Source organism: Ostrinia nubilalis, chromosome 15 (genome assembly GCF_963855985.1).
Source record: "Ostrinia nubilalis chromosome 15, ilOstNubi1.1, whole genome shotgun sequence".
Lineage (NCBI taxonomy): Eukaryota > Metazoa > Arthropoda > Insecta > Lepidoptera > Crambidae > Ostrinia > Ostrinia nubilalis.
The window spans coordinates 8,784,180-9,072,537 of NC_087102.1; the positions used below are offsets into that span (position 1 = coordinate 8,784,180).

A 288,358-nucleotide genomic window follows, 5' to 3' on the forward strand; every position below is an offset into this window, starting at 1 on the left:
ATTAGAAGTGTAAATTTTTTAAATTTAAATTTTCAATTGAGTAATATACTATAATAATCAAACAACAAACTCGTAAATTGCATTCTTATTTAAATTATTTACGGAAAACATGATTTTAGGTTTAACTTGCTACAATATCATCAAGAGATACTAATTAATAAATACTAAATAAACAGATAAAGGGGACGGCATTAAGGCACTCAGAATTCTCAGAAACCATTGATTTCGTGTTTGTTTGTAACTGTATTAAATATATGAAAGCTGGATATATAGGTTTTTTGAATAGATTCAGTTCGTTCTTAAACATATTATTGATGCCGTTTGCTAGGTGTTCGCGCTGCTACATCAGCGCCACCACCGGCGACGCTAGCGCCCCCTATTATAATCAAGCTTGCTCCATAGAAAGAGGTCTATGGAGCCGAGAGAATTTTTGTCTATGCGACTACCGCCAACCGAAGCGTCGCTTCCATTTTTTTACCGCCAACAAGAAAGGCTTTATTTTTTGTAATGTACCTAATAATATTGTTTAAACCGAAGTAAAACCCAATGTTCACCGAAGAATGGCTTATTATTGAAAAGGCCCCTAATTTCAAGATCCTACAAACTACTACTCTATAACCTAAGCTCCAACACTAGGTCTCATGTCATGAAGCACTTTTTCAGTAAGTAACCATTTGTTCGACATCTTGTATACCTAATATTAAGAAATATTCGAGTGAGATCACTTATCGATTATTTTCGTCATCCTTATTTGTATTAAATTTAATTAAAATACACTAAGGCTGAGATGCACCACCTAACTTTGACCCTAACTGACAATAACCGGTGTTTTATGTTAGACAGATTTTTGACATCCAAAATTTTGATGTCAATGTTAAAGTAAGACGGTGCAACACGGCCTAACAAATGTATCGTAGACAGTACTTTTTATTTTCTTCATAAATCTTTCTTTTCTTTGTAAAGCTATCTACAAGCTTTTATTTTCTTTGACATCTGGAGTTGTAAAATCTTGCAACTTAAAATTTACTTACTTCCCGTTTTCCCATTGAGCTGAAATTTTGCATGTCTACACAGGCATGCAAAATTTCGTTTCATTTCGCACTAAATAATTTAATTTACACGTGTTTTCATGCGATGGCCAAGTCAATATATTTATGTAAAACGTTAATGATTTCCTGGACTGGACTTGGTATTACATGGATCTCACAACTTTTTACCGTAGAACAATTAAGTAGTGAGACTTGGTTTTTTGACAAGTATTGTTTTTGATAAAATCACAATGATATCAGTATTTACCTCTTTGATTTCCTGACTTGATAATGTGAATGGCGCTTACGATGTTTAGTTACGAGCTCTTTGATGGACACAGATATTATAGATAACGTTTAAAAAATGGCACGCTGGTTTTCATACATTTGATTCTATTTATTTAACCTATCCATATTTATGTGCGGAAACGTCACAAAATCAGAATAAATTTTAATTTTTCCATCACGCATCATAAAAACTAAAAAGTCAAAAGTAAAATTTAAATAGTAAATATTTTTCATAAACAAGCTTTTGATGCTGTAAAAAGAATAAAATAAAACATAAATTCTTTCAAACCCATCAACTTATTACTTTACTCAATTTAAAGATTAAAAACTTGTCGCGGGATTTACTAGTGTAAAAAATACATTAATTACGTAACTTGATTTTGCTAAAAGTCTGATCTGAGAAAAAATCAAATAGGTAAATTATACGTTATTTCTTTATTATTATGTATGATGTACTGTCTTAGGTACGATACAACTACGGATTAAGATCGTTTAGTCGACGCAGCGTTGAAATTGTACAGATAAATGCAGTTTGCGCACTCACTACGCGACGTCAAGCAATAAAAACCTAAAATTCGAACGCCGACTTTTTGCTACAACGCTCTTAAACATTCAGCTCACTAGGCGAGCCCATTTTGAAAATTCAGTTGACTGGTTTTTACTTTTTACACGTTTCCCTTATTTTCTTAGAGAGACTTCTTGTGACGTAGTACTAAATATAAAAATAACTAATATAGAGCAAACTCTTACAGGATCTTAATAAAAGATGAAGGTGTCAGTATCACTGATTGTGCCCCGCCCCGGGACACGGCGTCGCTAGCGCAAGAATCGCTTGATTGTACGATTGTTAACCCCGACGCTCTTTTGTTTTTTATGTTGTGATAACAATACGACTTTGTCATTCTTTTGTTTAGCTCTTTGTTGAAATAGAGATCCAGTGGGAACGTTACTTCAGTTTGGGCATATTTATTAATTTACTGCAAGTAAGTAGATAGTAAAGATACTGACTTTATAGAGTTTCAAATAAAAACGAATTAAAAGTGTGTGGCTTTTTATATTCATACGATCTGATTTGGGAATAGGTATTCCTATAACGGTTTGGTGTGCTCTATAATATAATTATTTCTACAAATATATTTATTATTCAGAAAACCATTTGTTATTTTACACCGGCGAAATTTTACAGTAAATTATGGAATAGCGAACATCAAAGTTTCTGTACTGAATATCCAGTTTACAAATAGCTCACGTTTGGAGGAAACAGAATTTTCCTTTTATATTTTATTTTCTTACTCAGGGAACGGTGCTTACTGCTTACTCACCATGCCATACACCCACGATAATATAAGAGCCCTTTCATACTTTACTTTTGACGTTGTTATCAATATTTGAGATTCCATTTTTGTTGAAGCTTTAGGTTTTTCAAAGCACTTATTACAATGTTTACGTTACCTAAGGAATCACTTTAAATATTCTTCACTTTTTATTATCTAAGTAATTACATTAATGTGTACATACCTACTACATATTTCCATGTCGTCGTCGTCTAGCTATAGCAATAGAGTTAAAAGTATGCTTTTAACTCTATTCAACTTCAAGCATAAATTGAGGACAGGCTGAAATTGAATTTAGTTTGTCCTATTTTTGGCACTTCTGTGTGAAGTGCAATAAACAACAGGTAGGACCTCTATCTAATGTACCTTTATCTAGTTTTGACATTAGAGCGCAGTTTTGTAATATAGACTTTCTAAGATAGTTTATCTAACACGAGTGTGTGCACTCTCTTACAGCAATTGTGTGCGAGCGCCTAAGAAATAGAAGCACGTAAAGGACAAGTCATGTTCATCCGTATGTGCAGCGACGCCGAGCCGCGCAGTCACCACTCGATATGATTACCAAAACCCGCTGGCTCATACGATGTTTTATGACGTGCTAGTTTCGGCCGTGTGCGCGTGGCGTCACGCGTGTTGGGACTCGTAAAAACCTGACAATAGGTTAAGGTGTTGGGATTCTGTTTTAAATCAGCCTATACGTGGAAATATTGAAAAATAGGGACCACAATCGATTGCCTCTGGCAAATCATATGTCCCATTTCACGTGATCTCGATTTGAAGTTTATAAATATGTTCTCTACAACTTCCAAGAATATTGCAGCAAGGTTCTGGAGTGGAGGCCGCGTACCGGAAAACGCAGCGTGAGACGTCCACCCACAAGGTGGACCGACGACATTATAAAGGTAGCAGGACCCAGCCTAGGCCGCTATTAACCGGTCAACATTTAAATCATTGGAGAAAGCCTATGTTAGCAGTGGATGTCCTGGCTGAAATGATGATGATGAACTTCCAAGAAAGAACCTATGTTACAATTGAAGTAAGGGATTTCTATCATGTACCATTTACGGCCTTACCTCAAGTAACTAATAGCTTACAACTTCGCAGTAAATTTTTTGTCTTCCAATTTCAGTTCTAACTAAAGTTTTCTGTTTATTCTATGGATTCGACTAATTAATCACAGCAGCAAAAGCTACGAGTAGTGAGTACTAGCGTGAATATAGCTTATACAGCTCCTTCTTAGAATTAATGCATTCATGTCCTGGCTTCGTTGGCGCCCATTCATGTTGACTCATGGCCTCGTAACCCTTTTTACATACATTTTCTCTACATTAATCACGCTGAAGAATAAAATAAGCTGACATTTGCCCAAGTCTCTTACTTATATTATTTTTGAACGGATAAACCAAGAAAAAACATTATACATATAAATAATTTCAACGTGCGTGTAACTAAATTACGTGGATCCCGTCTTACCCCCCTTAGGGATGGAATTTCGTAAAATCGGTTCTTAGCGCATGTCTACACCCTATAAGGTACTTCCCTGCCAAATTTCAAGTTGGTAGGTGTTACAGTTTCTGAGATTTCGTGATGAGTGAGTGAGTCAGTCAAACCTTTTGCTTTTATACATAGAAGATATAGATAAATAAATAAATAACTTCTAACTATTTAAAGTCAGTTAAAAGAAACAATGGATGCAGGCCGCTACCAACCGTGCGATGTGGAAGTCATTGGGGGAGGCCTATGTTCAGCAGTGGACGTCCTGTGGCTGAAATGATGATGATGATGAAAAGAAACAAAATTTTATTTAGGTATCATTCTGAAAATATTGTTTTTATTTTCAAGTAATATGCCGCATAGTAAATTTAATAGTTACAGCGAGTTTACCGCAAGACTCTTGTCGTACAACACCTGTTGTGAGCAATTTCAGGACGCTGTAAGTTAATAAGTCGCCCGTTGCACCGCTTCCGGTGTCACAAAGAGTTCACATTGAACCGGAAGTGGTACTTATTATATTAATGAACACCTGAGAACATTCCTCTTCCCCCTTTTTCTACAGAATGCCTTCAAATTCTGCCCTTTATGACATCATACATACATTATCACATCGTCGTTACTAATTATTATATTCTGCACGATTATTTTTATAAAGCTTAAAATATCTAGAAACCATTGGTATTAATGTTCAATTTATTCGGAATCGGAAACATTGACTTACTGATGTCGACTGAATGGAAGCATGACCTAAAAAGTAAAGTTATTGAAATTGAAACTTTTGTACACACGGCAGTACATCAAAGTTATCACTGTGATGATAATAATGGTAATAATTCGCAACAAATTATATACTTTGATATTCTTTCACCTTTAATTCTCCTACGTACGTATGACTAATCCTTCGCTGTATATCCGTAACTTCGTAAGGAGGCCGTGTCTTGAGCAAAGTTCGCGCTACGATGGTTTGAATATGCAGACAACAGATGGTAACTACACCACACATAAATTACTTACAGCGCGAACCATCGCCTTATTTATAATTAGTCCACAAATTAACCACAAAACTTTTCCCCACGACTTCATCTAGAAACATTTGCAACTAATCAACTTAAAAGTTACACGCGGAAATTGAAACTCACAGATATGACGGCGGAGCGTACGAAAATGAAAAATATTTTCCGGAAAGTATCAAATTTAAATTCCCCGTTTTATATGAGGTAATTACAAGAGTTTTTATGCACCGCGGCAGTTATTGCAGCCCGGTGCAGAGTTATTTTAAAGTTGAACCGACGCGGTTTAATGGAAACTACACTGTGGCTGGAAATTTGAATTTTTCAGCCGTTACCTGCGCCTATAAATCAAGTGTAAAGTCACCCTAAGCTCCCGAGATCGCTGCCTCGAACGTTTTAAAATGTAAATGACCCGCGACTCCTCATAGGAGCTTATAATTTGTACAAAATATTGTGTTTCAGCTTAATATCTACTTTATACTTGACTCAGTTAAATTGCACTTTAAAACTTTCCGAGAAGAAAACCAATGCATAAACTTTTATCCTCCTGTAATCATTTGGTACCTGCTCGGTGCAGCGCTTAACTTGGAAGTTGAGACACACTCCTAATGAAGACCTTCCTACTTAACTATAATTTTATATGTGATACAATTAGAATAGTTGTTGTCATTATTATAAGTTACTTGGTTTATTATTTAAAAAATATAGAAAAAAGTTTTTATTCAATATTTTTTATACACAATTAGACACAGAAGAATCCAATTTATTGTAATCAAAGAACTGAGATTGTTATCAAGAGCAACCACACACTTAATGCAGAAAATTCAAAATTCAACGAACATTAAAAAAAATACTTAAAACAAAAGAGAACAAAAATTGCATAAAAATATGAAATCAATTAATTTAAATATAGAGCAATTTTTTGCTTTGGTTGCTTTACAATAAATAGGTGATAAGCCCATTTTTCGCGGAAAACCCATATTACTATACAGTTTTATTAGGGTTAATAGGATTTTCATCTATTATGATATGATTAACGCCATCTGAATCCTACATTGTGAACATTATCTACAGTGCACAAGCACATAGAGTCCTGAAATAACACAAACCAGCCTCGAGGAAAAGATACATTTGCTGTGAGCTACGAGAGGGCGCTGTGGTACGCTAAAGTAACTCACTTGGTTCAGTCAGAGCTGCGAATCAAAACGTGAGCGTGATATAAATGGTTCTACAAAAATCCTTACGATGGCGCTAGCAGCTGTGCAGCGTGTAGTAGAGTATTGTCACGTATTGTAGAGTAGTCACAGTTTTATGATTGTGTGTTAGATTCTTGAGCCAGAGTAGATCCTTATAAATATAGTCTGAATATTCACTAGAACTGCTCAATTTATGAAAACCAAAAACCAGAACTTATACTATGAGAACGTTAAAAGTAGAGTGTCTTTAATGTAGAAAGGTCTTTGATATAAATGTAATTTGTACCCGTAATATCAATTTAGGTTCTTAAAGTATTGTAGTGCTACATCTTTGAACATCATTTTTATCCTTTAAACGTAAATCTACGAAAACAGACTGAACAAAAATAGCAGACCCTGACGAAACACGACATCACTGTCACATCGGACACCTCCTGCCCATCGCACGTTAATCATCTCTTCTAAATTTGGCCGACCGCTTCCGGATCTTTCACCTGAATGGCTTCCATTTTAAAAATATATTAGTTGTCAGGCTGGTGAAGTGCTGCAGATAGGGTTGCCAACTATACTGTTTTGAACAGTATTATACTGTTTTTCACTAAATTATACTTTTTACTGTTGAACAAAAATAAAGTATACAAAATACTATGTGGGTAACTTTCATCGTAATATACAGGGTGTTACTTTGCATTTTTGCCATATTTACAGAGGTAACTATATTACTGATACTGAACACAAATCCGTTAAAAAATAATGCCCGAAAATTTTGATTTTTAAGTTTGAATATTTTATTTTATCGACAATCTGTTAAACACATCACTAACTATCGTAACGCATGCACATCACTTATGTTAGCGATGGCGATGGAGACTTTTTTACTTTTTATTGTATTTTTAAATATCTATTGCAATCTATTGTCTTTAAAATGTCTTTTTGACACTTTTGTAAAAAATTGAGAAATCCATCAATCACAAATCACGTTATAAATAATACAAAAATGACTGAAGTGTATTCAAACAACGAATAATTTAATCAAAATGGTGCTTGGAGTGTCTGCAAGACGTCTTAAATGAAATGCTTGATGACGTACCCTTAGCGTTACACCAAATGCTCTACTACCAGCAGGATGGTGCTCCCCCACAATAAGGACGTCAAGTGCGCGAATAATACGTTTGGTGAGCAGTGGATTGGACGAGGGGGTCCAGTAGCTTGGCCACCACGATCCTCGGACCTAACACCAATGGACTGTTATTTTTGGAGTGACTTGAAACGACCTGGTATGCGCAGAAGAGATAAAAAGTGTAAACGTGTTACGTGAAAGGATTGCTTCAGCGAAACTGTGAGACAAAACGTTTATGTGTTGCGAAAACTAAAGCGAAATACCTACGCTTCGCCGTGCTAGACTGTGCCTTCATCAGAACGGAGGACACTTTGAACACTTGCTTCGCAGTACGTAAACTTTGTAAGTAGGAACTCATAAATAAATAAATAATTGTGAATTAGGTGATTTCATTTCATACTTAATTTATTAATTTGAAAAATAGGGAACAATGTTATGAATTAATTAAAAGCCTAATAATTATTACGTATTCTTGACGGTCCTAAGCCCGTAAAGTAGAAACTGAGAGTAGAAAGGAAAATCTAAAATCAACTGAAGAGTATTTTAAAATAATTATTATGACTGGATAAAAAGGCTGGTACCCAGAGCCATAAAACATCACAGATTAATAAGAACTAGACCACGCCCACTAGGTTTATTCCACTTGCACCTGTAGAAAGTGCGAGACAAAATTGGTTTATTCCAATTTGTACTGCAAAACCAAATTTACTAAAAACTCAGTGTACTTTCTTTATGGGAGTCTCTTGTTTATCTTAAATAACAGGTATTGGTCCCTACTTTTATCTCTGTGAATATGGCAAGAATGCAAAGTAACACGGTGTATTTATTAGTTACTTAAATGTATAATTGAGTTTATTAGAGAATAAATTTTATAATAATACATTAACTTAAAATGACTTAAAAACTAAAAATTTAAAATTACTAATGATAAAAACTATTTACAAAATAAAAAATACTTCACCCCCAGCGCCGCAGTCAGGAATGGTGCCCAAAAGGCTGGCAGCATTGCCACGTTGAATGGCCAGGCTAATTCTCTGGCCGAAATAGCTGCCAGCCTTTTGATCACCGGTCACCTCGGTGAGCCTCTTTGCCAGTTCCTTATAAAAGGAACGAGCGCTTGGACCCCATGGTCCCATAGTCTCAACCCCAAACGGCACAAATATATAACTCGCATTGAGAGCTGCATATTTGCGCCGCTTGGAGCACTCAGCTGAGGCCGCCGCCGCGCCTGCGGCAAGGGAGGTGCCTCCTGTATGAGACGGAGCAAGCGTATCCGCGCATGTTGCGTCCCACACAAGAGGACGTCCCTGCTTCCAGGGAATGAGCGTCATGCCGTCAGGTCTCTTGCCGTCGTCACGGAATATGCCGTTAGGCTCTAAAACTGCTGGCACATTGACGGCGACAAGAGCTCTACGGATGACGTCATTGATGCAGGCGTGTCGGGAGACTCGACCAGCGCTCATTTGGCATGAGAGGCCATGGTGTCCTAACTCACCGACGCGAGTACCGCAACGACAGCGATGGGGATGGTTTGTCTTGACGCCAAGTCTAAGGGAAATGGCGAGGGACAGTGTACTCCTGTCAAGCAGAGTCCCGATATTGGCCGAAGGAAGAGCATGTAGCCAATAACCGGACTCTGCCTGAAAGACCGCTAGTAGGCGAGCACGCTCTGCAGCATTTTCGGAGGAAGCCAATAAATCACTCTGAAAACGCAAACAGAGCGGCTCGTCCCACTGCCTCTGAGACGATAGAGAGGTAGGTGGATCGGCTCCCGGGCATGCCCTAGTCCAAGCGTTTCTGGCCTCTGCGAGGTGAGCCAACTCCACTACCCCTAAAGAAGGGGACAGTAATTTATTAAAGAGTTCGGCTGTACCATACGCAGAAGACAGAAAAGCTGGAAGGGCAATATGCGATATCTGACGTGTGCCTAGTCCTCCGAAACGCACAGGGAGAGAGGCCTGTTTCCAGGCGTTATCGGTAAATGCACAATTTAGAATTTTGGAGAGTGTCTCCCTGAGCGAACTATCAATGGTTGACAGTAGTCCTGGAAAAAGCCAAAAATGGGTACTACGTAAAAAATATATAAATTTTGGGGCGTATGCGCAAAAACGGATTAAATACAAAGCCATGTGAGGGTTTATCTTTAGCATATTTTCGGAGGACTGCTGAAATTTGGAAATTTGTTCATTAATAAAAATCGGAATAGCCTCGTCAAAAATAGGAGAACCTAGAAGACGGAGTGACGTATTATTGAGAATTTTGATATTGGGAGCTAAAGCCGAAAATTTTGTAATAATGTCTTGTAACTGAACATGTGAAAATTTTGATTCTGGGATAAATAGCTCGCATTTTGAATAATTGAGATCAAGTCCGATACTTTTGAATTTATCAATGATGGTGTGGAAGTCTGAGAGAACGGATGAAATATCGCCAGCGATAGTTCCGTCATCTAGGTACCACACATTAAATTTTGAATTTAGTGAATCAATAATGGGTTGTATTGCCAAACTAAAAATAGCGGGCCCGAGAGGATCACCTTGCTGACAGCCGACAGATGAATATAATAGGTTGTTTTTGAAAATTAATTTTGTGGGTTTGCTATAGCATTGCCAAAGATAATTGTAAATATAAGGAACTTTTTGATGAATGGCTGAAAGCAAGGCACCTCTATCTACCGAGTTGAAGGCGTTCTTGACATCCACCTTCAGCACCACCTCCGCGGCGTCAAGTGACAGGAAGGTACGGAGAGCGTGAACGGCTGCTTCGCATCCACCTTTGACGCCGAAACCAAGCTGTACTGGTTGGAATTCTGCAGAAACGGTAGGTAAAATGTGAGAACAACAAATTTTGGATGCTATACGGCGAAGGGTGGAGCCAACAGCTATAGGGCGAATGCCGCCATCTTTTTTCCGTAAAGCTTAAGTTGGCTCCATAAAGAATTTCGATAATGGCAGCTGGTACTTCGCCGGATAGCATTAGGTTTACCAAAAGAGTCATATTGTTTTCAGCTAGCATCACTAGTATCCATAGATATTTTCAAATCAAATCAAATCAAATCAAATCAAAATCATTTATTGCATAATGTAGGTACATATTATAGGTCACATAAAAAAATATATTGTTCAGCTACATCATACCATATCGGCATGCAACAGAATCAATTTTTCGTGATTCAAGAAATTATACAAAAGAATTAAATTAAATGTCACAATAATAATTAAATGCCCAACACCACATTTAAGTACGCGTTGTAGAGCTATACTGTTTGTTTTTTTTTTAATACTGTCTGTTTTCCTTCTCCGACCTCTAATATACTTTATATTTTGAAAGAAAAGTTGGCAACCCTAGCTGCAGACTTCCTAATGCCGCGTGCTTTCTAGTTTAGAACCTGTACCATGCTCGTTGTATGACAAACGTTAAAGAAAAGCTGGATTCCAATTTCCAAGATACGATATACATATGTTTGGACTTTTCTGAATTAAAAACGCTAAATAAATGTGTCTAAGAAATCTTGTTTAGATTAAATAAGTTACATCATTAAAGTATCCACATTTCAATATGATACATGATAACATGTTTTATCATAGAACATGTTATCCGTTGCGTAAGAGCTGCAGTTTATTACCTATCCAATTATGATTTACCCTCTGAATATTAAATTGACCTTTTGTATTGTGGCTATAAGAACAAGTCGACATCTATTACATTTATTAATATCTATCGGAGACCTCGCTTAGGCATAAACGATAGTTAAATAGCTATTTAGTTCAATCAATGAAATGGAACACAGCTGATTCAATCGAATAGTAAAATAGTCGGCTTCTCTCTACTTACAGTCTTGTAAAATTTAAACGGGCTTTAGCTTACTAACGCCTGAGGTCTCATAGTGCGCGTGGACACACGGACCAATCACAGTGCTCTATTCAACGCTGTGCGTTCGATTTGCTGCTTCACTTAAGCAGCAGCTTTTGTGAATACGGGCATAAGTACCTATCCTATGCAAGCCGTAGCTTGTTAATGCGAATTACTCTCAAATAAATGAACATACTAGTATCTATGTAAATATGTAATTGCTCAATAATGAATAATAAATAAATAAATAAATAAATAAATAAATCTACAACTTAACGTGCACTATGTATTTATGGAACTTTTAATATTTTACGGACGGAGCGTAAAGTGTTCACGATACGCAGCGTTTGTGTGTAATGTATTACAGCCATCTCCAGATAGCAATGAGTGAGGTGAGCTAAGGTTAATGTGAGGGACGTACTGGAAACTTTCATTCTGAAGGGATAATGGTTACTTGTGTTACGGTATCTATGAATAACTATAGTAGATAACGATGGCATGTAAGTACCTTTTGATATTGCCAGCTGAAAATATAGCATAGAGGATTTCGTAGAATTCACCATATGCTTAAATGTTAAGTGCCTGACATCGTAGAATGGGCACCCTAATGCCACATAAATAGGCATAAATGTATTCCAAGACAGGAAGACGCTGGATGCAAGCCCTTACCAACCGGTCGTTATGGAAATCATTGGGACTCTCCCTATGTTGTATCCTATGGCTGAAATGATGAGGATGATGATATTCCAAGACAACACATTGATTGTTCTATGTCGAAGTAAGCAAAAAACACATTACATTTTCATCATATTAATTCATCATCATAACAATGTAATATTTTTATCTGTAAACACCTATGTTTCACAATAAATAATTTTGAATTTTGAATTTTGAATCATCAGCCTCACATTTCAGTCCTTTAGAGAAGAGATTATCTTCCTGATACCTTAGTGCACCTAAACCGACGCCAGTCGCACAATAATAAACACCACCGTCCAATTAGCTCCACATAAACGGTTAAAGCAACAAATAAATTCAAACTATTAGTTTGTGTTAATTTTCTCGATACTGCTTCGTGACAACACGGTATCAATGCTGCTATCGTGACCGCGATGATATCACGCCATTGTCAATTCAATCGTATTGTCTGTTGTTTATAAATGTTACATTGTTATTTATTGCCAAATCAAAATTCGAATTAACTTTAGGAAGAGTTACTATCAATTAATTAATACTTTATTGTTTTATAGGTAGCCTTTAATAAAAAACGCATACATGCTTCAGTAATGATTACTACATTATTAAACGCGTAACTACTAATATTTTGTTCCTCATCGTTGTGGTCCTACTTTTCGTTTTCGTTTACGAATCTGTTGCCGTAAAAATACTACAATATTATAAGTGCTTGGTAACTATGAACAAGTAGTAACACACGCCACGCTTTCTGCTGATGAAATAATTTCCAAATTGGATTGGTAGGCAAGTTACCAATAAGAAAAGCCTCTGACACTCAGCAAGAATGATAATGCTCTTACTAGCTATGTAATTCTGTTATTTGTCAAGAATGTAGAGCCACGCTCAACTTGCGTCCCACCAAACTACTATGATTAAGAAAGCCAAGTCTGATGGTTCTCACCTCATTTTACTCACAAAAAACACAATATACACAAAACTTAAAAGTTATATGCTATGAGTCCTAATATGATTTTAGGTTTGTGGTTTGATAGCGAGCATTTAATCTGATCTTTTTCGTTCTACAAAAAAGTAACTAAACAAACTCTATACTAAAGACCATTATTGTTAAACTCTTTTGCCATTATTTAAGGAATTCATTGTATTAGAAATGTCGCACAGCTACCCAAAAACAAAATCCACGTTATAGTATAGCGAATGTGTTGCGTAAGTGCGCGGTAGGGCGGCGCTGTGGGCACACGCTCGCCGCCCGCCCTACGCGCGCCCGCCTTTCAATACCACTTGGTTTTATACTAGAATTAGTATTGTTTATCATTATTAGTAATAGTGACTTGTGCTTCCGAATTGTGTGTACAATAAATACAGGTAAGTTTTTGAAAACTTTCTTAGCGTTAAGTCATTCGTTTTGCAATTTTTTGCAGCCTAACAATGAGTTACTTTAAACATGCCAAAAAGATTTATAACATTTAATTTCTTGAATTCCTTAAGGATTTTTTCATTAATAGACTATTTTATCGCAACTTAAAGCCATTATGTAACAAAAATACAAAGACACAAGGTAGAGATTGATACATCTAATTCACCCATTTGTTTAGTGTTTAGTATTTGAATTAAATGCGGATACAATGCATTGAACTGAAGGTTTTACGTCCATAACTTTGTAATGAATGAGTCTTTAAACCAATGTTTACAATATCGACTTGCTCTTACTTTAAACAAAAGGTCAATTATATTATGATTTTTGTATTTTTAAACTTAAGTGACAATGCTTGTTGTTATCAAAATTTTATTTCTAAATAGAAAATATACTGGTTTAGTCCAAATATCGATAGGAGATGTACTTTTGGTAAAAAAATAACCGACGTTTCTTTCGTGGGAGAAGGAATGATTTTATGAACTCACAATGATTTGTTTACCTAACCACTTGTTAATTCAGTTAAACAACTCTATGAAATATGACAATTGTATGAAAAATAAGGGGTAAGGCTGCCAAAGAGGTAGGTATAACTGAGTAAGGCTCTGCAGGATGTAGGTCAACGACCCGCGTTTGGTCGATGGCGGCGCGCGCCTCGAACTCCTAATATCGTTTAGCAATACTTTCGCGTCTCTTTGAAGCTTATCCAAGATTCTATTTATAGACAAAATATTCTTTCGTCTATTCATTCCTAAATGCCAATAAGTCGGTCGTTCCTTTCAATAACTAGGTAGGTACTTGTATTGACATAAAAATACTGTTAATATTTGTATGCGCATTACAAAAATACATGAAAGGCTGGAAAAAACCTTTATTGGCAGTAAAATATTTATAAATGGTAGGTATTTAGGAAATAAAATGTAGAAGTCTGTTTGCCAACTTTTTTGTCAAAGATATTTTAGGCACATTTTAGGCTCTCTACCTCCCTCGATGACTCGACTTGGAACTGAAAACTTAACGTGTACACTACTGTACACATTGCATGTATGTGTAGAATCAGAATAAGTTATAGTAGGTACTTTCATTGTTTTGTTTTTGTATCCAGTTATGTTGTGCCCAGTTGCACAGTTGCGACGAGTTTATGTTGTCATGGTAACGGTCTTTTGACAGTCAGTCGAGCACATCGACTATAGATGAACTACACTGAACTGTCCTTTATTTGACACTGACAGGGGGGCCACCGTCAATAGCGGATCGCTAGTTCCGACTTTTGCCACGGTGTGGAAACCATATAGTTGCACGAAGATGGTGGCGCCCTGCTGTCAATGTCGTCGGTGGGACATTTCAGTGTAGTTCATCTATACAAACAAGCCACTCCTGCTCCACAAAAGAGCGAGGAAATACTATTTAGTCTTATTTAGTACTTATTTCAGTTACATTAGGTATACAAATAAAAATTTGTACATACTTAAGCTTGACAAGGTGCTATTGGGTGAGTTACTAAAGTTTATACATTTACCACATACATCAACATCATTGGTAGGTACTGATAACGTCACAATCAAACAACAGGCAGAACCTTGGCAGAACCACAGAAGTAGCATTATTATCGATATCATAACTAACTTATCTGATGAATCCTGAAGACGGTGACAGTTAATGTAGGAACTCTACCAACCGTAGAGTAGTATTCCTATGGGAAAAGCAAATCGGTAATTGGTAAAGTTCTATAGATGAGGGGAGACGTCATGTGCTATGATGCGGAACATTTAACCATGAAAGTGACAAGTTTTGTAACTTTTCATTAAATAGGAGGGACCCCCCGCGGGCCCCGCCTTTCATAGTAAACTCCGTGATAGCAGACTAACAAAAATTAACATTTGCCGATTGCGATGTACAGTTCGAAATGACGCAATGGTCTCAGGGCTTCCCACGAAACGGTCTCGCATTGACATTCACACCAATACCGTGCTACCTACATTTGTACGTGGAATATCTTTTCTCTCATTGATTTGTACCCAGGAATCGTATAATGTCAACATGTTTAAAGATAAACAAGTTTAAACTTAGGAGCAATAACTAAAATTGACAGGCATCGTTTCACTTGAAGAAGAAATATTCAACTGTGCTTTCCTCGGTAGTTTGGAAGCAATCGTAATCTCGCAATAAGACCGCCTAAATTGTGCCGTCGCAACTGATGGTATTTTTGTTCCAAAACATATTCACCAAGCTTCCAACGTTGGTAATATTATATCCAAATGATGCAAGCAAGCCCTTTCAATTAAAAGTAACGATGCTAAACAGCGTGAAACATGCAAAATATTACAAAGGCGTTATAATATACGTAACATGACAAAACAACATTACGTAAAGTGAAATACAGCGAGTCACACGCGGAGTGCCGCAGAGACGCGCGCACGTTGCGTCGGGAGCCTTACAACGAAAATTCTCTGTAACTGCTTTTCGTGAATTAATATTCGGACTAATAGTAGAGTGCAAAAATAAATACACTGTTGTGCCTTTGAAAATTGATTGTGATCAAAATCAACAATTAAAAGTGAGTATAAGAATAAGAAACATAAAAAAAAACTATACCTTTTTTTATTTATTTTTGAAATTAGGAAATTTTTAAAGAAGTTTTTTGGTTGTTAATCAGTATTTATCATTATCCGTGTTTAACTGAATAGGACTTACGTTTAAACCATTGTTTATTCGGTGAGTTTATGTAAAATGTTATAAATATAGGCCTAACTTTACCCTAGAAAATTATAAAAATATGGGCAAATAGGTCACTAAACATTTACCTACCGCCCACGCGTGCTCTGTCACTGGCCTAGTTGCGAAAAATGTTTATTTTTATTCTAGCTTTCATACATAAGTAATACCTATTCTTATTAATAATTTTGTTCTCGTTCCATTTCGTGATATATCCATTTCCATGTCTAGAACAATAACCTTAGCGATGTAGAGTCAGGCTGTAATTAACGATTCTCCATACGGCAAGGTTTTCATCTTTACAGTATGGCCACAGTATGGCTTCAAAGGCTATATCTAGCTAAATACGAGTAGACAAACAGGTAAAAGATCACTGAATACTACAATTAGCATTTACCTATATTAAGGATATTTTTCACTTAACAAGATCACTTTAATAAGCAATTTAGAATAAGACCCAAAACGGTCAATCAACATTTTTGAAAAGTACTTGTTAGATTTTTGTGATGGATATTTCGACATTGTCCAATAACTGTTATGTTACAAAACGTCGAAATATTTCCACATACAGCCCGACTCCCACACTCGTTCACACATGTAGTGCTGCTTCAGATAACAATCCAACAGCCTCCTCCAACGCTCTGTCAACATCGTTACAGCCTGATAGTATCGCACAATGCCGCTTCTAATCTAATTGGTAGAGCAACAACCTGCTTCCATACGAAATGGCTATATGTATAGAGAGGAAGCATGATATGAGAGACAAAAGGTTATTTCATTTTTTACAAATTTTTCGCAATTATACGATTGGTGACTAATAAAACGTAATGATCATAATTTTCCTGTCCCTATCTATGTTATGTTGTGTCCAAACAACATGTTATTACCTCAATTTCAAATAAAGGAATTGTCGATCCGACAGGCATCTTGTTAGTAGATCAAATAAATAAGATAATTCAATGTATTGGCGGTTAAAACAAATTACAAATTCAACTGACTTTCGTTATTCGACCGTTATACAACTGTTCGAAACGGCTTATCGATCGGAGGGAAATTAAATTCTCATGCCATGCACAACTTTGAACCCTGCAAAGGTCAGGCCGTGTTTACAATAAATTATGACTTGCTTGCAGTAACATTACCATTACCATTACGTTACCATCATCAAACAAACTGAAAGGTAGGTATTACTTAAACATGCACTTTTACATAGATGTAGGTAATGTTCCCAGAGCATAAACATTACTATTTAAATATTACGTGTAATATTTACAGCTAGGATAATATTTACAGCTAGGACATCTAGCTGCTTTGTTTGTTTTTACCTGGCCAAATGTACGCAGATTTAGAAACTAAAACTAGATTTATGTACCCCAGAAAATGATGATACTATGAGCAAATGGGTCACTGAAGATTTACTGCCTACAGAATGGTCTACAGGCGTGGTCTGTCATAGCATGGTACCTACTATTACTATTTTGTGGTCATAGGCAAATTTTATAGGTATCGTTGTCTTGTATCTCCTTCATTAATATACGTATCTTCTTAGAAAACACATCGTAATATGTAGAGGTCAAACAGTTTTATAACACAAAGTGTCTCCCAAAATGGTTTTATCACATGATTGCGCTAACCATGTCACGGCCGGCGGGTGTCCCGCTTGCAAGACGGCTCAATAGATAGCGATATTGGCTTAGCTCCAATAGATACAAAAGGCAAGTTTCTTTTGAATGCTACATGTGTCTAGAAAACAAATCGGACTTTATCAACGAATATGAGAACTACCTAAGGTATTTATGTCGTTCTATCCAAGCATTCTACCTATGCATTATTATTTTTTAAGTGCGAACGTTAATCAACTGAATTAGTAGCCCAACAACCCTCACAATGACAATTCCAGCCCCCAATTTTTAGAACCCAGCCAAAAAGATTTTAAATCAAAAAGTAGGACCCCCTAACGTTTTCAATCTCATCATCTTCCCGCTCTTACTATTTCACAGTGTTTTTACGACTCGACTAAGCGTGTTGAGGATAATGGACATACCATTACTATCAGATGAGATTATGATTTTAGGTCAAACTCAGATTCGTTCGAATTTAAGAAAATAAATTGCGGGATTAGGAAGTTTTATGACTCTACCGTGTATCAATGTTACGTAACCTCCGCCCCAGTTAAATTTAGGTCGGCTCAGCGGGACAGAGCTGATTACAGGATGCCTGCATTGCCAGCTGTGCTGCAATATTACTGATTAGCTTAGATATCAGTTCACAAACAGTCAACACGTGGACGTGTTTATCTCGTGTTACGTCAGAATAAACATGAACAAACATTTGATGTTCGGTAGATATAGGTAATATAAAGAATTAATAAAGCATACACTGATACAAGAATTCTCATGGTTTCGTCTGCCAGCACACACAGAAACGAGCAAGTTTAGTTAAATTAGAATCCAACCAAGGACCGCCCCTCGTTTAAGATTCACCCCACTAAGGCTGAGTTGCACCACCTAATTTTATCCGTAACTTTGACTATAACCGGTGGTTTTTGTATGGAATTCGACACATTTTTGACGTTTGTCAAAGTTAAATTAAGATGGTGCAACCCAGCCTAAGTAGGTACATACATACCTACTTACTTATTCGAACTGTATACTGTAAGCAGGTACACTGTACGTTGGTACACACTTTTCGTAAAAAATACAGTTAAGTAAATTAAAAGTCGTTGCATTTTTTCGTAAGAGTTGGGTGTACTACAGCGTCTACAGCCGACAGGCAGTGGGTGTATCTTGCTAATTATTATGTATCATATCATTAAGCTTTTACAGTTTGATATAGATTTGGGAGACAAACCTGTATCAACGATTTAATTAGGTAGCTTCATTTGAGAAAGCAGTAAAGAAAGCTTGAACAAATTGGATTATGGCGAAATTATTTTTTGGTAGTGGTATGCAGTCGCATACGCACCGATTTAAAATGTTATCGAATGAACAAAAGATCGACAATCCTATTGCGTTGTTTTTTGCACTATAACTTTTGGAATGGTGACGAGGCATGTACAGGAAATTTAATTCCTCTGAGGTCCCTGAGGTCAACATCTCCGCTTGACACCATTACGGCACGTACCTACCAGAAGTGCGCGTACGCAGTAAACAATAAGCACCCATTGTTACGGTCACGCTCTCGACTTGTAGCACTCGAACCCGTGCTCGAACCTATATGCCGCTTGCTTATTGCATGCATGGAAAGTTTGTCATGCACTGACCTCAGAACTGTGTTTATGCACCATACGTACATTTAACGTTTACTTAACTGTTTACTCGTACCAATGAACAGCAGAATGGATGGATAGGAACCTCGTGGTTCTTTCTTTAAGTTTTACGAATAGAAATTAGAAAATATTAGATTACACAACTGAATCTATCTGATCACCCAGGTAGGTGATCAAAGTGGACTCCAGGCGACACTTTGGTGTCCTTTGATCACCTGGATTTAATCGCCCAGGTGAATAGACCGAATTTTAGGCAAGATAAGTTAGGAGCATTGTAACATATCATATCGACTTTTAATAATAGGCAGGTAGGTTACTTACAAGTGTACTTCTCATTTCTAATCCAATCAATCTTTGTTCCAGAATGACATCCCCAGCCATTACCAAGTCGCCAGACAACCAGAAGGGCGAGAAGAAGTCTCCGAGCCACTCTGCCGGGGCTCCCGACGCGCCCCGGGCGGAATCCCCCGCCGCACCGGCCGCCCAGGCCTCCACCTCCCAGGCGGAACCCTTCAGCTGGCTGCGAATCTTCAAGCTCGCCGACCTCATGATGAAGCAGGGATGCTAAATCGTAGACCTTTGCCATTTCTAGTTTTAATTCTTTGATGTTTTAAGTCTTTATGCAAACTAAATAGCAATAAATGACAAGAAATAAGAAAGTATTAATAACGTTATAGGTGGTAGTAATAAAATTTAGTGTTTTTTTATCCATTCTCAAATTGTGTAATATCAATCTCAACAGCTCGATGATAGTAACAACATAAATTAAAGTTTGTTTTCACCTATAAGTAGTAATTACTGCATTCAAACTGCCGACTATGTTATTGATATAATTGATGGTTTTACGTAATAAAAATACTTTTGACGTAGGTACAAAACCTAGTGCATGCCCTAGGCTACAATAATTAAAATAATTTTGAATCAGAAATGTTAAGTAGAGTAATGCAATTAGCAGGTCAATTTTTAATAATTTTACAACTGCGCAACTGCTGCAGTATAGATGTAGTAGAGATATTATTATGGAGATATTTATCTTAAAATAGTATATTACGATATTTATTGTTTAGAAGAATTTTTTGTCTTCTATTTATTGTTGTTACACATATTTAGACACATTATGTAGATAATGTTTTACACACCTTACTGATCTGTTATTTATAGAAACTTGGTTTCAATAAACCTGCCTAAACGGCACATTCCATTAGCTTACAATACAAAATTAACCGTGCCCTTTGAAATTGTAAGCAGTTTTAAACTTATCAATAATGTTAAATAAAAATATTAATGAACAATATGTAGAACTGTTTCATTTATTTCCTAAAAACATAACTAGGTGGAAGGTGTAATTATACAATACATAAATGGTACATTTGAGCAATGAAAAACACTTGTGTGTAATATTTTTTTAATAGTATTGGTAGGTAGGAGGTACATAACACGCAGGAGTCTGGGTCGTTTGGATAAAGGGAAGTAAAGATACAATACTATTCTCAATATGTACAAAATATACAATTATCTCTATAACCTAGCTTTTAAAACTATAATTATGATCACAATATTTTTATATCCTTACGCTCTGCTATAATCGGAACTGGCGGTGAGCGCGGCGGGCGCGGCCGCTGCGAGACTCAGGCCAACCGCACGTCACTTTTGCTGCACACTTGAGATCAAATGTTATTTTACAAATATTTAAACTCTAACATCTCTCACACCGGCAGCGGCCGCGCCCGCGCCCGCCGGCGCCGCGGCGGCCGGCTCCACCGCAGCCCGATTGTCAGTAAACAAAACTATATTATACTTCTCACGTTAGTTTACAGTAGTTAAATCTATTAAGTCTGCATTCACTTACGACTTAACACCGCCGAGGAAACAAACTATGAATATTTCAGTTTGAATAAACGATATTACGGAGCATGGAAAACTTTACGAAAATATGAAATATTTATTAATTGATAATTGACATTTTAATAGCGTACCGCGAGGATTTGATTATTGACCGAGGGCACCGCGAGCCGGCACCCGATCGGGGAATAATCATACCCTTGTAACAAATAAGGAAAACGAGTAAATACCGATATTTATTACCACAATAAATACATCTTTTTATAATTCTCATTTGTTTCTTACCTCATAAAATTTTCATTATCGAGTCTAAATACTGTACTGCTATGTTTCATGAAGACATAATATTTACATTGACTTCCTTCATAAGGAATAGAATAAATAGTGTACATTATTGGGCATCTGTTCGCTAATAAAATTATACTTTAAAATTAATGGACGAAGTGATGAGTTCGTTAGTGTTCCTCCTAGCCAAGACGAGAACTGTTTGCGACGGAAACATGACAAACAATCATTATTATATTATTTTTATACTCTACAATTTTAAACCTTAAAAGAATATACATAATAATATTACCTGTGCTATTATTTTCTATATCGTAAATATAAAATTACAATACATAAAATATTTTGTACTTTGTTTTTACGTACGACAGCACAGTCGCACCATTATCTAACTATACAATGTTATGCGAGATGCCGGTTAATCGAAACGTTAACACACTACAGATGGCTCAGTTGCTCACTTGCACAAATACACGAATTAACTGCATGCAGACGATCGAAACTTATGAGAAGTACAATATTGTTAGTTTCCGCGGTGTTCCAATTATTGCTATCGTTAAAAATCGAAAGACAAAGCGGAGGTCGGCGGTCAATGTGAGGAGTATTGTTAATAGTAGAAGCAGAGGGGCGGCGCGGCGGGCGCGGTAGAGAGCACGCGAGCTACAACGGAGCGAATCTGCAAAACTATTGTCCCTAACATACACAAATTGTTACCAATCAAAATTTTAATTACGACATTATAAGATTTATTGAAGCACTTACACAAAACCTAACATTAAATAAAGAAATCAATCAACGCGTTAACAAATAGAAGAATTTTTGACCGACTACGGCGACGTCAAATGGAGAGCGATCATTTTAAATCAGATTAAGTTACATTTTAAGGTTAATTAATCATTTACATACTTTTTCTAAATCATTTGCATTCGATCCGCTTTATCGGAGCTGGACTTTGTACCTTTTAACAGTAAGAATAATAATAAGCAGTGCAATTATTGCGTAGACTGGACACACTTAAAAAAAATAAAAAGAAAATTAAATTATTATCTGAAAAATTAAGTTTAAATTACCGTTACAAGGTGCAAAGCAAGAACATAAGCGAGACAGAGTACTGACTTCTGGGTTGATTCAATACTAATAGGAAACGATCACACACGAATACTCCGCAATTGGCGGCTAAGTATTCCTGTGTAAGCGATCACGAGAGGAGTTTTGTATGAAATGCATTAATCGGGGTATAGGAAACCGTTGCGGGGGGATGAGTCATGATGAGTGTAAAGAATGACCGCAAATACACATTCCACTAGTGTCATTCTGACATCCATTCATACTTCATTGACAGCTAGCTATCGGAACAATGAATATCGCGAAGAGCGATACTCGCACGGCCACTTTTTCCTTATCCTGCCGAAGCCAAGTGTAAACCCGTTCTTACCGACTAATTTAGAATTAAGTATAGCTCCCTCGTGCGTCTGTCACAATCGATACGAACAGTTCGAACTCAGCTTGCGAATATCGCCCTTGTTGCCCCATAAGACTACCTAAAGTCTATAATAATTAGTCAGAATCACAGTTTATTTTTCATGTGTTATTTTCTTACTGTAATTACGTTTCTCGTCTATAATAATTTTACAAATAAACAGTATTCATTCCACCCAGTAATCGTGAGTTTTTCCATTACCTACCGTAATGACTTAAGCGAATAAATCGAATTTTAGTATGAATAGATTCGGTATTTACAGAATTTAAATTACTTTAGACCTAATCGCTTAAAACAAAATAACAATTTACACTAACAATAAAAAATGCTCGATAGATTGCCACTCATCTAATCGGAACCCAAAATTAAAAATATTTTTATAACTGACTTTGCCATTTATTATCATATTTTTTTTTATAAATTTAAACTCCGAATAACGTCGAACCCGGTCGACTATAACAAAAGTATTATACAAATAAGCTATGACTTACATCTAACACTTAAATAGGTGACGGCTTACCTAGATACATATGAGACTTTACACGGCGCGCGGCGCGGGCCATCGCAGTCGGCGGCGCCGCGCGCTCACAATAAATAACTAACGTACGCCACTAAACGAGAGTTCAGTTTCACAGAGGTAATCCAACTCAATTCCTACGGGCGGCCATCGTATCGACGATCGGACGCGGGGTCTCGTCAATCCACCAGGTCGTCCGACAGCTAAGATAAAGTAAAGTTTTAAAAAAGTTTCACAACCTGGCCATATTTACAATGCGTTACTTAATTAGTCGCTTAATAAGGTCCATATCAGGGGATGCGGTGTCACTTCCGGGGCAGCGAGCGGGATTCGCGAGGTCGCGAGCCGCTCGGGCGGTATATCCGGGGTCGCTCGCACGCGGCGCGAGCTAGGTGCGGGAAGGTAGTCGAGGCGAGCTCAGCGTGGGCCGCGCAAGTCACACGGTGGCGATGACGATGAGCAGGTGCGCGATGTCGGCCACGCGGTGCATGAGGTCGGGCGCGATGCGGTTCAGGTTCTCGTTGGCGAAGTCGCACGACGGGAAGATGTGTACGGTGAATAGAGCCTGGTGACAAAAAACGTACCGTTATAGCGCCACCCGCGACAACCTATGTTCTTAAACCTATGTTGATGATGACGATGCCTGCGTGAAGAACTAGGCCTGATCATCTCCCCGAGTAGGCATCGAAAACAGAACAAGCGACACAGTAGCTTCTTGTAGCAGTCAGCCCCATCGCATCGGCACAATACCGATCACTGACGTATGTAAACGAAACGGTTCTCGACTCTGAGACAAGCTAAATTACACTAATTGTTTACGATATTGAGTAGTTTTTTTTAAAGAATAAAACTTTCTGTACTATGCTCCTTATTATTAGTCTGTGGTATTACCGTTGACAACTGCTGCTTTAATTCGCTAACGGACACTATCTACTAACAAACATCAAACGTATACGGAGAAGGACACGTGCTAAATGTGCTAATACTTCTGAAGACAGCACGACTTCGCCTAACATGTCTATGATCACGCGTCGCTTTTTATAGATCGTGTCATCCACGAATACGCACCCAACCAATTTTTGGTCGAGGGAAGTGCGGGGAGTTAGATCCGAACAATCCGAGCGTCACTATTGTAGTGTGCGTGTGCACTCATGGATAATTTAGCGTGTACCGATAACACTCAAACATTAGTGGAAGAATGGTGAGGCGCGGCCTTGTGGATGACACGATCTTATGCACTGTTAATAAACAATTGAACATCAGTTACCTGCTGGTGGCCGGGCGGCGCCACGTTGACGATGCCGGCGGCCTGCTTGCGCTGCAGGTAGGTGATGAAGCCGGCCGTGAGGTTGTTGGACTGCTGCAGCACGTCCATGTGGTCGCGCCCGCACGGCAGCGCCAGCAGTATGCAGTGTTCGTGTTCCAGCTGTAGGACATTACACATTGTTAATATCAACACTAAGAGCCTTGCCACTGCGTGACGTCTTCGCCGCGGAGACGTGGCGTTTTCGCCGCGTCACCGCTCCGCTTTAAAAACTCTTGTAATCCTAGCGGATTACGAATAGTGACACACTAGTCAATTGAGATCCTTTTTATTAGCTGTCAAATGTTGCTATCTCAAATATTTTGGATGCAAACCAAAATCAACCCTGAATAAGTTATGAAAGGGAATCCAGTAACAGACCTGTGAACTTAGTATGTGTTTGATATAAAAGAGAAAGAGTCCCCGATCCAAACGGAGAACGTAAAATGATCACAGCGATTGACTATCTTCATATGATTTTTAGCCGAGCACTTTATCGACTTCTTATTTTTTAAGTGTTTGCCAAGTGATCTCCTTGTTGCAACTATGCATAAGCGATAGAACATTGTCATTTAAAAATTAAAATAATTTGCAAAAGTAGATGTGAGGCCCAGTTTCCACCAAAGAGGAACGGAACAGAGCGGAGAAGCGTTGGACAGTCAAATTTTTCTATAGAATTTGACAGCCGCAATGGCGCGGCGCGGAGTGGAGCTGTGCGGAGCGGAGAAGTGGAAATAATGATTGGTTATTCAAAACATTATTCGCTCTGCTTCACTTCGCTTCACCTTGGTAAAAACCTTTAAGGCTTTGGCAGACCAAACGCGGAGCATAGCAGCGCAGTTTGAATGCGGGCCCGCGCAAGTTGTAATACAAGAAACTCTTTGAAGTGTGTCACACCAAATTTGAACGCGGGCCTGCGCTCCAACCGCGCCGCACTGCAACTGCCGAACGACAAACGAGGCGGCGCGGGTGCGGGACAGAAGCGGCGCAAACGCTGTTGTATTACTATGGCGGCCATATTAGCATGACACATCAGACGCAGGGCGGTAGCAGCGCGTTGAAAGCGGTTTTCGAATATTTAAATTTTTGACAACCGCCCGCGTTGTAACTGCTTTGAAACTGCGCTGCTTTCAGTGTACCTCAGCCGTGCTGCAACTGACCCGCACTGCTTATGACACGCGTTTGGTCTGTGGAAGCCTTAAGGTATGAACAGTGACAGTGATAATGGCGTACCTTCATCTTGCGGTGCACTTGGTCCAGCTGCGCGGGCTCGAGGCGCATCCTCTGCGCGATGCGCAGCAGCGGCGTGGAGCCGTCGGCCAGCACGGGCAGCGTGTCGCCCGCCACGCCCGGGTTGCCGCCCACGAAGTGCATCTGCACCGCGGCCGAGTCGTTCTTCAGGGCTAGCAGCCCTTGCCACATTACGGGGTAGCGCTGCGGGACAAAACAACATGTTATTTACTGAGCCTTAGTCACGGCACCGGTTGCGTTACGTCACATAACAACATGTTAATTTACAGAGTTCTTGCCACATCACCAGGTAGCGCTATGTTACATAGTAACATGTTACTTTAAACTGTGCTTTTGCTACACTACTGGGTAGAGCTTTATGACAGAAATAGCAAAATGTATTGTCAATAGTCAAATAGTCATCATCATTTCAGTCACAGGATTGCTGAACACAGGCCTCCAATAGTAGCCAGTAAAACATAAGCGAACAGCGATCTTTAACCACTCGCTTCAATAATTTCTAACTAAACGAGCCATTAACATTTACGGCCATTATTAAATTGCCAAAGTATATGATGTTAAATCCCATATGCATTCAGTGTACCTACCATGAGTTTACGTTAGGTGTGCTCGCTAGCGAGTACGTCAAAAATCTCTATGAAGATTTTGTTTCTTGAAAGTAGCCGCTAGGGGCGCTGCACAATATGTCATACAATTAATGTCATTTTTTTACGCAGTCGCTAGCGAGCACACGTAACGTAAACTCATGGTAAGCACACAGTAATATAGCGTGTGCGTGTAACTTAACACAGACCTCTTATTGTTAATAAATCACATTTTATACAGTCCACCTTTCTTTCACAACTTCACCATCAAAGCAACACTTTGGTCCTTCGAGCCGGATTGAACTAGCAACCTATGGATACTCGTTGTACACTCCGCAATATTTCGGTGCATTACAGCCGGTCCATTAACACCTGTATTCGGGGTAGATACTCACTCGCAGCAGTGTCTGGAGCGAGTCAGCCTCGCGCGGCACCTGCGACGCGTGCGGCGGGCCGGGCGCGGCCGACGGCGGCAGCGCGCCCGGCAGCCGCGACGTGCCGTGCGCCGGCGGCGGCGAGCGGCCGCAGCCTACTGCGTACACTGCGGGAAACAAACATTGTTATAATATCCGTTGTCTAGTACCCATAGTACAAGCTTTGCTTACTTTGGGACTAAAAGAGCAGTGTAAATGTCCAAGGATATTTATTTATTTATTTATTGACACATCTCACACAACAAAATTACAATGCACAAACAGTAGCGATTTTGAAACGTCAAGTGGCAAAAATCAAGAACTAATAATCCAGTATTGATAGTAGCGCCCTCCTGACAATGTAGCTGGGACGGTTCAGTACACTGAATTGATATTCAGTGTTTTTCAACCTGTGGGTCGCGACCCCCTGGGGGGTCGCGAAGCCTCTATAGGGGGGTCGCGAGAGGTCGTGAAAACTACCTCAGTAAAAAAAAACAGTAAAGTTTTAAAGCTAGATTTATCCGAAGTCTAATTATGCAAATGCATAAATGTTATACAGATTGAAGAATTCGGTCCCTACAACATCTTCGTAAAAGGCATGAAAAAAAGTGAACGGTCGGGGGGTCGCAAAAATTATTTTCATGCTAGGGGGGTCGCGTCATGAAAAAGGTTGAAAAACACTGTTCTACAGGATATCTATAGTGTATGTTGACAGTTGGTGGCATGCGTATCCAAAATTGTTGGACTATATTATTTATAACTGACTGGCTGCCTTCCTCTGGCAAACGATTCGACGTCCCACAGTGTGTTTTTTTTTCTGTTGGAACTATTTCGATTTAGTTAAGACGCATAATTCATGCCACTGTATCCACATCGCGCCAGTAACTTAAATCAATATTGTCGAGATAAACATTTGAAATTCTCGGTTTGCATAAATTTTAACGACATTTGGCTTTTACGAACGACAAAAATTCATACGATATGAATAATAAAAGTAAAAAGTATTTAACGAGACTCTTCACCGTTAACCATTCTCAAATATACTTTTAAGCAATAATTTTTATATCTCCTATTAGTCATTATTTAATTCCCACTATTCTTCTTCTTATTTTCGTGTCGACAACAAACCTACACAGTGTCAGCCCAAAACTCCGCCACAAGTGTGGCGTTGTCTCACTATTACTCGGAACAAATAGCCACATCGTGATTCCATCCTTTTGTTCGCGGGTGTTAAATAAAAATGAGCCTTATCAACCAAGCAATAGAGCACAATACTCACTGATGAGTCGTTCCGTCTGGGGCGCGGGCGAGTGCGCGGGGCGCGGCACGCGCGCGGACGGCGGCCGGCGCAGCTCCAGCGGCGGCGTCGGCGCCTCGCAGCCCTCTGCCTCCAGGCTCCTGCGACACGACTACGTGTTAACCACGGACCATAGAAACTAAAGGGAGTGACAAGGGGGCGGGGCCGGTGTCGCAGCGCAGCAATAACAGTAGGCCATAATGCGCGCCGCGATAAGCGGTTATCACGCCATCTTATCGATTCTCCCCATACATTTTGACGTCGATAAAAGTACAGGCCTGTTCATCTCCGCGAGTTTGTATCGAAAACAAAACACGCGCGACTACCCTTCCTGAGATACCTAATCGACAGGACAATCACGAGCGAGTATTGACGCACGCACGTGTAACAATTCTTTCTTCACCCATTTGCATTGTAGACAATAAATTATATTTAAAAACGGTAGTGTAATTAATACTGTGCAGTATTTTTTAACTGCCTGAATAATAATAGAAACACAAAATATAATTCATGCTTATTCATGTACATATTTCCTCCGCCATTTTCCGCAGTTTGGCACCCTCACGTCACACATCATTTTACCGAAGTCAGCCCTATGGCTTCTGCGCAGTACCGATCACTGACGTTTGTCAACAAAATGGTGCTTGACTCTCAAGACAAGCTACTTTTAAAAATTAGCAAACAAATTATGTTACCAACACTATAAAAACTGATGACAGTTTCTTTCTTTATTTACCTGGTGTAAGGAGATGCAGTAGCCCTGTTTTCGTGTTGAGTGGCACGGAAATGTTGTTGATACACCTGGTAGTGTTGGTGAGAGAAGTGAGGGTACATCCCGTCGCCCTGTGAATAAAACATCCATTTTAAATCCTAAATACTTACCCCCTTACTAATAAAACTTACACGCTTGTTGAACAGTGTTTTAAGTGACGTTTAGTATGGAAATGTAATTTTAAAACAGTGTTCAACAAGTTTGTAACTTTTTATTCGTAAGGGGGTTGAGCTTTTATAGAAAATTTACATTGTGTGTTAGTGTAATGGACGTTGGTGATATAATGTATGATTTTAACTGATTACTTTGGGATATACCGTCACTGGAGAAGCCTGGTGTGCAGGTGGCGGACTTCTAACTAACTCCGCAGACTGTTTCCGGTTAGCATGAACAGAATTATATCCCGTACAGAATATCAATCGACTGTTTTGTATGAGTTTACTTATAGGCGTTTAATTTTGTGATTAGGTAACAATAATAAGTTATAGCACTCACCAGTCCAATTTGTCCTTGAGGGCTGATGGTCGGAACTGTTGTAAGGGTAACTCGTGAAGCGGCACCTGGGAAAGAATAATTGCATGAATTTTGCTACAAATTTATAAATTAGTTATGTAAATACTGAGATGTCCTTTCATTGAACATGTACTCGTAAACAAAATGTGCACGAAAATAACGACGTTTTATCAGCCTCATTTTTAACCGACTTCAAAAAAGGAGGAATTCCCAATTCGACTGTTTTTTTTTTGGATGTATGTTACCGCAAAACTCCGTCAATTATGAACCATTTTTTTGTTTTATTGGATATACTGCCGAGGTGGTCTCATTGTTACAAGTCAGGGTCTGATGATGGGATCCTAGGGCAATCGAGGGCAACCTCAAAATTTATAGGTACGTATATTGTTTTTCATGCGCCTGGAATAGAAGGTAAAACTCCTTAAAGCTTAGGAGTTGGGAGGTTTGCATCAGGCAGTCGTCATCTCCAACAATAGACCGACAGTTGTATTCTTCCATATTTTTAAGGTGGGCTGATGGTTTAAGGACTTAGGCTGCCGAGTAACGTGTATTTTGTAGACATTTTGTAACATGAAAAATATGTATCTCAATGTACTGTCAACCTTCAGTGGTAACATCAAGGTAATAAATTAGTTAACTAAAAAGAAAAAAATTGGTTACTAAAGAAAATTAAATTTTTAACAAAAAAAACAGACTCCAAAAAACATGCACCAATAAGTAGAAAAATAATTACTAAATACTTATTTTATTAGGAAGAATTAATATACCATGATTGATACTTTTGGAGTCGGTACCGGCAAATTTCATACATTTCATAATCTTGGCACCGCGCACCGACTCCAAAAGTATCAATCATGATATAGATTCAATTCTTCCTAATAAAATAAGTATTTAGTAATTATTTTTCTACTTTTAAGTGCGTTTTTTGGAGTCGGTTTTATTAAAATTTACTTATTTTTGGTAAGCTTTCGTTTTATTCGCTGACTGTACTAATACAGGTGTCAAGAACGTTGTCATTCCATTCAACACACATGTTTCCCGTCATACCTGGGAGGGCAGCGTGAGAGCCGATGACGGCGACCTGCTTGACGTGGTGCGGCGCGGGCGCCGCGTGCGGGTGCGGCGGGTGGTGCGCGCCGCGCGGCAGGCTGGCGGGCCCGGCGTAGGCGCCGCGGAAGCCGCGCGACGCGCCCGCGCCCGCGCCCACGCCCGGGCCCACGCCGGGGCCCACGCCCACGTGGCCCAGCCCCGGCACCGGGCCCACTCCCGCTCCGACGCCGGCCAGGCCGATGCCCATCGCTCCTTCGCTCTCTCCGCCTCTGCAAAGATAAACGTATGTCGTTAAGCGTGGAAATGTTACAGTCAAAACTCATAATCGGTCAAAACTAGTTTTGACAACAAAAATCAGTCGAGTGGTTTTGACTGATGCCCTCGGTCAATACATATCACTTTTGACTGATTTTTGCAGTCAAGTGGTTTTTACCGATTATGATTTTGATTGTAACAGAAATAAACACGAGCAACGTTAATGACTTAAGTGAATAATCAGTATCTAGATTTTGACGCAAAAAGGGATTCTGATTAAAACAAAACGCTGTTAATTACCTCATCAGGACTGGTGTGGCGCGGTCGGCGACGCGGTGCGAGGAGGGCGGGCGGTGCGGCAGCGCGGGCGACTGCACGCGCGCGTCCGTGGCCTCGGTGGCGCCCACGGGCATCATGTTGCCGGGCACGCTGTCGCCCAGGCGGCGCCCGTACTCGGGCGGCTCGGCGCGGAACTCGGGCTCGGGCGCGGCGGGCGCGGCGGGCGCCGGCTCGCGCAGCGGCGGCGGCTTCTCGGCGCTCTCCGGCGCCGCGAACTGCGCCTGGCCGACGGCGGGCCGCGCCGGCGTCATCACGGTCGCCGTGTCGAACGCGCCGGCGAGCTTCGCGCTTATCTCGGATATCATCTTCTTTGGGGGCTTCATGATCGGCGTCGGGTTCGGGGTCGGGGTCGGCGTCGGAGCCGGGGCCGAGGCCGGGACCGGGGCGGGGGCCGGCGCCGCCTGCGCGACGACCGGCGGCGGCGGGGCCGCTTTGGGCGCCGGCGGCGGAACCTCCGGCTCGGGCTTGGCGGGCGCGGGGACGATCGATTCGGCCAACTTTGGCGCCTTGGCTTCTCTGCTGGTCTCCAGGTTTCGGTGGAGCCTCTCGTCGCCGCTGTCGACGGAGGCGTCGGACAGGCTGCGGTCGCGGGTGCGCTTGGCGCCGCGCGGCGACTTGCGCGTGTCGGGCGGCCCGGGCTTCGCTCCCTGTCGCGCCGGTTTTCTCTTCCCTCCTTTCGCTTGGGCCGCTGGACTTCTCACGAACTCCTCCATGGTATCGTCTACGGTGGTCTTTTGAACGTCCTTCTCTTGGAGTCTTCTAGATTTACGAGTGTTCAGCGAAGGCGATGCGAAATCTTCCGGCTTCTCTTCCCTGTTTACCTTGTCTTGTATTTTCGGCTGATCTTTGGGTGTGATGCTCAGAGAAGAAGTCGATGTGGCGCAGTGTCCAGAGAGGGGACTCTTGATGGTCAAAATCAATCTCGGCCGTGCCTCAGTTTTATTAGATGTCGTCTCGTCTCCCGAATCCTCGTGAAAATCGTAGACGTCTCCAGGAATATTGTTGATGCTGTTATTTACAGAGTTCTTAAGTTTCTTGTCCACTTTAGCTCGTCCTCTCCCACGTTTAGCAGTGGAGCCACCCCTTGAGGGTTTCGAAATTTGGCGAGTCTGTATCCTATCTTGATTTTTCTCTGCCCTTTTACCTCTAAAATTACGCCCACCCCTCTTATTAGGAGCTGAGGATTTACCTAAATTGCTGATATCTTCGGTGTTACTTGTTTCAACAACAGTTTCGTACTGTACTTCCATTGATTTAGCTTCAACTTCTGGTGGAAAAGTATCTGCAGTACTAGTCTCAACTAGATTTAGTGTATGGTTTAATTCATTACTTACATTGTCATCTCTGCTTTCATTAAATTCGGAATTTTCATTGCACAAAGAATCAACTTTCTTTATAACAGAATCAATGTTTACATCTTTAGCACTCCACGAGTCATTTTCATCCAGACCCCTCAATTGACTATCACAACTGTCATTACTCTTTGACATACTAATCGTGAAAAATTGGACGGATTTTACCGGATTTCCAAAATCAGACGATCTTCCGGGTTCGTTAATAATTGTATTTGAAATTGCAGCCAAAGGAATCTCATTATTTGAAATGTTGTTAATACCAGAATCTTTGTTAGTGTTATTTTCTATATTATTTGCTGTTGAATCGTTATTTGATGATGTATCTTTGTTTTCTTTACCAAGTTGAATGTTTTGCACTTTATTTGACTCTTCATTTTGATGATTTGGGGTAGATTTTGGAATTGATAGAGATAGATTATTTTGGCTTGACGAAGCCGCATTTTGATTTACTAATATGTTCGTAATCTGATTTTTAAAAACTGATTCTACGACCGACTGTTCAATTAAAGGTTGGGTTTTCTTCACAGAATCTTCTTTTCTCGAATTATCAGTACTCTGCTTTCTTTCACGAGGCTGTGTAGTTACAAGTGTGATAGTTTTTCCAACATTCACTTCCAATTTCTTTTCAGGGTCATTTGTCACTTTAATTTCATTGGTTGTATCTCTCAACAATTCTTCAAAATCCGTTTCACACTTAGCTATTGTTTCTATTGGGGAGTGAAAAGGTTGACGATTTGCCGATGATGTTGATGATGCTACTCTTCCCGGGTCGTTTTGTTCCTCGTGTCTAGCTTCACTCTCTCGGGGCACGTGATTGGATGTGGTTGGAACATTTACGAATTTGTCATCAGTTAACGAATTCATTCGTTCTGTTTCATTTTTAGGATTCAATTTGATCGTCCCAGGTGTTTTGGTGGTTTTTAATATAAGTGGGGTCATAACCACATTAGTGATACAAGTTGTGGTAGCAGCTATGGATTTTGAAGAATCTAATTTCGTCAATACCGTCGGCGGTCTAATAGTTGCCATCGAAAGTACTGACGGAGGGCATTTGCTGGTGTCCAAATGGATTGTTATAGGTGCTGTAGTGAGTAATCTCTGAGAACTTAAGGAATGAATTACGTTAGAACCATGGGTCCTGCTAATAGTACTAGCTTCTTGAATAGCACACATCACCGGTTTGTTTACACTTTGAATTATTGATGCTGAAGAATTATTCACACCAGCCACATGTATTGTTCCAAATGGTACATGACTTAGTTGCTCTGATTTTTGCACATTACTTTCTCGCTTCTCGTTCAAATGATTTATGTTATTGATTAAAACTTTATTTCCCAAATGTATCGGCGAGTTCTTGTTTCCCACGTGTACAGCGGCATGCTGCAACGGCATGGTTATCAAGCGATTTTGTGCCAGAACTGTAGGGTTTGCATTCTGAGGTAAACTAGTTGGAGACAATATTATTTTAGAACCTTCATTCATATTTTCGCCAATATTTCTCTGGTCACTTTTCCGTTTTTCTTCAGCTATCAGCTTTTGCTGGTGGATAAGTGAACTGGTGCTAACAGTGATCATTTTATTCTGTTGAACTACATTATTTACAGTAATTTGTTTGGTTATCGGAGCCAAAACAGGAGTAACAGGTAGTCGGTTAAAGTGTAATGGTGCTCCTTGCGTTTGTACTAAAACGGAACTAGGTCTGTTAGGAGACAACATTGTCCTAGCTCCATGAGGCAAATGCATGGCTTGAATTGGGCTTAAAGGTGGTTGTTGCATCCTCACAACGGTAACTTGGCCGGGCGATCGTTGTTGTAATGCATTAGGTGAAGCTATTCCAACAGAGTTTATATTTTGTGGAGATGTACTCAGTATCATGTTAGACAAAAGGGGCGATGTCATTCCTTCCCCTTGTGCCGTTCCTTTAGGACTCTGCATTCTGGCGTCATTAGACATTCTAGGTGATATAACGATCCCTGAAGGCTTCTGATACACCATGTGCTGTTCTGGGATCTTTATTGTTGGTGGTTGCATATTAGATGTTTGAGGTCGAATGACTTGATTTATCACTTGATATGATGGTGCACTAACTCTAGCGGGAGTAATAATTGGCCTTATCGAGTTATTAACTGGCATATTCTGAGTGTGGGGTGCCCTTATTTGTACAATATTTGCAGTAATATGTGTGGGTTTGCCATCATTTTTGTCTCTACTTGCTCGAGGACTTGTCTGAATATTTATGACCTGAGGTTCAATTAACTTAGTATTGGCTAAGGTCCAAGAAGTTATGACAGGTGTCGCTGTAGAAGTCTTTTGTTGAGGACCATCGCGTTTAGCAAGTTGAATCTTAATACCTGGTTCGCTTACTTTTACATTATGTTCATTAAATTTAACTGGTTCACTTGTTCTGACATGCTCACTTGTCTTAACCAATTCACTTGTTCTGGCATTTTCACTTGTTTTAACCTGTTCTCTTACATTAGGATGTTCATTTACTTTAACATGCTCGCTAGTTTTAACCTGTTCATTTCTTTTTACATGTTCGTTTATTTTGCCATGTTCACTTGATCTTCCACGTTCATTTATTCTACTGTATTCACTTGTTCTAACACGCTCGTTAATTTTACCATAGTCGCTTGTTCTTACAAGTTCATTTATATTACCATGGTCACTCGCTTTTACTTGATCGGTTGTTATGGCAGATTCGTTTGTTTTTATGCTAATTCCACTCGATTCAGGAGTAACAACTTCCATAGCTGTGGGTTTTGCTTTAGATATTAATATGTTAGACAACACTATCGGTTTGGTTGTATCTGAACTTACGCTTACAATAGGCTTGCTGGTGGTGATGATATTCACGGGCAATCTTTCCGCAGCTTCAGTCACAGCAGCAGAAGTAACAGCAACTGTAGAAGCTACAGTAGCAGTAGAAGCAACAGCCGCAGTAGAAGCAACAGCCGCAGTAGAAGCAACAGCCGCAGTAGAAGTAGTTGTTGTACTTGTTGCAGTCGTAGTAGTAGTATTGTCTTCGTGCTCTTCAGTATCGGTATCAATAAGCAAAACATTCTCAGGTGTATCGGGTTTCATTTCCATTGCACTTGCGTTAAGATTTTGGACTGCTTGTCTCATTTCTTCTGCGTCTTCTTCCGGAATATTTTCGGTCTCTATAGAAGCTCTTTCAATTTCGGTTTGACTGGTAACGTCACTTTCTACATTTTCATAGCAATCCGAAAATGAATTTACTTTTCCGCCAAAGCTTTCACCTAACAAGGCAGCTACTGCATCTTCTGTCTCTTCTTGTGAAATGATAGCTCTAGGTTTCTCTTCTACTTTTTTATCCATCTTGCAAGGAATCTCGATCTTTTCTACCGGCTTCTCAGTTTCTATTGGTAAATTAGAGATGCTGCGAACGGCGCTTTCACTATTGTCAATATCTTCTACTTCGTCGAAAGCATCCATGAAAACTTCTGTTTCGAATTGGGATTCTAAGGGTGGGTCTTCTGGTAAAGGCACTTCACTGATGTCAATGCTTTCAATAGGCGGTGGCATCGGAATGTCATCAACTTCAATTTGTTTTGTTTCAGGATAATCAATTTCCATACTAATATCCATAGAGGAGTTGGTTGGGGACTCATTGCCACTTATTTTCGTTTCCGACTCGCTGCTCTGAATTAATACCGGGGGGCTGTCTGTTAGTCGAGGCAAGCTAGGAGATTGGGAAAGTGACTTATTGTCGTCAGATTTGTCGGACAATGTAGATGTTGGTATATCACTAGGTAAAGGAATGTCTAACAACATATCCTTAGTAGATATTTCAAGCTCTGATTGTTCAATTGAAATGTCAGAGTTCTCCATTTTATCATGATGGAAAAAATTATGATGCTCTTTGCGATTTTGACGGTCCTCTCTACTTCTCTTTTTCTTTTTCTTCTTTTCCCTGCACTCTTTTTTCATCTTGTCGCAGTGTCTATCATTCGTTTTATCAGTTGTGCCATCGCCAGAGTGCTTCAATTCATTATCTTCGTTCATATTTTTCTTAGAATAATCTGATATTGTGTCTAGGCCTGAACGGTTATCATCGTCGGTGATTGACTCGGCAAATAATCGTGCTTCTATTGCTTTACTCACGGCATCTACATCTAAGCTATTATCATCTTCCTTGGAAAAAAGCCGCTTTTCTTTGCGCTTCTTATCTTTTTTGCGTTTATTATCGTCTTTATCTTTGGATTTTCCATCATCGGTAGTATTGTTTTGATCATTAACAGAACTGAATGTCGATTCATATGTATGGGAAGGAAATTCTATCTTATTATTTGCTCTAGATTCTCTGTCAGATTCATCTGAAAGTGGCCCAAATATATCTTCCATTTTACCATCCTTCTTCGAAATATTTTCTGAAACAGCATCAAAACTACAGTTCGTTAATTTCTTGTCTCTTTTAAGCTTGTTTCTTTCATCGCGCGTTTCATCCGTATCTACACTTTCGCGAATTTTGTCCTTCCGTTTTTCTTTTTTGGTACTGTGACGACGAACTTTTTCTGATATCTTATGTTTTACGTCATTGTCATGACTCGCAGCATCATTATCACACTTGTTTTCAACATCAGATAGTATAGATTTGTGTCTCTTCTGCTTTTTCCTATGTTTCTTGCGAACTTCTCCAATATTTCTACTACACATTGCTGAATCACTTTCAGAGGAAAAGTCGTTAGGAATAGCTTTTGTGAAACTAGGTTTGTATTCATTGTCAGTTTCTAAGCTAGATTTTAGTTTACTGTCATCGCTGTCACTTTTTCCGAATAGATTCAATAAAGAGTTCTTTTTAACTTTATCTTCACTAGACTCTTTTGACGACGCATTGCCGAGATCTTTAGTCCTGTGCAATGATTCAGAATCAGATGTAGTATCTTTTTTGAGATCAATGATGAAATTTGGACTCTTGCTCACACTTCGCTTCGACATTTCATCATCAGACGTATCAGACATAATACGTGTTCTTGAGTTTTTGCGTGATAATTTGTTACACGAGTCTTCTTCATTACTTGGCATGTTAAAATAGTCATTGGCTTTAGTACGATCAAAATCAAGGCTAGAAGATGCATGTACCTTTTCACGTTTTTTGTTATGAATCATCATGTTATCGTCATCGGTAGAACTATCCATTGAAGATTTATGTGGCTTCTTTCTTTCATTTTCAGAATCACTATCTTCATCCCAACTGGATCGTTTCTTTTCTTCACGTTTAGCTCTACTTTGCTTTAGCTGACTAAACTTAGCTTTTATTTTCTCTTGACGCTTCTCTTCTTCCTGTTTCTGCATGTTTTTACATGATCGAGCCTTAACTTTATCGTACATTGATATATAAGTAGGTCCATCATCTATTATGTCAAAAATAGAGTGCTTTTTGGGTTCGTCAGAGTCCGAGCTATCAGTGCTCGGTGCAGTTTTCCGACTTTTACGTTTGCTGCTGTCACTTTTCTCATCTCGACTTTTTCGATCAGTGGATAAACGTTTGTCTCGCGCCACCTCCTTTTTCTTTTCGTCAGTCTTTTGTTTCTTATCTTTATTGATTAATTCAGCTTGTTGTAAGGCATCTTGTTGCATTTGAAGTTCTTGAATTTGTTGCAACTGCTGAATTCGTTTCTTTTCTTTCATTTCTTTTCTAAGAGCCTTTTGCTTTTCATCTTCTTCACTCGACCTAAGTTCTAATGTAGCGAGGAAATCAATATCTTTATGTAAACCATCGTTTTGTGATTCTGGGTTAAATTTGTCATCTTGTTCTATCGTAGGACTCTTTTTCAAATGTTTATGTTTTTCAAAACTTAATTTTTCGTCTTTATGTTCGTTATTTTTCACTTCAAACGCATCATCTGGAGGTTTCACTTGATTTTTTCTATCGTCTTTAGTTTTACTTTCGATTAATTTTGCGAAATGGCCCTTGTTAAATTTGGTAGTTTTATGTCGGTCGGTACTCCTGGAATCTTTTGAATCCCTACGTTCGAGGCCAGATTTAGGTTCACTATTTTTAGATTTTTTCAAATCTTCTGTCATGTAGTCAAGACTATCTTGCGACGACATTCTTCTCTTATGGCCGATGTTCGAAGGCAAACTTGAACATGAATTTAGTCGTTCTTTACGTTTTGAATCAACACTGGGAGAGTCAAGAGAATAATGTCTTTGTTTCTCTGTGATATCTCCCTTGATTTTTATGGAATGTTCCGATGTATTGTCGTTTTTGCTTTTGTGTTGATCTAAAAGATCTTTCCTCTCTTTTTCTACTTTAATTTTTACAATCGGCTCGAATTTTAGAATGTCCAAGCATTTTGACGTGGATTCCTTTTCAAATTCTGACTTACAATTCACTTCATTAAGTTGTTTCTTTAACTTTGATTCTTCTTTTACTTCATTAACATCTAAATCCTTTAATTTGGACGAATCATGAGAAGCTCTGGATGTTGAGGAATCTGTGGAATCTTTTCTGTAAATGTCTCTTGACGTTTCATCTCTGGAAGACTTTCTTGATTTTAAATGATCGGATTCCTTTTTACTATCTCGTTTTGACTCGCTGCTGTCTTTTCGAGACTTGTCGTGTTTAGATCTGTCATCCTTCTTACCTTTCGTATCACTGTCAACAGAGTCCTTTCGTTTATCTTTATCTATTTTTTCTTTTCTATGGTGATCATGTCGAGAAGATTTTTCTTCAGAATGTTTTGATTTTTCAGAATCTCGATCACTTCTATCTTTATATGACTTTTCACTGTCTCTGTTCTTATCACTTTTGTCACTGTGTGGCTTTTCAGCGTTCTCATCTTTAGTCCTTTTATCTTTTTCACTTTTGTCGGCACTTTTCTCACGTTTATAAGACTTCGCCTTGTCCTTTTCATTATCTACCTTTTCTTTTTCATGTCGGTCTTTACAGTGTCGTAATATTTCACTCCTTATCCGGTCTTCTATCAATTTTTCACTGTCTAACATCTTCTTCTCTCCAAAAAAATGTGAGTTGCTGCTGAATTTATCCTTTTCAAAGCATTTTTCAAACTCAATATTTTCTTTTTCTAGTTTGGTCATATGTAGAACCTCTAGCATCATATTTTGACTGTATCTCTCTTTACCATTCTTTTCGCTACTTTTTAATAATTCTTGGTTTAGTTCAGGGACATCTTTATTTATTTTAACTAAGTTATGGGTATTCAAATGATTATGTGGTGTTTCTACTTCTAGAAACTCTCTTTCTTTTTTGACGTGATTACTGAATACTTCTTTGCTTTTTTCACATTCATTTTTAACTTTCGGGATAAATTCTTCCAATTTCAAAGTTCCCGTTTCATTTTCTAGATTCGATTTAATTTCTTCATGAATATGAGCGGGTAAATCAGATTTGTTGTATTCTTCGATGGATTTGGACCTCTTCTCAACAAGGGGTTCCGTTTTCACAACGTCCTGGTAGCTTCCGATTCGTTTTAGAAGCGTTTCCGGGAACTCTCGAGGTTTATCTTCATTATGACCGACCAGCGGCGTATCTGGCTGTTTATCATCCACGTTATGTTTAAAATTTTCTTTCCTTTCCACCGGCGGTAATCCGATATTTTCTTGGGTTCTTCCTATAGAATGCCGTCGCTCCGATATCAGAGGAAGGTTTTCTTCTTTACTTCGAAGTTCAATTTCAGCACCATCGGGGCGTGGGGCGTGATCCATCTCCGCACTGACATCGGACAAACTCCTGTTCGTCCCGAAGAGTGAATTTCTTCTCCGCCCCTCGGCGGTAGTCTTCTCCGAATCCAGCTCCGCATCCGCTCGAGGGGATCGGCGGTCGTTCGAATCGAGCTGCGATCTATCCGTGGAGGGCGTTCTCGGGCGGACTCTCGATTCGAACCTGTCGATCTCTGCGAATTTAGGGCGGTCGCCGGCGACGCGGCCCAGGCGGGGGTCGACCGGGCGCTCGGGGTCGTCGGCGTCCGGCGGCGGCGGCGGCGGGTGGCTGGGGAAGGGGTAGCGCAGCACGCGCGGCGTCAGCGGCGGCGCCCGGGCGCGCGGGCTGCCCGCCGGGCTGGGCGCGCGCACGGCGCCCTCGAGCCGCTCCGAGTCCTCGTCGAACACCGACCGCTTCGCCAGCAGCGAGCGGACCACCTCCGACGGCTTCACCTCGTTGATGTCCACCTCGAGCAGGCGGTGGCGCAGGCGCGAGCGGTCGGGCGCGTCGGCGACGGCGCGCGAGCCGCTCCACTTCTCGTACTTCTCGTCGAGGCTGCGGATGCGCTCCTCGAGCGACGGCGAGTGCGGCGCGGAGCCGGCGCTGGAGGAGGAGGCGGAGGGCGGGCGCGGCGGCGAGTCGGGCGCGGGCGCGGGCGCGGGGCGCGGCGCGGCGGGCGCGGCGCGCAGCAGCTGCACGGCGAACTTGGGCAGCGGCAGCGACATGGGCAGCGGCGGGCGCTCGCGCGGCGGCCGGCGCGGCTCGCAGGGCGGCGCGTCGGGCTCGTCGCGCAGCGGGGTGCCGGCGCGGGAGCCGCGCGAGCCGGAGCCGTCGCGGCGGCGGCGGTGGCGGCGGCGCACGTGGCGCTCCCCGCGCGAGCCGGAGCGCGAGCGCCGCACCGCCCCCGCGCAGCTGACGCTGACGACGCTGCCCCCTGCGCTTCGATGTCGCTCCTGAAAACGGAAAATGAGACGAGCCGTTTAGCGAGAACGACTTTGCTCGGATCCGAGGCCTCCGATCTTCATGCGTAAAAGTGGAGAAACGAAGAGACAGAGTTTTTTTGTCATGCTAATTTGTATAACCTACGACTGCTGAGTCATGCATTATACATTGAAAAAAAAACGAACATACCTTTGAATGTTTTCGGTCTTCAGGACTGGAATCCCTTCTATGTCGTCGTGCCCGGTGCGGGGAAACAACAACGGACTGCAACCGATCGTCAAATGGAGTGTCATCCGCTTGTGGACTGGAACCTAGTTCTTCGTATACCCTAGCGAAATAAAACACAAAATAAATAGGTAAGTGCTTTTAAAAAAATACAATAATGTGCTTTAATAATATTGGAGATACAAAGTCATCAACAACATAATCAATCTGACCTTCGCTATAAGTTTTACAATATCATCTTGCTCTGTGACCCGACCGTGAGCTCGGTCGCTACTGTTCGTTAGGGCAGACTCATTACATCAAGTGTAATACTTACTATGTACTACTTTACAAGCCAGTACTTTCGCTTCGTGAAATAAACGAACTATACAATAATAGTCCGACAACCTCGGGAGCGACCGTCCTGCGGTGGATATTTAAGTTGTGGGCAAGTACTTTTTTGTTAATTATTCAGCTTTCAGGGTAGTTTATTCACAATTAATGGTTTTCGGTAACAATACCGAAATTTCTAAAAAATCTAATAACTTAGTAACCATCCAGTTTTGACCCCTGGTTCACTGGACTTAATTTGTTGCTAATGACCTCTAGTATAATCAGTTTCAAGGAATGGGTCAATGGGTCGAGTTTCCCTGTTACCCTGTATAAGGTTGTGACGCAGTGTGAAATAGCAAAGGATAATATTCGTGCAGCGCATACCTGTAGCGGCGCTCGGGCGTGTAGTCGGGCGCCTCGTAGTGCTCGAGCGCAGGGTAGCGCGGCGTGCGGGACGCGCTGCGCCCGTAGCTGGCGGCGCGCGCGCGGCCCGTGCTGTTCTCGTACCTGCAACAAATTAACATTAAGTTAAGACTTCGCCAGATAAAACGCGTACAGTCAGCTTCAAATAGATCGTATAGCGCTCTGTTTGACGATATTTTACCATGGTAGTACAACACATCTTAAGGTTCGGCCAAACCAACGCGATCAGCCGGCGTGCAGCGATGGCGACCAGACTTCAATGCATTGATCGCCATCGCTGCACGCCGGCTGATCGCATTGGTTTGGCCGAACCTTTAGTGTCATAGCGCGGTGTCAAGTTAGCGCTCTGACGCGCGCTAATTACGCGTTCTGTTTGACGAAATCTTTAACCCAAATATGAACCAATCTACGTGTTTTGTTTATGTTATTTATTTTAGTCGTACGCCGGAACATAACTATTAACAACGGAGTACATAATTATGTATAGGTACAGTCACGGAATGAAAAGGTTCGTCAGTTTTCAAATTGATTCCTTCAACGAATCGCGAGCACATACCTATTACCTTTTGAAACTATGTTACAGAATAATCTCGAGTTAGAGAAAATAATCTTTAACTGTTCGTCAGTAAAGTTCAAAATCATTCAGATCAAAGTTGTTTGACGATTTATCTTGTCAAGAAGATTATTATGATTGATAAACTAAAACCTTCTTATTGGTTCAACCTGCCATTATTATTTCTCTTAAATAAAAAAACCCATTGTCAATTGGTCAATGTCATCATTGCATTGCACTGATGGGATAGAAAAATAAACGAGCAAAACCTTATTCGTTAGCAAACGTCATATTTATTTAAATGTTAGCAGCACTGTTTCTTGCACTGTTATGTTGGCAGGTTTGACTCTTACAGTACCTAGTGCAAGCAAAAACCGACACTAAGGTGACGAACCTTTTCATTCCGCGACTGTACAATAAAAAAAATTGGGAACTGACCTCAGAGCGTCGTGGCGCGCAGTGGACAGGTAGCGCGAGGTGGAGACCTCGCCGGTGAGGCGGTCCAGCCCGCTGAGCGCCGCCGTGCCGCCGTGCTTCTCCAGCTGCTCGTAGAACGCCTCCTGCGGGACAAAGCCGGTCAGCGAGCTACGCCACGCGCCCGAGGGCTCGTCCGCGTCGCTCAACACAACATTAACGACTGAAATATCACCGTGAATCGTTACTGTGACGCATATTTTAAAGTGAATCGCAATCTCTAGTCATTGTTCCATATTTCCGCACATCAATTAAAGACAATTACAGCATCATGCAACACAGTATAGCTCATTCCTATCGCTACTTCAAGACACTAATATTGAATAAAAATCATCACATTTATATCATTAAATTCGTAAACAAACAAATATTTGTAGTGATTCAATGTGCAACATTCACAAGTATACATTGTGACGAGGAACTGTGGAACAAATCCGGCGCTACTGAGGTGGCGCCCGGCGTCACGGTGATCATTCCATCGTAACATTCGACAGATAATAAACAGAGAAACATGGGAATCAGCTCAGCTACCGAACATTCAAAGACATAAATAAAATAAAAAGTAAGTGCTCACGAAAATAATAAATCCGTACGCGAAGTCACGGGCTACGGCTACGGGCTACGGGCGGAGGGCTACGGGCTGAGGGGGCGTACCTGGCACTCGCGGGAGGCATAGTCGACGCACAGCCGCGGGTGGTCGGGCTCCGCGGGCGCGGCGGCGGCGGCGGCGGCGCAGGCGGAGGCGGCCACGCGCCGCAGCTCCCGCACCGCGGCGCCCGCGGCCGCCGCCTGCTCGAAGTGCACCAGCGCCGCGCCCGCCGCGCGGTCCACGCACACCGACGTCGCCGCGCCGCACCGCGAGATGGCGCCCAGCACCTGCGACCATACCCGGCACCCGTCACCCACGCTCTGCATCGCGAGACAGGCCGTGGCCGCAACTCACTGGGCGCGGCGCGTCGCAACTCTCCTGAACGACTGTCGCGTCGAACGAGTGAGACAGTTATTGAGGGGAAGTGCGACGTGGCCGAGGCGGGGACTCACCTGCTTCTCCGTGTGCTCCGTGAGGCCGTCGACCCACACGCACGTGGTGGCCACGGGCTTGCCGAAGCCGAGCTTGACGCGCGAGCCGCCGACGTACTCGCCGTCCATGGCGCGGATGGCCTCGACGACGCTGGATATCGAGGCGTACTGGCAGAACGCGTAACCCGCCCCGCCTCCGCTGCCCTTCTTGATGTCGATCTCGATTATACGCCCGAAATGTTTAAATTTTTCTCTCAACTGCTGCTGCGTTACATCCTTTTCTAAGTTACCGATAAATAATGTCCTAGTTGCCTGGAACAAAAAGAAATATCGTCAAAACACCCGTACCCTACAGCTACATAACTAAATAATGAACTTTGTAATGATGGCTTCCAATAAATTGCTGAAGTCCTTTTTATAGTTAACCATACTCTTGACGAGGTGGGTGTGGGTGAAGGAGGATGAGGCCGGAAAGTCCATAGTGGCACTATGCAATGGCTAATAGTTTCAGTTCATTCGGTTTGTTTTAATGACATTTAAATTTGATTTGATAGAATTGTTCCGTAAACGGCATAAGCTCTGTTAACAGTTTCATAGTTCCGAATGTAAGCTGCAAGCAGGCATACACCAAGCATAAATGACGAATACGCATCTACAGATACGCCTCCGTGGTTATTAAGCCTTAAATGCAGATGACACAGCGCAAAGTAAAACAATATAGGCATTAACAACCTCGTGCTCAGTAGCAACGCAATATTCGCAACTTTACACGTTGACAAAAAACGCGAGTGCATAAATGATTTGATGCTAATCGCTATTCAATAGCAGTCATTAATTTTAGCTGCTATTAATAACACTATTATTGCTAATGGAGTTAGCAATGCAAATAATAATTATTATAATTTTGGTTAGTAGACTATCGATAGATTTCGGGAATGATAAATAGTTATTAGGTAAATCTTATTCCATAGATTAGTATAATTAATTTCTACGCAATAAATGTTATTTCCTTGGTAAGTACTTTCATAATACTCACATCAGGTAAACATTTGATTATTGCTTAATGCTAAATAATAATAATATAACCAATTTACTCTCCCTTGAAAAAAGTTACACTCACTTTCGGATGGTACTCGTCGATATCAGTCTCGTAAGGTTTCGCCGAATCGGCATCTTCATCGCAACTTTGGTGAGGTGCTACTGAGATCTTGCATCCAAAAAAAAGCTTGTCTTGTGACACCTCGAGCGCTTTCTCTACGTCGGACGGCTTCTTGAAGCGCACCACCGCGTACCGGTCGGCGTTCTGACCGACCACCTTCACCCACACCACCTTCCCGTGCTTCTTATACTCGTGGTAAAGACCATCTTTAAGGGAACTATCAGTCGATCGCGTGGGTAGGTTTCTCACGCAAATGGCTAATGGTCTCCCACTCGCCGTCGACGACCACTGAAAAAGAGGATTATCTTAAATAACAACATTATACAACGCGTGAGGTTTTAAATCGACCAATAGTGAATCGTCACCTGGTGATGGGAGGGCGTGGAAGGGGTGCGATGGTTCGCGTGGGCGAGCGGCGGCGGCGGCGCGTGCGGCGTGGAGGCGCGCGAGGTGTCGCTGGGCTCGGGCGACGACGACTCCGAGCGCGAGGAGCCCGAGCCCGAGAGCCGCCGCCGCCGCCCCCCCTCGGTGCCGCCGCCCGGCGTGCTCGGCGTGCTCTCGCCGCCCGTGGCGCCCCCGCCGCCGCCACCGCTGCCCGCGCCGCCGCCGCCTCCTCGCTCGCCGCTGGCGTACCACCGGTGAAGGGGGGTAGTTCTGAAAAATAATCACAATTAGCAATCTATCAATAAATTAAACGTGAGTCGTTAGGCGGTCAGGCAAAGACTGAGGTAATGTTTCTCAATTTAGAACCGCTGCCACACTGTTAATGCAATCTGCAGTTCGAAAGAATACTTTTTATAAGTCCGAGGTGTGCGATAGGCAGTGTTTACGAACGTAACCGTAGGTGACGGACGAGCTGTAATGCAAGCAGGCTGCTTACCCGACTAGAACTAATACTTTAGGCGCCATCAATAGAGCTGCAGCTGCTGCTCTTGGATTTGATGGTTGCTCAGAATAATACCACCACCACCCCTGGTGGCCTCTCAGAGGCCAGATACTACGGAACGTGATTTGACATGTTGTGGAAACGTTCCGAGGCATCATAAAGAATCATCATAAGAGTGGTCGTGTAATGTTGGCTTATTCTACCAAGCAACATACTACTGTAATAACATTATTATTATGGGTACATTGCGCGACCTTTGCAGTCGACTCCAGCAGCTGCATGTACTGGACCGCAGCTGCATTATTCGCTTGAATGCATTTCTACATTGCACATATTCTTTCCACTTGCCGTTGCAATTGCAGGTGAGATTTTAACATTTCGCAAAAAAGTTTCACCTAACGAACAATGTAATGATTGATTACTTGACCATCACTTTGAACTAGATTAGAAACATTTATGAGAAACATATTGTTAATATCTGAACGAGGCTTTTTCAATAAATTATCATTTGAAATCACAGTTCTAGATTTATACGGGACGGGCCACGGGCGAGCACGTGTAGAGAGGATACTCCTCCCACCAATAAAGAACTCGTCGACCCCATCGGTCACAGGTTAAAGTGAAAAATCACTGTGTGGCAGTTCTCAATTTGGTTCGGTCTTCACAAGCTTGTATGTCTTTGTACCTCATTGTACGAGACATCGCAATAAAATTATAAATCACCACTGTTTTGAAAACGTGCAATATTCGGAAAATGTCGTGTTTTCCTTTTATATAGGTCTACATAATAGGTATTTTAAACTATTATTTTGCATTTTTACTATAAAATTATCACTTTCACGGGATTTTTCAACAAAAACTTTTTGGACGGTCTAGTTTTTTTTTTTTTTTGATAGCATGTTACGCGCTCGACCATTGCATTGTTAGGGCTATATTTCACCGGGACACCATGGCGGCGCAACCAGTCGCCGCCGCTACCAACAAAATGTATACAACACTTTGCACAACCAAACGGACACCAGGTAACTCTACAGAGCTGTATACATTTTGTTGGTAGCCAGCGACTGGTTGCGCCGCCATGGTGTCCCGGTGAAATATAGCCCTTAGAGTTCAATTAATTTCTGCAACTATCACTCGAATCATAAAAATATCACACATGCCTCTCTTCTGTACAATAACAACTGGCCTTGGCCTTGTCCATCAATAAAAGTGCGGCTCGGATAAAATAGGAATTATATTAGATTATTTCCCCAAAGGTACTATTATGTCTCGGAAATAGGAATGAGATCATTTTTAGAACTAGCCCCCGTGTAAACCATAATAATTAATAAACATAACACCTGCTAGGTCCTGCTGATGTACTTATAAGTTTATAAGTTGTATAATTAATGTGTATTGTTATACCTTTCGACGTTGGAAGGAGGCGTGGAGTAAGGTGCGTTGGAGTTGTTCCTCTGGTAGCGACCGTAGGCAGCGGGCGTGTTCCCCCGTCGGCAGTACTCGGAGGCGCTATCGTTGGTTCCCCGCCAGTTAGCTGGCGCAGCCGCAGTCGCAGCTATCGGGCATGCGCTACCTGTGCTCTCTTCGCCACCACTGCAATAGAAGGAAAAAATCCTTTAATATAAAACAATCAATAGAAACTATCCTTAAAATTCTAGACTAGCGGCCGCCCGCGACTTCGTACGCGTGGACCCCGTTTTACCCCCTTAGGGGTTGAATTTTGCAAAATCCCGTCTAAGTGAGCACCTACGTTCTAAAAGGAACCCCCATGCAAAATTTGGGACTCCTAGCACTTGTAGTTTCTGAGATTTCGTGATGAGTGAGTGAGTCAATCAGTCAGTGACCTTTCGCTTTTATAAATATAGATTTCTAGAATATTGTACGAAATTGCACAAATTAATAATAGTCCCATAACCCCTCGAGCTGAACTAACAAAATATGCTTGTGTTACGATTGGATTCTAACTATCAACCTTCGGCAAGATAGGAATCGGCAGTCCAACACCTACACCATAGAGCCTTGCCTCACTTATTCGTGTACACATGATGTTGACGTTGCTAACGAACTTATACTTTATGATAAAATAATAAGTCAGTTCCTAAATTCAACCAAAATCGCCGCGAGGGAGCAAAATTAAAATAAAGCAATAAATTTTGATCTTGAGTAGATCAGTTGCTACAATATACCCACCTGATAGTAGAATCAGATAAGTACTAGTAGTGTTAAGAAGTGGGCGATTTACTAGTTGTTTTCGCCTTTTAAAAGCATCCGGAAGCCAGTAATCTTACACATCGCTAAAACATAGCAAGCTTGGTGTTGTGCCAAAGAACCATTAACGGAATTTCTATGACAACCAGATTTTTTGGCTCATGCCGACACAATGATATTATTATGTTTCGATTGAGAAGGTTATACGTATGGTTGTAAGTCAAACATCGAGCACCTCCAACTTAGTACAAATCGGTCATACTGATATCAATATGAAGAAATTACATCAGGTTGCTAGCTCCATAACAATTAACACCACGAGTCACGTACCAGCGATACATACTTTCAGACGTTTATGGAATAATAAAGAACAAGAGAACTGAAAATATGAGCTCTATTTTGTGGAAAACTCCCTATTTCTCAGTAATCTTATCACATGGAACAGTATGTTTGACACAGCCATATCGCTTTTATGTCCTCTTGGTATAATTAAGATACATAAAAATCATTGTTTTTAACAATTATCATAATCTAATCACCACTGAACTGATAAATCGTACGAGAATTGATATTGCTAACTGATAGTCGAAGAGCACAACTTTTTCATTAATTTTGATTGATGTTGAGACAAAAAACAACGATTTAACAGTAAATAAATCATTTATTAATAAAAAAATACCTAATGCATAGTTACAAAAATAAATAATGAAAGAATGCATTTAATATTTAACAATCAGCATTCATTAGTATTATTTATTTACATGATTAAAACATTAGGAGAAATAAGGGAAAAATAACTTTACTACGACGTTCCTTTATTTATTTATCTCGTGCACCCAGATTTTACGCGCTTTTCTAATAAAGTCGAAAGCATAAAATGCGACCACTACCTAGATGTAATATTTATGTACAGGTCTGTCTAATGACGGCCTAGGAAAAATGGTAGAGGTCGCAAATGTACGACCAAACTCCTTGGCCGCTCGCCTGGCTGGCGAGAAACTTCTTTTTCTTTTTCGTGTTTTTTATTGATTGTCACTTTTTTCTCTTCTCTTGACTTTTCTACTTCGAACTAAAAATGTAACTTGATTTTATTTCTACAATATAATTTCATTTTTTACACCAAAAAGCCTTTCATTGAATAATCTCTCGTAGTGTCGGTGACGTATTTCGTTCAATTTAAAACCATGGAAGGTTGAAGGAAGAGCATAAAGAGGACTAAATCATACAAGTCCACAATAACATCAAATAATATTAAATAACTTATGTCAATACTACCGTTGTTGAGCAATAAAAAAGTGTTTTATGCCAAATCATTTCAAATATTACATTTATAATTATTTTAAATAGGTATTATATTTATAATATGTCAGATGTCAGAGCAAAATCAAAGAAAGTTTTTTAATAATATTATTTTTATTTTTTATTGTGGTTTCAACACAGTAAATACATTAACTAAATCAATAAATTGTTTAACAATCGATAATTCGTGTCACAAATTACGTAACAAAGGCGCGGTGGCGTCTCTAATCAATCAATCATTCAATCAATCAATAATATCAGTTACCTACGGGTGCCTACGGTATCTAGTAATTTATGCAATTATTATAATAGAATAATAATAAATGTAATATGATATTTTTTACACATTACTAAAGAGCTACTATAACCTGCCAAAAGTGCCAATTAAGCGTATAATATTAGGATAAATATCTCCAGTAATGTATTACTGACAATACTATGACATTAAACATTTGGATACGACAAATTTGACAATAAATTTATAACGAAATCCTTAAAATTAGAACACATTCCTAGCAACTTAACTACCTATTAGGCCAGTCAAATTAGATTTTGCGCAATGAATAACTTTTGGGAGCCAAGTTACTGCAAAATTTTGGAACTTTTTTCAGTTTTTGCTTTATCTCTCACAATTTTTGGATCTAATTTGACAGGCCAATATTCTGTTACATACTGCCAAATATTCTTAACAATTAATATTATTAATTATAAAAAAAAATAAAACCGACTGAAACCGAATTAATATTTATGTATACCATGATTGATACTTCTGGAGTCGGTGCCAAGTTTATGAAACGTGTGAACTTTGCCTGCACCGACTCCAAAAGTATCAATCATGGTATACATAAATATTAATTCGTCCTAATAAATAAGATTAGTAAATTATTTTTCTACTTTTTAGTGTGTTTTTTGGAGTCGGTTTTTTTATTTTTATAAAAATTAACTTATTTCTTGCTTTTTAGTTACTTATTATTACCTTGATGTTACCACTGAATGTAAGCCGTACATTGAGACTATATTCTTCATGTCAAGTGTAAAATAATAATCCCTACAAAATACAGGTTACCATATCGGCAACCTAAAAAGACCTTAAACCGTCAGCCCACCTTAAAAACATGAAAGAATACAACTGTTGGTCTATTTGTTCCTATAATATTTAAAGAATTATCCTCCAACTCCTAAGCGTTAAGGAGTTGTACGTACCATGACCAGTTCATCATGATGAGATGATGACTATCTAATGCAAACACTTGAATAACTTTAGAAACTATACTTATGTATAAAATTAAAAGAATCATCCTCCAACTCCTAAGCATTAAGGAGTTTTACTTCTATCATCAACTCATCAATATGAGATGATGATTTTCAGAAGCAAATACTTGAATAACTTAAGAAAACGTTTGAAAAACGATATTTGTGCCTATAAAATTTGAGGGTTGCCCTCGATTTTCCTAGGATCCCATCATCAGATCCTGACTTGGTGACAATGGGACCACCTCAGAAGTGTACCCTATCGAACAAAAAAAAGAATTTTGAAAATCGGTCCACAATTGACGGAGTAATCGGTGAACATACATAGAAAAAAAAACATACATACAGTCGAACATATAACCTCCTCCTTTTTTGAGTCGGTTAAAAATGTGAAAGTTTGTAAGGATCTACTGATGATGAAACTTTACAGTATTAGGAGTAGGTAATTAGCTATTTCTTATACGGCAAACTATACAGGATGTCCCGAAAACAATGGATAACCCTGTAACCATCGATAGGCCTCGTCATGGTCTAACATCAAATTTTGACCCTAGTAAAAATATCACCAACTTTTTTCCACTTTGGAAGCGTCTGTCAAGCAAACTATTTGGTTTAGAAAAAAAAAATTTTAGAAACCTCGATATCATTTCTGAAGACCTATCCATAGATAACCGTGTTTGATGAAAAAAAAAATTTGAGTTTCAGTTGTAAGTATGGGGAGCCCCCAATATTTATTATTGTTTTTTATTTTTGCATCAAAATCATAATGCCTTTCACAGAATACATCTATACCTTAGTTCTTTAGAAATTTCCCTAAATGTAAACAAATATGGCCAACTGACATTGACGTATTTTTAGTCTATGTCAGTTGATCTACTAGTGATGCGACAAAATCTCTCGTTAATCGCAATTCTGTAAATGTCATTTACGGACTGCAACAGACGATTATTAGATTTTTAAAGATCGTTTGTAATTATTAAGATCAATCCCTCTTCTGATTGATGTTGTGATCAGTAATGTGATCGTCAAAATAGGATCTTCTTAATCAAAGAAAATTTAATTTTCCCTTTTTTAATTGTTTAGGAAATATAATTTAAATTATGCTGTGGGTCTAGACAAAGTGCACAATAAAATCGTAAACCAGTCGAAAAGTGGTCGAAATGCCTTTTTTATGTGACACTCGTCTGTATAATAAAGCTGAATTCAAAGACTTCTTCGCAAAGTGTGTTGTTGCATTCAATGAAGAAAAAATACATTGTTGAATATAACCTCGTTTATATTTTATTTTATTATCAAAGTAATTGGTAATTGAAATAATTGAATACTTGAAATAAAATCGATAAAATTTACAGATTATTATCTATGAATATTGTCTATGACTTACAGATTTTCCAGAGATAGGACCTAAATTTCAACGTCAAATGTCGATTTGACATTTTAACATGAAGCACAAATTTTCACCATCCAAATATTTTGTTAAAATATTTTGTTTTCAATGTTAGATTTCATATTTGTTTCATCATGAGAATAAAGTTGGTTTCATGAGCTTGTGAAATAATGTGTATGATATTAAGAAAACGTGAGTATTATAGTGTAATTGTGTGCACAAGTGTTTGTTTACATCGATGGAAATTTCTAAAGAATTAAGGTTTACTTACCAAGTTTCAACAGTACAGCTCTTATAGTTTCGGAAAAAAATGGCTGTGACATACGGACGGACAGACGGACAGACGGGTAGACGGACAGACAGACAGACATGACGAATCTATAGGGGTTCCGTTTTTTGAGATTTGGCTACGGAACTAGCGATGGGCTATTGTTCGAAAAAAAATCGAATGAATCGACAATCGACCAGTCGAACTTTCGATTGTCAATTTAGTAATTCGAAAAAAAAATCGAATAATAATCGACAATCGAATGATAAATCTAAGTATTTACCTGTCTTCACGCGACGATTCATTCGTTATATAATAGTAGATGGTACCACAATGGTACCGTGCGGCGTGCGCTCACAGTACCGCAGCGAACGAATCATGTTATTCGTCAGTAATACCACGCGCGTCGAATTAATCGAATAACTGCGATTGCTTATCGAATACATTCGAATATAGAGACCATTCGAATAATTCGATTATTTTGTAATAATCGCCCATCGCTATACGGAACCCTAAAAAAGTTACACCCTAGTTGAACTCTGGCTTAAATTGTCATTTGTTATGGAAATGTCATTTTAATACAAGGTTCATCCTAGGTATAACTTTATATTAATAAGGGGGTAGTAGTTCTTCAAATAAAAACATTTATTTCACAATTATCCCTATCAATAATTATATAGAGTTAAGGAAGGATGCTGGAGCAGTAAACCCTTCATGCCTCGCATAATCTAAGTACCATACGATGAACACGTATGATACTTGGGTACACAAAAAGTATGTTTATCTTCGAACGCAACCAGATCTGAGGCTGGTGGTCATAGTAAATGTTGTTCGTCTTGGTAAGACCTTTCAAATGACACTACAAATATAACTATTGGAGCCGCGTACCATTTTGCAAAAAAGTATGTTTATCTTCGAACACAACCAGATCTGAGGCTGGTGGCCATAGTAAAAGTTGTTCAATCTAGTTTTTTTTTTCTTATCCCAAGGGATAATTTTATTGGGCTATCAAAAGTTCAACAAACTGCACTCGCGAGCAAAATTATGGAATCACCCTAGTTGTTATGAACGATCGTAAAAACTAAATGACTCATAGAAGATAAATAAAAATGGTGCCATTTTCAAGGTAATATTATATACTTTAAATTAATACCACAGATACATTCATAGGCATTCAGTTCTTATGATGGCTCGGAACAAAACACAAGGGGATGATTCCATACTTTTGCTCGTAAGTATAGTTTAAAAGTATGAAAAATAAAAGAAATTGCAGAAAAGAAGGCAAAATTCATTACAGACAAAAACAGGGTTATCCATTGTTTTTGGGACAACCTGTATAAAAGAAGAACGGTCATCTGTGACCCAGGCCCGACAGAAACGAGACATACCTCAGTTTTTTTGTCATGTCTTAATTAGTTAAATTATATATTTTTTATTTTCGAAATCTATGTATAACACCAAAATATTACCCTTTGTTTTTGTTTAGGCGTTATACAAAAACTAATACAAAATGCCTATTTATCACCAAAATTGGTAAATGTATGTACCTAAATGTCTATTACAGCTGCTATGGAATGTATCTAGGTGACCTGGAGATACAGCCGGATTATACAGGGTGGAAAACATAATAAGTTACAAAATCCAAAAATTCAATGTTACCAGCTTCCATAATCTGTACCCTATTAATGGTACCATAAGAGCTCGTGAAGCACTTTCAGAATCAGTAACTAGTTTTTTGATATCTTGTATAGTTTAGAAATAATCGAGTGAGATCACTTATCGTTCCAAATGTATAACCATCCTGTATAATCCGGTTGTATCTCCAGGTCACCTAGATACATTCCATAGCAGCTGTAATAGACATTTAGGTACATACATTTACCAATTTTGGTGATAAATAGGCATTTTGTATTAGTTTTTGTATAACGCCTAAACAAAAACAAAGGGTAATATTTTGGTGTTATACATAGAATTCGAATATAAAAAATATATAATTTAACTAATTAAGACATGACAAAAAAACTGAGGTATGTCTTGTTTCTGTCGGGTCTGGGTTTTTTTTGTATGGGGCGTGACCGTTCTTCTTTGCCAAACCTAATTTCACTAAATTCGAATGATCATGTCCGTGGCGCATAGTGTCTGATTGTAAAGACCTGTAATATTACCGTCTATAAGATAAGAGTTCGTGATGTTGAAAACATAAGATTTCACTAGACCAAAACTAAAAAGCCGGTAAAGTTATTTTTGAAATCCATCAAGAAATGGCTGAGATATTAATTATTTAAATTACGCCCATATTTTCGCGTGGAACTTAAACATAGGCGGTGCCGTGACGTCAGACCACCTGTTCAAGTTTCAATCACATTGCTTACCACCACTAATAGGCCAGTAGAATTAAACACAAAAATGAATTAAATCGGGAATAATTCCTACTAAAGATTTTAGTGCTTTAATGGCTTCATTAGCTGCCCATAAAGACTCTCCTAGGTTTTCGACTCCGACGGAGTTGTGCTTAAGTGGTGGGGGCCCCCGAAAGGGGCGCTTTTTCGCTTTTTCGGTTTTCCGGTTATACCGCGTAAAGGACTTACCCTATTGAAAAGTGGTCTTCCTGACGGTTGAAGGGCATTTAATCCTGCATTAAATAAGACCAAATTCATATGTTTTGAACCCTTTTGTACCCTTTGCACCACCAGTGGTGCTGGTGGTGCAAAGGGTATTTTTTAATCCCTTTTACACCACCAATAGTGCCGCCCTACCATTAACTGTAAAACGATTATCTATAATCATATAATATTAATATGTATTATAAAGAGGAAAGATTTGATTGTTTGTTTGTACTGAATAGGCTCCGAAACTACTGGACAGATTTGACAATATAACATAAAAATTAATAACAACCATTTTCATACCTACATACAACGAATAATTCCTAAAGTACCAGGGCAACATAATCATAAAGGAGCTATATCAAATTCTTCTTGGTTGACCCGAGAAATAAACATGTATCATAAAATAGCTCCTTTATGGTTATGTTGCCCTGGTACTTTATTCGTTGTATGTAGGATGTAGGCCCGGGGTATCGTGGGTCTGACTTACCTACTTACACACACACAAATTAAAACTTTTAGGTAGGTTTTGATTTATTTATAACAATTAAATTATTAAGTATTTTACAGTCTACTACTAGTTTTACAGTCGATGGTAGCACAGCACTATTTGTTGGTGGTGCAAGAGGGATTTAAAAATACCCTTTGCACCACCAGTGGTGCAGGCCGGTGGTGCAAAGGGTACAAAAGGGTTTTGCCTTTTGAACAAACCGTTCTCGTGCAAATGTTCGGCAAAGTAGAAAATATGTGTATAATTAATGACCATCTCCACGTCCAATGGCTCGTTACCCGCAGGCTTCTAAGTCTTGAAAAGGAGCGCCTTAACCAGTGTAACCCTATCAAGGCTTACGAGCTGGATGCACCTATCCTTGTTCGTCCCAGCCGTTCCTTAACTGCGGTTGCTGCACCTCTTCCTGGCACTAAAGGTAGCATTCGGATCAAGACGACCGCGACGCGAGACCGCGACTCGAGACCGCGACCGGCGACCGGTCGCAGGTCGCAGGGCGACAGCTACTTACGAATCTTCGCGACACGAGTCGTGCGACCCATACGAAACTCAGTATGTTTGCAGTTAAAGTAAAATAGTACCTATCTGTAAACAATAAAAATAAGTACCTTTTCTAATAAAAATATGTATCATTTGAACTTACTTGTTTTATTTAATGCTTTTCCAATTTCTTCCCAAATATTGTCTCTCACAGTATTATCTTTATAAGCTTGAAGTCTCGTATCGAATACAGGTGCGTTTTTACTTACTAATTCTATTAAAATTTCGTCTTCGTGCGAAGAAAATACGGCCATTTTGCATCTGTCGCGCCGCGGCACTGCCTTGTGAGCGACCGAGTCGCGCGACGCAAGTAGCCGGCAGGCCACGCCCACACGTCGCGCGACTCGGTCGCTTGCATCCGTCAGCACTTCCTATTAATTCATATAAAGGTAGCATTCGGATCAAGACGACCGCGACGCGAGACCGCGACTCGAGACCGCGACCGGCGACCGGTCGCAGGTCGCAGGGCGACAGCTACTTACGAATCTTCGCGACACGAGTCGTGCGACCCATACGAAACTCAGTATGTTTGCAGTTAAAAAGTAAAATAGTACCTGTCTGTAAACAATAAAAATAAGTACCTTTTCTAATAAAAATATGTATCATTGAACTTTAATTACTTGTTTTATTTAATGCTTTTCCAATTTTTTCCCAAATATTGTCTCTCACAGTATTATCCTTATAAGCTTGAAGTCTCGTATCGAATACAGGTGCGTTTTTACTTACTAATTCTATTAAAATTTCGTCTTCGTGCGAAGAAAACACGGCCATTTTACATCTGTCGCGCCACGGCACTGCCTTGTGAGCGACCGAGTCGCGCGACGCAAGTAGCCGGCAGGCCACGCCCACACGTCGCGCGACTCGGTCGCTTGCATCCGTCAGCACTTCCTATTAATTCATATAAAGCAGTGGGTCGCGGTCGCCGGTCGCGGTCTCGAGTCGCGGTCTCGCGTCGCGGTCGTCTTGATCCGAATGCTACCTTAAAGCAGTGGGTCGCGGTCGCCGGTCGCGGTCTCGAGTCGCGGTCTCGCGTCGCGGTCGTCTTGATCCGAATGCTACCTTTACCTGAACGACTCTGTGTTACCTACTGTGGCTACCCCTCTTCTTTTTATCCTCCTGCAAGTCCGTAAGGACCGTTAAGTCCTTTACGCGGTATAACCGGAAATCCGAAAAAGCGGACCCTTTCGGGGGCCCCCACCACTTAAGCACAACTCCGTCGAAGTCGAAAACCTAGGAGAGTCTTAATGGGCAACCAATGAAGCCATTAAAGCAGTAAAATCTTTTGTAGGAATTATTTCCGATTTAAAATCTAATTCTACTGGACTACTCGTATAACGCATTGTCGAGAATAACACTATAATGTCAAAGTCTTCTTTTTCTTTTTATATGTATATGGTCAGGTCTTGGATATGTTAAAAAAGGTTACGCAATTTTACTAAGAAAGAATCTTGTTGGCTAAATTAGCATGTACAGAAGGTCTAGTTTCCTATATTGCCGTTTTACAATTTGTTATGAAAAGTTTATTACGCCCATATTTTCGCGTGGAACTTAAACATAGGCGGTGCCGTGACGTCAGACCACCTGTTCAAGTTTCAATCACATTGCTTACCACCACTAACGCATTGTCGAGAATAACACTATAATGTCAAAGTCTTCTTTTTCTTTTTATATGTATATGATCAGGTCTTGGATATGTTATAAAAAGGTTACACAATTTTACTAAGAAAGAATCTTGTTGGCTAAATTAGCATGTACAGAAGGTCTAGTTTCCTATATTGCCGTTTTACAATTTGTTATGAAAAGTTTAAAGAGTATTTTGATGAGAGAAGTAAAGAAAAAGGTATTTGGTTTAAAACTATTCAATGTCAGCCTCCTCGGATTCCTTGGTTTTATCCTGGAAATAAGTTCGCTTTTATGATGAAGAAAGTTAACTCTCCAAATTGTAATATTTGTGATAAGGTGGAGGATGTTCAACACATCCTAGTAGAATGTGTGAAATTTAAAAAGGAAAGAGATTTAATCTTGCGAAAGTTTCACATCAACGCGTACGATGTAGGAGATTTTGTTAATATTTTAGCTAACCCAACAAGCAAAGCTGCAAGATTTGTGGTGGATACGGTTTCGCTTCTTTCTAAATAGTGAATGTTAATGTAAGCATAGGTTAAGATTCGATGGAACTGCTGACATGTAACGAACAAAAATCCCTAAATAAAAACAGATTAAAAAAAAAATCTTGAGTGACACTATCTGAAAAATTAAAAACTACTAGATTAAAAAAAAATTGATCTGTTAACAGCACTGGATCGGGTGATTTTACTGTTTGTACTCCGAATGACTGTCGTGTCTACACCGATCAAAATGGCGCAAATATTTGTTATGCGCAACTTTAGGGCCCTGTAACTTTTGTATTTGTAAAGATATTTTCATGATTCTTTCACAATTATATTATTTTCAAGATTTATTAAAAGAAAAAAATTGGAAACTTGTCCATTGACATGAAAACTTCGTATCGTAGACTAGAAACTCACGGTCTTCATTCATATAATTTTTCGATAGTTAAAGATTACAGACGACGCGCGTTGAGGTCGATCATTTAATATTCGACATCGACAACTCTTCATGATACAATGCAGAGTCTGAGTCGTGGCACGAGGCGATATCACGTTGGATTTATGTGTAAGACCGTTATGAAGAAAACACCTTTTTGACTCTTCGGATCATCGAATCTCAGAAACGCTGACTCTTAGGAGAAAGTGTGTTGATAATTTTAATAGATACATAATTGCATGGTCTAAAATCTTGTCATTACATATTTTTGTGATAAAACTTACCGATTGGCTGAAAATCTCAAAAACCCGTATTTTTAACTTTAAACTTGAATTTTTTTTTAGCTTATGTCGGATCAATGGGGATTTTTCACATTTCATTAATACTGGTGCTCCGAACATTCGTACCAATGCAACTGGACCTCAGATCATAGAAGGGAATAGATATGAACTCGCGCGTAACAACTACAACGAGAACCAGTGTCCCCACATTTCCCCCACCACAGCTCCTACACACACATTCAACTGTGTAAAAACAAAGCGACTGAGAGTCTACGACAACAGGCTCAAAATTGCTATGATTGGCCATAAGGCACGTCACGCACACTTTGAAAAAAGCAATTAGAAAAGAAAGAAAGAAAAACATTTATTTGGTTCCAACTTAAAATATAACACACAGATAACAAAAAACAAGTACAAGTTAGAACCAAAATTGGCCACCGCTTAGCATGGTGTCATGCTCTGGAGTGGTAAATAAAACCCAGAACATGACGCTGTTATTCTGCGGTGACCATTCAATACTAGTCCGGTCAATTAGAGAGAAGAAAGATAAAATGGAGTCGATAAGATATCGATACTTTAACCTCGTAAGCCCGGATGTGCATCAGAAGGAACTAAAACTTTGTAGTCAGTAACGCCGAGACATTTTCGGAGGTGATTTCGAAGTATCGCCGGATGTGCCTTCAGAGGAACTAAAACTTTAGCGATAAATTTAAGTTTAAAAATTCGCGCCTATCGAAAAAAAAGAGTGATAGTCTATGGCTTAAAGTATTCAAAATCAGGTATCCAAACTTATTAATATAAAAAAAACAAAACGTCACTGTCAAATAATGATTTTCCTTTGACAAGGTGGTTCGTCCGAGAAGACGTGATGTGCGATTAATTTTTTTTCTTCGCGTTAACGTAGTTTAATTGCAAAACTGATCAGTATAATTTAAGTTAAAATAATGCTAAACAAGCAAAAAAATTATTTTTCCCAATTTGAAGTAGTTTTTTAAGATTTTTTTTTGTTTGAAAATAATAGTTCTTTGCAAGGAACATTCGGTCTTGATGGTGAAAGTTTTATTTTTGTATATTTTTTCTATTGAGATGAAATGGAGTATTGGACTTTAAAAATTATGACATGATTGAGAAAATTTACCATGAGAACGTTCTGATTTTTAGTTTAGTAAATATTATAATTAACATGAATTTTCACTTTACTTCTTATACATTCTGACCTATCATTAGTGTATGTTATAAAACCGATAGTACTTTTAAAAGTACTAATTATGAAACATTAAATAAAATAAAAACCGTTGTACCTTTTCAGTTACATTTATTAATATCATTATTGTATCTTTATGTAGTATTAATTTATTAAGAAGGTTACATTTATGTTTTACTTTAAAGTATAAAATACAATTTATTTACTTTTCCTTTTTAAAGTCTGTAATACCGAATGTTCTTTTAAGAGAAAACATTTTTTTATTATTTTTCACCTAAAATAAGCTCTATGCACTATTATATAGGGCCCCTGAAAATATGAATGCAAAAGAAAATCTCTAACATAGAAATTTTTTTACTCGAAGTGCTCGGCGTTTACTACTTCAAATTATTCGTTCTTCTGAAAGCACATTCGGCGATACTTAGAAGTCGACAAAATTTACTCTTCGGTCTTACGAGGTTAAATCCTTCGGGGCAAGGCTCGAAACTGGTTTAAAAATGCTTTTTTCATACAAAAGCATTTTTATAACCTTTTTATTATTATGTTCTTTAACGATTTTTGCATAAAGGAGTCAGTTCCATTTTGTATGGACGAAACCCTCGGAATCAATTGGGACTAAATGAAGTTTCCTTATAATTCACATTTTACCCTAACTAAAGCTCAATGTCGATACCAATGGGGTATAGACGTTATAGACTGACAAAGTTTGTATGAAAGAAAAGTCATGGGTTAAGTACTTGTGATTTTACCAGTATTTACAATATTGGTAATATATTTACTTTAATAATAATAACAGGATCACTATAGTTAATATTAACTATATGAAAATAGATGAAACTAGACCTATTTTTATCGACAAAAAAGAGGTCAAATTTTTTTTGAGATTTTTTTTAAATTTTTTATATAATTTTTTTCTTCCAATTACTTATTGTAAAGAAAACATAATAACTTTTAAACTAAGCGGTATATCTTGATAAAATAAAAACAGTAATAATGCTAAATAACAGGCAATACTAAAAAAATACATAAAATACACAAAAAAGGCCAACAAATAATAAAAAAATGATACTTTTTGAAAAAAATCCGCTTTAAAATTCGTGTTTTTTTGGTTATTTGATAAATTTCTCCAAAAAATGCCCCTATAACCGGTAGTTTTTATTACTTTGTATTATTCTCTATCGTATTACCTTCGTAAAACCAAAAATCGCATGTCTCTATCCCTATCACAACGTTTGCAATGATCGTTTGAACTAAGCCTCTCCGGGCGCGCCATTCAACGCTTCGTTAACAACAAAACTGAAAATGGCTCTAGATTTGTAATTTTGATAAAGACAAGTTAGATTTCAAATAAAAACAAAAGATTTCGAAGTAAAATAAGCATTTTAGTTAAAATTAAAATTGTCTCTACATGTAGCGGAGAATAATGTTGTGGCAGGCCTTTGTTCAAACGATCATAGCAAATGTTGTGATAGGGATAGAGACATTTTTTTTTTTTTTGATTTGGTTCCAACGAGACACAATTTCAACGGGACACATTTTCAATCAGACACATTCCCACGTGGACACATCAATTATTGTATCATCAGTTAAATGTTTTAATGAAAAAAAAAATAATAAAATGTGTTAATTGTCATGGGTATGTATTCGTCTGCCGTTTGGTGTAGTGGTTCAGAACGGACTACTATGCCGAGAGGTCCCGGGTTCGATTCTCGGCCGGGCAGAAATTGAAATGATGCATTTTAATTTCTGTGACCGGTCTGGGTGTTAGACTATCTATACTTATAATAAATCTGTAGAGAGGTCAATTCTGTACATGAAATATATTTTCAAAATAACTATCAGGGGGTGATTAGTGATCGATAATGCCAAAAATGCAATCAGTAAAATTTTTGTCCAGTGTCTGTCTGTCTGTATGTTCCTTATAGAAACAAAAACTACTCGACGGATTTTAACGAAACTTTGTACAATTTATTTTTCATACTCCTGGGCAGGTTATAGTATACTTAGGAGTATTCCACGGGAACGGGAATTAGCGGGAATATCCTTTTGTATGAAAAATCTAAACCGCTTAAGTTAGACGCTTGAAATTTGGCATGCAGGTACCTTAGTAACCTTAAAGCTTAGTTACAACAGGATATTGCAAAATTAGAGTTAGCGGGAAAAAACATTTGAATGAAAAAATCTAAACCGCGTAAGATAGATGAAGGGGGTAATAAAACGGAATCCACGCGTACGAAGTCGCGGGCGGCCGCTAGTCTTTCCATATGTATGTGCGGAAACGTCACGAAATCTGAATTTTAGCTGACCTCCTAACCCCTCATAAAAGCCAAGGTAAATTTTATTGATTTAAGGAAAGTACGCGAAGATGCTTATTTCTGTTCAATTTAGTTTTTAATTGTAATAAAATATAGTTATTTTAATGTTCATATTTTTCATTTCACTTTCATTTATTGACTGACTGTATTGTGTCAGTTTGCAACTGTGTCCACGTGGGAATGTGTCTGATTGAAAATGTGTCCCGTTGAAATTGTGTCCCGTTCGAACTAAATCGCGATTTTTGGTTTTACAAAGATAATACGATAGAGAATAATACATACAAAGTAATAAAAACCACCGGTTATAGGGGCATTTTTTGGAGAAATTTATCAAATAATCAAAAAAACACGAATTTTTAAGCAGTTTTTTTTTTAAAGTATCATTTTTTATTATTTGTTGACATTTTTTGTGTATTTTATGTATTTTTTTAGTATCGCCTGTTATTTAGCATTATTACTGTTTTTATTTTATCAGGATATACCGCTTAGTTTAAAAGTTATTACGTTTTCTTTACAATAGGTAATTGGAAGAAAAAAAATTCAATAAAAAATTTAAAAAAAAATTCAAAAAAAATTTGACCTCTTTTTTGTCGATAAAAATAGGTCTAGTTTCATCTATTTTCATATGTACACTTTAACGTGACTCACACTGTATTAGGCTTTCAACTAGCTCTTATAGTAATTACATAGTTGACAGTTGCTAATCACTTCCACTATTATTATTGTTTTTGTAAAAACTTAAAAATCGCAAGCAACTCGTGATTTTTTCATTCAAAATTAGAAAATAGACAATAATAATTTACTTCTATTTATCGATAACAGGAAACCGCATTAGAACACGAGCCCTGCACTATGTTACGAACGGCACATGCGGCCGTACTTTGTATTTTCACGAGACAGTGGATATCGGAAGCAATAAAATACATTGCGCAGTAGTCAAGCAATGACATAAAGTGGTTGCTAACTAAATCGTCTATGTACAACGTGTTTAAATTTTTATCACCACTAATTGCGATATCGCAGTAACTGTTGCGGCATTGATATCGTTCGTAAAAATGTTTAGTTTTTTTATTTATAAGCAAAATACCAATGGATATTCAATACTTTAATTAAGTAAATAATTTTAAGTAAAAATTTAAGTAAATAACTCCGTTGTTCCTGTAGTTCTTCGTTTCACTTCTGTTATTGCACGTAACGACGCATTAAGCAAAAATATCGACTTAATCGACTGAATCGCGAATAACCTGGCTTCGCGGCCGATGTTCATTTCTGGGCATATCGCGGAGACACGCGCCACGCCCCCGTTTCACATCTATTCCCTTCTATGATCTGAGAACTGGACGAACCCCAAAGACTGTTATTATTGTAGATAGATAGCTACTTGAATAGAAAATGCAATGAAAACTGCAGACATGAGTTTTTGTTATAAACTAGGACTGTATGAGTGGCATACAAATTAATGATTTTTGGCGTATGAGTTTCAATAAAGCAACATTTATAAGGTTTAAAACAAATTTTTTTGAACGCAATAATAAAAAAAATCCAATGGATTTAAATCGGGTGATCTCGGTGGCCATAGAATAGAGCCAAACCGGCCTATCTACCTCTCTGGGTCTCTCTACAAGCCGCAGAGTGATGAGTGCCCGCCCATCTCATTACGCGACACGAGTGAGAGAATACTTTTAAATGAGAAATACTATATGTTCAATTGCAAGTGTAAACATTGCATCGCACGCAGTGTAATCGAGGAGGAGTCTGTAGTCTGTATTTATAAGAATAAAGCTAATCCTAAGAAGGATTCCCTAAAACTACCCCATAAAATCACCCCTTCGAATCAAGAGAGTGCAGTTTCCAATCAAAGTCTACTTCGCAATGGCTATAAACAAAACTTAGGGTTAACACGTAGACTGCCAAAGTAAATTTACTAATTCGCCAAAAGAAGAACGGTCACGCCCCATACAAAAAAAACCCAAGCCCGACAGAAACGAGACATACCTACCTCATTTTTTTTGTCATGTCTTAATTAGTCAAATTATATGTTTTTTATATTCGAAATCTATGTATAACACCAAAATATTAACCTTTGTTTTTGTTCAGGCGTTATACAAAAACTAATACAAAATGCCTATTTATCACCAAAATTGGTAAATGTATGTACCTAAATGTCTATTACAGCTGCTATGGAATGTATCTAGGTGACCTGGAGATACAGCCGGATTATACAGGGTGGAAACAAGAAGTTACAAAATCCAAAAATTCAATGTTAATAGCTTCCATAATCTGTAACCTATTATTGGTACCATTTAAAAGAGCTCGTGAAGCACTTTCAGAATCAGTAACTAGTTTTTCGATATCTTGTATAGTTTAGAAATAATCGAGTGAAATCACTTATCGTTCCATATGTATAACCGCCCTGTATAATCCGGCTGTATCTCCAGGTCACCTAGATACATTCCATAGCAGCTGTAATAGACATTTAGGTACATACATTTACCAATTTTGGTGATAATAATAATCTTTATTTCATTACCAGAAGTTTGCTTATAATTAATAGTGATCGATGCCTCCTTTTAAGCTTAACCCTTAACTGGTATCGTAAATTGGACATACGTAACTGGTATCGTGGGGGCCGCGCGGCCCCCATACTATTTTTGCCTCTAGCAAGCATGTTTTACCTATATACTTGAATAAATGCTCATAAATGATGTATAACAGGCTTGATATATGTGATCATTTAGATTTTATTGTATTAAATCTTCTTACTTATATACTTCAAGACATTACATAATAGTAACAACTTTTTACGTAATATTTTTTTAACGTTACAAATATCTATGAAAACTATCGTTTAGAAAGCTATAACCGAAATTATTATTATTTTAATTAATCCATAATAATGTGAATTTAATAATAAATAACGTTTTAATGTAATGTTTAATAAAAATAATAAACATTTTATAAAAATAATAACATAAATATTATGTTGATAAACATTAGCAAGTGCTGGTGGATTTTCAGACCACTTGTATTTATTTTTTCATAGTAGCTGGATTGACTAGGTACTACAACATCTTCATTTTCACTCTCTGAAGAAAAAACTTGAAAATCAGAATCGATATCCTCATTATCGACCGAATTCATAATAATAATATAATAATAAATCTTTGGACAATTTCACACAGCGCCAGCTAGCCCCAAAGTAAGCAACTTAATGATTGTGTTATGGGTGCTAGCTTAACGGATATACTACTTATATACTTTTTTTTTTTTTTTTTTTTTAAATACATAAATATTATACATAGTCACACCCAGACCCGTCACAGAAATTAAAATTCATCATTTCAATTTCTGCCCGGCCGGGAATCGAACCCGGGACCTCTCGGCATAGTAGTCCGTTCTGAACCACTACACCAAACGGCCGACGAATATTGGTTATTGGGTCTTCACAATGACCTATAATTTTATTATCACCATATCCTTCTTCTGACATGCTACTAATCACTAATTTGGAATCAAAAACTTCGTTGTAGGTATCTTCTATTGTTTTATGACTTATAAGCCATGAATACTGAAAAAAACAAAAAACAAATAAAAATTGCCATGAAAAAAAAACTAACGTAACTGGTATTGTGGGGGCCGCGCGGACCCCAACACGTGCATAACTTCGTCCTGGTGAATAATGCAGTGCTGAAACGCCTGCTCCAGACGCGAGTAGCGCCGAAATGAGAATACCAAAAATTTTGGCTGCCGATGCGTAGCTTCTTAGAAATCAAAGAAAACGTCATGCGTGGGGGCCGCGCGGCCCCCACGATACCAGTTAAGGGTTAAAGAAGCCTGTGCCACTGTGTGATAAATAGGCATTTTGTATTAGTTTTTGTATAACGCCTGAACAAAAACAAAGGTTAATATTTTGGTGTTATATGTATAGATTTCGAATATAAAAAATATATAATTTAACTAATTAAGACATTCATGACAAAAAAAATGATCTATGTCTCGTTTCTGTCGGGCCTGGGTCACAGATGACCGTTCTTCTTTAATTTGTTGCTAATCGATGTGTGATGGCTTGAAATGAATAGTTATTGAAAAAAAATATTTTTTAACTATTTATATTGATATATTATACCCATAAAAAAAACTGTCAGCCACCCGTGCCTGACGCGGCCCGAATGGTATAAACAGTCACAGCGCCATGTCAAGCATTTTGTCAGGCACAAGTGCACAACAAAATCACGCTTCTGCGTTTTGGCGGGCACTACCGTGTCGCGTCGCTTTCCTCGCTTTAGCCCTCGTGAATACTATCGCTCTGTCCGGCAACTGTCAAATTTCGTGTCGTGTAAAGTCGAAAAAGACAGCAAGTTATAACTTACTCTCTTCAATGCCCTAATCAGCCTCATTTTTGTCTGTAATGTTTCAATTTTGTACACAAATAATAATTTTAAAAATTATGCTTAATAATTTATTCTGAAATATATCGTAAACTTGTGATTTTATTAATAATTTCAAATATTTGTCGTGTTTTTACTAAAATTTTCATTCAAACCTGTGTTAATTTTTATTTAGGTACAAGAGTTGCAGGCCATGCTGAACATACTTTGTTGGGGGCCACGTCAGTCATTTAAAATAGGAAGTAACGCATTAAACGTGCCAGGCGGCCTACTGCGGTAGTTTGATTTAGATGCTTCAGTGTCAGGCTCCAGTGACTGACATGGCCCGAATAGTTTGCATGCTTACGAAATAGAGAAAAAATTTTAGAAAAAGAATGTTACAAAAATTATATACAAAGAGTTCAAAATAATATCAAGTCTAATCCTAAGGCATTTTGGGCGTACATTAAAAGTAAAAGATCGCATAACACATTTCCATCCATTATGAACTATGGCAGTCGTTCGTCTAGCTCAGGTGGTGATACATGCAATTTATTTGCTGAATATTTTCATTCCACATTTCAATCGTCCCGCTCAGTGTCTTTTTCACCTCCCCATCCTTGTGACTCAATATCTCATATAACCTCAGTTGAAATAGACAACGATTATTTACTTAGGCTACTTAGACACATTGACATTAATAAAACCGCCGGCCCTGACTGTATTTCACCACACTTCATAACTAACTGCGCTGATAGCCTCGTCACCCCACTGGCATATCTTTTTCAACTTTCACTATCCACTGGATGTGTGCCTACAATATGGAAATCTGCTCTTGTGACGCCCATTCATAAAAAAGGTTCGAAAAATCTTATCGAAAATTACAGACCCATCTCCAAATTATGTATCTTTGCAAAGATTTTAGAAAAAATTGTCTACCAACAAGTTTATGCAGGTTTAAAACAATCCTTTAATGACTTTCAACATGGGTTTCTGAGCGGGAGGTCCACCACCACTAATTTGCTGCTTTGTCATGATATTATTACTGATCATATGTCATCTCAGAAACAGGTGGACATCGTGTATACCGACTACAGCAAATGTTTTGACAGAATCGATCACAACATACTCCTTCATAAGCTTCAGCTGGTCGGTATACACGGTGACCTCTTCAGATGGTTCAGATCATACGTAAATAATCGCTGCCAGACCGTAGCCTTGAATGGGTACACCTCATCTACCCTGTTTGTGCCATCTGGAGTGCCACAGGGCTCGCTTCTGGGGCCATTATTATTCACAATTTTTATCAATGATATTGGTGCTTGCTTTTCTCACAGCAAAATATTATTGTACGCTGATGACATGAAAATAATATGCCCTGTCCGAGACGAATCAGACTGTCTTAATCTACAACAAGATTTGAATGTTTTTCTGAGTTATTGCTCATTGAACCATCTTGATCTTAACATATCTAAATGCTATATCTGCACATTCTCTAGAAAACCCCATACTATAGCCTATAACTACACTCTCGATGATACAATCATCTCTAGAGTTGATTATATGCGAGATCTCGGCGTTGTATTTGACTCCAAACTTCTATTTGAGAACCACATTGACTCGGTTGTTGCTAGGGCCAGTAAGGCGCTGGGTTTTGTTCTGCGGATGTCCTCTGAGTTTACCGACATAAAGACTGTGAAAATGCTTTATTGTGCCTTCGTGCGCAGTCATTTAGAGTATGCTTCGCAGGTGTGGAACCCAGCCTATGAAACATACGTAACAAGGTTGGAGTCTATACAGAGACGATTTTTACGGCATCTGCAATACAAATGCCGCGTCTTTATAGAAGACTACACACAGCGGTGCAGGCGCTTCCACTTTTTGCCATTATATATGCGAAGAGACTTAAACGACATCGCATTCCTACTAAAAATATTTCAAAATCATGTGGACTCCTCAGAGCTTTTAAGTCGTTTTCATATTAATACCCCCAAAAAAGTTACACGACACTTTAAAATATTGCAGGCCGAGTCAAGGGGACTCGGACCAACTATCGCAAAAATTCGTTTGTAATTAGAGTTCCTGATCGATTTAATTCTGTTTGTGATGACATGGAACTAGACTTGTTCAATACCCCTATCAACCAGTTTAAAACAAAATTTAATAATCTTTTCTTTGTTAGATAGTAGTTTGAACTTCATAAATTAACATCGTTCTCTGTCCGCAATAAAATTAATTAATTGTTTAACTATAGGTGGGAACTTTTAATTGGCCTTACTTTAATTATAAACATTACTTAATGTAACACTTAGCTGTAAGTTCTCCAAAAAATTGTAAAATAAAATAAAATAAAAATTGTCAGTCACCGGTGACTGTCATGGCAGCCTACGTACTCTAGGGGTCTCCGATAAACCCCGCTGCGTGCACCGATTAGTCCCCTTTTTCTGTGATGCGGATTTCAGCACGCGTGCGCCGGCACAGCTAAAGAATAATAAAATAGGATATTAGCTCTGTTACCACAGACTACTAAAACAGATATTGTACTACTGTAGGTTTTCACGTTTAAACAGCTGAACCACTTTAACAAATAAGTAAGATGACACACTTGATTAGACGTGTTAAGGAATACTCACCTAATAATAGAAACATTGGTAAAAATATGACGTCGTTATTTCCCTGAGGTATAATAACTAATTTTAATTACCGTCAATTATGACGTCACGCACGTTTTAGTCATAAAGTTAATATTTATACCATATGGTTTTAGTATTTGTATGCATAACGTAAAGAATTTATCGCAAATGTGTATAATCCGGCATTCTATACAATACCTCCTAGGCAACGTATAAAAAAGTAAAAAAACTAAAACCCAACTACGACAAAAAACGACGCTGAAAAAGTATAAAAAAAAAACAAGATTTTCAAAATACTGAACTGAACAAAGTTGCTAATGTAGTTGCATAGTAATTTTCATGTTTGGAAAACCGCAGTCACACGTTGTTAAAGTGCTACGGTAGGTAGGTATATGTAACGTGTGACTACGCCTTTCCAAACGTGAAAATTTAAATTACTATGCAACTACATTAGCAACTTTGTTCAGTTCAGTATTCTGAAAATCTTGTTTTATACTTTTTCGCGTCGTTTTTTGTCGTAGTTGGGTTTTAGTTAGTGATAAAGTGTATTTGTGGCGCATAATATTAACAAAAGTTAAATTGATGAACTGATAAGTAGTAAAGAAGCTACGAACGAAAAGATGTGAATTATATGCAATCAGCCCATGAATACAGGTAAAGTCACAAGCAAGTCAAAAGCAAAATTTTTTTTTTCAAACTTCTGCGTTGAGCCATTTACGAGATCTGGGACATCACAGAACATTACCCCAGCGGAATTCTGAATGGCTTGAGAGCCGGAACGCGGACAGGTTTTGCTGTTCGTGGACGAATTGCTGCGCAACAAGAGCAATCTATCCATGTGTTTGGTTCCGGGATGGAAAGGCTTTCAGAAAAAAAATTTGCCAGGGTAATGTTTGAGACGTTGCCGCGGCAAAGTCTGTTTTTTCCTAGTAACTTTGAAACTATAATTTGAGCGAATTTTGCTATTGGTGGACAGATTTCTGCTCACGATGGACTAATTGTCTGCTATGCTCTCGACTCTCTAAGGCACAACATTTGTAGAAATGGCAATGCCAGATTTTGTATGGAAGGTGGCGTCTTTTTTTTTCGCGCGGCCATCGACCAAACTTTGTTTTTTGATTACAAAATAGTGTAATAAACCAAACTTACTATGGCATGTATACCTCTAAACTCAGTCTGAACTGAGTTACGAGCATTAGAAGTTTAATTATTTTCATACTAGATTTGCTTTTTGCGCGCAAGTTTTGTAAGAAATTGCAACAAAATATTGCGCTATTTTTTTATTGCGCTGATTCTGCTGCATACTGATGTCTGGAGCCTTTAATGGATGGTATTGTTTGTTTACATATACAATGTCATTATTTTGTTGCAATTTCTTACAAAAATTGCGCCCAAACAGCAAATCTAGTATGAAAATCATCAAACTTCTGATGCTCGTAACTCAGTTCAGACTGAGTTTAGAGGTATACATGTCATACTAAGTTTGGTTTATTACACTATTTTGTAATCAAAAAACAAGGTTTGGTCGATTGCCGCGCGAAAAAAAAAAGACGCCAATTTCCGGCATTGTCTTTTTGCTGCAGTAATGCACTCTGTTTATTGCGTCCCTGGTTGACGCTCTTTTCAAGATGGTTCCTACAGAATACCAGCATTCATGTTCTGAATGTAACATGATACAAGCCGAGTAGGAGCCATTTTGGTTCAATAAATTATGTATACATACATGTAATTTAAATTGTGTAAAACGTTTTTTTGAACCAAATAAACCATTTTTCTCTCTTTCTTTCAAATGCTAGTAATATACAGTATGGAATTTTGTAATGCCACCTGGAGGCAAAGTACTCTTAATACTGTAGATAGAAAATTTTACTCCAAGAAAATATTCCTTTATTTTTGAAAAGAAAGAGAACTGCATTCAAAGATTTTCAAAAATTTTTCGAAAATTCTCTACCATACCATACAATTTCCTGTACATAATTGAAATAATTTAAGATTTCATGGTTTTCCTTTCATTTGATTTATCAAGTTTGTTAGAGAGATTTCATCTTTATACTTAACCTTAACGATTGATGAAATAGAAATACAGGGTGTAATTTTTAACAGATTTTAGTTGGTTCGAATCCCGGGTGTGGCAAGCAAATTTTTGGAAATCTTTGAATGCAGTTCTATTTCTTTTCAAAAATAAAGGAATGTTTTCTTTGAGAAAAAATGTCCATCTACAATATTAAGAGTACTTTCCCTCCAGGTGGCATTATGAAATTCCACCCTGTATCAGGCCTGTTCATCTCCGCGAGTTTACATCGAAAACAAAACACGCACGATGGCCCACCTACAGGATACTATTCGACAAGGCCTCACATACGAGCGAACATTGAGTCACGCACGCGTATTCTTGTGTATGATGGAAGAAAATAAAGAAAATGGTGTACTAAATACTGTGCAGTATTTAACTGCCTAATTAATAATAAAAACACAGAATGTACTTTTTTAAGTTGCCTCAAGACACTGAGAGGTAAATAAGTAGTTAATATTATTCATGATAATTCATGCTAAGTCAAGTTTTTCCTCCGCCATTTTCCGCAGTTTGGCACCTCACGTCACATCATTTTACCGAAGTCAGCCCTATAGCTTCGGCGCAGTGCCGATCACTGACGTTTGTCAACAAAATGGTGCCTGACTCTTGAGACAGGCTAAATTACACCATATTGTTAATGACATTGAGCACACATTTTTTTAAATACCATCGCGAAGTAAAACTTCTGTACGTAGTACTTATTATTATTCTGTGCCTGTATACAATACAGTGTGTCCGGGCATGTAGTGATCAAACTTTAAGGGCGTAATTTATGGACAATTTTATCGATGAAAATACTTCAAATTTGGGGCCTGACCCATTTCTCGAAAAATTACATCGATTTAAGTTTTTTATTTTTAGTTTTCACCTCTTCTTTCAAAAACAAGTGAAAGCGTGGGTAGCTTAACATTAATAAGCAAATATTTTATATCATGCGATAGCCAATAAAATTATCTATTAGTAGAAGAAAAAAACAGACAAGTTTCATACATTTTATGGGAGTAAGAATGGATTTAATTAGAAAAATACATGACTTTTTTCACTTCTTTTTCAGTTATTTTCCAACACCAACCAGGTCGTTAAGGTATGTTTTATTTGCATTGTATTTTTAGTATTTGAGCTATTCTACAAAACGAATGTTTTATTAGTCTACGTCTATTAGTTTCGACGTAATTGTTGAACAAAGATACCCCTTCCCAGCGGTTTCCATAGCGCACGCGACATGCAAAAATGCACTGCCTAAAAGAATCACACAACCTATTACTAGCCGCGCTGGGAAACTGGGAAGGGGTATATTTGTTCAACAATTACGTCGAAACTAATAGACATAGACTAATAAGTTTACATTCGTTTTGTAGAATAGCTCAAATACTAAAAATATAGCCTGACCAGGAACATAAAAACCCTGGCATAGAGGCGCGCCAATTGCATTTGATAGTGCAACACTGAGTACAGTGGTACCTGTGTTAAATTAATAGGCTATAATTTTATGTATCAGGATTCAGGATTACGGACTAATTTGATATTTTAATAAATTAACGAAAAAAGATTATAAGGTAACCTGGTTTAAATAAATGAAATGAAACCATCAATCGAGCTAGTAGGATTTAATTATACAGTGTGTCCGGGCATGTAGTGATCAAACTTTAAGGGCGTAATCTATGGACAATTTCATCGATGAAAATACTTCAAAGGGGCCTGACCCATTTCTCGAAAAATTACATCGATTTAAGTTTTTAATTTTTAGTTTACACCTCTTCTTTAAAAAACAAGTGAAAGCGTGGGTAGCTTAACATTAATAGGCAAACATTTTATATCATGCGATAGCCAATAAAATTATCTATTAGTAAAAGAAGAAAGCAGGCACAAGTTTCATACATTTTATGGGATTAAGAATGGATTTAATTAGAAAAATACATTACTTTTTTCACTTCTTTTTCAGTTATTTTCCAACACAAACAAAACCAGGTCGTTAAGGTATGTTTTATTTGCATTGTATTTTTAGTATTAGAGCTATTCTACAAAACGAATGTAAATTTATTAGTCTACGTGTATTAGTTTCGACGTAATTGTTGTACAAAGATACCCCTTCCCAGCGTTTTCCATAGCGCACGCAACATGCGAAAATGCACTGCCTGAAAGAATCACACAACCTATTCAGATTACTATGGAAACTATGTTTTGTAGAATAGCTCTAATACTAAAAATACAATGCAAATAAAACATACCTTAACGACCTGGTTTTTCTTGTGTTGGAAAATAACTGAAAAAGAAATGAAAAAAGTAATGTATTTTTCTAATCAAATCCATTCTTACTCCCATAAAATGTATGAAACTTGTGTCTGCTTTCTTCTTTTACTAATAGATAATTTTATTGGCTATCGCATGATATAAAATATTTGCCTATTAATGTTAAACTACCCACGCTTTCACTTGTTTTTTAGAGAAGAGGTGTAAACTAAAAATTAAAAACTTAAATCGATGTAATTTTTCGAGAAATGGGTCAGGCCCCAAATTTGAAGTATTTTCATCGATAAAATTGTCAATAGATTACGCCTTTAAAGTTTGATCACTACATGCCCGGACACACTGTATATTTCATCAATAATCAAATTCAGAACTTGAATATTCAACTACAATGCCTGCTCATGAACGCTTCAAACTCGGTACTTTTTCCCAATTCTATAAAATTCAACACTTACAAAGTGACAAAAAACTTTAAACTAGGTAGTGGAAACAAACCACAGCTAATTTTCACAGTGGACTGTACTATAGGATAAACATGTCAGTCAATTTGACAACCTTTGTCGGAAACATTATTCAATGAAAATATTGTCCGAACCCTTATTATTTCTCTTCGACAAATACTTTAACACATTATGAACCACTTTTCTTTTACGACTATAAAAAGTTTTTAGCAATTTAATTCACAAAATCAATTGCACACATTTAAAATAAAGTTTGTTTACACTTTGACAGCAATAGACAGTTTAATTATTGACATGCAAGGTGACGATCAATGAAGTTTTCAGTTACTGTTGCCATTAAAAGAAATTAGTACCATTAGTTTTTCGCAACATGGCGAGGGTTTTTATGTTCCTGGTCGGGCTATACAATTCAAATAAAACATACCTTAACGACCTCGTTTTTCTTGTGTTGGAAAATAACTGAAAAAGAAGTGAAAAAAGTCATGTATTTTTCTAATTAAATCCAAATTCTTACTCCCATAAAATGTATGAAACTTGTGTCTGTTTTCTTCTTCTACTAATAGATAATTTTATTGGCTATCGCATTCACTTGTTTTTGAAGGAAGAGGTGAAAACAAAAAAATAAAAACTGAAATCCTTGTAATTTTGCGATAAATGGGTCAAGCCCCGAAGTATTTTTATCGATAAAATTGTCCCTAGATTTCGCCCTTAAAGTTTGATCACTACATGCCCGGACACATTGTATATTCAAAATGTACAAGTAAAGCGCTTTCAATTGATACCAAACACGGCATATTTATCTTAACTTTATTTTTTTACTCTGTATGTTTTGTCCGCTAGAGGGCGCCACATTAGATTTTGTGAAACCCCATATAGCCTATAACCAGCGGACAATTAAGACGCTTCTAATGATATGATATTTGTCGAATTCTGATAAGTAGTTTAGAAGTTACGAGGGAACACATGAACAAACATACATACATACATACATACATAGCCTGTCAAAATCATAACCCTCCTTTTGCTTTGCCGTAGTCGGGTAAAAATGCCTAAAACGTTCAGGTAATGTATGATTATATTATTCGATTTACAATACCGGATTCGCAGCCGCGCATTACCTGCCTATAAAATACCTGAACTATACATATTGCCGGCAACATATTCGCTGGGTGCGAAGTACTAGGTGGGGGTAACATAATCTATCGCAGCGCTCATGGTGGTCAAAAGTAGAAATAATGTAAGCTCTGTCATTAGATGTATCTGTCAACGGCAAAGCGATTCTACATAATACATTTTAATATCATTAATTAATCGCATGAAAAGGGTCCTACTGGGTACTTAAATAAAAGAGTGGACTGTATTTCGATAGGGCTGGTTTAATAGCCGTTTACAATTTGGAAATAACTAGACTATACAACGTGATAGTACAAAAATGAGTCACAGTAGTTGTTGTGCACAGATGTTAGCCTTATGATGAGAGCGTGAATTATTGAACTCTGCCCTTGTTTTGTTCTTAATTCTTCTACATCTCGGACTTGTCCAGCCAATATCAACAACTTTCCTTTAAATACGGTTTGTGGTTGGAATTTGATATTGTAACACTCACAAACCCGGTCTTCAAAACAATACTCATTTCGATCTGAAAACGATATTTAATTTATTACTAGCGATACAGGAACATTTAAATATATTTACTGTAATATAATGAAACCGTTAAAGTAGCTTTTTCTTTTTGTTTTACTGTAAAACTACAACTATAAATGAAGTAAACAAACCCTGACACAATCAAAATTAAACACACTTTTCGGACTTACCTCATTTGATTTGAATGACCTAAATGATTTCAAAACCTTTTTTCCACCCAAATCGTGGTATCACAACAATTTATTAGTCGAAAATATTTGTTATTTTTTCATTTCGATATTTTTTCACAAATAAACGACCTAAGTCAATGTGACAGAGCCCACAAAGTTATGGACGCTAGTTGGCGCTGTAATCGTGCACAGAGCCAATAATCTATACTAATATTATAAATGCGAAAGTAACTCGGTCTGTCTGTCTCTCTTTCACGCCTAAACCACTGAACCGATTTTGATGAAATTTGGCATAGATAGTTTGAGTCCCGAGAAAGGACATAGGATAGTTTTTATCCCGGTTTTTAAAACAGGAACGCGTGTGTTTAAGTTTTTGTGTGACAGTCGACAGACAAAATTCCACGCGGGCGAAGTCGAAGCCGCGGGCGCAAAGCTAGGTATAAAAAGTATCTAAGGCCCTATTTCTGAATTGAGAATTACAGCTTCAGTGTGCTCATTTTCTACTCAAGGATGAATTTAATATGAAACATATTTGATTAGAACTTAGGCCCAGAACAGACGGTGAAACGCAACTGCAACGAAACTGCAACTGCTAGTTACTTTTAAATTTGAGAGACCAGACCACACATGACGCGACCAGTTTGAAACTTTCAGTTTCAGTTTCATTCATCAGAATAATCACAAAGTTGCAGTTTCGTTGCAGTCGCGTTTCGCCGTCTGTTCTGGGCCTTAGAAGATAAGCGAGCATGCTCAAGCCAAAAATGTCTATCAAAATGGTTATGTACACCTACTCCTCATTGCACACTTAACGTATTTCGTACATTGGCGTATCGCCCCTGACATGGGAGGATTAATGAATTAATTTATTGGACATTAATCGGCTACCAGACATAATTATAGCAACAGAACTAGGTATGTAAAATTATTGACTCGGAGCCGAAAAGTAAACGATTTATTTAAAGAATGAGAAAACATGGAGAAAACGAAGAGAACTTAATTAGCTAGTCGTTATGAGAGAGAATCGAAAAAATAACGCACCTAAAATTATCCAGAATTTAGCCAGTGACTGACAAGTTAAATGATATTTCACACGTAAGAAGAATAATTTATTTGGTTTAAACACAGAAAATCAGATATTGACAGAAAAAAATATTAACCAAATAAATGAAAAATAAAAAAATATTTTTCATAAATGGTGATTGATCGATTTATTTAACTTCTATTTTATATTCCGTATTTTATTTAATGGGTCTTTAACTGAGCTAGTCTATACATTTTTTTTATCTTTTAGTACTACGTCATTATATCTACTCGTATCTTATAGAACACCAAAAAAGTATACTTGTGAACCTATTTAGTTTTGATGGCTTTTTATTTACACATTATTACACGTTACTTTTCATATTTCCATTGGAAAAGAAAATTAAGTGAAAAAGGCCTCTCACGCACTAGGCAGCCTGGTTGTGGTACCTTCTTAACCTTTAAGAATGGACGTGAAAAATTTTTAACACTGGTGCGGACGTGGAGCCTCCTTGGCTTTCATAGCCTAATGTGATATGGAATCATGCTATGGGGCAAAGCTGCAGATTTTGAAACAATATTTATTTTGCAAAAACGTGCGATAAGATACTTGTATAAAATGAAAGCAAGAGCGTCCCTTAGAGAATTGTTTAAAGAAATTGGCATCCTCACGGCCGCTTCACAATACATCTTAAACTGTATTCTATTTATTCAACAAAATATTAATGAATTCAAAAAGAAAAGTGATATTCACCAAATTAACACTAGAAATAAAAATAAATTGGCTATACCCGCTTTTAGACTTAATAAAGTGTTTGCCACTTTTATGGGACAAGGTATCCATTTTTATAACAAAGTCCCTGATAAATATAAAAAGCTACCGTATAATAAATTTAAAGGTATAGTTAAAGATCACATGCTTAAAAAAGCCTATTATACAACTCGAGATTTTCTTAATGATAAGTCATCCTGGGAGTAGGATTATGGTCCTCTCATTCTCGCACTAAAAAGAATTAAAATGAAAAGTAATGTATATAAACTAATCATAATTTCTCAAATGTTATAGTGTCATGCTTCTCAATCTGGACTGTTACTTAGCTTTATTATTAGTTTTTTTTTAAAGAGATAACTTGGAATTGTCATTCTCACTAAAATGTCTCTGGGGTGGTGGCGTAGTGAGGCGGGTCGTTACATTCCCTCTAATATGGTCGAGTGAAGCGATGGCTGGTTCACTCGTCATGTCTGTGAACAGGCGCTGCTTTCGGGGACTGGTCAATCCAAGTTATTCAAATTTATGTATGCGAGTCATTTCTACTAGTATCTTAATATGTAAGTCTAGATATTAGCACGTCACTACCTTGTTTAATATACCACGCAATCTTGTATAGCCATTCTTATAAGATACACCATACAAGATTGCATGGTAAATTCAGTGAACTGCTCCTGAATCGAATGTACCTACTGGGTCATTCCATGACAAATGTTACCGAGGGTGAAAAACAAAATATGTTCTTTTCGCATTAAATCTGATGAATTTTGAAAGTAAACATTCCAAATTATAATGTGCAACAAAAAAAATCTGGAAGAAACAAGTAATTTTTAAGTTATTAGTCTTCAAAGTCTATACTTAAGTCAACTGTTTGAATGATCATTTTCTCTCTTATTATTGGTAATACGATTTAAAAAAAACTATCAATCTGTGAACCGTTTTGCCACTATATGATTTGAGGGTATTTATCATAGTATTGGTAGATAGCGTCATAGTCCCAAAAAAATTGATAATCATCAAGTTTTAAGTGTGTTTTCTTGTTACTTCGGCGATGTAACACCCGAAACAAAAAAACAGGTATTTGTTTTATTATTGTACCTTACACATGGATTAGGATAACAATATTTGGTAAAAGTAAGGTCATAGTAGTAATGATTTCAAATACTAACTAATATTTGAGCTTGATACTAATTTAGTATGTTTTTTTCTTGATTAAAAACTGTAACACCCGAAACGTTTTGGGTATCACATTTTTATTTATTGTCGATAACGCGTATATATTGCTTGGAGAAGTCAAAAAGTATTACTGTGAGGCTCCTTCGACCTCCCACTAGCGCTGGCATCGGAAAAGGAGTCATATTTCTCTATTTATGACTTTTTTGAAATGTCGACTTAACACTAAAATTAAAGTATTGTTAAAAAGCTTCCATGTTCGACATTTCCAATAAATATCGTAATTAGAAATTAAAGTAATGCTATTTCAAGCTAAAAACAATAGAAAAAGCTGTATGCTGAGGAAAAATTAAACTTGAACTTTGTATATTTTTAAAAAAAAGTTGCTACATAATTTCAAACCAGAATTCGCTCTATTTGTGTTTATTTGTTGTACTCCTTATTTCGTAGTACCTAGAGACTAATAAAACACCGATTTTATCGATAAAACACGTTGAATTTTCGTACTCGTAACACCCGAAACAGAACCTCTGTAACACCCGAAACAAAGAAAAAATTTATAAAAAAATAGTAAAACGTTATATGTAACAGTGATTGTATGTTACATGGTTTGTAAATTTCATACTTTAGAAGTCCTGTAAGTTTTAGGTATGATTCCTTAAGAAAATTCGCTAAATTTCGAGTAAATGCAGCAACAGTCAGAACATAGAGGCAAAATCTCGTAACGCCCGAAACGCACACTTTTCGACTCATATTTTCGTTATCCTACATTCTAAGCTGTACAAACTTTATTATTTAGATAAAACAACTAAAAACGGACAGATTAAGGCACTAACATTATTAAAATACTATTTCAAAATACAAGAAATTGTTGAATATGTGTGTACGAACGTAACACCCGAAACGATGGAATGACCCTACTACTACTATTTCTATTTATTTATATTAACCGGCAGACAGTGGTGACTGAGTTTGTTGCGGCGCTTCTTCTCAGCACTTGCCAAATGTTGGTCTCGAAGCGCTGGTAGGGTCAAAAGATTATGAGACATGTAGAGGCTCCTTAAGAGCAAAATGACGATTTGTAAGAACTACACTCGCGAGCAAAAGTATGGAATCACTTACATGAAGTTGTTTCCACGCGATCTTGTGTGCTAACGAATTTGTTAGGAACAAAAAAAGTGGCACCATTTTAAAGATTAAACTTTTATCTTTAAATCGATACCAAATTCATTTAAATCACACCAGTATTTAAAAAGATATCCCGGCTGATGTGAAGAAGTAACGAAAAAGACATGTACATCGCGACGTATCAATTGAAAACGTGCTTGTCGGTGACCTGCCGTCAGTTTCGAGCCTGTGGCAGGCCTTTTTGGAGTCAAATTCTATTGCTTATATGACGAACTGTCCACTCGCTAACAGCTATCCTACGAACATTTCTGAGCTCTTGTTGGACGTCGATACCAGTCAAATAACGATTTCATAGAGAGGTTGACATGAAAAAACAGTCATCCCTCTGTGATGTGCACCGGCGCTGTTCAGAACTTGGTCTCGGGATAAAGCCACCAGTCTCCCGAAAGCGTCATAAAACTTTCGAAACCCAGGACTCGCTTATGTGGAGCTGACGTGTGACAGCCCGCTGGCTGAGCCCTTCTTGCAATAGTGCAACGATTTGTGCTGCTTCTGAATGCGTAGAATCCCAGGTAAAGTGTCAAAAGAAGCGGAGATGTGTATGGATCAACGTGTGAAAGCAAAAATCCGAAAACACGTGCTTTTATAGGGCCCGATTTTGGCGGGACGTCCCGATTTTTAAATCAAATTTAAATGTCCCGCGCGGGACAGGCTCGGTCCCGCTTTTCGGAGAGAACTCGACCGTACGTGGCGTACGTACTAAATCTAATTTAAAATATTATTTTTTTTGTTAAAATACATTTTGTATGGCTACTTTTGCTATCTATTGTCACGTAAACGTAATTTTAAGTCAAATAAAAAGACAAATATTTGAAAACCTTTGATTATAATACGTTTTTTTACTATGTCTTGTTCTGACGGAAGAATCCCGCTATTTTCACTCAAAAAGTATCAAAGTCCCGACTAGGCAAAAAAAAAACTGGCAACGCTGCCACGGACCCTCTTTTCTAATCTCTCGACTGTTTTCCGCAGTAACACCCCCTTGGCTTTAGTTACAGCAGCTCGATAATGGGACCTGGCAACCCTCAAAGAACATATAGCATTTTCATATGCCCCAGTAGCATTTGCCTTTCGAAGTGTGTTAAGATAGCATTCGGATCAAGACGACCGCGACGAGAGACCACGACCCGAGACCGCGACAGGCAACCGGTCGCAGGTCGCAGGGCGACAGCTACTTACGAATCTTCGCGACACGAGTCGTGCGACCCATACGAAACTTACTAATTCTATTAAAATTTCGTCTTCGTGCGAAGAAAACACGGCCATTTTGCATCTGTCGCGTCACGGCACTGCCTTGTGAGCGACCGAGTCGCGCGACGCAAGTAGCCGGCAGGCCACGCCCACACGTCGCGCGACTCGGTTGCTTGCATCCGTCAGCACTTCCTATTAATTCATATAAAGCAGTGAGTCGCGGTCGCCGGTCGCGGTCTCGAGTCGCGGTCTCGCGTCGCGGTCGTCTTGATCCGAATGCTACCTTTAAGCTTACGGCGAGCCCGGCAAAACTTTTTCCTAATTTCTACCAGCGATTCATTCCACCAATCACATCTACGTACACCTCTAGTTGGAGCGCGACCAATCGCAACATCTGCACAATACGTAAAAGTATCGGACATAATTTCTGCACTATCAGTCGCGCTCAGGTCGGCACGAGTAAAATCTTTGGCATGAGACGCAAAAAGAGTACTGAAAAAAGCCCAGTCGGCCCCACGACATTTATATCTATAGTTGTTGTTGCACTCATGAACTGTGCCTTGTCGCGACATTGGTCCAAACTCGTACACTATCAAGTAGTGTCCGACCGAATGTTCGGTTTCGGTTTCGTTTTCGGTTGAGTTTCGGTAAAAACACGAGTTTCGGTTTAGTTTCGTTTTCGGCGGCAAACTTGCCGAAACTACGACCGAAACCGAATATGCATTACGATCATAGTTTATACTTAATTTATAGTACAGGGTGTTTGGCGGAAGGTTAGACAAACTTCGTGGGTCTATAGGCAGGCCTGTTCATCTCCGCGAGTTTACATCGAAAACAAAAACGCACGATGGCCCCCTACAGGATTACTATTCGACAAGGCCTCACATACGAGCGAACATTGACTCACGCATGCGTATTCTTGTGTATGATGGAAAAAATAAAGAAAATGGTGTACTAAATACTGTGCTATTTAACTGCCTAAATAATAATAAAAACACAGAAGGTCCTTTTTAAGTTGCCTGAAGTCACTGAGAGGTAAATAAGTAGTTAATATTATTCATGATAATTCATGCTAAATCATGTATTTCCTCCGCCATTTTCTGCAGTTTGGCACCTCTCGTCACATCATTTTACCGAAGTCAGCCCTATAGCTTCGGCGCAGTACCGATCACTGACGTTTGTCAACAAAATGGTGCTTGACTCTTGAGACAAGCTAAATTACACCATATTGTTAATGACATTGAGCATACATTTTTTTAAATACCCTCGCGAAGTATAACTTCTGTACGTAGTACTTATTATTATTCTGTGGTATAGGTAAGGTCATTTTAAGAATACAAGTTCGCCCATTTGCCCCTAAGTGAGCTACTTTTTTTTTAATCGATATTTTTGTTTTAATTTCTTTTTTCCGAAATTTGACCTGAAAACTGCTTAATTTTTTTTTGTCACGTGTTTTCAACCATTTTTTTTATTTGATATTAATATTGAATATGTCTTTAGTTAGATAAAATAAATTTCAGATCCAGATAGAGATTGGATAGCTAATTACGAGCCGCCAAAGTTTAACAAAAGTACAAATCACGAAAAAAAATTCAACTTAGAATTTGATTAAAAAAAATGAATGGTGATATCGGATAGCCAATGATCTTGAAAACATCTCTAGCTTCACTTCTTTCCAATGATATATCACACGTAGTAGTTAGATATTGAAATTCGTCAAAAATTCAAAGTTTAGGGAAGAAAATGTAAAAAAATTCAAAAAATAATAACGTTTTCTTTATTTTTCCCTCAAAATATGAGCCTTGTAAGGAAGTTTCGGTTTCGGTTTCGGTTTCGGCCGAAATAGACACCGTTGCCGAAATTCGTTTTCGGTTTCGGTTTCGGTCGTAAAACTAGTTTCGGTCGGACACTACTATCAAGCGATGATCACTACAAGACGCGTCGGGGAGGACACGCCACTATAAGAAAGCGTGACGTCAATATGAGACTCGCCCGTTGGGCTACTGTAGGTTGGTGGTGCATTAGGGGAGTTGTGAATAACGAAGTTCATTTCAGCTATGAAGTCTTCCACGGCTGAGCGACGCTCCACATCAGTCGAGCGGAGCTTGCCGTGCCAAAGTGGAGATGACGCGTTCGCGTCAACTCCAATGATAACCCTACGCCCTGTCAGGGACTGTAATACAAAGCGTAGGTGGTGTAGATGAGGCCCAACCGGGTCAGAATATTGAAAGTAACAACTCACGACAAATATGGAGAAGGATGGGGAGGATACTTCCGCAACAGCACAATGCGATGAAGAAAGGTTGGCAATAGACGTTATTGTGAGTGTAGACACGCGTGACACATAGACACCGGCGCGTGCACTGTTATTAATTTGAATAGTTTTGCAGCGCACGCCGACACCACACCGACACGCTGATATTGTTCTTGTACTAACACGAGATCTAAGTTGTATTCTACAATAAAAATCTATAAAGATCTAAGTTGTATTCTAAAATATAAAATCTACCAATAACCATACAAAATATTTTATACGGCAAGTGTGGACGTGGAGCCTAATAGGCTCCTGCCAATATTTTAATGAATATTACTCACGTGCTATGCATCCAAAGATGAAAACTCTTTTCTCAATGTCTATTTTTTTACGAAAATTGAAGCTACTGAGTATTTCGGGTTTGGGGAGCGGGAGGAAGTATGTGAAACCAAGAATTTCAAACCAAGGTTATTTGATTGAGGCTATTATACTTTATATCAAAACAAAATGTTATGTGCATGTGCAAACTCATTATGCCAAATTATATTAACTTATGATATCAAAACGTTCAAAATGTGTGACTGTACACTGTACATGAGCGCTGTAGACGAGCCGGTTTCTCTTTTATGATATTTGTTAGCACTAAGGTTACATTATTAAATAATCACTAATAAATGTGATTAATTAATTACTTTTACCTCGACTGTCAGTAATTATTCATAATAGCTGGTTATTATTAATAATTTTCAATTTATCACATTTACCGTAACATTTATGAACACTCTTGGCTGCTTAGTGCGCGGGCTCCCATGCAAATTCGTTTCATATTTTTCTTGCCGGCTGCCGTAGCCTGGTTGCCGCAGCCAAGCAAGAAAAACATGAAACAAATGGACAATAGAGCAGTCGGCTTTTATCAACGTCTATGTGCGCATGACGCTCATTCAAGACCCTGAAAGCAGTGTCGACCACATGTGTGGGATTGGACGCAACAGATTGGCTTCCGCGTCCCATACAGCTGGTGCGGTTGCGACCTTTGTATAATATGTCGTCGGCCGATCGTTGAAATGATCGTTGAAAACCGTGAAATGCCGACACTTCATGATTTGGCCGTATCGCGATGTGCCAAGTATAAAGTCGGACCTCAGATCATAGAAGGGAATAGATGTGAAACGGGGGCGTGGCGCGTGTCTCCGCGATATGCCCAGAAACGAACATCGCCCGCGACGCCAGGTTAGTCGCGATTCAGTCGTACTGAGGAAATGTTCTCCGATATTGTTGGATAATGCGTCGTAACGTGCAATAACATAAGTGAAACGAAGAACTACAGGAACAATGAAGTCATTTACCACATGTAAGTATTTTGCTTATAAATAAAAAAAACTAAACATTTTTACGAACAAATTCAGTGCCGTGACATTTACTGCGATATCGAAATTAGTGGTGATAAAAATTCAAACACGTTGTACATTGACGATTTAGTTAGCAACCACTTCATGTCATGCGTAACTACTGCGCAATGTATTTTATTTCTTCCGATATCCACTGACGCGTGAAAATACACAGTACGGCCGCATGTGCCGGTCGTAACATAGTGCAGGGCTCGTGTTCTAATACGGTTTCCTATTATCGATAAATAGAAGTAAATTATTATTTTCTATTTTCTAATTTTGAATGAAAAAATCATGAGTTGCTTGCGATTTTTAAGTTTTTACAAAAACAATAACAATAGTAGAAGGGATTAGTAACTGTCAACTATGTAATTACTATAAGAGCTAGTTGAAAGCCTAATATAGGCATTATTTTTGATAAACATAGGCGGTACGAATTTCGCCATAATTAAAAAGTTAATGCGCGATAGTAGTTAATAATAATTACAGTGATCCTGTTATTATTATTAAAGTAAATAATAATATATTACCAATATTGTAAATACTGGTAAAAATCGCAAGTACCTACTTAACCCATGACTTTTCATACAAACTTTGTCAGTCTATAACTTCTATACTCCATCGATAACGACATTGAGCTTTGGTTGGGGTAAATTAATATAAGGTAACTTAATTTAGTCCCAATAATTGATTCTGAGTTTTTCGTCCATACAAAATGGAACTGACTCCTTTATCATGCAAAAATCGTTAAAGAACATAATAATAACGTATAATAATAAAAAGGTTTTCATACAAGCATTTTTTAAACCAATTTCGAGCCTTGCCCCCAGGATTTAAAGTATCGATATCTTATCGACTCCATTTTATCTTTCTTCTCTCTAATTGCTTTTTTTTTCAAAGTGTGCGTCACGTCACGCGGCCATTGATTGGCCATAAGGCACGCCTTCTGGCCAATTACAGCACTTTTAAGCCGGTTGCACATGTTGTCGTAGACTCTCAGTCGCTTTGTTTTTACACAGTTGAATGTGTGTGTGGCAGCTGTGGTGGGGGAAATGTGGGGACACTGGTTCTCGTTGTAGTTACGCGCGACTTCATATCTATTCTCTTTCTATGATCTGAGAGTCGGACTGATCAACGAAAAAAACGTATCCGTCGATATTCCTAACTAAACACTGCTGCTTTGGGCGGATCATGAAGATCGCGAACAAAGATGGCGTCATCACAAACAGCTGTGTTGTAAATTATAGTGAAAAAGACAGGAATTATATTGCAAATGCTAAAAAATCTATAGAAATATAATTTACAATATGTGCAGAGTTTAAAATGAAACGTTCCATGTTGAAAATTCTATTTTTATAATAATATGCTAAAACTAAAATCTTGGAAGCCCGAAAGTAACGATATGCCCAAATATCGCTCTGGCCAAATCGTCAAATGTTAAGTAAACGTTGATTTGGCAGGTGTAAGATGGGCAGATCATGAAGTGTCGGCGTATCACGATATGCCGGGCAGATCACGATGTGGCCAATCTGACGATCGGCCCACGACATAATATACAGGGTGGAAACGATAAGTGATCTCACTCGATTATTTCTTAACTATACAAGATATCGGAAAAATGGTTACTGATCCTTAAAGTGACCTACACTTAGTGAGCAAATAAATGAATATGAATATGAAAGTGCTTTACGAGCTCTTTCAAACTGTTTCAATAAATAGGTTACAGAATAAACTGGATCTATCCGAAAATTCAATGTTTCCAGCTTCTACTGTCGACATAATATGCATTCTTGCATCTTGATTCTTGCGTAAAAATAAATCAAAACTGTGTCAATCAACAGAGTGGCACATCGCGTCCTACCTGTTATCTTGCAATCGTCATGCAGTGTGCACGCATTCGTCAAATGATACTGTGGACAGTGTGCTTAGTTTTTTAAATACTACAAGATATTATTTAATAATTTTCTACTCATTTGAGACCCTAGCGTGGACTAATACTGTTCTTAACCTGCGGTTAGAGTAAATTTTGGATATTCTCACGTACCTACCTACCTACCCTGTACTGTATTGTAACTTGTAACTTTATGATATTTGAATTGATCTGGGTGTGTACGTACAATAGGCGAATTTATTGGTAGCGTTCTAGGCGTGTAGTGGGGTGGGTGTCCGTCCATCACAGATAAAGAAGTGGCCAATTAAGATAAATTCTTTAAAAAGAAAGATCACTTGAACCTCATGGAGTCATGGGATCGTCTCTATTTATAGTAAACAGTCACTTCTTTGCCAATATCCTTCAGTATATAAGGGAAACTGACCAGCACAGTCGAGTCATTCGTGACGTAAGTGAGTTTTTACACTTCTCGTCAAAGAACTGACTACATATTTGAACACTCAAGAAATTCAGTCGCTACAAAATTCTTACTTGGAATCTACACACTTCTTTTGGTATCCAATTTCATATATTAAAATTAAATGCGTGGACAATTATTTAGGGTGGATTAGACCAAACAACAAGAGTAAATATTAGGTAATCTCCGAATAATCGTCAGTTTTGACATATTTCCCATACTGAATCTGATAATGAATTTGGAAACATGAACGTGACATAATGCTTATCTCAATACAACTTACATCTGTTTCTGCAATTTATTACACCGATCTTGTCGCGACAATGATAAATTTCCGTGATTTTAAGCGATTTTGTGAAAAATATTATTGGCAGGTAGCTAATAGCTCATAAGATAGGCCCCTTAATTAATGTTTGTTGTCCGTGGTGCATATCCTAATCCTGCTATCCTATCCTATTAATATTATAAATGCGAAAGTTTGTGTGGATGTCTGGATGTTTTTTACTCTTTCACGCAAAAACTACTGAACGGATTTTAATGAAACTTCATAGTATTATTGTTTATAACCCAGAAATAACATATAGGCTATAATTTATGACGATCTGTGACAAACGAAATTTTACGCGGGTGAAGCCGCGGGCAAAAGCTAATATTTTCATAAAGGTTACTAATACTAAACCATTGTCACCTGTCATCCGTTTTGCAGCAGAGGGAAGTCGAACTTTAACTTCGAACTCCTCCTATGTTCTTTTGATTAAATTCGTTGCGGGTCCAATGACAGTTTAATTTTCCCCCCGGGACAAACTTGACCTTCACTGGTTGGGTTTTTATTGGCGGTCAAGCTTAGATCCTGGCTACACAGGAGTTGCAGCGGTGGGAACGAGAGGTGGGAATAGTCCCGTCAGGACATCAGTCATTTTATAATGTTGTTCAACATAATACTATTTTTTAATTCTGATAAAACTGGCCAAGTCAAATCTAACCTCCTTTAAGATCTCACATATTTGGATTTTGCATAGAACTTGGCACTCATATAGATCTCCATTTTTTTTTGCGGCGAAGCCCACAGTCAAGCATAATTTTTGTATTGAACTTGGCTCACCTTTTTTACATTTATGTTTTTGGTGGAATAACTGGGATATCATTACTTTTTGTAAAGATATGTAGATTTAGCCAGGGTTCCCTTTTACAGGGTTCCCTTTTGTCCGCTAGAGGGCGCCACATTAGATTTTGTGAAAGCCCATATACCCTATAACCAGCGGATAATTAAGACGCTTCTAATGATATGTCATTTGTCAAATTCTGATAAGTAGTTTAGAAGTTACGAGGGAACAGATGAACATACATACATACATAGCCTGTCAAAATCATAACCCTCCTTTTGCTTTGCCGTAGTCGGGTAAAAAGTGGCTCTAAGTGGTTCGTCTAAATATACGCACGGTGCCACAGAATACGTAATAGTACAGGTACAGAAGGATTACTCCGCAAGACGATTTAAATAAATGCGAGTCTTGCTACGACGCGATACAGTGGAATTCAGCTCGCACAGCACTACGTACCTACAATTTTATTCACCTACAAGTTTTGTCTCTTTCTATCGCGTGCCTCTGAACTCTTCTTACGCTGTTAGGGTTGCTGTCTAGTAGTGTCTAGTAAAAAAATAATTAATATACTTATTTGTAATGAGGTACGTATGTAGGTAAGTACGCATTCATTATGGAAAACCTTGCGAGAGGCCTTTGTCCAGCAGTGGACGTCATTAATTTGCTGAAACGAACGAACGCATTCTGAGCAGTAGTCATGGTAGGTTAGGTTCCTATACTATCCTAAGAATTATTGATTACCTACATGGCCAACATACCTTTCAGCATCTTTGGGAAGCGAAAAAAGAGATAAATCCGGTAGATTTCTTTTCGAATTTAAACACCCGAACGCCGCACAATAAATTATTTCTTTCTCTTTATGTCCATTTTGTAATAATACTTCAATCATAGAATTAGGTACTACAACGCACGCCAGCGTACTGACGGGCGCGCGAGTGACACTCGACTGATATAATACCCGCCGGCGGGGCGCTTCGCTGTAGGTAATTATCGGATGTACCGCGCGGAGTGAGCCAGGCCTGACGGTGCAGTGCCCTCCCTGGAACTAAGCTTAACATGCTATCGCATGTCTAGAATGTTTGCTCAATGTTGATTTAGTTCAGGGGTAGGGTTGACATGTTTGGCTTTTTACGGTCTTGTCCGGCCAAATATTGGCTTGTCCGGCCTGTCCGGCTTTTTCATTTGGCTGCCGTGCCAGGCGAAAGTCGAGCCACAGAATAATATGAAGAGCACGCATCATGATGTTGGGCAACCGATGATGATAGTACTCGTAAGCTATGACACTAATTGCACACATGTCCGGCTTGTAGGGTTAAATGTCCGGCCAAATGAAGCACGGAGTCCGGCTTTTGTGGTTTTGGACCTGGCAAGTACTGGCAACCCTATTCAGGGTGTCCAAACTAGATGGGACCCAGGGCCAATAAAAACCGGCCAAGTGCGTGTCGGACTCACGCACAAAGGGTTCCGTACCATTGATTTATGAAATATATATTTTTTTTAATTTAAGTTATTTGTATGAAAGATTACGCGGTAATAAGCGGTTTACGATTTACGAGGTATTAAAAAAAAACTACTTACTAGATCTCGTTTAAAACAATTTTCGTTGGTAGTTTTTATAGTAAAGATAGCATTCGGATCAAGACGACCGCGACGAGAGACCACGACCCGAGACACAGAATACATCTACTTACCAAGTTTCAACAGTATAGCTCTTATAGTTACGGAAAAAAAATGGCTGTGACATACGGACGGACGGACGGACAGACAGACATGACGAATCTATAAGGGTTCCGTTTTTTGCCATTTGGTTACGGAACCCTAAAAATGACTAAATACATTGGTGGGCCGCAAAATATTTATAAAAATAAAATAATAATATCGTTAATTTTATTATCTACTTTTTCAATAATTTGTCTTTTACAATTCTGTCAACATCAACCTCAATATTAGTAGTATCTAGGCGCAGTGCATGTTTAAGTGAAGTATCTGTCAATGAAGACCTGTATTTCGATTTAATAAGCTTCATTGTTGAATATGCACTCTCACAAAGATAGGTACTACTGCCCATCATCGAGCCCATTTTTTGCCCGAAATTCGTCAGTTTCGGGAAACGTTCAGCGAGGAGCTTAAAAAAATCAAGTCCTGGGTCATTCCATGACAAATGTTACCGAGGGTGAAAAACTAAATAATTATGTTCTTTTCGCATTAAATCTGATGAATATTGAAAGTAAAAATTCCAAATTATAATATGCAACAAAAAAAATCTGAAAGAAACAAGTAATTTTTAAGTTATTAGCCTTCAAAGTCTATACTTAAGTCAACTGTCTGAATGATCATTTTCTCTTTAATTATTGGTAATACCAGGCCTCCGTCACTCGCCTATGCCGGCCGAGATAATTACCTACAGCGCGCGACAACTTCAAGTTGCAAATCAATAAGGGCCGCCACGCGCCGTGACGCGCCTGTGAGCACACGCGTATTTCTATACACGCTCGGTGTATCATCGTCGCAATCAAGGTTTATTGTTCCAACGGCACTGTTATTCTTCTTTAATGGAAAATCGTAATATTTAGGAGTAATAATTAACTGTAGTGATTTAAATAATTATAAAAAACTACACTTTTAAAATAATTTTGAAATACTTATGACAAAAAACTGTAGCAAAAAAAATATTTTAGCTAATAAAAACATTAACTTTACTTCACCGTGTCTATTTTCCGACACTACCTTTTAAAACTGTTTGTCCAATTTCGAATTATCGCAATACTGAAGTTTATAGGTACTTTAGAGATGGTACGATTATACAAACACCAATAAATTAAAGTTTACCAATCGTAAATACAATAAAAAAAATAGTTTTTATTTATTTTACTTTGCTTATACAACCCTGACGCTTGAGCTGTGACGTAGATCAATTCTGAACACAAAAAAATTGCGCTCTTGTGAGCGTAGTAGTAAGGTGCGATTTCGAATGCACCATGTGCGTTGGATATTTTGCATTATTATTATTACCGTTAAAATGCCGGCATCTGATCCTACACAAAGGAGTGCAATTTCTGTTGCTACTATTATGTATTCTGTGGTAATACGATATAAAAAAAAACTCATTCTGTGAACCGTTTTGCCACTACATATATGATTTAAGGGTATTTATCATAGTATTGGTAGATAGTGTCATAGTCCCAAAAAATTGATAATCATCAAGTTTTTAGTGTGTTTTCTTGTTACTTCGGCGATGTAACACCCGAAACAAAAAAACATGTAGGTATTTGTGTTTTATTATTGTACCTTACACATGGATTAGAGTAACAATATTTGGTAAAAGTAAGGTCATGGTAGTAATGATTTCAAATAGTAACTAATATCTGAGCATGATACTAATTTAGTATGTTTTTGTCTTGATTAAAAACTGTAACACCCGAAACGTTTCACTTTTATTTATATGTCGATAATGTGTGTATTGCTTGGAGACGTCAAAAAGTATTACTGTGAGGGTCCTTCGACCTCCCACTAGCACTGGCATCGGAAAAGGAGTCATATTTATCTATTTAAGACATTTTTGAAATGTCGACTTAACACTAAAATTAAGGTATTGCTAAAAAGTCTCGATGTTTGACATTTCCAATAAATATCGTTAATTAGAAATTAAATTAATGCTATTTCAAGCCAAAAACAATAGAAAAAGCTATATTCTAAGGAAAAATTAAACTTGAACTTTGTATATTTAAAAATAAAGCTTTTCAAACCAGAATTCGCTCTATATGTGTTTATTTATTGTACTCCTTATTTTGTAGTACCTAGAGACTAATAAAACACCGATTTTATCGATAAAACGCGTTGAATTTTCGTACTCGAAACAAAGAAAAAATTTATCAAAAAATAGTGAAACGTTTTATGTACCTAACAGTGATTGTATGTTACATGGTTTGTAAATTTCATACTTTAGAAGTCCTGTAAGTTTTAGGTATGATTCCTTAAGAAAATTCGCTGAATTTCGAGTAAATGCAGCAACAGTCAGAACATAGAGGCAAAATCTCGTAACGCCCGAAACGCACACTTTTCGACTCATATTTTCGTTATCCTACATTCTAAGCTGTACAAACTTTATTATTTAGATAAAACAACTAAAAACGGACAGATTAAGGCACTAACATTATTAAAATACTATTTCAAAATACATAAAATTGTTGAATATGTGTGTACGAATGTAACACCCGAAACGATGGAATGACCCAAAACCTCTATATTGATTTTTCGATATTTTAATCATTCGATATTTTGATCGTTCGATAATTTGTAAATTCGGTATTCTGAACGGTCGATATTTTGATCGTTCGTTAAAACGTGTTCGATATTTTGATTTTCGATCATTTGTAATTCGATATGGTGTAGGTAACCCGAGCGTAGGTATGCAAAGCGAAGTACATACATGAGTTTACCTTCTGTTATACAGTGTGAGTCACGTTAAAGTGCACATATGAAAATAGATGAAACTAGACCTATTTTTATCGACAAAAAAGAGGTCAAAATTTTTTTGAGATTTATTTTTTATAGATTTTATTTTCTTCCAATTACTTATTGTAAAGAAAACGTAATAACTTTTAAACTAAGCGGTATATCCTGATAAAATAAAAACAGTAATAATGCTAAATAATAGGCGATATTAAAAAAATACATAAAATACACAAAAAAGGCCTACAAATAATAAAAAATGATACTTTTTGAAAAAAAAAAATTGCTTTTAAATTCGTGTTTTTGTGGGTATTTGATAAATTTCTCCAAAAAATGCCCCTATAACCGGTGGTTTTTATTACTTTGTATTATTCTCTATCGTAATACCTTCGTAAAACCAAAAATCGCATGTCTCTATCCCTATCACAACGTTTGCAATGATCGTTTGAACTAAGCCTCTCCGGGCGCGCCATTCAACGCTTCGTTAACAACGAAACTGAAAATGGCTCTAGATTTGTAATTTTGATAAAGACAAGTTAGATTTCAAATAAAAACAAAAGATTTCGAAGTAAAATAAGCATTTTAGTTAAAATTAAAATTGTCTCTACCTGTAGCGGAGAATAATGTTGTGGCAGGCCTTTGTTCAAATGATCATTGCAAACGTTGTGATAGGGATAGAGACATGTGATTTTTGGTTTTACGAAGGTAATACGATAGAGAATAATACAAAGTAATAAAAACCACCGGTTATAGGGGCATTTTTTGGAGAAATTTATCAAATAACCAAAAAAACACGAATTTAAAAGCAATTTTTTTTCAAAAAGTATCATTTTTTATTATTTGTTGGCCGTTTTTGTGTATTTTATGTATTTTTTTAGTATCGCCTGTTATTTAGCATTATTACTGTTTTTATTTTATCAGGATATACCGCTTAGTTTAAAAGTTATTACGTTTTCTTTACAATAAGAAATTGGAAGAAAAAAAATTCTATAAGAAATTAAAAAAAAATCTCAAAAAATTTTTGACCTCTTTTTTGTCGATAAAAATAGGTCTAGTTTTATCTATTTTCATATGTACACTTTAACGTGACTCACACTGTATTTTGTGCTATAGGCCTTAAGGTGGCGGTTCGCATCGCGACAAAGACAGGAGACCGAGACGGGAGACCGCGAACGTTACATGACTTTAGACAATGTATAAGCGACAGTTCGCAAGCGAGACAGAGATAGACAGGTCTCTGCCTAGTCAAATAATGGTCGCGGTCTCCCGTCTCGGTCTCGTGTCTCGGTCTCCTGTCTCTATCGCGGTGCGAACCGCCACCTGTATACAGAAGCTCAAAGTTGCACAGCGTGCTATGGAGAGGGCTATGACCGATTAAATGAGTTTTGACTGTAACATAAATACTAATAATTATCAAAACTTCCGAAACACTTTCGGGCCCGTGGCCGAGTCCCCCAGTGTTCGACGCACCCGTGGTCGACGCCCCCGATCAGTGAAATTTGATTTGAAGCAATTTTTAATTAAATGTATAGTCAAGCACAAAAATGTTTATAAACGAATAAATATCTATACTGATCGTACAAATAAATGTTTAATATTACTATAGTGATACCTACAAAAAATTATAGGTTTTATTTTGTATGCAGTTTCAATTTATTAAAAGTCTTAGTTATTTATAATTATTTATTAATAAAACCAAAATATTTGTCTCATGAAATCTCTAGATATCAATTATAAAATCTAGTAAAAAATATTGTTAAATAACAATTTTGATTACCTAAAGGTATCCAGTACCTATAATAACATGTAAATCGTTTAAAACCTAATCAAAATAATTTAGTGTCCGACCGAATGTTCGGTTTCGGTTTCGTTTTCGGTTGAGTTTCGGTAAAAACACGAGTTTCGGTATAGTTTCGTTTTCGGCGGCAAACTTGCCGAAACTACGACCGAAACCGAATGTGCATTCGGGAGTTTCCGCACTGTTATCGGTCATGTTCGGCGCGTTGAATGAGTGAATAAATTCGATCAGAGCCAATGTCGTGATTCGCTCGCTTGTTTGTTTGCTGTTAGTTTTGTTGTGGTGGCGAGTTTTCGAGTGATTTATTTTGAATTTGGTAAGTTTTATCTCGTTTTATGTCGTTATAACATAAGAGCGGGTAGTAAACATAAAAAAATATCAATATGACTGATAAAAGTTTAATCAAGTTTAATCTAACCTACAATTTTTTTTTGGTTCGCAAATGCTATACGTAAACAAACATTAGTTAGGTAGTTAGTAATGACTATAGTGCATTTCATGGTGATAATATTATGGATTCAGAGTTTCAAAGTTCATTTTAGTATTATCACCGAGGTATCCAAGTGCCAAGTACAGTAGATACTAACTTACGTACTACCAATTTTGTTTTGAGAAATTATTAAGGTAAAAGACCCGACCATGGGACGGGTTATGTAGATGTCCTGAATATTGCGGGTAATTAAAAAAAATCTAGACTATAAATCCTTCTTTTTCTTTTTTAAAACATAATTTGATACCTTTTAGAGTAAAAAGGCGCTTTATAAGTTCAATTTTAATGCATTTTAAAGAGAAAACAATAAAGACTGTCTGATTATTATAATAACGTTTTCTTTGTTTTTCCCTCAAAATATGAGCCTTGTAAGGAAGTTTCGGTTTCGGTTTCGGTTTCGGCCGAAATAGACACCGTTGCCGAAATTCGTTTTCGGTTTCGGTTTCGGTCGTAAAACTAGTTTCGGTCGGACACTAAAATAATTATAACAATCAGTCTTTAAAGTTATTAACAATTAGTTAATCAGTCTTTAAAATAACTCTACTCTCTCTACATTTAACCTCGTAAGACCGAGGTAAAATTTTATAAGAAGGAGGTAAGACCGAAGGTCCTTTAAAAAGTACTAACATTTTATACCCTGTCAGTCCCAGCACTTCAAGTTAAAATTTTCATATGATAAAGATATCCCACTGATGTCATCGTTACTGGGGCTCTATGTTAAGATGTATAGAGATGATCTACCGAAAAAAAAAAACGCCTTGTTTTGGTCCTTCCTAAGGAACTTACGGTTTTCCTAACAAAAAAAATTAAAATTGATTTTTTTACATTTATACAGTTTTGGCAAGAATAACTCCTAGAATTATACAAAATGTTTTGAAATATACAAATGTCGATGAGTCATTTTATTTGAAGTTTTTGTTATAATAAACATTTTACGATTTTTCCAATCAACAAGACCAATTATTATCGACCGAAGGTCCTCTGTAATGTAGTATAAATTTGAAGGTTCATAGAGATTGGAACATTCGATGAAAACAAAAAATATTTGCCTCGCGACGCGACGTCAAACATAATTTCTAATTATGGATTCTTGCATTAATAAGTAAAAATACTCATGGATTTCACAAATAATTAAAAATTTTCTTAACACATCGGCGCGGTAGCTTCATTTTGTCAAAGTAAGTGTCATTCTTGACAGCTGTCAGTGCGTTCAGGAATCCCAATCTTTTAAAGGGACCGACGGTCTTACTAGGTCTAACTACAAATAAAAGTTTAAATTATAAAAGTTTAAGTATTTATAACAAAAAATTAAATACAACATTTTAATTTTTGTAATAAAATATTAACAATTAATAGGAATTAAATCACATCTTTCACTTTTAATATAACAACAGTTAACATGCAAAATAGTTGTTTTTTCATTAGTTTTTCGTTGACTGTACTTAGTGCAAAAGCAAAAAAAAATGATATTAAATTTATTTAAATCGGGGGCGTCAACCACGGGTGCGTCGAACACTGGGGGACTCGGCTACGGTCCCTTTCCAGGTCTTTACGGAACTTTCCTGGTCACCACGTTAATTTGGTACCAAATGACTTTGAGACGTATAGAAATGTCAGGCAAGTTTAAATACGATATTTTTTGTATAGGCTTTTCGATTTTTCTTTTGTTTTGAAATTAATCTTAAGGTCATTCTCGTTTCCAGAATGCCCATAACTCCATCTCAAATAGCTCACTCAACAACCACTGTTGCTTAGAACGGGACTATTCCCACAGCTGCAACTCCTGTGTAGCTTAGTAGATTTACAGCTTGACCGCCAATAAAAACCCAACTAGTGAAGGTCAAGAGAAGCACAAAAGATCCCAATGGGTCGACGACGTGCACTGCGCTCATGCGCGGCCCTAAATAACATAAGATTAGGTCAAGTTTGTCCCGAGGGAAAGTTTAAAGCACAGAGGAGGAGTTCGAAGTCAAGGCTCGACTTCCCTCCAGTAGTGCAAAGCGGATAACAGGAGACAAGAGAAAGGTTTAAGTAACCTTTAAGGAAAGATATGCACCACAGACAATAAGTATCAATTATGGGGACCTATCTTGTGAGCTATTACTCGTATCTATCTACCTGCCAAGAATATTTTTCACAAAATCGCTTGAAAGCATGGATTTTTTGTCATGATTTAGATTGTTTATTGTTGCTTATTTTATTGCTATTGTCCAGGGCGTACCCAGCATGAGATGGCTGAAACTTTAGATGTATAGCATACAAGTTTAAAGATACGCGTTAAATGGGGATGACCAGACCGTCCTATGCACAAGCAGACCAGGAAGTGAAGGAATAAGGTGTACGTTAGCGCGCGACTGCGGATTGTCGTACTTGTAACATCGAATAATCGGTTTCTTACTACGATTAAGATACGCCTGCATCTGCAAACAGTAAGAGCAGTCAAGACAAGTGAGCGCACAATAAGAAGGATGGAGGAACGGAACCTGTGTGCTCGAAGACCAGCACAAATTTGACCTTCTCTGGTTGGGTTTTTATTGGCGGTCAAGCTAAGCAAAAAGAAAACTTAATATTATTTATTTATGGGACATTTTAGACATCCTTCGATATTCCTGCAAAACAAACACTATTAGTGCTTGGATTTATTAAAGAATCCATTTGAACAAATTTTTGATGTGTCATATACATATTAATAACAAATGTAACATTCATTATAAATGTATGAGTACACGATTTATTCTAACAAATACATTATATTCTACGAAACTTTGGGCGTAGAATGCAAATCAATCTAGAGATCTATCTGTAGACAATTAGGCTAATGTAGAACATATTCTTCGGAAATGGACGGCTACTAAGGCTTAGGCTTGTCTTGTCAAAGAAAGACACATTTTAAATAATTTAAAGTAAATCACATTGTAATAAAATTGTAAAACACCAACTTACAGTTACAAATTTCCATAAAAATATACCTTAGGGTTAAAGAGTTAATTATTTAAAAAAATACCAAAATACGCTTAGGTAAGTTTGTACTTAGGTTCCTCATAGCAGTAATAAGGTTGCAGCGTATGAAATATGCATGTGGCAAGCACGTTTTCAGGATAAATTATAACGAAAGAATGTTATTTTCTGCAAATCTTTAACCCTAGTAATTTTATTACTAGAATCGGAAAATCTCGAAAACTGTCCATTTCCATTTAACTTAACGTGACTCTACAATATACAGAAAGAACAGAAGACAAGCTACATTAAATTAACTATCCGCAAAAAAGGTAGAAATTTATGAATTTCTTTTTTAATTATTGTATTTTCGCCCAACAGAAATCAGCACTTAAAATGGGTGAAATCTCAAAGCATGATGTAGTTCTGGTTTTTAGTATGTTTTATAGAACAGCCAGTCAAGGTGTAAATATCAATTCCAATTTTGCAACTTCGAAAAACTTGTGCTATCTATACAGCACGTGAAAATCTACATAATTTTGGGAGTTTACACTTTTTGGTATGGATGGACCACATACGTAAGCTTGCATCTGTCTGTTCTCTCTGAATTTCATAGTGTCGTCTTGTTAATCCTTTGTCGTGATTGACAAAAGGCAAGCAGAGCTATACCTACTGTTTACGTTATAACTAAAAGTTAAGTTAATATTTGTATCCAGCTAAACATAATTATCCGTCTTAAAATTAACCTGATGACCAAATATAACTATATCAGATTACGCGAGCGTGACCAATTTTATTGATACATATTGTAAAAATTATTTAAGGCAGTTAAAGTAGGTACCTATGTAAGTACTTATGACTATTTAGTTCAGAAACTGTTGATGTAGCAAATTAATCAGTTAGCTTACGGACTAAAATAGATACACTTGTACATATAAGTGATCCGATGCAACCGCATACGGATAGAAAATGACAAACACATCCACACAACCAACAAATAATAGTGCTTTTACAAAGACAAACAGCGTTATTAACAAAGTGCACATAAAACACATGGAGCCGCCGCCAGCCATACGATTCGATGTTACTATTCATCTTCACTGCACTCCGTCAAATTACACTTTATAAGGCACTGTCACAATAGATCACTACACTGTCACTTTTCCGGGATAGTTCCGCACTGCAATCCAAGTAAATCACTGCAATCCATGATATCCGTGAGGGTATGTAACAGAGGCGGCGGCGGCGGCACCTATCAAGTGCGAAGACTAATTCCGAACAACATGCTTTTCATAAACTCCACGTGTTAGTTAAACCACGACAAGGCAATTAAGCAACTTAAAATCTATGTACGGTTCTAATATATTTTTACTTCATTACTTGAATTGACCGTACAAGCACCGACATCATTGCGTTACTGGCCAGTCGATGGGTCTTTTGCAGCAAAAGCAATGAAACGATAAAGCATTCCTAAAATGTATCTAGTCCAGTCAATGAATGCCTTAACGACGGTGTAGAAAGAAATCCGTGGAACACAATTTCTGACCTCGGGACTTTATTTAGCCTAGTTAGGTGGTGAACATAGCAAAAGTCCCCGCCCTTAGCTCTTGAGCCGGCGGGGAGAGGGGGGTTTAAAGGTACCACTTTTCGGTTTTTCGCTTAATCCTCGGAAACTATGCGTCCTAGTGACATGACTACTATGAACCAAAAAAAGCTTATTCAATTTGCTACAGGTGAGACCGTCAGGTTTTTCTATATCTTGTATAGTTTTTGCGGCATCTGCTCTAGAAGGTATGTAAAATTGGAAATTTTATTGTTGTCTTACATGTTCCTTTCAGGAGAAAATCGACTAAATCAACATTGAGCAAACACTATAGACATGCGGGAGCATGTTAAGCCTAGTTCCATGGAGGGGACTGCACCGTGCGTATATTTAGACGAACAAATTAGAGCCACTTTTGACTCCTCATCATTCAAAAAATACTGTGCATCAACACTTCAAATTTGGCTCATGTATTGAGACTTGCAAGATATACATCAGCTTCAAATTTCATAAATATACCTCAAACGGTTATTTAGGTATTGACGTTCAAAAATCGATATTTAGAGCACTACTATCTATCACATGTGAAATGTTAAAATTTACTGGTTTTTTATTTGTTCCTTTGTATTTACATAACTACCTTTCTGGATGCCAAATTTGAACCTTCGAGGTCATCTGGAAGTGGTTAGAATTTGGTCTATAGGTCAGACATGTAGATTTTTGGATGTCAATATCTAAAGAACCGTTTGAGGTACATTTATGAAATTTGAAACTGATGTATATCTTGCAAGTCTCAACACATGAGCTAAATTTGAAGTGTTAATGCACAGTAGTTTTTAAGTGATGAGGAGTCAAAAGTGGCTCAAAGTGATTCGTCTAAATATACGCACGGTGTAGTCCCCTCGCTGGAACTAGGCTTAACATGCTCCCGCATGTCTAGAATGATTGCTCAATGTTGATTTAGTCGATTTTCTCCTGATGGGAACATGTAAGACAAAAATAAAATTTCCAATATTACAGACCTTCTAGAGCAGATGCCGCGAAAACTATACAATTTATAGAAAAACTTGTCTATCTCATCTGTAGCAAATTGAATATGCTTTTTTTGGTTCAAAGTAGTCATGTCACTAGGACGCATAGTTTCCGAGGATTAAGCGAAAATCCGAAAAGTGGCACCTTTAAACCCCCCTCTCCCCGCCGGCTCAAGGGCTAAGGGCGGGGACTTTTGCTATGTTCACCTCCTAACTAGTCTAAATGAAGTCCTGAAGTCAGAAATTTTGTTCTACAGTTTTCCATCTATAATGCTTTATTGACTGGACTAATCTGCATGTTCCATGTTTGTAATTTATCTGAATGTTATGTGTAGATGTTTACAGTCAATTTAACAAAATATGGTGTGTTATCAAGTCACAGTAAACTAATGTGGTATTTGATTTTGAATTTGATGTGTCTGTATGCGAATCCCGTTTTAAGTGAAACTACATTTTTGCCTATTTGAAATTATACGGAAAATACAATTGAAGAACACACATTTAGATATTTATTTTTCCTATTATTCGACGAGACTTATGTGCTTCAATATGGCAATCAATCATTGACAACATTTTGGTTATTAATAGCGCTTGAATATCGTAACAAAATTCTTATTTCACACAATAGTTGAATAGTAGTTACATATAAAATATATGTATATTTAACGACTAACGTTGAATTATGTACTTTCCGTGTGTTTCTTTTTGTTCTTATTCTTGTTATGGTGTGCAATAAAGAGTTTTATTATTATGTATTTTTACTTGTGTTAATTCGCAAGGACATTAAAACTATTTATTTATCGGTAAAAACATTTTTTATTTAAACAACAAATAAACAATTACCTAATTACAAACATGTGACACGCAGATTTACGTCGTAAGGCCAGCAAGAAAAAAGATACTCACGAAAGATGATAACGCGAGACGGTGGAGGGGGCCGGTGTGGAGTTCACGGAGGACGAAGATCCAGAGTAACCGGAGCCGGCGGGCGAAGAGCCGGCCGAGGGCGCGCCCGCTGCCGACGGGATCGCGGCCGGCTCGTAGTACTCGGTGGTGAGCGTGCGCTCGTCAAGTACGTGCTCCGCGTTGTGCGCCTTCGACGCCGACTTGATGTCCATGAAGGCGACAGTCGCGCAAACGCCACTACTTGGAGTCGCACTTGCGGTCGCAACTGTGCTTCCGCTCTCCGTTCTTCCCAGCAGCTTGACATTCTGGACTCGGCCATAGCTGAAAAATTTTATACATAAATACTCATGGCCAAAACGCGTTGATTAACAAACACACAGTGGGTAACATATTACAGGCAATTTATAACTTCGCATCATAAGAAAGTAAAAGAAATAAAAATAAAATTTACAGTCATACAAAAGAAGCAAAAAGCGAGCAAAGTGTATATTTAATACGGAAAGGTTTTAGACTCATTAATTTTAAGTAAGTAATCGTAAGTTTTAGAATCAATAGGTTATCAGCAGTCATTGATAAGTTGTCTTTTGGACATCATTAAAATGCAACGGCCACAGTTCTTCTGCCATCGTATTTTATTCATTGCCTTAGTAAAAGAGACCTAAGCTCGTATTGAAAAAAGGCTCAAAAATGAATTTACACACACAAGAAAAGATTCAAGTCTGTGATTGGGTGAATTTCAATATAATCTGGTCCAAACAGGCGGTTTCAATACTTTCAATCTATTCTTGAGTAGTCATATTTCGAGTTTCAAGGGGTGAATTTTATTTATACATTATTGAATAATTAAAATTAAAAACAAGTATCACGATGGTTTTAGAACTGTCGCAACAATCATAGTCATGTACAATGTAAGTGTTTGAAGTAAGTATTTTATTATCAGAGTTACAAATTTATAGAGACGAAATCAATCAAATCAAACCAGAAAAAAAAAAAGAAAAAAAAGTCAAGAAGATGTAGTGAGATGATGACTTCCTTAAAATCTAAATCGCACAGACACTTTATTGTATGTAAAGTTTATTTTCGAAAATGGGAGTATTTTTTTTAAAAGCTGCAACAATGCTATTTGAAACGTGGCCACGAATTTTAAGTCACAATATGTATCATGACATATTTTGAAACGCATACATAATAATGTAATGGACCGAGTGATTAATGAGGACAATGCTAAGACAGTATTATATTCCTATCAAAGAGACACAATAATTTTATCGATTTTTTGCCATTTTTTATTTGTATTAAATATTAATGACTTAAGCCTGTCAAAAATGTTACGTAAAAGTGAAATTCATTTGTTTTTAAAGAAATTAATTAATAATCACTCGGTACACGAAACATACATTCATCTAATAAAATAAACATCAAATATGTCACCCAAAAAAAATTTTACAAACATGCAAACGTGTAACTATAAAAGCGGGGGTTAGGAATATTCATATTTCTCGTACCAATTTTGAATAAAATATAATGCCAATCGTAAGTTGAAAGTTTCAGTTATTGTAATTTGCATTGATGCAGTATGAGGAAGGGAAGAGGGTGCTGAGTAACTTAATGAGACCTCAAGGGTTCTTAATTTTTTGAACTTTTCCTTGTCTTTTTCTGGGGTGGCGCATTTCCAGTGGTTAACTTTTTTTAGGAAGTTACCGTATAAAATCGTTCACTAATTAGTAGGGTGTGTGCACCAGTACCACATCAGGAACCAACGATACACCATTTCTTCAAAACAAAATATTATCGTAAAAAAGAGGCGAAAAATAAATATATTTTCTTTCTTTCTTTCATAAATTTTACAAAAGGCATCTTTCGGTTTGAGGATTGAAATCGTATACTTCTGGTTGCTGGTAAGAGACTGGTGCACCCACCCTACTTAAATGTTGGCAAAATATACTGTTTTGAGGTTTAAATTATTATTAACTATTAAATAATCATTATTAAATACATCCAATACATATTCTTCGCTTGCTCCCTAGTGTGCACTAGGAAGCATAAGTGCTCATATTGTACTTTAGTACGATTTCGTAAAAGGACTTTTCATAATAATACAGTGTGAGTCACGTTAAAGTGTACATATGATAATAGATGAAACTAGAAAATTACAAATCTAGAGCCATTTTCAGTTTCGTTGTTAACGAAGCGTTGAATGGCGCGCTCGGAGAAGCTTAGTTCAAACGATCATTGCAAACGTTGTGATCGGGATAGCGACAAGCGATTTTCGGTTTTACAGAGATAATACGATAGAGAATAATACAAAGTAACAAAAACCACCTGTTATAGGGGCATTTTTTGGAGAAATTTATCAAATAACCAAAAAAACACGAATTTTTAAGCAGTTTTTTTCAAAAAGTATCATTTTTTATTATTTGTTGGCCTTTTTTGTGTATTTTATGTATTTTTTTAGTATCGCCTGTTATTTAGCATTATTACTCTTTTTATTTTATCAGGATATACCGCTTAGTTTAAAAGTTATTACGTTTTCTTTACAATAAGTAATTGGAAGAAAAAAAATTCTATAAAAAAGTAAAAAAAATCTCAATAAAAATTTGACCTCTTTTTGTCGATAAAAATAGGTTTAGTTTCATCTATTTTCATATGTACACTTTAACGTGACTCACACTGTATATGCTGCAATATGTGCATGATGCGAATATACCTAAAATATTTAAAAAAGACATTACAACCAAATCAAAGAACTATTGATTTTATTTTTAGATACATAAATCACTGTGAATGGGCCACCAACTTGGTTTAAATTTTAAACCGAAAGGAAGACATTTTCTAAATGAACATTTATAGACGTTTTATGAGCAGAGAAAATATTACATTGATACATTGAGTAACAATGACACGAAACTTTTTACAATTCGTCATTGTTACTCTATACAACAGTAAATATTATGATTATAATAATTACCTGTCCGTTGCTTTAGCTGCGAATGTTGTCCATTCATCACTAGATTTTGAACACATCTGACCGAACTAAACAAATTCATCAGCACGCAAATATAAATATTCGTCCCCAATTGGGTTAATAGGATTATTTAATGGAAGTGCATTTATTGTAGTCGAAGGCGAAATATAAATATATAAAACTTATAATGATATGCACCATTACATCTAGGCTTGGCTTATCATCAATGGAAACAAAAACAAGAAGTTAAAATATGTTTGTTTGAAGTCTACGCGTTGCTACTGCAGAACTCTACTTAACTACAGTATGTAACTAAGCAATTTTAATGTACTACATCTTACACCCATATTCCAAGACAGCAAGCCTAACAGAATTATTATTTAATGAAAAACTTGACTGATTAACCTTGCTTTACTTCCAATTCCAACTATTGAACCGCATGATATGAAATGAAATAAATACATAATAATATAAAATATAAAAGTTAATAATTAAACCTACTTTTTCTAATGAGCTGACATGACAACATACGGCTGCAAAAGTAAGTATGTATTTTTTAAATGAGGAAGAACTAATAGAATCTACCTACCTATAACCGAAGTACTTTTGTGTGAAACAACTAAGAAGATGGGTATTGCAGACAAAGCAAACAAATTAACAATGCGTTATTTTATAATTGCGTGAGTATATAATTAACAGGGGTCCATATTGGCTCACCTAAAGTTATTTACCCGAAATTGTTCTTCCTAACGATTTTAAATCCGAATGATCACTCTTCCTAAAATTTTTCCTCCTAAAGTTTTCATTCATACTATTTGTAGTGCTACTGGCGATGTTCATAACTCTCATGTTTCCGAAAATTTAAATTAATAATATCATTAATGTGAATATATTTAAACTCCTACTGTTTTTTATCATAACACTTTTATCCCTAAACATAATTACCATAATATTTTCGCTTGCTCGGCTTGTGCGTTGTGGTCACAGCTCTAACCTAACCTAAACCAATTATTATGAATAGGACCGATTCGTTTCTGGAACTTGACTGAATGACTGGGGCGGGACTCTGGCTTCGCTCGCTCGGCTCATGCGTTGTGGTCACAGTTCTAACCTAACCTAAACCAATAAATTATGAATAGGACCGATTCGTTTCTGGAACTTGACTGAATGACTGGGGCGGGACTCTGGCTTCGCTCGCTCGACTCGTGCGTTATGGTCACAGTTCTAACCTAACCTAAACCAATAATTATGAATAGGACCGATTCGTTTCTGGAACTTGACTGAATGACCGGAGCGGGACTCTGGCTTCGCTCGCTCGGCTCGTGTGTTGTGGTCACAGCTCTAACCTAACCTAAACCAATAATTATGAAAAGGACCGATTCGTTTCTGGAACTTGACTGAATGACTGGAGCGGGACTCTGGCTTCGCTCGCTCGGCTAGTGCGTTGTGGTCACAGTTCTAACCTAACCTAAACCAATAATTATGAATAGGACCGATTCGTTTCTGGAACTTGACAGAATGACTGGAGCTTCACTCTGGCTTCGCTTGCTCGGCTCGTGCGTTATGGCACAGAATAATAATAAGTACTACGTACAGAAGTTTTACTTCGCGAAGGTATTTAAAAAAATGTATGCTCAATGTCATTAACAATATGGTGTAATTTAGCCTGTCTCAAGAGTCAAGCACCATTTTGTTGACAAACGACAGTGATCGGCACTGCGCCGAAGCTATAGGGCTGACTTCGGTAAAATGATGTGACGTGAGGTGCCAAACTGCGGAAAATGGCGGAGGAAATACATGATTTAGCATGAATTATCATGAATAATATTAACTACTTATTTACCTCTCAATGTCTTGAGGCAACTTAAAAAAGTAAATTCTGTGTTTTTATTATTATTTAGGAAGTTAAATACTGCACAGTATTCAGTACACCATTTTCTTTATTTTCTTCCATCATACACAAGAATACGCGTGCGTGAGTCAATGTTCGCTCGTATGTGAGGCCTTGTCGAATAGTATCCTGTAGGTGGGCCATCGTGCGTGTTTTGTTTTCGATGTAAACTCGCGGAGATGGACAGGCCTGGTTATGGTCACAGTTCTAACCTAACCTAAACCAATAATTATGAATAGGACCGATTCGTTTCTGGAACTTGACTGAATGACTGGAGCGGGACTCAAGTATACGTGCTAATGCCAACAAACTTGAACTTTAATATATCGTCAAAGAAAGAAATCTAAACAAAAATGATATGACTTTGAATAATAGTGTAAAATATGGTTATGTTTAGAAAATCTAGGAGAACAAATAAAAGTATAATAGATGTTTATTGCTAATGACATTATGATGTTGAATGATTCGGAATTATGAACATTAGAGACAGAGTAGTTAGGAATTGTGATTGATAGGATGAAAAATTTTAGGAAGAACATTTTCGGACTTCCAATTTTCGGAGTTGAAAATTTAGGTGAACTTTGGCGCACCCAATTAACAGACTATAACTGACAAGATGTACAGTTAGTATATTGCGATAGAAAAATTAACACAGCCCAATTAATTACATTCATACTATTGTTGAGTAAATATTATTTCAAAACAAACTTTATTCATGCGAATTACATGTTAATTTAGTAGCAAGTCACAGAGTACACACTAGTTCATAAAACAAACGAGAGAATCGTAAATGGGGAAATTTGAATTAACATGAAGAGCAGGATTGCCTTTTTATAATCATACTCGTAGTGCACCATTGATCTAAGTTATTTCCAGTTATTATGTGAATTTATATATCATTAAAATAAAACGTGATATTTATACCTAACAAAACAAATACAATGTACGATATTTTTTATGGGTTACCTACACCATATCGAATTACAAATGATCGAAAATGTAAATATCGAACACGTTTCATCGAACGATCAAAATATCGAATGATTAAAATATCGAAAAATCAATATAGAGGTTTTAATTAAATGTCATACGATTAATGTAAATAAAACATAAATTCTTAAACATAATAATTTTATTTATTTCCCACTTTTGGGATGGCGTGGCAATGTGGCCAGCCTTTTGGGCACCTTCCCCCAAGGGAGCGACTTAGATGAAATTTTTTATTTATAAAGCTTGTACATATTATTTAAATTTTTACCCTTTTTTTATTTAGTTAAGTAGTTATTTGTTAACATTTAGTTGTATATATGTATAGAATATTGTTAGATTTGAATAAAAATAAAGAGTGAAAACTTTTGGGTACCATAGTCAACAAGGAACCCTTACCTCCATCTTTCTATTATACTATGCAACGTAAGATCGATTTTCGATATTTTAATCATTCGATATTTAGATCGTTCGATCATTTGTAAATTCGATATTCTGAACGTTCGATATTTTGAGCATTCGATATTTTGATCGTTCGATGTTCTGATCGTTCGATGAAACGTGTTCGATATTTTGATTTTCGATCATTTGTAATTTGACAACCCATTTTTTATAGGTTAATAAAACACGTAATCCCTATTTATTACGAAAGCTTTTTCTCCTTTATTTATGGGCATTGGGAAATAATTAAGCTTCAAGATTAATCATTGACTTCATTGGAGAGTACTTTGACGCAGGGTTCGAAAATATCCTTATGATATACAGTGTGTCCGGGCATGTAGTGATCAAACTTTAAGGGCGTAATCTATGGACAATTTTATCGGTGAAAATACTTTAAATTTGGGGCTTGACCCATTTCTCGCATATTTACAAGGATTTAAGTTTTTAATTTTAAGTTTTCACCTCTTCCTTCAAAAACAAGTGATAGCGTGGGTAGTTTAACATTAATAAGCAAAAATTTTATATCATGCGATAGCCAATAAAATTATCTATTAGTAGAAGTAGAAAACAGATACAAGTATCATACATTTTAAGGGTGTAAGAATGGATTTAATTAGAAATAAACATGATTTTTTTTCACATCTTTTTCAGTTATTTCCGAACACAAGAAAAACCAGGTCGTTAAGGTATGTTTTATTTGCATTGTATTATTAGTATTTGAGCTATTCTACAAAACGAATGTAAATTTATTAGTCTACGTCTATTAATTTCGACGTAATTGTTGAACAAAGATACCCCTTCCCAGCGGTTTCCATAGCGCACGCGACATGCGAAAATGCACTGCCTGAAAGAATCACACAACCTATTCCGATTACTATGGAAACCGCTGGGAATGGTTATCTCTGTTCAATCAAGTAAGTACTTATTGGTTCCGATTACTATGGAAACCGCTGGGAATGGTTATCTCTGTTAATCAAGTAAGTACTTATTGGTTTTACTAAAATGTTACGTGTCTAGTCACTTCTACCGCTTGGTAACTAACACAAACAACTTTTATTATGATAACAAACATTTAAATCGCAAAAGTATTTTTTTTTTTAAATAGGTACCTAAGATATAATAATATGCAACTGTATTACTGTACTGTAGTGTGTTCCATCCGATTAACAATAGGGTAAAAGGTAAATGTGTACAGTAATTGTGTTGTAATTTACCTACACCCGAGCGAAGGTAAACCAGGTTCAAATGACCAATCACAAAAATATTTTCCCTGTATTCAGCGACAGATAGTGGAGCAAGCAATGGCCATCTATAGCTATTCAATAATGCTGTGCATTATAAAACTTCAAAAACCGATATCTAAAAAAATTGGATTTTTAGGATTGGAGCGATCATGCATAGCTAGCTTCATTATTATGATTAATACTCTGATCTAGCAACGGAGCCGCGCATGTCTGACCGGACAGACGGCGCGCGGCGACATGACTCTCGTGAGAGCGAAGCAGCGAGTAAACTATAAAAAATGCGCAGTTGCCGCGTTGATCGCGCAGAGTATCGGGCAAACATGCGACGTTGCCACTCCGGCCTTCAGACTTGTTTTATCTATCTATGAATACGTATAATACCTACAGCGTACTTAATGTTGCAGCCATTTAGAAAATTTCATCAAGCAACTACCGAGACCGGATCGACCTTTTGTTTGGGCTTGTTATTTTTAGTCCAGTGTGGATACGGCCAATTTATTACATTTCTGTAGACTTATTATTATTCTGTGGTAGTAGTAGGTACCTACCTACCAGGTAATATTTCTAGACATAATGCAAGAGGATTGGTGATATCTTTTTTTTGAGTCGAACTAGTGATGTTATATTTTATTGTAATTTACAATTTTAATTAATGAATAAGCAGACTGAACTGTTGAATTGTTGCATGTATAAACTTCATTTATTTATTTATAAATTAATATTGCATTGGCTTAGAAAATACCTGTACGTTACAACAAGAAATTTAATCAACGGTACCAAAGAGTAATTAAATCGGTCGATGTCTGGTGCGACGTTGCCACATTTACTCTTACAACATGGCCGCGCTCGCTGTACTCGTTTCCGTGTGAAACTCAACTCAACAAACTGCGTCTGTGTGTTTGAGGTGGCAGTGGCAGTCAGCGGCGCGGCGCGCTTCGAGGCGTAGCGGGTGGCGGGTGCGAGGGGGAGAAAGATACCGGCTTGATGACGTCAGTCTACTTTCTGAATATCTGCTTCACATTATGATTGGTATAATATTATATCAATATCCGACCGGCAGCAGTGGTATTTTTTATTTTCATATAACTGCCTGCCATTTTTTTAAAAACCTATTGTTATTTATGTCAAAAGCAAAGTCATATTAGGTATGATGATATGATATTAAAGGAAGTTTTTATTTATCATTAATACCATTTTTACTAAAGTATCGTTAGTATACAGTATTATGATTTGAGGACACTATTTTACGTGACACCAAACGCAAACATTTTAAGCAGTATTCAATCGCACTAATAATAAAGACTAAGTTAAATAATAGGTATGTCATAATTTTATCAAGTTATGACATAGCATCATAATGAAAAGAAAAATACTTTAAGGTACGTTCCATCGAACGGCGCCGGAGCAAAGGTGTCCTATTGTTTTCCACCCTTCGTGTTTGTGCTACTTTGACAAAAGGTGTTGTGCTTGTTAAATTGTATTTTATATTCTGTGGTAGTTCTTGGTGAAATACAGTACCGTTGGGTACGGAGTCTGCAGAAGCAGGCCGGTTAACCGTTACATTGTGTGTAATGTGTATTTCGATTTTCGTAAGGGTGCCTAGCCTGAACTGTCTGTCTACTAAAAGTACTGTTTTAAATCGTAATTTTCATTTCATAATAGCCTCAAATAATGAGCATTGTTTTTTTTTAATCCTTAGATAAATTCTTTCCCCCTTACTAATAAAAAGTTACACAGTTGTTGGTCAATGTTTTAAAATGACATTTCCATACTAAACGTCACTTTAAAACACTGTTCAACGAGCGTGTAAGTTTTATTAGTAAGGGGGTTTATAAATAGTCAAACTCACCGGTGCCGATGGACTGTCGTCATGGCTTTTACTTGCAAATAAATTGAAAGTATTTAATGGACATAGCCTATTGTAATAAACTAATACCTACCTAGGGAAAACTGAGAAAGAATTAACATTATATTTAATATCCAAGACAGAATTAACAAATTATGTACATTATATTTAATATACAAGAAGTATTTTTCTATTTCTTAACACTGATTCATAAGACAGCCAATAAAACCAGATAGCAGTGCACCACCTACTCAACAGAAAAACTGATACACAATAAGGGTCTAAATCCGATTATTTTCATACTTGATACCACAAAAGATACAGGTATTTCAACTTTCACCAGGCAATGCTTTGCTTGAAAAATTGTTTCGTAAAACAGCATTGGGTCGTATGTGCTCCAAAACACAACGGTGTTAATTGAGGTAAATTAAAATTCTTAACCGCATCATTTCTTTACTCGATCATACAAAATACCGTACTTTTTAGAAACAACCAAAATAGAGTTTAGTTGTTGTCGAAGATCTATCATTAATTCATACTTGGAGTGTGTATGAAACATTGACATCGTCATTTTATGAAATGACGTTCCATTTATTATAGACAGAATAACAATGAGCATGAGACTTTCTGTGCCTCAAAAAAAGCGTTCCTTGAGAAATTAGCAAAATGGCAAACATCATCGGTGCACTGCGTTACTTTAGTGTGGAAGCATTTAAAACATGTTATTTTAATTTTATAAAACCTTAAACAATAAACATGTTAAATAGATATCCAGTTGAAGAATACTATAATGCTCAACCACCATAACTTTTAAACCTCTTGCTAGTACATAATGTGGTCCTACAACTTTTATCGGCTTTATAATGGCTGGTCAATGGTCATCAACTAATTCATCAAATACAATTCCTGAGTTTGGAAGCTACATACATACACGCGAGTTATCATGAATAGTAAGGTTTTATTTCTATATCGAGCTGGGGGGTTTTGCGGCATCTAAGAGTTGAATTGGATGAAACGGGATAGTCCTCATCGGGGTGGGCGAGAGGAAGATAGGGGTTCAATTCGGTGGGGACGGTCGCAAAGCCCGCACTCGCGGCCGCGGCGGCCCGGGTTGCCCGCGCAGGTCGATAGAGCGAGGGACGTGGGTGGGGCCGACCGACAAGCAATACTGCACAGGGTGGTGCCCTCGCTCTCCTCACCCCATGGACCGATCACCAGAAGGCAACTTTTGCGTTGCATAATCATGTTACAGCACCTATAATGCCCTCGCCAGCAACGTCTCATCTTCTAACCCATGTATTTTCCTCCTTTCGTTGCGCTACACCATGGTGTATCGCAAGATTCGCAAGCTCATGAGGTTAGGATACTTTGAAAAATAATTCTCCATAAATATTTTTATATTATAAAATTTATGTAATAAAAAATTATGCATATTTATTAATTTTACTCATAGGTATGTAAGATATTAAACATTTTATCTTTAAACACATAAATGGTACATTTTGGCAGATGAATCCATAATTGTATCACATACGGACGAATGGCGTAATAGTGTACAGTCGCGGAATGAAAAGGTTCGTCACCTTTTAGTGTCGGTTTTCGCTTGCACTAGGTACTGTAAGAGTCAAACCTGCCAACATAACCGTGCAAGAAACAGTGCTGCTAACATTTAAATAAATATGACGTTTGCTAACGAATAAGGTTTTGCTTGTATATTTTTCTATCCCATCAGTGCAATGCAATGATGACATTGGCCAATTGACAATAGTTTTTTTTATTTAATAGAAATAATAATGGCAGGTTGAACCAACAAGAAGGTTTTAGTTTATCATAATAATCTTCTTGACAAGATAAATCGTCAAACAACTTTGATCTGAATAATTTTGAACTTTACTGACGAACAGTTAAAGATTATTTTCACTAACTCGAGATTATTCTGTAACATAGTTTCAAAAGGTAATATGTGCTCGCGATTCGTTGAAGGAATCAATTTGAAAACTGACGAACCTTTTCATTCCGTGACTGTACATTGCTAATTACACGATGGGGACAAACGAGGAAATAATATTATCATAAATATTATTATTTTTAAAAAACGTATTTTCATGCCATGCAGACCAAGCATAATGTACGGCCGCGCGTTGTGTTATTTTAGTACCTACCTCGTTAGTATTAGTAATTTTGTTTTACCTACCAGTCAGGATTCAGAATATCTATTTAAGAATAATATTAAACAATTGATTGTATTAATACCTTAAAATGACTTAAAAACTAAAATTTAAAAATTACTAATATAAAAACTATTTACAAAATAAAAAATTGATTGTTGAATTGTTTATTTTATCCGTCATTAAGAGTATCCTCCGTTCAATGTTTATTGTGTTTTGAACTGTCAACTTCTTCGATTTACATCATATGAAATTGTAAAGTTATCTACGGTTTTAAAACCACATGTTTCGTGGTAATACGAGAGGAACTTCAAATTAAGCATGTAAACTTCGTGCATGAACTGTTCTCTAAAACAAGATGCACTTTGAATAAATCTTAGCTTTCATTGTTCAATGTAACAAAATGTCAAACCTCTACCCATATCCTCTACTTAAATATCAAAGCAAGTAGGTCATATTTCCTCTCGCTTTTGGGAATGCTTGGAGGTGTGTAGGTACTTAAGTTTACTATTAGAACGTTTACTTTATGGGATAAGAAATCGTGATAGGTCATCTTAGTCAGATAATATGCGAGTCTGTGTGTGTTATTGTCAACGTTAGACATTTTTTGGTCGGTCGGTACAGTTCCTAATGTTGCAAAAGTAATGTTGTCTTATTGTAGTAAGTAGGTATATTGATATTGCTTAAGCAGCAGCTATAAAACAAATAAAAACTCGAAGAAACTATAATAAAAATACTATAACTTATAACTTAATAAGATTGATTAGAAATACAGTACATTCAGCGAAAAGTGGTTCAGATGACGAAATAATATTAATTCATAGCTAAAGCAGCTAAAGGCAGGTGCAAGAGTTAACCCGTAGATGGAAAAATATTCGTAATTGAGTGCTTCGTAATTATTATACTTTACGTTACTTGAACCTTCAATTTAGAAATGGACTAACTAACGATCAACTGCCACTTCGTTCGCGGTAATTTTAAAAACCGCTCATGTCGTAGTAGGTAGGTATAGCATTCTGATATTTAAGAGATCAACAAGTAACGGATCAATTTTAACGACAATCTCTTTTTTTATGCAGAACAATCTCTGGCGTTTATGAATTGTCACATTACCTTCTGATTTGCGTATGAGTTTTTCAAAAGGATGATCAACGTTTTTTTGTAGTGGCTGTATGGTAACTTTCCCAAAGCAGACTTCACGAGAGGCGATTCGTGCCCATGCGTCAGGGCAGGACAAAAACTTACTAACCTCCTAAGACAGCGTACAAAATTTTACACAAAATAAAATACCTTTGTCAGTCACAGCTTTGTCTTTGTAATAATGTTTTAGTCGTAATCGTAACTGTCCACTGTGCAATTTTTTGTACATATTCTTTAAAGTCTTCTCTATTGTTTTTTCAAATCTTCCCGCGACTAGTTTTACTCAAAATGACTTTTTTTGGTTGGCGACAATCAAAAAGGTAAAAACTGTCAAAAGCAGCTATGAGGAACGAGGAAACATGCCACTTTGCATGCCGCGGCCTCATGCTAGAAAAAAGTCTCTGGGTCTGACAGCAATAAATTAATTTGTGCAGTGGGTTTTGACGACTACCTTGTTATTTCAAGTCTGGGTCTTAGGAGGTTAAGAAGATAGATAATATTTAAAGTACATATATTTAGTCTAGGGTGAGCAAAGATTGAGTTATATGTCTTTATACCACTAACTGAACATTTCAATTACCTACATACACATACATATAATGTGTAAGTTGCAAAGTTTAATATAATATGCAGAGTCGCGGATGAGCCCACCACCCGGTTCGAAGTATGGTCGGTCGGCGCATCAGCTTTGTGCGCATTACCCCATCCCTCGCCGGGTGGGGGGCGGTCACCTAGGCATCGATCGAAATAGTTCTGCTCCTGTGTTACAGTGAATTACGCTGCTAGGTATAAAGATAAAATTGTATAATCGCATCATGTTACAAAAATAGATTACAAGCATATCATAATTTACTAAACTTTGGCACAAGGAACACACAAAATTCATAATATCTCTTTGCTCTGCTGACCTTATTAGGAATTTAGAATATTGTTGTAAGTCAGCCCATTATTGCTTAGAACTTAGAATGAGACGAAAATGAATGACCCAATAACTAACTACCAGCACTTGATTGATGTCAAACAATTTCGATAGGTTTTTCGTACGTAGGTATTGCTTAACGATTAGTTCAAGCACTTCACGTTATACGAGTAAATAGGTCCGCGGCGGACCGCCATAAATGCACACCAAGCTTAACTGCAGCATCTTATGAAGTCTTTATCGCTCATTTACAAGCATAGTCAAACGCTTCGTCAAAAGTGAGGCAATAATCTTATTTCATTATTACTGTGAAAAAGATGTTATTTTTTATTTATTTATGGCGACTTTTTCGAAAGTGAGACATTTTTATCCACAAGAAATTACAATGATATCAAATTTCTGACTTCACCATACCATTTTACATGCATCTTACTAATATTATAAACGCGAAAGTTTGTATGGATGTCTGGATAGCTCTTTCACGCAAAACTACTGAACGGATTTTGATAAAACTTTGCAGTATTATTGTTTATAACCCAAAATAACATATAGGCTATAATTTATGACGATCTGTGACCAAATAAATTTCACGCGGGTGAAACCGCGAGCAAAAGCAAGTAATTAATAATAAATAATGTTTACATGGACTAGTGTCGGCTTATTTAATGACCCTATTTACCTAACACCCTGTTTAATTAGTTTCGTAGTGTGTGAAATCAATAAATCTTTACATTTTTAATATTTCCAAATTCCAATAGGTCGCATAGGTAGTAAGTACCTAACTATCTACTTTGGTACGAAACGATAAAGACATTTAATCATAATAGTTTTTTTTTGTTACAGGTGTTATACTTTACTTGAGGTTATTATTATTACTACTAGTCATAAATAAAATAATATTATAAACGTAGTGTTTTGCAAGTGTATTTTTAAGTACGTATCCTCATAACTATGTATCTGTATTCTGTGGTTGGACTTGGAAACGGCCCGTCTCTGACACGCACGAACAAAACACGATCGCGCGACGTTGCCAGCTCTCTCGACGGGTCGGGCGCCCGCTGCCTACGTTACCAAGGCGAACCGACACTGCGTGGATCATCGGCCGGCTGAAATGCGAGTGGCGAGCGGAGATTGTCGTACGAAGTAGTCAGCTCGTAATTTGTCGAAGAAGAGGTTAATTATTGTTAAATTACATAATATTATTTTTGTTTTAGCACCAAATACAACATGAAACTAAGTGTGTAGGTACCTACTTTATGTAATAAATATACAGGGTGTTTGGCGCATCGTGTGCCAAAATGATTTGACAGATAGAATGGGTCATTTCCTATATTTTCAGCCCCCATAAGACGTTCCATGCCAGGCGGCTACTTTTATATTAATTTTTTTAGTAATTTCACCAAAATACCCAAATCGCATTACTTAATTTCGATTTTTAAAAAAACTACTAGGCGTAGCCTCAAAGTAAATATTTTGTTTTGACGTGCATTGATGTAGGGTTGCATCAAATCTAAATTTACTGGCAAATATCATCTAGTTTTTTTTTAATTCAGCTTTGAAGTTTTCCGAAAAGTTAAAAATGGACTGAACATTTAAGTTTACATGGCTATAAAAAAATAAATAAAAGAGATAGCGATCTTCGGATTTTATCAAAACTTCTCTAGTCTATCCCCATTCAAACGGTATACTAATCTTATTTAAATAATAACAATAACTCCACAAATTCCTTAAATTAGTGCATTGACTCTACTCGGACTGATTTGCGAAATTTGTGTTTATAGCCCCTTTTTGTGTGGATAACACGTTACTAAACACCTAACAGGTAAAAATTATTTATCTTATGCAATGTAAAAACCTGTTTTTCAATGTGGATTTCTTGAAATTAAAGACGAAAATAATTATTTTGATCGTTTATTAATTATTACAAATTTTGTTCAAAATGACCGCCTCGGCAACGTATACACTCACGTCATCTTCTTCTAATTTCGACTGTTGTCGTATGCAGCCACATTTCTCTTTTTATTATTACAAAGGCGTTTTCTACTCGTGGATTAGAAGAGATGGCCCTATACAGTGGCCTGCACGTTCCCCAGACCTAATTCCGTTAGATTTTTACGTCTGGGGACGGGCTAAAGAACTGGTGTACGTAACGGATTCAAACAATAGAAGAACTACAACAACGTATGAATTAGATAATCCTTATAAATTAGAAACGCCTTTGTAGTAATAAAAAGAGAAATGTGGCTGCATACGACAACAGTCGAAATTAGAAGAAGATGTCGTGAGTGTATACGTTGCCGAGGCGGACATTTTGAACTAAATTTGTAATAATTAATAAACGATCAAAATAATTATTTTCGTCCTCAAATTCAAGAAATCCACATTGAAAAACGATAGGTAAAAGGCTTTTACATTGCATAAGATAAATAATGTTTACCTGTTAGGTGTTCAACGTGCTATTCACACAAAAAGGGGCTATAAACACGAAATTTCGCAAATCAGTCCGAGTAGAGTCAATGCACTAATTTAAGGAATTAGTGAAGTTTTTGTTATTATTTAAACAAGATTAGTATACCATTTGAATGGGGATAGACTAGAGAAGTTTTGATAAAATCCGAAGATCGCTATCTCCTTTATTTATTTTTTTATAGCCATGTAAACTTAAATGTTCAGTCCATTTTTAACTTTTCGGAAAACTTCAAAGTTGAATTAAAAAAAACCTAGATGATATTTGCCAGTAAATTTAGATTTGATGCAACCCTACATCAATGCACGTCAAAACAAAATATTTACTTTGTAGCTACGCCTAGTAGTTTTTTTTAAACCGAAATTAAATGATGCGATTTGGGTATTTTGGTGAAATTACTAAAAAAAATAATTTAAAAGTAGCCGCCTGGCATGAAACGTGTTATGGGGGCTGAAAATATAGGAAATGACCCATTCTATCCGCCAAATTATTTTGGCACACGATGCGCCAAACACCCTGTATAATAATAACTAACACAATAAGTTCGGAAACTTATTTTTTATAAGGGCAGTGGTTATTTTGTCAAGTTAATAATTAGTAGAATATACAGGGTTAGGTTAGGGATAGGGTTGCCAGGCAAAAGCCGGACTTTGTGCTTCATTTGGCCGGACATTTTACCCTAAAAGCCGGACATGTGGGGGGGGGGGGGGGGGGGTGCAATTAGTGTCAGGTCATGAGTGAGTACTATCATCATCGGTTGCTAACCAACATCCAGATGCGTGCGCTTCGTATAATTCTGTGGCACGACTTTCGCCTGGCGCGGCAACCAAATAAAAAGCCTAACAAAAGCCGGACAGGTCGGACAAGGCAATATTTGGCCGGACAAGTCCCTAAAAAGCCGGACGCCTGGCAACCCCCTAACATCTAATTTTGACCCTAACAAAAATATCACCGTTTTCCAATGATATTATATAAAAACAAAAGCAGATGTTGTAAGCGCTCGCGCTGTGAATACTCATTACTCAAATACGTCCCAATTGGGACGTCTTGTGTTTAGTCTTCGTGTGGCCTGCGTCGTGCGCAATCGCGTGCGTACCACACCGTAAGTTCCTGTGTTCTTACCAAAATAAATAAAAAATGCCATCGTGTGTGTTTCGAAAGTGTACCAATTATGACTGTAAAGTAAACAAAATACAAGGGATCTCTTACCACATGTGATTATGCAAAATTATTTAGTATTTATATTTTCAATTATATAAGCAAACAATGAAGACGCCATGCGCCATGTTCAAGTTAAGAAAGAGAAAGCGATCTTGTTTTGACGTTAGAGCGATAAGGATGCGTGCTTATCAATTACATTTGTCAATGCGTGCAATTTGGAATAGCTCGGCATGGATTAAAATCGTAATTTCTATGAACGTAACATATCTATAATTCTGTAATATCATTGCCGTTTTCAAGATTTTTAAGTTTTTGTGCATTTTTTTAAAATTGCCACCTGCGATTACTTTTTCTCATGCTATTTCTACAAGTGAGGATATTTTTCAATCTAGTTTTTTTCCTTATCCCAAGTAGAGGTGGGCGCCGATATAAAATTGGCCGGCGGCGGCGCGCCGACTTTTTGACTTCGGCCGCGGCGGCGTGACCTTGTTTGACCTTTATTCATTAGGTATTTAAAAAAAAATGTTTTTTTAGTATCTGTCGTCAAGACTGATTAGGTGATTTGCAGTTAGTCGGGGTTGTATCTCCAGGTCAACTAGATACATTCCATAGCAGCTGTAATAGACATTTAGGTACATACATTTACCAATTTTGGTGATAAATAGGCATTTTGTATTAGTTTTTGTATAACGCCTGAACGAAAACAATGGGTAATATTTTGGTGTTATACATAGATTTCGAATATAAAAAATATATAATTTAACTAATTAAGACATGACAAAAAAACTGAGGGGTCATTCCATGACAAATGTTACCGAGGGTGAAAAACTAAATATGTTCTTTTCGCATTAAATCTGATGAATTTTGAAAGTACACATTCCAAATTATTATGTGCAACAAAAAAAATCTGAAAGAAACAAGTAATTTTTAAGTTATTAGTCTTCAAAGTCTATACTTAAGTCAACTGTCTGAATGATCATTTTCTCTCTAATTATTGGTAATACAATTTAAAAAAAACTATCAATCTGTGAAACGTTTTGCCACTATATGATTCGAGGGTATTTATCATAGTATTGGTAGATAGCGTCATAGTGCCAAAAAAATTGATAAACATCAAGTTTTAAGTGTGTTTTCTTGTTACTTCGGCGATGTAACACCCGAAACAGAAAAACAGGTATTTGTTTTATTATTGTACCTTACACATGGATTAGAGTAACAATATTTGGTAAAAGTAAGGTCATGGCAGTAATGATTTCAAATACTAACCAATATCTGAGCATGATACTAATTTAGTATGTTTCTTTCTTGATTAAAAACTGTAACACCCGAAACGTTTCGGGCATTACATTTTTATTTATATGTCGATAATGTGTGTATATTGCTTGGAGAAGTGAAAAAGTATTACTGTGAGGGTCCTTTGACCTCCCATTAACGCTGGCATCGGAAAAGGAGTATTATTTCTCAATTTAAGACTTTTTTGAAATGTCGACTTAACACTAAAATTAAGGTATTGCTAAAAAGTGTTGATGTTTGACATTTCCAATAAATATCGTAATTAGAAATTAAAATAACGCTATTTCAAACCAAAAACAATAGAAAAAGCTATATTCTGAGGAAAAATTAAACTTGAACTTTGTTTATTTTAAAAAAAAAGCTGCTTCGTAATTTCAAACCAAAATTCGCTCTATTTGTGTTTATTTGTTGTACTCCTTATTTTGTAGTACCTAGAGACTAATAAAACACCGATTTTATCGATAAAACGCATTGAATTTTCGTACTCGTAACACCCGAAACAGAACCATTGTAACACCCGAAACAAAGAAAAAATTTATAAAAAAATAGTAAAACGTTTTATTTAACAGTGATTGTATGTTACATGGTTTGTAAATTTCATACTTTAGAAGTCCTGTAAGTTTTAGGTATGATTCCTTAAGAAAATTCGCTAAATTTCGAGTAAATGCAGCAACAGTCAGAACATAGAGGCAAAATCTCGTAACGCCCGAAACGCACACTTTTCGACTCATATTTTCGTTATCCTACATTCTAAGCTGTACAAACTTTATTATTTAGATAAAACAACTAAAAACGGACAGATTAAGGCACTAACATTATTAAAATACTATTTCAAAATACATGAAATTGTTGAATATGTGTGTACGAACGTAACACCCGAAACGATGGAATGACCCTGAGGTATGTCTCGTTTCTGTCGGGCCTGGGTCACAGATAGGGCATGAATATCGGAATCTCAGAATCTCGTAATATCGGAATCTCGGACTGCAAGATCCGATATTTCAATTCCGATATTGAGCGATCCAATATCGTAATATCGGAATCAGATAAAAGTTTTAATTGAGATTTTAAACAAAGCGTTTAAACTCACCAAAACCTGCCACAGAGCCCAAAGTACATGATTGGCAAATACCAATGATTTTCTCATGTCTCTCACCATCACTATTTATGGTTAATTGAACTTGTTCTAAATCAATTTTAGCATTTGCCATAGGTACTTGGTCAACAAAGAAAGACATCTCAACTCCCTTTCAAACATTAATTTTACTGGACTATGGACCGTCAGTTCTGCGTACTATGTGCCCTGCCCACTACCACTTCAGCTTGCTAATCCGTCGGGCTATATCAGCGACTTTGGTTAGTTTACGGAGCTCCTCATTTCTGATTAGATCTCGTAAAGAAACACCAAACTTATCCCTCTCCATAGCACGCTGTGTCATAAATTCAAAGGCCACGTTTTCGAGCCGTATATCATCACTGGTAACACACACTAATTGAAGACTTTCATCTTCGTATTCGACGATTTATCTCTTTTTCGAAATTGCATCTAACTACCTAGCTAATCGTTTGTCCGAGATAGATATACTTACTTGTCAACAATCTCGAGAATTGAGCTCCTAACCGAAACAGGGTAAGGGGCAACATGGACATTCGACATAAGCTTCGTTTTCTCCATATTCATCCGAAGGCCTACCTGTTGGGAAACTCGATTAAGGTCTTCGAGCATTGTGATAATGTCTTCCAACGGTTCTGCCTTAGTACTCAAAACAGACGGACGATGAGGCAGCAAAATTCTGAAGTGGAGGCCACGTACCGGAAAGCGCAGCGTAGGACTCATAACCACAAGGTGGACCGACGACCTCATAAAGGTAGCAGGAAGGCGCTAGATGCAGGCCGCCACCAACCAGCCATTGTGAAAATCAGATATGGCTGATATGATGATGATGATGGCTCGTGGTTTTGTGAGTTGTACATCGATAATGAAAAAGGAACAAATAACAAGCATATTCAAGTTTTTACCACTCTCTACAATTTTTGTAACACGTGATTTGAATGACTCTAAAATTAATTCCTCCAACATAAAACAGGGTAATATAATGAAGGAGTAAAAGTTTGTTTAATACCTGTGATTTTACAAAAACCCTTTAATTATTTGATAGGTCCGTCTGCTCGTTTGCCTCTTGTCACATAAAAAACCAAATGCAATGGATACCCATAACGTAAAAATTGTTTTGAAATACTTCAATTTTATGAAGTGCTGTTTTGTACCAAATTATAGATTTTGATTAAAATCATTATTTTATTGTAAACAATCCAGAATTCTTACGAATATAACCAAATATTAATTTTATAGCACATGAACTCAATTCCGATATTAATATCGGAATTCCGATATTGAGATCTAATATCGGAATCCAATATCGGAATTGAAAACCTTCCGATATTACATGCCCTAGTCACAGATGACCGTTCTTCTTTGACCTGAAAACTGCTTCAATTTTTTTTCTCGTGTGTTTTCAACAGATTTTTTTATTTAATATTAATTAATATCGAATATGTCTTTAGTCAAATAAAATAAATTTCAGATCCAGATAACGATTGGATAGCTACTTACGAGCCGCCAAAGTTTAACAAAAGTACAAACCACGATAACAATGATCAAATTAGAATTAGATTTAAAAAAAAATAAAGGTGATAATGGATTGCCAATGATCTTAAAAACATCTCTAGCTTCTCTTCTTTTCAATGATTTATAGTGATGGGCCGACTATGGTCTTTGCCGACTAACCGACTCATCGGTTTTCAAATTGCCGATTAGTCGGCCGACTAATCGGCAATGCCGATCATTGTAATACCTACTTGTCCGAAGAATAATATCTAGATTTTCTCGAAGAAATATGAGTATCTAGATTTCTAAAGAGATAAATAAATATAACTTCTTGAGAAATGAGATTTCTTTAATATGAGAAAAAATAAAAGAAACATTACAATCACCTAACAGTACCTAAGGTAGATGTCATAATTTTTGACGGCTGAGGGGTCAGGAGGAGGTGACAATATGATCGCCTCCTGCTGGGCTAGGATGCGCGCCGTGATATTATTCTTACTTATCGACGTCAAAATGTATGGACAAAATTGCACTTATCGCGGCACGCATCCTAGGCCCACTGATTCCTCTCCACCCTCCACGGTGATGGTTAGCGAGCTGGGGGCGTGGGGGTACCCCCGCCTGCATAGCACGGACTACCACCACTGTCAGATAGGCAGGGCCCGCCATACACGTGGGCAATTGCCGGGACGGACTGATAGTTGATGGCTTTGTCCGGATTCCCATAGTTCTTCACACTAAGGCGATCTCAGGGCTTATTTATGTGGGTATTCTTCATCCTTCCGATGAGAGGAGACCCACATAATCTATCACTTCCCCGCAGGATAGGTATGCAATTTTTTCCCAAAAAAAAGTGTCATAATTTTTATATGGACAAATTACATAAACTTTACACATTTTTGATGATTTCCTGGTAATTTTAACTAATCTTAACTTTGTATGAATTGATTGTCAAAATTTTAAATCAGGTGAAACCACTTTTTACTGATTTTTTTCAGTCAAAAGTGGTTTAGATAAACGCCCTTGGTCTACCTCATAATCACTAAGATGATTATTTCATTCACATATTTAATTTTGTAATGCGCCGATTATAATCGGCATATTTTGCCGAATAGTCGTCACTAGTCGGCCGACTACAAATGATGCCGAATAGTCGGCTTTCCCGACTAGTCGGCCCATCTCTAATGATTTATAATTATTAAATTATAAATAAAAATACAAAAATCATCCATACAAAGTAGATTTTGAATTTTTAAAAAATTTTTCTTCATAATTTGTGGTTATTATTTTTAATTTAATTTTGAAATAAAACACAAAAATAGTTATGAAAAGGAGTATAGCAGAAAATATAAACAATGTTTGAAGAAACTTTGTATGGATAATTTTTGTATTATTATTAAATTTTTCCCCTAAACATAGTTCTGCGTTTTTGTGATTACTTTTTTTTTATTCCAAATATTAATAATGACCATTGACGATATCACAAAAACCAGTGTTGGTTTTACCGTGCACCGCTTATACTGCGCGCGAGTACCACTCCGGCCGATCATTATGATGACGCGATGCTATCATTTCTTGTTAGCTCACACTAGAGGTGGACGCCGATATAAAATTGGTCAGCGGCGGCGCGCCGACTTTTCACTTCGGCGGCGGCGGCGTCGGCGGCGTGACCTTGTTTGACCTTTATTCATTAGGTGTTTTAAAAAAATCTGATTTTTAGTATCTTTCGACAAGACTAATCAGGTAGTTTGCAGTTGGTTGGGGTTTGACACGATAGAGCCACTGGAGCAATGGTTTACCCTAGTAAATTAGCTCTCTTGATCATAGATACTTTGATATTTGAATAGCGGGCTTGGCTGAGATCAGGTTTTCGTGTATTTCCAGGCCAGCGTACCAATGTGCCGATAAAAGTACCCTTAACATGTATTTTTGAACTCTTTGGAGGCACATAGTTAATGTTGGATTAGCTGACTGTTGGTCGAATATTATGTTCAGATCTATTTTATTTATATTTGTGGTCTTTCTATGTCATCCTACGGTCCTGGTTTTTAATGCAGGTTGATTGCAGTAATGTGTCGAGGTCTAGATTGGCCAGGGGATAAGTTTCACGTCTTAAATGATAATATGGTGAGACTTCGGGGTTTGCTTACATGCGCCACTTGGTCAGCCAAGCATTAGTGGCATTTAGCTGTCTTTGCAACAGTCTAGTAGCTTTAAGATCACAGTTACATTTGAGGAAGGCCGCAGTTTTCTGGTGTCTGGGCTTTACTACTAAATGTTATAGAGTACCGGACCAAGTATAGAATCCTGGGTACTCCAGCTCTGCAGCTAAAAGAGAAGATTTTGTCAAGGAGTTTGATTTAAAACTGTCTGTCACTGAGATAAGACTCCATCAGCAGGTAGTAGAAGTGAGCTGGAAGGTACTTTTTAATTTCATAGAGTAGTCATTTATGCTAAACTTAGCTGAAGCTGCAGCGAAAGCAGACGTACAGGATTCTTTCTTTTCCAAACATTGTACTGATTATGGTTGGTATGGTTTCTGACAAAATGTATGGTCGGGTATACTATATTACATGGGTCATACTTATGCAAGGGAATAAACAAGCAAGAATGATCCTTTTACATAATTTTAACAATACAAATGTCAGATTAATTGAGCGATAGGAGGAGAATTCGTTAGGCGACTTGCCAGCCCTAAGGATCATTTCCAAAGTTAAGAGACTTGCAAGATTCTCACTCAGTGTGTCATTGTCAAGACCATGGAGTTCATGGTGATCAGATCAAATGCAGGTGCTTTACGAGGGTCTATTTTGGCTATTTCTTAGCGTTCGTTCGTTCATTTCAGTTGAAAGACGTCCACTGCTGGACAAAGGCCTCCCCTTAAGGATTTCCACAAAGACTGGTCCTGCGCCGCTCGCATTCAGGCACTTCCCGCGACCTTCGCCAAATCGTCTGTCCACCTAGTGGGGGGCCTGCCCACGCTACGTCTTCCGACTCGTGGTCGCCACTTCAGAACTTTCCTGCCCCAGCGGCCATCAGCTCTACGAGCTATGTGCCCCGCCTACTTCCACTTGATTTTAGCGATTCTGCGGGCTATGTCAGTCACTTTGGTTCTCCTGCGTCTTTCGTCCTCTCTTAGCGTAGTAGGAATCAATCTTCTACTTTGAATTTAAGGAGGGTAAGCGGAAACATGGCGGTCATCTCCTCAGATAGTCCTGCACCGCGCCTAGAATGGCGGGAGATTGTGAAGAGGCGAATCAGCGAGTTCAAGGAGCACCGCACAACTGAACTCGACGCGAAACGCGATGATGTAAATCCCGTCCATCTGTCGCCATTCACTATAATTATGTTGGCGGCGTGCTCAGATAATCTCAATGTGCGAAGAGTTTGCCGCGAAGATCGGCTATGTAAGCCATCTTCGGACGCACCAGCGCCGCCAAGACAGCTAAGTCGAAGTGATCACCATGACCGAAATCGGTCGGATGAATCATCATCATCAGCAGGAATCAAAGACAGGCATAGTTGTAAGTCTCGGATCAAGTCCAATACTTGATCTTATTTTTGGATTGAACTGTGGATTTTTTGGATTATCCATGTCGTTGGGTTTAAATAAACCGGCTTGTCATATAGCAAAGGTCTGAGATTTTTCTCGTCAGTTCGCACTCATGTATTACCGGATCTAATAAGCGGAGAACACTGAGGGAGGTACTTTGTTGCCTTCCAGAGGTTGTGGCTCCCATTTGCATTCCGAGACATATTTGCCAATCTCTGTGTGATGATTCGCTTAAAGTATAATCCAATAGTGTGGGTTGTCTGCCAGACGAAGGCGGCGATTTTTTTCTTGACAACAAGAGGGACCGGTGCCTCTCGCGATCAATTATTTACTAGACCAAGCAGCAACTTGAATAATGTACTGGATTAACTGTTAATATAGATAGTATTAAGTTATTCAATCAATTTATTAGTATATCAACGGTATTAAGTTCGCCTTGTGTACCAATTTATATGGCATTAAATAATAAATATTATAGTTAGTTCTGCGTTCGAAACACAAATCCAGAAAGTACAGTATAGGAGAGAAACAAATTGCAAATAGTTGGTACAGTATCAGTATCGGCGCGCCGCACAGTGGATCGAAAAGGCATTAAAGTGGACATAGGGATTTTTTCTGGAAAATCGAATTTAAAAAATTGCCAATCGATAGTCCTTTGCTCACTCATCACGATTATGTCATATCACATTTTTCTCTAAACCTAATATGTAATTACAATGGAAGCTACTGTGAATAATATAGATTTGTTCGTAGTCTTAAGAAATACGTTAAAACCTTTGATAGACAGTGAGGAACTTTATAATCACCTTTTGCAGAAAATGGTACATTTGACAGAAGAAAACAGTGTTAAGTTAAAAAAGTTTTGCCGGAATTTTTATACTAATCTTAATGGACGATGGACAAACTGTCATCTATCTCTTCCCCAATTTTTAAGAAGAAACAGTGATTGGCTTGAATCTCCAATTAACTGGGTCTGGCAACTAGTTTTTGATGAAGACAAAATTGAGGAAAATGTTGATTCAATTACTGAACCCAGTGAAAAAACAACGTCAAATATAGATGCAATTAAAGAAAACGTGCCACCATCTACTCTAAACTCATAGAAATTAAAATATCTTCGAACTCCCACGGGATAGGCAAGTAATATTTTCAGGTATTATAGATAATTATATCATGCATCAATATAAAGTAAATATAGCTGCCTATTTTCTAGGACAACGGAGAAAAAAATGTTTTCTGAAAATCATAAATTATTAAATAATTCCTAAATTACTGCTGCAGCAATAACCATTTATTTTTGCATAAAGGTAAACGTTATAGTGATAGGTAAATTTATTTACAAAATTCTGACTTAATGTAATTTTTTTAGAAAATATGCTTCTAAAACTGTTTTTTTTTTTTTTTATAAAATCACAATATCGAATATTTCTTCGAAACTAAGCAAATACAACTACTAGTTCCTTCATCAATTTTATACATAATAGTAATATCTTACGATTGAATTAATAAAACAGGGATGTCCGCTTCTAAGGCAAAATAAAAGACTGTGTGACGGTACTAAATCTCAATAATGTTAAAGAATAAATTATATGTTATAATCCAGAACGAAAAAATTTTTTTTTTTAATTCAGTGTTTCGTCCCAGTGGGACGAACGTGTTGTGGGTAGGGCATGCAATTCGGATATCCGGATATCCATATTATTCGGATATTCGCCACATTTATTATTCGAATAGCATCTGGGTCATTCCATCGTTTCGGGTGTTACGTTCGTACACACATATTCAACAATTTCATGTATTTTGAAATAGTATTTTAATAATGTTAGTGCCTTAATCTGTCCGTTTTTAGTTGTTTAATCTTAATAATAAAGTTTGTACAGCTTAGAATGTAGGATAACGAAAATATGAGTCGAAAAGTGTGCGTTTCGGGCGTTACGAGATTTTGCCTCTATGTTCTGACTGTTGCTGCATTTACTCGAAATTTAGCGAATTTTCTTAAGGAATAGTACCTAAAACTTACAGGACTTCTAAAGTATGACATTTACAAACCATGTAACATACAATCACTGTTAAATAAAACGTTTTACTATTTTTTTATAAATTTTTTCTTTGTTTCGGGTGTTACAATGGTTCTGTTTCGGGTGTTACGAGTACGAAAATTCAACTCGTTTTATCGATAAAATCGGTGTTTTATTAGTCTCTAGGTACTACAAAATAAGGAGTACAACAAATAAACACAAATAGAGCGAATTCTGGTTTGAAATTACGAAGCAGCTTTTTTAAAAAAATATACAAAGTTCAATTTTAATTTTTCCTCAGAATATAGCTTTTTCTATTGTTTTTGGCTTGAAATAGCATTACTTTAATTTCTAATTACGATATTTATTGGAAATGTCAAACATCGACACTTTTTAGCAATACCTTAATTTTAGTGTTAAGTCGACATTTCAAAAAAGTCTTAAATTAAGAAATATGACTCCTTTTCCGATGCCAGTGCTAGTGGGAGGTCAAAGGACCCTCACAGTAATACTTTTTCACTTCTCCAAGCAATATACACACATTATCGACATATAAATAAAAATGTAATACCCGAAACGTTTCGGGTGTTACAGTTTTTAATCAAGAAAGAAACATACTAAATTAGTATCATGCTCAGATATTAGTTACTATTTGAAATCATTACTACCATGACCTTACTTTTACCAAATATTGTTACCCTAATCCATGTGTAAGGTACAATAATAAAACAAATACCTGTTTTTCTGTTTCGGGTGTTACATCGCCGAAGTAACAAGAAAACACACTTAAAACTTGATGATTATCCATTTTTTTGGGACTATGACGCTATCTCCCAATACTATGATAAATACCCTCGAATCATATAGTGGCAAAACGTTTCACAGATTGATAGTTTTTTTTTAAATCGTATTACCAATAATTAGAGAGAAAATGATCATTCAGACAGTTGACTTAAGTATAGACTTTGAAGACTAATAACTTAAAAATTACTTGTTTCTTTCAGATTTTTTTTGTGGCACATTATAATTTGGAATGTTTACTTTCAAAATTCATCAGATTTAATGCGAAAAGAACATTTAGTTTTTCACCCTCGGTAACATTTGTCATGGAATAACCCATCTATATAATTATTCGGTCTTTTCGAACAATACGAATACGTATTTCCTATTAAAAACTTGTAAAAATATCTGACCGCAAACTACTTAATAAAACTTAAAACTATTAAAACTGCAGGCAAGAAGTTAGCGTTAAGGTTAGATGAATGGACAAGTGTGCGCAATCGTAGATATCCCTTCAATCGCGAAAAAGGTTAAAGTGCCAGGCATATGGTTTCCGATGGTGCTAGCACAAAATATAACAGAAGACAAACTCCATACTAAACGCGCTCGAGCCACGCACACATAGACACCGCTCTAGCAAGACTGTCTTGGACGAATGCGAGCGCGACGTGGCGCGACAGACGTTCGCCACACGTTCGCTGTGGTTCGCTTGAGTCACGCGCCGGTCAACCGCCTGTGATATTATTTTGTTTTGCGAAATTGACGAAAATGAGTGAATAGAAAAAGTCGTATTATAATTGTTCGGTATTTGGTTGCTTAAACTCATAATTAAATACCGAATTTTCATTTTTTAAATTACCAGTTGATTCGGGGAGGTAAGTAAGTTATGTATTTGAATTTCAATTGAAATTGAAAGCCAACTTAATTATTAGGAATATCGAATTGTTTTAGAGAGGTTTTAGGAATTATTGGATAACTAGCTTTTGCCCGCGGCTTCACCCGCGTGAAATTTAGTTTGTCACAGATCGTCATAAATTATAGCCTATAGATATGTTATTCAGGGTTATAAACAATAATACTGTAAAGTTACATCAAAATCCGTTCAGTAGTTTTTGCGTGAAAGAGCAACAAACATCCAGACATCCAAACTTTCGCATTTATAATAAGTATTAGTTGGATAATTGTGTCAACCACTCAACTAAATACTACTTCCTTGTCGTGTATTTGTTTGCAAACTATTACAATAATAACGTACTAAATATAAATAAGTATACGTGGATATCTGTTATTGTCTTTCTTGCATAGTATTAAGAGTAACATTTTTCTATCATAACGAAATAAACGCAACACATGACAAGACAACCCTGGCGCGACGGCCGAGCGTGCGAGCGAGAGAGGTATGCAAAGCGAGGTACATACATGAGTTTACCTTCTGTTATATTTTGTGGTGCTAGTGTTATGGTGTTAGTTATCTCCTGTTGTAATGAGATTTTTGTTCGTACTAAATCAGTGCAGCAGGAGCCCAGTGACTCAGTTGCCCTCAGTGGTCATGGTTTCTCAACTGTCCTGAAATCTACTAAGGAGACTCCTGACACTAGCTCTTTGCAGTCTGCTGAATAGGAAGCCTTCAATGGTCATGAGTTGTTGGACTGATGAGTTTGGATAATTTGAAAGTTTATCCTTGCTTGTAGCGGAGTGTGTGGCTCTTTATTTCCTCTCTGACTGTGGGCAATGGCAAGTCTTGATAGATGAGCCTGTTGCCACAGAATAATAAAAGTACTACCGTACAGAAGTTTTACTTCGCGAAGGTATTTAAAAAAATGTATGCTCAATGTCATTAACAATATGGTGTAATTTAGCCTGTCTCAAGAGTCAAGCACCATTTTGTTGACAAACGTCAGTGATCGGCACTGCGCCGAAGCTATAGGGCTGACTTCGGTAAAATGATGTGACGTGAGGTGCCAAACTGCGGAAAATGGCGGAGGAAATACATGATTTAGCATTAATTATCATGAATAATATTAACTACTTATTTACCTCTCAGTGTCTTGAGGCTACTTAAAAAATTACATTCTGTGTTTTTATTATTATTTAGGCAGTTAAATACTTCACAGTATTTAGTACACCATTTTCTTTATTTTCTTCCATCATACACAAGAATACGCGTGCGTGAGTCAATGTTCGCTCGTATGTGAGGCCTTGTCGAATAGTATCCTGTAGGTGGGCCATCGTGCGTGTTTTGTTTTCGATGTAAACTCGCGGAGATGAACAGGCCTGCTGTTGCTGATATACCACGGGATTTGGTAAATCAAACGTATGGCTTTTGTCTGGAAACGCTCGATTATGTCGAGATTGGAGTTGGCAGCTGTTCCCCACAACTGTATCCCGTAGGTCCAGATAGGTTTAAGGATAGTTATGTAGACCATCATTTTGCTACCTCTTATATGCTTTCTCCATTAAGTTTAACCAGTGGGCGGGAGTTTCTTCTGAGAGTGAAGTTTACATAAACATGCACAGATTTTTCTCCGTTCGCTTTAATACGCCATGAATGGTACCATTTCTCCATTTCCGTCAGGCTTTCCTGGAGATAGAGTGAGTCCGTGACTGGATCGTCGTGTGTTGCCATTGTTAAATTGTCGTTAGCAAAGGTTCCTGTGAATGTATTTGCAGTTGTTGGCAGGTCTGCGGTAAACAATAGGTATAGCACGGGCCCCAAGACACTAACCTGGGGTATACCGGACGTTATATTGCATAGGGCAGAACAAGGGTCTCCAGATCTGACTTCAAAGCATCTGTCTTTCAAATACGACCTAAGTATTTCGTAGAACGGACATGGGAGGTTCTGTTTCAGTTTGTATAAAAGCCCTTTATTTATGCCAGACCTTGTCGAAGGCTTGTCTTATGTCCAAGAACGCAGCTGAGCAGTATCGTTTCTTTTCTAGTGCTTCTGAGATGATGTTTATGGTTCTGTGGACCTGTTCAGTTGTGGAGTGTCTTTCCCGAAAACCAAATTGGTGTTCAGGTATCAGATCACCGATGTGGGGCTTCATTCGTTTGAACAGTATTTTTTCGAATACCTTAGATAGCAGCGTTTTTTTTTTCAAGTAGTTATTGAAGTTGGATGATTGTATTAAGCAAATTGATCCTAATTAAAATGATTATAGACAAAAAAGTGTTTCTTTTAATTTACATTATATTGAAAATAGCAGTATTCGAAAAAATCGTTTTATTCGAAGTATTCGAATACCATAAATTTTAGTATTCGAAATATTCGAATACCAATATCGAACGAATAATGCATGCCCTAGTTGTGGGACGAATCACTGCTCTGAACTAGCCAAAAAATATAATACACAATGTAGAAGGGGATAGTATTTTATTAAAAAGTTCGGCTGTACCATAGGCAGAAGACAGAAAAGCTGGAATGGCAATATGCGATAATGTGACGTGTGCTTAGTTCTCCGAAACGCACAGGGAGAGAGGCCTGTTTTGAGGCGTAAATGCACAATTTATAATTTTGGAAAAGTGTCTTCCTGAGCGAACTATCCGATGGTTGACATTTTGTTTTCATGATTTGTATTATTGTTTATTTTTCAATCCTAAAATAAATAACAAATTAGATCATTTATTCTGTTGTCACACTTAAATTAGCTGTGAGTCTCTGTAATTGGCTAGAGTTATGTAAAGTATACTACTCTGTAACACGTAAATTTTATTGTCAACAAAGCTGTTGAGTTTCCAAATAAATAAAAAACAAAAAAATATATAGTAAGATATCTCATAAAGGGCTGATTTTTCGTCTACTAATAAGTGTAGGCCAAATCTACTATTTGCCTGCTCTTAATAATGATGATCCATTTTGATGATAATTTAAAAAAACGTTATTAAATTTCCAATAATTCCAATACTACTTATGGATATTTATTTATTTATAAATATCTCACACTCTGCTATTATTTAACTCAGTGCATATTTTTACGGTAATTGTTTGGCAACACTTCGGGGCTACGTTTGTTTGTGGGCGCAACCGGTATGATTTCAGCTATGTAGTCGTACGTAGCGACGAGGTTTTTTTCTGGTGAGGCCAAAGCAGACTTTGCTTGAATTAATGTGTTAGTCATCATAGTAAAATGAAGACTGGATTTTTTTCAGTCGTTAACAATTTAAAACACAACGGAGGACGTTGTTGTCTCTGCTTATAACAAAGAAATCTATCAAACTGGTTCCTGGTTAAGACAATGTTGGAAAGTACATTTTTATGACTAAGACTCAAAGGGGAGGAGACTAACCGAAGAAACCGTTAACCAATAACAATTTTATAAAGGTATAAAGTAAGTTATTTCGCTGTGGTAGATATGTCTGTCTGTCTACGTCTAGCTAGGCAGGCGGTAACAATTCTGCCCCACCAGTATTTTGCAATGTCGCGCTCTAAAAGCAGCATGGGTGCGCGGGCGGGTATCGCGAGGTCGTCGAACTCACTTCCAGTAAAAATAACCGTGAAATAATTCTATAACTTAAAAGTCGTTTTATTTTATTAATGATATTTAGTTAGATACTACTCAAATTTTATAATTAGTAGGGAATTTAGTGCAATGATTTGTATGGAGACCCCTCCACTTTGGTATAGAAGGCTCATTTTTGCACCAGTTGTTCTTTGGGTGCTCCTGAGTAGATTTCCGTCGGTAGACATCGGGAGCCCCCCCTGTGGTAGCAGGGGGAGGGGGGGCAAGTTTCCTTCTGCCGCGCTTTACTTTAAGGCCCATATCTTTGAAACTATGGGTATTAGGGCAAGTGTGGTGTCATTTTCGGATAATTAAAGGATGGCGAATTCATTTTTAGAACAAACTTTTTGCCTTTTCATACAAAAAAATAGAAATATTGAGTAAAATTCACAAAAACCAAAAAGTATTTTTTTAAATAAACGTCGTTTACTTTTAAACCATTGGAGATAATCTAATAAAAAAAATATGTCCTGAAAGCTACATTTATCAGGATTATAAATATATACCATTGTATGGTACTTTTTTCGAAAAAAGTAGGTGAAAAAAAATTTTTCTTCAGGACAAAGCGGGCGAATTTTGATGCGCGTCGGAAAAAAATATTATTTTATCCAAGAATTCATACTATTTGGTTCATAAGCAAGTAAAGATTATTATTTTAGAATTTATTTAAAGTTTCTGGCACATCATGCTACCATGATTTGTATTTTTTCTTCAATTAATTTTGAACTCTATGTGTAAGTCATAAGGTTGAAAATAGTTTAAATACATTTTATTATTGAAAATATCATAAGAAGAAAGCACTAAATAAAGAACTTGAATTTGTCTAAACGTCTAATGATTATTATTAGTATTTTAATTAACATTTTTATTTCTACATACTATTGTACCAGTGATTTAACGGAAAGGTAAGTGTGAGGAAAGTGAGGATTGATATTATCATAGTACGGGAGATTATTTTTAGCACAAAGGCTACGGCTGTGACCATTATATGTAGTTGTTTTTTCAGACAGCACCAGCTTCTGCACTACTTCTTGCACTAACATCTCACCTTTTCCAGGCAAGCTTCGGCAGCTACGGGTAATTGGTCCATGTAGGCTCCATGTTGCTATCGATTCTGGTCCACCCCCAACCAGTCAGGTAAAGGGAAGCCTGAGTCGGTTGCTTGCAACTAGTAAAAGTAAGTAAAAAAGTAAAAAAGTATTTATTACTAAAAGATGTCACATTGTACAAATTATTCTGGCGGTCTCTGCACTAAGCAGGAAAGCTTGTATCGCAGCGGCCAATACGAACAATTACCTTAAAAATAATGACATCGGTCTTAATAGGACGGACATGTTTATACTAGTTAATTAGGCTTAACATTTATAATGTGTTAAAATATATAAAACTGTTCTAAACAAATATTAATGACATGACATAGCTTTGGTTTGGAAAAACTAATAACATTAACATAAAAATTGTATTATTTAAAATTATATTATAATCCAACATGGTAGTGAGAACGAACGATTATGTGTGTGTGTGTGTGTGTGTGTGTGTGTGTGTGTGTGTGTGTGTGTTTGTGTGTGGTGTGTGTGTGTGTTTTAGAATAGTTAGCTAGTATGACGCGTTTATGATTTCTTCTGTTTGGTCGTAGTCCAGTTCTAAAAGCCAGGATTCTATTAACCGTTTGGCTTTGCTAGTAATTGTGTTTCTGATGTCTACTTGGTGGCAAATGGTGTTATAGATGTGGGGATAGAGGAACAATGGTTGGCGTCTTACAAAAGAAGTGTGAATGATTGGGGTTGGAACTTTGAATACGCGTTGTTTGTTTAAGAGTTCATATTTGTCAGAGTTCAAAGTGGTGCTGTGCATGGATATTGCGGTGCGCAGAATATATAGTTGACGGATTCGAAGAACTTTACACTCTTTGTACAGCTGGTCTGTTCGGTATCTAAAAGGCTTGCGCAGCATCACTCTTAATACCGCACGTTGGGCTCTTTCGAGTTCAATTATGACAGTTTTAGATGCTCCTCCCCAGGCTCTAATACAATAAATCATCAGCGATTGGCATAGTGATTTGTAGACAAGAAATATAATCCCTTTTGGCGCTGAGTGACGGAGAATTTTCATTATGTGTATGCACTTTCGTATTCGGGTTGACAGGTTTGCAATATGTTTTTTGTATGATAAGTTTTCATCAAGTATGACACCAAGATATTTCATGCTATCGGACCTTTTTATTAATTGACATTTACAAACTGTTGATTCTACTTGTGAAGCTATGTTACAGGTGTGCAATTTTAGTACTATGGATTGTGGAGGTTGCGATGCTATTGTCTTAAAAAATGCTATATAATTAGTTTTGGTAACGTTAAGAGTCAGTAAATTTTTACAAAGCCAGTCGGCAACCACCGTCATACCTTCCTCTGCTGTTTTGTATACTTCTGTCCAGGACGAACCCTGGAAGAGGATGACTGTGTCGTCAGCGTAACATATAATGTCAGCTCTGTCTAAAGGAAGGTCCAAGAGGTCGCTCATGTAAATTATAAATAACGTCGGACCTAAGATGCTTCCTTGAGGAACTCCGAATTCTACCGGGAGGTAATCACTGAAGTCCATGCCAACCCGAATGCACTGCGAACGCTCCGAAAGATAACTACAAAACCAGTCATAAGGTATTCCCCTGATGCCTAAGCAGTTCAGCTTTTGTAAAAGAATTGGTATGGACACGGTGTCGAAGGCCTTGGCGAGGTCCAGGAACACACCAAGGCATGACCTGTTCTCATCCAAAGCCGCAGACACCGTGTTGCTTAATAACAGTACAGCGTCTTCTGTAGATTTTCCTCGTCTAAAACCGAACTGTCTTTCAGGAATGAAATTATTGTCTTCTAAGTAATTGACAATTCGTTTGTTTACTAGCTTTTCCAATAATTTGGAGAATATAGACAGAAGAGAAATTGGCCTATAGTTACATGGCTCGGTCTTATCACCAGCTTTGTGTATGGGAGTGATCAGGGCTACTTTCCATTTCCTAGGAAATGAACCTGTTGAGAGACTTAGGTTGTATATATGAGTCAGTGGTTTTAAAATACTTTGTTTTATCACCTTTATGAGCGGTGGAGAACATTTATCTATGCCAGGGGAGCTATCTAACTTAAGGTCCAATATAAGATTATTTACTTCATCTTCATCGGTTGGGTTCATAAAAAAGGATTCGGGTGTTTGCTTATTTAATCTTGTTTTAGCTGCTAAAGATTCTTGTGTTTCCGAGAGATTGTATAATGTTTTACTAGCAAGGTTTTTCCCAATGTTTGCAAAATAGTTATTAGCGTGATTTAAAGATTCAGTAGGGCTGGATTTGCTGTTAGTTAAGGCATTGGCATGGTTGTAAGACTTGTTAAGATGACATATGTCTTTAATCGACTTCCAAAGTAGTTTGTGATTGCCCACATTAGCCGAGAGCAATTGGCTTTCATAGTTGGTTTTCAGTTTGTATAGAATTTTGTTTAGGTAGTTTCTGTATCTTTTATATGTAATTTGAGCTATTGTATTTAGTGGATTAAGACGAGCTTGCAGGTGAAGTCGATCTCTCTGTCTTTGACATTTAATTAGTCCCGGCGTAATCCAAGGTTTAAGGATGTGTCTAGAACGGCTAGTTTTTACTTCTTTGGTATTGTTTTGGATTGCCATGTCAATAATTTGGCTAAATTCTGTGACAGCATCGTCGACAGAGTCAGTGTTCATAATGGTGGACCAGTCTACTAGAGATAGCTCTTTTGCAGTTCCATCAAAGTCTACTTTGATATTGGGTCGCTTCGGTATGGTCTTGCTCTTGCCTATATCCGTGCCTAGAAGACATATACAGTGATCCGTTAAATCTGCCGAGCAGACTATACCGAGAGCCCCTGTCGGATTTTTGATGTAAAACTGACTCTATACACGAACCCCTTGAACCAACTAAATTTTAAATAACTTAAAAAAATCATAAGGACATAATTACTACCCTTGATATACTGATACAAAACTGCCTAGGTTGGTGGGCACTTACAGCACTCGTTCATAGTCAAGCATGTAGTAATAGTAGGAGGTACTTGATCTAAAACAATACCAGTGGACTGAAAAAAACAGTGGATTGAGCTAATAAGTGGATAGATGTTGAACAAGGGACAACTAGAAAAGAGGACCAAAATTCCAACAGAACAGCCTAATTAATCTGTTTTACTGACAGCTCCAAGCCAAGATAGCCTGGCCTTGGGAACGGGACCGGGAGTCTACTGTAAACACTACGAACACAGTGAACGTTTAAGGAGGTTTGCTACAGTATTTCAAGCTGAATTCTACGCTATAATTTATTATGTGTGCACTAAAAACAGGGGTGTAAAAACGCAATATTTACATCCTGGGCCACAGCCAGGCAGCACTGAAACAAAAAGCCATCGCCTCAGTGAAGCTTGAGTCTAGAATTATTCTAGATGCAATCTTAAAGATAAACAAACTCTAAAGGCATGACAAAGTGTCCCTGATGTGGGATACCTAGACATACAAGGATCGAATGCAATGAGAGAGCCGACAGTCTAGCGAGACAAGGGTCAGAGACGATACCTATTAGGTCAGAACTGATAGTACCTTTATCTTTAAGCATAGGTACCTTATGGCCATATCCAAGAAGCACAGGGCTGAATGGGAAAGCTCCAACGATATAAGCCTCTCCAAATCATTCCTAAAGGGAAATACAGGGTCATGGAAAACTTATCAAAGGTAAGCCCAAGCAATTACAGGTACGCAAATTCGGCATTATAAACGAACCACATGTCCCACAAAATAACAACAGAAGCTCTCGAACATGTGGAATACATGTGGGGTCCATGAAACACTTAATACTGTAAGGATGGGTCTGCTTGGGTCAGCATATCCGGCATCAGAAGACTATTAGGTGGCTTTCACTCAGACAGACGCTTAATTCACCTAACTAATGGATAGGATTTTTTTGGATGATAGGGAATAAACAAGGGAGAATAAAGATCCTAATTGGTCGCTGTGGACTACGTTCAGGTGTGGCCATACATAAGATAACCCAGACAGCTTTGTATCAGCATTGGCTACTGGCAGTATATCAAAGGGAAACAACTACATAATGGTCACAGCCGTAGCCTTTGTGCTAAAAATAATCTCCCGTACTATGATAATATCAATCCTCACTTTCCTCACACTTACCTATCCGTTAAATCACTGGTACAATAGTATGTAGAAATAAAAATGTTAATTAAAATACTAATAATAATCATTAGACGTTTAGACAAATTCAAGTTCTTTATTTAGTGCTTTCTTCTTATGATATTTTCAATAATAAAATGTATTTAAACTATTTTCAACCTTATGACTTACACATAGAGTTCAAAATTAATTGAAGAAAAAATACAAATCATGGTAGCATGATGTGCCAGAAACTCTAAATAAATTCTAAAATAATAATCTTTACTTGCTTATGAACCAAATAGTATGAATTCTTGGATAAAATAAATATTTTTTTCCGACGCGCATCAAAATTCGCCCGCTTTGTCCTGAAGAAAAAATTTTTTTCACCTACTTTTTTCGAAAAAAGTACCATACAATGGTATATATTTATAATCCTGATAAATGTAGCTTTCAGGACATATTTTTTTTATTAGATTATCTCCAGTGGTTCAAAAGTAAACGACGTTTATTTAAAAAATACTTTTTGGTTTTTGTGAATTTTACTCAATATTTCTATTTTTTTGTATGAAAAGGCAAAAAGTTTGTTCTAGAAATGAATTTGCCATCCTTTAATTATCCGAAAATGACACCACACTTGCCCTAATACCCATAGTTTTGAAGATATGGTCCTTAAAGTGAAGCGCGGCAGAAGGAAACTTGCCCCCCCTCCCCCTGCTACCACAGGGGGGGCTCCCGATGTCTACCGACGGAAATCTACCCAGGAGCACCCAAAGAACAACTGGTGCAAAAATGAGCCTTCTATACCAAAGTGGAGGGGTTCTTGCACTAAATTCCCTACTAAATAGTGGACTGTCTACTTTGTCAATGAGGGTTTTCGCGATTGAAAAATCCGCCAGATGGCAATACGTAGACGCGAGGTCCAAATGCTGCATGATTGGTTATTTTTGACATGACTTTAACAGATTTATCAAAATCCACCAATCATGCAGCATTTGGACCTCCCGTCTACGTATTGCCATCTGGCGGATTTTTCAATCGCGAAAACCCTCATTACTACGGCGCGGCGAGGCGTCTTTCCGTTCTATACATAGCCAGAACGCAAGGGTGTGAAACTAATCGAGTATAGTTTGGAAATGACTTTATTTACTAAGCTCCTCCAAACTATACACGACCAGTACGCATATGCTGCGTACTGCTCGCGTATACTTTGTAGTGACTTAGGTCAATTGTCTTACTCCAAAATATACATCGCCAGTACGCATACGGACTAATCATGTATGTATTGCAATAATAAGTGCGTGATTACAATTTAGACTTTTGCTTTTTGTTGCATGCTAGTCATTTTGACTTATTGACCTCTCTTTCTATTACATATTAATTCATATCTGCGTGTCTACTTTAAACATTGAATCATCTTTCGACACGTGCCATTGTTTTGATAAAGGATTTTTAGGTGTTTCTTATTCTGCCATAGAAAATATATTTGTTTTGGGGCTGATATTTCACCAATTCTCGTAGGTATGGAAAAATGTCAAAATGATTTTGTTCTTGAAATAAAAGTTAATAAATAAAATAAATAATAAATAAATATCCTTAGGCATTTTACACTGCGCTTCTAGTTCAAAACTAAGCAAAGCTTGTACTATGGGTACTAACTAGACAACGGATATAAATATTACTTAAATACATTTTTTTTTGTAAATACATACTTATTATGTACATAGAAAACACCCAGTCCAATACAAACAAATATGTTCATGCACACAAAATGTTTGTACTGTGCGGGAATCGAACCCGCTACCTCCGGAATAGTAAGTCCGTTTCGAACCACTACACCAAACGGCCGACAATACAAACCTAGCATTTAAAGTCTCGCATAATATTGTATTTAATGCACGTTGAACTTTGTTATCTCACTCTCTCTCATTTTAATTAAATTGTTATTTAATTTAAAATCTACCTAATCAATTTAATTTCAAAAACCACTTACAATAGTGTTAAAAATCTAGATTTATTATAGATTCAGTATTTTTTTTTTTTTTTTTATGTGATAGGAGGCAAACGAGCAGACGGATCACCTGATGGTAAGTGATTACCGTCGCCCATAGACACCCGCAGACCCAGGGGCGTTACAGGTGCGTTGCCGGCCTTTAAGGTAAAGATACGCTCTCCTCTTGAAAGCTTGCAGATATTATTACATAAAATAATAATATTTTATGTAATAATATCAAATAAATGTAATTTTAAATATAGTTCCATATTTTACTGAATTTTACTAAATCAATATCAACTAAACACACTCTAATCAAGTGTACAGTGGTGTAGTAGAAACTAATCGAGTATAGTTTGGAAATGACTTTTTTTACTAAGCTCCTCCAAACTATACACGATCAGTACGCAAAATTCGTGTATAGTTTGGAGTCACAGATGTACAAACAGGCACTACAAAATATACACGAGCAGTTTCCTATGGGTGCGTTCTGGCCATGTATAGAACGGAAAGACGCCGCGGCGAGAGACTCATTTTTTTAAAGACATAATTGTGTAAACGTGTCTACCTTTATATAAAAAAAAATTGTTGACATTCCTGAATGGATGGCAAATAATAATAAATAAGCCATTCAAAATACTACTTTACAGTTCTGTTTCTATTGAAAACCGGTGTTTTGAGGTAATGTTGACTTGGTTTGGGCCTGAGCCTGACACGTCTTCAAGTAATTTGAATGGCTTATTTATTATTATTTGCCATCCATTCAGGAATGTCAACAATTTTTTTTTTTACCCATTGACTTCCCGCCTACAGAATGTTTAGCCCGTGAGTGAACTGTTTGGCAAACTAATAAAGATTCGATAACGAAACAAACATTTCGCCAGCATTCGCGTCAGGCAATTTGGTGTGAATATAAAGCTACACATACATTGCCAATTACTAAATCAATAAGATCATTAGTACCGCCACAGAAAAAAATAATAATCTAATTAAGTTCAAGGCCGGGTAGCGATAGTTTTAGAAATGATTGTTGATTTGAAATTCATTAAATATTTTTCAACGCAGTAAGTACTAAAATACAAAGGTTACTAAATTTTCGCACAACTGATGTAACACTAAACATTTGTTTTTTTTTTTTCAAGCTTTATATTGACTTCACTTGTTAGTATGTGTGGGACAAATCTTGCAACTAAATTTTAGACCAGTTCTCCTCAACCGATTGAGCTGAAATTTGGTATACTTATGTAAGTACGATGACAATGCAATATTATGGTACCATTGACCTGGTCTGTACAACTGCATTTCAGAATAAAGCTTGTTTTAAAAAAAGTTATTTAGTCATAAAAGATGTCATGTCATGAGTCAGTTTTCACCTGCTGCTGGTGACGGAAAATACCTACCAACATGAAACACGCATCGTCGTTTCAGCCGAAAGACGTCCACTGCTGGACAAAGGCCTCCCCCAAGGATTTCCACAAAGACCGGTCCTGCGCCGCTTGCATCCAGGTACTTCCCGTGACCTTCACCAGATCGTCGGTCCACCTAGTGGGAGGCCTGCCCACGCTACGTCTTCCAGCTCGTGGTCGCCACTCAAGAACTTTTCTGCCCCAGCGGCCATCAGCTCTTCGAGCTATGTGCCCCGCCCACTGCCACTTGATTTTAGCGATTCTGCGGGCTATGTCAGTCACTCTGGTTCTCCTACGGATCTCCTCATTTCTGATTCGATCACGCAGGGAAACTCCGAGCATAGCACGCTCCATCGCTCTTTGGGTGACCTTGAGCCTTCTTATGAGGCCCATAGTAAGCGACCACGTCTCAGAGCCATACACCATCACTGGCAACACACACTGGTCAAATACTTTTGACTTGAGACACTGCGGTATTTCGGACGTGAGAATTTCGCGAAGCTTCCCGAACGCTGCCCAGCCGAGTTGGATTCGACGATTAACCTCTTTCTCGAAGTTGGACCTACCTAAACACGCATAAACCTCAATAATTATAAATTACGTACTTCTTTATTCGCGACTTTGATGTTCAATACTCAATTAATATCCCGCATCTGAGTAATGTCTGGTTCAAAAATGTGTTATAAAACCACTTTATGTTGTCATCATTAAGTGTACTATCGAACAAATTAATAATAGTTATCTTTTACGTCAGGAATACTTAATTTCTTAAAAATATGAGAAAAATAAAAAGCTACATTGCTATAGTACCTAAGGTAGGTGTGATCATTTTGTATGCACAAATCACATAAATGTTACACTTTAAAAATCACATTTTTGATGATTTCCAAGTACTTTTCACTAATCATAATAACACTTATTATGAATTTTGTAGGTAAAATTTGTGAACGTCAGAATGGCGGGTGTATGATCACAGAAATGAATTAAATAAATATGATTAATTAATACCTGAGGTGTACCTTGGTGTACCTTTAGTTATTTATTTTGTACTTCCCTAAGACGGGAACAATTACGATTACAAAATGAGCCGCCAACCTGATATCAGGTTGGCGGGTGTATGCTGAAATTGGACGATACATGTAAGTTATGGTATTCTAATATTTATCATTATTTAGTACCTGAGATGTACCTCAGAAATATATTAATACGAACCAAATGCGACGAATAATTAACGAGAAAATCGATACGAAAAATTTGATATCCACCATTTTCTTGATGGCCACCATTTTTTATAAGAAGTTAGAAAGTTGATACCGACACAGATAATACATACCGTAGTATTTTTAAAGTCTGTTTTTTATGACACGCACACTTGTGAATTTGCCAATACCTACCATTAATTTGCTAAAATCGAAAAGTATTGATAGCAGCGCCCTCCTGTAAATGTCATAAATAAGGTTATGCAACAATCAAAACTAATAATCGGGACATCGTCTTCTTCTAATTTTATTCTCTTGTTCTTTTCGTCTAGAGTAGCAAATTAATGGTATTGGAAAATTCACAAGTGTGCTTGTCATAAAAAACAGACTTTAAAAGGGTATGATTTAAGCTGTCACCAATTAAAGTCGTTTTCTGTTTCCTTATTAATAGAGTTTGTCCCCAAAATAATAGATTTGTCACCAAAATCTAGTCACCAAACAATATAAAATCAGTTCCACGAAAAAACACCTAAAATCATGGGGAAATATTTTTGAATGTATTTTAATAGGTTTGTCCTAATTATTGAAGCAAATTAATTTAAAGTGATCATCAATAAATAATATTTTTGTCGCTTGAACATTTTAAAAAGTTTCACTAAAATTAGGAGTTTTCAACGAAAACAGTCTGCCTACTACTTTACTGGACATATAATGCCTCCCCCAAGGATCTTAATTCCCACAGGTAAAAGCAGTATTTAGATGAAAGAAGAACGGTCACGCCCCATACAAAAAAAACCCAGACCCGACAGAAACGAGACATACCTCAGTTTTTTTGTCATGTCTTAATTAAGTTTAATTATATATTTTTTATATTCGAAATCTATGTATAACACCATAATATGACCCTTTGTTTTTGTTCAGGCGTTATACAAAAACTAATACAAAATGCCTATTTATCACCAAAATTGGTAAATGTATGTACCTAAATGTCTATTACAGCTGCTATGGAATGTATTTAGGTGACCTGGAGATACAGCCGGATTATACAGGGTGGTTATACATATGGAACGATAAGTGATCTCACTCGATTATTTCTAAACTATACAAGATATCGAAAAACTAGTTACTGATTCTGAAAGTGCTTCACGAGCTCTTTCAAATGGTACCAATAATAGGTTACAGATTATGGAAGCTGGTAACATTGAATTTTGTAACTTCTCGTTTCCACCCTGTATAATCCGGTTGTATCTCCAGGTCACCTAGATACATTCCATAGCAGCTGTAATAGACATTTAGGTACATACATTTACCAATTTTGGTGATAAATAGGCATTTTGTATTAGTTTTTGTATAACGCCTGAACAAAAACAAAGGGTAATATTTTGGTGTTATACATAGATTTCGAATATAAAAAATATATAATTTAACTAGTTAGGACATGACAAAAAAACTGAGGTATGTCTCGTTTCTGTCGGACCTGGGTCACAGATGACCGTTCTTCTTTCTAGCAGGATAGTAAATAAAACACATACCTAGTTTACGTGAAATAATCAACATTGAAATAAAATGTTACCATTGAATTGGTGACAAAATAACAAATTAAAGGGAATCGCAGTTTGGGATCGAAAATCGATTTATTTGGTGACAGATCTACCATTTTGAGGACAAAGCTATTATTTAAGTAACTAAACTATTATTATAAGAACGATGTTTATATTCAATCAATGCACTACAATTTCTTTGGTGATCCATCCCTTATTTTACACATAATAATATTAACATTAATTTGGTGATTCATACCTGGGAACACATTTGTTTATCTGAGAATGAAAATATTTCGTGGCGATAGATCTAATTGACAGAAAATATTATAGTTCCCCTTTAAAAATACTACGGTATGTATTATCTGTGTCGGTATCAAAATTCTAACTTCTTATAAAAAATGGTGGCCATCAAGAAATTGGTGGATATCAAATTTTTCGTATCGACTTTCTCGTTAATTATTTGTCGCATTTGGTTCGGATTAATAATATTTGTGAGGTACATCTCAGGTACTAAATAATGATAAATAATAGAATACCATAACTCACATGTTTCGTCCAATTTCAGCATACACCCGCCAACCTGATATCAGGTTGGCGGCTCATTTTGTAATCGTAATTGTTCCCGTCTTAGGGAAGTACAAAATAAATAACTAAAGGTACACTAAGGTACACCTCAGGTATTAATTAATCACATTTATTTTATTCATTTCTGTGATCATACACCCGCCATTCTGACGTTCACTAAAATTTTATATTAAACCGCTATGACACATTTTTGTTAGTCGAAAGCGGCTTTTTTAACCGACTGCGCCAGAAGGAGGGTTATGTTTTTTTACTAATGCCCTTGGTTAAAACCACTTGAATGATGTATCTAGTTAAAAGTGGTTTTGACCGATTATGAGTTTTGACTGTAACATATAGGGTGTTTGGTGGAAGGTTAGTAGACAAACTTCGTCGGTGTATAGGTAAGTAATTGTAAGGTAATTTTAAGAATATAATATGTTCGCCTTGACTTGACTCTAAGTGAGCTAGTAGGGTCATTCCATCGTTTCGGGTGTTACGTTCGTACACACATATTCAACAATTTCTTGTATTTTGAAATAGTATTTTAATAATATTAGTGCCTTAATCTGTCCGTTTTTAGTTGTTTTATCTAAATAATAAAGTTTGTGCAGCTTAGAATGTAGGATAACGAAAATATGAGTCGAAAAGTGTGCGTTTCGGGCGTTACGAGATTTTGCCTCTATGTTCTGACTGTTGCTGCATTTACTAGAAATTTAGCGAATTTTCTTAAGGAATCATACCTAAAACTTACAGGACTTCTAAAGTATGAAATTTGCAAACCATGTAACATACAATCACTGTTACATAAAACGTTTTACTATTTTTTTATAATTTTTTTCTTTGTTTCGGGTGTTACAATGGTTCTGTTTCGGGTGTTACGAGTACGAAAATGCAACGCGTTTTATCGATAAAATCGGTGTTTTATTAGTCTCTAGGTACTACAAAATAAGGAGTACAACAAATAAACACAAATAGAGCGAATTCTGGTTTGAAATTACGAAGCAGCTTTTCTTAAAAAATATACAAAGTTCAAGTTTAATTTTTCCTCAGAATATAGCTTTTTCTATTGTTTTTGGCTTGAAATAGCATTACTTTAATTTCTAATTACGATATTTAATGGAAATGTCAAACATCGAGACTTTTTAGCAATACCTTAATTTTAGTGTTAAGTCGACATTTCAAAAATATCTTAAATAGAGAAATATGCCTCCTTTTCCGACGCCAGCGCTAGTGGGAGGTCGAAGGACACTCACAGTAATACTTTTTGACTTCTCCAAGCAATATACACACATTATCGACATATAAATAAAAATGTAATACCCGAAACGTTTCGGGTGTTACAGTTTTTAATCAAGAAAGAAACATACTAAATTAGTATCATGCTCAGATATTAGTTAGTATTTGAAATCATTACTACCATGACCTTACTTTCACCAAATATTGTTATCCTAATCCATGTGTAAGGTACAATAATAAAACAAATACCTGTTTTTTTGTTTCGGGTGTTACATCGCCGAAATAACAAGAAAACACACTTAAAACTTGATGATTATCAATTTTTTTGGGACTATGGCACTATCTACCAATACTATGATAAATACCCTCAAATCATATAGTGGCAAAACGTTTCACAGATTGATAGTTTTTTTTTTAAATCGTATTACCAATAATTAGAGAGAAAATGATCATTAAGACAGTTGACTTAAGTATAGACTTTGAAGACTAATAACTTAAAAATTACTTGTTTCTTGCAGATTTTTTTTGTTGCACATTATAGTTTGGAATGTTTACTTTCAAAATTAATCAGATTTAATGCGAAAAGAACATATTTAGTTTTTTACCCTCGGTAACATTTGTCATTTGTAATGACCCAGTACTTTTTTTTAATTGATATTTTTGTTTTTACTTATTTTTTTCTGAAATTTTACCTAAAAAAACGGATTTTTTTCTCTCTTGTTTTGATTTTATTTATTTGATATTAATATCAAATATGTCTAGTCAAATAAAATAAATTTTAGATCCAGATAATGATTCGGTAGCTAGCTAGTTACGAGCCGCCAAAGTTTTATAAAAATTCAAACCACGAAAAAAAATTCAACTTAGAATTCGATTTAAAAAAAAAACTAAAGGCCGACTAGTCGGGAAAGCCAACTATTCGGCATCATTTGTAGTCGGTTACTAGTCGGCGACTGTTCGGCAAAATAATTATGCAGATTAAACTAATCGGCGCATAATAAATAAAATAAAACAAATGGTAAAAACCACTTGATTTTACTGCAAAAAATCAATCAAAAGTGGATTCGCCTGATTTAAAATTTTAGCAATCGATCTGAATTCCTACAAAGTTATTATTAGTGAAAGAAAATTACGGAAATCATCAAATAACCCCGGTGCGCCGTCGATCGCCTTACTAGTGGGCAGGGTTGCATGGTTCATGATTTAAAATATTTTTATTGCATGATTTTTTTTAATAAAAATCACTGATTTCTTATGTTAATCAACTGTAATGTTCGAAAACAATGTTAATATTAGGTGTAGGTAGTATGAAATTGTCTTTTTGTATGGAGAATCTGAAAAATTTTACTTACTTTAATTTTTATTTTTCGGAACTTCATAACTTATGAACGGGCAACTTTGGTGTTAGTGTAGGGTTATAGTCAACAAGCTATAGATCAAGGGTCAAGTAGTTTGAAAGCTAAATCTGTCAAGGCTTAGTCAAAATCGACCACTTTATGTTTCATTCCATACAACGAAAATGGAAAATATTTTTTTCCAGCCAAATTATTGGTTTTAGAGAAAAACGTTTAATAATATTTATTCATCAGAATAACATACCCTATCGATAGGTATTTTTTTAAAACAGAAATAAAAATCGCTGATTTTATTCCTTTTAATTTTATTAAAATGTGTTTTTAGCAGTAATTTAAGGTTAATTTACATTATTAACGTATAGAATCTTTATATTTTCGTTAAATCTTTAAAGATATTAAAAAAAAAAGTCACTTTGACTTACTTTTTTTTTAATTTTCAGAACCTCATAACTGGTGAACGGGCAACTTTGGGCGCGCGCTGATAGCGTAGGATTATAGTCAACAAGCCATAGAACAAGGCTCAAGTAGTTTCAAAGCAAGATCTGTCAAGGCTTAGTCGAAATCGACCACTTTATGTTTCATTCCATACAATGAAAATGGAAAAAAAATTTTTCCAGCCAAACTATTGGTTTTACAGAAAAACTTGTGCAGCATTTATTCATCAGAATATCGTAACCTATCGATAGGTATTTTTTTCAAATAGAAATTGTAATAAAAATCGCTATGTCCATAAATCGCAATTTCGATCCATAGTGCGGCGGGGCGCTTCGCTGTAGGTAATTATCGGATGTACCGCGCGGAGTGAGCCAGGCCTGCAGTTGTTATTCTTATTTTATTTTATAATTAATATTTGGAAGGAAACATACCTATACAGGGTGGAATTTTGTAATGCCACCTGGAGGGAAAGTACTCTTAATACTGTAGATAGAAAATTTTACTCAAAGGAAACATTCCTTAATTTAGGAAAAGAAAAAGCGATGGATAACTTGACAACATTCAGTAACCAAAAACATAAAGCAACATTCTCAATGTAACATCAGAATTTCTTATGAAACAATAGACAAATGTATCTTACACTGTTGATAATTATCACGAAGCGTAATTATCTTGATAATTTCGAACCCTGGTCATGATTAATCTATTCTATGTAACAACAACCTATCAATGTCAAGACATTAGCTATTTTAACCATTCGATGTAGTGATAGTTCGATCGATATTGTGTGATCATTCGCTATCGCGACATTCGACGTGGCGCGATGGCGTACCATTAGGGTTTGCTCCCGGGAAATCCCGGTACTCATTTTTCCCGGGAATTCCCGATAATCTAATCCTTTATCTAGTTCCGGTACTGACGATGCAATTCCCGGGACTTTCGGTACTTTCGGGACTTCAATAATTTATTTTTGAATGACAATTTTTTGACTAGATGCCATCCTCTTTTTACGTACACACTATCAACAAATGAAAAAATATTAATAATGTTCCTAATTCATTACTATCCTTTTAAGACTGATTGTTTTATCTGATTGTACTTGGGTACTACTTTTTATTTCTTATAATAGCGTGTTTTTTTATAAACCTAATTTAGTTAATTTATGTTTTGTCCCTAACTCTTGTCGCTGCCAGTATTTGACATTGATAGAAAGTGAGAAAACATATTATTTTAACTAAAATAGGTTGATTAAACGATTGTTGCTTTTTATATAAATTAGGTAATTTGTTTTAATAACCATTCACGTGGGGACCGAAATTCCCGAATTTCCCGGTTTTCCCGGTACTGGCTTAGACCTGGTACCGGTAATTCAATAACACTCCTTAGTACCGGGACTTGCAACCCCTACGTACCATTGATATTGACCGTTCAATGCAGCGTTTCCGATGTTGTGACTTGTTGTTACATTCGATGTAACAATTTTAGATGTCACGTAGGGAATCCCCTATTCGGGCCCACGACGCGGTCGATGTAAACAACAACGCATTCTGGAAAATAATATTACACAACCAACTTTTTCTTCCTATGAGCTTGCTTAACATTCTCTTCAAAACAAGTTTTTTTATTTTTTTTTATAATTTCACGAAAAAAGTTGGTAATAATATAAATGGAAGCAGGTGAATATAGGATGGAATAAAGATCAAAACATAATTAATCAGTAAGCTGGTGATTGGCATTAATTATTACTACAACATTAGTAGGCAATTCAGGGTTTTCAATAATAATATATTAGGGTTAGACGTCTTTTAGAATTATTGTTATTACCACTCAAGTGTGTGGAGTAGGTAATTCCTTAAGTAGGATTTATCTATCTGCCCACACCAACGTATCCAATCTCACACGTAGGTAGGTAGATTAGCCAGTTAATTCTTTACAAAATATGGAAAGTAGAATACAAAAGTAGGTAGTTAAATAAAATGTAGGTACCTACCTATAGGTAATAACAAGGTAGGTATCCAATGTATTGATTAAAATATTCAGTAGGTAAGTAATCATATTTTGTGAATTTGAAAGAAACTAGGTATGTAGTCACTCTTACTGTGCTTTAACGATGAGGTATGAAGTTATCTAATTTCCTAATAAATTATAAACTTTACAGCTACAATATGAATTTGCAATGAAATGTTTATTTTTAGACAAGTCCGTTCGTTATAAAGCGAATAATTATTTGACTCCCGCTGCATTGCAACACGCTGTCATTGACGTGCCGGCCTACTCGATTCGATGGTTGCTTGCGCGAGGCTCGCGGCGAGTCTGTTTTTTATCAATAGCGGATAGCGCTTTGTTTGTTACTACCGAAATGTACAACGCAAAACGCCAACGATCCTGTCTAAAAATAGGTCCTATTTACATAGTAATGCAGATAAAAAAATAAGGTAAGTAATACATACCTACTGAGCATTGAACTGTGTATACAACTGCTTAATTACTACCCAGTGGGTTAATTCACCAACCACCAAAATATTAATGAAATTGAAGCATTGTTGGCTAGGTTGAAGAGTATAAATACTGAAAAAAATAAATAAATAAACACATGTGTTACCGTTTAAAGTGCTCCCTTATTCGATCTTCACGAATGTTATCGGGTAAATTGCCAACCCACAGGTGCCGAGTCTCTCTAACCATCTTGCTTCGAGCTCCACATTAGGAATCATTACCCGTTCGCGTCACTACGTGGCAAAAAACAATTTTGCACACAACGGTGCTTTACACATTTTGATTTATCGCACTAGTAAACCATAGACATTGTTTCAAACACTCAAGTTACACTTTGTTAGAAAAACAACACTATCTTTCACTTCACGACATTCGATAATCTCATCACAAAATCCACTTCACTATAAACACACCACGTAATAGACGCGAGCGTACTCGTCGCAGCTCTCGAATTGACAGTGAAGCCAGCTTAGACGCGAGTTTGCCGATAAGCTCCGCCTTCTGACCGCTGCCGCGCAAAGTGGAGTGGGTGGCCAGCAACGGTGAAAATGAAATCACCACCATTGTAATTTCACAACAATGTTATTGGTGAGGACAATGACAATTTTTAAGTAAAAAACTATCAATTTAAACAAAATAGCTGAATACACAGAAATAATATTTTCAACTGCACAATTTTTTTTTTGTATTAGTTGGTTTATGCAGTATTTTCTATTGGAGTGATAATACTCAATAAAGTTGTTAATACAAAAAAACGAATAAAAATTCATTTTACTATTTATTTACAATAATTAATACGTATGATGAAAATAAATAAAACCACCGAGAAATAACGGCAGATTACCTACTGAATTAGAGGAGCGCTGGCCAGCTTACCCTATGTTATTACTGTCTCTTTCTTTTCAAAGTGTTTCCATTTCACTCCAACACGGGCGCGAGTCAGTAGGTGTTGCAGCTAAGAAAAACTACCAATAAATTAGGGAATATAATATTTCATAACATACTTACGTTTAGGTGTATTTTTCTACAGAATAAGATAAATGCTGTGTCATCTACAAAAATTAACTTACAATAATATTATGGAGTTTTCTGACTACCTACTTAACTGGTCATTTTAAAAGACCTATCCAACAACGACTTGATTGACTTGACTTGACTTGACAACGACATGTAGGGGAACTGCGCTAAAAAAAATTTTTTTTTTTTTCAAAAAGTTTTTTTCCCGTTTTGTCGCGATGGTCGGCGTGATTAATATACCTACATACCTCCACAAAATTACAGCTCTCTAGTACAACAGTTTTCAAGTAAAACCTCAGACAGACAGACAGACATATCGAAACTATAGGGGTTCCTTGTCAGGACTACGGAAGCCTAAAAGATGGAGAACGTTATTGTAATTAATAATTTTTACTAACAGTTTTATAAATTCAGTTCGGCGCTGATACACAGCTGACAGCAATTCACAGCACTTCATCGAAGTTTTTTTTTATATTTTTTTAACCAGTTAATTAATTTATAATAAACTAGCTTTCCGCCCGCGGCTTCGCCCGCGTGGAATTTTGTCTGTCACAGAAAAACTTAATCGCGCGCGTCCCTGTTTCAAAAACCGGGATAAAAACTATCCTATATCCTTTCCCGGAACTGGAACTATCTCTATGCCAATCAAAATCGGTTCAGTGGTTTAGGCGTGAAAGAGAAACAGACAGACAGACAGAGTTACTTTCGCATTTATAATATTAAGTATACCTCCGTCTGCTCGTTTGCCTCCTGTCACATAAAAAAAACCTAGATATTATGTAGTATAGATGTTACGGTAAATGTGATAAATGTGAAAATTATGAATAATCGCCGGTTATTATGAATAATCACCTCATGATTTGGTAAATGTGATTAATATGTGATCATTTATGTGTGTATGTTACGGTTAATGTGATAAATTGAAAATTATTAATTTAATAATAACCGGTTATTATGAATAATTACCGACAGTCGCGGTAAAAGTGATAAATTAATCACATTTAACAGTGATTATTTGATAATTCAACCTTAGTACATACTAACAAATTTCATAAAAGAGAACAAAATCTTGTGTACGTGCTCATGCACAGCCAAACTTTTGAACGTTTTGATATCATATATTAATATAATATAATGAGTTTGGAATGTTTCTTGCATAATATTACTTTTCCATGATGCCTATAACATAATGTTTTGATTTAAAGTGAAAAATAGGTTAAGGTGCGGCGGGGATGGCCCTTGGGCCACCCCTAAGCCGCCTTTATATATTATATAGGTACAATTATTTTTTTCATTTTAGTACAACTGCATTTCAGGATAAAGCTTGTTTTTAAAAAAGTTTTATTAAGTTTTTTTTTTATTACAATGTTTGTGGCAAGTCGGTCAAATGGACGAAAACAGGAGCTGGACGGAAAACCGGCGCAACTACCTCGGGGCAGGAAAATAAAGAAACGGTATTTTTGTTTAGGGTCTTGTAAATTTTTAAATGTTGTCAATAATTATGAGTTTGCATTATATAAATAAATAATAAATCAATATTATGTACCTACAAATTACATTTAACATTATGTTAAAAACTTTAGTAAAATTATTTAGCTAAGTGATTGATTTGAATACTTTGAATCGATTTTAAAAAGAAAGTAATATCATCACTAGCGACGTGTAGGTATGGGAGCCATAAACAAAACAGTGCAACAAAAAGTCCATTATTAATTAGTTATGAAGTCTCAGTAAAGCGCCTATATCTTTACCGAAACTGACCGGAACTCAAGGCACAAAATAGAAATGACCCCTTTTATTTAATTATATCACAACATTTAATTGTTATAAATAACTAAGAAAATGATTAATTAAAAACTTGGCTGTGTTGTGGCTGTGTACGGCGTGAAGTCCACAGATTAGAGAGTGTAAAATGGTCTGCCTTTTCTTGAAAAGGAAGGAATCGAACAAAAAGCACACATTCACATGCCAGTCATGGCAAGATACACTCTAATGAACGTGTATTTCTGTGAAATAAATTAATTTGTATTTGAAAAAAGCTATCGGCGCAAGTGGGTTTAAGTGGGTTACCTCCACCATATCGAATTACAAATTATCGAAAATCAAAATATCGAATACGTTTCATCGAACGATCAAAATATCGAACGTTCAGAATATCGAATTTACAAAAATGATCGAATGATCAAAATATCGAATGATTAAAATATCGAAAGTCAATCTTACAACTTACATAGTATACTTGTACGTTGCATAGTATACTATGAAGATGGAGGTAAGGGTTCCTTGTTGACTATGGTACCCACCCTAAAGTGGGAAATAAAAAAAATGTGTATAAGAATAAATGTTTTTTTTACATTAATCATAACGGAGATACGTAAACGAATTAAAATCACTGACATAGCCCGACGGATTAGCAAGCTGAAGTGGCAATGGGCAGGGCACATGGCACACACACACAGAACTGACGGCCGATGGGGCAGCAAGGTTCTGGAGTGGAGGCCACGTACTGGAAAACGCAGCGTGCGACGTCCACCCACAAGGTGGACCGACGACCTGATAAAGGTAACAGGAAGGCGCTGGATGTAGGCCGCTACCTTAGATTAATAAAATCTAATCTAAGGCCGCTACCAACCGTGCGATGTGGAAGTCATTGGAGGAGGCCTATGTTCAGCAGTGGACGTCCTATGGCTGAAATGATGATGATGATGACATAATCATAATTATGACATTTAATTAAAACCTCTATATTGATTTTCCGATATTTTAATCATTCGATATTGTGATCGTATGATCATTAAATTTGTAAATTCGATTTTCTGAACGTTCGATATTTTGATCATTTGATATTTTGATCGTTCGATATTTTGATCGTTCGATGAAACGTGATCGATATTTAAATTTTCGATCATTTGTAATTCGATATGGTGGAGGTAACCCGGCGCAAGTACACTATGCGGAAAATTCAAGTCGAAGCCATGAAGCTAAAGATAAAAATGGAGGCCACACTTGGAACAACAACTTGAGTCAAATACCTACTTATCTCTATCTCGTTCTCTGTGGGCCGACCTCTCTTTTTAGTGTGGACTGTAGTATTGCTATCTCCTTATTTAAATCTCCTAGTAAATTCTTCGAAATAGCCAATTCGCTAACCAAATCAGAAGTTAAACAAATAAATAATTAAATATTTGAACTACGATTTTTGGCGTAATCGGGGTCCTGAAATATTTGTTATGTATGCGCAAGTTTAGGGCCATGTAACTTCTTTACTTGTAGAGATATTTTCATGATTCATTCACAGTTATTATTAGTTTTACTTATATTTTAAAGTTTTATTAAAAGAAAAAAATTTGGAAACTTCTCCATTACGCATCAGTTGAAATGAAAATGAAGCGTGACTGGAGCTATAAGGCTATAACGCGAATGAATTGGAGACATTACAAATTAGAGCAATCGGGATCTAGTCAAAATGCCATGTTCGTTTCCCAGATCGTGTATGTACTGAGCACGTTTATTTTTTATTTATGCTCGGTCCATAATAATACGTCAATGGAGGAAACGATGACAGTTGTCTCTTGGAAAAATAGTGCTTCAAATGAAAAATTGATTGTAGAAAATTATCGATATAATTTAATCGATTAATTACTTATACAGTGTGGAATTTAGTAATGACACCTGGAGCTCTTATTACTGTAGATAGAAAATTTTACTCAAAGAAGATATTACTTTATTTTTGAAAAGAAAGAGAACCAAGTATTCAAAGATTTCCGATTTTTTTTTCGGAAATTCACTACCGAGTGTAAACAAAAAATATAACAGAAGGTAAACTCATGTAATTGTACTTCGCTTTGCATACCTACGTACGCTCGGGTTGTCTTGTTGTGTGTTACGTTTATTTCTTTATATGTAATAGAACAATCTAACTCTTAATACTATGAAAGAAAGACAATAACAGATATCCATGTAATTATGTAGTTATGGTTAGTACGTTATTATAGTAATCGTTTGCAAACAAATACACGAGTAACTAGTAGTATGTAGTTGGGTAGTTGACACCATTATCCAATAATTCCTAAAACCTCTTTAAAACACAGATAACAACGATATTCCTGATAATTGAGTTGACTTTCAATTTGTCAAACTTAAACGAACTATTGATAAACAAATAAATACCTTACTTACCTCTTGGAATCAACTGGTAGTTTACAAACGAAAATTTAGTTTTTGATGTTGAGTTTAAGCAACCGTCTAATGAACAAATATTAAAATACGCCTTTTTGTTATTCACTCATTTTCGCACAAACAAATTAACTTCACAAACGCGTGAGCAGCGTGACTCAAGCGAACGTCCAGTCGCGCTCGCATTCGTCCAAGACAGTCCCACATAACGCGTACGCGGGTTACCTACACCATATCGAATTACAAATGATCGAAAATCAAAATATCGAACACGTTTCATCGAACGATCAGAATATCGAACGATCAAAATATCGAACGTTCAGAATATCGAACGTTCAGAATATCGAACGTTCAGAATATCGAACTTACAAATGATGGAACGATTAAAATATCGAAAAATCATATAGAGGTTTTAATTAAATGTCATACGATTAATGTAAATAAAACAAATTCTTAAACACGTTTTTTTTTATTTCCCACTTTTGGGTACCATAGTCAACAAGGAACCCTTACCTCCATCTTTCTATTATACTATGCAACGTAAGATCGACTTTCGATACTTTAATCATTCGATACGTTGATCGTTCGATCATTTGTAAATTCGATATTCTGAACGTTCGATATTTTGAGCATTCGATCATTTGCAATTCAATATGGTGTAGGTAACCCCGCGTACGCGGCGTACGTGAGCGGTGTCTATGTGTGCGTAGCTCGAACGCGTTTAGTACATGAAGCTAAAGATAAAAACCGGCCAAGTGCGAGTCGGACTCAACGCACCGAGGGTTCCGTACCATTGATTTATGAATTATTTTTTTTTTAATTTAAGTTATTAGTATGAAAGATTACGCTGTAATAAGCGGTTTACGATTTACGAGGTATTAAAAAAAAACTACTTACTAGATCTCGTTCAAAACGATTTTCGTTGGTAGTTTTTATAGTAATGTACATCATATGTTTTTTTTAGATTTTTCATTTTCTTATTTTAGAAGTTAGAGGGGGGGGGGGGGGGGCAACTTTTTTCCACTTTGGAAGCGTCTGTCACGCATTTAGAAAAAAAGTATTTTAGAAACCTCGACATCATTTTTGAAGACCTATCCATAGATACCCACACGTATGTGTTTGACGAAAAAAAAATTTTTGAGTTTCAGTTCTAAGTATGGGGAGCCCCCAATATTTATTATTATTTTTTTATATTTGCATCAAAATCTTAATGCGGTTCACAGAATACATCTACTTACCAAGTTTCAACAGTATAGCTCTTATAGTTTCGGAAAAAAATGGCTGTGACATACGGACGGACAGACGGACGGACGGACAGACAGACATGACGAATCTATAAGGGTTCCGTTTTTTGCCATTTGGCTACGGAACCCTAAAAATGGAGGCCACACTTAGAACAACAACTTGAGTCAAATACCTACTTATCTCTATCTCGCTCTCTGTGGGCCGACCTCTCTTTTTAGTGTGGACTGTAGTATTGCTATCTCCTTATTTAAATCTCCTAGTAAATTCTTCGAAATAGCCAATTCACTAACCAAATCAGAAGTTAAACAAATAAATAATTAAATATTTGAACTACGATTACCTAGTTAAATTAAAAATCACAAAATTGTCGGCCGTTTAGGCTTAATGTGTTGGCGAATCAGGGAATTACAATCCCAGTTCCTGGGGAATCGTGTATAGGTGTACCAGAATCTCATGGCAAACAAAAATATTGGAAAAGTGTGTTTTTCATATGGCCATTGTCTATGGCTTTATTGTCACCTGTCAAAGTAAATCAAGAGATCTGTCAGCCGCTGCAGAAATTTTGTAATCTCTTCATGCCTATTTGTTATTTTTGTGAAAAAGAGGAAAAAACTCAAGCAAGTCATATTGTTTTCAAAGTGTATTGTAAAATAAGGCATAATTCAAAGTCAATCTTTGATTTTTTAAAGCGCGTCGTTGAGTTGACAGTAAGTTGGAGTGAAATGTTTTGATACTTAGGTACCTACATTTAGTTTATTACCTAACTGCGTCAGAAGGAGGGTTATGTTTATTTTTATATTATTCTTACCTAATAGCTGCTTTATCGGGGTTTTCAGGTGTATTTCATGCATTGGTGCAGAGGAATGGTGAAAATGTTATGACCATGTAAAGAAAATTGAAAAAGATTTCATCAAGCAAGTTTGAGTAATTGAAATGCTGAAAAAGCGATTTATATTATATTAATACCTCTTTAACTTGATCATCTATTTGAAGAACAAGAAATGCAAGTGGAGTTCTTAGAATCGTTTTGTAGTTCTGAATGAAGTGATAAGTTATAAGTATGATACTTAATAAAATTATTTACAGTAATATACGGTTTACTTATTTTTCAAGACATGTTCCTATGTTAAAAACCCGATGTATAACAACATTCTTTATACACATACCTAAAATGTATAGGTAGGCATTCGTACTTCATGTTCATTAATATTAGTCATAAATAATAATTAAACAGTATCAAGATCGTTTAATCCAATTTCCCCAGTATTGCACTCAACAAAGTTTATTTTCCCCATTTGCCATGAGATTCTGGTACACCTATATATACGCTGATTGTTACTATAGGTGTACCAGAATCTCATGGCAAACAAAAATATTGGAAAAGTGTGTTTTTCATATGGCAATTGTCTATGGTTTAAATGTCACCTGTCAAAGAAAATTATGAAATCTGTCAGCCGCTGCAAAATTTTTGTAATCTCTTCTTGACTATTTGTTATTTTTGTGAAAAAGTCGAAAAAGTTCAAGCAAGGCATATTGTTTTCAATGTGAATTGTAAAATAAGGCATAATTCAAAGTCGATCTTTGATTCTAAAGCGCGTCGTCGAGTTGACAGTAAGTTGGACTGAAATGTTTTGATACATTTAGTTTATTACCCAACTGTGTCAGAAGGAGGGTTGTGTTTTTTTATATTATTCTTACTTAATAGCTGCTTTATCGGGGTTTTCAGGTATATCTCACAAATTGGTGCAGATGTTATGACCATGTAAAGAAAATTGAAAAAGATTTCATAAAGCAAGATTGAACAATGGAGAAGTCTCCAATTTTTTTCTTTGAAATAAACTTGAAATAAATATAAGTAGAACTAATAATAATTGTGAAATAATCATGAAAATATCTCTACAAATAAATAAGTTACAGGGCCCTAGAGTTGCGCATAACTATTCACGCCATTTTGATCGGTGTATTCACACAGTCATTCGGAGTACAAACAATAAATCACCCCTGATCCAGCCAGTTAATTTTTTTTTAAATCTAGCAGTTTTTAATTTTTCAGCTAGGTTCACTCAAAATTCTTTCTTAGTAAAATTTTGTAACCTTTTTTTTAAATAACCCAGACCTGGCCATATACAAAAAGAACGGCAACGCCTATGTTTCAGTTCCACGCGAAAATATGTAGGTAACTAATTTAAATAATTAATTTCTCAGACATTTCTTTTCTCACAGACGATTTATTTAATTTCCAAGACATTTTCCTATGTTAAAAACCTGATGTATAACAACATTCTTCATACACATACCTACCTAAAATGTATATTCGTACTTCATGTTCATTAATATTAGTCATAAAAGTAAAAAATTAAACAGTATCAAGATCGTTTATTCCAATTTCCCCAGTATTGCTCTCAACAAAGTTTATTTTCCCTATTTGCCATGAGATTCTGGTACACCTATACCATGTGGCAACATCGGCCCAATCCGGCCCATCATGGCGGTTGTTTACTATTTTGTTTATTATGCAGTTAATTTCGTTTGAGATTTTTTACAGAACAAATCATTGTTTTATCACAAGAAATGGTGCAAAATTTTGTAGTGCGTGTTTGCTATAGTACGTGGTGTCCAGAGCCCCGATTACGGTAATTTTTAACGTCTCTAATCCAGACACGCTTCTCGATTCTGCGATACGATTGGTCGTTCAACAGCGTACGTCAGCTGTTTTGACCAATCGTATCGCAGAATCGATGAAGTGCGCCTGGATTGGAAACGTTAAAAGTTACCGTAATCGGGGCTCTGGAAATGACTTAAGATTCCACGCAATCCACGCGTAAGTGTTTATTTCGTGATTTCCGACATTGGATCATTGTAAACATTTTTTACAGTAATTTCTTCCTAAAACGTTTTACCAGTACTTATCATTTAATGATACCTATGTCAAGAAATAAAGATTTTACATTGAGTTTCATTGACTTTGAGCAAATTTATATTTTTTGTTTATTTAGAAAGAGAGTCTGCCCACAGAGAGCGAGATAGTGATTCATAGGTTGTGCTTCAAGTAGGTATTCGGAGTGTGGCCTCCATTTTTATCTATAGCTTCATGGTTTAGTATGGAGTTTACCTTCTGTTATATTTTGTGGTGGATATTAGTAACAAACAATAACAATATTAATCATTGATTTTACTAAGTATGTATACTGAATTTTTTCTTGGTATTGGTCGTGTTAAGCCGGGTCTCCACGCGTTTTGCCTTACACAATCAACAAAAACATGACAACATTCAACAAATTTGCCTGCAAAAAATGTTGAATGTTGACATGTTTTTGTTGATTGTGTGTTATAATGGGGCACCCCGACTTTATGTTCACATTTTTAAAAATGGTTACTTTAAGGAAGGTATAACCTTCACTCTAAATTTCGTATCAATTTAACTGACATTAACTTGAATCTTTTTACAATTCAAGTGCAATCAAAATTACATCGATGTAATTTTAATCGATTATATTGTTTCAAAGCACATCCTTAACATTGACGTTTCTCTTCAATTTTTTCCATGGGGAGACATCACGGAGGAGACATACTCTCTATCATCTGTGCTTTCTAATCTGTGGTCTACCATAGAGAAAAGTAATACATAGGAAATAGAGAGCCCTCTCTGTCAAATTTTTGAGCCTACTAATTGACAGCCTGGTGTTAAATTCCCTGTACTAAACCTACGTACGTAACGCTCACATACATACATAAAGTCCACGCACACATACATACACAAAGTCCACGCACACATACACACAGTTCACGCACACATAGGCCCTCATAACCTTCAAGGAATTATTGTTTTTATGATGTACAATGTAGAATTTTTTCAAATCCATTATTTTGAAAATATTTATCTTTATGGTGTACTTATTGTATTATTTTCAAAACAATGGATTTGGAAAAATTCTACATTGCACATGGAAATGCAAATAAACAAAAACTTTTGAATTTAATAATTTTACTTTATTTATGAACACACATAATATTATACACCAAAAGCGTCTTTTCGCAAAGTTTTCAACAACACTAAAAAAACATTTGCACATTGAGAAAACTCAGATCACTTGTGAACATAACAGAAAGTTTCTTCGCGATTTACGAAGGAACGAACAAAACTCCGATGAACCAGAACAGCAGCAGGTACGAAGGAATGAACTTGAATTTGACTCGACTCTTCAATACCTTAATAGGGCCACAGAACACTTAAACGCAGTGTTGCCAGTCGGGTCTTGTCAGAAATTAGCAGAAATATTAAAAAAAGTAACCTACAAACGGGGGGGGGGGGGGGGGGGGGGAGCGATTGTGTAACGGTTGTTCATGGGTGGAAAATTAATACAATTGATCATCAATCGTTTACCCAAATTCGAAATTTTGATCATTCCATGAAGACCGAAAAGTGACCGGTCGTATAAAACCGTTTTCTGGATTTGCGTTTTATTATCGAAAAATATTCGCTAAAATTCATTTTCAACAAATAATAAATCAAATTGTTTAAATGCAGTTTATGACATAATTTTTAAATTGTCACTATTAATATTTTTTACTGAATAACCTGTAAAAGTTAATTCTACAATTTCTGAAAAATCACCTAAAAGTAACCTTTTCATTAGTGTAACCTAAAAGTAACCAATGCAGTTCAAAAGTAACCTAAAAGGTTACAAAAGTAACCTTCTGGCAACACTGCTTAACGATGGCTAAGAAAACAAGAATGCATTTAACAACAAAAACAACACCGGCCATTTTGGAGGAAAAACAAAGTTGCCATATGTTAAATAGTAATTTCTACTACTCTATTATGTAAATTATAACAAAAAATGACACCGTTCAGTTTTAAATTAAAAAAAATTAATTTCATTTTAAAAAAAGTTTTCACAATGTAATTAACAATATTCTCAAATATATTTTAATTAGGAAAAGAATGAAAATATGAAGGAAACAGGAGCAGTGACATCTAGAGCGTTTTAGGGTAGTTAAAAAGTATTTGAATTTAACCACCGATGTCGCTGTTTGGAAGCAAGTTTCACTTCGATGACCGTAGTATGGAAGTTTCCGCACCCTGGTGTCTACAGACAGAGACGGATTTTTAATTTTCTTTTCACCTGTTTCGTAAGCGTAACATTAGGTTATGCGTACAGAAACTTAGTTTATTGGTGTACCGATTCAAAATGTTTTTGAAATCCAGACGGTTACTTGGTTTCGGGGTAAATTATTGTAGAATTTCATATTTACAAAAAGTCAACTCATCCTCTCAGAGTGAAGGAATAACTATCAGTGAAAATTGTGCGAAGAAATTACAACAGCTATGCGAAGGCAACAATAACTTTTTGAGACTGTGTGTAGAAAGTGGAGGGTGTTCTGGTTTCCAGTATAAATTTGATCTCGACAATAAAATTGCTGAAGACGATAGGTTAGTGGGTAGTTTTTATTTATTTTGAATGATTTTAATTAAGACAAGGTTAAACTCAACTAAGAAGTTTAGTAGTGAAATCTTTCACTGTAAGGATTTTACCAGAACTCTAATTTTGTAAGTTTGTCCTACATTACTTTGATAGTTGCTATAAATCAGTCTCTAAACTGGTTTTAAACCATCAAACATCTTATTTGTATACATATATTGTTATTATGCTGTATTAACAAGCCCTATTAAGTGAATATTAAATTGTTCCAGGGTGTTTGAACGAGATGGTGTTAAAGTGGTAATTGATGAAACATCATTGGATTATATCAGAGGTTCTACCGTTGATTACCATACAGAGCTAATAAGATCTGCATTCAGAGTTGTACAAAATCCTAATGCTGATCTTGGGTGTTCATGCGGTGCAAGCTTTTCAATCAAAATTGATTGAAATAGTTTCAGAAATCAGGATATGGATTGGATCAATTGGTTCAGATAATAGAAGACAGGTTTTAATGTATAATTTTAATTTATTGATAATGAATGTTCCATTTCATAACAACATTTTGTTATTGCTATATAAATTATGATTAATAATAGGTTTAATTTATAGTTTTTAGAAACCCATATTTGTAGAAGACACTTGCACTATTAAGTTAAAAACTTTGATTTTTACGTTACCTACTTATCTACAATAGTGCTTCATTCAAATGATTAAAAAGTTCTTAAAAAATGGTAGGCTAGTCAGTATGATATGTAATTTAAGTAATTTCTGTGATAAAAAGTAGATAATAAACAGTTGTTGGAAAAAACCAAGTGTTGTTTTTTTAAAGTGTTGATTACAAGGATATCATAACTACCGTTTACAAAAGCAACAAAATTAGATGTGTTAGTGGGCGGCACAGTGATTTTACCAGTAAAATTTTATTCTTTACGTAAGTATTATTTAAGATTCACTAATCCCCGTTGACGGGGATTGTCAATGGGGAATAGTGGAATAAGCCAGTTTTTAATATTTTAGTTCTCTGTAAATTAATTATAAATAACTGTAAATAAATCTATCCAGATTTTTATAATTTGGCTACTTTCAAGCATTTTTACACAATTTTTGAGTTAGTAAGAATGATGTAATAAATGAAAAATAGGTGTTCAATCGATAGGTATGATATGACCCTTGTACCCTTTTTGTACTTTTTGCACTCACTTGACACCTCTGTTTACAGGAAACTCTACAGTAAACAAATTTTTTTCCCCAAAACCCTTTTATTTGTATTACTTAAAATATTTCATTGATTGCTTGTTTTTTCATTATAGTCACAGAAGTAAAGTGCTGAATGTAGGATAAATAAAAAACTGGCCAAGTGCGAGTCGGACTCGCGCACAGAGGGTTCCGTACAAAGTTACTACAAACTACTACAAACCTGTAGGTAGGCAGGTCAAAAAGTTCGCGGAACGGGGTTATGGAGGGGGAAAAGGTATTTTTTTATCTGCATTAGTAGTCACACTCATCAAAAGCATAAATACGAAGTTTCATTATAGGTAATCGGATAAATAATTATTCACTGAAATAAAATTCAATAAACAAGTCAATCCAGAAAAAAATCACACCACGTAGAAAATTGAGTTTTGCGCAGTCATTAGGTTCCTAATTTAAGCTAGAAAAAAGCGTTCATGAACTTGAAAAAAGATGCTGTTTTAAAAAGAAACAGCTTGCAGAATAATTTGAGTGTCAACTATGACCATTTTTAGCATTCTTCACGGCCATATTGGCCTATTAAAGGTTCCACAAGGTGGGTGCCGAGAATGCTCGCGCCACAACAGAAGCACAGTGAGTTGAGTATTGTCGTCAGTTTTTGACTCTCTGTAGAGACAATACGGGCAAAGTATTGGACCGGGTTGAGACTGATAATGAAACTTGAGGTTCATAATTTGAGTTTAAACTCAAAAAAAACTAAAACCCAACTACGACAAAAAACGACGCTGAAAAAGTATAAAACAAGATTTTCAGAATACTGAACTGAACAAACTTGCTAATGTAGTTGCATAGTAATTTTCATGTTTGGAAAGGCGTAGTCACACGTAACATATACCTACCGTAGCACTTTGACAACGTGTGACTACGCCTTTCCAAACATGAAAATTACTATGCAACTACATTAGCAAGTTTGTTCAGTTCAGTATTCTGAAAATCTTGTTTTATACTTTTTCAGCGTCGTTTTTTGTCGTAGTTGGGTTTTAGTTTTTTTACTTTTTATTATTTGTACTATTTTGGTGTTAAAGTGTATTTGTGGCGCATAATATTAAAAAAAGTTAAATTGATGAACTAATAAGAAGCTATGAACGAAAAGATGTGAATTATATGCAATCAGCCCATGAATACAGGTAAAGTCACAAGCAAATGCTAGTAATATATATATATTCAAAATGTACAAGTAAAGCGCTTTCAAATGATACCAAACACGGCATATTTATCTTAACTTTATTTTTTTACTCTGTATGTTTTGTCCGCTAGAGGGCGCCACATTAGATTTTGTGAAACCCCATATAGCCTATAACCAGCGGACAATTTAGACGCTTCTAATGATATGTCATTTGTCGAATTCTGATAAGTAGTTTAGAAGTTACGAGGGAACACATGAACATACATACATACATACATAGCCTGTCAAAATCATAACCCTCCTTTTGCTTTGCCGTAGTCGGGTAAAAAGATTCCATACAGTGGCACAAAATGGCACACCCACCACCATCAAGAAGTTCCAGGTGTTCTCGTCGGCTGAAAAATTCACAACCGCTGTCTTCTGGGATACTGATGAAATCCTGCTGATTAAAGAATTTTTTTCTAGAATTCTAGAAAAATATTCATTACAACAACAGGAGATAACTACGCTTCACTTTTAGGAAGGTTTTGAGATGCAGGCTGTGAGGGTAAAAAAGTGGAGAAAATAAAGCAAGTGTGCTGTTTTCACACGACGATGCGCCCGTGCGCAAGGTGCAAGTTGTGCTAAACAAAGAATAAACTAAGAACCATAAATAATTTTGAATGAATTTTTTTACTTATTACCCTCCATTCGCGAACTTTTTGACCTGCCCTCGTATATAACCTGGATTTTGTTACAGCTTAAACTTAGGCGAGTGCCTGAGTTGCGCCATCTTATTTTAACCGTGACTATCTATAACTTTATCCTTTGTTTTCCTTTTGTATGGAGTTTGACCGACTTTTGACGTTTTTTATTTAAAGAGAGATGGTGCAACCAAGCCTTAAATTATTACTTTTGATAAAGTTGCGAGTTGCATAACGTATCTCCCGAGAGGTTGCTTCAATTTTCATATCTTTCTTGCCTACCTTCGATTAGGCATACTTAGTTATTGTTAGGCTTCTGTGTGAATGTCCCATTCAGGAATCGAACCTAGGGAAAAAAAAGAGAGAAACTTGAATGTCCATGGATGTAGTGAGGGGCCTTTTTATAGCGATAATATAGTCAAAATAAAACCAACTGTATAATGTGTACAGAGAGCGAAATAAATGCTTTTTATTTATGTCGAGAAGATAATATACAATAACACGAACGTGTATTTAAAGAGTAAATAACTAATTAATGAGACTGAGATACGTTAACTGTAGCCCATACGTTGTCTAGGGGTCGTGATGGCAGGCTAATCACTGCTTCCCCGTTTTTAATGGAGTTTGCAGCAGATCTGAAAAAGAAAAACAGGATTAAAGTAAATAAAATTAGCAAACTAAGTAGGTACTGTCAAATAATTAATTGGTCAACTAACTCATTAATTCTATAATATGAGTAATTATTATTTATTTTATTACGTACTAGGTTTTGCCCGCGGCTTCACCCGCGTGAAATTTCGTTTGTCAGAGATCGTCATAAATTATAGCCTTTGCGTTATTCTGGGTTATAAACAATTATCTATACTTATAATAAATCTGTAGAGAGGTCAATTCTGTACATGAAATATATTTTAAAAATAACTATCAGGGGGTGATTAGTGATCGATACTGATGCCAAAAATGCAATCAGTAAAAATTTTGTCTGTCTGTCTGTATGTTCCTTATAGAAACAAAAACTACTCGACGGATTTTAACGAAACTTGGTACAATTGTTCTTCGTACTCCTGGACAGGTTATAGTATACTTAGGAATTCCCACGGGACCGGGAATTAGCGGGAAAATCCTTTTGTATGAAAAATCTAAACCGCTTAAGTTAGACGCTTCAAATTTGGCATGCAGGTATCTTAGTAAACTTAAAGCTTAGTTACAACAGGATATTGCAAAATTCCCACGGGAATTAGAGTTAGCGGGAAAAAACATTTGTATGAAAAAATCTAAACCGCGTAAGATAGATGAAGGGGGTAAAACGGGATCTACGTGTACGAAGTCGCGGGCGGCCGCTAGTAAACATTAATACTGTAAAGTTTTATCAAAATCCCTTCTGTAGTTTTTGCGTGAAAGAGTGACAAACTTTCACGCAAAAACTTAGTAGGAAACTAGATGACCCTTCATGACACTGAAAGTTTTGTGTTATTTATCAATAAGTACTTATGTAGGTATAGCAGATGGCTGACCTTTAGATATGTAGGCACTTCATCTTAATAGTTATTTATTTATTCTAATTATTAACTAAAACAACGTCACAAACGTAAAATGTAAAAAGTAAACATTTACATGACACAACTGTACAAACTGGGAACCATCTCGAAGGGATTTCTTTACAGCTTCGTTTTTCTTACAAAATACGTTATAGATCGTTTCATCCACGAAGACCCCCACCAATTTTTGGTCGAGGGAAGCGCGGGGTGCGGGGAGTTTGATCCGAGCAATCAGAGCGTCATTATTGTAGTGTGCGTGTGTAATCTAAATATACAGGGTGGAATTTTGTAATGCCACCTAGAGGGAAAATACTCATATTACTGTAGATAGAAAATTTTACTCAAAGAAAACATTCCTTTATTTATGAAAAGAAAGAACTGCTTTGAAAGATTTTCGAAAATTTACCACCATACCATACAATTTTCTGTTAATTACAATAATTTAAGATTACATGGTTTTCCTTTCATTTGATTTATCAAGTTTGTTTGAGAGATTTCAGCCTTATACTTAACCCTAACGATCGATGCAATAAAAATACAGGATGAATTTTTTTTCCATATTTTAGTTGGTTCGATTCCCGGGTGTAGCAAGCAAATTTTTGGAAATCGTTGAATGCAGTTCTATTTCTTTTAAAAAATAAAGGAATGTTTTCTTTGAGTAGGTACAATTTTCTATCTACAGTATTAAGAGTACTTTTCCTTCAGGTGGCATTACAAAATTCCACCCTGTATACAGGGTGTCCCGTAATGTAACGTCAAGCCGGAACTGGGTGTTGAGGCAAGTTGTGCTGGTTATCAGAAAAATATAAAAAAAAATCTATGTGGCATATTTTAAAAATAATAGGCATTTAAAAAAAATCAAAAAATTCTACTCCAGGTGACGGTCCTTTTGCTCGTGTTGCCACAAATCTTCACTTTTTCCAAATTTTTTTTTTATTATGTAACCCTGAATAATGCTTCTCTAAATTGTTATCAAAATTACAAAACCAGCTGCTCCAGCTTGGACGAAAAAAATACATTATTCCCAAAAAAAATTTCAAAATAAAAATTTTGCCTAGTTTAAACTGGCTGTACTGAAAAAAAATTGTACTACGCGAGTATGGCAAGTGACGTCATAATTTGGTGCATTTAGTAAGGATTCCAAAATGGTATAACACTTGGTAAATTCTTGCTGTAATTGTCGACAATTTTTGGTTTTTTGGAAATAATCCCATTTTTAACTTTATCTACCTTAGTTAAAAATTATTATTCTAATGAAACCAAAATTCAAGTTTCTGTGACTGACTACCGTACAATCAGTCACAGAAACTTTTGTCACCATGACAGTAATTAGTAGTTGACATACTGTGACAAAAGTCACCCGTGCGCGCGCGCCTTTACTACCTGCCCTGCCTGCACTTGTACTTGGTAACAGGGATAATAAGGATATGAAGTTTCGGTTATGGATACGGTTACGGATATTAGAATAATATTATACCGGTTTCGGTTACGGTCACGGATATGAAATCATTTCAGATTATCCGAAAGTCTCGGATAATTTCGGTTACGGAATTATTAGAATTTCAAAAATGTAGGTATAATACAAATAGCAACACATAGCTACTTTATGTACCAACTAAGACGACACCTATGTATGATAAAGGTAAAACAGGCTGGCATATTAGATGGTGCCAGCGAATGCCAGACAAGTTGGTAACAAATATTAAGATTTAAGGTACAATTCCAAGACGGGCCGCAGACCGCAAACTGCAAAACTATGAAATCGGCAGCGCGGCATTGCAGCTGCGGCGTGTATACTGCAAATTTCATAGTTTTGCAGTTTGGCCTTTATCCGAAACTATCCGTAACTTTTGAATCAGTGTAGGTTACGGTTATGGACATTTTTTTATTTCGGATATCCGATAGTTTCGGTTACGGTTACGGATATCCATAACATCCCTGCTTGGTAAGATGGCCCTCTCTGTCCCGCTCATACCTTTTAAAATGGCTTCTCCACCTCACTTAAGCCAGAAACTTGAATTTTGGGCACATTAGAATATTTTTAACCAAGGTAGATAAAGTTAAAAACGGGATTATTTCCAATAAACAAAAATTGTCGACAATTACAGCAAGATTTTACAAAGTGTTATACCATTTTGGAATCCTTACTAAATGCGCCAAATTATGACGTCACTTGCCACACTCGCGTAGTACAATTTTTTTTCAGTACAGTCAGTTTAAACTAGGCAAAATTTTTATTTTGATATTTTTTTTGGGAATAATGTATTTTTTTCATCCAAGTTGGAGCAGCTGGTATTGTAATTTTGATAACAATTTAGAGAAGCATTATTCAGGGTTACATAACAAAAAAAAAAATTTGGAAAAAGTGAAGATTTGTGGCAACACGAGTAAAAAGACCGTCACCTGGAGTAGAATTTTTTGATTTTTTTTAAATGCCTATTATTTTTAAAATATGCCACAGATATTTTTTTATATTTTTCTGATAACCAGCACAACTTGCCTCAACACCCAGTTCCGGCTTGACGTTACATTACGGGACACCCTGTATAACTCAAAGGTAACTGACTGACTGACTGACACAGTGATCTATCTACGCACAGTCCAAACCACTGGACGGATCGGGCTGAAATTTGGCGTGCAGGTAGGTGGATGTTATGACGTAGGCATCCGCTAAGAAAGGATTTTACGAAACTCCACCCCTAAGGGGGTAAAACGGGATCCACGCGTACGAAGTCGCGGGCGGCCGCTAGTCATGGATAGCGTATACAGATAACACTCAAACATTAGCGAAAGAATGGTGGGGCGCGTCTTCGTGGATGAAACGATCTATGTATACTCGTGGAAGTCTACTCCTTTATCTACAGTTATACCTATTAGAAATTTACTTACTGCTGCAAATCTCCATTGAAAACGAAAGCCTCGTTGATCTTCTTGACGTTGTGTGGCGAGTACCGGTTGTATAGGCCCCAGATGCTGTTCATTAGCTTGCTGTTGTACTTGAGCGGCGATAACTCTCCAACTAGAATGTTATTTTAGGAATTATTTTAATGTTAAATTATCATCAGCTAAGGTCATTTAGTCTCCATTGCAGGAGCACGACTCCCCTTCAATTTATCTAATGGAGGATTTCGGCCTACACTCCTCACATGCCTAGAAAGGCTTGGATTGGGTAGTTTATTGAAAATATAATGTACCTACTTATTTTAAATACACTAGTATAGGTAATTGTTTGCATTTCGGCAAATAATATAACTCTCAATAATATATACCCTTACACTAAGTAAGTAGGTAAAAATACTCACATGCTGTTTCGAAAAATTTCGTAGAATCATTAACTTTTTTCATATTATTGGCAAGCTTCATGTCCCGGTCACGCTGAGTCTCCCGGATACGGGCAGCCGAGAACGCCGAGGGAGGGAACGCGGACATGGTGTTTATTTGACAGGCTGAAATAATAAGAAATTTACATTTAATTTGATTTAGATATTTTGAGTAGCAGTTTTTGCTGACATCCTTTTAGGCTGCTTTTCTTGACTTGATTATGCTTACCTCTATCCCTTTATCGTAGTAGATATGTACTTATAATTTTTATCAATAGATCGTCCGATATTATCTTTGACATTGAAAACGGTGCCAGAAACACCCAATAATTTAGTTACTTGCCCTTTGATTTTTTTTACCTACACATGTAGGACTACTTACCAATAGAGTTACTAACTGGTCTTCAAAACTAAATAAAAGTAGTTAAAAAAAATACATACAGCCGAACATAGAACCTTCTCCTTTTTTGGAAGTCTGTTAAAAATACTTTCCACCTAAAACCTGGTGAAACTATTTAGGTCATATACCTACTTAGTTAAAGAATTAGATACATACCTATCAGGTCGAAGATGAGCCCTTTTTATGTTTTGACTAACTACCATTAGATAGCGAAAATGAAAATGAATTACCTAATGAATGACGTAGGTAAAGAAGATAAAACTCATATCGCTATATAAAACTCATAGGACTAATACAAGAAATCCACATAGACTCATATTAGACATAACACCTAGAACTGCATGTTTTCAAAGAAATTGTTACGCAATGTGCATTAAGATTTTTAATAAAATACCTGCTTGCATGAAAGAGCTTCCTTACACTAGTTTTAAGTCGACATTACGAAAATGGCTCATACAAAATGTCTTCTATACAATTGACGAATTCCTAAATAATCAATCTCTAATGTAATGTAATTTAATAGTGTGACATTTTATTAATTTTGTAATGAATATTTGTATGCTAAAATTTAGCTAAATGTGAAATGCTCAATTAAACTTAAAACACCTATGTATGTACCACATTTATTACAAATAAATATATTCTATTCTATTCTATTCGCTAAAGCAATTTCCAATGCTTTATGTCGATTCTGCGCATGACTTTCCTACGGAAAAGTTTCTTCAAATTGGAATTTACTGCAGTCTTTTCATATGCCAATTTTACCTAAATAAAAGTAAAACAGACAACTACAGGGCTCCCAACAATTTAAACAGAAGAATACATTGCTATGGGATTTAAAAATAGGCGCCATTTTCAACCGAAACATGATAGTGAGTGTTGAAAGTTTTTATTCCCTCGACAAAGATCTAGATTCGCTCAGCTACGTCCTACAAGTCATTCCAAAGTCAATGTGGGTAAAGTCCTGAACAAAGACAATCAGACAGGTCTTACTCTCTTAAATTTACGTAATACCATGTAAGAAGTAAGCTAAGATTGATTTGTTGAAGATGAACAAGTAAAATAAGGTCAAGGTACGACTTCCTTCGTATAATATTACCTTTACACAGATTGAACAGTAGATTCTTAATCGTCAGAGTGTTGAGTTTATCAATTTTAACTGCGCCGTTGATGGGAGCCTTGCAGGCACCGTAACCGCGAGACCAGATGGTGTTTCCAAGCAGCACCATGAAACTTCACAATAGGGAAATGGAAAGATACAAGTGAGTCGCCTCGAGCACGTATGGACACAAGCGTACCGGGACACGCCAGAGATACCACTACAAAATGGCTGCGACATGAACCGGTGACCCCAGAGTTATCAGTTGCCAGGAACGTAATTTCTTAATATACGAGAACTCGTTACAGATAACACGATTATTGGACACCCCAAACGAGCGCACAAAGACTGTTTTAAATGTGGATTGATAATTGCAGCAGTTCAAAATTATAACATTATTGAATTGGTATCTCTTTACAATGCACTGTACCTACCTAGGTATTTATGCACTGAAGATTTATGTTGTACGAATCTACGAACTACGTTATTAAATATTTTTATGGATGAGGATCGTGCAATAATAGATAACATTAATCTAATGGTAATCGACTGCAGAAACCTACATATTATTAAAAACAATTAAATAAGTTTAAGGTTAATGGTTTGGTTTGGAATTTGCTAATACTGTGCATCTAGATTTCCTAGTAGACATTAGTATTTATTAGCCTAATGAAGACTGAATTAGTTATGCAGCTAGATGATATTATTACGTTCTCATTCCTTAGATTGGCAGCCCAAAAATTGTTGACTCCCTGTATTTTGGCGTGATGCCAACTGGCAGAGCTATCAGATTAGAAGCACATAGAAGTTTAAAAGAAAACAAACAAAAGCAAAACAACTAACTAGGGATAATAGTACTAAATTAAAAGAAGGTAAATTTAAAACGTTATAAAAAGCGGTAAGACCTAATTTAGGTATTCGCCGGCGCGATTTGGTATCATTTTGTATGAACATGCGATAATAAAGGTGGCATACGTCATAACAGGGCAAACTATGCTATCAGCATATCCAATAAGATTGCAGCATTGGTAGTTAAAATGTAACAATTCAGTACATCGGTCAGCTTTATGTGAAAACATAATTGAAATAATACTAAACAATTTAAAGTACACTACACGATTGTGTTACCGATTGATTAATCGGTTCTAAAAAATTAGACGAAATATTATTAATTCCTTAAACTTCATAGTCTGATTAGTGCCTAATAAATAGTATTGGGCGATACTTCATTATTCACTGATAACACGGTTTGGAGTCTGGAGTAGGTACTAACTTGCCCCACTGGACCTCATAAATCGCATTGGAGAGTTACTTATCGCTCGACGGGAAATAAATTGTACTTGAGAACACGCCTATCATCCGATTGGACAATAAATCACACAGGAAAAATTATTTACGTCATGAGATCTAGTATCACCAAAAATCAATACAACACCTTCCGATAAAATGGCAAGTTGAGGTGAAGAGATATAAAATTAACTACATTAAAATTGATTACGTGCATACTATATTTTTTATTGTAGCTACATTTAGCTAAGCTCTTGATCAACAACACTCATGTTTTTAACTGCTTTATGTTCATAAATGTTGCAGCTCGACTTTTCGCGTCGTGATATAAAAAGTACAAAAAAAAATGTAACAAAATGGGAATTATTTGAGTAGTTACTAGTTTATGAAACCCTGTATAATAAAATATGTGATTTTAAATGTATTTTTCTGTAATGGGTATTGGGTATACATTTCACTTATTAGTGAATTGGCAACATTAATTTTAAGTTTCACTGAACTCGTTTTGATAGATATCAAGTTATTTATTATCGCGTCATTTGGCCTCTGCCTGTCTGATCTAATTTGGACTAGGTAGGCTGCTTGATAACGGTGCGGTGAAGACAAAGGCCAGCGGCTAACAAGCCAGTTCAACGAACACTGTTCATAGTGCGCTACATATCACATCGACGCATAAAGTTGAAATTTCCGCAAAACATTGATAATACAGTCTAGCAGTCTATGATTGATCAATTTGATTACACATAACAAACAACAAATATCTATGTAAGTAATAATATGGCTGTGCTGCTATACAATAATTAGAAAATGCAATTCAAAGTTGCAGATTATATTACGCTTTACATCTTTGCAGTTAACTATGTGTATGCGTTATGGATTATTCGTGTGAACATCATATTTTTTACAATAGAAAGGGCAAAATTGCCTTAGAAAGTACGTGGAAGCAACTTATTCTATAAAGAAAACGTAACAATGAGTGTGCATCAGTTCATATATTCACATCAGTACGCTTATAACTACACAAAAATTGTACCTTAATGATCTTTAATTTCATTTTAATACTGAACACAATTTAAACATAAAAATATCAAATATTTAGTAATATACATATTATTATCACATGTGCCTGTTCAAATCAATTGTAGATCATTATTATTATTGTAGTTTGATTCCGTGAGTTACAGAAAATATATCATAAAAGGTCGACTAAATGAAAACTACAAAAATACACAGACTTACGTATGTTGGCATTGTGCATTATTTGTATATACAAACATGTGTTTAAAATAAAATTACAACATGACACATCTTGATTTTGTGGGGTTATTTTTTGCATTAGCAAGACGATAAAAATTGCTATCGATTTCGCAAATGCAAATAAAATATATTTTCTGATTTTTCATCGAGAGTCACATCTCACGCTGTCACTTTTACCAGCAAAGATTTAAAACTGTAGTTATCATTTAGTCATAATTAACTAGTCATTAACATTACTAAATGGAAACATCCATGATTTCAATGATATTCATTCTGGGTACTTACAATGTACAAGACACATTTTTTTCTAAAAGACTACATTTATAGCCTGACCAGGAACATAAAAACCCTCGCCATGTTGCGGAAAACTAATGGTACTAATTTCTTTTAATGGCAACAGTAACTGAAAACTTCATTGACATGTCACCTTGCATGTCAGTCTATTGCTGTCAAAGTGTAAACAAACTTGATTTTAAATGTGCGCCATTGATTTTGTGAAAGAAATTGCTAAAATCTTTTTATAGTCGTGAAAGAAAAGTGGTTCACAATGTGTTAAAGTATTTGTCGAAGAGAAATACCAAGGGTTCGGACAATATTTTCATTGAATAATGTTTCCAACAAAGGTTGTCAAATTGACTGACATGTTTACCGTATAGTACAGTCCACTATGAAAATTAGCTGTGGTTTGTTTCAACTACCTATTTTAAAGTTTTTTGTCACTTTCTAAGTGTTGAATTTTATGGAATTGGGAAAGAAGTACCGAGTTTGAAGCGTTCATGAGCAGACATTGCAGTTGAATATTCAAGTTCTGAATTTGATTATTGATGAATAATAAAATAAATCCTACTAGCTCGATTGATGGTTTCGTTTAATTTATTTAAACCAGGTTACCTATAATAATATTTTTTCGTTAATTTATGAAAATATCAAATTAGCCCGTAATCCTGAATCCTGATACTATTAATTTAACACAGGTACGACTGTACTCAGTGTTGCACTATCAAATGCAATTGACGCGCCTCTATGCCAGGGTTTTTATGTTCCTGGTCAGGCTATAAGTACCTTACGGTGCTGCTGAGGTCATTAACATTTAAACCATAATAAATGCTGCATTCTATAACAATACAAATGTATACAACTGTGGTAATAACGAGAATACAACCTTTAAACAAGAATGGTAACAACACGAGTGGCACATAACATTTTGTACATAGCTTTGGAACAAGGATTATTATTTAATTTATGGAGTATTCTTGCGGTTGCGTAACGCTTAATGAGGCTAGTCTAAGTAATAAATAAATGACATTTAAATAAACGAATGAACATGGTTGGTCCAGGCCAGAATACGCTTGTGCCTGCGATATACTTATCAGCCCAGTCAGCACCCGACAACATCAATATTACCTGAAAAGAAATTATCAAGATTATCACCAAGTTTTGGTTTATAAAAGTTCCTACGTGTTATAAAATATTGGCAAAATATGATTTTTTAATATTTTTTAAGTTTTCCGTTGATGGTTACTGCATTAGCTCCACATTCGTTTTGGATGAAGATTGAAAACGATAAGTGCAGGGTCAGATAATAAGGAAACCTAGGAACGAGATTTCCAATGACGTCAATCAAGATGAATTTTGTAAACAATGGTAACTATGTTGGATGTTTTTTTGGTTAAATAGAACAAGGTCTTGTTTATTACAAATTCTAAATGATCTATATTTGTTAATTTGTTATTGTTTTAATTAATACAATAGTTTAAGATAGTGACGGGTCGGCGAGGCAGTTTGATGTCCCCTGGCCTAGCCAGCGCGCGTTAGTGCGACCCTCGGATTCACTGGCAGGCTCAGTATGCCTAGGGCGGTAGCTTTGGGGTTAAACACCTGTTTTACAATATGTCTGTCAAAAAACGTTAAAATATCGTTAGCTGTTGTCTTGTCAGTTAGTAATGTCAATGTCACTAAGAAACGTCATACAGAATAGAAGGACGTGCGGATGATTCCGTACGCTTTTAATTATGCTAAGTGATTTATTGTACATTTTCAAATGAGGCAAATTAATATGCAAGTTAAGTATCCAGTGTTTTATTTATGAAAATAGATCTACCGGCCCTTGATAGTACTTACAATTTAAAAGATTAATGCAGCCTGCAAATGTGTACACTTGTCACTGACTAGACAGGGCCCCGTTTTTGAGGAAAACAGGGACCCCGTGTAATGATTGCCCTTCGCTAGGAGTGGATTCGAGTGGGGACCACAGTCGGAAGACATAGTGTGGGCAGGCCCCCACTAAAGCCTGGTCCGTGAGCACGTAGAATCCCGTCCAATGACCCTAAGCTACCCATCCCTATCGCTCGTGCGTAATTATGTTGCTGTCGCGACTGTGCGACGGGCGTCCGCAGTGAGTGTGCGAGCGCGACAGCAATATAATTACGCGCGAGCGATAGGGATGGGTAGCTTGGGGTCATTGGACGGGATTCTACGTGCTCACGGACCAGGCTTTAGGTGGACCGACGATGTTGAAGGTCGCGGGAGGCGCGGCCGCTTGCATGCGGACCAGTCGTTGTGGAAGTCTTTGAAGGAGGCCTTTGTCCAGCAGTAGACGTCATTTGGCTGAAACCAGTGTTGGCACTAATCAATTAATTTTTTAATCAATTAATTAATTTGATTAATTTTAATCATGATTACATTAATCCTGATTAAAATAATCATGATTAAAAAAGTAATCATAATCATGATTAATTTGTTAATCATTAATCAATAATCATTAATTTGATTAACTTCTTAAATGTTCTATCGAAAACAATGTTAAAACATTCAATTCTAATGTTAGATGTTTGGTTTTAGGCTACAATTTTATGACAGGTCATACCTAGATAAATATAAGGTAACCTAGACTGCCCCCCGCCTCCTTCCCTCGCTGAAACTTCCGGTGCAGTCTTCCGACCTCCCGTAGGAGGATATCAGTCCACTTCCCCTACCGTTCCAGCACTTACTTGCAACCCCACACTGCCACCACCTGCCCCCCACCCCTAGCCTCCCCTGAAACTTCTGGTACGAAGTCTCCTGCACCTCCCCAACACGCAAAACCTCCTAGTTCAGCAACCCCACCCTTCTATTGAATTGCCCACGCGTGGCCCTCCCCCCAAACTTCTGGTACGAAGTCTCCTGCACCTCCCCAACACGCAAAACCTCCTAGCTTAGCGACCCCACCCTTCTATTGAATTGCCCACGCGTGGCCCTCCCCCCGAAACTTCTGGTACGAACTCTCCTGCACCTCACCAACACCCAAAACCTCCTAGTTTAGCAACCCCACCTTTCTGTTGAATTGCCCACGCTTGCCCCTACCTTGGGGGGGGGGGGGGGGACTTCTCCCCTATTGTCAGCCAGCCCGCTTACCTTCTTTCCTGGCCCAATTTTGCTGGAGGATACCGGAAGAATAGAAGGAATTGTGAGAAACAAAACTAGTGCGATACGTGTTTTGAGTAGTGAAAATTGACGCAGTTTTTTGGGAAAACGACAGTACAACTCCAGATCCCCCCTTTGCTAGACATTTTATAAGTCGCGGGTACCTTTTCATACACCCCCAACCCTTATCTTATGAAAATAGTAGATAGTTAATCAAATAATCAAATTAACGATTATGATTAATTAATCTTAATCAAAATTTTTGATTTATGATTAATTAATCATAATCAAAAAAATTTGATTATGATTTTAATCATTAATCAGAATAACTTTTTGCCAACACTGGCTGAAACAAACGAACGAGGGGCGGATTCGTACGTACCTAGAGTGCGCGTTAGTACGTCCTGATGACGGGCGGCACGGTCTTGCACTCGCCGCCGTCCAGCGTGGCGTCGATGACGGGCCGGTACGTGAGCTTGGTGTCGCCGGTTTCGATGTCTGTCTCCGCTAGCGTGTGCTTTCTCCAGTGCTTCTCGAAAGGTAGTTTGGTCTGGAAGATTAAGGATCATTTAGATTTCGACCAAAAGGCGTACTCCGATAAAAGTTAGTCCTAGTATCCTTTATTGGTTGTAAATTATACCTAAGAAACAGAAAGTATTTATGTAATTTTTAACACAATAGTTTTGGACATATTCATTGTGTAGTAAGTCACGCGACAAGAGTTACGACGATATCACAATCAAAGATTACTGCCTTCGTATCTGTATCCCCATATTTGCACCAAGTTGAAGAAGGTTCTGGAGTCCTATTGATGAACAATCTTGGATGAAAATTCTTGGAGTAGTCATACTCGTTGCAGCGCGTCTTGTAGTCTTCCACCGCACACGTGATTCCTTCCTCGCAAGCGCTCCTTCTACGATCTGCACCGAGTTGACGGAAGGTTCTAGGGCTACTAATAAATAATCTAGACTACACTGACCTGTCCATCCAGCGGCTTGGAGTAGTCATACTCGTCGCGGCGAGTTTTGTAGTCCTCACGCGCGTGCGCTCCACGCGATTCCTCCCTCGCGAGCGCTCCTTCGACGATCTGAACCGAGTTGATGAGAAGGTTCTGGAGCTCCAAAGTTTCTACGAGGTCGCTGTTCCAGATCAACGAGCGGTCTGATACTTTGACGTCCTTGATCTGCTTGTAGATCTCGCTCATTTGGCGGTGACCTGAGGGAGAGAGAGAATTTTTGAAATATAATAAATACTTCATGCTGCGAATTAATTGATCAATAGATAATAAACTTTGTATAGCAATAGGAAGCTGTTAGGTCACTTGTTTACAAGCCATATAAAACTAATTTGGCAGTTAATTGAGACTTGATTGGGTTGGCAATACTATTAATAGTTTCAGAAAAGCAGGACTTCTCTTTCATTCGAATTTGTTATAACGTTAACCTAATAATAATAAAGTGGTAAGATAATTTACATTCATTTACTTTCTATCAGTAAGTTCAGATTGTGAAATAGCAATTACCCACTTTATGTAAGAAACTAAACCTTACTCCAAAGTAATTTGACTTCAAATCTCTAGATAGGTCCCTTACACTCAAATAACTTATTCTATTCTGTGGGACTCTGAACCTTATACCAACTGTATACGCACCTTCTTCAAGCGTGCTCTGCTGCCGGAAGACAGCTGCGTTCTTCTGCATACACTTCTGCATGCGTAGACGCAGGTCAGCGGTGGGAATAGCTCCATTCGCGTAACGGATCTGGTCCAGGTTCGCGATACTAGCTTCACCGGTTGACTGTAGAATTTTTTTTATTATTAGTGAATAGTACAGTAGACAGTGTATCGAACTATACATTTTTGGAGCAAAATAGCAACTATTATAAATGTATAAGATGCCACAAAATTAGCTTAATGTACTGTCGTCTGTACATAAATCATAACGGTGTCATACTCAATTAACTAGTAAAAAAATGATTATGAGTAAACCATTTTTTTCCTAATCAAGATTAAAATCGGTTTATTTGAAGTCGAATAGTATTTAACGGTATCATGTAAGACTCGCACATAATTATGTAAAATTGAATTCTTCAACCGAGTGAATCAAACTAAGGGCCATATTTTGAAAAGATACTCAAATGTATATTCAATATTAAGCAAACGATTAACTAAATTTGAACTAATCATAGGCCGCAAAAACAATTTTGTCTATCTTCTATCTATGGAAACATTCCGCTTATTGTATCTCGTTTCTAAGGTTTTTTTTGTTGATCCATTTTAAATTATTAGCGGCGTGACGATAAATAATAAACAAACTTGTTGTCAAGTTATGGTAGACACAATAAATCGTTAACAAACAAAAAACAGGCTCAAAAACATATTCCAAAATACGTTATCTCTGTAACTAGTTTCTTCAGTTTATCGTTACTCAAAGGTCAAGGGTAATACTAATTTTAGAGACAATACAATAAAACGCGTATTATTTAGCGTGATAATGGAAGAATACATTAGCTACAGTCGTAAAAACTTAATTACTGAATAATCTTCATTTCCATGACATAATAAACTGCCAAGAGTGAGTCGAAGTTGCACATCATCTACAGACCTCGGCACGGCTTGATAATTTGATATGCATGCAGTCTTCTTATTTATATCGTACTGCTTTTCCTATTAAAATATTCTTCCAAAAAAAGAAAACCCTTTGTTTTTTTTTATCCACAACGAGGAAGTTCTTGGCCTGTATCTCACCTGATGGTAAGTGACGATCAGGCCGAAGGTGGATTTATCTCTGAAAGCAACCTTGTGTTCGAGAATCGATTGATGGGTAAATTAGATCACCCATAAAAAAAGAAGCATAGATTCACGTCCTTGAGCGGCGCCTGCGCATCGCTTGGAAACCATAGTGCAGTGCGCGTCTATCTGGTTGGACGACAGAAACCTTAGCTTAAATGGCATGTCATAAAGGCGATTTTTCTTTACAATTTCTAGCGAACAGACAGGCACTACGCGATTTTGCACGAGCATTTATAGAGAAAACAGCATAGATAGACTCATGTCCTTAAGCGGCGCTTACTCATCATTTCGAAGTCACCAAAGCTGGGCACCGTTAATCAAATAGTTAACTTCGTTAATCGTTAAACCGTTAATAAAAAAATTAACTTCGTTAAACGTTAAAACGTTACATTTAGCAAGAGTTATTGTTGTGTTGTCGAAAGCTTGTATGCAATTTGCATGGAATTTATTCCTCTTTTTAGCCAGACAGTTTTGACAGTTCCAACTCCTTGCCAGACAGTTTTTTTAGGATTGGCCAAAGCCACGATGACCCAAACTTCATAATCCACCAACATTCTAACCTATATTGGGAGCATACGCTGACAAACTTTCAGCTTTTATAAAATGACGTTGGTCTGGCGTTCACCAGCTCTTAGTCTATAGTATCTCAATCTCAGAGCCTTGGTTCAATTACAATACAATTTAGCACCAATGTGCTCGAAAAGACAAATCCAACAAACCCAAATTCGATGCAATTCCGCCGTTTCATTTAGGAGTTCCTATGGCCGCCTCCTGACTCCATCATTAGACCAGCCAATGGTACCACAACATTGCATTGTCATCGTACTTACATAAGTAAGTATACCAAATTGCAGCTCAATCGGTTGAGGAGAACTGGTCTTAAATTCAGTTGCAAGATTTGTCCCACACATACTAACAAGTGAAGTCAATATACAGGGTGGAATTTTGTAATGCCACCTGCCACTCTACCTCCAGTTCATCCAGTCCTAATATTGTAGATAGAAAAAAAAATCTCAAAGAAACCATTCCATTATTTTTGAAAACAAATAGAACTGCATTAAAAGATTTCCAAAAAATATTTGCCACACCCGGGAATCGAACCAACTAAAATCTGTTAAAAATTACACCCTGTATTTTTATTGCATCGATCGTTAGGGTCAAGTATAAGGATGAAATCTCTCTAACAAACTTGATAAATCAAATGAAAGGATATCCATAAAATCTTAAATTATTTTAATTATGTATAGAAATTGTATGGTAGTTATGGTAGTGAATTTTCGAAAAAAATTCGAAAATCTATGAATGCAGTTCTCTTTCTTTTCAAAAATAAAGGAATGTTTTCTTTCAGTAAAATTTTCTATCTGCAGTATTATGAGTACTTTCCCTCCAGGTGGCATTACAAAATTCCACCCTGTATAAGCTTGTAAATAAATAAAAAAATAGCATTTTTTATATCCTATCGACGGACTGTGAGACTTGCCACCGGACCTGGTGTGACGATCACGACCACTCTGGCAAGAGTGTAGCGACGAAGAAGAAGATATCGTTTCTTTCTGGTTACAAAAACTGTTGTTTTGGGTTCTGGAAGTTCCGGCAGCCCGAACGTACTTGTCAGAACGCGTTTTTCTAGTGTTTTTCAGCGTGCCTGCTGTATCTTATTGGTAAATAGTAGGTACTGGATTAACGATTAACGGACTTAGGATAATTTAACGGAAGTTAACGAGTCCGTTAACATTTTTTAAAGTTATAGCCTGACCAGGAACATAAAAACCCTGGCATAGAGGCGCGTCAATTGCATTTGATAGTGCAACACTGAGTACAGTCGTACATGTGTTAAATTAATAGGCTAAATTTATGTATCAGGATTCAGGATTACGGGCTAATCTGATATTTTCATAAATTAACGAAAAAATATTATTAAAGGTAACCTGGTTTAAATAAATTCAAAGTAAAGTAAAGTCTGAGTCATAGTAATATACTATCGGTTCTTAAATTAATTCTAAATTGTGCCAATATCTGGGGTGGTGGGAGCCTGATGACCTGTACTACAGGTATGCAAATACCTATCACAGGCATCAGTCTCACACAAACAACTGTGTTTTATGAATTTGTAATGTGCTTAATAACTTGTGTCATTGTAATGTTTGTGATGAGAAAATAAAGACTATTTATAAAAAAAAAAAAAAAAAAAAAAAAAAAAAAAAAAAAAATGAAACCATCAATCTAGCTAGTAGGATTTATTTTATTATTCATCAATAATCAAATTCAGAACTTGAATATTCAACTGCAATGTCTGCTCATTAACGCTTCAAACCCGGTACTTCTTTCCCAATTCCATAAAATTCAAAACTTAGAATGTGACAAAAAACTTTAAAATAGGTAGTTGAAACACTTGAAACAGACTACAGCTAATTTTCATAGTGGACTGTACTATACGATAAACATGTCAGTCAATTTGACAACCTTTGTCGGAAACATTATTCAATGAAAATATTGTCCGAACCCTTAGTATTTCTCTTCGACAAATACATTAACACATTGTGAACCACTTTTCTTTCACGACTATAAAAATATTTTAGCAATTTAATTCACAAAATCAATTGCACACATTTAAAATAAAGTTTGTTTACACTTTGACAACAATAGACTGACATGCTAGGTGACATGTCAATGAAGTTTTCAGTTACTGTTGCCATTAAAAGAAATTAGTACCATTAGTTTTCCGCAACATGGCGAGGGTTTTTACACAGTAGATAAATCAAACAGTACGGAAGCTTCATACAAACGCTCGAAATCAGACTCACGCACACAGACGCACGCTTTACACGAGCTCTAAGCGAACCTCGCAGTCCATCCGTCGCGGGTGTCGCGCGCGTTGTGTTTTTAATAATAATTTTATTGCATGCGCTGTCCGCTGTATTTTTAAAAACATGCCACGAGTGTATTGCGTAGTATACGGCTGCTTGAACTCGGCATCTTTAAAACCAGAACGTTCATTTTTTAAATGAATCGTAATAATTCTGAATTGAAAAAATGATTAAATATTACTTTTTAAATAAAGTCCTTACATCTGATTTTGTAATAGTTCTTTTTAAATTACGTAATTACGATTTTTAACAATTTATGTGTTCTATTTGATAAAGTAATTTGCTCCGCGCGCTTTTGTAGGTACTAAGTGATGAACTGTATTTAAAATGAGGCAATAGGTATGTGAAAGTAAGTATCCGGTATTTTATTTATGAGAATAGATCTTCTACCGGCCTCTAATAGTACCTACTTAATCAATTTATTCGATTATGTATTCTAATTAACGTTTTATTTTTTTGTTAACTACATAGTCAATTAATTTATTCCATTAGGTATTTGATAATTAAAAAACCTAAATAAACGTTTTAATAAATAAGTAAGTAAGAACCTTATTAATTTTATAAGGATTAAGAGTGCCAACCCTAACACTCAGTTGAAGTGTAGGTATTTAACTCGCCGAAAGGGCTAAGTTTCCGTACTGCTTTAGCCCATATATATACTGTGGTTTTTATGTTCCTGGTCAGGCTATAACTTAAAAGTTAATCCGTTAATTAACGAGTTAATGCCCAGCTATGGAAGTCACAGAGCATCGTCTACCCGAAGGGACCTTAAGTTGCACATTATAAATGCGATTTTCCTTTAGAAAGAAAGAAGTATAGATAGACTTACGTCCTTAAGCGGCGCCTGCGCATCGCCCGGCTTGGCGATCTCAGCGATCGTGAGCGCACAAGCGCGGCCGAATACTACGATGTCGAGCAGCGAGTTGGCGCCCAGGCAGTTGGCAATCAGCGAGCGAGGCCCGAAGAAGTATATTTAGAAACCATAGTGCAGTGCGCGTCTACATGGCTGGACGACAGAGACCTTAAGTGACATGCTATAAAGGCGACTTTCCTTTACGCCTTACTTTCCGCCGCGAACAGAACGGGCAGAAAAGAAGAAAGAAATATAGATAGACTGATATACTCACATCCTTAAGCGGCGCCTGCGCATCGCCTGGCTTGGCGATTTCGGCGATGGTGAGCGCGCAGGCGCGGCCGAACACTACGATGTCGAGCAGCGAGTTGGCGCCCAGTCGGTTGGCGCCGTGAACGGACGCGCAAGACGCCTCGCCGGCTGCGAATAGGCCGGGGACGACGCGATCTTGACCGTTGTAGTGCGTGATCACCTGTGAAAAGATGTAATTGATTTATAATTGTCATTTCTTGAAATAAATCTAGTTTTGTTAAAGCGCCTTGTACTTTGGATGCACTTTGTTAGTCGATAACACGGTCGACATAAAGCATACTGGGCTGTCTAATCAACGACAATCTCTGCAACTGTAACAGGCATCTAGGCTTGGTCGTCGTGAACGAACGGAACGATCGTCCCTAATCAACGTGAATAATGGCTTTTCAAATGGTAGTTCTATGGCATGGAATGCGTTACAGAAATCTCCTGCACTTTGAACGTGGGCCAGAACGATCAAAGAAAATGAGTGATTATGTCGACTGACGATTTTCATTGATTCATGCAGCAGTGATTGAGTTAAAATTATTACGTAATGAAAAATAATGAGCCATCTGCAAATTAAATTAAATTTATATGCCGAAGATTATGACGTCTAGGAGACACCGCGCAAGTGACCGAGTCCTGTCATCGAGGAAGCTCGTTGGTTCTTACCGCCTCGCCACGGAAGTTGGTGGGCGTGCCTCCCATGTCACATGGCAGCACAGGGATGGGCTCCTTGGTGACGTCAACACCCGCGAAGATCATGGTCGTCTCTGACACCGGGCATGTGGTAACCATGACAGACAGTTACGGTTGCCTAGCAACAGTCTCACCTCGCCGCGGAAGTTGGTGGGCGTGCCTCCCATGTTGTAGTGCACAGTGGGCAGCACAGGGATGGGCTCCTTGGTGACGTCGACGCCCGCGAAGATCATGGCCGTCTCGGAAATACCGGGCAGGCGCTGCTTGAGTTGTTCGGGCGGCAAGTGGTGCAGTTGGAGGTGCACGTGGTCTTTCTCGGGACCGCAGCCGCGACCTGGATAGAGTTGACCAATTAAATGAAATGTTTTATTAAGGGGGTGCAGCGCCGACGAAAAATTACGATTTGCTAGCCGAGATAGCGGTGGCGCAACGAACTAACACGATCGCACACAAACTACTTTACAGAGTAGAGACAAAAGAGACTCAATACAGAGTAAAAACACGTATTTCACTAATTTTGCTAAACAAAACGTGAGTTTATAATACTTTAATTAGGAAAAAGGAAAGATTTGATTTTTTGTTGGTATTGCTGCGAAAATTCTTACACAATAAAAATCCTAACTAATATTGATTCTTCTGATGAACAAAGGCGTTAAAAAAGTTTCGTAAAAGAGTATTTTTCCTAGACGTTCAATTCAAATAGGCTGTTAACGTAGCGTCTTTCCATTCTATACATGGCCAGAACGCAAGGGTGTGAAACTAATCGAGTATAGTTTGGAAATAACTTTTTTTTACTAAACTCTTCTAAGCTGTATGAGCGGTTACGCAAATACCGCGTACCTACTACTCTAAATAAAAATGTTATCAATTTATTTATTTAATCCTACCTAATCAGTTTATTTTGAAAAACTACTTACCCGCAAGAGTGTTAAAAATCTAGTTTTATGTTGATTCGATAAAATATATAGTATTATGAAATAAAAATACTCTTAAATGTAATTCCATATTTTACTGAATAAGTATCAAACTAACTTTTTAACACTCTTGTCAAGTGTAAGTGGTGTAGTATAGTTTGAAACGGAGAAGCGAGCATCCACAATACAAATTAAACACGACTGTATTCAGTACGCAAAATTCGTGTATACTTTGTACTGTAGTCGCAGATTTACGAAGAGTATTACAAAATATACACGAGCAGTTTCCTACGGCTGCGTTCTACCCATGTATACAGGGTGTGGTTTTGTAAAACAACGCCCATCTCTGGAGTGATAGTACACATGAAAGTTTATTGCAAGAAAAATATAAATAAAATTTTAACTTATTACTTTATTACTAAAGAACCTCGTTCAAAAGTCTGTTTAAACTTTCGAGACGGCGCTTCCTACCGCCCGCACCACCCCCGCGTACCCCGCTACACCATCAAGCACATGCGGCCGCCACCCCGAGAGAGCGGGGGGACTGACCGATAGCTCGTCCGCAAAATAATATCTACCATTTTCCTGGTTTGATTTTTTCATGATTTTTTTTTTGGCATCAGTGTCGTGTATACTACCACCTCTGAGATGAGCGTTGTTTTACAAAACCACACCCTGAAGAATGGAAAAAGGGGTTAAAGTAACTGCTTTATTTTTAAAATTGGTAATTCATTATTATTACGTACTTGCTTTTTCTCGTGGTTTTAACCATATAAATTCAGTTTGTCACAGTAATATTAAACTTCTCTTTTCTTTTCTCACTTCGCTTTGTGGAAATCCTTGGGGGAGGCCTTTGTCCAGCAGTGGACGTCTTTCGGCTGAAACGAACGAACGGCATAGAAAGGTTCTAAGGGTTTTCTAGCCATATTAACTATAAAATAAGTAAAATATTTTTTCGTAACAATCGAAGTCATAACAAAAGAGATACTACACTCAACATCAAATAAATCGCACCTCCTGCAACAAGCACTTTCAAACGTATGCATCCCCACTTCCCACCAATATTGGCACCATTTAAAAGCCTAGTTCTAAGCTTCATTTCATTAAAGGAAAGGTTTTTACCCCAAAAATGTGTCTGTAGAAGAATCCAGAGTCACTTCTTCAAAAAATAGGCTATTACGCTTGAGCCAACTTTTATGGCTGTAAAGCTGTTAAGTTGGGATTAATCGGTATCCATCTGTTAAAGAGGACACGTGTGATCATTATTTGGTTTTACAACCATAAAATTTGGTCTAATTGATCCCAGAGGTGAACCCAAAGTGAGGTCTCTTTTCAAGTCACATTTATGGTATATGATAATCATTTATTAAGAAATTAAATGTGTTTTTCTTTAAGGATATTTATTGGGCTTTCAAATAACACCAATATTGTTGGGGCACCATAATTGTGTCAGAAGAAAATCTTTAAAGTTCGCGTCGCGGAAGGTGCGGTTTATTTGATGTTGAGTGTATTTGCATGCTCTGCGCTCTACACTACTCTGTAAAGGATTGACAAACACACATTTGACACTTGACAGCTACGATAAAGCAAAGCTCCTGATGATTTCTTCACGGCAAAGTTTTTTTTGGGAAATCAAAAATTCTCAATATTAATGCATTAATACCAAAAACGAAAAAGGGGGCGACCTTCAAAATATTAATTTAAACATTTCCATATAAAAATTATTGTTTCATACGTTAAATTAACAAAGTTCTCGAAGAAATAAATTTTCCATATATCTGCATTTTAAATGTTGTTTATCAATTTTTTACGTATTTATTCAAAATTTCGAAAAGGCGGCGACCTAGATCAAGGATTGGGCTACCCTACACAAGTTCCTTTGATGTATTTAAGTCACTAATCGCAGAGCACTCGTGACTTAAAATATGACAATTTTAAGGATTCCGTGCAGGACCCCCTTAAGGTGCGTAATCCGCGGCCGGCTACGCTATATTTGGACGGCAAAAATAATACTTACGCGGCCGCGTGCGTTCTCTTTGACGCGCGACCAAAAACCGACAGACGGTGGCTCGCGCTGCGAGTTGGTACGCGTACCCCAAGTGAACGCGTAGCTGCAGGTATGGACTAGGCGTTCCGGATACGCGTAAACTGAGGACGCAATCCGTACGCACCTTTATATTAATGCATCCTTTATAAGGGTTACTCACGCTCATTAGTTGGCGCAACTGACAAGTGACAGAACCCTACACAACAGTGGCGCTACTCCAGAGTGAAAATGCGATAGCTTCAGCGCTCCTTACTCTATGGTGACGCACACCAGTGAGCCCAAATACGGTAGCCCTCATTGTGTTCACTAATTGGCACCACTGGCGGTTAATGTCTTGTGGCTAAGAAGTTGGCCAACTGGTAAGCTCTGACGGGTAGGACTATAGGATTTTCAATCAATAGATTGGCGCCACTATCGAGTAAGCTATATAATTGAATAAATGATTGTTTCATTTAAACTCTAATTGAATCAACCAATAGATCTTCATGTCACGAATGATTTTGCATAGTAAATGACAAAGTTTAAATTAAGAGATCAATATAATATAATATCAATATTTTCAAAATACCTTTTTGCAAGCTGAATAGAAGAAAATAAATTAATGTTTTTTTCCCAAGAGGTTAAATTTAAAATGTAATTGTAAAGACAATCAATCATCACAATGCCACTTCAACATAAGATATTATCAAAGGCTTTAATTTATCGTTTAAAATATTTTATAGTAACTAACAATGCATACCTTCCATGATCTCCACGGTCATAGCCCTGGACACGACGTCACGGCTGGCCAGATCCTTGGCTACCGGGGCGTAGCGCTCCATGAACCGCTCGCCCTTCGCGTTGACCAGGAATCCACCCTCACCTCGGCAACCCTCGGTCATGAGGCAACCAGCTCCGTAGATACCTGGAATATACATAGATATGTAATAAATAATAATGCTGCCATGAATGGATGCGAAGACCATGTCATAAAACAGGCCTCATAACTGCCAAATAATAAGAAAGGTAGAGGACGCCCATTGGCCACCTGGCGGTCCACTTCTCACACTTGACCTTCACTGGTTGGGATTTTATTGGCGGTCAAGCTGTAGATCCTGGCTACACAGGAGTTACAGTGGTGGGAAAGAGAGGTGGGAATAGTCCCGTGGCGGTCCACGGTGGCCAAGGACTTGAGAGTGCCCAGAAAAATATTTCGGCAACCCAGGACAGACTGTCCTGGCGCCTCAGTACAAGGAGAGCTGACCCCAAATCATGGAAAATAGGGCTACGGAAAAGAAGAAGTAACGATGCTACCACAATGATTTAACAGATCGTTCGTTTCAACCAAAGGTTGTCTACTGCCGGATAAAGGGTCCCCTAAGGATTTCTAGAACGATCGATCCTGCACTGCCCGCATCTACGAGGAATAGGACCAGTACTAGATTTTCGGTTCACCGTGTGGGTGGTCTACCTACATTACATTTTCTTGTACATGGTCGCCATTCAAGAACTTTAATTAAGCTTTAAAAAAACTAATTAAGCTGACATGATTTCTAAGGGCAAAAATGTAGCTAAGTAGGTACGGCTGTTAGCTCTAAACTTAAAAGCATTTGATTGGTCGAATATTCATAGGTTTGAATTTGTTCTTGAGTATATTTCTACTCTAATACATAAGTCTAGTAGTAAATTATTATGTAACATTGGTTTTAGTATCGCGCTTGACATTACAATATGCTATAGAAGTACATGGGTAAGCAAACACATAAAGTTAATAAGTACATTGTTTTACATTGTTGATTTTCTTAAATCACATGGACTTTTATGTTACGATTTTAAATAATAGTGTAGGATTGTTGATTTCTATTCTTCTACTTGTTGTTGGAATGCCAAATAAACATCAAGTGTTTTTACTGATAAATTATTGTTGTTCGTCTCTTTACTAAATGATCATCTGTAGTCTGTACATAGGACTTTGACTTTATTATTTTAGTCTTGCAATATTTTATTAATGATACTGAAGTACCTACTCGTTTAAGTTTTCTGTATTTCTATTGTAAGATACGGTGTATATTTGTGTGAAAAATTCGTGACTTCTCACTTTCGCGAATAATAAAGTATTCAGTCCGTACAGATAATAAAAATATCAAAACCTTTTCATAAACCTAATACAATTTTAATGCATCTCATTCTCAAGTGCCTCTATAAATGCGGATTACATAAGCCCTCGTAATGGTCGAATGTAAACAAAGATTGCAGAGTGTTCGAGATTATGAATCACTTAGATATTATATGTAATTTGATAATCAGTATCAACAGGCCTAAAGCTTATAATCAGTAACAGTATAAAATGCGTAGAAGTAAAACGCACGGCAAAATTATAGTCAATAGATTTTACAAAATTAAACGACAAGACCATGTACAAAGCCACAAGTCTATGGTTTATTCAACGCATCAGAAATATAATAATCATTTTCGTGTTTGATTAAGATAAGTTATCAGATGACGTGAGCAGCTGTGTGGGTGGTACGGCGTTGTTTATTGTTATATTTGAATAAAGGTATGATTTCGTAGCCGCATTCATGCAGCAGCAGCAGACTACCTGTCGTCGCGACTTTTTATGAATAGGCTCTCAATGCTACATGCTATGACACGTCGTTAGCAGGTTTTTATAGATTTACGTAAAACCATTGCGTCGCGGCGCGGCGACACTTCGCTTGCTGCGAGCGGCACCACTAGTTTCCCTTGGATTTGTAAGAGACCTTACACAATACGCCGCCGCGTTTTCTATGCAGCAATCCAGGGCAGTAGGTACTGCTGCGTGCAGCGGAGTACACAATCATAATTTAATTCTTAATTATGAACACCTATAACTCTTAATTATGAACACCTCCTATAACTCTTAATTATGAACACCTATTTCTTATGATAATTTCGTGGAGGATCCAATTACAGTTTAACCTCTGTTCTTGGCATGGAGCCTGAGTCAACATAATAACTACGCCTCCTGCTTCAGTATAGACACTCACCGGTGGGATGTGAAACTGCACGAACTTCCTCATATCCTCGTTACGGACGCGCGGGCAAACGCCTCGTATCTAGATTGGAAACTTACCATATTATTATATGATGTCGCTGTGACAGCAGCATTTCTGTTCATCATTGCTGTTATAAGCAATGTGTTCTGTTTATGGGCATATTGCTGCGACACTGGCCCCGCCCCCTTTTCACATCTCCCTTTAGTTTCTGCGATATGTGGTAGCCACTCACCGGTGGGATGGAACTGCACGAACTCCATGTCCTCGTTCTGTAAGCCGGCGCGCGCGGCCATGGCGGTGCCGTCGCCGGTGCACGTGTGCGCCGACGTGCAGCTGAAGCACGAGCGCCCGGTGCCAGGATCGTGTTCTTGGCTTGGAACCTGAGTCAACATGATATAGCTACGCCCCCCTGTCTTAGACACTCACCGGTGGGATGTGAAACTGCACGAACTCCATCATATTCTCGTTACAGAAACGTGTGCGCGGGCAAACGCCTCGTACCTAGCTTGGAACCTAAGTACCATATATGACGTCGCTGCTGTCATCATTGCTGTTACGAGCAATGTGTTCTGTTTTTGGGCATATTGCTGCGACACTGGCCCCGCCCCCTTTTCACACCTCCCTTCAGTTTCTGTAATCTGTGGTAGCCACTCACCGGTGGGATGGAACTGCACGAACTCCATGTCCTTGTTCTGTAAGCCAGCGCGCGGGCAAACGCTTGGACCCTAAGTACCATATATGACGTCGCTGCTGTCATCATTCCTCTTACGAGCAATGTGTTCTGTTTTTGGGCATATTGCTGCGACGCTGGCCCCGCCCCCTTTTCACACCTCCCTTCAGTTTCTGCGATCTGTGGTAGCCACTCACCGGTGGGATGGAACTGCACGAACTCCATGTCCTCGTTCTGTAAGCCGGCGCGCGCGGCCATGGCGGTGCCGTCGCCGGTGCACGTGTGCGCCGACGTGCAGCTGAAGTACGAGCGCCCGGTGCCGCCTGTCGCTAGGATCGTGTTCTTGGCTTGGAACCTGAGGGGATGTGAGGTAGTACATAAATCACCTGGCAGTTGTTCCGTAAAACTTCAACCACAGTAAAGGTTCAGCCAAAGCAACGCGATTAGCCGGCGTGCAGCGATGGTGACCAATGCTTTTAAGTCTTGGCTTATTCCACTATTATAATCTCCGTTAACGCCAATTGGAACTTATAATGGGGAATAATGTATTAAAAAGTTCATTAATCCCCATTACGTTCAAAATAAAATCCTAACATAACGGGGATTAATGAACTTTTTAGTTCATTATTCTCCATTATAAGCTCCAATTGGCGTTAACGGGAATTAGTGAACAAAAAGTTCACTCATCCCCGTTGACGGGGATTGTCAACGGGGTATAGTGGAATAAGCCCTAAGTGGGCTGATCGCCATAGCTGCACGCCGGCGTCGGCGTTGGTTTGGCTGAACCTTTACGCGTGCAGATCGCGCCGGCTATGGCAATCTGCACGCGTTGGTGTGGTTGAAGCATAAGGCTACGAAAATGTTAATCTTCATAGAGTTTGTATGAAAAAATATCTCTGACTTCGTTTGCGGATTCTGTTATTCAAAGTTAAATGACTGAATGATACAATTTATTTCCAATCAAATTAAAATTGCATATTGCAAATAACAAAAATTAAGCAGAATTTCACAAGTTGTCCAAAGGATTATTTGTGAATAGTTTCAGATTCCTCATGTCTAGTGTTAACCTACATGGAGAAAAATATCAAATAAATGAAACAAGACCGTTAATTTATACAACCGACGTCATTCAAAGCTGAAAATGGTGGTATTTAATTTATTGTATCGTTAGAATAAATGCAAAGAATAGCTTGGTTTTCCTCTATGTAAAGACAAGAGTTTGTAAGTAAAGACAAGCTATGTTGTTTATGTCTCTATGTTGTTACGAGTACAAAATAGAAATTACATTAGTTCTTCTACGTTATTTCGCGCATAAAATTTTAAAAAGGTATTATCTATATGGTATACTAAAAACATAGAAAAATTTACAATTTCAATTACCTAGGGCCTAGGCGTTAAGAAATTTTGAACCTTACAAACGTGTCTCAAGGTCGAAAATCAATTAATAACTTACCTATGCAAGGTACCATCTTCCAGGTTCAAGGCGATGCATCCCTTGCAGACGCCGTCTTCCATTAGTAAGTCGAGCGCGAAGTATTCGATGAAGTATTCACAGTCGTAACGCAGAGACTGGCCGTACAGGGTGTGCAGTAAGGAGTGGCCAGTTCTGTTGATTTAGGAAAGAATAAGTTTAAAAGGCCTTTGTCCAGCAGTGGACGTCTTTCGGCTGAAACGAACGAACGAACGAACGAAGTTTAAAAGAAAGTCGTAAAGGTAGCAGGACAGGACGCAGAAGCGCTGTACGCAGGCCGCTACCAATCGATCAACATGGAAAGCATTGGGGGAGGCCTATGTTCAGCAGTGGACGTCCTATGGCTGAAATGATGATGATGATGAAGTTTAAAAGAAGCTGTACCAATTATAGTCCTAGGTTGCGTTGCGTTTTGTGCTTGACATTGCCTAAAAAGATACTTTTAGATACTGGTGCAATAATTGACAGCCTTAAAATATATTAAATGCATAAATAATTGACATAGTTGTGCAAGAGTTAATGTGCGCAATTCGATCCCAACTATTTGGATCGAGTGTTCATTATCCGTGTCGTGAGTTACACTCAATTAATTACTACAGCAAATTAGTACTTTGCTCTTTACGTTTGAGAACAAGTTACAACTCTTCGTTCGTTCGTTCTACAACTCTTACTGATAAGAAATAGCAAAACAAGCAATATTGTTTATTCAGGTGCTAGTATTGGTAGAACTGAAACATTACGAATATTTTGAAAATTAAAAATAACGAAGCTTTAGAGTAGGCACACACCGTTGATTTTTAGTTGGCCGATAGTTGTGCCCGATTTCAAATTGTATGAAGAATCGGCCAAATCGAATCGGTGTAGTGTGCGCACTCCCATACTGATCAACAGCCCGACTAAACTATCGGCCGACGAAAAATCAACGGTGTGAGCCTACTCTTAAGTAGCTCGGATGAGGGAGCGGTCGCCCAGCAAGCGAAGGGTCATGGGTTCGATTCCCGCCTTGGGCAGTTCGATTATTTCAAGTTATTTATTATTTTCAAATTAGTTTCAGAGCTGAAAAGTAAATAATTACGAATATTAAATTGCTACTTATTTCAAGAAAAAATAATTACCTGTCAGCAACGGCACAGCATCTGTGAGCCTGTCCTCCCTTCCCGAACTTCAGGGACTGTCCACCGAAGGCACGCTGGTAGATCTTGCCTTCAGGCGTTCTGGAGAACGGCATTCCGTAGTTGTCGAGCTCGATTACCGCGTGCGGGGCTTCGCGTGTCATGTAGTGGATCGCATCCTGTTATTAGATGATTGCTTGTCATTATAATGTGTTGTTTATTCAAAAGGCACAAGGCTAAGCGCCCTTGGAGATTGCTATTATCACTTTTGCATCAAAGCATATAATAATCATAATAATAACATGTTCTGAGACAGTTGATAATTCAAAATCAAAAATTATATAACAAATACTACAAATCAAAGGGAATAAATTACGTTGACATTAACACAAATCGAGAACTGATAGTGAGATGTAATAAAATGTTGGATGAGATAAGTAATCCTGGATTATTGCTGAAACTCCATAAATCTCTTTTATCAGTATCCACACTTCATAATATCAAGCAGTGGAAAATCTGGTCAGTTCTAGTCTTAATTTTACATTAAAACTTGGAAATTCATGCTGTCATGTTCTTTTAAACTTATTTATTTACACATTTCACTGTTCCAGTAAGTGTCCAAGTCATTCCAATAATTAACATGTAAATTAAATGTTAAGTGATTTATCTTTGCTAAATGTATTTCCATTTTCAGTAATTCTTAGAAATTCTTGAATTTAAAAAAAAGAAAACCTACTTATGTCTGATGGGAAACTGTTAGGTTTTTGGCTGAGCTACACAAAATCAAAGTTTATAGAGTTTTATACCTGATCTCCAAGCCAATCGGAGCCCTTAACAGTGTCGTACATATGCCATAGCCAACTGTCCTCTTCCATGTTACCTGTTGAATAAACAAAATATTTTAAAATTACATATTTAAATGTAACCAAGTTAAAAGATGTTCACAAATGCAGTGTTTTGTAAATGAGACATTGTACGGCTTGTGTTAACATACATGACAAGTAGTAGGTACATTTGATGATAATAGACTTGAGTTATTATTCTATTATGTATGTAGTACATGTATGCTATTTTTTGATGAAGGAGTTCGATTTATAATTACATCGCGCTACATGATAAACTAAGTAGGTAAAAAGATTGAGTCTTATTTTTTTAAGAAAACAAATTATTATTATCATCACAAACACTAAAAGACAGATAAATATGTAAACAAACAAAAACTTTATACCTAAAGCAGCATTGATTCCTCCTTGTGCAGCTACTGTGTGAGATCTTGTTGGGAATAGTTTTGTTACGACCGCAGTCCTGAAGCCTTCCTGCACCAGACCGAAGGCCGCACGGAGTCCTGCTCCTCCAGCTCCGATGACCAGAGCATCGTGTTTATGGTCAGTGACAGTGTATGCCTTGGTCGTGTTAGTGTTCGAAGAGGCATTTCTTTGGCTGGCACCTCCAACAGCTAGGTGGAGGTTTCTGTAGACATGTGCAGCCTAAAACAATTTTATATCATATTTATGGAATATTTTGTGAAACTGTTGTAATATTTGGCTTTATTAATCAACTTGTGACATGATGCATGTAATCAGCATTTACAGTTTATGATAATTAGTACATTCTAGAAACTCTTGATTCTCTCTTAATCTTTATTTTAAAGAAATAGCAAAAGAAATTTAAAAACAGGTGTAAAATATTTAGTAACCATTTGAATGTAATCGAATAAGACGAAATTATTGTTATGCGTACAAAAAGTATTATATTGCACCCAAGATTTAGGGTAGGTCCAGTATGTACTTATGTTACCAAAATATTTTTGTTTAGAAAGTCTCTAGACATGACTAATATTTTTAACATTACGTCTGGCTTAAATTAATTTACTTCCTTATTCTAGAACCTAATTTGAACACATTTTTAGTAGTACCAAATGGCGCAATAGTTGTCGGTGTAAATTCGATAAAAACATATTACATAACATAATTTCACCAAATCGAATGATGACCACATACCAATGTTGCAGGGCTACGAGACATAGCGGCTTTCATTATTGCACTCATGATGGAACTCTCTGTCCGCACCTCGAGTACAAAATTTTAAAATAAATTTAGGTGAAATTCACATTCACGCAGCGATTGCGCTCGCTTCGCTCGCCTCGGTTCGTTTATGTCAAAGTTGTCAAACGGACGGAAGAAGAAGAGAAACGTCATAAATTTTTTTTATGGAAAGATAGAACGAAACGCAAACAAAAAAAATATATTGAAGTTGGTAATTATAACTATAGGGCGTGTCGTGCTCGTGTGCCAGTTTCGGATTAGCAGGAAGGTATACATTTAACTATAAGGTGCCGAAATTTATATTACGCTCACACACGAGAGCACGGCTCACATTTTTCTTTCACACAGTTTAAATATTTACCTCCCTCCTCCTTTAAGCTCCTCTTTCTCCATTAGATAAAGTTTTTCATGAGTCTTTCTGCATCTTCACAAACATCCTTGACACATAACAAACATAATGGCTAGTTGGTTTTTCCACTGACGTATTTTTATTTACTTGACACAACACAGCACACAGCTTATTTCATTGTTGGCAGCTGTTGAAATCTATTACGTGCTCTGTGGTTGAAATGTCAAAAATCAAAATAGAATTAATATTTACAAAATTATTTTTACAAATAAAACTGCTATTACGTGCTCTGTGATAAAACTTGTGAAGATTAACTAAATTGGTCTAATTTAATTTTATTATTTTATTGCTGTAAAATGGCAGACAATCCCAGCAGCGATGGCCTATCTGAGGCTGAAAGATTGAGAGGTAAATGCTTGAGGTTATTCGCATTAAAATACCATTAAAATTGTTTATAATTCTGTTAATTATTAGTAATTTCGAATCTTCGTTACGACATGAGCCATTTCTGTGATTTCAGAAGATGAACTGGCCCGCGAATTGGAGCACAGCGATTCCAATGAGGACGATTCACAAGAAATATCTTTGGAAGCTGAAGAAAAGTTACTCAAGGATGAACCCGAATGTTAGTTACTTTTTTGTTTAACCAATTTCAATACATATTTAATTCCCTTTAGTAGTAAGACTAGTCAGTTTGGTTTTGGAATAGTTTCGTTTTCTTGGAGTGGGCACAATGCCAAGTCATTAAACCATGAATCTTGCCACTTTAATGTTTTTAAACTTTCAGATACAACCTTAATGAATTATGGTGAAAGTGTACCAACAAGTAATTTAGAGAGTGAAATTATTGAAACATATTCAGATAGCTCACTGAACGTGGAGACAGTGCACAGGGCAGATGAGCTAGGCAACGTGTACACTGACAATAATTCTGACACCTACATTAGCTCGCAGGGTGACCCTATGAATGACCAGTACGACTCCTACATTAACGACTACTCATTTGACAACTCAATATCAATGGAACAAACAGCTCCATCTGACGTAACTCAGGATAATATTGATATTACAGAAGAAACTAAGGACAATGTAGAATTATCAGAGATGAATGATTACCAACAAAATGACTCTACAAATTATGAATCTCAAACTGCTGAGGAATTATTGAGTGAGAAAGAAAGGGAGAAGAAAAGTAAAAAGGAATTGGAGGAGGAAGAAAGAGAAAAAATGCAGTATGTATTCATGAAATAAATTCATTTACTAATCTTTTGAAGTTGACAACTATTTATGCTGATTATTTTTATTATTATAGCTTTATATTCCACATTTTTACAGTTTGATTCAATTAATCTGTATCTCTTGTTTGTGGCCCCACTTGGGTAAAAGCCTCCTCCATCTTTTTCCACCTTTCCCTGTCGCTGGCTATGTGCATCCAATTTTTCCCTGCCTTGTTTGTTATGTCATCGACCCATCTTTTCTTCGGCCGTCCTACGTTTCTTTTGCCTTTTATGCTGATACTAATCAATAATTTTGTTATAGAGTTCTCGTATCCAACTTCACCGAAGAACAACTAGATAGGTATGAAATGTACAGGCGTGCTGCATTCCCTAAGGCGGCCGTGAAGCGTCTAATGCAGACCATTACCGGGGGATCTGTCGGTCAGAATGTTGTCATTGCAATGTCGGGTATTGCCAAGGTGTTTGTAGGAGAAGTTGTGGAAGAAGGTAATTATTATTTAATAAAAAAATAAACGTGATTAATAAAAGGGCCCAGTGACCCAAGAGGCCCCAGTCTGTTCTCATAAAAGATCTTTCTCCAGATAAGAAGGGCCTCCCTTGATCCTCATGTGCCCAGGGCCCCTAGTAGGTTAAAGACTGTGTTCAAGTGAAATAATGTGGACTTTTGTGATTAAAATAATAATTTATTTTTAGCACTGGAAGTCCTGGAAAAATCTGGAGAGCCTGGTCCTCTGCAACCGAAGCACCTAAGAGAAGCTCTGCGCAGACTACGGATGCGCGGAACAATACCAACAAGAAAGGCTCATAGGAGCATGTTCAGACTATAGCAAGTATTGTATAAAGTGTGGTTTTTTAGCTACTCACAAAATGTAAATATAAACAAATCATTTGTTCTTGTTTTAGTAATAAGTAATATAAAGGAATTGTATGTGCCTAATTTTATAAATATAAAGTACATTGACTTCAGCAATAACATTTTATTCAATACTTTGTGAACTTTCCATCTATGCTTAGATACACTGTCTTGCCTAAAAACTTGAACTGCTTTATTACTTCTAACATTAATGCATATCTTGTGTGGCAAAAGTTCATGATTTATGTGTAATATGTATAATAATTAGGTTACGTATCATGAAGTATTAAGTATAGTATAGTAGTAGATAGGTAGTTATTTTTTTTTGTAAATTTTATACAATTTAAATGAGATATTGACAAATATTAAAAAATAAAGGAGATATTATTACCTATATGCTTTCTATTTCTATTTGTATCTATCAATAAAATGATTTCTTTTCTAATGTTCACTTGTTACTATAAAATGTGACAGCAGGAATAGATCAACAAGTCATTTGGGGTAGGAAAGATGTTGAGGAATAAAACAAAATATTAATAAAATGTTAATTTATTACATGATAAAATTGTTATTTTATTAAAAACAATATACAACAGTAACTAAGGTTTATTCATAGTTCGAAAACTTGAAAATAAATCAGTCTTGTTAAAATGGCCAACTACATTGTAGACAAGAGACTAATGGAAATCTTGGAAGGTAATAATTCTAAAAAATAAAACTGTAGTTTGCTACCATAGGAAAGAGAAAATAAAAGTTTACATAAAACCCCTTTCAAAACTCAATTCGTAAACAGAATTGGCACTCATTATTCCAGAATTTATGCAATTTTTTTTATTTTGTGTTCAGTTTTCGATCTGCTAATGTAATATCACAGACGGGTGTGTTTGAAGCCGTTTCTTTGCGATAAACAAACTCGCAAGTGGACCAATGTGATACAACAGAAGTAATTATTCTATCTACAGTTAGAAGGCACAATCAAGTATTTTTAAAAAGGAATTTGGTAACATTTTGTAAAATAAGATTTCATAATATATTAATATTTTTACAGCAAGGCATTATATTAAAATCTATATGAGAATAGTCCTCGGATTTGACTTACCCATTACAAGTAATTAAAAGCAATGAGCCAATATTGTCAGTTTGTGCAAAAATACCTACGTGTGCGTTTTACGAGGTTCGTTAATATTTTAAAACCAAGCGTGAAGAAATATTTTGGTTTATTTCATTTCAACCTCATACAAATGCATAGTTTTATTACCTTATTGGTAAAATGTAAGTAGTATTAGAGGCTTACCTACATTAAATAGAACCATGTCACAATCGACTAACTTCACACACACGAGTATACCCCAACCAGAGACAAAGCTACATTGCACATTATGCAAATTCTTGCGTCGAAACGCCACGTTGATACGTACGTCGTAAATCTGCATGCACTATGTTTTATTATTTTAATTTGCCCTTTTTTTGGAAGCTTTGGCTTTGCTTGGTTCTTTACTCATGCGCTAAAATTACGTTACATAAAATATTCGTACTATGTAAATTACATAATTAGTTCATTGTTTAAAACACAATGCCTTGAAAAGACATTCATGCAAGATAAAAATAACATTAATTTGTTTTGCGTCACTGGTCTATTTAAAACAAATGCATAATTAATTTGTATTTTATCAAATAGACATTTGCTCTCTTCTCTTTCTGCGACACATTATCAAATAAAATATTCAAAAGAATTCTCTGACATTTTGTTTCAAGAAAATGCAAGCTTGAAAATTATATTTGTTGCCATATCACGGCATCACGTCTGCTTACAATCTTGCAAAAATAAGCACAACACTAAGAATACCAACGAATCAGTTTCGTTTCGTTCATTCCTACATAAATCTACTTCGGCCGCGACAGATCTCTGGTGCACTTAAAGCCATACAAACAATAAATCAACAAAATTATAAGACTAGATAAATGCTCTCACATGCTGCGTTGGTCGGGCAACGGGATTTACACGGGTCGACATTCGACATGTTTGGTTTAGTTTTGTAATTTGTTTACATCATTTTACGGACTACCAAAAAATATTTCATTAGCCGTTTTTTATTACAAATATGACATCAAAACTGACAGGCTCCGAGTGGTAAATTTCTTTTGGCAAAAAGACGAATCTAACTCGGAGCTTCAGTCCTGTACCAAAAAACTCCATTACCTCAAAAGCAATCGATCCGTGTAAACCCCCGTTCAGACTAGGAGCCGTTTGACGCCGCACTCGATGCAGAACTTGGCGGAGTCGACGGGGAACTTGCTGCCGCACTCGTGGCAGAAGCGCGACAGCCGCGGCGCCGAGTCGCGGCGCGCGCGGTGCAGCGACGCGTCCGATCCGCTCGACGACTGCCCGCTGCGCTCGCGCCAGGTCGGGCTGCGACGGGAGGACGCGCGGGAACTCGCGCGCTTGTCTGCAATGCACACCGATAACCTGATGACTACACTTTCGAATAAATCACAGACACTAAAGGGAGATGTGACAAGGGGGCGGGGCCAGTATCGCAGCAATATGCCCAAAAACAGAACATATTACTCGTGACAGCAATGATGACAGCAGCGACGTCACAATGTTTACATTGCTTGAGTACTGATACCGCAGCGCAGTGGATAATGAGCACAAAATATTTTGATTACTTTGTGTGTATGTACTTAGGGAGGAAAGCGAAAATGGGAAGAAGTTGACAACGTCAGGGGATTATTCTGAAGTAGTTTGCCCCTAAAGCAAACTCGGCCATTCCCGCCGCTACAGAGAACAGTGACCTAGACTTGACTTTAGACAATGTGCGGGAATATTTTAGCGAGGGAGACCTTAGTCCAGTAACGGTTGAGGTCTCCCGTCTTGGTCACTGTCTCTGTCGTGGCGCAAACCACCTCCAACTTACTAAGTTATAAATACAGATTTCTGAAGCATTCGATTCATCGTTACTCAAACGAGATGATTTTAGTGTTTTTCGTTTTAACAAATCGTCGATCAACTGAGTTGAGTCGCCGTGGTCTCACTTCTGAGTTTCTGAGTCGCCTGCTTTCTCATAAAATAATAAATATTTAAAAGAAACATTACCATTTATTGGATGATTCTCCAACTCCTTAAACGTAATGTCTGGCTGTGGCAACGGTTCATCCAACTCTGCAGATCTTTCCATGGCCAAAAACTCGTCGCTGGACATCGACCTGATTTCCTCCTTCCCACTGGAATCCGAGCCCGCCGGGATTTGCTCCAAAGATGCGAGACCGTTCGGTTCTTTTGAATTGCAGATGGAAAGTTTCGAAGGCGATATTCTGTTCAAGCTATAAATAATAAAAGTGCGTTATAATGTTTTCCTAGAAGGTAGTAGAATTGTACCGAAATATGTTTAAACAAACAAATTGAATTTGGACAATCCATTGATATAATTAGTTACCTGACTAACCTGCTATATGCTGAATCGTTGCTAGATTTCCCGTTAGGTGTGTAATTCCCGTTCGTCACAACCTCTTTCTTCTTGTTCGTCTTTTCAGATTTGACACGACTGTTCCGCCTCGCCGTACCATTGTGAGATACATTATAAGCTGACATCTCTTTGGACTGAATGTTTTCGTTCCTATCAGGCTCGTAAAATTTGTCGAAGTCCTTCAGAGATTGCATTATATCCTGCTCCAACTGATCAGCTTTGTGTCGGCTTTTCGCACTATCGCCTTTCTGTACACTCTTCTTTTGAATGGAATCAAGGAGGGAAGTGGAACGTTTCACGGAGGATGGGAATAGACTCTCGTTCACAACATTGTTACTGCTAAAATTGAGAGACATGGATTTATTAACTGGGATCATACCATTACTACCTACTTTTGGAGAAGAACTGATGCTGTTCAACTCCAAATTCCTATTACTATCAGAAAGCTCAGATTGTTTAACAATTCTAGTTGTTGAACTACAAGTTCTTTTGTTCTCTATCTTTTGTTTGTTAATTTCCTCATCAAACGATGTCATGAACTCTTCGATATCAAAGTCCTCGCACAGTGACTCGTCGTCTCTGATAGAGCCCTTGGAGGCTATACTTTGCTCTAAAGAAGACATAATCTTATCGTATTGTGCGCTTAAATCATCTATGATTGGGGCAGTGTTTTTGTTATTTATGCTATTACTAATGTTATTGTTATTTTCTATTTTCTTAATATTATTTTTCGTCTTTTCTACATTATTATTTAATTTGTTATTGAAATTATTATGAGTGGTACTGAAAGATTCGAATTTAGCAGGTAAGTTTTCTGTAGTGAGTAATGACTCCATACTGCTGATGATATCGGGATTGTTTAAAATTGTGTTAACGTTGATGGGCAAATTGTCATTTTCGTTAATGAGTCTAGGATCAATGTAATTACTATCGGTCATTGACGAGTTATCATCAGCTAGAATGGAGTCAAGGTTGACGAATTCTTTTTTGTCGTCCTCCCTTTTAATTTTGTCTAATTTAACAGGCTGTTTTATTGTCGTTCTTTGGAAGCTGTGATACATGGAAGTAGCTATTTTTGGAATTTTATCTTTTGGCTTTGGTGTGCTATAATTAGATGCCGTGTAGCTTGAGAACGATCTATTCAAATTACTGTTCCGACTGAAGTAAGATTTATCCGGCGTACTTATATTTTCTTTACTGGATTTAGTGAATGTTGTATTGAGTTTTTGACTAGATTTATTTTTCTCGTTCCTAACCCTAAACGAACTGCACCTACTACCGAAGGTGCTACTATTGTTATTGTCATTGTTCGTGCTGCCGAATGATTTCATTCTTTGTAGAGTGGGAGTTTTCTGATATGTTTTGTTGAGAGTGTCTTTCATCATCTTAGTGTTATCGGCACGAAGGTAAGCGGGGAGAGTTTTCTCTTTACCGGTGCGTAGGATAGGGAGTGTGCGGTTGGGATCTTTGGAGGAATTTTGGAGCTTTTTGGGAATGTTGGTGTCTGAGGACATTAATTCTTTCATTTGTCTCGCGGCTGATACAAATGGGTCATAGTTGTCGTCGAGCCTGGAAAAGTGTAAATAAAATGTAAGTGATTTTGTAGTAACTATGTGTTGGATGAGACTTAAAGATAATAATCTAAAATATTTTATAGATAATGATAGGAAAAGGGAAGGGATACTTAAACCTCTTAAGTTCGATTCGAGGCAGTTTCAGTGGGGGACCTTCAGTTAGTTCATCGCTTTTTTCATCTTCATTTTCTTTAACAATAAAAGTCTGATATTCTGAATTGGTGCGGTTTTGTTCACCCAGCATTCTGTATTTTCTGTTTGGCTTGTAAATTTTTTGCATTCTACTTTTGCTACAGGCAAGTTTTCGTTCAGGTTTGTTTGTTTCCTTTATAGAGGGCAGTTTGAATTCAGATGCGACGTTTTTAAGAATATTGTCTTCTTTTGGTTTCTCTTCATAGAATTTTAATTGATAAACAGTTATATGCTCCATGTCACAAACGTTTCTATTGGTATCAACAATGTTTTCCCCATCAGATTTTTTTAAAGCACGATTGACGTTTTCGTCCCCAGCACTTTCTATCAAGTGCTTTAAATCACTCTTTAATTCTTGAAAAGAATCAGAGAAGTTGTATTTAGACGATTCTACATTTTTGTTGGTATTTTTATCGGAGCTATTGTCATTAATGGTTTCAAGAGAATTGGTTCTCGGCGTATGAATATTTTCAAGGTCATTCTCTATATTTGATTTTTCTGCTGCATAATGACTACTCATCATTTTATCTGTAATATTAATAAATTCTTCTAAATCAGCAGGATTCTCAGTAAATTTTGTGTATGTGTCGCCACTTCCATGTCGACAAACAATATCATTTTCTTCATTGTCTACGTTTTCATCGTATTGGTCGTTAACATGATATTTGTTTTCATCAGAATTATCGAGATCCGCACTCATATCATGTTCGTAATTTTCATCATAGTGTTCAGCTGAAAGATCGTGCATATCTTCTGTCGTTTGTCCAGTTTCATCATAAGTCAAGCTTTCAGTAGTTTTCTTGGATTTGTATTTACTTTTATCTTCTCTATCTATATTTTTACATGCATTGTCTTTTCTATTAGTTTCTGGAACGCTCGTGGCTGATTCTACAATATCATTCTCAGAGGTATTGTTTGTGTATAGGTAAATGTTGGTATTAGAATCCGTCAGATCCTCTTTGGAGTCAGTTTGAACTTCAGTTTTTATTTTTTCTTGTATATCACATGAACTAACCATTATTGGATTTTTGTACAGTAACTCAACCTTGGGTTCGTCAACATGTTTTGGAATATTTTTCTCCTTATTAATACCGTTTGTTTTTCTGCTACTTTTAGGATTTTGATCAAGATTATCGTATATAACACAAGGTATACATGGACAGATTAATTCTGTATTAATTCCGATAGATGTACAGTTTCTATCAGTACCGGCAGTCGACTGATCTTCCAGGCTGTCTAAACTCATGCTATTTTCCTTCACTAATTTTGTGTCTCGCACTTCTTTCTTTAAAGTAACCTTTTTCTTTTCACTATCATGTACCTTTTTTCTTTCAACTACTTTCTTCTCTTTTGAAACTGATACTATTGTAGATTTGGGAGCAGCTCTTTTTTTCCTAGTGATTGGTTCAATAACTTTTAAATTCATATCATCGTTCACTTTATTATCTTCGTCTTTGTAATGACTAGATTGCGGATCCTCAACAGGTTGAATCTCATTTTTCAAATTAATTTTCTTTGGAATAGGTATCTGACTTTTATCTTTTTTATAAATGGGTTTCTTTTCTTCTCTAGTTTGGTTTCTTTCTTTGTATTTATCTGCGATTTCTTCAAGTTTTTTCAGTTGTTGCTGCTTTTTTGCATTCATTTTATTTCTAATCTTATTTTGCGTTAAACTTTTCTTGATATTAGGATCAGTATTAGTTTGTTGGATTGGTGTTGGATGGGATTCTTGGTCATTATTTCTATTGGAGGGGGAAAGGAAGGGAATTTAATTGAGTAATAATGTTTTGTATCAAACAAATAAGGAGACAGGAATGTCACGCTAAATAAATGTAAACAAGAATGAAAAAATAAATAAAAAAATAATCACCAGGAGCACCTTCCTTTCCCCTTATTTGCTAAACATAAATATGTAGTAGATAATAAGTTCTAGGTTCATACCTGGAGCTGCTTAGGTCTCGAGCTAGCCTGGCCTGCCTCGCCTTGACATTGGCGTCTCCTGAAGAGTTGTTCTGTGAGTTTCGAGAGTTCCTGATCACTGGCACGTGTGGTGAATCGTCGTGGCAGTCGTTGCTAGAGACAGATTCTGTAAAAGAGTTGAAAATGCATTTCATCTATGTTTCAAGAAAACCAGATATCTCTTTTATTACACATCACTTTCATGTGATCCAAAAGGTTTTTTTTTTAAATCAGCTGCATCAGTTAGAAATAGATTCTATTAAAATCCTTTCCTTACCAAGAGACTTCCAAAGCACGTCTTCGTATAAACGGCGTGCAATTCTAGTAGCGGTGGCGCAAAGGTGAACGCAAATACCTAAATGCACCCTTACTCGCCAGAAGCATCGCACGCTATTGAGAGTAAGATAAATGGTTTAGTGGAGTGCTAGAAGTGAGTACCTACGCAAGATGACGTCATAACTAAAGACTTACCTGAAGCTCTAGTCCGACCATGCTTGTTATAGTCGCCGTATTCGCGCGGCGGCGGCGGTGATCGGCCTCGCGATGAGTCGACCGACCCCGAACGACTGTTGGACGACTTATCACGGGTTTGAGACGACCTGGAACGAGCATTCAGAAAATAAATAAAAGGAACAGCTGTAAAAGAGACGAGACGATAGATAAAGACGGCTAGTTGGATGGGCGTCTGGATTTGTCAAAGTCAAAGCTTTTATTCAGTACTTAGGCCAGTCCTGGATCTGTCAATAGGCCGTATAGGCCGCGGACTAGGGGCGGCAGCGTCCTAGGGGCGGCAGATTTCAGATGACGCTTATTCGATTTCAGAAGATAAAAGTTAAATAAAGATCCAACCCGACCCTAGCCTACGGGCGGCAAAACTGTAAATCCACCATTGACTTAGGCCCTTTCCAGGGCGCCTATACACTTCCGAAATATAGCTTGCCCTACCACTACTTCAGGACAACATATGGGCTGGTATTGCGAAGAAGTGGCGGAAGAAACTCGGTCACCTTTGTCACATCAATTGGTCACATAAGCCATCATCCCATGATATTGGATTGGTTAGAGTTTGTATTCAATATCCTGTAGTTATACTCTTACTAAGCTTTAGTAACATCTAAAACTGGATTGTTGAATATGTAAGGTTTCCTAGTCGATAATTTTGTAAATTACGTTAATTACGCTCACCTGCACCATTACAACTTTTTAAAAATATGCAACACATTAATGTTCTTGTAGAACATCATTTAGAAAGTGGACCGATTGGAATAATTTTAAATGAACCACGTTTTAAAGACATCTTAAGAATATGTTAACATAATAATTATCTTGTAAAACATCACAGTAAGGAAAATTTAGCACTAGCCTGGTCTAATTAGAAACCACAGTCACATTCTTCTTCAAAGTGATCGTACATGTGAAGCACATAATATGTTAATAAACTTGTTGTTCTACATAAATTGTATAAGATGGCAGTTCGTATCTTATAATATGGACTCATACAACTTAGGTAGGCCACTAGTTGCACATAGTTCTGCCAAACTGGGCATTTGTATTGCCGGTGAAGTATCAATACACACCACCATGATCTTTACACAAACTTGATCTTTATCACACGGCGTACAGATCACAAGTTCCTATGACACCTTTATGTCAGGCTATGTTGCCTATATGTCTGACACTATAATACTTCATCATTGCTATGGTAGGTCAATGGACTAAATCGCCTTGGCAAATCACCGAGTTATCGCCGGCTAACAGATGTGAAACATCAATAAACATGTAGTAATGCTTGATTGCCTTCCAATACAGTTGTATTTAGTGCGTTAATGATGCAATGAACACCACAACAGGTGATCATACCATTCAAAACTATTATTATCAACACGCGTGATGGTAAGCACCGGTTGTTGAAGTTGCTGCTGTTTTAAAAAATAACTGTGTCAAATCGTTACGGCTCAATGATCCTGGGAAATATGCAATAATTTTAATGATAGGGTCTAGTGGCAAATTAATTAGTTATGAGACCACCATTATCATTTTTTACGTCTCGTACAGACAATAAGACTTGATTATCTACAAATATTTTGGCACCCTCTCTCTAGGTACAAAAGTTTCCGTATGAAAGAAGTCTGCGCGTGCGCATACAAACAACTCCTATAGACCGTGCATCTATCTCAGACTACAGCCTGGCCTCCATTTGAAGTAATGGAACCCACACAGCGAAGGTCGAGTAGTCCCGGGGTATAACTTTTTTTCGGAGGGCCGCGCAAGTTTTAGCATAGGCCCTTACCAGTTAGATACGGTCCCGCAGTTGGCTACACAAAATTGTAGGTATATCGTCTACCTTCTGCCGCGCACTGATGGCGCTTTATACTGCGTGCGCGCTTTCAGCCGCTGATTGGCGTCGGCGGCTGCGCGGGCGCCGCGAGCAGGATCTAAGTCTCGTTAAACTCTTTTGTTGGTGAAATTGGACCTAAGAGACCTTTAGGCTACTCTCCTGTTGATAAAAGGGTAGCTATATTCACCTTCTGCCTCGCACTAACGGCGGTTTATAGTGCGTACGCGCTTTCAGCCGCTGCTTGGCGTCGGCGATATGAAACTGGGCCTAAGAGACCTTTAGGCTAGGTTCCTTTTGATAAAAGTGTAGCTATATTCACCTTCTGCCTCGCACTAGCGGCGCCTTATACTGCGTGCGAGCGTTAAGCCGCTGCTTGGCGTCGGCGGCTGCGCTGGTGACGCGGGCAGGATCTTGGCCTTGTCAAACTCTTTTGTTGGTAAAATTGGACCTAAGAGACCTTTAGGCTAGGTTCCTTTTGATAAAAGTGTAGCTATATTCACCTTCTGCCTCGCACCAGCGGCGCCTTATACTGCGTGCGAGCGTTAAGCCGCTGCTTGGCGTCGGCGATGTGCGGCGGCGGCTGCGCGGGCGCCGCAGGTAAGATCTTGGCCTTGTTAAACTCTTTTGTTGGTAAAATTGGGCCTAAGAGACCTTTAGGCTAGGTTCCTGTTGTTAAAGGGTAAATCCACCTTCTGCCTCGCACCAGCGGCATCTTATACTGCGTGCGCGCATTGACCTTTAGGCTAGGTTCCTGTTGATAAAAGGGTAGCTATGATTCACCTTCTGCCTCGCACCAGCGGCGCCTTATACTGTGTGCGCGCTTTCAGCCGCTGCTTGGCGTCGGCGGCTGCGCGGGCGCCGCAGGTAAGATCTTGGCCTTGTTAAACTCTTTTGTTGCTAAAATTGGGCCTAAGAGACCTTTAGGCTAGGTTCCTGTTGTTAAAGGGTATATCCACCTTCTGTCTCGCACCAGCGGCATCTTATACTGCGTGCGCGCATTGACCTCTAAGCTAGGTTCCTGTTGATAAAAGGGTAGCTATATTCACCTTCTGCCTCGCACCAGCGGCGCCTTATACTGCGTGCGAGCATTCAGCCGCTGCTTGGCGTCGGCGATGTGCGGCGGCGGCTGCGCGGGCGCCGCTGGTAAGATCTTGGCCTTGTCCGCGCACCACTCCACGTGGCGCTCGAACGCACGCACGCCGAACGCTCGGCTGCAGTGCGGGCACTTCTGCAGCTCGGCCATTGGCTGAAAGAGTGGACGTATGATTATTATTGTTTTTGACACCATAAACCAAAGTTTTTTGTCAACTTTTTTACGAGATACTATCTCAGAAGGGTTATTGTCGATTTTCCACAAAGAAAAGCATGTGCAATTTCATCACACTCTCTTAAATATCTCGTGACAAATAACAATAACCCACCCAGATAACCCAATCAGTGTTTAATTGACCGTAAAATATGTGTTTTAGTGTCTTTGAGAACAATAAAATAATAAGTCAATTGAGTTGGCGAAAAAATGCGGACTTTGGGGAAATGCGATAAGACTAAAAAGTTCGAACAAATCCAAAGGAGATCGAACTCGCGACTCCTGGAGTAGCAGCCGAGTTCTCAAACACTACGTCAAAAGTCATAACGAATTACTTCGCAAGCGAATACGATTAACTATCATCATTATACTCATAGTTGGATGCAGGTGAAATTGTAGAATGAAATGCTAAAGTTGTCCAGCTTCACTTGGTTTTTAGTCACGATTCGATTTACATAACAAGTCATATTTTACCCAAAATGATAATTTCTACGTTTGTTGTGTTGGTAATATAAGGTAATGAACGGTAATTATCATTACAAAGTGGCCTTTAGACAATAGTCAGCCAGCGAGGCTGTGATTATCTGCATAAGAATGAGTCGCTTCCTTAGCCATAGCAGGCTGTTTCAGTATACTTAGGTATAATACTTAAGATCTGCTGAGTTTATTTTTAAAACTGTTCGTTTTACTTGACAAGGCAGCCATTTATCATTATTAATTTGTTTCAGATCTTGTTTGTTATTTCAACTAGATGTTGTACTCATGAAAAAAATCCTTGTAACTACAGAAAAAGTTTTGAACGATTTTTCCTCGCTCTAGCGTTCTTTAAAGGAGGGAGGAATTGTAGTAGCTGAGGATTTCAAGAGATTTTGAAGATAGGTACTTACTTTTGTGATGGTGCTTCGAACTGACTGAGTTTTGGGCTTGGGAACAGCTTTGGCCGTGTTGGGAGGACTCTTCTCCAAAAATGGACTGTTTTCTGGAAGTCCAAAGTTCTTTGGCAAATACTGTTCTAAATCTGTACCTGTAAATATAAATAATCGGTTCATTACGACGAGGAAAATAATTATTTATAAAAATAATAATCAATAAATAAACTATGTAGCATTTTACGTTCAATTGTCACAATAAAAATAGAACTTGACAGTGACGTTATTTAATATACTAAAAAGTCATGCTATTGCGCATGCTAGATAATAAAACTGCCAGATATTTATAAGATTTCACTGAAAATAGATAAATAAAATATTACAACTTAACATTTTGTGAAAATACTTTATTGCTTTTAGACGCATTCTTTTTATCGGTTTGCTCACTAACTGGAAACAATTTATTGTATGCATCGTCGTTGCAACCCGAGACGTGTAATCCAATATATTTTTGTTTTCCTTCACGACACAGACCATTTGGTTGACAGAAAAACTAATTAATGCTGGTTTAATGACAACATACACATGGAGACAAACGCAAGCGCATGACGTCACAAAAGAACATGACAGTTAGGTACAACTCACAACCCATGCACTCGCTTAATTATAAAGAAACATGACCCAAGGTTTCCAAGGGGACCTGGTAGGTGTGTGTTACTGAACATACTGACAAAATATCTTATGTAAATAGGGGCCGTTAGTGTAGCGTTGAGACATACAGGTTAGTCACAATACAATATTTACATACAAATAAATTTATGCTTCGCTACTTAGATTGCTGCAACGTGCGCATTTTATTAGTTTAAATAAAATGTAAAAAATAGTAAAATAACTATAATGTTTTATACCTACTCCTACGCAGTAGTAAGCAATCAAAGGATGCAATGATACACATATACGGTTATATAAATAAAATCATATAGATTGACTGCATCTGACTGTTATTATCTGGGTGTGAAGGTCAGCCAGGCAGTTACTGTTAGTTTATAACAAATACAAATTGGCGTAATATGTCTAACAAATCAACGTTGTCACTCGATACATTTGATACATAATATATTATACATAACACGCTACATTAGTTGGTACAAATATAAGGAATTAAGGGAAATGCATAAGTAAACATTCACAAAAGGGAAACGAAGTCACACACGCACAAGGTTCTAAGTGATACGCAAACTGTCTACCCACTCACCAGATTTAACACCATTCTCCGAAGACAGCCCTTTTACCCACAAAAATAAAACTTTCATCAATACAAGTAAAATGTAAATAAAACTCATGCTACACAACAATTTGCTACATAATTACAATGATATTTTACAAATAAATATGAATAACTAACTAAATATAAATTTACCAACAAAAATAATGATACTGATAAATGATAATACCGAGGTATAAATAATAATATGAAAAGGAAAAATGAAACCCAATCAAGAAGGAAAGTCCACCACCAAAACTGATAAGCAAAATGCAATAATAATGATTACCTTCTCGTCTTTGTCTGGAGGAGTCGAAGGTCTTTCTTTTCTTGACGGTCATCTTTTCGCATATTTTGACGTGTTTGGCGAGGGATTGTGGGACGAAGGTTCTGCCGCAGACTGGGCACGGGCTGAGAGGGAGAGGTCCTGCAGGATCGGGGGGTACTGGGGCGATGGGATGGGTGGGCACCGGCGGGGAGGGGGGCGGTCCGGCGCGGCTCGGCGGGGGGGTCCGCATGAGCGGCCGAAACGATTCATTGCTGGCCGGCGACGCCTCCCCCGCCGGTTCGGGCGACGGCGATCGCGAAGACTTCGAAGATTGCTGCTGTTGGTGTTGTCGTTTATCTGGAAAGATGGACATTCGATTTCAGCATTCAGATCAGGATATCTTGGAGAAAGACTGATGTGGTCAATCTGCTAGGATTTGAAGAAATATCTCTTCATGCGAGATTCATTTAGCCACAGAATACTCCTACTCACTCAGCTTGACTACCATACCAACCAGATAGTTTTCCCGAGACTGAGGGCAACATAATATTTGGCTAAGGGAGTCAGAAATTCCTTCCTATTTTTTAACCATGGTTGGGAGTTGGTACTTTTATTATGTAGCGTTATTTCTTGCCAGATCCCTTTCCCTCGTCACGAATCGGAAGAGGTAAGAATTACAAAGGCTTTGATAGGTGTTATAGATATAACAGTGTGGTATCATAAATAACATATTGTTGTTAAAGCAAATATAGCTGATAAAATGTAAAATACACATTACACAGATATAATGACGAGTAAATTAATTACACTGTTTTTTTACTATCACTCTATGACGGTTTACTATTTTACGAGTATAACCATGAAAATCTAACAAGAATACAAGACTTTGTAGGTTGTTTGTTGAAGCCTTTGCGTGACCTTCGCAAGTACCTTTATGACCGCGACGACTCTACGTTTTTCTCAGCTCAACGAAAAACAAGATAATAAAAGCGTCTGGATAAAATAATTTGCCTCAGCTATTATAGTACGACAGAAGACACAGAAATAAGTAATACTTATGTAACTAGAGTAGAAACAAATTCATATTTTTTCATAAAAGGGTTACCTATGTGAGAAAACATTGTGTCTTCCACACATACCAGAGCAAAGGGATTATTTTATAATCAACGATTAACCTGATTAGCGAAAGAATTTTATCGGAGAAATAAGATCGACCTTCACAGGAAAAATGAACTACAACATGAAAGGAATAAGAATAGTTTGTCCTAGCAGAGTTCAAACTTGAAGGCTAAAGGCTATTGATAAGAAGAGGTACAAAACCAAAACGCTTAAAATATGAAATAATTACACCAGGAATGGTAGTGTCAAACGCATTCAAGGGCGCGTGGTAAGTTAAACATGACGCAACCAGCGACCACAACCTCCATATTGATTAGGTAAAGTTACCTAGAGCACGCGATCGGACCTACGCTTTTTTAATTTAGATCGATTTAAAACATTAAATATTATAGCTATATCGCATGAGTACCAACTGTTGAAGCGGTTATGGTTGACGTATCCATGAATGAATTAGACGTAGGCGTAGAATTGAGGTAGAGAATTCTTGACCTTAAGGTTGATTTCATTATAATGCATTACGTTTAACCTCAGAATTTTTAAGTAGAAAGCCAAAAACATTCTGTGTGGTCGACTGATTGTGACACTACCATACTAGATGAAGGGAAAAGTTAGACAGATTTCAGCCAAAATTCAGCAGCGTAATAAAATTTTGTAGTTATGGCACAAGATGACGCACGCTGATCATTTTTATCAGATAACTAGCTGTGCCCGCGACTTCGTTCGCGTGAAAACCCGTTTTTGCATCATTTTTAGTTGTTGCTCTGCTCCTATTACTCGTATCGTGATGGTATATAGCCTAGCCTTCCTCGATAAATGACTTTCTAACTCTGAACGAATTTTTCAAATCGGACCAGTAGTTCCTGAGATTAGCGCGTTCAAGTAAACAAACAAACAAACTCTTCAGCTTTATAATATTAGTATAGATACTACCATTAGGGACCTAGATAACTCTAGTAAGAAAGCAAGAAGCACTGGCTTAAAATCCCATCTTGTTAAGTGGAGAGAAGATTACTCACTTGTTAACACTGGTCGAGTTGGACGATTGGATAATGAACCACTCTTATGTTATTTAATCATATTGAAACTGCTTGGAAAAGGGGCAATTAAAATCAAGTCTTTGGTGTAATCATTCAGCGATTACTTAAATACTGAGAAGCTATTTTCCAGTAGTTCAAAGAAAATTCTAACATCATTGTTTTCTCCTTTTAAGAATTTCATTAGAAGCATGTACAACATTTACTAGTTATGCAGATAAAACACCGTGAAATATATCTGAGAAAAGTTTGCTTGTAGGTAATCTGATCCCATTAGCATAACAGCGTTCTCTTGAGGATATTATACTAAGAAAGCTAATAGAGTTACAACTGTGTGTTTTAAATCAGGCGAACTCCTCGTAATGGACTCTGCTAATTAATTCTAAGTGGACGTTGAGTGACCGCTTCCTTCGTAATCGCATTCATATTACGATCGCTATTCCGGTTTCGTTGACACCTATGTTTATGTTATGCGTATTTTGTATGAGTTCGGAATCCAATATGCGACCTTGATCGGTCAAAATACGTTTAATGGTCAAAAATTATGAAGAATTTTGTATATTTTATAGCGTACAACATGATCATCCTACAGGTATTGGGAAGGAATTTTTATTACCCGATTAAATAGTCGTGGTGTTGGTTTACTTAATTCGTAACCAATCAAATGGGTATTGACCCGTTTTTTGTTTCTAGTTTAATTGATTCCCAAACCCATTCTCATTTTAGGAATCATTGGATGCAAAGAGGAGGAAGCGAGGATCGTCAGAGCAAAGTGCAATGGGATTGATGCCAGTATGCACTGGCGAATCAGTTGATGAATGGCATTTTAATCGTTCGGGGGTGATTGAACGACATTAATTTTGCTGATGAATGTGTATACTAAACACTGGAGATTGTTATAAAGGCACTTTAGGGAAATTTATTTGCGGTGGTAAAGGAGGACTGAGTGAAGTCAACATTGAAGCTCTTTTAAAAATGGTTGCTAAAGAAACAACTTGCTTAGAAAAGGTATGGAAAATAAGCGATTTCCAATCATATCTCAAGGTCTTTGGGGCTCTAAAATTTACAAAACCGTTGAATTAAATAGTGTGGGTGTTTGAACTCGGGCGCTGATCGGCGCGGGCGCATCCCAATCGAGGGCGCTCGAGTGGGGCGAGCGCGCACGCGCCGACTACTAATTGACTTTAACCGGATCGGGTGGAACGGTTCTCGCTCAAAATAGGAACATCTCGATACATAATGGAGTACAATGCTTTATAACATAAGCTAACACATAAAAGTTGAAAGCTTGTTTTACGGTTGTTTACTCTTCGATTCGTTCTGACAATTTAAAAAATTACTCGTCTACTTTTCTTGAATACAGAGCAGACCTCTGTCTGTATTGTATTATTTGAGCATACGTTTAGTATAGTTATGTAAGGACTCAAAAATACTCGTACATAAGTGATTAACAATTAGTAGTCTAGCTATTATCCAGACATGATCTTTAAATACTAAAAATGAATTGATTCATATTATTCCAGCCTGCACCTGCGCATAATTCGGGTGTTTATTCTTATCACGTCAATGCGACGTGCCTCAAAATTCAGATTTTATCGGACGATTTCGCAAATATGACCTTTCCGAGAAGAGATTCGCCGTTCCCAATGCTAAGGGCATAAATCGAGTATTCGGCTCGCGGCACGGTCATGCGTGATTCGAACGTCAATTACCGAGGGTTTTAATTTGCCTTTTAATAAGCGCACCGCAGTCTGCTGAAGACGCCGACTGACTAAATCACAAAGCTCACAAATCACAGCAAGACATAAGGGAAAAACAGTTGAGATTGATTATAATACTCTTTAGAAGATAAAGAAAACAGTGGCGGCATTGAAGATGGGCGGATCAATAACCCTCTTTATGTGGATGATTTGTGGACGAGTACCGGTGACTTTCCAATTTAAGAACAAAATAAATGTAACTTACAGGTATACTTGTTTGCCAAATATCATTTCAGAGTTGATCTGCAGCTATAATGCATTTAAAACTCTTGTATGTATGTGGGATGCTTTTTTAAACAACAAGCATTAAGATCATGATTCAGATAACGTATTCAAATACATACAAGGATACCATATTTTTTTCTGGACACAGTTGAATTAAATAGAATTTACCATTTAATTGTCCATTGTGGAGAACATGACTCGGTCAAAAAAAATGTTCAAATATGATGATGACTTGGTCGAATTTTTCAATTATTTTATAACGACTCGCTTCGCCCTGAATACCTCCTACGGCGACACAACGATTCTTAATCGGGAAAGCAACTAGCTTTTGATATTGAGCCGGATTCTTCTAAAGATAATCAAGTTTGCTTATCTAATGTGTCATCAGTCGTATGGAGATGGATAGCCTATTATTAAGGGGAAAGTCATGTAGAGCGTTTAGCGAAATGTAATCGCTACGTTAATATAAATTCATCAAATACATAATCTTCAAACATATCAGTTTGACATGTGTGGGCTCAGTCAGACAGGGTGTGAATAGTGTACAATTAGAAACCCCTGTACTTTAATAGACAAGGGATACTTAATTAGCATAATAAACAAAGGAAGAAACGTTAGCCATAATTTTGACTAAAAATATCATCACATCACCGCCGCCTACGCCCCGCCCTACTACGGCAAGAAACACTTTGTCAAACGAAAGATTGGTTTCTTGAACATCGTGCATTAGTAAGCATCAATTATAAAAGCTAACAATATAACTACGGCCTGAGGGTGCAGGGCCTGTAAAACAGTAAAAGTTTTTGAGGGGAAGACAGTGCAAGGTAGCGCCCGGTACGATTAGGACACCCTGATTCTTGTAGGTGTTTCCACGGAGGGGACATTTATGTGCAGGTATGATAAATAGACGGAAAGACTTGTAAATTAAATTCACTTTTGGCAAACCGTCCACTGATCGAATACGAACAGAATCATTCCAAGCATCTGTATAGGAAAATCCAATGAAAGATAAATGAGGCGAGCCATGGACTACTATACCATATAAGAAAGTGAAACTGGCATACAAAAATGGCAAAACAATGCTCGGAATTCTAAGGCGACGGCATGTAAATACAGTACAATACGGTTGCACGGTTTTTGCCATAACAGCAAACAGTTAACACAGAAGATATTTAGATAGGTACCGCGGAGATTGAAGCTTGCGGTCTGTTTATAGGAGTTTTATTCTATTAATATTCTGATGGGCCTACAAACCGGATAGCCAACGAAAAGACGCGGCAGTTAAACTAACTAATGTTGCCGACGTATTCCTGTCAACACCTTTTTAGTTTCTAAAACTAAGATGCCATTCCCTTTGACGGTTACTTTACTCGGAATAATACCAATTTCGGCGATATTCCAAAACTATTAGATGATGTAATGTTTTGATTATAGAAGAAAGCGTGTCTATATTATGAACTTTGATTATGAACCACAATTCGCGTGAAGAACGCAATAAAGCACAAAATTACTTCCTTCGAACAAACGTTGCCGATGCAGATTACAATAGTAACAGTTATTACAAACCAGTTTTATTAATATTCGGTGGTACGGATTATGCCTATTAAATAATATTATAGTTATAGAAAGAATTTTATTGTTTCGTTACATTTACGCTTTGAACTAAGTGAATTAGGTATCTAAAATGTATTTTGGAACCTTGAAATTACAATTTACAATTCGCAAAATACCGAAAATTAAGACTTATGAAGCCGACCCTGCAGTGGGATCAAACATTTTCTGAATGACGATGATGTTAATCCTGCTGGAAGGAAGTAATCTTGTCAATAGAGCCGATTTGATATGCCTAGTTACACTATAGAAAACAAAAGCTAAATCACAACAGTTGATCGCAGTTACGACATACGCAAATAGGGACAAGTCAAAAGTAAGCTTGATATGACAACTTCCCATATGGATTCATTGTCGATCAATCTCTTATCCACTGGTCACGAAGCCGTTTGACGTGAGAATACTTCCATAGAAAGTTTCAAAGAGGGAGCAACTATCTCAAGAATCTCAACATAATGTGATGGCAGACAGTTCCACTGAAAAGGTTAAGTTAGAACGTGTCCGTGAGAACCGACATATGCAAACAACTGGTGCGAGAGATAAATTTGGAGTTTACTTACTCGTTTGCGTCTCTTACGTAAATAAAGGTCAAGTGAACCTAGAGAACCCATTTGTTTTTTGTCGTAACTTTCGTTGTACATGATCTGGAATTTGAAGTAAAAGGTACTGGCATTTGCGATTTGAAAATTAAGAATACTCAGTGAAAGTAACGTGAATCATATTACCAAAGGCCTTGCACCAATGAACAAATAGAAATCTGTTCTATCTTCACGCTCACCGCTGTCAGCGTCGATTCCGTGTTATGCGAGGCCTATGAAAACTAATATTGTGTCTCAAATAACGTCTGGGAGCCAGAACACTGCCAATATTCATTTACTTGAACATATTCGGTTTGTTCGACCACAATCGACTTTTGCGTCCACATTCTCATACGGCGAGCAAACTCATTATTGTAATTGTAGTCACAATTTTCACTTCAGCTATTCAAGATCATTGAATGATAGTTCTTTGCTCAAGTGTTTTGTGGGGTCCGAATAATTTGTCACCAATATTTTTTGTTTAGCCACAACTGTTAACTATTCTACTAAAAAGTTTCAGTCAATCGGTTATTATACTGTAATAGTTAAAATTACACCTATGATTGCGCTTCGGAAATCTTGGACTACAAAGTCAAAAAATAGTGTGACGTCAGAACTTGATATTTGACCTGCACAACGGCTCTAAACCGATAGTAAAAACAATAATCACATACAAGTCTGGTAATAAATCTTTATAAAGTCAAATCAATGTCAGGGTTCACTAATAAAATGAGGATAGTTCAGGACTTCAGGAGATTTTCCTTTCAAACTTCCTATCTATTTTAACGAAATATTGTATTTTGCTAGCAAGCAAGTTTCTAAATACTGTAGTTGAAATAGAAGTTCTCAATTTGTTGCTAGGCTCGAAGGGAACGGCCAGGCTGGTTCAATTATTTATCTTCTAAATTTTTAAATATTCGTTGAAATCTGTGGGAGGGATTCTTTATAGTAGGAAAAATTAGACAATGATGTCTGCCAGGTCCATCCGTATTCGGATGTCAAAGTGCACTCTACAACACGAGTGATTTTTTCACCAGATAGAATCTTAAGTACCATAACATCACGAGCATGTTGTTCCCACGATTATGAGATGTCTCAAATGTCAAGACAACATAATGATTTTGATGAAATTGCACCAAGGAAGATGTCTGATGATCTGACAACTGGTCAAAATGATTGATGGGGTTGTGATGTCATCAAGTGAGAGGAAAAATTGCCCTTACAAATTATTTAGTTAACACCCGCTGCTTTTGTTTACAGTTAAAAGTTGCATAAATCATAATTATTATAATTAAATAACGCGGAGAGAGTAGATAAAGAGTTATTTTTAATTATAAGTAATCAGTGTTATGCACCTAATTAACGGATGATTTTTATAAACAACTAGGATTTTGCGGAACCTTCAGTCATTTCGTGTTTTTTTTACAAGCTTTATATTGACTTCACTTGTTTTTAATGTCTATTACGGCCTTGATTCGACCGGTGATATTGAATAAGTATTACCATCGAGTTAATCAAATACCATATTAACATTAATTAAAAAAAACAGCAGGTTCTTCAACCGGAATAAACCTTTAATGCGCGATAGGACCACCATTAATTCATTAATTACAATATTTATAAGATATTAACTAACGTCGACCGTCAATGGCTTAAGTTTGCGAATAATAACAAGATAATGCGATAAAGATGTACATTATGGAATATCATCGATCATTTTGATTGAATACAGGAAAACTTCTAAATAACCTTGCCGACGCCTCCTATAATTACGGAGGCACGATGGAAATCTCAAAATATAACCATCTACAAAATATACAAGCGTAAGTTAGACAGAATAATAGTTAAGAATAAGAAGCAAATTTTATCTAAGTAGGACTCGCAAAGAAATACAAAGACAAGAAACCCAAGACGACACAAAGACAAAACGTGATATGTATTACATTACCAACAAGACATGTCACTCACTTTTTTTGCGACGAAAACTAAAACCGCAGAGCATTATTACAATAGCACAAAACTCACTGAAACCTGTAACTGTTAGAGCTGTATGTACAATACTGAACGCGAAACAATAAGCGTAAGTAGGTTTTCTGTGTCCATACTGTAGCCGGCCGCGTGCTTATCAGCGTTACACTAACTTGCGCGTACGCAGAAAACGCTCTCAGCAAATACGGTGAGTTATGTTATGTCATTGTCTCTGATTGTTTTAATTTGGCATCTGTTAATCGAAAAAAAATTACACAGGTCATTTTAATTCGACTGCTTTAGAACAAGGTATTTTTATTGGATCCACGACTAGAGTTATTTAAGACATGTTTAGTTCATAGTAACAGGATTTAACAACGATATCTTTGGCTGGAGTTCAGATAAAATAAACTGGGAACTATGAGCACAAACTTGCATTAACCAAACCAATTTTAACGACTGCTTTGCAAATTGAGAACACGTGTTGCGAAATCACTTACACCCATCTTCTCACCCCATTTTAAAGGGCTTTTTAAGATCCGGGATAGCCGTTGAAGAGCAGCTGTATATCACACGAAGGGCCTCTTTTGTGAGCGGTAAAAAATCAGGCAGTTGCCACAGCCACAGCTGCCAGTACTTGCATGAGGGAATGCATCGTACTCTGCTCGCATTCTTGAGATGAACAAAAAAAATTCAAGACACATAAACTATCGAGTTATCTGTGAGCGTTTCGCTGGTTCAGAAATATCTGTCTCATGTTCAAGAGAAACAAGCTGACGAGCCAATTTAAAATTAATTTATGTGAAATAAATTATTGGTAGCGAAAAAAGAAAACCACTGAAAACGAGACGAACGTCATGTTATGCATTTTCTGAGTTACACAAGAAAGAGTTATAAATACTGAGTTTTATGAAGGTATTATGCAAATTCAGAATGTCCTACACGTGACAAAACTCTCAAACAATACTCAGTTTTGTTTGTATTTGTTAGTTATTGTTTCCACGCCTTTCAAGAAAAAAAAAAAGATCTGGAGATTTACTATGGCTGAAGAACCAGTAAAAATTAACGTACCTTTCTTGGAACTAAATAGTGATTTAAGTTTTGATAGGGTCCTCTTCTTCATTGTTCCGTTGATCTCACGTTGGTGCACCAGTGTCACAGGCAGCTGTTGTGGACATTGGTTCACAACAGACAGAAATATACGCGGCACTGCGTCCTCAAGTTTTTCAGGCGTTCGAGCTTTTTGCTCCTTTTGCCGCTCTTATTTCCGTGGTACGAAAATAGGTCCAACGAAACACTTGCACCGGCGCAGACGCATCAGTCATACGTACATCACGTTATATCACTAAACCGCAATTAAAACTTGAACTTTTGAACCACAAAAATATAAAAAACAACAACAAATATTACTAAGTCTCATACACACTCTTTATTGCACTTTTTCCAATGTGTGTTGCCGATTTCCAGTTATCTATTCACCTCTTTTTATCAGGCATTATCAACTACAAGCAAGGCAGATAACGCGGCGCGTCGAATAAAATAAAATCAAACATAAAATTACACGCACGAGTTTATGGTAAACGCACGAACTGAATACTGAGCGCCGAACGTTTACAATTCGTAAATAAGATAATGTGTCAGTCGCGACAGGCCCGTATCAAAGGACCGACAGTTACACAAGTTGCAGGCCGTTTATGACCAAATGGGCAATTACGCGTACGGGCACAGCGATCCTAAATGCTTCAGGCGGGAACCATCGCGCTGACGGCTATTCTTGGGCGTGCTGCGAACACAACTAAACGCGGTGGCGCACGCGCAACATACGAATAATGGGGAGTTGACCGATGTCGGTACTGACATAAAAATTGATACAAAACTACGAGCCCTCTTCCGTTAACGTAGTCCCGTTTCCGTCCCAACCCAATCAAGCGGCGAAATGAAATACAATCGACTAGTAGAGGAGACACCGTTTGAACATTTTCAATGGCGGAGTGGTGAGAGAACCGGAGACAACGTATCCGCTGCCTCTTTTAAAAATGGAATTTAACGAATGGCACTTTTGGGAACACTATCGGAGAATGGGTCGGCCCGGCATAAATCACACAAGGGGTGCGAGAAGAATAAAATACTGGGATCACGAACGAAGAAATGAGACAACGTATGCGAAAAAAAACACCGAAAGAATTTACGGATGACCGGCCCAATAATGTGGGAATTTTAAGTGGATGTGGAGATGCTTATTAAATTATTATGTTACAGATATAAAACACTATGTATTTTAGAACTAGATATTTGATTATTTCAGAACATCTTACCCTGCGGAATAGGCGGCACATCATTTAACGGAAATATTAGCATCCTCTTTAACACGCAACAGCAATTTGCTCCTGGGTCGTATTTGATAATGACTTCCTTGTGGCAAATGTCAAGATGAAATAATAAGGTAGGGTCTGGGAATGTAGCCAAAGCCAACTATCATCATGCACAAATACCCATTTGTTAGTTGAAAAATTTCGTCTCTTAAAAGATCATGAAGGTTTTATGGTCATAGTCAAAAAAGGGATGATCCTGGATGACCTACTTAAAATTATAACAGCCGATTGAATATTGCATTTTGTCAATAAAGTTGTACCATAACATGAATAGTTTAGTCGCTAACAAGCGAAGCGTGTTGTGTCACAGTGGTATGTTTACACATCAAATATTGTTTAGATGCCACACCGGACCGCCTGGGGAGCGGCAAATGCGGCAATTTCGACATGTGCATTGTGTACACGACGAGCGCTTTACAGACGATGTGTGAAGAAAGATGAGCGCGAAATATTGGACAAAAACAAAACACGGTTTCATTACGAGTTCACGTTTTTACGTGAGAAGAGCAAAACCTTAGTACAATGATCTTTTGAACAGTTTATGACTGTGTTATATTGTAATGTCGCGCAATAAATAACAGCTGCTTAATAGAAGATTACTTCTCGTCATTCAAAAATATTTATAAATCATGCTTAGAAGAAAGGTGGACCCGTTATACTTGAGTCGCTCTAGTAAATTTTATGGCAATGACCTAATAACAACTATTGGAATGCGAACGTAATCCAAAGGACGTATTTCAACAAAAAATAATTTAATTAGGCACATTAAACTTAATTATTTTTGTACTGACAACATTTTCTACATATTTAGCAACACATGCGAAGGGCTTAAGTTTTCGAGCGTTAATTCGCGTCTGTATTGGAATTTCAATTTTATTTGCATCATCTATGGTAGAATTTGTGTAAATTATATTATTTCCTATATGGCCATGACAAGTGAAAGAGATGAGAGTTAACAAACTCTGATTTCTGCCACATATGCGGTTTAGCATTGGGTGCAATGGCGCGCGTCGGACCGCTCGCTCACACTCGGGTGAACACACTAGTGCATCAAACTATCATATACTTTTCGAGACAGGAACCGATAATTTTTAATTTCTTTACAGTTGCGTTTGTTAAAATTATGATTTGATCATATCCTTTATTCATTAATTAAACGCATTATAATTAAATAACCCAATTATCTATTTCAGTACGTATTAATTTATGTTTTCAATTCCTTGGTGAGAATATTATGAAGTTGTTAACTTTGATGGTTCATTTACCTAACTTAACGAGCTATACAGGCTTAAAAAGAAAAAAGTGATGATCATATCAAATCATTTATATTTGCGAACATGGGTTTACATACAGTAGGTGTTACAAGTTTTTTAGTATCTCCATTTTCCACCTTTTGGCATGCAAAATTATAAATAATAAAAATTTTGGATGTCATTGTTTTCTGCAATTCTACTTTCAATAGTTTCGATACGCAAACAAAATGAGTTTTATTATTTTTTAAAATCCCAAAATTACACGTCTTCCGATAAATCATGGTAACACTAGCATCGTCCCAGTGTGTACAGAGCAAGAGGCTACACTGCCACACCTCACCAGACATGCTGCAAAAAGCTCCCTGCCAAATTCGTGCTTTTTAATTGGCTGTTTATCCCGTTTCAGGCTGTGATCGGTAAATTAACAAAAACAGCTCGTTTTATCTTTCAATCAAAAATTATTTTATTTGTGGTTGCACTTTATGGTACCATTTTTTGCATCTTCACTGCACACTTTAAATTAAAAATCTGACGTTAGCAAAAATTGGTTTCACTAATAAATAATTCGATTCACAACGATTTTTTGTCTACTTACTAGTACTTTATAGCGCTAGTTTTGGTAAAATAATTTATTTTATTGTAATAGATTGATGACCAATCTAGCAGAAATTGATTGTTATAATGGAAGTTTCATTCAGAATGCAATTAATTAAACAAGTTTAGATCGTAACATACTCGTAATCACTCAATTAAAATATATATTAATACGTATTTGAATGTATTGTATTTACCCTCACGCGAAACTCATGCAAAACAGTAAAATTGATTCATCAAATGCAAAAATTATTTAAAATTTACATACAAAAATGTAATTGCAATGCTCAAGTGAAAGAGCGATTGTAAGTTTAAAGATGCAAATGATACGCCTACTCGTATAGCTTTCATAATTGATGTCAACGATCTCCGCCACACAATCAGCACGATATGTACAAATACAGGGTGTCCATAAAGGGCATGTTGCAACTCTACACGAATATTAAGGAAGTAAAGTTCGCAATGAGAATTTGTTTGAACGAAGTAGGTAATCTTTGGAACAACTGAACAGATTCTGAAAATTCTTTCACCAGTCGAAAGAAAGCTTCTTAAAGTCTTGAGTGACATGACATAGGCTACAACACTCTGTAATAGAAAAACAACGCGGTCAAGAAAAAGCAAGCATTTAATTTAAGACTGCCGTAAAAGCCTAAATATAAGTAATCCGAGCTAGAAAAGTCCTGGTAACTATGTATTATTCTCGCTACTTTTTTTAAATGATCAATTAAGTAAATAATTTATTTAAGTGTACAATATTAGCACTTGTTTATTTTGTAGTTTAAACTATTAATTAACCAAATTGGTTTCATATTATAACCGGTATAATTTGATTTTAATGAAGACATTTTATTTTTAGCGTATTTCAGTAGGTAGAAACTATTGGTAGACCTTCACGTAATAAATAAAAGAAAGAAAATTAAATAATTAACACACCTAATCGAAAAACAAAAAAAAAAATTAAAAACAGACAAATGAATAGCGTCAACTTGACTGAAACGAGTTTATTTGCCCATCATTGTCACTCAACTGATGAGGAACTGACGCAATGACGTAACAGTCACACGAGTCACCCCACACGGCAAAACAATGCACTGGTTTCACAACGTTGGCCATATCAAGATCGCATATCGAGTGTTATGCAACCGCACGAAAATAAGACATCGAGGCGCAAGATCCACAGACGTGATGTGTTTCCACGCAAATTAACTTCACAGTTAACTCTGTCGTTGATTGAATGGTTAAAGAATTAGTGGACTGAAGACGATCACAATTGATCAGATTGGTCATCTGAGTTTCTGAGTCAATCCAAAACTTATGTAAAAGCTCATCTAATGACATTGATAAAGTAGGATCAAAAAAGTTAAGAGAATGCTTGATTTGATTAAAGTTAAATATTGTACAAAATGAATAAGTGAGAGCCGAATACCAGAGAATATTCTGTAGGAAAGGTAACTTGACCTGCTTGAGGGAGGGTCTGAGTATCTATAGAGATTTTAGAATCAAAATTGATGATCTAGAGACCTAGGGAAAGGGATTTAAAATGAAAACTTCTTGGCCTTACATTTTAGATCTTAAAAGGCAGCGTGGAACAATCGACTTCGGTCTTCGACACCATTTGGCTCAGTTCTGGACAATAGCCAGCTAGCCCTCCCTCCTCTAGATTTTAGTCGCAAGATCAACCTTATTACGGTTACATTTATTACCTTAAAGTGCCGCCGTCCATACTCTACAGTGTAGAGTCATAGAATTTGTATTTACTCTGGTAGAGTCTATACCAAACAAGTAATTAATTGAACAACAGACCGAATGCCAACTTTTTTCGGGAATGTCCATCCATCATAGCAATAAAAAGTAAAAGTAAAATTGTTTACTTTAGTTTGTGCATTAATATTTCACTTCGGTTTTTATGAAGCTTACAGTTACAACAACTTAATTTCATACATCCAGTGTAGGTAAATCAGGAAGTGCAACACTATGTTCAATTAATTTTATTAATATATCGTCGTTAGAGCACTGATGAACTGGCTTACTATAGCTGATTAATGTTAACGGAACCGGTTGGATCCCGCAAATAACTGTCTACAATTAACTTTATAAGATGTCGGCGATTATGATGCAGTTTCCATTGAAAGAATTCCATTGGAACCTTTAAGGGAAATCGACTCCATTGGTGCTCATGGCAGAACGGCACGGTAAATAATAATTAAGGTCAGGCATTTTTATAATGGCTATTCATATAGCGATTGCCATCCATGCGAAAAATGTATTGGCAAAATTACGGGGCAGGAATATAATTTGGCACAGGCTCTTTCTAGTTTGTATTTAAATTTTAAATGTAACTGTAAAAGAGAGATACATTCGAAGTCATCTTCATCGGTCTTCATTAGCAAATGCATTCACCAAACCAGTTACGGACAAAGATACATGAGATGCTTCATGCAATGATAGCGAAGACGTGACATCGATTCGCAATGAAGTCACGAAGAATCACGATTTAAAGTCCATTATAGCCTGACCAGGAACATAAAAACCCTGGCATAGAGGCGCGTCAGTTGCATTTGATAGTGCAACACTGAGTACAGTCGTACCTGTGTTAAATTAATAGGCTAACTTTATGTATCAGGATTCAGGCTAATTTGATATTTTCATAATTAACGAAAAAATATTATTATAGGTAACCTGGTTTAAATAAATTAAATGAAACCATCAATCGAGCTAGTAGGATTTATTTTATTATTCATCAATAATAAAATTCAGAACTTGAATATTCAACTGCAATGTCTGCTAAGAACGCTTCAAACTCGGTACTTCTTTCCCAATTCCATAAAATTCAACACTTAAAAAGTGACAAAAAACTTTAAAATAGGTAGTTGTAACAACAAACCACAGCTAATTTTCATAGTTGACTGTACTATACGATAAACATGTCAGTCAATTTGACAACCTTTGTCGGAAACATTATTCAATGAAAATATTGTCCGAACCCTTAGTATTTCTCTTCGACAAATACTTTAACACATTGTGAACCACTTTTCTTTCACGACTATAAAAAGATTTTAGCAATTTAATTCACAAAATCAATTGCGCACATTTAAAATAAAGTTTGTTTACACTATGACAGCAATAGACTGACATGCAAGGTGACATTATAATGAAGTTTTCAGTTACTGTTGCCATTAAAAGAAATTAGTACCATTAGTTTTCCGCAACATGGCGAGGGTTTTTATGTTCCTGGTCAGGCTATAAAAACAAAGTCAATGCAAAGACTGATGCCATCATTTGACATCTTCGGTCGGACATGATCAACTCTGAGATGTAAACAGCTTTGTTTTATGAATGAAATACCACAAAGAAACCAGTTTTATTAATTGTCAACAAGCAACCCACTGGTCTGGCACAGCCTACGCCAAGTGCCGAGCAAATGCGTCTCATGAATGGATACGACGTATGAACAAAATTAAGAAACTAAAAATATCGAAGGCAACTCTCGCAGGGCTACAAAGGGAAGGAATGATTGATGATCGCAATTTCCTACTGATCCACTTTAATGCTTTAATGTTGTTTATTTAAGTGTAAGTAGTACATTAGCCTAAATAAACCTGTATTATCATCGTGATTGCTTTGATATCGGCGAACTCGATTGAATTCAACTTCGGTGAAGCTCATTGATTTAGCTCCATTGCAAAAGTTTGGCCCATCAATATGCGTTGTTACCTTTTGGCCGCGGATTCGTCCACGTGGCTTTGGTCTGACTCAGATAAACTTTATTGCGCGTCCTTCGATCATCAATATTATGAGTGTTCATATCTTTAAAATGAGAAATATGAAATAATGAGTTTATAAAAACTTTTACTGCAAAATTCACACCTTCAAGTTGAGTTTTTTCGCCTAGTCTTTTATTTTGTCCAATCTATTTCTTATCTGAATTTTTCGAGAAAGGGTTCAATCAAACATTTAGAGAAGTGAAAAACAAGAGTTACTTTTGCATTCCTAGGTAATACATATCCTTTAAGATAGGTACGAACAAGGATGAAGGAGTGAATGCCCTGTCTATTAAATAACGAGGACAAATAAGAACAAGTTGTCATTAATACACAAGCAATGAGCGAACCTTTCAATTGTGATGGCAATAAAGCCCGCGGCCAAACGGTTTATTATGCGCAGTTAGAAACAATACCTATAGTGGGAGTTATTTTGAGCTAGGAAACACTGTCATGCTTCTTTCTTCGAAGATAATTTATTCCTCTTTTAAGAAAACTTAATGAATTTACATTTCAAACTTACATCTCTTACATCAAACGGGATCTTACCGCATTTTTACAACAGTTAAATAAGATGCTGAAGTGTTCCAGGATAGATTTCACAATTTACATAGATTATGTATAAATTAGGTTGAGACTATGTTTGGCAATACTACGATTTTATTCCAGGAAAAAGGTCAAGAAGGTTGTTTATTGGTTCATCGCGTTTGGTACGAAAGTTCGAGACAAACCGAGTTTCTGCATCGTAATAAGATGCACATCACTTCCATTGTGCTAAAGATGCGTTCAACGGCCTTCGACAGGTAGGTATGTCAGTATGTTTACGATGACCAAAGGCACACTTGGGTCTTGGTACGGTTTCGCCACGAGTGGGCGACGTGTTCAATCCTACACACAAAATATTTAACGAACAACTTGTTATTTGTAAATACCTACTTGATACACGATCTTTATGCTGAGTTGATGAGCCATGAAGAATGAAAGCATGACTTACAGTTTTACTACTTTTAAATAAAATATTTTAGAAATTTTGTGCATAGAATCAGATAATGCATTTACGACAGAGACAATAGATAAGTGGCAAACGAGCTCGTTATACTTTCCGTGATCGCGACTTAGAATTGAAAAATGCAGCTTGATTGCATTCCAAGTGGCATTTTCCAACTGCAGCTTGGAATGCAATGCAAGGTAGAGTCGCTAGTGCGTCTAACTGTAGAACAAGTAATTTTGAGAGAGCGGCATTAGAACAAAAGTTACCAGTTAAAGGTAAGGGAAGGTATTGGTGTTGACACATGGAGGTCAGTGTGGTCATCCCAATACAATACGTCTATACCGTATTACTTTTCCTGTATCAACACAGAACAGTAAAAATACATATTGACAAGAACTCTAGGGAAAGAAACCCTTTGATTTGATTAGATAGGCAGCGATTCCATAGCTTCTATTGTAAATTGTTTAAGTCGGTTAGTTCGAGATCAAACAAAAAGGCAAAGAGGCAGGTACATTATGGATTATAAATCCGGAATAGGAAAGCAAACTGAAAGTGCCTCGGCTCACAATGACGGGCAGAAAGATTGCTTTGTGCCGTCAGATGAAATGTGTAAGAATAAAATTGGACGATAAAACGCGTACAATATTTACAAAGATATAATTTGTTAGACAATCAAAAGTAATTATGTTGTTAATTGAAGCGAAAACATTGAGATGTAGATTCTGACCGCGATTACGGTATTCTAAGATCTTTTGTTGGTGGTTAACGGCCGAGTCATTGGAATGACGATATTTTATTTTATTCCATACAAATGTGAAAGAGATCAGAAAATATGATTGTAATTTAAACGCTTTGCGTGTCAGAATAGACATTTTGCGATTAAGATAAAAATTATCTAAACGACCGCTTTTAAAAAGTGCTTTCAAAGACTTGATATTGATAGTTGCCTAATAATCTATGAGTACATTTACTTAATTTAAGTTTTCGAAAACCTTAGGCAGGCTCTACGTGATATTTAAAAACTAGCCAAAATGTTGGTGAAGTTAGAACTTGGAAATGATTGAGACTCATTGAGAGTGCAACAAATGCCAACCAGTGAAAGAGGCAATGAATGACGCGACACTTTATTTATCATCATTGACCGATTGTTCACTTATTGGCTACACGGAAGAGAAAATGGAGGCAATCGCACCAAATGATGAATCGACTGAAGTGTTGAGTTCGTATTCATTAGTTTCTCTAGTCATGATGATTATGTTCGCATTTAGAAACGCGAATGTGTGGTTCTTTTCAAAGTTGTGTGCCTTGCCCCTGACTATAAGCAATGTCATGGGTCATAGAAGTTAATAAACTTTAGATAATTACCTATGCTCTTTAGGATCATCTTGTACCTACCTACATACCTAAGGGATTCTGACTCTCCCATTACACTAGCTTAGGTATCAGAAGTCAGTCAGGGAGTTTATTATTATAAAAGAAGCTCTTGTTTACAGATCTAAAGCTCGAGGGAACAAATTATAAACTGTCCTCAATTAAAATAAAAAGCGATGAACATGGAAGGCAGTTATATGACATGGTAATTGACGGCAGATGTCGTCCACCTGCCAAATTACAGCCAAAACATTTTGCAAATTGAATTTTCCACGGGAAATTCCTAAAACTTTCTGCTCAGATCTAAAAAATATCATGTTAATATTGTACGTTTGAGAATGATGATGGTTCTTCTAAATTAGTTAAAAGCCAAAGGTTTCGACATTGGAATATCAAAACAATGGATTGATTTAAGCCTGCAAAGTCCTAATCAAACTGGGGACAATAAAAGGGGTAAATGTATGTGCCCTAATCGATCATAGGACATTCAGTTACCCCGCAGTCGGCCGACAGTTTGGTCGGGCTGTTAATCAATACGAACTTAAGGAAGTGCGCAAATTATACAGATTTACTATCGGCCGATTCTTCAACAAATTCTAAGCCGACCAAACTATCGGCCGACTAAATGTCTGTAGTCTTTTAACAAGAGTTTATCTCTCTACTACTAAAAGCTTTCTAGCTTAGTGACTTGAAATTGAAAACATTACATCAGCACACGAAATGTTTGTCCCAAAAATAAGCATGATTAATCAAAGGAAGGATTGCAGCATCAGCTTCTTAAACCGTGAGTTTGGTTTAGTAAGAAAACGAAATGCAACCTGGATTTGTTTGTCTTGATAATCAATTAGAATTAACTGTTATGTAATCTTGAGAACAATTGAAATCGAGACAACGTGCTCAATAAATTATTGCGTTCTCACGGGGGCTTTGTCTACGCAAACCAGTTCATATTGATTCAAAAATCTTTATAGTCCAGTCAATAAAGCATTATAGATGGAAAACTGTAGAACACAATTTCTGACTTCAGGACTTTATTTAGACTAGTTAGGAGGTGAACATAGCAAAAGTCCCCGCCCTTAGCCCTTGAGCCGGCGGGGAGAGGGGGGTTTAAAGGTGCCACTTTTCGGTTTTTCGCTTAATCCTCTGAAACTATGCGTCCTAGTGACATGACTACTTTGAACCAAAAAAAGCAAATTCAATTTGCTACAGGTGAGATAGTCCAGTTTTTCTATAAATTGTATAGTTTTCGCGGCATCTGCTCTAGAAGGTCTGTAATATTGGAAATTTAATTTTTGTCTTACATGTTTCCATCAGGAGAAAATCGACTAAATCAACATTGAGCAATCATTCTAGACATGCGGGAGCATGTTAAGCCTAGTTCCAGGGAGGGGACTGCACCGTGCGTATATTTAGACGAACCACTTTGAGCCACTTTTGACTCCTCATCACTCAAAAACTACTGTGCATTAACACTTCAAATTTGGCACATGTGTTGAGACTTGCAAGATATACAGTAGTTTCAAATTTCATAACTATGCCTCAAACGGTTCTTTAGATATTGACGTCCAAAAATCTACATGTCTGACCTATAGACCAAATTCTAACCACTTCCAGATGACCTCGAAGGTTCAAATTTGGCATCCAGAAAGGTAGTTATGTAAATACATAGGAACAAATAAAAAACCAGTAAATTTTAACATTTTACATGTGATAGAATGATTTTAGTGCTCTAAATATCGATTTTTGAACGTCAATACCTAAATAACCGTTTGAGGTATATTTATGAAATTTGAAGCTGATGTATATCTTACAAGTCTCAATGCATGAGCCAAATTTGAAGTGTTAATGCACAGCAGTTTTTGAATGATGAGGAGTCAAAAGTGGCTCTAATTGGTTCGTCTAAATATACGCACGATGCAGTCCCCTCCCTGGAACTAGGCTTAACACGCTCCCGCATGTCCATAGTGTTTGCTCAATGTTGATTTAGTAGATTTTCTCCTGAAAGGAACATGTAAGACAACAATAAAATTTCCGATTTTACAGACCTTCTAGAGCAGATGCCGCAAAAACTATAGAAGATATAGAAAAACTTGACGGTCTCACCTGTAGCAAATTGAATAAGCTTTTTTTGGTTCATAGTAGTCATGTCACTAGGACGCATAGTTTCCGAGGATTAAGCGAAAAACCGAAAAGTGGTACCTTTAAACCCCCCTCTCCCCGCCGGCTCAAGGGCTAAGGGTGGGGACTTTTGCTATGTTCACCACCTAACTAGGCTAAATAAAGTCCCGAGGTCAGAAATTGTGTTCCACGGATTTCTCTCTACACCGTCGTTAAGGCATTCATTGACTGGACTATTATATTTAGCGTTCATTAGCAAAATTTATGTTAACTAGTCAGTTCGGCTACTTTGAGTAGCCTAAATGGCCATAAGAGTAAAGTTTATCTGTTTATTGATCTAACTTTTGCATAAAAGTCACCCGAATGGGTAGATAATTCCTTAGAAAACATTTTTTATGGAGAATAGCACATTGTGTAACATTAGATAAAATGCCACTTGTGTTTAGTTTTCACATAAAGGACCTGTCATTGCGCATTTATGTGTAAAGCTGTGACATAGAATACATAACACAACGAAAAGTGAATATTGAAGTTATCAAATAATGTCTAGAGGTGGGTTTACGTGACAAAGATGACGTAACTTAACAAAGGTAGGTGTGAAGTTCACACTGTGAACCTAGGTTTGTTTAAAATTCGAGCTTCTTAAAATTCTAAAAGGAATGCTCACCCGTCCCTTGAGCCTCAACTCAGCAACCTCAACACTATTTTTAATCTTCTGATAATGGGGACCAAATTATGGGTAACTAGGTAACACAGTTGTCGAGGAATAGTAGGTAGGCGACACATTAATTAATTGTGACATACTAAATGTAGGCAGGGCAGGCGGGCAAGCACATGTCCATGGGCAGCAAACAATGATGGTCAATCAGGGTCATTGATTACCGCTACAGGATAACTAGGTGCTATTGGAAGAAGTAAAAAGTTGTAAAGTGAGATGGGCGGTCGAGTGGAATGGGCAGAAAAAACTTATCAGAGGACGCTCCGGTAATGGGGAGTAACAGTGCAGTTATGGAGAACGAGCAGGGCCGTCTTTAACCGACTCCCTAGTAGCCTCCCTTGATCCTTATGTGCCTTAGGCCCTTCTCACCTGGAGAAAAATCTTTTATGAGTACAGACGGAGGTCTCTTCGATCGCAGGGCGCTGGGCATGTGCCCAGAGTGCCCAATGGGAAAGAGGGGCCTGAGAACGAGTGCAGAAAACCGCTGCGTTCGTGTAACGAGATGACTTTCTGTCTAAAGGATGGAGGACCTGCAGGAATAATCTTTACAAATCTATTCGCCTGCACTTGTTGAGCTTTTGATGGCGGTCTAGCTTTAGATCCTGGCTACACAGGTTGTGAAGTGGTGGACGAAAGGTAGCAATAGTAGCGCTCCCATCACTGGTCGGCCTTAACTGGTCGAGCTTTTGTTGGCGGATAAGCTGTAAATCCTAAACAGGAGTTGCAGAGGTGGGAACAAGTGGCGGGATCAGTTCCAGTTCTGCAATGAGTGACACCGACCAGTTATGCTCGAAAACACGGCAACTGAGGTTAATAATGTCCAGCAGTCTCGTCGATTTAACTCCTAGTCTTTGGACGTACGCTAAGAAAAGTATACGAACTGGACGAAATGGATGGATAAAGGCCTAGTACACGATTATAGCATGTTATCGAAGTCTTAAAAGGATTGGGATAACGGTATGGAGCAAAAAACTTCGCCAACATAATCAATAAGTGCGATGTCGTTCTGCGAATCGCAAAACGGTCAGTGGAATCAGGTAATCAAGTTTGCTGGCTAGACACACACACCATGACGTAATCTCGCCTATTGCGCGCCATTGTATATTTACAAGCCATAGAAACAACGCGATAAAACATTGAATAGCAAGCTCCATATTTGCTCTGCTGGCCTTATATTAGTTGAAATTGAACAGTAACTGGTGTCTATGCATTCGAAGATAAAACTATAAAAAATATTAGTACCTACCTACTATGTTTTCACTTATGTTTTATGAAAAACATAACCCTCCTTCTGGCGCATTCAGGTAAAAATCTGGCATCATGTAAAAAATATTGTAAATTAATTTGATGAGCAGAACTGCAGAACCAATGACAAAGTTAAGTATTAGGTGTTTGAAATATTACTTGCATATTGCCAAATTAGGTGGCTTTTAAATAAGTACATAGGTAAAATATTAATAATGCAATATCAAGTTGCACTTGAGCAGTGATATCTAATAAAATTATAAGGAAGGAGGAAAGTTTGTTTAGGTGCCCAAAAATCATTATTTAACTTATAGCCACAAATAGGCACATCAAAAATATAAAGTTATTGTAATAGGTACCTAAATGTCTTATAAATTTTGATAAGCATGCAGCCATAAATTACTAAGTTTACAAGTTAAAAATTATTATACCCATTTTATAAATCCTTTTAGAGGATAAGTACTGATAAAACTATCAGATAATTGAGATTAAAGCAAGTTTCTTTTCTAAAGGAATAGGAAACGATATTGTTCGCAATACCATAATTATGTAAAATATGCACTTAGAAGCTATTTTCTTAGTACATTTGCTAAGACTTCCAGAAAATACAAAAGTAAAGCCTGTGCACATCCTGTACTATACTCTCTAGGAGAAATGGAATAAGTAAAATAGCTTTAGTTTCATGCTAAGAGATTAGAATCGCAAGGATCCTCGCTCGTGCGTGATACTGAATCAAAGGACCTTCAAAATGAACCTGCTAAGAAGTTCGTAATTAATAAATTAATAATGTGTCCAACTTGTGCAATTATTGCATATAACGAAACAAAATCAATTAATATTTTGTAATTAATTTGCAAAACTTACCTTCATAAATCTCCATGTCGATTCCGGCCAAAAAATGAAAAGTTTTTCTAAAATAAAACGTTTCTATGACGACGCATGACAGCAAACTCTAATCGAATTCCTATTGGCTGTCAAAACTTCTGAATTTTTGTTTTTTTTTATTCCACAGCTGATACAAAATAATGACCGTCGCTCACACAACCACGCGCACCAAGTTGACGTTTACAGTAAAGTGATTTACAAATATCACATTATATTCACGTGATATTGTTTTATCGTGTTTATTGTTTATGAAAGATTTTAATGTCTTGAAACAAATATTATCGATTATCCGAACTCCGATTAACCGAATCGCCAATTATTATAATCGGCCATAAGCGTAATACAAAAAATTAAAACCAAGTAATTTTTGTTTTGTTTTGTTATCTTGAGCAAGTTAGAACTCACTGGAGTCCAGTTAAATTTCAACTGATCGTTATTGTAAAACTGTAAACATAGTTCATAAAGTTTATTCTATGTGTGACTGTTCGTTTTTAACATGCTAATTACATATTTATACTACCGGTCTATGTCCGATTATCTGAATTTTCGATTATCCGAATCGACCCCGGTCCCAATTAATTCGGATAATCGGCGTACTACTGTAAATACTTGTATTCTCCATTCTCCTGCTACGAAAAACGGTATTACATTAGCAGACACCGTTTAGTTACCATTAAATTAAGTGCAAAAAGCATCTCAGCCTAAGCTGTTCTTTCTTCCACAACATCTTCTACAATAACGTAAATATTAGAATTATGTCACCGTAAGTTAATTCCTAAGTAAATTTGATGGCAATTCATTATGATTCTTACATTGCTGCATTGATAATCTAACTGTTGATTATTTACAATGAAAGAAAGAAAAAATGATTATTTATCTAAAGGGATATGAGTACAAGGATTGCACCATTGCACCAGTGCAGTGACTCAACATTGCTTAACTAGTATTTGAGTCATTCGATATGTCCACTTAATTTTATATAACGTGGCAGAATTTTGCTGGCAAAATATTTTTACGGGATAGGTATAGGTAAGGCAGGATTTCTTAAGCCGGGTCTCTAGCGCGTGTTTTGCCCATAATAATGTCTAGATAAACAGAATAAATCGGTTATGTGTTAAGATGTGCACACACATGTTTGTACATACAAAAATATTTTTTAAAATCGTTTTATAATTTACTGTGCCCGACTATGGCGCCCGGTTACTGTGTCAAACAAACAAAATGATGGCCACAAACATTTTATCTTAGTGAGAATATTTCGTTATTCGTTATATAATTATTTGCATTGATCTTTCGCTTCTATTTTTGTGTATTCTGCAAACATCTTGACACAGTTTTGTGACTGGTATTAGAAGCATAGGGACGTGGCAATAATCTCGTCAACAGGAGTAACTTGTCTATGGTTGAGTTTTTCATGGTTTTACCGGTATTCCAAACCACGTCAACCTCTTTTTATATAAAAGTAACGGTGCGAGCACATCACTATCATTGACGTAAAAAAAATTGGAAACGTCGACGTATGGTGATCAAAACTTTGTTTTAGCTGTTTCTGTGTTATTTTGCTAAATTCATTGAACGTTTTTATATAATTCTTCATTGAGGAGTATCAGTGGACATAGCAAACCATGGGTTTAACGATATCAAGTGTTTTTACTCGGCTTTTCGGCAAAAAACAGATGCGTATTCTAATGGGTGAGTGACATGACTCATGACAGCTCGGTTTGCGTAGATAATACTACTATTTCTTTTAGGATTTCTTTGTGTGAGATTGATTCAGTGATGTCTATTGATTGACTAATCTTGGTTGTTTCTTGCAGTGGGGCTTGACGCCGCCGGAAAGACTACAATACTTTACAAGCTAAAGTTAGGCGAGATCGTGACTACGATACCGACAATCGGCTTCAATGTGGAGACAGTAGAGTACAAGAACATCAGCTTCACCGTGTGGGACGTCGGTGGCCAGGATAAGATCAGGAAGCTATGGCGCCACTACTACCAGAACACGCAGGGCTTGATCTTTGTTGTGGACTCCAGTGACACTAAGAGATTAGCAGAGGCTGAACAAGAGCTTAGTAGTATGGTGAGTAGATCAATACTAGTAATGTTATTAACCATTAGATAATAAACAAAACAATGTACACATCTTTTTTATTCATCAATTCAGCCACAGGATATCTACTGTTGAACATAGAAAGAAAAATAATAGGTAGGTCTTTTTTATTCATGACAATTTGTAGATTTTAAAGATGAAAATCAGTTTCTAAGCTGACCCAACCACTTTCCCTCCAATTCTCATTTACAAAATTTCTAAATACTTTTTTCCTTATGTTAGAATGGAGGGGGGGCCCTAAAACCAGTTCTTTCATGGATTCATCAGCATGAGCTGAGTCACCATCTATTGACCTCAACTCTACTGTCATCTGTGTTGCAATATTGTGTACTCCATGAAATTAATACATAATGTTATTTATTATTTCTAGCTAAAAGAAGACGAACTAAGAGATGCAGTTGTGTTAGTGTTTGCAAACAAACAGGACATGCCAAACGCAATGACTGCTGCCGAGCTTACTAATGCACTTAATTTGAACGGACAAAGGAATCGTCGTGTGAGTATTTATTTACTGTTTTTGTCTTGTACATTGTTCTTAATATGTTATCTTAAAACTATTACTTAATTTCTTTATGATACACAATTGCATCATCAAGTAATATTGTTGCATTGTTTTATCTGCTTGTATAGGTTTCAATTTAAATATCAGGGAAAATTCTAAAATTATATCATTAATTAAAGCATTGTATGCTATATTAATATGTATCTGGTACTGTTTATTTCTGACAATGCTGCTGAGACTGCATGATATCGCTCACCTAGCAGTATAATGGCACATTTACAAAAAAAGCGAAATTGAGTTTTTATGGCCTAAGTGTTTAAGAGTGTATAATTTATAAAGTGGTAAAACGGCACGGTGTTAGTTTTACTATTTGTCGAGAGAGGGCGTTCAGTGTCATTGTAGCACTTGCTACGTTTCCCCCGCTTCCGCGCATAACAACGGCTTATTTGTCAGTTGTGCGGGGCGCTCCGCGAGGTGCAATCGCTTCTAAATCTGTGTTGGCGTAAGTGGCAAATGTGACATTTTATTAACTTAGTAAGTTAGTAGAAAAACGGTACATTTGACAAGAGAAGATACGTCATGATTAAACTTTATTTTATTTGTTATAGTTTGATGTTGACTATTCCTTAACGAATCACGAGCCAAAAATTTTTTATTATATTTTATTTTTTTATGCATAACAAGGCAGGTATTTGACCACAATCGCACCTGATGTTAAGTGGGATGCAGTCTAGGATGGTACATATCTGCCCTGTAAGTGCTAATTCACTCTCGCCTTGAAGAGGCCCGGATTATAGTTTTCGGGAAAGACAGCAGCAGGCAACGAATTCCAGTCCCTAGCTGTTCGCATTATAAAAGAGTCATCGAAACGCTTAGTGCGAGCTGGTGGAATGTCAACAATAGTGACTGAGTTTCTTGCGCTGCTTCTTCTCAGCACTGGCCCATTTATTGTCCCGAAGCAGTGGTAGGGTTAATATTGGGACGTGTAAAAGCGCTTTTTAAAAGCCTATTTGCAAAAATAAATGAATTTTATGAATTTTTATTTTATTTTTAATTTTAATATAGGGATGGTACGCTAACCTGCGTCTGGTTCCCCGATGATGGAAGGGGGCTGGTGGAATTATTTCGTGTAATTCTTTCGCACATTCTCCGAAGTGTAGCCTGTAGAAAACCGATAGGGATGCTACCTTACGGCGATGGTCAAGTTCCTGGTTCCTGGAGCGCCGCTTCAACAAGGGTCGTCGATAAGTCTTCTGGCACGCCTTTCCACCGAATCCAAAGCAGCCAAATGTTTCTTGGCAGAGCCGTCCCAGAGGTGGCAGCAGTATTCCATGCAAGGTCGGATCTTTCTGTGCTTTATAAAGCTGCAGCCTTTGCTTCTTGGAGAAGTACTGCCTTGCCCTCGAGAGGATACCAAGTTTTTTGGCAGCAGTTTTCGCTATGGATTCGATGTACTCGCCAAAGTTCAGCTTGCTGGACATTTCAATGCCCAAGAGTTGCAGCTGCTCGGTGATTTTGACAGGCACACCTCGGAATGTTGGAGCCATAAGAAATGGACTTTTGAAGAAATGGCTTCGCCATGTTTCTCAATGACCTCGCTCCATAAGTGTGTGGCATACACGAGAAGATCACCTGTAGAACGACCATACCGAAACCCATACTGACGGTCCCTGAGTAGGTCATTTTCTTCAAGGTATGACAGGAATCGGCCATTGAGGACACGTTCCATTATCTTGCAGAGTATAGACGTAACAGAGATGGGTCTGTAATTAGTTGGGTCAGCACGACTGCCCTTTTTAGGTACGGGCTGTACGTTTGCAAGCTTCCATGATTTAGGGACTAGTCCAGTCTCAAGTGAGAGTCGATACAGGCGTGTCAGAATAGGAGACAACTCCGGCGCACAGTTACGCAGGACAATTGCCGGAATTCTGTCGGGTCCACTGGCTTTATTTACGTCAAGAGAACGCAAGACATTTAAAACCTCTCTCTGCCGTATGCGGACCTCACGCATGGTGGAGGAGACAGGGGGTAATGAGGGTGGCGTTTTTCCTGCGACGTCAAGACGTGAGTTATTAGCGAACAGGGTGGCAAAAAGGTTCGCCTTTTCCTCAGCAGAGTGAGCCAGTGAGCCATCGGGTTTCAGCAGTGGCGGCAGGCTGGGGCGACAGAAGTTTGATTGGATGGCCTTGGCAAGGGACCAAAACGCTTTGGACCCGGCTGGGTAAGAAGCAAGTTTGGTGCCAATGCGTCCAATATGATCATAGCGAGCCCTGCGTAACGCCTTTTTGCAAGACTTGGAGGCTTGGTTGTAGGCTTTCTTCAGATTGCGAGTGTCCGGTGAGTCGCGCGTTCGAGCATCAGCCCATGCCAGAAATGCTGACTGCTTACACGCTTCAGCATGACGGCAATCAGCATCGAACCAAGGGCGAGCTTTGCTACCTGAGGCGACGTCTGAGTAAGGAATGAAGAATTCCATACCCAGGCGTATAACTTCTGTTATGGCATCGGCGCAACTCGTTGGGTCTCGAGAAGAAAAGCATGCCGGCCTCCAAGGAAAAGATGCGAAAAACTGACGCATCTCGTCCCAATCTGCCGACTTGTATCGCCATACTCGTCTTACTCCACAAGGGCCACGATCGGATGGGGAGTATGTCGATACAGTTTTCACCAGGCAGTGGTCACAAGTTCCAAGAGGAGCAGTAACCAGGATGGAATATCTGTCTGGATCAGATGTCAGCAGAAGGTCAAGGCAGTTGGCTGTGTGAATGTCAACGTCCGGGACCCTGGTTGCACAGTCTATCAATTGGGAGAGATCCAGCGTCAGAGCGAGTTTACGTACCTCTCTCCCAGCGTGGTCGGTCACCTGGTATGGAAAGAGTCATTCCTGATGGTTATATATACACCGTGTTACTTTGCATTCTTGCCATATTCACAGAGATAAAAGTAGGGAACAATACCTATAATTTAAGATAAACAAGAGACTCCCATAAAGAAAGTACACTGAATTTTTAGTAAATTTGGTTTTGCAGTACAAATTAGAATAAACCAATTTTGTCTTGCACGTTCTACAGGTGCAAGTGGAATAAACCTAGTGGGCGTGGCCTAGTTCTTATTAATCTGTGATGTTTTTTGGCTCTGGGTACCAGCCTTTTTATCCAGTCATAATAATTATTTTAAAATACTCTTCAGTGGGTCTAGTCAAAATGCCATCCCAAACCAATAGGAAGTTTTCACTAATGTCAGTCGCCGCGTCACCAGTAATTCGATTCGATCGGAAAATGGCAGCCAAAATGCACATTGAACCACCAACGACGCGGCGATATAAAAGTTCATTCAAAATCGAATAAAAGTTAAAAAATGTCTATGACTTTGCGATTGTTTTTACTTTTTTTAGCTTTTTTTTTTTAAATTTGTTTCTTCCTTCTTTCTGCTCTCTGTTTACGTCTATGCTTCGCCGTCAAACTAACTGTCAAAACGACATCGCGATACGGATTTGTCAAAACAGCCTTAGGGTGGGTTGCACCATCTTAGTTTAACTTTGACAAACGTCTAAAATCTGTCAAACTCCATACAAAAAACTCCGGTTAACGTCATAGCTACGGTCAAAGTTAGGTGGTGCAACTCACCCTATTGGTTTTCGATTGAATCGAAGCTTATCACCGGGGTTTTAGTAATCGCAATGAAAATGGCGGGTGTTGCGATTCGATTCGATTTTGATTGAGTCTTAAATGCATGTTGGCTAAGCCTTTGTATGGGAAATTTCAATCCAGTCTTTCGATTATCGATAGGTAGGGCTTTGCGATTCGATTTTTTGCCGTTTGACTAAGCCTTTTTTGTTATCGACCTCTTTTGCGATTTGTTTATTTGTTTGCGACTGGTTTGCGATGGGTTTGCGATTTTAAAGTGCGTTTTGACTAGACCCGCAGTTGATTTTAGATTTTCCTTTCTACTTTACGGGATTAGGACCGTCAAAAATACGTAATAATTATTAGGCTTTTAATTAATTTATAACATTGTTCTCTATTTTTATAAATTAATAAATTAAGTATGAAATGAAATCACCTTATTCACAATTAATTATTTAATTTTATAAGTTCCTACTTACAAAGTTTACGTACTGCGAAGCAAGTGTTCAAAGTGTCCTCCGTTCTGATGAAGGCACAGTCTAGCACGGCGAAGAGTAGGTATTTCGCTTTAGTTTTCGCAACACATAAACGTTTTGTCTCACAGTTTCGCTGAAACAATACTTTCACGTAACACGTTTACACTATTTATCTCTTCTGCGCATACCAGGTCATTTCAAGTCCATTGGTGTTAGGTCTGAGGATCGTGGTGGCCAAGCTACTGGACCCCCTCGTCCAATCCACTGTTCACTAAACGTATTATTCGCGCACTTGACGTCCTTATTGTGGGGGAGCACCATCCTGCTGGTAGTAGAGCATTTGGTGTAACGCTAAGGGTACGTCATCGAGCATTCCGTCTAAGACGTCTTGCAGACACTCCAAGCACCATTTTGATTAAATTATTCGTTGTTTGAATACACTTCAGTCATTTTTGTATTATTTATAACGTGATTTGTGATTGATGGATTTCTCAGTTTTTTTACAAGTGTCAAAAAGACATTTTAAAGACAATAGATTGCAATAGATTTTTAAAAATACAATAAAAAGTAAAAAAGTCTCCATCGCCATCGCTAACAAGTAGTGATGTGCATGCGTTACGATAATTAGTGATGTGTTTAACAGATTGTCGATAAAATAAAATACTCAAAATTGAAAATCAAAATTTTCGGGCATTATTTTTTAACGGATTTGTGTTCAGTATCAGTAATATAGTTACCTCTGTAAATATGGCAAGAATGCAAAGTAACATCCTGTATAGGTTATTATAATATTTTAGTTAAACTTTTTATTGTATGTTGATTTCAAATAAAAACTTTTGTTTTCTATCAACCAATTGTCTTTATTTCTAGTTTTCACATCCTATTTAATTATGTCTTTGGGGCATATATGACATTTTTGGAAGTTGTCAAAAAGTATAACGGCACAATTGCATGGTTCTTCTTCTTCTTTGACTGCTATGAAGTAACTCCTGGAAACCTGAAGTGGATTTTTTATCCCTAAGTATCTATTAAGGTCTATACTAGTTGCTAAAACCATAAAATCCATGATAAAATGTAAAATGAACTCATAACTTCGTTTCAAACATTTGTAAAATCTTTGACCCTCATTTCTGTAAAATAAGAAAAAAGTAGATGTGTCATTATACTGCTAGGTGAGCGATATATGTCCCACTTTTTTCCCCTCAAAGTATTTTATTTCAATCACAATGCAATTTACAAACTATTGCATTAAACTTATGTCATTTGTAATTGCATCATAGAGTATTTACTTACTCAGATAAAAATAAAAATGTGTTTTTCATTCTCCAGTGGTACATCCAAGCTACATGTGCGACACAAGGACAAGGATTATACGAAGGCCTGGACTGGCTTTCAAACGAACTCGCCAAGAAGTGAGATACGGTGTTATCAACAGCGTATGGGAATCAACATTTTTGATCATTTCCCACACTGACTGACAATTTCCATTGTTTGTGAATGATGATCTTTATACTGATCCAAAGGACTTTGTAATTTTACGTATCTAATTAAGATCTAAGCTGTAAGGGACTCAGTCTTCATTGTTCACTCACAATATTGTTTAGGGAGTTTTGGTGTCAAAATTTTAGTATTTCTTATTAAAAAATTAAGACCTTTTAGAGCCTTTTTCTCATAATACTAAATATTGTTTGCAGGTTGTGAAAAGGGCCCTAAGTAGTTGTCAAAGTTAGACTAATCATGTAACGTTTTGGTCTGTGTTTAAGTTTTTCGGTAATATTTTACTGTTTTGTGTAGTTTGTAATATTAATGGAGTAATTCTACTGTATATCTCGTTTATGCATTTTAAAACTCCTAATAAGCACAACAGGTAATGTTTATTATACTATCAACACACATGCTTATCGATTATACATAATGCCTGTAATATTGACAATAAACAGTGTTTGTCATACAATGTGCATACTATTATTAATATAAATTATTCAGTAGCTAGATATTTATCAATATTAATTATATTTTATTTTGGTCTTTTAACAAAAAAAGTATTGTTTGATCACTTTGTGTCACAGTCAGCGAAACAATATTTCTTACACCCGTTTTATGATTGGGTTTGAAATTCAAGATACATTCCTAACAAAACTGAATTTGGCAGATATATCTATTGCTGGTAGTTTTTTAAGTTGTTAAATTGTATATTTTTAATAGCAACTGCATAACACGATCAGACTGGTATGCTTTTGTTATATGACAATTTCATTGTATTTCATAATGCTGAAATGGTAATACATAAACAAATTCATTGCCATGTAATTCTTGCTATGTTTATGTTCATAATATTCACTTCATGTATGATTGCAATATGGTGGTGTATATAATATTTTATAATGACCTATTGGCCAAATATATTGTAACTATCGCAAAATGTAACTGCATGTTCCATTCCTTCAGTTGCTGCTTGTGAGATGCGATAAGTTTTATTACGATAAAAATAAAAGATAGGTGTAATTGAAAGGTATATTTTATTCATACAAATATTCCCCTATCGTTGTAAGTAGGTACAAACATCCAGTTTATATTATGTTATAAATAGTAATATTATAAAAACACTGCAAAATAAGAGATGAGCAACACCAATAACATTTCATAATTACTAATGATTCCATTTAGGTTTCCTTTTTTCGACAAAGCTCATAATGCCTTCTTGGCCATCGTTCGTATTGATATTCTGTACCATGATATCTTCACCCAATTTATAGGCTTCAAAGAGATCCAAGTCGATTTGTTGATAGTAGAATTTCTTTCCTAACGATATGACGCTGCGGCTCTTGTGTTTGATCTTTTCAATAATTTTGTTCACTTCTTCATCTAAAAGATTGGCAGGGACTATTTTTGTGACTAGACCACTGTCGTAGGCCTCTTGCGCGGTGATCGGTTCTCCTGTAAAAGAAGGAAAAAATAATTATTTAACTATGATGTAAATATTGGGGCACATTACTAAACTTAGCCCTTGTAGGATTTGAATGGGAAACCGCAGCTAGGGTTGACGCCAGGCTGTTGCAACATTTATAAGTTGAAATTACCTGTAAAAAGCATGTAAGTTGCTCTTGATTTTGGTACAGAACGACCGACCGCGATTCCCGGCGTTGAGCAAAATATACCAAAGTTCGCTCTGAAATAAAGAAGATTTTAAGTATTGTTATGATAAGACATTAACTTCTCTAAAAATAAATGTAAGGTTTAATCTTGATTCGATCTGAGATTTTCGATGATAAGGCATGATTAGAGATTTTCGATGATAAGAAATACAAATCAGTCGATTTATGCGACTTAATAACGAATGAATCATTATTTAGTGACCAAATTCGTGTAATCAAGGGTTAAGGATAATCACACAATTACCATTAAATTAACAAGTGTGCTAAAATAGGCGTTTTTCTAGAAACAATTTTATCGGTTAGATAAGAACGATAAAAAAGAAATAAACAATACTGTAGATAGGCACATAAAGGTTACTTTAATCAAGTTTAAACCTTGTTAGTTGCAAAACCAACTTAATTGATACAGACATAAGAATTGAAGTATATTTATAGTAATATTTACCCAGGTGTGGAGAACTTGCTAGTGTCTGAACACACTATCATGTCACACGTAGCGACTAGTTGGCATCCCGCAGCTGTGGCAAACCCATTCACCTACAGAAATACGGATTAATTTATTTATTTAGAAAAACCTGTTATGCATAAAAAAAAAAAACAGGGTTTTACAGTGTGTAATAATAAGTTACAGAAACCATAGAATTCATATTTACAGGTGCAGCTAATAATATGTAGGTAACTAGGTAGGAAAAAGGAGGTCATATAAGCTGTAGATTTCGCGTCAGTGGATTAATTTGGCCGCGCTTGTTGCATCAAATGCACATTGACGATTCTAATGAAGTTATAAAAATTGAGGTTCAGTAGTGCTACAGATTTTTTTATTTTTTGTTTGGGTTGCCAGCACAGGCAAATAATAAAATCCTCTTACTGCCTGGGTGTTCAATATTTTCGAAATGTTATGCAACGTTTGTGCTTTACCAAGGCTGGGTTGCACCACCTAACTTTAACCGTAACTATAACGATAACCGGTGTTTTTTGTATGGAGTTTGACAAACTTTTGACATTTATAAAAGTTAAAGTAAGATGGTGCAACCCAGCTTTGGAATTCTTACCTTAGCAATAACTGGCACTGGACTTAAAACTATGGATTTCATCAGTTCGGTAGCTTTGCGGAACACCAACTTGTGTTGCTCCACACCACTGCTGGATTGCTAAAAAGACGACACGAAATAAATAAACAGTGAATTTTTTTAATGACACAATGGAGTCGTAAAATATAAGATTGGAGCGTGAAGCAATGAAATCGATAATGAAACGTTAAACTTTTTCTAACGTAAACTGTTTAGGAAACTAACAAAAGAAAATGAAACCAAATTAAACACATGAGTCCTAAATCTTAATAGTTATCAAGTTCTTAGAAAATTATCTTTCTTGAGAATTAATGAATTATTTCTTCATTCAGGCAAACATAAATATTTTTTTCCTATTTAAACAAAAACTTATTATTATTACAGACAAGCAGACAAAGACAGAGGATTTTTTACGTTAATATTACTTTTAGTGACAATATTGGTCAAGTTTATTTTTATTTATGAGTTGCAATGATTAAAAAATAACTTACTGTTACTTACTAACTCTTTCAAGTTATGGCCAGCTGAGAACACATTCCCTTTGGCTGATAACACTATAGCCCTCAGGGCAGTGTCGTCTTTGTTTGTATTTATGGCTTCAATGAGATTGTCCATCATTTCCAATGATAAGGAATTTCTGAATAAAACACCGTTTATATTAAATGGTTAGTTAAACCATGTCAAGTTTTTAGCACAAACATGTCATTATTAACTTTAATAGTTAGCTTAATCATTAACATAATTAAGCCTAAATAATATAAAATAATACAATATAAAAAAGACATTTTTAACAATGTTTTGGTAAAATCAAACTTGAAAAGTTAGTTCTATATCTTTAACCAAGAACTTCAAATCTCAATTAAAATAAATGTTAAAAATATCAACTTACTTTGTTTTTTCATGATTTAAAATCACTTCTCGGGTCCCATCAGTTTCATTTGTTGTGACATACTGAGTGTTGATTTGTCGGTATACAAGGTGCAAAGGTCTTGTGCATTTTCTCTGTAAAAAACATGAAATTAAGTGAAAATATGATGTATACCTACTTAAAAAATGTATACAAAATTACACTTGATATTAATGCAATAAAATCAAAAGATAAACACATTTTTTAAACTAATTTATGAACATAGGTAGTTGTTAGGTTAGAATCTAAACACATAAGAAATTAATAGATTCTTTAAATTTAATGAGTAGTTATTGAATAGATATGCATCTAATTGAATAGAACATTTAAATTATACTCTATAAATACTTACTTGGAATGATGAAAGCATTTTAATAACCTCTAATATAACCTCTTATAAATTAATACTTATCCTATAAACTAGAGATAGAAATGTTTTTGGTAACTCAATAAAATAAACAAGAAAAAAGTATTATCTTCTCAAAAGTCAAAACAATATTATCAGTCATGTCATTTTAGGGTTGCCACAATGGTTACATAAAAATATACCTACATATGATATTGAAACTGCCAATGGGTAAAAATAAAATAAAAAATCAAGAGATAAATTATGATTATTTAAGTTTTATTTTTTAGTATCTGGAATCACTTTCGGAGGTATCTGATTCAGTGCCTCCGTCTAGGTATTCAGCTCGCTCGTCTTCCGCCGTTATAACCTCTATTACGGCGCTGCAAAGAAAAACTAAGCGTTTCAAACCAAAAATAACAATAACCCTTCGGAAAGCCTAAGGCTAGTTGTAAACTTGGAAAAACTGTATATAGAATTAGTACTAAATAAAATGTATATAAAATTTATCAAAAAATGATAACAGGCAACTTTGCTTTAGTGCTATAAGGGTACAAGAAGATCGTAAATTCACTGTGTTAGTGGCAATGGTAATATTTAAAATAGTCATAGAATAAAAAGGGCCATAAATGCTAATATTTACAAAATAATTTGACGTAGAATGCTTTAACGATTTTAGTTATCGAAGAGTAAAAAGCATGAAATTAGGTCTATAATTTGTTTACCATTGATTAACTACGGTATTGGAAGTGGTAGCTTATAAAAATAGCTTTTATAACGAAATATTTTATAGTTAAATATTTCACAAATCAACCCGTTATGCAACCCTAATACTTTGTTAATATTATATCCTAAGCGAAATCAACCCTATGAAAATAACAATACAGATTAAATTACTTACTTCAGAACTTTCTCCTCAAAATCGGAGTTATGTGTAGTAGAGTGCTTACTTCGGACCATAATCTTGGATGCTAGGACTTGGTCCAGTAGCGACCTTAGTTGAAAGAGAAGCTTTGCAGTCTCTTTTAACATTTTGACTCTGTAACACGTTATCCATACGTAGCAATAGTTTGGTTCGTTTTGCTCGGCTGAAAATAATAAGATTTTATACAACGGGCAACAGCAGTCGATAACCGACATAAGCAATCGGGAAGCACCTGGATGCAAGCAGTGCCAAATCCATGGGGGAGGCGTTTTTCCAGTAGTGGACGGCAATGGGTTGAATTGAAACGAAGCAATCGTCTGTGCTCAGCAAGATTAATTGAATATCATGAAATTACAGTTATAAAGGTTATTTTTATATTTCCTGACAACTTGTTAGTCAGATACTAATGATAGAACCTGTTTTGGCTACTGTCGCAAAGAAGTTGCAAATCATCAAATACAGTTAGAATAAGTTTTTACAAACAATCGTCTGTTCGTGATGATATCATGGTTTCACAAAATAAAATTTAGGATACAACTCATACAACACACAACAACCCAAGAACACAACTACCCTTACTTACTTTCCGAAATATTCAACTCCCCGAAGAACAGCAAAGGCAGCGAGTACACAAGAGTGACATCGATCAGAAACATGTCCGAAGACTTCTGCTTCAGCCAGTACACCAGCCAGTTGGCACCAGGGTTTAGACATGGCGGAGTCCTCGGCGGCAGAGGCCTGTGAGGCAGTCTCTTAGGCGGACTCATGAGGCTGCTGGGATGAATGGTCATCGGTCCATCGGGAGATTTAGGGCACACTCGTATTTGCTTGTTTGGATTACGAGCGTGTAAATTTATCCATCTGTAAGAAGAATTTGAAATAAAAAAACCGGCCAATACGATATTTGACGCAGTTTTTTGAGCTGTCAATACGCGATTCTCACATTGATTTTGTATGGCAATACCGGATAACGTCACCATATTTGAAAGCATTTAAAAACAGTTGATTGAAAATTAATTAAGGTTTTAGAACAGAACGAGGTGTTCTTTAAAGGTTCGACCAAACCAACGCGTGCAGGCCGCATGCGCAATGCCGATGGCGATCAGACGTAAACGCATTGACTGTCATCGTTATAGCGCACGCGCGAAACTTTTAAAAAAGTTGTGCTTTGGAATGGAAAGCGCCAACGTCTTCATCGTGATACCAGCGTCGAAAACAATCAAATGGAATTTCCATTTTAAATAGCACGAAATACTTGCCTGACAGAGGTAATATTGGGGTACAGCGATGCTGCGACAATAGCCTTGAAAAGGCTCAAATTCTCATAGTTCCTGTTTTCAAATGTGGATGTCACTCTTCCCGTATTCAAGAATCCCATTTGCTGCAAGTTTCCTCCTAGCTGTTTCTTCATTTCTGACAGCAGTTCTAACGTACTGTTTGATAGGAAGTTTGCATAAGCGAATGCTTTGCGCTCTCCTGGGTCACATTGCTCCCATTGTATTATGGCTTCGGATAGGGCCATATGATCGCTAGGCTCGCCCATTGCTAGCTGGCGCTTTACTTCTTTTATTTCGTTATCTTTGTCTGCAAATGGGTTCACTTGTTAAAATGGCTACATTCTTGATAATGGACTTGGTATTATGAGAAATAATGCTTGGTTATTATACAAGTTCATCGTCATTAAAAAATCAAGGAACGAGGGAAACAACCAAGTAATTTAACCTACAAATATGTCTCCATCAAGGAGGCGGCGATAGTACAACGGTGTCCGCATCGGACTGTTGATTTTTTTTTTTTTTTTTTTTTTTATGTGATAGGAGGCAAACGAGCAAACGGATCACCTGATGGTAAGTGATTACCGTCGCCCATAGACACCCGCAGACCCAGGGGCGTTACAGGTGCGTTGCCGGCCTTTAAGGTAAAGATACGCTCTCCTCTTGAAAGCTTGCAGGTCGTATCCGTCCGGAAACACCGCAGACGACAGTCCATTCCACAGTTTGGTTGTACGGGGCAGAAAGTTTCTAGAGAAACGTACTGTTGTGGACTGCCAACCATCTAAGTGCTGGGGGTGGAAGTGCTGTCGGGTAGATCGGTGGCGAAAAGTGGCGGCAGGAATAAGTCCGGATAATTCTTCGGAGCACTCCCCGTGATACATGCGATAGAATATGCACAGTGAGGATACATCTCTACGCAGCGCCAAGGGGTCAAGCCGATCCGAAATGTCCTGGCAGTCAACGATTCGAGCTGCTCTCCGTTCAATGCGGTCCAGAGGGAGAAGCTGGTACTGGGGTGCACCTGCCCAAAGATGAGAACAGTATTCCATATGAGGCCGAACCTGCGCCTTGTAAAGTTGCAGACGATGGGCTGGAGTGAAATACCGTCTCGATCTATTGAGCACACCAAGCTTCTTCGAGGCTAATTTAGCCTTACCCTCTAAATGACCACGGAACTGGACTTCGCTCGATATGTCGACACCAAGGATTCCGATATTGGCTGAGGCAGTTAGGGGAGTGCTCTCGAAACAGCGGGATACGACAAACGGCAACTTTTTGGCGGTGAACGCGCAAACTTGTGTCTTTGTAGGGTTAAATTGGACCAAATTGCGTCGACCCCAGTCTGAGACCTCCTTCAAGGAGATTTCAATGTCGGACACAAGTTTGTTACGGCTCTCAATGACGTTCTCCCGAGAGATATTTGCGCGGCCGGTATAAGCGGCATCAACCGTGCTGTCGTCCGCATAGCAATGAATGCCGCTAATTTGCAGCATATCATTGATATGCAGAAGGAAGAGCGTAGGCGATAGCACACAGCCTTGGGGGACACCAGCATTCACAGACATAGAGTCTGAGCATTTACTGTCGACAACGACCTTAATGCTTCTGTCTGCTAAAAAGCTGGCGACCCATCCGCATAATTTCTCGGGAAGCCCATAGGAAGGGAGCTTCGAAAGAAGCGCTTTGTGCCAAACCCGATCGAAGGCCTTCGCCATATCCAAACTGACCGCCAATGCTTCCCCCTTAGTCTCGATCGCCTGTGCCCAACAATGTGTCAAGTAGACCAGAAGATCACCAGCCGAGCGACCTCCACGGAAACCGTACTGTCGGTCACTTAGCAACTGGTGGGCCTCTAGGTACCGAAGGAGCTGGCTGTTGATAATGGATTCCATTATCTTCGAGAACAAGGAGGTGATTGCTATCGGCCTATAGTTGGACGGATTTGAGCGGTCACCTTTTTTAGGGATCGGGTGCACCAAAGCTGTCCTCCATGAGGTCGGGACTATGCCAGAGAGGTAGGAGAGCCGAAAAAGGCGCGTTAAAACCGGTGCTAACTCTGGAGCGCACGTCCTCAGCACGATAGGAGGGATTCCATCGGGCCCACTCGACTTATGGATATCCAGGGAAAATAGAGCCAGGCGTACTGAGCTTTGGTGGAACCGGATATCCGGCATACAGCTCTCACACCTTGGTATAATCGGTGGCTCATGTCCCCCGTCATCCAGTGTCGAGTTGGACGCAAAGAGTTTGCCCAGAAGATCGGCTTTCTCCTTTGCATCGTGGGCCAACGAACCGTTTCCCATGTGCAGGGGTGGAAATGATGGCGTGCAGAAATTTCCTTGGATAGCTTTGGCAAGAGACCAGAACGCACGAGTTCCAGAAGGAAGACGCTCTAGCTTCCCACCAATTCTACCAATGTGCTCCGACTTCGCCCTTGCAATGACTCTTTTGAAAGACCTAGAGGCAAAGTTAAACTCCTTTTTTAATGCGCTGGTGTTTTCATCCCGTAGCCTCGCTGCATTTGCCCAGGCTTGGTAGGATTCCTGCTTCCGGCGTAAAACCTTTTTGCAGGATTGACTAAACCAAGGCTGAGATTTGCCACCAATGGGAACAACAGAAGACGGTATGAAAAGTTCCATACCCTGCAGCACCACATCAGTAACAAGATCAGCAACGACGCTGGGATCATCCTGCGTGAAGCAAACCTGCCTCCAGGGGTAAGATGCGAAGAAGGACCGCATCTCATCCCAGTCTGCTGACCTGTAGTGCCACACGCGGCGACTGCATGCAACTCGTGGTCGCGGCGAGCACGTGAGTGGCACCGTACTCCGGATAAGGCAATGGTCCGAGGAGCCCAGAGGGGCGCCAACGGATAGCTGATAGCCATCCGGATGGGAAGTCAGCAGAAGGTCTAACAGTGAAGGTTCTTGGCTCTCTACATCTGGGATTCGCGTGGGCGTAGTAACCAGTTGTGTCAAGCCATATGCGAAGGCGAAGTCGTGAACAGATCTCCCTGCATGATCGGTTTTGCTCGATCCGAGCCATTCGGTGTGATGGGCGTTGAAATCGCCAAGTATCACGATCTCTGCAGAGGGGATCTGCTGCTGCACTGATTCTGCAGCCATTTGGACGTGCTCAATGAGTCGGTCAGTTTCGGCATCACCGCTATGGGACCTATAGAGGCAGGCGTAGACGCGGGGGTGGTCATCGCTGTCTACGCGGAGCCATAAGGTGGAGAGGTCCCTGCTTTCGAGGTGGCTGAGGCGTCGAGAACTGATATTGCCCCCTACGTACACGCACACCCCGGCCCTAGGCACAAAGGCATGTTCCAGTTTATACCCAGGGTAGGAGAGATAAGATGTGTCCGCAGGAGACGATATCTGAGTCTCGGTTAAGAAAAGCAAGGCCGGCTTTGCTGTCTCAAGGTGGTGGTGAACAGCATTGAGGTTAGAGTGTAAGCCCCTGATATTGCAAAAGTCCACGGCCAGCGTGGCAGGGGGTGCCATGGTAAATTTGCTCTTGCCCCAGGTGTTGAGCGCGGTTTTGCCCTCCCCAGAGTACGAGGGGCGGCCTGGGCATCCACGCTCAGGTGTGTTGTGTCCTGAGCATGGATGTCCAGGGAGGGATTCTCCAACGCTAACGCAGCTGGTACCCTCCTGGGGTAAAATAGTTTTTAACTGCGCTATCATTAGGAGGTGGGGAGGGGGGGGGGGGGGGCCTCCGGTACCCTCACTCACTCGGCGAAACACAACACAAGTGTGATTGGAGTGGCGTTAACTATTGTGGTGAAATTCTGTTATTGAGCGTTTTTAATATACATCATCAGGTCATTTAGTCTCCATAGGACGATTCTGTAATCAACCAGAGGCAATAGAGAGAGAAAGTAGAGAGGTATACGCTGAGAAAATCCTTACCAAGTATAAGCAGGAACGGGTCTTTGAAGCTCCACACAGCTGCCACACTCGCCGCTCGGTCGAGGCATCCAAACAGGGCGCCTAGGACCAGTAGCTTGCCTGCTGCAGGGTGCACTGGTAAGCGCGCCAAGTGCCATCCCAGTGGGGTCAGCTTCTCTTCGTCGTCCAGCGCTCCACATCTATGAAATACAAGACTAGTTGCAGTGTTTTGTATTGACATTAGGCTGCGCGGTCCAGGCACCCGAATAGAGCGCCTATAAACACCAACTCTGAAAAACATTTAATCCGAAGTACCGAATGTTGCCATCCCTGTAACCCTGCAGTAGCTTCCCAGCTAATGCCATCAAGCGCGCTAGATGCCATCCCAGACGGGTCAGCTTTTCTTCGTCGTCTAGGGCGCCGCATTTTTGGAAATGGAATACTAGTTGTAGTGTTTTGTTTTATATCATGACATTAGCAAAGGCACCCGAACAGAGCGCCCAGGACTAGTAGCTTGCCTGCTGCAGGATGTACTGATAAGCACTCCAGTTGCAATCCCAGGAGGGTGAGCTTCTCTTCGTCGTCTAGAGCTCCACATAATTATATGAAATACAAGACTAGTGGTATTTTTGTTAATCATAATCCAGGCACCCGAATAGAGCGCCTAGTAATAGGGGGGTAACTCTGAAAAACCTTATCCGAAGTTTCGCCATCCCTCCGGTGGATTTGGGAACTGCTTTAACGCTTCTGTTGCGTTTCCCAATCTAAGCTGCTTGATGATCAGCACTGGTTCCAGCAAATTGTTCCTTTGCATAGAGCGATAAATAACTTACTGCTGCAAATGCTTCACAGCTCTCTTCACAGTTTCCTCTTCAGGTGGGTCTGGGAACTGCTTCAAGGCTTCTGCTGCATTTCCAAGTCGAAGCTGCTTAATCATCAGCACCGGTTCCAGAAGTTTGTTCCTTTCCATACGAAGCCCCAACAACACATACTATAAATAACTTACTGCTGCAGATGCTTCAGAGCTCTCTTCACAGTCTCCTCTTCAGGTGGGTCTGGGAACTGTTTCAAGGCTTCTGCTGCATTCCCAAGTCGAAGCTGCTTAATCATCAGCACAGGTTCTAGCAAGTTGTTCCTTTGCATCTCCAGAACCACAATAACACTTAGGCTGGGTTGCACCATAATACTTTAACTTTGATAAACGTCAAAAATCTGTCAAATTTCATACAAATAGCACCGGTTATCGTCATAGTTACCGTTAAAGTTAGGTGGTGCAACTCAGCCTTAAAGTTTTAAAAGACTTACTGCTGCAAATGCTTCACAGCTCTCTTCACAGTCTCCTCTTCAGGTGGATCAGGGAACTGTTTCAATACTTCTGCTACATTCCCCAGCCGCAGTTGCTTAATCATCAGCAGCCGTTCCAGAAGTTTGTTCCTTTCCATACGAAGCCCCAATAACACATACTATAAAAAACTTACTGCTGCAAATGCTTCACAGTTCTCTTCACCGTCTCTTTCTCCAGTGGATCAGGGAACTGCTTCAAGGCTTCTGCTGCGTTCCCTAATCTAAGCTGCTTAATCATCAGCATCGGCTCTAGCAAGTTGTTCCTTTGCATCTCCAGAACCACAATAACACTTAGGCTGGGTTGCACCATAATACTTTAACTTTGATAAACGTCAAAAATCTGTCAAATTTCATACAAAAAGCACCAGTTATCGTCATAGTTACCGTTAAAGTTAGGTGGTGCAACTCAGCCTTAAAGTTTTAAAAGACTTACTGCTGCAAATGCTTCACAGCTCTCTTCACAGTCTCCTCTTCAGGTGGATCAGGGAATTGCTTCAAAGCTTCTGCTGCATTCCCAAGTCGAAGCTGCTTAATCATCAGCACCGGTTCTAGCAAGTTGTTCCTTTGCATCTCTGGCAGGAGGCGTTCGGGAAGCTTCGCAGCACGGAAGGTTGTCACTAGGTGGTAGCAGACGCCTGGTTGGCAACGGCCGGCGCGACCGCGTCTGGGAATAAGAATGATATTAGAAACATAAGAAGAAAATCATGCGTGTTGTTATGAAGAGGCAATATTAGGTATGCAAAATATCGTCAATTTTCTTTAAGTAACAGCTAATAGAAAACAGTCAATATTGCCGTTTTCACTTACTAATGGGTCTGCCACAGAAAATGCACTTCACAAAATGCGCATTTTTCCATACTAATATTATAAAGTCTTCAGCAAAAGCTGTGTAGAAAAGTTCGCATTTTGCGAAGCGCACATTCTGTGTCGTCAGACCCGTAATTCGGTTTTGTTAATAGCGTAAGCTAAGGTTTAGGTGGATTTTAAATAAACATGGTTATTGGTTAGTAAATCAGTTATTTATAAATCAATATTCTTGGAAATATTATACGGCGCTATCTATCTACTTAGTCCCTAAATGAGCATTTAGAATAGATTCTCTATTTCGACGAAATGGTTTCTCAACTAACAACTATCAAGTGGAACAAATATTACCTTTGACGCATATTCGCCTGAGAAGCCCATTCAACCTTCAAAGTGGAGAAGTAATGCTCGACGTTTAGACCGCTGTATTTAATTTTCCCGCAGTCAATGACGTACACAATGTCATCTATAGTGATTGAAGTCTCAGCGATATTCGTTGCAATCACAATCTTCCTCACATTGTGAGGAGGTCTTTCGAATATTCTGCGCTGGTCAAGAGATGGCAGTTTTGAGTGAACAGGGTGTATCTCGCATTTTGATCCCAAATACCTTTCATTGTCATATAACATTGACATAAGTTTCGTTATTTCCCCAATACCAGGCAAAAACACCAATATAGCACCTGGAGGCCCTCTACAAATGTATTTTATTAGTTCAAGCATCAGATCATAATTGAGTTCTTCGATTTTAGGATTTTGTAAAGTGCGGTAGATTTTGGAATCCATGAATTTCTTTACGGATTCCAACCATGGTGCTGAAATTATGAAATTATTACGAAAAGTAACTTATTTGCACATAATTGAGGTTTACAAAGACAATTTACTAAATATGTCAACAAATGTATTACCAATTTCAGCTTTGTACTGTATAGATTTTTCCATTTGTTCGTGTATAGATCTGTCAAACTTTCTGCCGCGGTAGTTCTTAGGTCTCTGCGGCATAACTTCTTCCCCCAGCTGATAGTTCGTGAGATGCAGAATCTCCTCCATGTAAACATCCTTGACTGGATATGCCAAGCCCTCGATGTGCAGCATTGGACAGAAGTTAAAGTAATTGCACAATTTCTCGGCGTCTAGTGTAGCACTCATCAGAATCAACTTCAAATCTTTACGTTTTTGCAACACCTGGAAAAATAAGAAGGCCCTGATCTCACTTCACTGATCTATAAAAGTGAAAGGTCACTGATTGACTGACTCAGTCATCACGAAAAGTGCTAGGAGTCTTAAATTTTGCATGGGGGTTCCTTTTAGAACGTAGGTGCTCCTCACTAAGACGGGATTTTGCAAAATTCAACTCCTAAGGGGGTAAAACGGGATCCACGCGTACGAAGTCGCGGGCGGCCGCTCGCTAGTGTTTTATAATCGCTAAACATAACTAGAATAATATGACGTGTGGTCAAAACAAATAATTAGATTATGTGTGGCCAAAACAAATAAAATAGATGAAATCTGTATTTTATTGCATTTTTAGTCAATGTCTGTTGTCTGTTGCTGCAAAGTTATTTTTATGCCGTGACCGTGAGCTATCGTCACGATCGCTTACCTACTTGATAATATCGTCATTTAATTTTCAGGCAATTTATTTTTTATAGTAAAAAATCATGATTTGCTAAATTATTTACACATTTTTTTATAAACTAACTGAACACTACATATTCCTATTGCAATTAGGAATCTTATTTAAACACTAGCGGCCCGCGACGGCTTCGCACGGTTGCTACAGAAGTTCTTAGCTTTTCTATAATTATGAATGTTTTATACATGTAAACCTTCCTCTTGAATCATTCTATCTATTAAAAAAAAACCGCATCAAAATCTGTTGGGTAGTTTAGATCTAAGAATACATAGGGACAGACAGATAGGAAAGCAACGTTGTTTAATAATAAGTAGTGAAGCTCACCTGTTTTAGCATACACATAGCGAAATCAACATGGGTGTCTCTCTCATGCACTTCGTCTAGTATGATGTGGCTGTAGTCCGACAGCGCTTGGTTGACCTCCAAGTCCACCAGAAGAACACCGGTGGTGCAAAACATTATGCTCCCACGTGGTCTGCAGTCAACCCTGAAAAGTTAATGATTAAATTTGAAATGTAGGATTCATTTTTATCATAATTATGGAAATTGATAAACTTAGGCTAATAGGCGGGCAAGGATGCACACCGCGATAAATTTTTCTCGATAATTGTGGATGACAAAATGTATATACTTATCGCATATATCTATAATGTCTCGATAAAAGTCGCACATCGTAAGCTTATAGGTCATGTAGGCTAGCATAATCACACAAGCAAAAATACAAAATCAAAGAAATATAATTTTCTAAAATTCGCACTAGCCACAATTGAGCATCGGTTTGTAACATAACCATTATAACTACTGTATTAATTACAGTGTTTTTGGTTGATTATTAACTTACTTTTCCAATCGCACAGCATATCCTACGGAAACCCCAAGAGCTTCAGCACGTTCTTGGGCCACTCGACTAGCTAATGACGACGCAGCAATCCTTCTTGGCTGAGTGACTAGAATCTTTACATTGCCGCCCCTTTTCTTCATAATAGCATCATCTAAAATCATTTGTGGTACCTAAAACAAAAGTTAAATTCAATTAAAAGTTAATTGTTCTTTCTTGAAAAGGAGGCTGACAATAGTGACTGAGTTTCTTGCGCTGCTTCTTCTCAGCACTGGCCCATTTACTGTCCCGAAGCAGTGGTAGGGTTAATATTGGGACGTGTAAAAGCGCTTTTTTAAAGCCTATTTGCAAAAATAAATGAATTTTATTTTAATTTTTAATTCTATATTAAGACATTTTACCAAAATCCTGTCTGTATCGAAAAAGATCGTATCAACACAAACATCTATGTAGCAGGAACCAGCTCCATGTACCCACGTTTTTTTACCAAACATGACCTGCTTGGACTAATATACTTTGGTTCACTATAGCCCTGCTTAAAAAATAATTTTTGACGCCAAATAGTAAACCAACCTGTGTTGATTTCCCACATCCAGTTTCTCCACTTATGACAATCACTTGGTTATTTTTAACCATTTCTAAAACACGCTGAGTTTTCTTATAAGCTGGCAATTTTTCACGGAACGTCAACAGTTTTTTGTAGTGTGATTTTGATAAAGCGTTTAGATGTTCTTCATACAGAACGAGATTTAAAGTTGCAATATCTTCATCTTGTCTAGTGATGTTTATGCCTCTGGCCAGACATTCATTGAGTTTTTCCTTAAACGTTCCAGTAATTATGTCTTTGTATCCATATTTAAAATCTGCTGGTGCTCTTAGACTCAACACTCTTTCGTCAAAATCTTTTCTGTCTGTATCGCTAGCTTCATCAAGTGCAAATGGTATATCATCAACTGAAGTACTTGGTGTAGAATCACTATCAAAATAATAATTTGTGTTAATTTTTGTTTTTACCGACGTTTTGGAATCAACATCGCTTCTTTGACTTGTATGAGCTTCAGGTGCAGCGATTGCTTGACTAGATTTTGGCACTTCAGAGTCTTTTTTATCTGACGAAATGTTTGATAAAGAAGCTTTTTGACTGAACAAATGAGATATCTTTTCAGGGAATATATCAATTTTTTGTTGAGCTGCTAACTTAGTGATAAGTTGTATATTGCTTATTAACTTAGCAATTACAGAACTTGGGATGGATAAATTTATCTGGAATGCAAAAAATACAATTAAAGAGCGTTAATAGCTATAACATTGGTAAATAATAAAAGTAATATAGAACTTATCGCACGTACCGTTAGAGGTGTATTTTTATTTCGCCTAGCTTGTTGTCTCTTGTAAAAAAGGCCAATATCTTTCCCTTTCAATCGATGTGGATGTCTGGCTACGGGTTGTATGAATTTTGAACTACCCCAACCTTTATCCTTCCTATACCTTTTACCACGATCACCGCGATCAGACATTTTTTAGATTATTTATATTTTGAGTCCTTACTCAACCACGCAATTTAATTTATAGGAAAAGTAAGTAAAACGAGCACTTGAGCCACAGATGAGAGAGTATTATAATTTATAACTTGAGCAGGCCAGCCGGTAAATAAATACACTTACGATTACGAATACGACGACTTACGAGTAAAAATAGCAAAAAAAGCTACTAAATGTCAAAAAACTGCACTGAGTGTTGTCCCTGTGTTCAGGTGAGCTTATATCGATGAATGCTGTGTTTCAATAGTCATAAGTCGCGAATGTCGCAAAAAATGCTCTCTTTGATAGATATACAGTTTAAGGGCGCGGTAATATAATATGATCAATTTTATCGACAAATCCAATGGAATAAAACATTTTATCCCTACTTTTAAAAAATTGCAGGTACTTGAATTTTTTGGGTTTCTGAGTCCGGGCCTCCGGGTGGATTTATTTATTTAGCAATATCTACCGATGTACAGTAGGGTGTCCCGAAATATTTTTTTATATATTTTCGCTACACAAGACCCCTCAAAAGTTGCGTCATAAGATGTAGATTACCGTAAAAATAATTAAAAAAATATAAAATAATGTCTCAAGGGCTCTACCGGCATTTTTATGTCTCAAAAAATCACTTAATCAGCCCTTCACTGTTTGTCATCTATTATATTTTTTTCACAATTATTTCATTTTATTTTGTAATAACAGTGGCAGTGGAACCCTAAGATATGATTTGCAGGCAATGACAGACTGTTTCCAGTGAGGAATAGGTTTGGTTCGAACTAGCAGAATTCATATTTTGACTTGTTTTTCTCAAAATTTCTACTTCTTCGGCGAGGCTGTTGGTATTATTTCCGTTGAGGTTTTATTGCTGTAATAATTGGACCGCACTTTTTTGTTATAATATTACACACTTTTAGCATAAATTTAACAAAAATTTAGCAAACATATGGTAGTAATATACTTTTTGATTTTTTTCAGGTAAAAACTACCTAGCCAAAAATCTTTAAAATATTATATTTAAACAGAATACTAATTGACATGTTAAATAGTTTTAGCATACTATTAAATATAAATAACATTTATGTACGTTACATACACTTTCTAGCTGAAGTTTTTGTTCTGTACGCAGTTTTTTATCAATGGTGAACTTCAACGGAAGTAAAAAAATATTTTTAGTTATGAAACGCATACATGTTATATATCAAATTAAAGACAATTTAATACACTTTTTTAGCTCGTGTAAAACTTTTAGCAGAGTATAAGAAATTTTGTAAAAAATTGATTTAAAAAGTAGTATCACAACAATGTTAAAAAAATCAATTTTCCTTTAATTACTAACCAAAGGTTGATTTTATCGACATAATTTATATTACAAAATATCAAAAGCACACGTATAGCTTTGATTTAAATAAAAAAATAATGAAATCGGACAAATGGTTTTCAAGATATGGTTGATTTTCTAAAATTGACTGCCATTTTTGTTAGCTTCCACTTAGAGATGCCAATCATTGTTTTATAATACCGTAATAAAATTATTAACCTGCTGTGAGAAGGGAATTGAGTATCCTCAAATTAAATCGATATCTTGGCTGACCCATGGATTAATTAGATTTACATTAAAATCGCGCGCGTAAATGCCTAATTCTGGTCAAAAAGCCAATTCTGTTTTTAAAGTATTTATGGATTTATTGGTTTTTAAACTATTTAAAACCTTGCTGTGACTCATTGTGTACTCACAAATTTCATAAAAACGCTATTTTTGTATTATTTATAGTTTATGTTAAGAACCCCTAAAATAGCAATTCTAAAAATTTTTAAGGACAGGTAGAGGCCTCAAGATGACAGATATCTAATTAAATTTAATGCTAATCGTAATCTATATGTCAAAACGCAACTTTTGACAGCTCTTGCGTAACCGTAGCTCAAAAAAAAATTTTTCCCATACAACGACGGGACACCCTAATGTACAGGGCCTATAAGCATAAAAGTGAATTTATTCTACATTCACATTTAAAGCTTTAATTCAAGTTAAAAAAAAGGCAAACGACAAAGAATTTAAAACTTCACATTTTTACTTTTAGAATCAATACTTTTTAGTTTTTTTCATAAATTCATTGATAGAAATAATAAGCATCCAAAAAATCATGATTTCATTCTAAGTAATTTTTTAAAAGCTCATGACTTAGCAATAAAGCATCACACGAAAAAAATATTGCGTGTATACAGGGTGTTAGGTAAATGGGTATAAATAAAAAAAAAACGATTTGTATGAAAATTAAAATAATTAAAATGAAAATATCGATTTTCTGACTTCACCGTACCATTTATATGCCCATGTTAACATGGGCTAGTGTTGGCTCATAAAGCCATTTACCTAACACCCTGTACACATCCACGTGTACTAGAAATATAACTGACCAGAAAATAAACAAAATTGACGACTTTACTTTTTAATAATTGGTTGTCCGCTTGACGTGAAATGCCCCGTTTAGATCATTTTCATTAATTTAACCCTAGTAAGAGAGAATCAACTTGAGTAAACTCGAGCTAAGGCCAACTTAACTTTATTTACAACTAGCTTTCCGCCCGCGGCTTCGCCCGCGTGGAATTTTGTCTGTCACAGAAAAACTTTATCGCGCGCGTCCCTGTTTCAAAAACCGGGATAAAAACTATCCTATGTTCTTTCCCGGGACTCAAACTATCTCTATGCCAAATTTCATCAAAATCGGTTGCGAGGTTTAAGCGGGAAAGCGTAACAGACAGACAGACAGACAGACAGACAGACAGAGTTACTTTCGCATTTATAATATTAGTTTAATAGTTTAATAATAAATAATATTAGTTGGGATTAGTTGGGATAAACAGATTTTTTTTAAAACTAAGGCAAACTTAACTCTACACAAACTTGACTCGAGTTATACATTGAGTTGATACATCACTATAAATTTCTAACTTGACATTGACAGTTGTGTGGACTTGACACTGACAGTCAGTCAGTCAGTCACACGGGGTGGAAACGCCATAGTGTTTGACAGATGGTTAGTCAAATGTCATTTCTAGGAGCATCCACATAATCTCAGCAAACATAGCCTGTAGGATTGGGCCAATTAAAAAAAAAAGAGCTTTACGTCAACTGTCATTTTAATGACATTGACAGGACAGTATCCACTCATTCATTCGCTGATTTTGCTCGCTAATTCAATCAATCATTCATTCACTCAATTGTTTTCGAAATTCCGAGAAAAAAATCTTGATTCCGAAATATTCGGAAATAAAAGCAAAAAAATAATGGTCATTTTACCGTATTTACATTGTTTACCGTATAAACAAGATGGTTTCATATTATCACCAAATGCATCGTGACTGGTTGCTCGTCCACCAAGTCCAGGGTTTTTTCTCTAGCACGTGATGAAGCATTGCAGGCTCTAAGGATACAGTACCTCCTGCCTGCAAATCCTTTATCAGGAACTATGACAAAGGAGCAACTTCGTCAAAGAAAGGCAAGTCATATTTTTAGGTTATTAAACAACCTTCCATATTGCTATAAAATTTGCTGCAATTTCCCTAGGACTGAACTGACTGATTTTTGTTTCAGGTCTGCCAATCACATTTTGAGGATAAATAAATCTAAAACAATCTATTGGTTATGACAATGATGAATGGATGTCCTATTTTTTATTTATCCATGAAGAAAATAATAACATCTCGGCGACCATCCAAGCTGTTACTGATCAGGTCATCCAGTAAGTTAAAGTAAGTATATACCTAGATTCAACCATAAAGTGTTTTGCAAGTACTAATTTAATTAGTCTATACGAATAAAGAAAGTTTAATTTTTTGATTTGACTAAAAAAGTAAACAATGTTCTTAATAAGTATTACTTTTATTTTAAGATCAATCTACTTAGTCAATAAAACTAAAATAGAAAGAGATATTTTACTACATTTCAATAAAACAAATTATCCTTATTCTATTTGTTTGGATTAGGCACCTTACATAAATTATATTATTGACACGGTAACTTACCACTAAAAATTGAAACATTAATTTTAACATTTAAGATTTCAATACAGGATGTTGCAATAGATGATTATTTATATTTTTTTTCTTTCTAGCTGCTAATAGAGATAACTTCAATTCAATGTTGTTGCCAGATAATGCTGTGAGTGAAGGTATGTTCAACTCAGTTGTAAATAATACCTAAGTACTTTTAAATTGATGAGTCACCTACAATATTCTTTGAACATAATTTATAATTTCAATACGTAATTTAAACTGATTTTTCGTGATAGTAATTTTTCTTTTGTAATGTTTTGTAAGCAATACCTATATTAATTCTGCAAAGAAAACTCTTTCTTGAGTTATTTAAATTATATTGTTTTGTATGATAATTAATTGTACATTAAGTTTTACAGGATTTTGCCAATATATTTATATTTAGTAGAGGTTGCAGTATTCTATTCTTATAAAACTATCTTTTTAAATAAATTTTACATAGTTATAACACAGGTTATACCATCATACTTAATTAATTTTATAGGTTTATTTTATGCTAATTTTTTAATTGTGTAATAAATTTTAATTATGTTTTATTAAATATTTCAGAAACTATATCCTGCCATCTACATCAGAGCCACATCTGTCATTATGGATAATATTATTGCTGCGTCCTAAGGTATCATAATAATGTATTTAATTTATTTAAATTCCTACGGGAACGGGAGTAAGCGGGAAAAACCATTTGTATGAAAGAATCTAAACCGCGTAAGATAGATCAACGCACAGCGTAAACGGCTAAACCTAGGCACTTGAAATTTGGAAGGGACGTAGCTTAGGTACCGTAGAGATGCACTAAGAAAGGAATTCCTGAAATTCCCACGTGAACGGGAATTAGCGGGAAAAAACATTTGTATGAAAAAATTTAAACCGCGTAAGATACATGAAGAGGGTAAAACGAGATCCACGCGTACTAAGTCGCGGGCGGCCGCTAGTATTCTTCTAAAATTATTAATATTAAGTATTTCAGTTACATATTTTGATGCTTTTTTCAAAGTAGATAATTAATTTTAAGTAAGCGTTTATAATATGTTTAATACATGTATTATACTATTGTTATTAATTATTTCAGGTTCAGCTTGCAAATAAACCCATCAAGCAGAGGCAGTACACACAAACAAAAGGTGGACTCTTTGGTTTTTTTAAAACGGAGCCCGAAAGCGTATGAGCTATTGCGCCACATATTTATTTTGCCTAGTCAACGATCAAGAAAATGAAGGTATTGAGTGAAAAAACTGCCGCAATGATACAGCCCCAAATTTGGTAGGTTTGACAAACGCTCAATAATATCATTTAAATGTAAATTATGTACAGTCGAGTTCATAAATATAAGTGCAGTGCCAATTTAAAAAAATATTGTAAGCGTTTTAACGATCATACAAATCTAAAACAAATTCAGACAATAATAAGCTGTTCATAAATATGTTGCGGTAACGCAGTATTGACTACGCTACTGCTCTATAATCTGTTGATAATGCGCATGTGCATATACCTTAAGTTGTAAAGGCATTAAAGGTTTATTTTCGTGCGCCATAATGACTGTGATTTCATGGATAAGTCCACGCATGCTGTTTTTCATAATATTAAATTATGAAATAAATAAAAAAAATCTGCTCTTTACGTAAATCGATTAACTTACTAATAATTCTGAGTCGCTCATAAAAAATGGCAACACCTTAAAGAGTCACCCAGTATGTAGTAGTATTATCCTTAATAATATTGTAAATGTTACACCAAATTGAATCTGGTTTAATATGAAAGGAATAAGCGTCGACAAACATCACGAGCGGGTACAAGTCGCCAATTTGAGTTCTTTTTCTATTATTATAAACCGCTTATTCAGTCTGTTATTATTTGTAATAAGAATCATAATAATGTAATTCAAATTGTTTCAGATTCCGGCCCAGTGTATAGTTTTTTTAACTAAAGTTTTTTGTTATTTTTGCCTCAAGAATGTACTTATTGTGAATTTCTTTGTTAATGGCTGTATAGTTTTACTTGAGTCAAAGAAAATCGTAGTTGTTGCATAAAAAAATAATTTATAAATCTATTAGGGTACATTTTACTGTCGTCTTTTTTTTCTTAGAAACTTGCAGTAGATTATTCACTTTTTTGGAAACTGATAATTACTTGTTAATACCATAATTTATTATGGAAAATTGTACTGTTAAGTAGGTAATTTTTTTTCATTACCTTATAGTAGATAATGTCTTTTGTTGATGGCTGTATAGTTTTACGCAAGTTAAAGAAAATCGTAGTATATTTTTTTCTACACAAATTTTAGTTATAAGATGACATAATATGATTGTTTGTTTGTTTGTATTGAAGAGGCTCCGAAACTAAGTACTGGACCAATTTGAAAAATTATTTCACAATTAGAATCCTTTATTTTCCCTAATGAAGATAGGCTATAACCGGATTTTTACAGGCGGTACGAAGTTCGCCGGGTCAGCTAGTTTCTTATAAACATGCAAATACGGTAAAAAATGATTCATTTTGTTAATGGCTGTCTAGTGTTACGCAATTACAGGTAATCATCATTTTTATTGTAAACAGAATTAGGTACCATTTATTTATAACTAGCTTTTGTCCGCGGCTTCACCCGCGTGAAATTTAGTGCCACAGATTGGCATAAATTATACCCTATATGTTAATCTAGATTACAAATAATAATACTGTAAAGGTTCAACCAAATCCGTTCAGTAGTTTTTGCGTGAAAGAGTAACAAACATCTACACAAACTTTCACCTTTATAATATTAGTAGGATTTATAGTCAGCGACAATAGAAATGTTCGCTCGCTTGAAATTTTGTAAACAATTATTGCAAAAAGTTAATATTAATTTATATTATTCTGTTCTGTTGGCTTCAATTGTGGGTACCTATTTATTTTAATAAGTTAAACTCTAGGTAAAATTGACATTTAGTATGGAAATGTAATTTTAAACCAGTGTTCATCCCTTTCATAGAGGAGGTTTAATTCTCTAAGGTTCATCCCGGGCTTAATTTTTTTTGTATAATGGGTTTTATGACTGAAATTGACTCAAACAGAGATAAAATAACTAAGAGTCTTTAACATTTACTTACTTGGCAATTAAAGATAGATTTACTCAAATCCTACTTCGTACTATGTAATATTATAAATGCGAAAGTTTGTATGGACGTCTGGAATCTGAATGTTAACAGGTTTGTTACTTTTTCACGCAAAAACTACTGAACGGATTTTGATGAAACTGCAGTATTATACTTTATAACCCAGAATATCTTTGAATGCAGTTCCCTTTCTTTACAAAAATAAAGGAATGTTTCCTTTGAGTAAAATTTTCTATCTACAGTATTAAGAGTACTTTCCCTACAGGTGGCATTACAAAGTTCCACCCTGTATAATTTATGACGATCTTTTACAAACTAAATTTCACGCGTGTGAAGCCGCGGGCAGCAGCTAGTTACTAAATATTATGTTCATAAATAGTTCAGTCTCAATGTTATTGATGAAAATAAAGCCCAACTAGACTTTATTTTCTATTGGCGCGGTAGGTTTTCTTTTATTTTTCTTAAAAACCTACAGTTGATGATTCTGTGAATTAATGACTGTATAGTTTTACTTACTAATAGTATTTCATAGTTTCCTAAGTTTATGGTGCTTACTTATAATTATCGAGTTCAGCGGATGATTTTTTATTCCATTATTATTTTGTAATTTTCCTTACGGAATAAGAAATCATCCGCTTGGTCGGCTTGGTATATTATCTTCGAACGTGTAGATAATTCTAAGATGTACTTCATGTTCAGACTCAAGTGCTCAAAAGATAGGACCACCTTTGTAATTTTGTCGATAGTTGTATGCATTAGTTTTTAAGTTGTATTTTTATGAAATAAATTTTTTAATAAAACTTATGTATTTGGTTTTTTATTTCTATAAATAATTTGAAATAATAATGTACCCGTACCGTTATTGGTGCGGTAACGTTACTCGTTATAAAATATATTAAAGCGGTACTGCAACGTCGCTAAGGCAGTCGTTATTAAAAAGTTACGATCTTTTTTTTTTTTTAGCGCTACCCAATGGAAGTCCATAGATGCCGGAACTTTTACTATGAACGGACCAATCATAGGGCCGTTTCCTATCTGTCCCTGTGTCTCATCTGTGGTCAGTCAGTGGTCGATGGTGGGTCAATTTCTGTGAACGAGACATCAAAAAATACGAAAACAAAGGATAATTTAATTTAAAACAGTACAATAAATCTATTGTTAATTTGAATTATGTTTTTAAGAAAAGTAAGTACTCATCAAAAATTTATCTCATTTCGATGTAAAATGTTATTTCATAAATTGTTAGGATTCCAGTTTTGCGAAAGCTCTAATTATTTCTTCAATAATTTAATTGAAGCTGTTGTAAAAGTTTTTCCTAAATTAACTATTGTATTTTTAATTTACAGGATTACTGGTCATTAGTATGTCGAGGTCGAAAGAAAAAGATCATTACTTTGATTGTTATCTTATTGTTTTTAATTAATTCAATGCTGTATGTTAGTTTAGAGTTGTATAATACAGTCAAACGAAAACACAAGGACCCTTGGTACAAAAGGTTAGTGTTATAAAAGTTATTAATGTTTATCTTTAGCATAGGGTGTAAACCTGCCAGTGCTATAGTATTTAGCAGGCTTACATTTTAAGCCAATGTTATGAATTCTTGTATTTAGAAATAACATTAAATCTAATTGTTATGTATTACAGTTTACATTTCGATGAGAATTCCTATGTGGATAAGAATGGAATGAGGGTTGTCGTTGGGCATTACGTTGGTGGAAACAGAGGGGGTAACTTGTCTGAGGGTAAGTTTAATTAATTCTCACATAGCTTGATCTTAATCATTTCTGGAGTTTTACCCTTGTAAATGTAGAATCAACCATGGTGGAAAAAGAACAGTTGTAAGTATCAATACTATCCATAACAGTAACCCAGACACAATAGCAATTTTATTTTATTTTTATGACTGCTTTAGCTGTTCACTGCCATGAATATTCAAGCAAATGAATATGTAATATGTAATCGTCATTATATTGTAATCGGCAACAATTGGCTTGATCTAGCCCAGGACAGGCAAGTTTTTGTAGAAATAAAAGCTTTTTTTTCATGTATTAACTAGCGGCCGCCCGCGACTTCGTACGCGTGGATCCCGTTTTATGCCCTCTCAGACGCATAACATTTTTCATCATAATTTAGTTTGGCATAACAGTATTTGCATAAAGTTTTTTCGCATAAACTTTGATATGCATAGTTTTCTAAATGCATAATGGTTTCTTAGGCATAATAATAACTTTCTCTAATTTTCAATACCATAATTTAAATAATCATAAATGTAAAGAACATAATTTTTAAATACATAAAGTTTGTTTTTAATAAAATACTATAAAGATAATGTATTTGTTGCAATTTCTTACAAAACTTTGCGCGCAAAAAGCAAATCTAGTATGAAAATCATCAAACTTGTAATGCTCGTAACTCAGTTCAGACTGAGTCATAGTAAGTTTGGTTTATTACACTATTTTGTAATCAAAAAACAAAGCTTGGTCGATGGCCGCGCGAAAAAAAAAAGACGCCAATTTCCGGCATTGTCTTTTCAGCCCGATCCGTCCAGTGGTTTGGGCTGTGCGTTGATAGATCACCATGTCACCTTTGAGTTATACAAATGTATTTAGATTTATTTAATTGTCAATATAATATTTCAGAAGTCATACACAGCAACAATTATGCCCCAGTTGAGGGTGCAGGGGAAGGCGGGAGGCCCGTGGTGCTGTCCCAGAAGGAACTGATCACTGCCCGCGAACTGTACTCCCTTCACTCATACAATATACTTGTTAGCGATAAGATATCCATAAACCGAAGTCTTCCAGATGTCAGAAGTGATAGGTAAGATGAAAATTGTATAGTTGTTATAATAAAATTCACGAAGGCGAGTGAGCTTTACATGTGTGGTGGCTCGCTGCTGTTCGTTTTTCAAAGTTTTGATAGATATTACACTATCGTTATGTGCATGTATATGTATACACACAAGTAAAGCTCAATCAACTTCGTGAGTTGCAAGAACTACCTATAATCTTTTGATTCCAATGGTTAGGACATTTGATAGTTTAATCAAAATGATTTTTTTATAGAAATATTATGATCTCATGTTTCTATGTTACTTGTATTTCATTTTATGTTGTAATGTTACATGGTCACCAAAGTCACCATATACATGAATATAATATTTTTAATCAATAAACAAACTGTTTCTGCCATTAATGAACATTGTATAACTGTATCTTTCTTTCTTTCTAACCAAATATTTTTTTCATTTCAGTTGCAAAGAAATTGAGTACAACATAGATAATCTCCCAACAGCAACAGTAATAATAGTGTTTCACAACGAAGCCTGGTCAACGCTTATGCGAACAGTAATGTCAGTCATATTACGTTCGCCACCTTCACTCCTAGACCAGGTAATTAATTTTTGGGTTTTCTTTTAGATGCATAGCTTAATAGTTTAGTTTAGCCTATGCCTGTCAGTTGGCTTATTTATTTGAAACTTATTGCACTGACAATAAAGCACACAGAGTCAACTTAGTGCCTTAAGGTATTTTTTTCTTCACTCAGCATTTGAGCCAAACGTCAAAAATAAAGTAGCAGAGTTTTGCTAAGTTAGCTTTGTGGTGTGATCTGCAGCTACAACTACCTTGCCTTAAACTAACGTTGAAGTCTAACTTAATTTTCCATTAACTGCGGGCGTAGTGTGAGTTTACATCAAACGCATTCTAGTTCTTGAAAGTTTCCGCCAGGGGCGCTGTACAATCCGTCATACATTTAATGTCACTTTTTTACACAATCACTAGTCACAAGCCCTCTGTTTTCTCTTTACAGATTATTTTAGTAGACGATGCTAGTGATAGAAGGTATTTGGGCAAAGAATTAGATAATGCAGTGGAAAAATTAGAGAAGGTGTCAATATTGAGGAGTCCAGATAGAAAGGGACTGGTTAATGCCAGGTTGATGGGCGCGAGGACTGCTACTGGTGACGTATTAGTTTTCTTGGATGCACATTGTGAGGTAACTTTGATTTTGTTTCTATCTACAACCCGGTCGAGTTAACTGCGCACCTGGCAGCCGTGACGTCACATCGACGCTCTGGTACGGAGGTGGGTAAGTGTGAGGGAAAATCGTATTCAACCGAGGTGCGCAGTAAACTCGATTGGGTTGTTAATTGATTGATTTATAATTCAAGTTCAAGTAACAAGTTTTTATAATTTTACATATTATAATGTATCTCTTTTGGAATTTCAGGTTACCAAAGGCTGGCTGGAACCATTGTTAGATCGCGCTGGCAGCGACGACGTATTTATCTGCCCGCACATAGATCTTTTATCAGAAGAATCGCTGTCCTATACCAAAAGTATTGACGCACATTGGGGCGCCTTCAGCTGGCGGCTACACTTCCGTTGGCTTATGCCAAGCAGTGAAGTCATGAAGAAAAAGTCCGAAAATCCTTCGAAACCTTATCCTACGCCTGCGATGGCTGGAGGCCTGTTTGCGGTAAGGAAAAGTTTATTTTGGCGACTGGGGGGCTACGACGAAGGCATGGTGATATGGGGCGCGGAAAATCTCGAACTCTCTTGGAGAGCTTGGCAATGCGGCGCCCGAGTTGAAATCACGCCTTGCTCCAGAGTAGGCCATATTTTTAGGAGGCACAGCCCATACAAATATCCCGGTGGAGTTTCGAAGGTTCTGAATTCGAATTTGGCTCGAGCGGCGACAGTGTGGATGGACGAGTGGGCGGACTTCTTTTTTAAATTCAACCCTTCGGTTGCCGCGATTCGTGATCAGCAGGAAGTAGGGAGTCGATTGGAGCTCCGTAAGGAATTGAATTGCAAGAGTTTCAAGTGGTATTTGGAGAATGTGTGGCCTCAACACTTCTTTCCGACTGAGGAGAGGTGGTTTGGGCGGGTCAGGAACGATAGAGGCGGTTGCTTAGGGGTGTCTTCTGGGACTCCGGGACTAGGGGGGCCCGCTGCCGGTATCGATTGCGGGACGGACATGGAAATCGATAGAATGATAGTTTATACACCAGAAGGCAGGGTTATGGCTGACGAAGGACTATGTTTAGAGCAAGGTAACGGACGAGCTGTTTGGAAAAGCTGTAGCGATAACCCTAAACAGGTGTGGGAGCAAAAGGGACCGCGACTGAAAACCAAGGGCGGGTTGTGTTTAACGTTAGTGAAGGATACTAGCAAGGATAGTGTGGGCGACCCTTTGACAGCTAAGAGGTGTATGAGCAAAGATGTAGGTCAAATATGGCATTTTGAACGTGTGCCTTGGCGATAAATGTGATATTTAGTTTAATAGTCTTCAAAAACAGATCTGATAAGCTTTTATTTAGTGTTAAGTATTGAGTTGTAACTTGTAAGTGGATATTACAAAACTAAGATTAAATTAAAACGATCTGGTAGTGTTTCTTGCACAAAATAGCGAATGAAATATTATTATAAACATTATGAACACAAATTAGAAGCTTTTATTGCATTTATAATAAATCCGAAAATTCAGGAGATTGTGGTTGTACAAATAGTTAGATCTTGTGAATTAAATTAAGTACACAACTGTGATTATTATTGTTAAATATGATCTTATTGCACTAAACAAACAATACACTAGATAGATAAATAAATAGCAGGAACACAATATGGGCATATACATTCAAAGAATGAAAATTTTAGTTTAATATTATTAAATACCGCGGTTTAAATGTGTTATGACTGTATATTTTTACAGTGGTTAAGTATTTAATGTGATAATAACTATTAACAGTTAGGAATAAGATAATTTAATCAGCATTCATTAAATACTCTTAACGGATTTTATCAAATTTGTACTGTGAACTGTCTCAAGTCTTGTCTGCATCAGGGCACAAGTTACTAAATTAGTAGGGAATTTAGTGCGAGAACCCCTCCACTTTGGTGTAATTTTTACAACAGTGATTCTTTGTTATGTTGTTGTATGGCTTATGTTGTTGTAATAGAGTCGATATTGGTGCGGTCGTAAATTTTAAAAGCTTAAATTTTGCGAACCCTGATGCAGACGAGGCTTTAGAACTTAAAAGAAATGAGAGAAAACTTTTTTAGTAATGGTACTTACTTATTATAAATCTCTTTTATTGCCAATATTTTTTGCAGTTATTTTTTTAGTGGCTTGATGCATTTCTTCAGGATATTTTTTTTGTGTAATTTTACTTCTAGTCTTTATTTTTTTATTGCTTTACTATCGCCTGTGCGACAAAACGTCGATTTATGTTTTAGGATATAAGTACTTAATAGATTTTACTTATTTTGTAAACTTTATGTGACTTCTAATTGAAGGTATTTCTTTTATGTATAGCCTGACCAGGAACATAAAAACCCTGGCATAGAGGCGCGTCAATTGCATTTGATAGTGCAACACTGAGTACAGTCGTATCTGTGTTAAATTAATAGGCTAACTTTATGTATCAGGATTCAGGATTACGGGCTAATTTGATATTTTCATGAATTAACGAAAAAATATTATTATAGGTAACCTGGTTTAAATAAATTAAATGAAAACATCAATCGAGCTAGTAGGATTTATTTTATTATTCATCGATAATCAAATTCAGAACTTGAATATTCAACTGCAATGTCTGCTCATGAACGCTTCAAACTCAGTACTTCTTTCCCAATTCCATAAAATTCAACACTTAGAAAGTGACAAAAAACTTTAAAATACGTAGTTGAAACAAACCACAGCTAATTTTCATAGTGGACTGTACTATGCGATAAACATGTCAGTCAATTTGACACCCTTGTCGGAAAAATTATTCAATGAAAATATTGTCCGAACCCTTAGTATTTCTCTTCGACAAATACTTTAACACATTGTGAACCACTTTTCTTTCACGACTATAAAAAGATTTTAGCAATGTAATTCACAAAATCAATTGCGCACATTTAAAATAAAGTTTGTTTACACTTTGACAGCAATAGACTGACATGCAAGGTGACATGTTAATGAAGTTTTCAGTTACTGTTGCCATTAAAAGAAATTAGTACCATTAGTTTTCCGCAACATGGCGAGGGTTTTTATGTTCCTGGTCAGGCTATATATTTTGACGAGTTCTGAACTGATAATTTATGATTTTCTATTGTGTATTTTTATGCCGTCCTTTATATTCGATTGATCTTATTTAAAAAATACTTATTTTTATAAAATTCCAAGTTTTAACATTGTTTCCGTATCTTTATAGGTTTGTGAAAGTAACTCACTAATTGTATTTTAGTTTGTTTGTTATAAGATAACATAACAATGATAAGACTTGTATCATGTAACAGCCGATTTTTATAATAATGTCGTTTACAATAAACTTCAATGTTTTAATGCTCACAATGAAAGTACAATTTGCATTTATGAATTTTATAAACAACGTCATGTTAAAGTTAAAAATAAAAGTATTATTTGCGACTTTAGTCAAGTTTTTTTATTGTAAATTGCGTCGTAAAAAACTTAATTTAATAAACAACACTTATACACAAAATGTCTTTACACTTAAAAAAATTACAATAACACTCATCTAAATACAAAGTACAATATTAATGTTAAAATAGGTACGTATAATTTAAGTTGCGCGTACGCAGCTGCATTGCAGTTATTGCCGTTGCATATAAAACAACGCGCGTCGCTGTGCCCTCTCGCTCTCTCTACAGCTACCAAAGCAAGACAAACTGAGTCCACGCTGAGTCGTGGTACACACCCCCGAATGACGTCAATGGTGTTGCCAACTGTAAAAAAAAGAATTGATTAACCTACATAAATAAACATTGAAAATATTAATACAACTTTGTGTTAAAGGTGGCGATACACGCGCCTGTTAAATTGTTTGTGTTGTCAGTTGTCAATTGTCGCCCTTACGTTCCTGTATTTGCTACTAAAAATGTCAATCAAATTTTACTTGCCTTTCAAAATATAAAAATCAAATGGAGCGGATCAGTAAAAAAAAACTATGGCAGTCCAAAAAGGGTGCATTAATAATTCTGTTGCTGTAATGGCAACACTTTGTATGGGCACAGAAATCTCGAAAAACCACGTGTTTTATGGAGACGTGATTAAAAAAAGTGCTGTAATATTCCATGCAAATAAATAAAAAACGGAAAGTGCAGCGTAGGACGTCTACCCACACAAGGTGGACCGACGACCTCATAAAGGTAGCGGGAAGGCGCTGGATGCAGCCCGCCACCAACCGGCCATTGTGGAAATCATTGGGGGAGGCCTATGTTCAGCAGTGGACGTCCTATAGCTGAAATGATGATGATGATGAAATAAAAAACTTACAAGTCTTATCATCTGGCGTGGCCACCATCTTCAAGCACCGATACTCTATGGGTATCTTGCTGTCTGTGGTCGGTGGCGGGTGTCCTATGTTGTGCACCCACTGGGCCGTGACCCAGTTGGTCGGGTGGCACTCGTTAGGGTACCCTGGCGATGACGTCTGGTCCTGGTAGCAGCCAAGACAGCGCTGGGCGTAGCAGCTTTCTGATGTCACTGTAAAATTGAAATATTTGTAAAGTTAGGGGCACAAAACTTAAAGTCAGTCAGAGGTTCACAGAGCTGTCAGACAGCTTAACTTTCCCTCGGGATAAACACGGCCCTCAATGATTGGGTTTTTATTAGCTGTTAAGCTGTAGAGCAAACTGGCTACATAGGAGTTGTAGCGGTGGGAACGAGATGTCCCATTTGACTGCTTAGGTATGTTCGGATCAGAAATGAAATTGGTTGAGGAATCCAATGTCGTGATTCTGTGATTCATAATAACAGTTGTAATCATAAGAATTAATACAGCGACAATTTTTTCTTGTCACTGATATACGAGTACCTTTCTACGTTGTACTACCTACATATGGCAATACCTTATAAGGTCTTTACATTTTATCGATTAATTTAAATTAAATTTCTTGTTTCAGTAACGAGCGTTGACGCCGCATGTTAATGTAAATAGTATTTTTGCTTTCCACACTTGTATTTACACCTGACTGACAGCGCAAATTAATGTAAATCGTTTGAGAAAGTCCTTAATGACACCGATACTTGGGAACGAAAGCTGCGGGCAGTACCCTTCGCTCATCAAGGCGTTCGCTCCACAAAACCGAAATCACTATATGGACACACATGGACGTTCTCTCGCAAGTGAAATATTTACGTTAACCCTTAAACTTAATTAACGGTCTCCTTAATGACGTGTAAAAGTTATGGTATCTACAGACGCTTATTTAACTGATACCAGCCGTACAGAAGCAGATATCGCTAACGTAATTGGACTTGAGAATTTTGGCTTAAAATTCTTGCCATATTCAGCGGCTTTTGAAAATGACTGGCTATTATGAAATGAGGACTTGTCATTTTGGAATTTCTTATTCATGTAGTGTGTTGCAGATAGACAGCTCCAGTCAAAATCAAGGGTGAATAGCGATGATTGTAACACCACCGCGATGTTAATAGCTATGTCTGTCTTGAGTTTCCCTGGCTGAGTATAGGTTTTCTCCTTCAGCTTGTGTGCGATGAGCCTAACACGTCAGCGTGTTCTACACGTAATGACTGCTTCAGAGCGCAGTTTACGTTTGTTTTAACTGCCGCAATCATATGTCATTTTCTCGCGTTTCGCGCCATTTTGCCGGCCATCACGCCCGTTCCGTACAGTTGTGCGCGTACACAGCGCAATTATTGGAAGCGGAGAATTCGCTCTTGATGCTCCGGTATGCTGCGCTCATTCAACGCGATTGGCATTACGCTTTTAACTGAACCCGCCATAACTTAACCATTGCTTCATTAAAGACAACCCTTTTCCGAAGTAAATTGTCCGATAAAGGCTCAATTTACACGCTACAGATTCTAACGTTTTTTGTTTGGGTTCGGTGACTTCTTGAGAACAGTTAAATATTTCGATAATTTGCGGAGAAATTCAAGCAGTAATTGGTCTTACGAGAACAAAAACTTTCTATACATAGGTATTAAATATAGGCTCCTCTACCTTCTGATGGATTTGAATTGTTTTGAAAAAAAAATTGAAATATTTGCCAAAAACAATTTGACCAAAATGCTTGTAATGCCTCTTTCACGGATTCTGTACGTGTGAGAGAGATGAAGGAGATTTGACTCATTGATTAGGTATAAGTATTCTGATAAACCGCAGAAGCCGCATTTAGTACGGTGCGCCACCGATGCGTAAACCCTGATGGAGCCGAGAAAGTGGATGATAGGCGGCTGACACAATTGCGCGGGAGTTGCGTGTGTCTCTACTTATTGTAATACCCCAGCTACACTACTCACTTCGACGCTTTGACGAAGTACCGAAGTTCTCCGAGTTAGTGTAGTCAAAATACTTTGGAACTCTTCGGGCCCTTTGACAAAACCAACAACTTTCTGAAGTAATACAGCACATACTGGGGTGCTACCATGAAACGCTGTTTACACACACAAATCACAATTCCTAACTACTCTGGCTCTAATGTTCATAATTCCGAATCATTCAACTTCATAATGTCATTAGCAATAAACATCTATTACACTTTTATTTGTTCTCCTAGATTTTCTAAACATAACCATATTTTACACTATTATTCAAAGTCATATCTTTTTTGTTTAGATTTCATTCTTTAACGATATATTAAAGTTCAAGTTTGTTGGCATTAGCACGTATACTTGAGTCCCGCTCCAGTCATTCAGTCAAGTTCCAGAAACGAATCGGTCCTATTCATAATTATTGGTTTAGGTTAGGTTAGAACTGTGACCACAACGCACCAGCCGAGCGAGCGAAGCCAGAGTCCCGCTCCAGTCATTCAGTCAAGTTCCAGAAACGAATCGGTCCTATTCATAATTATTGGTTTAGGTTAGGTTAGAACTGTGACCACAACGCACCAGCTGAGCGAGCGAAGCCAGAGTCCCGCTCCAGTCATTCAGTCAAGTTCCAGAAACGAATCGGTCTTATTCATAATTATTGGTTTAGGTTAGGTTAGAACTGTGACCACAATGCACGAGCCGAGCGAGCGAAGCCAGAGTCCCGCTCCAGTTATTCAGTCAAGTTCCAGAAACGAATCGGTCCTATTTATAATTATTGGTTTAGGTTAGGTTAGAACTGTGACCACAACGCACCAGCCGAGCGAGCGAAGCCAGAGTCCCGCTCCAGTCATTAAGTCAAGTTCCAGAAACGAATCGGTCCTATTCATAATTATTGGTTTAGGTTAGGTTAGAACTGTGACCACAACGCACGAGCCGAGCGAGCGAAGCCAGAGTCCCGCTCCAGTCATTCAGTCAAGTTCCAGAAACGAATCGGTCTATTCATTATTATTGGTTTAGGTTAGGTTAGAACTGTGGCCTTACGTTTTATTCGCGAAAAACGTACTTCTGTACGTAGTATTTATTATTATTCTATGGTATGAGTGAAAATATTATGGTAATGTTTAGGGATAAAAGTGTTATGATAAAAAACAGTAGGAGTTTAAATATATTTACATAAATGATATTATTAATTAAAATTTTCGGAAACATGAGTGTTAGGGGCCATCCATAAAGTACGTCACACGAATTTCATGATTTTTTGACCCCCCCTCCGTCCTTGTCACAGGTGGTCACATTTCTGAGACCCCCCCCTCCCTAGTGTTACGTCACATGTTTTGCAATTTCACATCGAAAAATTATAAAATTTACAGCAGTTCCGAAATTAGTTTTATTTCCATTTCAATTAAGTATTTTTTTTTTATGAAATCAACATTATATCAAATATTTGAAACAATTGAAATGTGATGTCACGAAACTTAGGACCCCTCCCACCCCTCGTCACACCATGTCACACTTTGTCAACCCCCTCCCCCCCTCTTTATGTGTGACGTACTTTATGGATGACCCCTTATGAACATCGCCGGTAGCACTACAAATAGTATGAATGAAAACTTTAGGATGAAAAATTTTAGGAAGAGTGATCATTCGGATTTAAAATCGTTAGGAAGAACAATTTCGGGTAAATAACTTTAGGTGAGCCAATATGGACCCGAGACATTCGCACTTCATGCGGTTTATTGATTTACGTAACTATACAATACCTTGACTGTGTTCTGATCGGTTCGATTGACCATAAAATCATGATTTTTATGTAATGGACAAACATTAAACGGTTCGATGGCGTAAGCTAGGCAATTTGATGCCGAAAATTGAATTTTGATCGGAACTGCAATGATGTTGCGAGGGTTACTGCTAAAGGTAACGTAGAGAGCACAAGTAACCGAGTAAAATTCAAAAATAAATAGCATACTCTTGACCCGAATGAAAAACTAAAACACCATTGGCTAAGTAAGCATAATGCTGTAAAGTAAACAAACCAACTGTTTAATCCTTTCTTTTGCAACAATTTGTATCATATCGCCTTATCTAACAACTGACCTAAATTCATAACGAGTGATGATCAACATAAAATCCCCGTCCCACGCGTGTTTTGTCGTGTCATACCTAGACACATTGACAATGTAAATACGATTGTCAACAGTGGAATAAATAAATATTTATCCAGAGGCGAGTTTCGAGCGAGATGAGTCGTTAAGCCATTGTTGAGGCTGCGCGGGCGCGCCGGTTACGATCCTCTCATTCATACGACAAATTGAATTAAACGAACGTGACATAACATTTGTTAGCATAGATCGACGCATAAATAATGTATTTCATTAAAGAAATCATTGACATTACGAATTTATTTGCATTTTTATGGTTACTTTTATAGGTTCATGTAGAACACTCAAAAATCTTCATAATTTAGTAAAAACCGTCCTGAAATCACTTGAAAAACACACTGCATATTTCTTTGTCCATATCAAAGATTACACAGTTAAGCAAAAAGGAATTATTCCTAATCGTAGATAATACTAAACACCAAGGTAATAAAAAACAAGGTAGAGTTTACAAATTCCGTAGCAATATTTAGTAACATCACTTACCATACGGTGTAAACACACCCACACTCAATATAAATATAAATAATAGCATAACGTTGCAGAATTGTTTTCACGCACACGGCACACGTCCTTCTAACAAACAATGTATATCAGACTAATTATACGAGTTAGCTACTATCTCCATGAGCACCTTATCGCGGGTCAGTAAATTATTTTGACGTTTGCGAGGAAAACAACGAGCAGCTTTTCAATTCGGTTCAAAAATAACATTTACGATTCATCTTCGCTCTTATTCACTCGCATTTCGTCTTGATTCGAGATCAATGTGGTTTGTACTATTTCTTGGCACGGATATCACTGAATTTTCAATTCGGATGGCACTCAGGCGCCCAAGGCTAGGATGAATGGCGGTATGACGTAGATTCAGTAAATATTGATCAAGCATGCGTCAATGTATTATTTGTGATGGGATACCACATTAATCATTATCAACAAAAATACGTGTAGAGTTGTGTATAAATAAATTTTCATGATAAGGATATCTTGACACATAAGTGGGTAGGGTAGGCACTCTGACTAATCACTATGGAACTACTTATAAGGTTTAGATAGAGTTATAGTTTACAACTAATTAAGTATATCTAATTCTATACCTACCATTTTGTTACTCTTTTTATGTAATTTACAATACAAAATTAGTTGTTACTGACGAGCAAAGCTCAACTTCATTTCCTCAGGCTGTTACCGTGTTATTTATTACATTTCATACCTATTTACAGTAGGTACAGCATTTTTCTACAGATTCTGGCAATACAGGAGTTACAGTGGGAACCATGATGGGAATAGTTCCGATATTAGGTAGGTCTACTCGTACTCGGGGCAGCATGGTTCTGGAGTGGAGGCCGCGTACCGGAAAACACAGCGTGGGACGTCCACCCACAAGATGGACCGACGACATCATAAAGGTAGCAGGAAAGCGCTGTAGGTACTCGTAGCAGGAAGGCGCTGGATGCAGACCAACCGGGCAACATGGAAAGCATTGGGGGAGGCATATGTTCGGCAGTGGACGTCCTATGGCTGAGATGATGATGATGATGATGACTAGTACTTTAGAAGTTCCATCCTATCCATTTTCCGTGCATGGTTTTTCTTTTTACCACATTGTGCTTATTTATCACGCTACGAATATTTCATACAAAATGTATGTAGTTATTTATAGATGCGTACTTGTGTATGTAAAAAACATTAGTCATTAATTCAGATTGTCCGCTAAAATCGGGTGGGTAGTGACAAATGCTCTCAGACTGCCCGTTAATTAAAACCATCCGATTGATTTGAATAGTTTAAAGTATTTAAACACATTTAGGAATATTCATATAAGCCGGCTCTTTTCAAGACTCGTTCGGTCTTGCATGGATATTGGTAGCAAACCTAGCAAATGTTAATCAGTCATACATATAAGGATAAGTTGCTTAATTTATTTGTAGAAAGTGATAATTAATTGCAATAGCCTTGTAATAGTCTATTTTAATCTATCGCTACGATCATATTAAATGTCCAAATAAGCATTTTACACAACACACTAATTTGTCATCTACAATTTATTGGTAAATATATGGACGAATATCCACGCGCTATTTTAATATGCATAAGAACAATTCTTACAATAGGTAACTGATATTCGATCATGTTAGGTAGGTATATGTATAAATGATTTAGTTTCACAAACATTCGATGATAACAAAAACAATGCAGTGATATGAAATACGTGATTAATGTTAAGATATTTATACTCTGTCTTGTTTACGATTTATTTTTATTTCAAGAGATAGATAGGACTTAAGCATATCTGAAAAAGATTATCTAGACGTTTAAGTATGCACGTTTAATATTCAAAATAAAGATTCCATGATTATTATTTCTGGTCAAATTAGTAGGATAATTAAACTGAAGCACTCCTCAAGCCATCGCTGCCAAAATGACCCATGTGATTTTATTAGTTGACATTGTTTTTCTATAACAAAGAGGCAGTAAATAAGATCTAAGTATCCACAAATAAGCCATTTATGGTTCTCCATGAATTTTTACTTTATTTCGCGCTTGAAACTTTACATTGTATTCCAGCGCTTACGGTCTTACATTGCTGTAAATAATACTTTCGACAATGCAGAACAGGAATAACAGCACGCTTCATCGGAGGGTTCAATAGTCATGTCTCTTCCTAAGTCAGAAGATCTGCTTCCAAATAGGGGTCTTAAAGTGGTATCATGTTACCGGAGCAAGAACTCGCGTCGTCTGTAACGCCGCCTCTACACGTTTAGCTTGGGTATTGGACCAAATGATTTGGTCCAACGTACCTACTCCAAGTCCAAGTCACAGAGACCGTAGTTTACAATATCTGCATTAACGGTTGGATTAAGATGGATGTGGAATCTATTGTAGCGTGTTAGTAGGAGGCACGTATCAATAAAATGTGCCTTCTCTTAACAGACAATAACATTCGAACCCACATACTTTCGCTTGCCGGGAAAATGCTTTAACCACTAAGTTATGGAGACGTTTGATACATACATTCCGAAATTTTACAGAATAGAGATTACACGATGCAATTCAATATATTTTATGGTGGCAATAGAGGAAACTGTTTCAATAGAAATTAACATTTTTTCATTCATGGGTATAGCTGTTGATGAATTCACGAAAAACTAGCTTTATTTGGTTATTTGCGTGGATCACCAACGACCAATAACCGCCAAGTCTGCCTTACTCTAGAGGCGGCTTAAGGTTGAAAGGGATTGTGTCGAATAAACATTGTACGTGCAAAATACTGGTCGAGATCGCGTTTGGGTTCGGACAAACCAACGCGATCACACCGCGATCAGCCGGCGTGCAGCGATGGCGACCAGACCTTAATGCATTGATCGCCATCGCTGCACGCTGGTTGATCGCGTTGGTTTGGCCGAACCTTTTGTCTCGAGCACACGCCACGCTCGTCGCGCCGTGTCGGCATGCGGGCAACTTGGATACTATCGCGGAGATTTAGACCCTGATGGAAACTGTTCACGCCTTGTTTTAGGTCACACTCGAGACCTTTGATGGATGCACTAAGATGGAGTTTCACACATTTCGGTGTCCTAAAACCGTAACAATGTTGTGGAGAGGATACGTAAGCTGTTGTTCAGCTCGAGTAAGTTTATGGCAGCACATAAACTCTGACATCAGAGTTGTAAATGTTCACACGAAAGCAAGATTTACAATAATTGTGTAAAGACAACAAGACAACTACTTTTTAATAATGATATCGTTGAGTTATATCACTTGAGAGTATAATAAAAGGAACAAGACGCCGACTGACATCGTTATCAAGCTTAAAAGTAATCTTGCCGATTAAGTAAGTTTCTGTGCATCCATTTCTTGAAAATGCACAGGAATAGAAAGATCATGTGATTACCCGTGAAACTGCGAACGAATGGAATACTAAACACAATCTGGTGTCCACATTACGGTATCATCAGACGTGTAGATATTATTCGAGCAAAAACCGTGTCATCAATTCATACGCCGCTCGGGCAGAGATCCAGTGCATCGATAGTTTTTCTAACGAAGATGAATAGTGGTCAACCGTAGCGGATACCTACAACAGATTAGATTTCCCATTTCGCTTCGAATTTGTAAGGTTGCTGCTCTAATAAACATCATCCAATTAAATCTGGTCTCTATTACGTGCGCCCTAAGACTAAAGAGTCCTCTCTAACATTATGTTGTTCCCGCAATTGATCATGCCCCTATCCGTTGCCGAGATCAGATAACGACGTTCCTTGTACCGGCGGTTTATCGCCACAAATCTTTGGCTTTTAAGTGTTTTGAGTGTTATAATTCAAGAGCGGCATAGCTTTCACTCAAGAGGTCCAATTAATTCTTGACCGATACATTAACCGTTCGATAAATTTCTCGAAAAACGGCGCGTCGATAACGCGAACGGGTTCGGAACCCCATCAGGAGATTAAAAAGGTTTTATTTATCTTGGACAATTTGTTAATGCCAGTATTCTCGTCTTCCGGTAGCTGTGTAATTGAATCTTCTGGTTTGGGAGATTTATGAGGGTCGTTTGGCCGCGCTACCGTCCGATTAGCGGCATGAATCTCACTAAATTTAATTTGTGTTTTGCGCCGCTCCTTAATTGATATTACGTATATTAATAACATTGACATCTAGTTCGTCCGTTATCAAAGTATCAAGATTCTTAATTTAATTACTTACATGGCGATGGATCGGAAGATAGATTTCTCACGCAACTAATGCTGTTATGTTACAAAAACGATCTTAGAAATAATCATGATAATGTGGACATAAATTTTGTGCCACAACGAGACTGGTGGGGTTCGATTCTGTTTTAGTTTTTGCAGCATCTAGGGATATAGTTCTAAAAATACCAAAATGATGTTAGATCATTTGGATTCTATCATGTTATTAGACTTTAGTATTTCAGATCGAAATGATTTTATAGCTCTGTTTGTTACATTTATAACTAAACAATTTCCATTTTCTATATAAAAGTAATTCACTGTATGTGTAGGTCGATTTCAATGATTGCATCCTTGACACTTACAGCGAGCCGCACGTCCGACGATGATTGAATCTATTTCGGACGAATCTTATATCTTTGCATTACTATACAATGATCACGTACTGTCTGCATTGCTGATGCGTATAATTTTCCACTTTTGAACCTTACCGTAAACGAAATAAGATCTTTTCGGAACTCTGTCTACGTGACTGGCTGCTGTCCTCACCTGACCCAGTTACCGTGACCTTTTAGTTTTGTGGCCGATTTCTTCGTGTTTGTGCAAGGGCTTAATTGCGGGTAAACATGGCCAGAATACAGGTACTTTCATTCGTCGGTCAACAACGTTGGCTAATTAATAATATGAATTTGTAAAGCAAAGTTCATGGCCTTTGTAGTCATAAAAACAAGCTAAGAGCTACTTAAAATTGTGTAAATCTTGAAGTTCAAAACAACTTTTACGTTGTGCCTACATTCGAAAAAAGCATTTTTTTATCACAATACTTATAATTTCAAACATTTTCTTTTAATATTCTTCTATCTCTAGCTTCTTTCCGTGTGTGTAGAGCCGCAATAAAAATCATCTGATTGATATTTAAATAAGTACTCGATTTTCATCTTGTTTCGGTATAGCAAAAATTTCCTTTTTCATTCGCTTGTTTGTCATTCCACACATCTTACCGTGTAGTTAAAGGCTTAAATTGCTTGCCTGCTGCTTTTAATAACGTACTTTATCACCAAATTAATTATTTTAAGGACCTTTCTTGCTATCACCTGTCGTGGGTAATACTGATAATAAGTTAAAAGCCCCGTTAGCTTCATGATTCGCGAAAATTCTCGATTCCCTGTTTTATGTATAAAAGAACGCCCCGTATAATGCGGTGGTGTGGTCCCTGTAAGTGCATAGCCCGCTTGTGCCAAAACTTGTGTATTAAAAAGTACAATGCATTAAGGCACAGGTTTATTGATCGTCAACACTCCGCCACAGAGTTGCGCGTTTCCATGGGGATTGATAAAGTTAATACGGGCTATCGTTATCGTAGATATCGTTGTTCAGACAGAACAGAGTAAATGGTACGGCTAAGTCGTAATCTAATCTATTTTAACCTGAACCACAGTGAAGATAATCCTGAACTAACATTGTGCATTTTAATTAAATCTACTGTTGACTTACATTTGTCTATCTTTTGTAAAAATAAAAAATGTTTGAAATTAGTAGATCTAAATTACTACTACACATTTTGACTATGTCAATGGTTAACTTTTCACCATGCATTGCCCATGTATCAATTTTCCCGAAAAGTATTGCGATATGTGAACCTACTTACATTTTCAGCAGTGGACGTCTTGTGGCTGAAAGATAATGATGAGTTTATCACTACTAGGACTGGTTGAATATCTCGCTCTTCAGGCACTGTGGAAGAGGCGTACTTGTTTACAAATTAGATTTTACTACCATTTGTTTTCATACTAGCTTTTAGCCCGCGGCTTTGCCCGCGTGGAATTTTGTCTGTCACAGAAAAACTTTATCGCGCGCTTCCCTGTTTCAAAAATCGGGATAAAAACTATCCTATGTCCTTTCCCGGGACTCAAACTATATCTATGCCAAATTTCGTTCGTGAAAGCAAGACAGACAGACAGACAGAGTTACTTTCGCATTTATAATATTAGTATAGAAGTATAGATTTCAGTCGCAGGTCTGTAGGAACCAATTCACACCTCATGGTTTATAAACGTTGTAGTAGAAGAACGCTTTCCACAGCTCGTAAACTTCGGCATGGTCGCCGCCGATTACAATATTTCTCCCGACAAGCCTTAACGATACTTTAAACGGCGCACGCGCAATTTTCGCACCTCCATTTCTTATTTGCGCGGCTCCCCGAATTCAATTAGAGATGTCTGTTAGGCACAAGGACGTATCGATATTTTGAATTATTGATTTAATTAAAAAATACTGATGTATCGACAACAGCTTTGTTTTTAGAAACAACAGTTACCTATAAATATTTAAGCTACGGAATTTAAAAGGAAATATTGATCATCTTCCTATCTTATCGTTCGTATCGTTTTATTTAATACTTATCTGTAACTACAGACAGATATTTTAATACAGTCTGTTTTTGATAAATGTTAATTCGAATGATTATTTGGATTATTTGAAACGCAGGGCCGGTCGTTATGGAAATCCTTGGGGGTGGCCTTTTGTCCAGTAGTAGACGTCATTTGGTTGAAACGAACGATTTGGATTTGATTAAGTAGTTTTGTTTAATTACTTATTGTATTGCTACAACAATTTCCATTTGAACTCTTAAAGGTCGAGTATCGATACTTACAAGACAGATACAAAGACGTATCGATAACACGCAACATTTTGGGCATCTCTAAATTCAATTTAACACTCATCGATTTTTATGTGGTATGTTTTAAAAACTAAATTATGATAATAGCGGCAACACCATAGGGGGATGGGTGATAATTTTGCAAAAATTACACAAACTCCGTGAAATTGTCGGCCCCTCTACAACCGTATAATTGATGTTGTAAATCTTTGATGGGAAGTAAATATGGGTTTTGGGGTATACTTGTTTTTCAAACGATTTTAGTATGATAATGTTTGATGAGGAAAAAAAGGTATAATTCACTAAAAAGTAGCATAATGTGCCTTTAGACTTAAAATAATACAATCGATTTTCTTTCAAGTTTAAAGTAGG

The 288,358-nt window shown here is 37.1% G+C and overlaps 11 protein-coding genes across 12 annotated transcripts; 4 read left to right on the forward strand and 7 right to left on the reverse strand.

The window, feature by feature from the left end:
* Positions 1-20,697: 20,697 nt before the first annotated feature.
* LOC135078683 (protein split ends-like) lies at positions 20,698-151,787 on the reverse strand. The gene is made up of 19 exons (XM_063973226.1): positions 151,443-151,787; positions 101,951-102,271; positions 47,754-47,942; positions 45,829-46,117; positions 45,425-45,751; positions 44,326-44,616; positions 43,939-44,160; positions 43,249-43,370; positions 42,219-42,341; positions 41,487-41,625; positions 31,275-41,308; positions 30,717-30,988; positions 29,652-29,716; positions 29,121-29,227; positions 28,367-28,485; positions 27,070-27,215; positions 26,073-26,273; positions 24,804-24,962; positions 20,698-24,101 (listed from the first exon to the last, which is right to left on the reverse strand). The coding sequence occupies exons 1-19, from the start codon at positions 151,523-151,525 to the stop codon at positions 23,973-23,975; spliced, it is 13,338 nt and encodes a 4,445-aa protein (XP_063829296.1). The 5' UTR covers positions 151,526-151,787; the 3' UTR covers positions 20,698-23,972.
* An 11,070-nt stretch (positions 151,788-162,857) lies between these two features.
* Positions 162,858-164,454, forward strand: LOC135078929 (iron-sulfur cluster assembly 2 homolog, mitochondrial). Its single transcript, XM_063973528.1, has 2 exons — positions 162,858-163,208; positions 163,470-164,454. The coding sequence occupies exons 1-2, from the start codon at positions 162,967-162,969 to the stop codon at positions 163,645-163,647; spliced, it is 420 nt and encodes a 139-aa protein (XP_063829598.1). The 5' UTR covers positions 162,858-162,966; the 3' UTR covers positions 163,648-164,454.
* Positions 164,455-166,698: 2,244 nt separating this feature from the next.
* On the reverse strand, positions 166,699-172,850 carry LOC135078928 (uncharacterized). Its single transcript, XM_063973527.1, has 4 exons — positions 172,618-172,850; positions 171,101-171,244; positions 170,688-170,817; positions 166,699-166,895 (listed from the first exon to the last, which is right to left on the reverse strand). Exons 1-4 carry the CDS (start codon positions 172,745-172,747, stop codon positions 166,793-166,795), a joined length of 507 nt encoding a protein of 168 aa, XP_063829597.1. The 5' UTR covers positions 172,748-172,850; the 3' UTR covers positions 166,699-166,792.
* Positions 172,851-174,877: 2,027 nt separating this feature from the next.
* On the reverse strand, positions 174,878-197,462 carry LOC135078932 (succinate dehydrogenase [ubiquinone] flavoprotein subunit, mitochondrial). The gene is made up of 13 exons (XM_063973532.1): positions 197,296-197,462; positions 196,524-196,782; positions 196,102-196,175; positions 195,299-195,474; positions 194,166-194,318; positions 192,910-193,067; positions 189,768-189,932; positions 186,202-186,401; positions 185,349-185,546; positions 180,215-180,359; positions 179,543-179,778; positions 178,946-179,113; positions 174,878-176,565 (listed from the first exon to the last, which is right to left on the reverse strand). Exons 1-12 carry the CDS (start codon positions 197,341-197,343, stop codon positions 178,958-178,960), a joined length of 1,968 nt encoding a protein of 655 aa, XP_063829602.1. The 5' UTR covers positions 197,344-197,462; the 3' UTR covers positions 174,878-176,565; positions 178,946-178,957.
* Positions 197,463-197,905: 443 nt separating this feature from the next.
* Positions 197,906-200,174, forward strand: LOC135078894 (transcription initiation factor TFIID subunit 11). Its single transcript, XM_063973469.1, has 5 exons — positions 197,906-198,097; positions 198,210-198,314; positions 198,477-198,921; positions 199,229-199,413; positions 199,621-200,174. Exons 1-5 carry the CDS (start codon positions 198,046-198,048, stop codon positions 199,752-199,754), a joined length of 921 nt encoding a protein of 306 aa, XP_063829539.1. The 5' UTR covers positions 197,906-198,045; the 3' UTR covers positions 199,755-200,174.
* Positions 200,175-200,980: 806 nt separating this feature from the next.
* LOC135078893 (putative uncharacterized protein DDB_G0277255) lies at positions 200,981-223,181 on the reverse strand. 2 transcript variants are annotated; one of them, XM_063973466.1, is made up of 11 exons: positions 222,384-223,181; positions 213,039-213,374; positions 212,741-212,770; positions 211,504-211,640; positions 210,357-210,556; positions 207,444-207,571; positions 206,955-207,099; positions 204,938-206,755; positions 203,218-203,586; positions 202,878-203,104; positions 200,981-202,227 (listed from the first exon to the last, which is right to left on the reverse strand). In XM_063973466.1, the coding sequence occupies exons 1-11, from the start codon at positions 222,433-222,435 to the stop codon at positions 202,013-202,015; spliced, it is 3,657 nt and encodes a 1,218-aa protein (XP_063829536.1). In that variant the 5' UTR covers positions 222,436-223,181; the 3' UTR covers positions 200,981-202,012. The 2 variants fall into 2 exon arrangements, with proteins under 2 accessions (XP_063829536.1, XP_063829538.1); XM_063973468.1 differs by lacking the exon at positions 204,938-206,755 and having other exon boundaries at positions 203,218-204,816; positions 222,384-223,141.
* A 14,913-nt stretch (positions 223,182-238,094) lies between these two features.
* Positions 238,095-245,845, forward strand: LOC135078927 (ADP-ribosylation factor 2). The gene is made up of 4 exons (XM_063973526.1): positions 238,095-238,312; positions 238,438-238,700; positions 239,101-239,226; positions 244,664-245,845. The coding sequence occupies exons 1-4, from the start codon at positions 238,246-238,248 to the stop codon at positions 244,748-244,750; spliced, it is 543 nt and encodes a 180-aa protein (XP_063829596.1). The 5' UTR covers positions 238,095-238,245; the 3' UTR covers positions 244,751-245,845.
* Positions 245,837-248,927, reverse strand: LOC135078926 (enoyl-CoA hydratase domain-containing protein 3, mitochondrial). Its single transcript, XM_063973524.1, has 7 exons — positions 248,819-248,927; positions 248,449-248,561; positions 248,061-248,196; positions 247,542-247,640; positions 246,935-247,026; positions 246,415-246,503; positions 245,837-246,271 (listed from the first exon to the last, which is right to left on the reverse strand). The coding sequence occupies exons 1-7, from the start codon at positions 248,834-248,836 to the stop codon at positions 245,985-245,987; spliced, it is 834 nt and encodes a 277-aa protein (XP_063829594.1). The 5' UTR covers positions 248,837-248,927; the 3' UTR covers positions 245,837-245,984.
* Positions 248,928-249,070: 143 nt separating this feature from the next.
* LOC135078931 (ATP-dependent DNA/RNA helicase DHX36) lies at positions 249,071-261,232 on the reverse strand. Its single transcript, XM_063973531.1, has 12 exons — positions 260,875-261,232; positions 260,099-260,788; positions 259,529-259,698; positions 259,012-259,174; positions 257,960-258,236; positions 257,404-257,866; positions 256,682-256,912; positions 254,926-255,104; positions 250,997-251,321; positions 250,321-250,598; positions 249,714-249,900; positions 249,071-249,195 (listed from the first exon to the last, which is right to left on the reverse strand). Exons 1-12 carry the CDS (start codon positions 261,040-261,042, stop codon positions 249,099-249,101), a joined length of 3,228 nt encoding a protein of 1,075 aa, XP_063829601.1. The 5' UTR covers positions 261,043-261,232; the 3' UTR covers positions 249,071-249,098.
* A 3,046-nt stretch (positions 261,233-264,278) lies between these two features.
* On the forward strand, positions 264,279-274,623 carry LOC135078895 (probable N-acetylgalactosaminyltransferase 6). The gene is made up of 12 exons (XM_063973470.1): positions 264,279-264,548; positions 264,644-264,801; positions 265,164-265,220; positions 265,654-265,723; positions 266,177-266,367; positions 267,000-269,381; positions 269,543-269,691; positions 269,841-269,938; positions 270,836-271,016; positions 271,450-271,588; positions 272,007-272,192; positions 272,427-274,623. Exons 6-12 carry the CDS (start codon positions 269,367-269,369, stop codon positions 273,462-273,464), a joined length of 1,806 nt encoding a protein of 601 aa, XP_063829540.1. The 5' UTR covers positions 264,279-264,548; positions 264,644-264,801; positions 265,164-265,220; positions 265,654-265,723; positions 266,177-266,367; positions 267,000-269,366; the 3' UTR covers positions 273,465-274,623.
* Positions 274,624-275,602: 979 nt separating this feature from the next.
* On the reverse strand, positions 275,603-281,479 carry LOC135078896 (uncharacterized). The gene is made up of 3 exons (XM_063973471.1): positions 281,126-281,479; positions 276,480-276,689; positions 275,603-275,929 (listed from the first exon to the last, which is right to left on the reverse strand). The coding sequence occupies exons 1-3, from the start codon at positions 281,172-281,174 to the stop codon at positions 275,718-275,720; spliced, it is 471 nt and encodes a 156-aa protein (XP_063829541.1). The 5' UTR covers positions 281,175-281,479; the 3' UTR covers positions 275,603-275,717.
* Between the last annotated feature and the right edge of the window lie 6,879 nt (positions 281,480-288,358).

Bases quoted from the DNA above. Each gene is read 5' to 3' on its own strand.
- LOC135078926 (XM_063973524.1), bottom strand. The intron at 247,641-248,060 runs GTAAGTAACAGT...TCGTCTTTTTAG, and splicing joins GCCATAACTTGAAAGAGTTA to CAATCCAGCAGTGGTGTGGA. The intron at 247,027-247,541 runs GTAAGAATTCCA...GTATTTCTGTAG, and splicing joins CAGTGCCAGTTATTGCTAAG to GTGAATGGGTTTGCCACAGC.
- LOC135078896 (XM_063973471.1), bottom strand. From the start codon at position 281,174: ATGCTATTATTTATATTTATATTGAGTGTGGGTGTGTTTACACCGTAT. The intron at 276,690-281,125 runs GTAAGTGATGTT...TCAATTTTACAG, and splicing joins GGGTGTGTTTACACCGTATG to TGACATCAGAAAGCTGCTAC. The intron at 275,930-276,479 runs GTAAGTTTTTTA...TTTTTTTTACAG, and splicing joins CACGCCAGATGATAAGACTT to TTGGCAACACCATTGACGTC.
- LOC135078683 (XM_063973226.1), bottom strand. From the start codon at position 151,525: ATGGTTAGAGAGACTCGGCACCTGTGGGTTGGCAATTTACCCGATAAC. The intron at 29,717-30,716 runs GTATGACGGGAA...ATTCTTTCCCAG, and splicing joins CTCTCACGCTGCCCTCCCAG to GTGCCGCTTCACGAGTTACC. The intron at 27,216-28,366 runs GTGAGTATTGTG...TGTTTCCCGCAG, and splicing joins CCAGACGGAACGACTCATCA to TGTACGCAGTAGGCTGCGGC.
- LOC135078929 (XM_063973528.1), top strand. From the start codon at position 162,967: ATGTTTTTGAAATCCAGACGGTTACTTGGTTTCGGGGTAAATTATTGT. The intron at 163,209-163,469 runs GTTAGTGGGTAG...AAATTGTTCCAG, and splicing joins AAAATTGCTGAAGACGATAG to GGTGTTTGAACGAGATGGTG.
- LOC135078895 (XM_063973470.1), top strand. The intron at 269,692-269,840 runs GTTAGTGTTATA...TATGTATTACAG, and splicing joins AAGGACCCTTGGTACAAAAG to TTTACATTTCGATGAGAATT. The intron at 271,589-272,006 runs GTAATTAATTTT...TTCTCTTTACAG, and splicing joins CACCTTCACTCCTAGACCAG to ATTATTTTAGTAGACGATGC.
- LOC135078927 (XM_063973526.1), top strand. From the start codon at position 238,246: ATGGGTTTAACGATATCAAGTGTTTTTACTCGGCTTTTCGGCAAAAAA. The intron at 238,313-238,437 runs GTGAGTGACATG...TGTTTCTTGCAG, and splicing joins ACAGATGCGTATTCTAATGG to TGGGGCTTGACGCCGCCGGA. The intron at 238,701-239,100 runs GTGAGTAGATCA...TATTATTTCTAG, and splicing joins AACAAGAGCTTAGTAGTATG to CTAAAAGAAGACGAACTAAG.
- LOC135078928 (XM_063973527.1), bottom strand. From the start codon at position 172,747: ATGGTGCTGCTTGGAAACACCATCTGGTCTCGCGGTTACGGTGCCTGC. The intron at 170,818-171,100 runs GTGAGTATTTTT...ATAACATTCTAG, and splicing joins GAAATTTTTCGAAACAGCAT to TTGGAGAGTTATCGCCGCTC. The intron at 166,896-170,687 runs GTAAGTAAATTT...TTTCTTTTTCAG, and splicing joins TTCAATGGAGATTTGCAGCA to ATCTGCTGCAAACTCCATTA.
- LOC135078893 (XM_063973466.1), bottom strand. From the start codon at position 222,435: ATGAAGAAGAGGACCCTATCAAAACTTAAATCACTATTTAGTTCCAAG. The intron at 207,100-207,443 runs GTAAGTCTTTAG...ACTCTTTTACAG, and splicing joins TGGTCGGACTAGAGCTTCAG to AATCTGTCTCTAGCAACGAC. The intron at 202,228-202,877 runs GTAATGTTTCTT...TGTGCATTGCAG, and splicing joins GGAGAATCATCCAATAAATG to ACAAGCGCGCGAGTTCCCGC.
- LOC135078931 (XM_063973531.1), bottom strand. From the start codon at position 261,042: ATGTCTGATCGCGGTGATCGTGGTAAAAGGTATAGGAAGGATAAAGGT. The intron at 259,699-260,098 runs GTTGGTTTACTA...CTTTTGTTTTAG, and splicing joins GATGTGGGAAATCAACACAG to GTACCACAAATGATTTTAGA. The intron at 249,196-249,713 runs GTAAGTAATTTA...TTTTCTTTGCAG, and splicing joins TTTGAGGAGAAAGTTCTGAA to CGCCGTAATAGAGGTTATAA.
- LOC135078932 (XM_063973532.1), bottom strand. From the start codon at position 197,343: ATGAGTGCAATAATGAAAGCCGCTATGTCTCGTAGCCCTGCAACATTG. The intron at 196,783-197,295 runs GTATGTGGTCAT...AAATTGTTTTAG, and splicing joins CTCGTAGCCCTGCAACATTG to GCTGCACATGTCTACAGAAA. The intron at 179,779-180,214 runs GTGCGTATACAG...TCTCTCCCTCAG, and splicing joins GCAGAGCACGCTTGAAGAAG to GTCACCGCCAAATGAGCGAG.
- LOC135078894 (XM_063973469.1), top strand. From the start codon at position 198,046: ATGGCAGACAATCCCAGCAGCGATGGCCTATCTGAGGCTGAAAGATTG. The intron at 198,098-198,209 runs GTAAATGCTTGA...CTGTGATTTCAG, and splicing joins TGAGGCTGAAAGATTGAGAG to AAGATGAACTGGCCCGCGAA. The intron at 198,922-199,228 runs GTATGTATTCAT...ATTTTGTTATAG, and splicing joins GAAGAAAGAGAAAAAATGCA to AGTTCTCGTATCCAACTTCA.